Genomic DNA, 287969 nt, shown 5'->3' on the forward strand with positions numbered 1-287969 from the left:
GTACCAAGCATTGTACATTGCCATTGTTTGCTATTCTGTGTATGACCTCAATTTTCATGTTTGTGTTTGATGATGTTCTCTCCTGCACGTGTTTGGATTTTGATTTGGATGGTTAATAAACCTGCATATGGATTCCAGTCCTTCTTCCTATGGAGTATCTTTACGAAATACAATATACCAGAAGATCTTACCCTGATTCCCAGCTCGACGTTCTCGCCTCCGTAGACCTCCATGCCTTCATCCAGCAGTCCGATCTCCTCAAAGTAGCGCCGGTCCACTACGAAGCAGCCAATCAGAGCAGGACTCCTGTTAAAGACGTTATTAAGACGCTTCAGATGAATGTTTGCGTGCTGTGCAAGACGAGATGCATCAAACCCCGGCATGAGCCCTAGCTGAGAGATCATTTCATCAGCACTAAGGAGAATAAAACTCCAGTATGCTGGCACTGACGCTACAGGACTGATAATGATTAAAGTCTAATTAAAGTCCAATTTCCAAAAACATGATCATTTTTCATGATCAAGTCTCTACTCGATCATGCTACCTGATGGGTGCTGTGTGGTTCTTCTGACTCCACCAGCTTCTGGGAGGGTTCAGGTAGCGACACCAGAGCTCCCAGTCGAAGCCGTGCGCAGAAAGAGGATACTCCTCCACCTCGAACGTGTCGTATTTAATGTTGTCGAATGAAGGGGATATGACACGCCGACGGTCCTCTTGGATCCTGTGCAGGATGGGTTCGGCCCTGGAAAAGCACCAACACACACACACACACACCTCCTTTATGGCATATAATCCACAAGTCATAATTCGGATCTTAGATCAAACAATTCAGTTATTCAGGTAAAAATTCAAGGATAAAACACAGAATCAATGCAAACCTGTAATAAACAAAAACAACGGGGAGGCGGAGAAATGTAAACCAACACAAACATGAGCACACAGCATTTGTTGCCATGGGAATCATGATGAGTAGCAGGAATCCATATATATATATATATTTTTTAATAGAACCCTATTTTTAGTATTTGTTCCGCCCTGATGTGCTGATTCATCCTCGTCATTCAATCTTCAGGGATTCAAGTGTTTTATCTTGGAGCCAGTGAGGACCAGTTCATCTCTCACACACACACACACACCAACACATACACCCACACACACACACGCACCCACACACACACACACACACACACACACACCAACACATGCACCCACACACACACATGCACCCACACACACACGCACCCACCCACACACACACACACACACACCAACACATGCACCCACACACACACACACGCACCCACACACACACACACACACACCAACACATGCACCCACACACACACATGCACCCACACACACACGCACCCACCCACACACACACACACACACCAACACATGCACCCACACACACACACACACCAACACATGCACCCACACACACACGCACCCACCCACACACACACATACACACCAACACATGCACCCACACACACACATGCACCCACACACACACACATGCATCCACCCACACACACACACACACACCAACACATGCACCCATACGTACACACACATTCACCCATGCACACACACACCAACACATGCACCCACACACAGGCACCCACACACACACACATGCACCCACACACACATACACCCACACCCACACATGCGTACTCTCCCAAAGACACACATGCACCCACACCCTCACACCCACACATATACCCCCCCACATACACACACACACACATGCATACCCCCCCAAATACATACACCCTCACCCTTACACCCCCCCCCCACACACACACGCACCCATCCACACACACCAACACACACACACGCACATCCACCCACACATGTGCACCCCCCAACACACACACACACTCACACACATACACCCGCACTGAAGTGTGAATGGATATAGCTTCCTAAACTTCATTTTCTTACATTTTAAATAAAAAAGAAGAAGCCCAGCTTTGTTTTATCTGCCTGGTCATGACATAATTTCCATCTTTCTGTTCATCCACCCATCTATCTGTGTGATCTATCCATCAAACATCCACACGCATTTAGGATCAAATGACTGCTTCATTAAAATCTCATTACACGGGGCATCACGAGTGCACACTAAAACTTTCTTTTGTTTTAGGTTTTTCTTTTTTTACTCTAAGTCTCCTCAAAGTGACCTGCGCTCTCTAAGCCACACTCAGTAATCCAGCGCTCTGTTCAGGGGCAGTAGTTGTGCAACAGACAGGGATATTTTAGTATTTTCATCGGCTTTATTACTGATTCACAGCACCAATAATGCTACACAGAAAATATTTCCACATGATTCATACATGAAATTCCTGGACCTGATTAACTGCCCCAGGAAACTACTCCACCGCTCCTACTGCATGTGTTGCAAGGACCCACAAGGGCATGAGACGAACATCTACGAGAAGCGGAGCTCAAGATAGAAAGGAGGATCCTGGAGCTGTGAGGCTACAGCACTTCTGTACACACTGCATCCCTGCGCCTTCACTCGTCACTGACCATCAACACTGAACTGAACTAAAAGAAACCCCACCTATTTAATCCAACAGCTTGAGTCTCACTTCAGACTCAAATATTCTGATATTTCTTTTAACTAGCAAAGAAAAAAATTCTGTACGTGAGGAATCAGTCGAATTGAGACCTTCTTGAGTTCTGAAATTTAGTATTCAGACTTATTTAGTGTTCAGTCATATTTTCCTGTTGTCTCACAACAGAATCCAATAAAAAAATCTGATATTTCTTCTTATTGGCAAAGGAATAAGTCAGTAATCGTGACCGGTGAAATATTTCAGTCGCAGTGACACATAAAAGAGACTGACGTGTGTTGTCTTAACACGTGTTGACAGCGAATCAAATTACCCCGTGTGTGTAAACATAACTTCATTCCGCAGCTTGCGTATATAAATATATTTACAACCTGGAAGTATTCAGACGTCGTGCTGAGTCGCAGACAAAACACTTGCAGAAGAGACGAGCCGGAACGATAAGCTGTCAGTCTGCTTGTGAATTATAAACCGCGTGAGTTCAAACGGCTGGGTTCGGAAACATTCTCATGGTCACGTCTTGTAGTCGCTCACCAGCCGACGTTAAACTCCACGTGGGCATCAAACAGAGCCACGACCGGCGCGCTGGCTGCCCTCCAGCCGCTCACACGAGCACGGATCAGACCCTCCTGCCTGGTGTGACGCACCAGCTTAATGAAGTCGGGACGCCGCTGGTTCGTCTCCTCCACAAACCTCTGCAGGTTTTCCGTCAGTTCAGCTGTGAGGAGAGAGAACGAGGGAGAATAAAGAAGAGCTACAAAAACATCTTGCAAAAAATACCGGGAAAATGTTGATGATTGTATCTAATGTCTTTGCCATGTCTCCACTCCACATGAAGCTGATATGAAAGTAGACACTGAATTCGTAGTGTTTCATAAGGATTTCTGTTTTTCTCAAGCCTTCTAAGGGCAATATATTCATAGAAATGTTCCAGGTTTGTTTTTTTCCCACACATAAATCTTCGTATCTTCAAAGAAAATGTTAATATCACACCCATTTCTGCTCTCTGAGATGCTCCAAGTGCTTGTTCGTCTAAAAAACCCACAGACTCATTTTATATCAGACTCACAGTCTGAACATCATTCGTTTATTTACACTGAAAATGTCCCATGATTAGATTATGTCTCATTAGATTAGATTAGATTAGATTTGATTAGATTCAACTTTATTGTCATTACACAGGTACAAGTACAAGGCAACGAAATGCAGTTTAGCATCTAACCAGAAGTGCGATGAGCAGCAAATGCATTATATACAGTAATGTATATAATCTAATATGTACAGATAAGGGCTTATGTAAAATAGGAGCAGTACTATGGAGAGAAAATAAAACAGATTTATATATTTGTATATTTTCTTATTCACCTTGCTGCTCCAGTATCTTGGAGGTAGATAAAGATCGTGTGGTTATTTTTTTGGTTCCCTTAACCTGTATTAATTCACTAAACAGCATAACATACAGTGTAATATTAACAGGAGACTTACTTTCCTCTTGACCTGGCTAATACTGTAAATGTATCATCTGTCCTTACTTGTGTATTGAAGTAAAATAAATCTTTTTTTTTTTTTCATTTTCAGGCAAACAAAAAGAATTTCTGTGATACTTGCACAGCAGACAACCCACATTATCTAAAGCTAAAATAAAAATGTATAGAAGAAAAAAAAAAAAATCATACCATCCGGGTCTTAATAGTTTTCTTTAATTTATTTTGCAAAACTTATGATTAAAAGAAAGCACAAAGGAAAACCATCACTAGCTTCACAAAGCCTTTTTTCCTTCTCTGATATAGAAGAGCAGAAAAATCATTAGCTTTCTAAACTGTTTTGATCAGCAACCACAGGATTAATCAAGTAGGTTATTTGGTGTCTCGGGTGTGTTGTGTGAAATAACCGGCCCGATTTAACGTGACTAGCTGAACTGAAGTGAATAAACTCCTGCAATAAAACTGCACTTTATTCAAAATAGGCCTACTGTTCCACCACTGATCCATATACACCGATATGCATACCATAACATTGTGAGCAGTGCCAGGTGAAGTGAATAAGACTGATGATCTCCTCATCATGGCACTTGTTAGTGGGTGGGATATATTAGGCAGCAATGAACATTTGGTCCTCAGAGTTGATGTGTTAGAAGCAGGAAAAATGGACAAGCATAAGGATTTGAGCGAGTTTGATGAAGGGCCAAATTGTGATGGCTAGACCACTGGATCAGAACATCTCCAAAACTGCAGCTCTTGTGGGGTGTTCCCGGTCTGCAGTGGTCAGTATCTATCAAAAGTGGTCCAAGGAAGGAACAGTGGTGAACCAGCGACAGGGTCATGAGCGGTCAAGGCTCATTGATGCACATGGGGAGTGAAGGCTGGCCCGTGTGATCCGATCCAACAGACAAGCTACTGTTGCTCAAATCGCTGAATAAGTTAATGCTGGTTCTGATAGAAAGGGGTCAGAATACACAGTGCAGGACGGGTCAGGGCTTTTCTGGCAGTAAAAGGGGGACCAACACAATATTAGGCAGGTGGTCATAATGTTATGTCTGATCGTTGTATATATAAAACTTATATTATTATTAATTTTTCCCCTCTCTTTCTATTCCTTTCTATTTTTCCCTTTGCTTGTACAGCTAATTATTATTTGTATTTTTCTGGCAATTATTAATTTCTATTTGTGTTTTTTTAAATGTTTTATTTAAACTATGATGTTTATGAAATGAACATTTGACAAAAAAATGCTAAATGTCATAAATTTAGTAAAATGCATTTTGCTAAATGTCGTACTGTGTATAGTTGCCTATATAAGTTGCCTATATGTTCTCAGAAAAGGACAATACAGCCATCCCACGGTTTTTGTGGTTCACCTTTGTATCTGCTCGAGTCCAGGTTCTGCCCAGTTCTTCCATTCACATCACTCCTCAATTTTCTTCTCTGCACTCCCGCACTGACAGGATCCTGGCCGGACACTTTTATTACATTTTAATTTAATTCCCAGTGGCTCCCTTCAGTGCACCACATCAGTGTTTACTGCAATAAAGGCCACATCACTCACAGCCCTGTCTGTGGCTCTGTATCGGTCTCTGGGTGAAGGCCGGTCGCGGTTCTGCGTCTGTCCGCTCGACGTGCTGCTCATCTTTCTTTATTAGACCTCTGCCTGTTATCCTGAAGCACAATGCCGTGAAGATTTGGCGCCATTCGACTCAACAAGTAAGAGATAACACCCAAGCGCACGTCCTAATAAAATACAGAAGACGAGACGGAGGGGAAGCAGAGAAGACCATAATGCATAAGTTTTATTTTCAGTTACACCACAGCACTCGCAAATGCTTTCAGCTCCGCCGAATTCTTCGAAGCGATTGTTCAGATTGTGTAGGGTGATGGATGGAGTCCACAGTCTCAGACGCAAAGCCGGAACTTTTCCTCCAAGACACAAAGTTTAGTTTTCAGACTTATCTTCAGGAGAGATAAAGAGAAGAGACGCTGCTAAAGCAACTGTTTATATCTGCTTCAATGGAAAGGCTCATGTGGATATTCCACAGTATTAAATGTAACTATAAACGGATAAACAAAATACGACTTGCATTGTTTAATAAAATCGTTTTCAACGCTAAGTGGCTTTCCTAGTTTAATTGTGGACTTCGCTTTTTTGTGTAACAGCTTCCGTTGTACAGTGGAACTTCAGCATACAAAAGCAAGGTGATTTTTCGGCTGTTTTTTTGTTCATAGATGTGGTGGCGTGGGCGGTCTGTTCTATTTTTAGCCCAAGCTAGGTGGCACGACTTCCTGTGAGGAGCCTTGACATGGAATGCTTGGCTTGGGTCAGTTCTTTGTAAGCAGCCATACAGTTTACATATGCTTCCTATTGATCATATTATTCCATATGGGAAGTATCGTTTCACAATACAACATGACAATTAAAAAAAATGATTCAGTAGTTACTTTAAGGTGGAATTTTTATCTGTTATAAAACGATTAAATATACGAGTTACCATTAACCTAATTTATTCACCTTACTCCTATAAAATGCACTGAAAAGTTTACTAGCCTTTATTATTATTTGTTGCCATGGTTACACTCCAGCATGCTCACATAGGACATGGTGCATTGATTCAGACCTGTGATCAGATTTCTGATCAGATTTACCTGAAGAGCTCGGCTCAATATTGCATATGAACACCTGCTGTCCAATCAGGGCCGATTTTCCGTTCCCACGGTAACAAACAGCTGCTCGATGCTGCTGGGGATGTCTTCCAACACTTCAACCTCAATCCTGATTTTATGCTTCCACAGTGTCTCAAACATCCATCATAATCGTTAAACACACACACACACACAGGTGCATTTAAGTCACAATCTTTAGACACACACACACAGCTTGTTTGCACAGTGTTAGAGCTGTATGTTCGGCTGGTGACTTTTAAAATCTACATTATGCTTTGGGTATTAAAACACACACACACACACACATCTATTTAGTTTAGCTCATATTACTTCTTAAGGTTGCTAGCAGGCTAGCTAACACAACATCCATTTTTTACACTAGGCAAACGAGTAGTCAAGGCTGCTAGCCAGTAAACAATACAATAAGTACTATACTGTGTAAAAAAGTAATGAAAGACACTAACAAGCTAGCTAACTTGACACTAATTATTACATTGTGTAAACCAATTTTCAAGGTTGCTAGCAAGCTAGCAAACATGACCTTCATTTTTCACTGTTTATACAAGTAGTTAAGGCTGTTAGCAAGCTAGCTAACACTACACTAAGTATTCCATTGTGTAAACCAATTTTCAAGGTTGCTAGCAAACACTAAAATAAGTATTATACTGTGTAACAAGTAATGATAATCACTAGCTAACACTTCACTAATACATTATGTTAACCAATTTCAAGGTTGCTAGCAAGCTAGCTAACATGGCCTTCATTTTTTTCCACTGTACTAAATATGTAGTTAAGGCTGTTAGCAAGATAGCTAACACTACCCTAAATATTGCATTGTGTAAACCGATTTTCAATGTTGCTAGCAAGCTAGCAAACACTACAATAAGTATTATACTGTGTAAACAAGTAATGATAATCATTAGCAAGCTAGCTAACACTACACTAAGTATCCATTGTGTAAATCAATTTTCAAGGTTGCTAGCAGGCTAGCAAACACTACAATAAGTATTATACTGTGTAAACAAGTAATGATAATCATTAGCAAGCTAGCTAACACTACAATAAGTATTATACTGTGTAAACAAGTAATGATAATCATTAGCAAGCTAGCTAACACTACAATAAGTATTATACTGTGTAAACAAGTAATGATAATCATTAGCAAGCTAGCTAACACTACAATAAGTATTATACTGTGTAAACAAGTAATGATAATCATTAGCAAGCTAGCTAACACTACAATAAGTATTATACTGTGTAAACAAGTAATGATAATCATTAGCAAGCTAGCTAACACTACAATAAGTATTATACTGTGTAAACAAGTAATGATAATCATTAGCAAGCTAGCTAACACTACACTAAGTATCCATTGTGTAAATCAATTTTCAAGGTTGCTAGCAGGCTAGCAAACACTACAATAAGTATTATACTGTGTAAACAAGTAATGATAATCATTAGCAAGCTAGCTAACACTACAATAAGTATTATACTGTGTAAACAAGTAATGATAATCATTAGCAAGCTAGCTAACACTACACTAAGTATCCATTGTGTAAATCAATTTTCAAGGTTGCTAGCAGGCTAGCAAACACTACAATAAGTATTATACTGTGTAAACAAGTAATGATAATCATTAGCAAGCTAGCAAACACTACAATAAGTATTATACTGTGTAAACAAGTAATGATAATCATTAGCAAGCTAGCTAACACTACACTAAGTATTCCATTGTGTAAATCAATTTTCAAGGTTGCTAGCAAGCTAGCAAACACTACAATAAGTATTATACTGTGTAAACAAGTAATGATAATCATTAGCAAGCTAACAAACACTACAATAAGTATTATACTGTGTAAACAAGTAATGATAATCATTAGCAAGCTAGCTAACACTACACTAGTATCCCATTGTGTACACCGATGTTGCTAGCAAACACTGCACTGCAAGTATTATCCTGTGTAACCAAGCAGTCAATGTTACTAGCAAGCTAGCTAATACTACAATAAGTATTATACGGTGTAAACAAGTCATGATAATCGCTAGCAAGCTAGCTAACACTACACTAAGTATTCCAATGTATACACTGATTTTCAATGTTGCTAGCGAGCTAGCAAACACTACAATAAGTATTATACTGTGTAAACAAGTAATGATAATCATTAGCAAGCTAGCTAACACTACAATAAGTATTATACTGTGTAAACAAGTAATGATAATCATTAGCAAGCTAGCTAACACTACAATAAGTATTATACTGTGTAAACAAGTAATGATAATCATTAGCAAGCTAGCTAACACTACAATAAGTATTATACTGTGTAAACAAGTAATGATAATCATTAGCAAGCTAGCTAACACTACACTAAGTATCCATTGTGTAAATCAATTTTCAAGGTTGCTAGCAGGCTAGCAAACACTACAATAAGTATTATACTGTGTAAACAAGTAATGATAATCATTAGCAAGCTAGCAAACACTACAATAAGTATTATACTGTGTAAACAAGTAATGATAATCATTAGCAAGCTAGCTAACACTACACTAAGTATTCCATTGTGTAAATCAATTTTCAAGGTTGCTAGCAAGCTAGCAAACACTACAATAAGTATTATACTGTGTAAACAAGTAATGATAATCATTAGCAAGCTAACAAACACTACAATAAGTATTATACTGTGTAAACAAGTAATGATAATCATTAGCAAGCTAGCTAACACTACACTAGTATCCCATTGTGTACACCGATGTTGCTAGCAAACACTGCACTGCAAGTATTATCCTGTGTAACCAAGCAGTCAATGTTACTAGCAAGCTAGCTAATACTACAATAAGTATTATACTGTGTAAACAAGTCATGATAATCGCTAGCAAGCTAGCTAACACTACACTAAGTATTCCAATGTATACACTGATTTTCAATGTTGCTAGCGAGCTAGCAAACACTACAATAAGTATTATACTGTGTAAACAAGTAATGATAATCATTAGCAAGCTAGCTAACACTACAATAAGTATTATACTGTGTAAACAAGTAATGATAATCATTAGCAAGCTAGCTAACACTACAATAAGTATTATACTGTGTAAACAAGTAATGATAATCATTAGCAAGCTAGCTAACACTACACTAAGTATCCATTGTGTAAATCAATTTTCAAGGTTGCTAGCAGGCTAGCAAACACTACAATAAGTATTATACTGTGTAAACAAGTAATGATAATCATTAGCAAGCTAGCTAACACTACAATAAGTATTATACTGTGTAAACAAGTAATGATAATCATTAGCAAGCTAGCTAACACTACACTAAGTATCCATTGTGTAAATCAATTTTCAAGGTTGCTAGCAAGCTAGCAAACACTACAATAAGTATTATACTGTGTAAACAAGTGATGATAATCATTAGCAAGCTAACAAACACTACAATAAGTATTATACTGTGTAAACAAGTAATGATAATCATTAGCAAGCTAGCTAACACTACACTAGTATCCCATTGTGTACACCGATGTTGCTAGCAAACACTGCACTGCAAGTATTATCCTGTGTAACCAAGCAGTCAATGTTACTAGCAAGCTAGCTAATACTACAATAAGTATTATACTGTGTAAACAAGTCATGATAATCGCTAGCAAGCTAGCTAACACTACACTAAGTATTCCAATGTATACACTGATTTTCAATGTTGCTAGCGAGCTAGCAAACACTACACTAAGTATTATCCTGTCTAACCAAGTAGTCAGTGTTACTAGCAAGCTAACTAACACTACTACTTTTTACATCGTGTATAAAAACAAGCTTTTAAATAATCCAGTGTTTTTATTTTTTTTGTTACAGCTTTGTGGACAGACTTTGGTTGTTCGGAAGATGTGATAAAAATTGAAAAAAAAAAAAAGGTAAATAAATATGAAAAAATGGCCATCTATGTTGTTAAAAGGTCACTGAATATTGCCATAGTGTAAAACTCTGATATGTTTTGACATCTAACCTTTACTCCAGAGCCTCAAACCATCTCTCAGACCCACGCTGGAGACCTAGCGCTTTAACGCGGCCTGCTGGGGTGCTGAGGGTCTGAGTGTAATACTTTGTACAATAATTAGGACTTAATCAGATTTCTAATTATTGCATCAGTAGCCCACATACACACACACACACACACACACACATGCTGGCTCTCCTCATTTTTCATCTCGCTGACAGATTGGGGAGAAAATTAAACTCCGTCGACTCGTGCTGAGTTCATTTAGAAAACTCAAGAGACAGCAGAGAATGTAGCGTGGATCAGATCTGGATTTCTCATCACCTCACACTGGGACTTCAGATTCACACTCCAGACACATGACTTCATCTATCTCTCTATCATACTCCAAAAGTACTGGCACTCTATCTATCACTCTACCCATCACTCTATTTATCCATCTCTCTATCTATCTCTCTATCACACTCTAAAAGTATTGGCACCCTATCTATCTATCTATCTATCTATCTATCTATCTATCTATCTATCTATCTATCTATCTATAAACGTATTGGCACCTTGTCTATCACTCTACCCACCTCTCTCTCTCTCTGTCTATCACACTATAAAAGTATTGGCACCCTGTCTATCGCTCTACCCATCACTCTATCTATCTATCTATCTATCTATCTATCTATCTATCTATCTATCTATCTATTATTGGCACCCTATCTATCACTCTACCCATCACTCTATCTATCACTCTTTCTATCTATCACACTCTGAAAGTATTGGCACTCTATCTATCTATCTATCTATCTATCTATCTATCTATCTATCTATCTATCTATCTATCTATCTATCTACCCATCCATCCATCCATCCACCCACACCCAACTCATCTATCTATCTAACCGTCCGTCCGCCTGCCCATCTATCTATCTATCTATCTATCTATCTATCTATCTATCTATCTATCTATCTATCTATCTATCTATCTATCTATCTATCTGTCTGTCCATCTGTGCATTCATTTATCCATCCACTGAAGCTCTGTTTTGGTATGAAAAGAGTTAACTGGTTTTGACAAACTGATGGATTAAACTTGAAGGCCAAACATTTTTTTATTGCATTTTTATGGCAGTGGCTTTTAAACAAACAAACAAACAAACAAAAACATTAATTGCAGCTCTAAAGATTGATGCAGTGCATCAGTGACAGTCAGGTCAGATGATTACATACAAGGTGACACAAGGCTTGGTCTCCATTTGCTCTGATATTTTTCAGATACATCCACCACACGTCATCAGCAGTAGTCGAGAAGGTGCACGTGACCTACATGAACATAAACGAGATGGACCCTCGATCACTGGTGACTTTGGAAAAGAGACTAGAAATTGACATTCTAAGCACACACTGTCCAGTCAAAGTCTAAATGACACAAAGGGACGAAGGACCTAGTTCCCCATCTGTATTTAAGTGAGTGTGTTCCTCTGCCTATGCATAATACATTAATGCTTTAGATGAGATCCTGCTCTACACGAATCGACCCTCACACTCTCATTCTGTAATAGTAACTCTAAGTTCCTGATAGATAGTAGAATTATTTCCAGCCCTTCCATTCAATATCTACAGAAGATGTCCTTCATTTCTCTTTAACAATAAAGACTGGGATTTAAACAGATTTAAGAGATTCTTAAACTTCATACACTAACTGGAATTGTCTCTAAAAGTATTGGCACCCTATCTATCTATCTATCTATCTATCTATCTATCTATCTATCTATCTATCTATCTATCTATCTATCTATATAGCTAGCTAGCTAGCTAATCAGTTGTACCACTAAATCACTGTCTTGGTCTGAAATGTGCTCTAACAGTTAAGTGGATGTGATAAAATGATGAATAAATATGCACTTGAAATAAGTTGCCTATGTCCACAGCTTCACAGTGGCTTTTGAACCAAAAAGAAAAAATCCAGCCGCAGATTATTACAGACTGTTGATTCAAATTGTGCAAAAAAACAAAACGTGAGGATTTCTGGCTGCAACAATCCGGAAAAACACTTCACACAATCCCGAACAGACTGCATAACCCTGACCAGCTTGGTTCACTGACCCACACTGACAGCACACCAATCTACTGCTGATTAGGTTTCTCTCTAACTGCTGCATCGTTAAAGTCTATTTTAAGAGCCCCACATCGCACTCAGTCAAGAAGTTTGCAATGAATCCAACTGGCTATGCAAATCCATAGCAATGCAGAGAATGCAAATATGTACGTGTAAGTCGCATCTCTATGCAGAGCGAGAGCCAGAGAACACGCTGCGTCCTGCCGCGCTCGTCATCCTGATACGACGATGCTGCAGGAGGATCCGAACACATCCTTGTGATGTGCGCTATTAGAACACCTGTCAGACAAACACACATCCCTACTGCATAGCAATGAGTGTACACCCTGTGTGTGTGTGTGTGTGTGTAATATATGCACCGTTGCTGCTGCTGTCATCCACCAGGATGATCTCCCTCAGCAGGTGCGAGGGCGTCCGGCGCATTGCTGAGTGGACGGAGCGCAGGATCACGGACAGAGCCTCATCCACAAAGATGAACACGATGCTGACCTGAGGCAAGCTGGCATGGTAGGAGATGTTTTTACACCTGACGAGGAACAAAAGTTAAAAAAGAATAAAGACAGGAATCATTTGAAGGCACACGGTGAAAGCTATAGGCACTTTCGAAATTATTGGCACCCTTGGAGAAATGAATATATAACCTATATATTAAAATGATTATTTTATAGCAGAATGCCCCAAAGTGTCTTCCAGCAATGTGCCAAAAAGTTTCATTTTTATTCGAAACGTTTGTGAAAAAAGTTCTCTCTCTCTCTCTGTATCTATCAATCTATCATACTCTATAAGTATTGGCACCCTGTCTATCACTCAATCTATCCCCCTCTCTATCTATCTATCACACTCTAAAAGTATTGGGACCCTATATATCACTATACCCATCAATCTCTCTCTCTATACATCTATCTCTATCACATTAAAAAAAGTTATATTTAGTCTTCCTATAGTCTTTTTTCTTTTTTTCTCTCTTGAAGTTAAAAAGTTTGTTCTTCTTCTACCAAGAAACCACAAAACATCAACTTTATAACCATATAATAACACTGGAGACTCCTTGTAGATGAACATCTTAGAGAAAACATCACCGCATCACATTTCAATTGCAGTGTTTTATGTGGAGAGTTCATCGTTTGTTGTTACCATAGAAACAATAATGTATTCGAACAAGTGTTTTACTATAAAGCCGCACTACTAGAAAAAGAATGAGCAGCTTCTGACCAATCAGAATCGAGAATTCTACAGCGCTGTGATACATATCGGGATATACAACTCATGGAGATCGAGATGTTTATTCGAAACTTTTTGCATTTTTTTTAAAGAAGCTGTGCAAAATTGTGATGGCTCAAGTGGGGGGCAGTTGTGGAACAAGTGGTGGCTCAAGTGGGGGACAGTGGTAGCTCAAGTGGGGCGCAGTGGTGGCTCAAGTGGAGGGGCAGTGGTGGATCAAGTGGGGGACAGTGGTGGATCAAGTGGTGGCTCAAGTGTAGGGGCAGTGGTGGATCAAGTGGTGGCTCAAGTGAGGGGCAGTGGTGGATCAACTGGTGGCTCAAGTGGGGGACAGTGGTGGATCAAGTGGTGGCTCAAGTGTAGGGGCAGTGGTGGATCAAGTGGTGGCTCAAGTGAGGGGCAGTGGTGGCTTTAGGTGGATGGAGGGGCAGTGGTGTGGCAGTGGTGGTGAGGGTTTAAGTGGTTAAGGGTCTGGGTTGTTGATCAGAGGATTGGGGTTCAAGCACCAGCACTAACAAGCTGCCACTGTTGGGCAATTGAGCAAGGCCCTTAACCCTCCCTGCTTCAGGGACACTGTACCATGGCTGTCCCTGTGCTCTGACCCCAACTTCCTGAGCTTGGATATACAAAGAAAAGAATTCCACTGAGCTGTAATGTATATTAAGGCTTCTTACATTTTCAGCATTTGGTAGATGCCCTTGTCCAGAGCAACTTACAATTTATCTCATTTTATACAACTAAGCAACTGAGGGTTAAGGGCCTGGCGCAGCACTGCCAAATTGGTGGAACTGGGATTCAAACTGACAACTTTCTGATCAGTAGTCCAACCACTTGTACCCCCCCCCCCCCAAAAAAAAAACACTTGAGCCACCACTGCGCCCCAATTGAGCCACCACTGTCCCCCCACTTGAGCCACCACATCCATCGTGATATCTTCTTCTTCTTCTTCTTCACAGAGATGGCAAGCACAATTGAATGGTAAATTTCAGCTACTCCATTGAATTGATATATTTGTAAATATGACTCTGAATCCAGCCACACACCTCACTGACTCCCAAAGAAGAGCACTGAACATCACACATGCCAAGTGCCTACTAATAAAACAAAATCAAAAGCCAGGGGTTCCAATACTTTAACAGCTTTTTTGTTTTCATTTTCTTGGTAAAAAGAGACAGAATTTTGAGTGCCGACTTTAAGCCAGGAGACTGTCACATCTGTACCAGAGCAAGTATTCTTCACAGCAGGACTCAGATAACGAAAGAAAATCAAATCGTCTCTGTGAACAGAGCGGTGGAGTGCTCGGCTCGTGTGAAGTGCTTGCCCAACAAAACCTGTGGTTATTGTTTGAAAATGCTGTCTCTGGTTTTCCTTTTTAAAAGTACGTCAGACCTCAGCACTACACTGGCTCAAAGTGCTGCTATTGTTAAATTCTAATGCCTTAAAGTAGACTTTTTTAAAAAAACTTTTCCAAGTATTGTACTTTATTCTTTATTGCTTTCTTCAAGTTTCCTTAACATTCATCTGTAGCTTGATATTTAGTTTTCATCATGACTGTGAATTATGGAAACAGTGACAGAAGAATAAAACACTTCAGCATGTGCAGTTATATAAAAATAATGAATAACAGGATGGAGTGATGAGGTGAAGTTACATTTCTGGCATTTAGCAGGTACCCTTATCCAGAGCGACTTAGATTTTTAGCTCATTTTATACAACTGAGGAATTACGGGTTAAGGGCCTTGCTCAAGGGCCCAGTAGTGGCAGCTTGGTTGACCTGAGATTTGAACTCACAACTTTCCGATCAAGTTAAAGCTTCACCGTGTCTCTAAACCTTTTATTCCAGTTTTATAGGTTTTCATGCATCAAAGAATGACGATAGAATGATTCAGATAGATTTAACTTAACACAAAAACACAAAACTGTTACAGAGCACTGACACTGGAGACTCCTTCCATCGATTTGAAATAAGTCTTTCCCTTCTGAAAAGCTTCAATAAGTCACATATACAGTACAGTGGAACCTCGGCATACAAATGCCCTCCCTTACGAATTTTCGCCTTATTAACTGAAATTTGCATCGGCATACGAAGCATATTCGGAGTTTGGACAAACTGAAGCAGAGCCGTTCAAAACTTGTTTGCGTCAGTGGAAAGCCAAGCAAAGCCAACCGAAAAGAGTTTACGGAATTTACGTTTTTTTTTTTTCAGTCAGTGCAAGCTGTTTGGAAAGAGTCAACCCACGATACCAACGTTGCCTTCAGCATGCGTTCAAAAGCTAGGTCATTTTGGGGGCGTTTTTTTGGTGGCATGGGTGGTCTGTTCTATTTTTAACCCAGGTTTGGTGGCACGATTTCCTGTGAGGACCCTTGACATGGAAAATGCTTGCAAAAATATGATTATAGTTTACGGAAATTGGTCATATTTTTGGGGGCTGGAAAGGATAATCTGCATTTACATTATTTCTCTTGGGAAAATTTGTATCACAAATTTGCACCTTAAGAACTCGCCTCCAGAACAAATTCAATTCATATGCTATGGTTCCACTGTAATGAGTTTCCAGTTGCTCTGACCACCTTGAAATGTTTCTTTAACAAAAAAATAAATGTCAAAAATGATTTTTTGATTCTTTGATTATATCACCTCTCCGTCATACACAGCTCCCTGTGTATTCTGTTTAGAACATATGATTAATACGAGCCTGTGATTTATTTTAGATTACTGACAGATCAAATCATCAACAATTTAAAACAATGATTCAAGACAAATAAAAAAATAATATATTAAATATTATTAAAGAAAATAACAAATCAGCAACAGGTTATATATAAAAGCCTTAAATGGCTTTCAGTGAAGATGTACAAAATGTTTCGTTCCCTGTTGAGTCTGTGAAAGCTGCTTATAAAGTGTGGTCTATGAAATATAGTGTACGCAGAGTCATGAATATTTATGAGCACTGGAGGTCTACTTTATGAATATGAATGAGTGGTAAGAGTGAAAACTGTATATTTCAGATATTCACTTTGCAAGGAATGTATTTATTATAAATCTAAATGTATTCTTTTTAGCACAAATAGCTGGAGATGTGTTTGGAGATGAGTCGTAATCATACCAAATGTCTGAATGTAAGACGATATTACTTTTCCGTGTACGTTTATTCACTTTATTCAGTTGCCTTGATTTTTGCTATTTACTCAACTACAAAATGACTCCCATCCCTGTCGCTTATATTAATATATATATTTTTTTTCTTCTGACATCTGAATCCTTTTCCTCTTCCTGTTTTCCTTAACCCCGTAAATCTGTGTCTTATTATTTCGTTCTTCATCCGAAAGTCTGCGATTCAGTAACAGCTATAAATGATTTAGACCTGACAGATCCGGCGAGATTCATTTTGCAAGATATCAAATGAATTCAGCTTGCTTGTCATCTCAGAGTCAGTCGGCGTATATATATATATATATATATATATATATATATATATATATATATATATATATATATATATATATATATAAATAAAAAAAGAAAGAGAGAGAGACATGAAGTGAAGCAAAGAGAAGAAGAGAAGCTGCAGGAGCTCAGCGAACCAAATGGTCATGGGTTTATTTCCAGCTGACAGCATGAGCCATTTCACAGGGTTCCCCTGAGCAGAACGCTTAAGCTGCTCAGACACGCTGTGTGTGTGTGTGTGTGTCTGAGCACATCACCTATAAGTCAAAATAAATGACATGATGCCAGAAAGATAGACAGAGATACGGATAGAGAGAGAATGAAAGAGTGTGACTCACTCACCCGTCCGGTCTGAGGTCAGGAATGGCTCTGTCCAGTGAGAGACGGTCGCTGAGGTAAGCGTTGTATCCGTAATACTGGAACTTGTGCAGGGCGACGCGGCGGCTCTCGGGCCCCAGCTCACGGCCCCAACGTAAGAACAGAGGAGAGTCTGAGAGTGAGAGATCGGCTGCATCGTCTCTGTCCTTCTGAGGTCTCTCTAGAAAACGGGACAAAGAAAAGCAGACATGGTTTATTTCTGCTTTTACGTGTTAGTGCATCAGGTACAGTGGTTTAAAAAAGAAATTAGCTGCTAGGTTGTTCTGAGCATCTTGGAAAACTTTGGAAAAGCTTCCACAGTTCTTCTTTAAGCGTCAACTGTCACACTGGCAGGAAAAAAAGAATAGTTTTATTTGTGTGATTTGTTTCCTGGGATTAATGAACAAAATGCCAGGAAAATATATTTAATATTTAAATATTTAATATCTAACAGAAAAACAGTATAAAAAATCTTTATATAAATACTTTATTTGTAATATTAAGCTTCAATATTTTCTACATGGCTATTTGACTGAATAGTCAGGAACAGACCGTCAGGGGAACGCAAAGTTAGGATTGTGTGTGTATACAGTGTGTGACTGTGCCCAGGTGTGTGTGGGATTAGTCAGTTATGAGTGTGTGTGTATGTATTTAAACCCTGAAGCAGATGGAAGCGTGCGTCACGGTGGCCAAGTTTATAGGCCGTGACATGTTCTGAGAGTTGTAGTGAGGTGCAGAATATGTGATATTTTCAATATTTATATGCAAAACTAATAACCATCAGGACCTCAAACACACATTTACATTTACATTTCTGGCATTTGGCAGACGCTCTTATCCAGAGCAATGTACAAAAGTGCTTTGAAGTCTCTATCAATGAATATGTTGACACTGGTTCAGTAGGTCACAGACTTAGGATACCATCAGCCTAAAAACTGTTGGGAGGAATTTTTTAATACATACAACAGTACATAAAACAAACAGGGAAAATACGAGATAGTTTAAGAGGTAGGTCTTCATTCAGCGTTTGAAGACGGTCAGTGACTCGGCTGTACGGACATCTAGGGGAAGTTCATTCCACTACCTCGGTGCCAGAAGAGAGAAGAGTCTAGATGTACACCTACCTCTTACCCTGAGAGATGGTGGTAGCAGTAGAGCAGTGCTGGTAGATCTGAGGGAGCGAGGTGCAGTGTGAGGAGTAATAAGAGCTTTGAGGTAAGATGGTGCTGATCCATTCTTGTCTTTGATGGCAAGCATCAGTGTTTTGAATCTGATGCAGCTCCTGGAAGCCAGTGGAGGAGTGCAGCAGTGTGGTGGTGTGGGAGAAGTGAGGCAGGTTGAAAACAAATCGCGGAGCTGAATTTTGGATCATTTGCAGAGGACAAATTGCGTTCAGAGGTAGACCTGCCAGTAGAGAGCTGCAGTAGTCCAGTCTCAAAATGACCAGAGACTGAACAAGCACCTGAGCAGCCTGGGTGGATAAACACACCGCAGCCTACTCATATATCTGCTCCAGAGACTATAGCTGTTTTGCTTTAAAACTGTTTTTCCTGTCGTTTATTAGTACAGTGTAAGATTTGCATTTCTGCCATTTGGCGGACACCCTTATCCAAAATGACTTACATTTGATCTCATTTTAAACAACTGAGCAACTGAGGGTTAAGGGCCTTGCTCAGGGGACCAGCAGCGGCAGCTTGGTAGACCTGGGATTTGATCTCACACACTTCCGATCAGTGGTGCAACACCTTGATCCCTGATGTGGTGTGGTAAGAAACACCTGATTTATATTTGATTAGTATGGTGTAAAGCCTCCTTTTGCATCCAGTGCAGCATCTGTTGGTCATGGGATTTACAGATATGAGTTCTGCACAGAACCAGAACAGTCATTAGGCCCATACATGATGTTAGGTGTTTTTTCCTAAAGTTTCGCTCCAATAAATGCCAAAGTGGCTCAATAATATTCAGATCTGGTGACTATGCAGGCCATGGGAGATCATGCTCACTCTGGCACCAGTCTTGCTGTGTGTATTGGTGCTTTATGATCCTGATACAAGGCACTGCCTTCAGTTACAATGTTGGCGCTCCTGGGTGCACTACAGTGTACATACGCTTCACATTGGTAATATTTTGGGCTGGAACGGATTATCTGCATTTACATGATTTCTTAAGGGAAAATTCGTTTCGCAATACAAATTTTCACCTTAAGAACTCCAGAACCAATTCCATTCGTATGTCAAGGTTCCACTGTATTGGATATGAAGAAACCTTATCTAGTACCTGTGTCTCTTTAGGCAGAAAAAAACCCTAATTAAGGAGCTGTTTATTATTAATCAGCATCACACCAAGATTTCTTTACTGTTGCTTGCCTCACGTTTTTTAATTTTTTATTTTTAAATAGTCTCATCCCTTGAAATTCTGATTTTTCACTGTAGGATTTTCTTGTCTGCAATATTTTAGCACCTCGGCATCTACTGTATCAACACCTTCCCTTCTTATCCTCCTATTCACAATGCCAGCTGTGCTTTTGTTTTTCTTTGTCTTCTCTTCAGCTCTGGCAAAGAAATAAAAACCCTTTTCATTGAGATGTTCTTTAACACAACCACACTGAATCATAATTGGGTAAATGAGGCTGTAATTTTTGCCACCTCCGCAATCATGGCTGGATTCTAAAGGGAAAGAGACAGCGCTAGTCTGACGCTAGTCAGTGTGATTATCTCACAGCATTTACAGAGTCACTTGAACGGCGAGAGTTAAAGGCCGCTAACCAACAACAGCTTTGTCTTTGGCAGGCAAAGAGCTTTACTTTCTGCTTCTGTGTGTATACAGTAGCAAGAATTTATTCACTGATATTGTGTGGGTTTGTAAAAACACATGGAAACTGACTTGTTAATGCAATCAGGTTCGAATGGACTGAAAATCAGTTTTGGTTTGGAGATTAAGCCTCTAGCTAAACATCAACAGCACTGTTACACAACTGTCCTAATATTACTTTCAAGTCCTGTATTAATTAGGACACACTGTTATTCAGAAATGAATAAATGTACCATGATAATTTATTGGCATTACGCTAACATTAATGATACTCAATATAGCCTAAATATCTTTAGTTGCTAACAACAACAACAGTTAATAATGTGGCTAGAGGCTAGTTTAGGCTAGTCTGGATGTGCTTACTTTCAGAAAGCTAGCTTTGCAAAAAATAATCAGCAGAGGTCTACAGCGTGATGGTCTGTTTACTTATTCCTATCTTTACATTTATTGAATCCTAATCTTTTTTTTTACCTGAGTACAAACTTTATCAACACTGTTTTTGGTATTTCCTGGTTTTAGCATTTGAACCAGATCTTTGTTTAACTGCTTGCTAGCCGGGTTTTAACACTATAATCGCTTAAAATCGGTCAGCAGAAAACTTCAGAGTGCCTTCACAGTCATGTGTTTTTATCTAATGAGATCTCATGAGGTTTTCAGCTGACCGTTCAATTCAATTCAGTGTAACTTGTATAGCACTTTTAACAATGGACTTTGTCGCAATGCAGCTTTACGAGAATACATAAATTCAGAATATATATGTTAAAAAAACTAATAAATAAATTAAAAACGATCAATGCTAAGCATTATTAAAACTACTGAAAAGAGGGAATTTGTGGTCAGTCAGATTTAAGGGGATACAGTAAATTAGGTATAGTTAACATAAAAATAAAAATTAGGTTTCCCAACAATGCTTATGCTAAATCTAATTTTAACAAGTTTAAAATTAATAGATTGAAGTGTTTGGGTGAACAGTTTTGGATTAACATCAGAATGGTGATTCCACCGCAGAACAATTCTCCATTATGATTGGTCAGATGGTGTTAATTTGTTTTCTATAGATAGATAGATAGATAGATAGATAGATAGATAGATAGATAGAGGGACGGACGGACGGACAGACAAACAGACAGATAGACAGACAGATTGATGGATAGATAGATAGATAGATAGATAGATAGATAGATAGATAGATAGATAGATAGATAGATAGATAGATGGATGGATGGATGGATAGACTGATGGACGGACGGACGGACAGACAGACAGACAGACAGACAGACAGACAGACAGACAGATAGATAGATAGATAGATAGATAGATAGATAGATAGATAGATAGATAGATAGATAGATAGATAGACAGGTGGACGGACAGAGGGACAGACAGACAGACAGACAGACAAATAGATAGATAGATAGATAGATAGATAGATAGATAGATAGATGGATGGATGGATGGATGGATGGATGGATGGATGGATGGATGGATGGATAGATAGATAGATAGATGTGGATGATTGATAGTGGATTTAACCATATTTACATCACAGTACATCACTCTAGTATTAACCAGCAATAATTCCTGCTAGTGGCCCAGTGAGAGTCCAGAGATCCATTATATTCAGGGTTTTGAAAATAATCTAATCGTTTCTGAAAACAAACAGCGTTAATGTAACTCAAGTGTCCATTCATACAGTCGATATCTTCCCACAGACTGCATTTGCATACCTGTCACAGAAAATCGTCTCCGACTCCGCATCACTCCATCTTTCTCATGTCTGATATATTTTTCCAGGTCACTAGCAAGAAATAAAAAATCAGCGACTGTACCTTTCACTGAACTAACAAACCGGACTTGAAATAAACCCAGTACCGGAAACAGTAAAAAAAACTCAGCATGAGGCTTTTACTTTGCAGTAAACCCGGCTCCAGCAAAGCGGAATACGCCTCCGCAGTTGCAGGTGAGCCAAGAGTGAAAAAGGTCAAACTACGTGGGTGATTAATACTGCACGTTTATCACGACCTACACGAAACGTGCAAAATGGCCAGAGGAGAAAAAATAGAGTGTTTAAAAAGTGCATTTAAAGCACTAATATCGAAAATAAATGAGTAAATAAATAAATAAATAATCAGAGGCTTGATGTTGGTTTGTGTGCTAGAGATAAAGTATGTGTGTGTTGGAGTTACATAGATACATAGATAAGCTAGGGTAATGTATGAATGAACAATTATGTACATTTATAATCATATTCTACTGAGATGTAGCAGAATGTATATGTAGATGAACAGCAGCTAAAACGTAAGTGAGAAGAGGAAGTAGATAAGATTGTATTTAACACTCAGCAGTGGGATTAGTGGGAATACAACACTTGGGGCCATGACTCTGAGAAACGCTTCACTGTCTCCTGACTCAGATTCACCAGAGCCTGAAGTTATACAGCCGGCATCAGTGACCTCGAGATAAACACTTCTGTTCTGTACCACACTGCCTTCAAACTCTGTTATATAACACACACACACACAAAATCTGTAACCTGAAGCACTGTGTTCAAGAGCTCATTCAAGACACTGTTACATAAAAAAATGTCTTCTTGGTCATTGTGTTTTTCATGGAAGTGTGTGTGTGTGTGTGTGTGTAAGAAAGTAATCAGTGTTGGATCTCTCTACAATAGAATGAGATTTCAGTGTGACACGATGCGAAAAGAAAACAAATCTCAATGAATCTCGATTCTATTCATAATACCTTTTTTTCTGCATAACCGCATGAACAATTTTTACTTTTAAAACCCAAAAGAAAATGACCACTCTAAAGTGTGTAACGATGAACAAAACACATTATGGTTCTATATATCTACATATTTGGTTCTACAGTGAGCTACCGACCAAAAAACAAAAACAAAAAACTATTTTTACTATTTATTATATTGAATTAATATATTATTACATTTAAAAAATGATATATTTCTATATATATATATATATATATATATATATATTTCTTTTTCCCAAATTAATTTATTTTTATTATGTGTCATGCTTTTTTTGGACATAATTTATTATTTCTTTAAAAAAGAATAACAAAAATAAATGCAATGGTTACTATGTATTTCATTAAAGAATATGTATAAAAAATTAACTTAATAATTTAAATACATTTAAATATATGTTTCTCAATTATTATTATTATTATTATTATTATTATTATTATTATTATTAATAATAATAATAATAATAATAATAATAATTTACTAAATGTACTAAATAATTTACTAAAATTGTTTTTTTTTAATTATTATTATTCTGTAACATGAATTATTATATCTTTAAAGAATTATGATGGATCCTGGTGCATAATGCAAAACTGTTTAAAGGAAGGAAACACAGATAATTTTTTTTCTCCTGACAGAAAGTGCAAGAAATAATAATTCAGCACGTCTGGCAGAGGAGAGTGCAGAAGAAATCGGGATACGTGCTGAAATCCTGATCAGGCTCATTGCTGATCGAATGTTTCTCCGTCACTCGGAATAACTTGATCAGTTGCTGGTGAGGAGCTCTGAATAAACACAGCCAGGGGTGTGATTTGATAAAAAAGTATGCATCCTGTTGCTGGGACATGGATTAGATTTGAAACAAGTCCAGAGCTTTCCATGCCTGTGATGAAATGATCTGACACCGTCATGGGTTTAACGTTCTACAAAGTTGAACTGTGTTTATCTTTGAACTTGAAATCCACTTTAATGCAAAGTCTTGGTGTTTTTGAGCCGGTTTTATTGTCCAACGGACAATAAATCCACCTCGCGACCCTTTAAGCTTGTTAAGCCGTCCTAAATCTCAGTGAGTGGGAGCATTATAACAGAATAAAATCTCCTGAACACTATGCCAATGCTCATATAGAGCCATTTTCTATAGATTTCTATTAAAAGCAGCTGAATAAATCTCGGCACCTTCAGACACGACCTTGCGTGTATTGAAGCACTGGAACTATTTCAAGGTCTGTTTTATTGTCTGAATGATGGAAAACCTTTCTGAAAAGCATGAGCTGTCCTGTGTCTCCTGAACAAGCCAGGGGTCCATTGACGGCTGTCGTTATAGTGTATGTAAGGCTACAATCTAAATCGGTTAATAGTTTGACAATGCACTTTTAAGGATTGAGAAATTCATAAAGAGTTCATGAAATCTGCTATTAAATCCTAATTACATTGTTGATGAGAGATGATTTCATAATTCTGAAGGACATCCTGACATTAAACAACCCTGTCTGTGTTAGTGGTTCAAATAAATATAACATAGAGAGGAAGAGGCTATGGAACCACAAATAATCATTCCAAAAAACTCCTAGAGTGACCGATTAGTGAATGAAAAGTATAATAAAACACACACACACACTGGACAGCTATTTTCAGCTGCATTTCTCCGGTCCTTCAGCTACTACAGTGCAGGTGCTGAACGGACAGCTCCACTTCAGCACCACTGTGTTTTGGATAGGCTTGTTGCTCTGCCTCGACTTCCTGCACTGCTGCTGCCTGCTGCTACTCCAGATAAAATCTTTCCCAATGCACAAATACTTTTCTTATTGCACGTTGTAAATAAACCTGCATGTTTTGCTCACTAAATCCTAGTTTCTGGTGTCTGTGTTCAGCTTGAGTCGTTAAAACACACACACACACACAAACACACACACGTTACCATTTTGTACCAAATGCAACATAATAGAAATGCGCTGGATCAAGTGTTATTTTATCTACTGCTGACCAACAGTAGATTTTGGAAGTCACACAATTTTATTAAACGGAACCATCATTTTTTAGTCATTAAATTAACAAATTCAATTTCTGTAGGTCTAGCTATACATTTATCATATCTTGACAGACGACCTTATCCACAGCAACTCACATTTACACTATATTGCCAAAAGTTTTGCGACACCCCTCCAAATCATCTAATTCAGGTGTTGTTTTTCCAGGGCTGGTCTCGGCCCCTTAGTTCCAGTGAAAGTAACTCTTAATGCCTCAGAATACCAAGACATTTTGGACAATTTTATGCTCCCAACCTTGTGGGAACAGTTTGGGGATGACCCCTTCCTGTTCCAACATGACTGCACACCAGTGCACAAAGCAAGGTCCATAAAGACATGGATGGGCGAGTCTGGTGTGGAGGAACTTGACTGGTCTGCACCTCAACCCCATAGAACACCTATGGGACTCTAGTATGGAGTTGGCCCTCCCTTTGCAGCTATAACAGCTTCAACTCTTCTGGGAAGGCTTTCACAAGGTTTAGGAGTGTGTTTATGGAAATTTTTGACTATTCCTAGAAGCAGATTTGTGAGGTCAGGCACTGATGTTGGACGGGAAGGCCTGGCTCACAGTCTCCACTCTAATTCATCCCAAAGGTGTTCTATCGGGTTGAGGTCAGGACAGGCCAGTGATTGAAGGGGTGTCCCAAAACTTTTGACAATATAGTGTATCTCCTTTATCTTGGATTATCCTTTACACAGAGCAGGAGCCCAACAGTGGCAGTTATGGTGATCCTGGGGGTTTGAATTCACAACCTTCCAATCACTAGTCCAATGTCTTTACCACTGAGCTAACACACCACCACAAGAGGTATATTTTGTAAAGAATCCATTCGCAGAATTCAAAAGCAAACAATTCAATATGCGAGGCAAAATGACAACAGGAAGCAGGCAAAGATCAGAACCAGAACAGAGAGTCTGCGGGGCAAAAAGACACAATCCAAAGAGTAGAAACCAGACAAAACAGAACAATAGTCAAGAGGCCGAATAAACAATAGAAAACACACAGCCTGGAATTGTTGCAAAAACTACCTTAAAATACTATAACCTACAAGAATTGAATGTATTGATTCAGTAGAACCAGGACATGCAGCATAAACCAGAAGTGTTAGTATTCTGGTGAGGGTTGGTGGTATGTGGGAAGAAGTTATGTAGAATATTATATATAGTTATACAATAATATACTGCATTACACTGGACAGGAAGATTCCCAGATTTTTTTTGGTCAAAAATGTGAATATTTATTTCTCCTTATACATCATTATACATATTTATTATTTATATAGTACATACAGTACGCTCTGTTTTTCCACACATGCAACTTATTTTTAAAATCCATTTGCTAATTTCTTATTGCCGCATGCATTCTCTTAGCATTAATCTTAGCTTAAGTTTCCCTCATGATGTGTCTTTATACTCTAACATCTTGGTATCTCAGAGCAGAGGTTTCTGGGGGTCGTGTGATGCCTAACAGTACCTGAGGGTGTGTTGAGGACGTATTCTAGGTGTGTTTAAAGGTTTAAAGAGGAAATACTTGGCATCTCTGCAAAGTTAATACAAATGTTAAGCACTACATTTAGTCGCCTGTACAAAAGGGTTACTGTGCTGTGTCCCAGCTCACATTATCCATCATGCCCAGAGATTTAGCCTGAAGGCTAGTCAATAGCTGCCAGAAATGCTCACGGTCCAGCGTAGCCTCCTGCCCACATACAGACCCATAATGCACCTGGGGAGATCCTTAGAGCCTGTCCTTGTCTTGAGTAGATTTGGCAGACGTAACATGATTTCAGTAATCCAGAATCAAACGGTGCACAAAATCAAATGTTTTTTTGTTTGTTTTTTTTTGACAATTTCCAGTTTGACATATGTTTTTAAATATATTTTTTTATTTCATGACTTTTAAACCACCACCATTTAAAATCAAGTTAATAACCGGTAATAAATAGTCATCTGTGATTAACAGCAAAATGTAGGATTTCCTGTTTGCTTATTAAGCCTTTCTTTATAAACTGTCTCAAAAATATTGACACCCCCGGTCAACATGTATATTTAATGTTAAGAGAAAAGAAGAATGTGTGGTTGGTTAGATTAATCTCTACTGATACTGAAAAAATAGAAATCTGACCTTTGTTTAAAAGGGAGAGGGAGAGAGAGTGTGTGTCACTATTATTGGCACCCCTAACAAGATCATTGTGGTAAAGTGTAATATTTGTAAAGACATTGTAAAGACACGTTATTTTAATGCCACAAAGCTGCAATTAGCGTAAAAAAGCAACCTAAAGTCGTTTGGTACTTTCATTTGGTTTCTGTTTTTTTTTTTTTTTAATAAAACAATATAATATGCATGATTATCTTTGTTTATCTATGTTTTATAATTTGACATTATAATCAGATCTCCTGCATTCGCTAAGCCTGAGAAGAAAAATACGAACTGAAAAGCACCTCAGTGGTCGAATTTACATCAGAATCCCGTGATCCTCTTCTTCACAGTTAAACCAAAGCCTGCGTTTTGGCATAATCAGTGTTTCAGATGTTTTCCCAGCTGCTGGGTTGTTCTTTCCACAGCAACACCAAATCATCATTTAATTGTTGCCTTGTTTAATGGGGGCGAATGAAAGAACAAAAAAACAGAAAAATGAATAACATCTCTCTCCTTTTGAACCTTTCACACGGAACGGCGTTTCATTAGCGACCTGCCACGCTTAGCAAAGCTGCAGAACAGGCTGTGACATTTCCGACTTCGTAAAAACAGCGTAGGTTTTTGAGGAGGAAAGTGAGCAGCGTTGCTTTCTCAGCATTTCAGTCGGTACATCCCTGACGCAGAAAAGTTCAGCACCAAGGACAGTGGCTCCCCTGGCAATGCTAAAGATGAGTCAGTGTGGGTTAAGCAGAGAGCGAGAGATTTACTGAAATCCCGCTTTAGGAGAGTGTGAGTGTGTGTGTGTGTGTGTGTGTGTGATGAGTGTGCTGTTTTAAATATCAGAGAGGTGATGCGGGAAAACTCCGTGGTTGGAAGAGAACCTGAGGAATTGTACTTTGTTCCTATATTTTATTGAGTATTGTGAAATAATTTGACTTTTGACATGGGCTCAGTTTAGCATCTGATCAAAAAACGTCTTACACTATGCAATGTAGTTAGTAATGTAGCTCTCCATTTTATTTATATATAACGCTCAGATAACGGTTATCTGAGGTTATATTGTTTTATCCTGGGTTATCTGAGGTTATATTTTTTAGCCTGGGTTATCTGAGGTTACCTAGTTTTATCCTGGGTTATCTGAGGTTATCTTGTTTTATCCTAGGTTATCTGGGGTCATGGTTTTTTTTTTTTTTCATTTTTGGGTTATCTTGGGTTGTTCTGGGTTATTTTCTCATATCTTGGGTTATCTTGCTTTATTTTGAATTAGTTGATCCTGTTGATCCTTATTTTGGGCTATCTGAGTTATTCTTGAGTTATTTTGGGTTATCCTGGGATATCTTGGTTTATCCTGGGTTATTTGGGTTATCTTGCGTTAATTTGATTTATCTTTGGTTTTTTAAGTTTTTTGGGGGTAGGGGGTATCTTGGGTTATTTTGTATGTTTTGTTGGTGGTGTTGTTTTAGTTATGTTGGGTTTCCTTGAATTATTGGTTGATGTTGGGTTATCTTGGATTTTCTTGGTTTACCTGGGGTTATCTTGGATTATCATGGCTTATTTTGGGTTATCTTGGATTATCTTGAGTTATTGTGGGTTATCTTTGACAATCTTGGGTTATTTTTGGATTTTCTTGGATTATTTTGAGTTATTTTGGGTTATCTCAAGATATTTTGGATTATCCTGGATTATATTGAGTTACCTTGGGTTATCTTTGACAAGCTTGGGTTATTTTGGATTATCTTGGGTAATTTTGAGTTATTTTGAGTTATCTTGGGTTAACAGGTTATTAGACACTTAATGAAAAAATGTGGGCAGGTCTATCTAGAAATCACATAAAGAAGTAGTAAAATTCTAGTGCTGCAGTTTCAGCGTTTAATGATTCTTGTTAAATTTATCGTCTTTAATCCCGACTTGTTCGGATTTACGGTACGCTAATCACGGTAATAAATTCAATTCTGCGTACTGTGTACATTTATATATGCTGCCGACTTAATTCTGAAATGTAAAGCAAAACGCCTACAGATTATACAGCTGTGAAAAATGTAAAGCTAATAAAAATGAATTCATAGATGATACAAGAAGAATATTCTAGAAACTGTGTGAAATTCCTCGTTTGGATTTTGACGACATTTTCATGGGAGCCGGAAGTAGAACAAGAGAAAAAAATGCTGACAGATTTGGAGCATATCTTAGGAACTCTGGGAGAAAGGCATGGATATATACAAGTCTGTCGATCACTTCACATCACATCACACACACACACACACACACACACACCTAGCAGCATGTTTTTCTGGGAAGTCTGAGGAAACACACAAGGACACGGATGATTTTGGCTCCAAAGCCTTGAGCTATGCATCAGTGTGTATTTATGTGAGATTTTCCATCACTATAAGCAGCGTGTCCTAAAAACTCAGAATGAATCAGAACTTCTGAAGAAAAGAAAAAAATCTATAAATGAGCTGCACACAAAACCCTGCAGTTTAAAAGGCAATAAAACTCCACTGGATTCATAACTGCAGAGAACTGTCATAACTCTCTCTCTCTCTCTCTCTCTCTCTCTCCCTTTCTCATCTCAGATTCTCTCTTATTCTCTCTCTCTCTCTCTCTCTCTCTCTCTCTCACACACACACATACAATCTCTCTCTCTCTCTCTCTCTCTCTCTCTCTTTCTCATCTCAGATTCTCTCTTATTCTCTCTCTCTCTCTCTCACACACACACACACACACAATCTCTCTCTCTCTCTCTCTCTCTCTCACACACACACACACACAATCTCTCTCTCTCTCTCTCACACACACACACACAATATCTCTCTCTCTCTCTCTCTCTCTCTCTCACACACACACACACACACATCTCTCTCTCTCTCTCTCTCTCTCTTTCTCTCTCTCACACATACACACACACACAATCTCTCTCTCTCTCTCTCTCTCTCTTTTTCTCATCTCAGATTCTCTCTTATTCTCTCTCTTTCTCATGCTCTAACTCTCTCTCTCTCTTTCACACACACACACACACACACACACACTTAGACTCTCTCTCTCTCTCTCTCACACACACACACAATCTCTCTCTCTCTCTCTTTCACACACACACAATATCTCTCTCTCTCTCTCTCTCTCATCTCAGATTGTCTCTTAAACTCTCTCTCTCTCTCTCTCTCTCTCTCAACATTAGAACATGACAGAGAACATGACCAGGCTGTGAAGTGAACCTCTTGTCAGTGGAGAAGGTCACGCTCTCAGCGAGAGCTGTTATGTAAGCAGCGGCCTCGCTCTCGCAGAAATGAAAAAGACATCTGATGCCTCTGCCCTTTTTAGATGGAAATCAGGAGGTCATTAGTGAGTCCACAGAACGCAGAGTAGATGTTATGTGTCATGGGTCAGAGAAGCTACAAGGCTTCAGACGTTTCAAATAAAGTAACTTGTTTCACCGGGATACGAAAGGTCAGAAAGTGAGAGGGTGGAAAAGAATGACAGGGATTTTTTTTGGCGTTTTGTGAATTAAATGGAATTGAATGTGATTGTTGGTGAGCGTAACTAACGAAAAATAATGAAACTTAACAATTTTTTTTTTTTTACAAACATCCGCTGGTATATTTGTTAAAGATTATTTACTCCTTATTTTTAGTAACATAAAAAAAGTATTGCCTTTGTTCAGCTTGATGAACATGGTGTCTGTTCGTGAAAAAAAAAAAAAAAATCAAGGCCAACATGGTCAGATCCCGTTGTGTCAGTCGGCCGGCGCTCATCATGACAACTCTTCCGAAAAGCACTCGAGCTGGTGGAGTCGTCTAACTCGGGTTCACGAGAGGTCTTTAAAGCTCAGCAGAATCATCAGGTAATCTACGAAGAGCCTGAAGTGAGCAACAGGAGGGTTTAACAAGCTGAAAGCAGTGAGTCACAGCAGCCTGAGGCAAAGCTGGAGCTGATTTAATGCTGCGTTTCTTAAGTATCTGGTAAGAATGCTGTTTATTAATACATCATTAACATCAAATTATACACAAACGAGCAAATTCTGCTGTTGCTCTAAGGCCTGGATGATGCTGTGTCACAATTAATTACGCCGTGTTATGGAGTGCTGCAGGAAATGACACGTCACCACTTCCTGTTCCATCAAACAGATGTCAATGGATTTGCTGAATGGGTTTGTGGTTAAATTACTGAAATGTGAAATAAGCTCTGTGGTGAACACGAATTCAGGATATTCAGTGATGTTAAAGTCATGTGACTGTGTGTGATATGGTTCATTTCTAGTCTTTATAGCTTTAGCTTCTTACTTCTGCTGATTGTATTTCATCGTCATCGATGAAGATTATCAAACTATAAAACCCAGGAAGAGTTGTTTATGTTGTTATGTTTTGTACCATGTGCTGAGACGTGCAAAACAAAATAACAAATCCAAAAACAAAAAACAAATCAGAAAACAAAATAACAAATCCAAAGAAACAAAATAACAAACCAGAAAACAAAAAAGAAAACCTAAAACAAAATAACAAATCCAGAGAAACAAATGAACAAAACCAAAAACACAAAGACAATTCAGACCAACCGGAAAAGGTAGGTAGAGTTTACGAATGGAATTCTCACCTCTGATTGGACGAGACATCTTTCACTCAGGATATACAGGAAGTAGGAAATTGTGTGTCTAGCTTTATTTCTTGTACATCTGCAACTTTAAATCCAGAAAATAACAAACATATATATTTCTGTTTAGAAGAAAAATGGAGTTCATTCAGCACTACTTTGAGGAAGGACATTCATATGTGATTTTGGATATACTGATAGCGTATCATGACGTAAAGATTAGTTTGCGATCTCTAAAAACACACCTGAAGAATGTTTGGAAGAGCAAAATATCTCTATTTTGTTTTCAGATTTTTTATTATGTTTTGCACTTCTCAGCCACCGTAGTTTGCACCATCCGATCTTTATCCCGTTCCTGCCTCACCACACCTGTTCCTTATGTATCTCTAATTACCTCCTCTACATATACCTGCTGTTTTGTTTGTGTTGTTGCTGAGTCCTTGCCTCTTGTTACCCGGTTTTCTCTTTCCCTAGATCTTGTGTTTGTATTTTTGCTGCCTTAGTTCCACTCCTAGTGTTTTCCTGTATTTGTTGGTTTAGTTATTTTATTAATAAAACCTCAGTCTGTCTTCTATCCCTGCATTTGGGTCTGATAATTGTCAAGGCACCAGCACTCTGACAGCAGTTATCCAAAAGCTACAGGAAAAATCCTGTAAAGATGATCATCACTTCCAGGTATTAAAGGACCTTATCCCTGCAGCTCACTGTTAACATGAGTATAATGTCTCAAGACAAAATTACACAAATAAATGAAGCTGAATTGTGCCGTGATGCCTGGAACGCAACCAGGTAGTCAAAATAAATGCTGTTTCTACCGTATGTATAAAGATATAAAATGTACGTGGCCCCTTTAAGAGGTTTCCGTTCTACTCACGCCAGTGTTCAAGTTTTTTTTAGTTGCATGCATTCGAACAGCAAAGGCAATTTTTTACTACATAGAGAGAGCTCCAAATGTAGTGCTCACAGCAACCAGGATTTTCTGAGTAGAAACATCAACAGCGTCTCGGTCGATGCAGCGGATTCGTGTGGTGACAAGTTGGGCCTAGGGCTTCATGCTAACGCATCACCCACTGCTGTATTCCAGTAGTTCTTTTATTTTCATTTTGAAGAATTCGTTTTAACCCAGTGTATTGCAGTGCACCCACTGTAGTTTAGTTAACCAAGATTTTTAATTCCTTTATTTTGCTCCCTTGCACTATTCTAAATCAGATTAAAAGACAGCTGAAGAGAAGCATCCTTGTGTATCCTTTCTATGTACGCCAGCCTACATTACATTTACGTTTCTGGCATTTGGCAGACACCCTTACCCAGAGGGACTTACATTTTTAACTGAGTAAATGAGGGTTAAGGGCCTTGCTCAGGGGGCCAGTAGGGGCAGACTGGTGAACCTTGGATTTGAACTCACAACCTTCCAATTAATAGTCCAATTCCTTAACCACTGAGCTACTACATTCTCACATACATAAGCTAAATTTCCTCAACTCTTCTGAGGCACTTCAAGCTTTTCATCATTCATCATCATAAAGAGCGAGATTCGTCCAGGTCTGATCCTGGAGTCTCTCATGGAAAAACTGAGCATGAGAAGTCAGACACTCATTCACACCTAGAGGTCACTGAGACTCCTTAACCCACCGACTGACACGTTTCTCGTAGGAACTTGTAGAAACTTGTAGGAACGCCACATGGATGCAAGAAGACCATACAGTAAATACAGATGAGGCAGAAAAAAATGTCAAAGCAAAGGCAGCAGGAGACGAAGAAAATTGATATCCTCAAGCGAGCATCTAATGTCTTCAGGAACAAGAAAAGATTGTGATAACAGACAGGACGTGAGACGCCTCTTATTAAAGGAAAATCGAGGTAGAATCGAGGCTGTGAACGAACGTTATACCGAGCGCAAGGCAGCAATCGTCGATCTCTTCTTTAGGCTTTATCAAAGAGCTTATGTATATTTTTCTCAAAAATTTTCCTCAGACTGACCACCAGCTTTTCTTCTCTCAGCAAAAATCCTCCTCTGGGCTTCACCCAGACTCTCGGTTCTCAGAGGAAAACTGGTGGACTTTCAACCTTTTCACATCATACTTTACGTACTCCACTTTCCTGTTTTTTCCCTGAGGCAGCCAGGACCATCTTCTGGACTTGTGTGCTTAGTTCATGCTTACTTTGTGCTGCAGAAATATTGGTACCCTCAAGGATAATGAGCAGAATGTGAATACAGAGGAGAATTCATTCTGGAGGCGAGTTCTTAAGACAAAAATTTGTACTGTGAAACAAATTTTCCCATAAGAAATAACGTGAATGCAGATAATCCATTCCAGCTGCCCAAAAAAAGCAATATGACCAATACGAAGTAAACTATATGGCTGCTTACAAAGAACTGACCCAAGCCAAGCATTCCATGTCAAGGGTCCTCACAGGAAGTCGTGCCACCAAGCTTGGGCTAAAAATAGAACAGACCGCCCACGCCACCAATCTGTCAACAAAAAAACACCCAAAAAATCACCTAGCTTTTGAACGTATGCTGAAGGTAACATTGGTATCGTGGGTTGACTCTTTCCAAACAGCTTTCACTGACTGAAAAAATTGTAAAATTCATAAACTAGCTTCGGTTGGCTTCGCTTAGCTTTCCACTGACGCTAGCAGGTCTTAAATGGCTCCCGGACATACGCGCAACTTAGCCGGCGTTCGGTTCAATTCGTTCACATGTAGAAAATGCTTCGTATGCCGATGCAAATTTCTTGCAAAATTTCAATTCTTAAGGCGGAAATTCGTAAGGGAGGGCATTTATATGCTGAGGTTCCAACTGTATGTACCATCAGCTGTCTCTCCTAATAGAAAAACATATATGTCACATTATTGAGAAACTGCTTTGTCCTGACGCCATGATGAAAAAAAAAATAATAAAGTAAAGGATATAGGCTTTGATCAGCTTTTTCTGTCCTGGTCTATTTTAGCTCTGTACTTTAGCGAGCAAGCACATCTCCTCCAGTAAAAATGTTACGGCATGAGTAATAAATAAACCATTTAAACCTGCTGAGCCTGATGAGCACGTGCAGCTGAGGATTGGCAGGTTTTAATAAATTTATTTTAAAAAATAGGTCACTTTGGCTTACCAAATTGATTTGAAGATATTTGTGGTTACCGGGTCAGGAATGGATTTCTAAAATCGGGCTCGTGCAGGACGCTGCTCCATTTACAGCAAACTCTGTGGCGGCTGTGTTTTAGTTACACGTCTGCAGAGATTTGATGTTTCAGGGTGGACTGTGCAGGGGGAACGTCCAGGCTGTGTGCGGGAAACAATGAGATCAAAGTGTATTGTGTGATTAGAAAAAAAACACAAGAGGACATGGTGGTGCTGTGGGAAGCGTTCCTGCCTTACAGCTCCAGGGTCCCTGCTTTCATCCTGAGATCAAGTCTGTGTTCCATATTGTCCATATGAGTTTCTTCTGTCTTTCTTTTCTTCCCACCTCCAAAAACATGCCAATAGATATAGATAGATTGCTGAGTCTGAATTGCCTCCTAGGTGTAAACAGGGCACATTTCAGACTGAGCTCTAAACCCCGGGTTCTGGTGGTTCTAAACCCCAGGTAATATAAAAGCAGGGTTATGAAGCATGGAGTTTTCCCCGGGGTTATGAAACTCTGCTCTGAAGCAGGATCAGCGGCTTTTACAGTGTTAACTCCACATCACGCTGCTGATGGTCTTCAGTGTGAAACGATGCTGCTCTGTTAGAACATTACGGCTTGTCGCTTAGCAACAGAAACCCAATCAGATACTGAGCAGCGTGTGAAAACCTCATATCAGGTGAAAAGCAGGACGTAGCGATGCGTAACAAAAACGGCTCGGTAGATAGAGTCAGGAGGCAAAACGCTGAACATGACGAAAATACGCGCCGTAGCGAGGGGGAAATACGCCACACTGAAACATTACAGGAAGTCAGATATTGAGGAACGAGCGGCTGGTCGACTAGACGACAAACTTAAAAAGAGCAAGAAGATGACAAAGTTGTGAAAGATAACAGAACCCGCTCGAGTGCAGAAGCACAGACCTGAACTTTTATCCTCACTGATGAGTGAAAGTGTGAGACGAGCCGTTATTTAAAGCGGTCCCTCTCTGGATTTATCCAATCAGGTTGTAGATACACGAATATGCAAATGAGAAAAAGGTTTAAGTGGGGTTTAAGAATGTAGAGTGAGAAACGTCAGATTATGAAGAGTCCGGATTCAGTGTTAACCCCGGGGAAAGTAAGAGCAGTGTGAAACCTCCAGATACACAACCCCAGGATTCTGTTTAACCGGGGTTCACTAGGACCCAGGGGAAATATGAGATGTCATGTGTTTTTAGCTAACCCTGTAGAATGGAGTGATGAAAAGTTAGCTAGCTGCTTAATTTAGATTAGTGTACAGCATGTGAGCAAAGACAGATGAATTCAAGGAGTAACGATACCGTAGTTTTTGTCACAAAATGTAACGAGACCGAAACCGAACAGAAGTATAAAAAACCGAGAACCGTGTCACGTCGCTGAGGATGTTGTAGATACGTGAGAATGATACACGTTATTATACATAGGGAATACACTAATTAATCAAAGATGAAGTGGTGTGAAGTTACTGCTGCCAGCCAGAAGTTGATTATTTTCCGTTAACAGCGTGTCCCGTCGTGACGCAGCGTAGTGCCGGAGCAGTGTACTCTGTAATGGAGATTTAATTGTTTTGACCATATGGTTTGTAGGTGATCTTGTCTTCGTGTCACTGTGTGTGTGTGTGTGTGTGCTGAAGCAGTACAATGCATTCAATGTAATTGTTATCAGGTTTCAGGAGATAAAATGCACAACACACTACAAAAACACACACACACACACACACTATACAACCAAAAGTATGTGGACACTATAGATTCCGTCAAAACAGATAACGTCTAAATAAACAGCTTTCTATAAACCACCAGCTGCACCTCAGTGGCTCTAATTACTCCTGAAGTGCTGCTGATGATTACAGCTCAAGCCTCTTCTCAGGAAAGCATGTACACCTTTCATCTGCAATCACATGACAAATTAAAAGAAAAGAAAAAACCCTGATGCTGTGGGGGGCATTTATTTATTTTTCTGCCCCAGTAGACATAGCTCTACTTGTCCTATTAGAACGAAACATTGATGCAAAGCAATATGAAAAAATACAATCGTTCAACAAAAAAAATGTGTTCTGTTATTCTGTTCTGAGGGGCGTGGTCTCTGACGTGAACGCTGCAGACAGACGCTAAGGCTGGACACCTAAAACTTTCACCCTCTAAAACATGTTCTTTTAATCATTTCTGAATTTTATCCAACAGGTTTTTCACATCGCTTACTTGTGTTTGTGTTTCTGTCTCTCAGTGTTTAGAACTCTCTCTCTCTCTCTCTCTCTCTCTCTCTCTTTCTGTATCTCTCTCTGTCCTTCACCCCCACCCCCACTATCTCTCTATCTCTCCCTCATCCTCTCTCTCACTCTCTCTCTCTCTTTCTGTATCTCTCTCTGTCGTTCACCCCCCCCACTATCTCTCTATCTCTCCCTCATCATCTCTCTATCTCTCTCTCTCCCTCTCCCTCCCTTCCTCACCCCCGTCTCTTCCAACCCCCCCACTTCTTTCACCCTCTCTATCTCTCTCTCTCTTCCAAACCCTCTCTCTCACTCACTCTCTCTTTCACCCTCTCTCTGTCTCTCTCTCTCCCTTCCTTACCCTCTCTTTCACCCTCTCTCTGTCTCTCTCTCTCTCTCTCTCTCCCTTCCTTACCCTCTCTCTTTCTCTCTCTCTCTCTCTCCTCCTCTCTCTCTTCCAAACCCTCTCTCTTGCACTCTCTCTTTCTCTCTCTCTCTCTCTTTCTGTATCTCTCTCTGTCCTTCACCCCCCCACTATCTCTCCCTCTGTCTCTCTCTCTCTCTCTCTCTCTCTCTCTCCCTTCCTCACCCCCCTCTCTTCCAACCCCCCCTCTTCCAAACCCTCTCTCTCACTCACTCTCTCTTTCACCCTCTCTCTGTCTCTCTCTCTCTCTCTCTCTCCCTTCCTTACCCTCTCTCTCTCTCTCCTCCTCCTCTCTCTCTTCCAAACCCTCTCTCTCACTCACTCTCTCTTTCACCCTCTCTCTGTCTCTCTCTCTCTCTCTCTCTCTCTCTCTCTCTCTCCCTTCCTTACCCTCTCTCTCCTCCTCCTCTCTCTCTTCCAAACCCTCTCTCTCGCTCTCTCTCTCTTTCACCCTCTCTCTGTCTTTCTATATCTCTCTCTCCCTTCCTTACCCTCTCTCTCTCTTTCACCCTCTCTCTCTTTCTCCCTCTCTCTCTATCTACCTCTCCCTATCCCTCTCTCTCCCCCACCCCTCTCTTTTCCTCCCTTCGCGGTGTGATGCTCCACGCTGCAGAGGCGGTGTGTTAAAATGCCACCATCTGTGATCCCGTTTAGCTCTTTATGTACTATGCTAATAAACGCCCCTCCCTCGACCCACCTGAGACGATGCCAAACCGCCACAACAACACGCCAGCAGCACGAGAAGCTTAACGACTGAACCAGCAGGAGGAATTTACACGTTTCGGCTCTCAGGCTTTCCTGAAAACAACACTTGCAGGTTGTAGAGGGGAGAAACTGAGGAGAGAGTAACTTCTAATCATGGCCACGCCATATGCCGTGTGGATTTATTTTACTTCGAATACATTAGAACTTTACAGTCTGTACAGATTCATGCAGATAATCAACACACTCATGTCTGGTGTCTAATCGTCTGAATCGCCTCAAACTATAGGCCACGCCCCCTTCCTGAGTCATACTGAGGAAGAAAATGATTTGTCTTTAAGATTCACCTGTTTTTATTTTTGTGCTTTACAGATAATAGTGTATCAGTGAGTCAATCATTTGACTCAGCTCATCAGTACGAGTCGACTCTTTCGTCTCCCAAATGACTCTGGTTTTCTGAACCAGTCTCTGTCACGATTCGTTCACACAGCCGAGACTCAAATACGTTTCAGGCTAACCTCACTATTCACGCTAACCTCACTATTCACGCTAATCATACAGAATGACGAGAAAAAAAAGGCTTAACATTCTCTCATTCACCTGAAATCAAGAACCGACTCACTCGTGAATCACAAATAACCACGGATTTAGATTTAGTTTTTGTTCCTAAGCAACTGCTACGTTCAAGATTCAGAATCTCGTAGCCAGAATTCCATAAGGCTGGGGATTGGATTTTATTTACAAATTCACCAAAAGTATATAAAAAAAAATTGCAGGTCCGTTATTTATTCAGTTTATTTATTGCTCTTCCTGAGCTTTGAATCTTCCGCGTCCTGTGATCTCCTCAGTGCTCATGCCAATAAACTGCGACTTGACCTGACTTTTCATGCTTCACTGCCATTAACCAAAGGCTCTGAGCAATAAATAAGTGAATAAGCGAATGAATAAATGAACGTGCAGCATGTTTCAGAGCTGACACTTAGTTTAAAACCCTGCAGGGAAATCAGGATGAAGGGGAGAGCTCGTCGTTGTAAAGTTAGATGAAAAGGTTAGTGCTGTCGCGCAGCTGTCACAGCTTTCTCTTTCTCTCGCTGATTTTCTCTCTTTATAGACCGTCTCTTCGTTCAATGACTACATGTGCTGAGGAGTCGATACGGAAATCGTACGCGTTGCTACTCAGACGTCAAAATCAGCTCTGCGTTATTAGTTATTGCTATTTATTCATGCAGTCAGTGTAAATAAATGAATGATGTTCTGGCTGTGAGTCTGGTATAAAATGAATCAGGAGTCTGTTGGCTTTCAATGTGTTTTTCCCTCTGTTGGATAAACTGCATAGAATTTTTTATTTATTTTTTAATTTGTTATTATTTTGTTATATTATTACATATACTCTATTCATTACTATTTATTTAAATTTTTTATTATTATTTTTTACTATTATAATTATTGATAATTAATACACAGAATATTTTATTTTATATGAACAAGCACTCGGAGCATCTCAGAAAGCAGAAGAGGGTTTGACATCGTCATTCACTTTGAAGATGCAAACATTTCTGCGGAAAGAAATAGACGTTTTTGTTTGTCTGGAACTTTTCTATGAATATATCACCCCTAGTATAGGCTAGGGAAACACAGAAATCCTTCTGAAACACTACAAAGTCCTGAGTGTCTACTTTCATATGAGCTTCATATTAACCTCCACTGTGGAGTGAGACATGACAAAGGCGCTCAATCATCAACAGTAGAAAACAGAAGCAAACTCCATTATTTTGGCATCTGTTATATAACTCAACATATTCTGACCAATCAGATTCGACGGATACGGCGAACAGCTCTAGCATCTTAATTTTTCCTCAGAAACAGATGAACGGTGCCGTAATGGATGCCGTACCGCTGTCCTCTTCTAGTCTCTGTGGTAACTCTTATTAAAACTGACTAAAAAAAGTGTTTCTAAGAATAAAAAAAATTAGCTCAGGGTCAAGTTGCCACATCAGCAGCACTGACCCTGATACTGACTCCACACTTTTCTGGCTACGAGCTTCTGAATCCTGAAGGTGTGGCTCAGGGACCCATAAAACTGGTGTACGTGGAATTATGACAGACGTTTTGGAGAAAAATGTACTTTAGAGAAACGAATCCACGCCTTATTTTGGAGCATCAGCTGAAACCTGGAAAAACGTACACTCGTATTATTTTGTGGGGAAAAAATGTCCTAAATAAATAAAATCAAAATAAAATTGAAATAAAAAAAATCAAAATAAATAATATTAAGTAATACATATAAAATACTAATAATAAATAAATACTAAAAGTGTTTATTAATAATATTTAATCATTAAAAAAGATCATAAATAAATAATAATATTTAGTAACAATTAATTATATATGAAACAATACATTTCAAGTTGACGATATCAGTGTAGCTAAGCTCGAGCCATAGCTTCATGTCGTCTACATAGGTGTTAAACTTTGACATGTGAGATAGCTATTGGGATGCTGTAGTTTATTTTCAATCAATGTCACAAGTTTAATATCATATTATCAGCTTGGAACAGATGCTAATTTGACTAAAAACGTCCGAATCCGGAACGGAAATGTAAAACAGTATCAGCCGGGAAAGACTTTGTTCAGTAAAAACTGAGATTTTTCCGGCGGTAAAAGTGTGTCCAAGCCGGCTGCCATAAAGTAACACCGTTACACCAGTCTGCCTCAGTTACAATAATAATATCAATATAAAATTTAACCCTTGTGATGTTTCCTCTTTACGTTCCTTACAGCATTATTATTAACTGTATTATTTTCATTCGGATCACTGAGGAGCTTTCAGAGATGCAGCAACGAGTCAAAGTCAAACCCGAATGCAAGGTTATCAGTAGCAGCCACTCGAGCCTCGTATCGACGTTCCCTCCATTACACACACTCCTGCTGCTAAAAAGTAATTATACTGATCAATACCTCGGTTTGAGTCACTATTGGGAGAATGATGAAGAGGGAAAAAAAAGAGAGCAAAATGACATCTGCGAGTTTCGTTTCAGCCGTGTCTTCAGGAGGACAGAGAGAGAGTGTGTGTGTGAATGAAAAGACAGTTATCTTCCAGTGAAATCATGTGTAATATTCACGGGCGTGAGTGTGAGAAGACAGCTACGCGCTGCAATTTTCTCCCTGAAAACGCTCGAGTGCTTTAACACGTTACGCCAAGTTCAAAAAGATCTCAGCATCTGACGAGGGTTGATGTTTTTTCCTGTAATTTTACCGATTCATATTAACACACTTGCTCTGTTATAATGTTATTGTTTCTATAGCAATGGCTAAGACTAATGAAAATTTTTTTTAAAATTATTAAAGAAATCAATAAATTAAAAAAAAGTAGTCTCCAGAGTCTTTAACTTGTTAAAGGTAATTGTAAATGGATAAAAAGTATTTTTTGCTGTTTTAAATAAATAAATGAATAATAATCTGGATGGGTTCAGGCCAGCCAATAAGATGATGTCATATCAAGATCATGATAAATCCTGGCACAAAGCACTTCACTAAGATTTTATGAATATTCTGACATGTTAAAAGTATTTAAGAATTTAATTTAAAATGTATTTTAATTTATAGTTATATTAATTAAATGTATTTATAACATATATATATATATATATATATATGTTATAAATACATATTACATTATTATATTATTAATGTATTATATTAAATACATACATAATAATATATATATTATTTTTATTAGTATTATTATTGTTATTAGTATTATTACATTTATTGATTGATTTGTTTTATTAATATATTGTTTACATTATTTATTTACATTTTCAGGCATTAAAAGTAAAATTATAATTGCATAAGTTTTTTTTTTAATGTGATACAATTTTGCTGTCACTTTGTGAGCAAACCTAGATATTGTGCATCAGCAAAATGTAGAAATCATATCGCTATATCATATAGATGACATATCGCCCACTTCAACCTTTCATACACGAAAGATTCTGGCTTCGGCCCACATATCCAACGATTTTTCCATTTGGGCCGTCCCGAAATAGTAATATACCACATACCAGAGATAAAACTCTCCTCCACTCTGTAACCTGAATCGGATTGGACTGATTGGACTGTGAAGCATCACATGATCTGTGCTGTAGAACTCCGAACCCCTCCCTTTCATCAGTGGTGACATGGGACAGGATTATTAAAGCTTCAGTCTGATTACACGCTGATCTTTCCTCTCTGGAGATCAGACATGAGCCAGATAGACAATCCCATTCACGCTGTAGACTTAATGAATATCAGCACTAGGTCTTCTGGATGCAATCCAATTTCATGTGGAGTCTCGCCGGCTAAATGGTTCATAAGACGGCAATTAATTGGAAATTTAAACGAGTTCGGACCTCCGTTAAACGGACCAGACAGGTTCAGGAGCGGTGGGAGACAGATCCCGGGTGGTTCAAAGCTAATCACATGTGACGCTGGATCTCGGATTAACAGGAGAAGCTGTTAGTGAACAGAAAGTTGTTATTTGGAATTCTACAACGCACCAGAGAACCACGTAGCCGGGGGCTCGGATGGGATTCATCGAAATTTGTTAATATTCTGGTGATACTTTTGCAAACACTTACCATGATGCATTTCTAGTTTCATTAATCACTGCGCAAATATAACAAGCAGATCCTTTTCATCAAAGTTTTTCTCCCAAACGAGACTTTAAATAGCTTAAACTTTCTATCAACATGTTTCTTAACTAGCTTCTTAATATTGGTGGAGTCAACTGGTGAAAGGGCAGAGTCACCAGGGAGCACTGAAGGGGTGGAGTCACCAGGGAGTACTGAAAGCCCAGAGTCACCAGGGAGTGGTGAAGGGGTGCGGCCAAAGATTGATGAAGGGACAGAGTCACCAGGAAGCACTGAAAGGGTGGAGTCATCAGGTAGTGCTGTAGGGGCAGAGCCACCAGGAAGCAATGAAAGGGCAGAGTCATCAGGGAGTGCTGAATAGGCCGAGTCAAAAGGGAGCATTGATTGGGCGGAGTCCTCAGGGAGCACTGAAAGATGGAGTCACCAGGGAGCGATGAAAGGGCAGAGTCACCAGGGAGCACTGAAAGTGTGGAGCCACTAGGGAGTGATGATGGGGCAGAGCCACCAGGGAGCATTGAAAGGGTGGAGTCATCAGGGAGTGATGAAAGGGTGGAGTCACCAGGGAGCACTGAAGGGGTGGAGTCACCAGGGAATGCTGAAAGGGCAGAGTCACCAGGGAGTGGTGAAAGGGCAGAGTCACCAGGGAACACTGAAAGGGTGGAGTCACCAGGGAGCACTGAAGGGGCAGAGCCAGCAGGAAGCGATGAAATAGCAGAGTCACCAGGGAGCACTGAAGGGGTGGAGTCACCAGCTAGCATTGAAGGGGCAGAGTCCTCAGGGAGTGCTGAAGGGGTGGAGTCACCAGCTAGCATTGAAGGGGCAGAGTCCTCAGGGAGTGCTGAAGGGGTGGAGTCACCAGCTAGCATTGAAGGGGCAGAGTCCTCAGGGAGTGCTGAAGGGGTGGAGTCACCAGCTAGCATTGAAGGGGCAGAGTCCTCAGGGAGTGCTGAAGGGGCAGAGCCACCAGGGAGCACTGAGGCTTAATTACTGCTGAAAGACTAACACACACTGAGCAATTTGTCTTTAATTTGACTCAAATTTCTACAAAAGTCCAGCGTGTATTGTGCAGCACATACAGCAGCACACTGTGCAGATGGAGACGAGGTGCTAACACGTCAGCCTGACAAATTTCAGTGATTACAGCTTTCCCAGGAAATTCTAATAAGCACAATGTCCTATGAAAATCTGCTCAGCTGTGCAGATCCAGCGGTAATAAATGAAAGCGCTAGACACTCGCTTGGCACCGGTGTGAAGACTGGAGACAGCCCATATTTTTTGCAACAACTGATTACCTGGAGCAGGTGCGCACAGAAGAAAAACGAGCAGCAGCCTCGGTGCTTCAGGGAAGAACCACAGATCTGTCGGTGTATGAGGCGGCACAAGAGATACAGCGGTTCTGCTCAGCAAGCCGTCCCGCCATTGTTCACTCTCTGACCTGTGCGACGACGGCGACGATGAAGATGATGATGATGAAGTCTTTAGACAATAGATTTCAGACTAATCACCCTGTAGAACTGATATTGGTAACAAACTAAAAGCCTCACAGAAAAAAACCTGCCATAACAAACATTTTGTAGTTGTTATTGTTGTTGTATTCATCAAGGATCTTTCCATTTGACGCAGCTTGATATGATGTGATCAATAATCCATCAGAGGCTACACTTTAAACAGCAAAATATTCAATACACTATGATGCAACACCATGCAACCCAATTTACAACCGATTTTTGGAGAAAAACAAAGAAGAGGCTTTGGTTTTGAGGCTGATGGGTAACCGAGGGTACGTCCGGTTTTTATCAAACATGTTTATTCGGCAGCAGAGATTCAAACATTAAAACCTGGGCATAAATGATAGATCTAAAAAAAAAAAAGTAAGTAATAAAACATGAGGACGTGTTGTTAAAGGAAAATTGGTGTTAAAGTGTGGTGTGATGATGTGGAGTGTGTGGTTAATATCCTGAAGATGACTGTTTTACTCTAACAAAACATGTTGAAGTGGTTTTGGATTTGATTCACAGTCCCTTCAAAAACCAAGCAAAACTCAGACAGAATCAAGCAAAACTCAGACAGAATCAAGCAAAGCTCAGACAGAATCAAGCAAAGCTCAGGCAAAATCAAACAAAGCTCAGGCAAAATCAAACAAAACTCAGACAGAATCAAGCAAAGCTCAGGCAAAATCAAACAAAGCTCAGGCAAAATCAAACAAAACACAGACAGAATCAAGCAAAGCTCAGGCAAAATCAAGCAAAGCTCAGGCAAAATCAAGCAAAACTCAGACAGAATCAAGCAAAGCTCAGGCAAAATCAAACAAAGCTCAGGCAAAATCAAGCAAAACTCAGACAGAATCAAGCAAAGCTCAGGCAAAATCAAACAAAGGTCAGGCAAAATCAAGCAAAACTCAGACAGAATCAAGCAAAGCTCAGGCAAAATCAAGCAAAACACACAAAATCAAGCAAAGCTCAAACAAAATCAAGTGATACGGATGCAAAATCAAGCAAAACTTTGACAAAACCAAACAAAACTCAGACAGAATCAAGCAAAACTCAGACAGTATCAAGCAAAATTCAGACAAAATCAAGCCAAAAAAAAGCTATTTTAAATTTGTCTATAACATTAGAACGCGCGCATCGAATAAGCTGCTTTTCTGAAAACTTCCAGCTATTTCAGATAATAGTTGTACAATATCCCACATTATGCCTGAGTGCATGCGTTTACCTCCTGGTGTAGCGTCTCAGGCTCGACTCGGGCGTGACAATGTTGTCGAACACAAGGAAGACTTTATGAATGCTTTTGTCCCGTTTTCTGAAACACAGATTTATTTGTCGTTGTCGAAAGCAAAAACTAAACTGTTAAACAACAGTGATTATTTTCTCACAGCGTCTACTCAGTGTCTTTACTCTTTTAAATCTCTGCCAGTCTCTGGGCAGCAGCTCAGAATGAACACAGTGGAACACAAAGTGTGACTTTGCAGCAGCTTTTGCTCAGGGATTTCTGTTAGATCATAAATGGATTAACTGTTGACAAAAAAACATGTGATTGGGAACAGGGAATAGCAGTTAAATGGTAGCTTAGCGGTTCAGATGTTTGATTGGTGATTAAAACGTCTGGCAAATACCGTTAACGTAACTGCATGTATGTACATGTGTTCCTAATAAAGTGGCCAGTGAATGTATATGTAAAACATCTGCTTTCACTAGAGCACGACTGGTCATGGGGTGCCAATATATTAGGTAACAAGTGAACATTTGTTAAGTTGTTGTGATGGAAGAAGCAAGAATCTGGGTGACAAATTGTGATGTTTATAGACAACAGGGAACGTCGGGGCGTCTCATAATCAGCAGGATTTTTCTTGTAATTAAAGGGTTAATATCTACCAAAAGTGCTCCAATGAAGTGCTCCAAAAAGGGGATTTATTATGCCAATACTAGGCAGGTGGTTTTAATGTAATGGCTGATTGGTGTGTGGAAAACTGTGACATAAAACCAAATATTACACAAAATGAATTTTAATAAAACATGCAAAATACTGAACTGAATACAGAATCTGATCGTGAGGTGATTTTTCATCCGTAAGCACGTCCTCTTGCTAGCTAGCTTGAACGTCAGATGTACTTTATTGACATCAGAGTCCAATCCACAAGATCTGATCTAACGATAGTATAACCAGATAAAAAGTTTAACGCTTTAATAAATACCGTATTGTAATTATATCGCTGTCGTCTACGAGGAAGAAAACATTTGGGGATGCATTTGAACAGAAAAGGAGTCAAGGATTAAATAAATAAATTTCTGATAAATTACAGATCATTCTCATCCTGCGAGAAGTCTGAACTCTTTCACTCTAGCAGTCATGTCATTCTTCCTCATTTGTTTGGTTCATAAATAAATAAATAAATAAATAAAGCCACGACTCTGATGCTGATGAGCTTCAGCATGCTTGGTGTTAGCACTCTGACCCTCTATCATCTACTGCTGGAGACTCGCACTAACAAGGCTGAGAGAGAGAGAGAGAGAGAGAGAGAGACAGAGAGTAAATGCAGGACAAATGTAGCTGAGAGACAGAGGACAGAGAAAGAAAGGAATGGGGACAGAAAAAGAGAGAGAAAAACAGACAGACAAACAGACAGAGCAAATGCAGGATAAATGTAGCTGAGAGAGAGAGAGTAAGAGAGAGACAGAGAGAGAGAGAGACAGTCAGACAGACAGAGCAAATGCAGGATAAGTATAGGTGAGAGAGAGAGAGAGAGAGAGAGAGACAACGAGAGAGAGACAGACAGAGCAAATGCAGGACAAATGCAGCCGAGAGAGACAGAGAGAAAGAGAGAGACACAGAGAGACAGACAGACAGACAGACAGACAGAGCAAATCTAGCTGAGAGACAGAGGGGGAGAGAGAGAAAGAGAGAGAGAGAGCAAATGCAGGACAAATGTAGCTGTCCACATGCTTCACTTCGTCTCCTTCACTTCGTCCTCTTCATCCTGAAGCAGGAGTGGACCGAGAGTTCCTGTCTCCTCCAACAACGATCTAATCAGACGGTTCAGATGAGCGTGAAAAGCAGACGCTGTGACTTTTAATACGTTCTGGAGGAATAAGCGTCACTCTGGCATAATCCTGCACTCTTCTGCTGTCTGGAAACCGCAGCTCGGAGTTATACTCATTCTCTCTCAGTGCTAGAGATCAGCCTGAGTCCATCGTGTGTGTGTGTGTGTTTGTGTGTGTGTGTGAGTGTGTGTGTGTGTGTGTGTTTGTGTGTGTGTGACACAGAGAGAGAGAGAGAGAGAGAGAGAGAGTACTGAGCTTTAGTAAAAGGCAGAATATTCAGTCACACTCTGGATGTACAGGCTGTGGCAGTAATGTAATTCGTTCTACAAGCTGAAAACAAACAGTTTTAATTACAAACACAATATGAGGAAAGCTGTGAAAGCAGCAAGACCACTACACAAACACCTTCTACATCATGACTCACTCGTCACTACGTATTTTCAGGCTTTAACTCCGTTACCATTTCCCATTTTTCTCTCTTTTTTAAACCTACACTGCTGGCTTTGTTGCCATTTTTCTGCATGCTGTATTTTATTGAACTTTTTTCTCATCCTTATATTCATCTTTTGTTTTATCCTGCTTAGGTTGTGCTGGATACTGAGCTGATGCCAATCTTACAGACACTGGATCGACACACACACACACACACACATTCGTACACTGGTTCATCTTCCCTCCAAGTGGCATGTTTTTGACAGAAGCAAAGAAACCTGAAGGAACAAGGAGAACAAGGAGAACGTGTGAAGCTCCAGGCAGTAACTCAAGCTCAGGACTGCAGCAGTGGCCCTGAATCTGTGAGGTGGCAATGCAACCTGCTCCACAGTGAGGTGTGTGACCACAGAAATGACATTACATAGAACACCTTTGGGATGAATTAGAGCGGAGACTGCGAGCCAGGCCAAAAGTGGGACTGGGTCTGCCTTTACATGCACATGAATGTAATATGGAGTTGTCCTGCCCTTTGCAGCTATAACAGCTTCAACTCTCTTTTTGACCATTCCTCTAGAAGCGCAAAGGTGTTCTATCAGGTTGAGGTCAGGACTCTGTGCAGGCCAGTCAAGTTCCTCCACATCAAACTCACTCATCCATGTCTTTATGCACCTTGCTTTGGTCACTGGTGTGCAGTCATGTTGAAACAGGAAGGGGTCATCCCCAAACTGTTCCCACAAAGTTGGGGGCATGAAATTGTCCAAAATGTCTTGGTATGAAGCTGAAGCATTAAGAGTTCCTTTCACTGGAACTAAGGGGCCGAGCCCAACCCCTGAAAAACAAAACCTGAATTCAACGATTTGGAGGGGTGTCCCAAAACTTTTGGCAATATAGTGTATGAGTCTTCATTTGTCTGAGTTTAAAAGAAAAATCCTGGAATTGCGTCACAATTTTTTAAAAATTCAAAAATTAGGAAAATCAAGCAACAGACACATAAAAATAAATAAATCCTGGGTGGACTGATTTATTCTTAAAATAATGATATGATGACAGTATGCAAACAACTGACTTCAGCATTTCAATCTCTTGACCTATGGTGCACTAACAGCACACGGCTAGTGCGAAGTATCACCGCAAACTCATAGCTACCTCAAGATCATCTCCAAAGATATGATGGATTTATATGCTGGTGGATTTTATGCCCAAACAAATATCAAACCTTCCTGTAGCCATCGCGAGACACCACCTGAAGCGGGATTCGAACCCGGACCTCTCCGGCAATCTCGATCCCTCACCTGCAGAGACACGAACTGACGTGCCGGATAAAATAAAAGCACTGCTCCATTAAGGAAACTAAAACAATACTTACACAAGGCAAATACAACGTAAGTAACTAAAAAGTAGCCATAGCGTCAAAAGCAGACGCTTGAGAAAAAAGATAACTTATACATAAAGCAGAACAACAGGGGGGCGTGGCACAACACACATAGGAAACAACGTAGGCTATGTTGAGATATCAGCAGCACCCCTTCTGGTGGTCAGACAGGGAACTGTCCCAGTATCTCCTGACACTCCCGTCGAAACTGTTTCATTTTAGCGACAAAAAAAAAAACTGATTCGTTGTCATGTGGAATGTAGTAGAACGCCCCACCTACTAATAAATGTTGTTACTATGGCAACCTGTAGTAATAGGAACAGCTTAATGGTGAATTCCCGGTACAGCGACTAGAGACCTGAAGCTAAAATCCCTAATTTGTTACTACAGAAACGAAAACTAACCAACACCTCCTGACCAATCAGAATCGAAAATTCACCGTAGAAATACCATTAAACTCCTCCCAACCTTTTCGATTTTTTTTTTCTTATCACATGCCCCACCCACTTTTGCTCGCTATGCTTTCCGGGTTCCACAAATCTGCAAATTGGTATAGAAAATAAATCAGTCTAAAATACTTTTTCAGGTCCATGTCAGTGCCAGAGGAAATGTGCTTCAAAGAAGTCGGGTTAAAAAAAAAAAGAAAAAGAAGAAAAATATGCGGAGGAAATGCTTCATTGTAATTGTTATTCTAGAAATTTGGTTGATATTAAAAGAAAGAAAAAAAAGAAATGTCATTTCTTTGCAGACTAGAGATAAGCACAAACATTTGCTCCAGATGCCAAACAGATAATGAGTAATTTCCACTGGGATGGTCGCGTCTGCCGTTTCTTTCAGACGTGAAAATGAATAAATTAAATAAATAAGTAATAAATAATAACCCAGAGAATGCATTTTAAGTTCATCTGTCACTTGAAGACACCGCTACAGGTTTGTTAATGAGCTAATACAAGCGTCTGACAAATCAGTGGGTAAATTAACACGGCAATCTGAGATAAGTACATTTCAGTCTGAAAGTTAATTACTATGGGAGGCGATGGAGGTATTTATAGCCGAGTAATACCAGGCTGAATCGTGCCCTGGCTCTGGGGTTCACATGTAGATCATTCAGACCCAGGCTGTCAGAGAGGCAAGGAGAATCTCCCCAGCCACTTTATTAGGAATGCCTGTATGCATGCTCGTTTATCTGATCCAGTAGGGGTGTCCGATCTTAAATAAATGCTGTGGGGTGCATGGTGTCATTCCAATCAAGTGGAAGCTTCACCTGAGTACTGAAAGCCAAGACTGAACAGGTGGAATACATTGTGGCTCCTGCTTGATTGGAATAAGATGAGATCGGACACTCCTGATCTGACCAGTCAATCATGTGTTGGAGACACAAGGCATAAAATCATCACGAGTTAGTGGTCATATCCAACATCAGACTGTGACTTCAGTGTCATCAGATATGAGATCACACACACACACACACACACACATACACACACACATACACACACAGCTTCTAGAGATTTACACACAATGAGCTCGAGCTAACAAAAAAGCTCATTCAAACAGCCACTTTTTACATCAGTGCTAAGCAGAAAAGCGTCTCGGGATCTCAGTAAACCTTGAAGAGCACAGAGAATTAAGGAGCTACTCCGGTTTCTACAGCACACGTGAAAGCTGAACCCGGTACTGAAAGCTTATCTGTCGTCAGTGTGTGTAAGAAGGTTGAAGAACCCTTGCTTTAGATGAACCGAGTGTGTGAGGTAGTGTAAAGTTTGCAAAAGATCAGGATTAAATCAAAGAGAATGATATGAGTTTTTTTTATTGCGTTAAAAGTTTTTTTTTTGGTCTTTAATTGAAAAAACGCAGCCGCGCGTGAGTTCGTACCTTGGATGTGTGAGTTGACCACGTTCTCCAGCCGCTCCAGCCTCTCGATGATGCGCAGCGTCTCCCCTTTATCCTCCTCCAACTTTCTCTCGGCATCTTTCTCGTGCACGGAATTGGTGATCCAGCCGACGTACAGCAGGCACGCGATGTTGGTCATGCCGCTGAGGATCACGCACGTCGACGCCAAAGTTTTCATCCGCCTCGCGCATACCATCGTCGCCACATCCCCGCACGAGCGCGCGCGCACGTGTGTGTGTGTGTGTGTGTGTGTATGAGAGAGAGAGAGAGAGAGAGAGAGAGAGAGAGAGATGGACGGGTGTCTCGGAGAAGAAGAAAAAAACACACACACACGTGGAGAAATCGTTTCTTCACGCGAGCACGTGACAGCCGACAGGAGAGACCGGTGGAATCTTGTCGCGAGACATCGCGCCTGCTCCGGTATGCATGAATGTCTCTGCGCGCGTGCTTTATAAACTCTCTCTCTCTCTCTCTCTCTCTCTCTCTCTCTGTCTCTTAATATTAGACGACATAACACGGACACACATCGCGATCTATTACGTCACGATACGCTTTTATCGTCAATATGTTTTCATTCATATTCAATTGGTTTTAATTGCAACCTGACAAATCACCTGATTTTTTTTTTTGGTAAACAGTCTTTTCCCTGCTTTTATTTTTAGACAAATACATTAATTTCTGTACTTTAAATTAGACTTAGACTGTACTTTTTATTATTAAAAATAAATAAATAAAATACACTACTAATGTTTTGCTGGAGGATTCTCGTCCTGGTGCGTCATGTATCATAGAAATGTTTTTCTGAGACACTTGCTATTACTTCTTTATACTGTAGTATTTTATTTTTTAATGGCTGTCGAGTAAAACATCTCCCAGCCTCAAGGTCACAGAGTGTTGAGTAAAAAATAGATTTACTCACTTGTTCCAGTTCAGCACTTTTACATGTACACTGGACTCTGATGGACAGAACTGATCAGACATGTACATTTTGTGTTGAGTGTCTCTACATCCCTCTACATCACGGTTTGCCTTTATTCACTGTTTAATAGAATATGTTTGTTTTATTTGCTTGAAATACATAAATAATTCAGAGTATGGTACATGCAACACCTCCCACTGTCACAGTTTACAGTTTACTCTCACTTTATTAATTAATTAATTAATTTAATAATTAATTAATTATTAATTCGCACATTAATAATCGGGTACATTAACAGTCTTTTGTTAGTGTTCAGTGTTCAGAGTAAAGTTTTGTGCCCTAATTGTAGCACAAGTATTTTATTGTATATAGACGCTTAAAACTGTAAAGCTGTACTATTTTTTCCCTTTTTTAAAAAACAAAAAACAAATAAACAAATAAACAAACATACAAACAAACAAAAAAACAGTTGGCAAGTAGATGCATTGAAAGAAATAATTAGATCATTTAGATCAGTATCATTTTCTTTTTTCTTCTTCAACAGTTAAATGTATAAATATATAAAAGTATAAATAATAAATACTAATAAATATATGAATTATAATTATATTAAATATGAATATAAAATGTAATCAATATATAATTTAACTATAAATATAAAAAATATAAAAGAATGAAATGTATTCGTTTACATGAATGTCTCTCTCTCTCTCTCTCTCTCTCTTTCTATCTCTCTCTCTCGCCCTCCCTCCCTCCATCTCTCTCTCTCTCCCTCCCTCCCTCGCTCTCTCCATTTCTCTCTCTCTCTCCCTCCCTCATTCTCTCTCTCTCTCTCTCTCTCTCTCTCTCTCTCTCTCTCTCTCTCTCTCTCCCTCCCTCCATCTCTCTCTCTCTCTTTCTCTCTCTCTCTCTCTCTCCCTCCCTCCATCTCTCATGCTCTCTCTATTTCTCTCTCTCTCTCTCTCCCTCCCTCCATCTCTCTCTCTCTCTCTCCCTCCCTCCATCTTTCATTCTCTCTCTATTTCTCTCTCTCTCTCTCTCTCTCTCTACCCCCTCTCTATCTTTCTCTCTCTTTCTCTCCCTCCCTCCCTCCATATCTCTCTCTGTCTCTCTCTCTCTCTCTCTTCCTCCCTCCATATCTCTCTCTCTCTCCCTCCCTCCATCTCTCTCTCTCCATCTCTCTCTCTCTCCCTCCCTCCCTCTCTCTCTAGCCCCTTTCTATCTTTCTCTCTCTTTCTCTCCCTCCCTCCATCTCTCTCTCTCTCTCTCTCTCTCTCTCTCTCTCTCTCTCTTTCTCTCTCTCTGTCTCTCTCTCTCTCCCTCCATCTCTCTCTCTCCATCTCTCTCTCTCTCCCTCCCTCCCTCTCTCCATTTCTCTCTCTCTCTCTCTAGCCCCTTTCTAGCTTTCTCTCTCTTTCTCTCCCTCCCTCTATCTCTCTCTCTCTCTCTCTCTCTCTCTCTCTCTCTCGCTCTCTCTCTCCCTAAATATCTTTTTATTCAAAAAAAAAAAAATCACAATGTGTCAAAGCACCTGATTTATTGTTTTATGAACACGGTGTATTATTACAATTTGTTATAGATTTTTCCCTCTTTTTCAGAGATAAATAGTTATTTTTTATAACAAACACAGTTTAATCGTCAATTTAGTCGCGTTTCATTTTTCTTTGACTGATAAAAAAAAAGTGAATATGAAATGTACTCAGGAATCAGCTTTAATGAAATAAACAACAAACTTTTTTTGATGTGTCAATAAAAAAACATCTCTTATGTATAAAACTTATGTATAAGTTAGAATAGTGATTATTAGTTTGCCTACAAATTGTCTTTTCTCTCAAACGCATTTATTTTCATGTCTTATTTATTGCAGACCTTTGGTGAATTCCTACATCTCAACTCGTAAAATAAATAACACCCTGAAAATCGTTGACGTCAAAATTACACCTTGCTCTCAGGTACCGAGCCGGCGCTCGTTACCGGGGTGGTACGGTAAAAAAAAAACCCTCAAACTTACATGGTTTTCACCATGTACTTTGAGCTCAGCAGGAGATCTGAGTCAGATCTAAATGCGGGTCTTTTCTCAGAAGCTAGTCACGAATCAGAAAGCAGCACAGTGACGCGAGTCTGCTCCCAATTAATCCGGCTCTTATACAGGTGCGAAACGATAGCTATAAGAAATATTAGAAATGATAGCAAACGTCATCTCTTCAGTTCTTCAGTACAGTTCATTGCACTCAAGAATCGATAAATATTTATGAGGAATATCTTCAGTTAGCTATTTTTTATTTCCTGAAAAGGTTTTTACTTCTTTTGATGTTTTCAGTACTACATGATCCAGAAAAAATCAACCCTTAAAATTAACTGGTATCAAGATTCATGGAATAAAGTGAGTTATTTCAATGAACCAGGCATGGTGTGCAAAAGTTTGCATCCCCCATGCTGTCTGATGGAAAAGAGAAAATCGGACATGTGCTTTCCGACCTTAAAAAAAGTTTTTTTATTAGCAATTTAAATTCAGTTTAATTCAACAAACTTTACTGGCACGACTCACACAGCTGATCTAAAGCTGTACTTTATTTATTTTTTATTTTTTACTTAAACAGTTAAATATATAAATACATAAAAGAATAAATAGAAAAAATATAAAAATTAAATACAAATAGGTTTTATTTTTTAAAAATGAAAATTTTATTTTTTTAAAAATATAATTCAACAAGCCTTGACTGTACACATGTACGGTATTGACAAGGTGTTAGAGAGAAGAGAAAAACTTCTCTCTTCTTTATGTTATTACAAAAAGATGAAAGTAGAGAAATGAATTGTTGGTATCTTTAAGTAAAGGAAGTAAAATTTAACAGACAAAAAACAACAGAGACGTCATGGTGCATTGTTCATTTATTTTAAGCTATTAAACCCCAAAAAGTGCTTTCTGCCATCTAAATACTACACTGTCAAGCAATAAAGAGAAGTTTTGTTCAACAGCACACTCGCAACTAGAGACTAGAGAACGAAGAGTAGCAGCGCCACAGAGGCAGATAAACTTCAAGAGTGAACCGAGTCTACAGGAGATCAGAGTTATGTGGAGGTTCTCTATGAAGTTTCTCGGTCATTCAGCTTACTCTGTTATCCGTAGCTAAGCTAAGGCTTATGGTATAATCGTGTAGATTAGAGTAGTGAAGGATCCATCTATGAAACATCTCCAGATCTTAAAGTCTGCCTCGTGAGCCCCTTTCAGACGAGAGGTTCACGCTGGGCTAACACACCGAGACTCGGGAGAGAACTTTCTCCGTTCTGCTGCTTTGATCTTTGTCTTTGCTTGCTGTAATTGTGTAATAAACTCGCTCCTGGGCAGCACAGGATCCTCACCGACAAAGGGCATGTGGGAGGGAACAGCTGAAATCATGAAATATGAATGCGAAGCACTGAAATATTAAAGGGAGGGATGATTTTCTCAGTGGGGATTTTGCAGCCAATAATTTACTACTGAGAGTTGCAGCAGTTGCTACGAGGAGGCCATGAATGATTGATCGTAAATGGGGGGAAATAGCAAAGCGCTGTAATAGCCTTTGATACGCAAGTAAAATTTAAAGCAACTCAATAAGTCCAAACAGAGACTTTGTCAGTAATATGAACGACAGAAAGTCGGCTGTGTGTGGTGTTAGAACCAGCGTATTAATATAAACCACATACTGTATAAAATCTGATATCAAACGATTTTCTGCTGATCTAAAAAATCTAACAACGCCTTCTTACTCAATAGATCGGAGATCACATCAGTGCTGTGGTATGTATTTACGTATACATGAAACTAGAAAACCAGAACTATGAATATTTAGTACTATGATGTATTCCTTCTTTTGTGTCCAGTGAAGCATCTGTTGGTCATGGGAACGACAGATACGAGTCCCGCACAGAACCAGAACAGTCGTCACGTCACGAGATAATGTTGGTGTAGGAAAATGTTTCCTAAAGTTTCGCTCCCAACAACGTAACACCCCAAAGTGACTCAATAATATTCAGATCTGGTGACTGTGCAGGTCATGGGATATGTTCATCACGCAAATTCTTTCGAGTATTATGCCTGCCTGTTTTTGACCTGGCCCCTTCCTTGTTTTTGCCTTTGCCTGCTCTTTGTTGTGCGGTTTGTCTTTCGTTTGGATTTTGGACTGTTTTTCTGACCCTGCATTTTGGATTTGTCAGCCCTGGACTTGGCACATTGTGTAAGGACTTTTGCTTGCTGTTTTCTGTGCCACCTTTGGCCCTGGACTTTAGACCTTGCGTAAGGATATTTTCTTGCTGTCTCCTTGTGACTGTTCTTTAGCTGGGTTCCTACAGGTGGATGTTGTTGCACTCTACTGGCTGTTCTGCCTGTGAATTCGTATTAAAGACTCACAGTATTAGCGTCTTGCATTTGGGTCCTAAATCCTTGGTGTCTGACAACAGGGTGCACATGGTCCTCCAGAACCGTTCAGTAATCCTTGGTAGTGACATGTTCATCTAGCACCAGCAGTGGGCATAGTAGTGGGGACTGGCATGATATTGCAGTCCAAACCATCACTGATCCACCACCATGCTTCAATCTGGGCACACAAGCTTCTTTGGGGCTTTTTTACAGCATAAATATCCCGGATTTTGGATATACAGCAAAGATGGACTCATCAGAGAACAATTAATGTTTTACATTGTCCACAGTCCAAGATTTGGCATGACTGACCAAAGGGTTTGGCTGCTGCAGCCCGACCATGAATATTGACCCTGAGGAGTTCCTGAAGAACAATTTTTCTGGAAACTGGAGAGTCGAAGTGCACATTTACTTCTGAAGCGATTTGGGCAGCTGTGGTTTTATGTTTTCTGGACACAATCCAGGTTACTGCCTGGACGTCCCCTACAGAGTGCTTCCTATTGTGTGGACGGTTGGATATGGTCCATCCTTCTCGGTGGTATGCCGTCATTACCCTGGATACCTTGGCTCTCGAAACACCACAAAGACTCGATGTCCAGGTCACAGAAGTGAGACACGCACCGGTAATTTGTCCTCTGATATGTCTCCCATTATGCTCTGTTAATTCATCCTTCACACACTGCTCTTGCTTATGGAATGTAAAATCCACCATATACAGGCATGAAGCCTCCAATACTACACTCTCAGTGTCACAGTTTCATTGTCCAGCCCCTGTATGTATATATGCACAGCACGTATTGTAGACATTGGAATGTATCACAACACAATCTTCATGTCAGAATTGAATAAAGCTGTCATTCTGACAGTCAAACCTCGCCGGAATACACGCCGTTGGAAATGTTCTCGTATGTCAGCTGTCATGAAGGTGTCACGTTCGAGCTACTCATAGGGTAGTCTGGCAGAATAAAGAAAGAACACATTCTACAAGAATATTTGACATAAATCTATACATCCCAGCATGCAGCTTCATTCCGATGTTTCCTTTATCATTTTTCCAGCCCATAGTCTGAGAATCACTGATGTTGTGAGACAGAATGTGGATGCAGAGAAACTGCAGCGAGTTGAACAAACTCTCCACAGTCCAAGAACAACAACAGAACAAATGCAAATAGGCAGCAAGGTCAAAACCAGGGAGCGAGCATATGCAAAGCACAGACCGGTGCAAAAAAAAAAAAAAAAGATGAGCGAATCCAAACAGTGAGAAACAGAACCACAGATGGTCAAATAGTCTCATTAACATTATATTCAAACTTGGAGCAGGTATTCACTCGCTGATGCTGATGACAGATCCACATGGACATCCTGAAGATACACTGTGTACTTGGTACCACTTAGAGACTGTGAAGATGGATACCAACAGTGATGCTATGATCAGGACTGTTTTGTGCTCCATCAGTGCACAGCTGATAACATCGGCAAAATAGACTGCATCTAAAAACTAGAATAATTTTCCTGTTTGCACTTTTTGACATTTATAGAAGAGAAATAATCACACCATCCAGTGTTACCCAGACCCTTCTGAGTCTGGTTCCTCACAAGGTTTCTTCCTCAGGGAGTTTTGCCTCACCAATTCCTTGCTTTGTTCATAAAGGATAAACTGATTAATTAAAATGTATAATCTGTATTTATGTACTTTTGCAAAGCTGCTTTGCGACAACATAATACTTCATACCATACTATACCATATAACACTATATTACATTACATATAATACACTTCACTGTACTATACTAGACCACACTATACTAAACTACACTATAATGCACTACAGTATAAAACACTATAGTACCACACTATATTACATTATACCACACCACACTATAATACAATACTTCATACTATACTATACTATACTATACTATACTATACTATACTATACTATACTATACTATACTATACTATACACTACCCTATACTACACTTCAATATACTATACTACAGTATACCGCAGTATAAAATTCTATACTATATTACAGTATATTACACTATACCACACAATTCCACACCACTCTATAGTACACTATACCACACAATTCTACATCACTCTGTATTACACTATACCACACAATTCTACATCACTCTGTATTACACTATACCACACAATTCCACACCACTCTATAGTACACTATACCACACAATTCTACATCACTCTGTATTACACTATACCACACAATTCCACACCACTCTATAGTACACTATACCACACAATTCCACACCACTTTATATTACACTATACCACACAATTCCACACCACTTTATATTACACTATACCACACAATTCCACACCACTCTATAGCACACTATACCACACAATTCCACACCACTTTATATTACACTATACCACACAATTCCACACCACTCTATAGTACACTATACCACACAATTCCACACCACTCTATAGCACACTATACCACACAATTCCACACCACTTTATATTACACTATACCACACAATTCCACACCACTCTATAGTACACTATACCACACAATTCCACACCACTCTATAGTACACTATACCACACAATTCCACACCACTCTATAGTACACTATACCACACAATTCCACACCACTTTATATTACACTATACCACACAATTCCACACCACTCTATAGTACACTATACCACACAATTCCACACCACTCTATAGCACACTATACCACACAATTCCACACCACTTTATATTACACTATACCACACAATTCCACACCACTCTATAGTACACTATACCACACAATTCCACACCACTTTATATTACACTATACCACACAATTCCACACCACTTTATATTACACTATACCACACAATTCCACACCACTCTATAGTACACTATACCACACAATTCCACACCACTCTATAGTACACTATACCACACAATTCCACACCACTCTATAGTACACTATACCACACAATTCCACACCACTTTATATTACACTATACCACACAATTCCACACCACTCTATAGTACACTATACCACACAATTCCACACCACTCTATAGCACACTATACCACACAATTCCACACCACTTTATATTACACTATACCACACAATTCCACACCACTCTATAGCACACTATACCACACAATTCCACACCACTTTATATTACACTATACCACACAATTCCACACCACTCTATAGTACACTATACCACACAATTCCACACCACTCTATAGCACACTATACCACACAATTCCACACCACTTTATATTACACTATACCACACAATTCCACACCACTTTATATTACACTATACCACACAATTCCACACCACTCTATAGTACACTATACCACACAATTCCACACCACTCTATAGTACACTATACCACACAATTCCACACCACTCTATAGCACACTATACCACACAATTCCACACCACTTTATATTACACTATACCACACAATTCCACACCACTTTATATTACACTATACCACACAATTCCACACCACTCTATAGTACACTATACCACACAATTCCACACCACTCTATAGTACACTATACCACACAATTCCACACCACTCTATAGCACACTATACCACACAATTCCACACCACTTTATATTACACTATACCACACAATTCCACACCACTCTATAGCACACTATACCACACAATTCCACACCACTTTATATTACACTATACCACACAATTCCACACCACTCTATAGTACACTATACCACACAATTCCACACCACTCTATAGCACACTATACCACACAATTCCACACCACTTTATATTACACTATACCACACAATTCCACACCACTTTATATTACACTATACCACACAATTCCACACCACTCTATAGTACACTATACCACACAATTCCACACCACTCTATAGTACACTATACCACACAATTCCACACCACTCTATAGCACACTATACCACACAATTCCACACCACTTTATATTACACTATACCACACAATTCCACACCACTTTATATTACACTATACCACACAATTCCACACCACTCTATAGTACACTATACCACACAATTCCACACCACTCTATAGTACACTATACCACACAATTCCACACCACTCTATAGTACACTATACCACACAATTCCACACCACTTTATATTACACTATACCACACAATTCCACACCACTCTATAGTACACTATACCACACAATTCCACACCACTCTATAGCACACTATACCACACAATTCCACACCACTTTATATTACACTATACCACACAATTCCACACCACTCTATAGTACACTATACCACACAATTCCACACCACTTTATATTACACTATACCACACAATTCCACACCACTCTATAGTACACTATACCACACAATTCCACACCACTCTATAGTACACTATACCACACAATTCCACACCACTCTATAGTACACTATACCACACAATTCCACACCACTTTATATTACACTATACCACACAATTCCACACCACTCTATAGTACACTATACCACACAATTCCACACCACTTTATATTACACTATACCACACAATTCCACACCACTTTATATTACACTATACCACACAATTCCACACCACTCTATAGCACACTATACCACACAATTCCACACCACTTTATATTACACTATACCACACAATTCCACACCACTCTATAGTACACTATACCACACAATTCCACACCACTCTATAGTACACTATACCACACAATTCCACACCACTCTATAGTACACTATACCACACAATTCCACACCACTCTATAGTACACTATACCACACAATTCCACACCACTCCATAGTACACTATACCACACAATTCCACACCACTTTATATTACACTATACCACACAATTCCACACCACTTTATATTACACTATACCACACAATTCCACACCACTTTATATTACACTATACCACACAATTCCACACCACTCCATAGTACACTATACTGTACTATACTATACTGAACTATACTGTACTATACTATACCGTACTATATTATACTGTACTATACTGTACTGTACTGTACTGCAGGGGTCCACAACCATCGGGCCGCAGACCAGTACTGGGCTGTGGATCATTTGGTACTGGGCCGCATAGAAACAATAAATTTAATTTTATATATACATAACTTAAAATGATATGTATTTTATTTTTTTAAAAATTGCCACTTCCGCCCGTACCTCACTCCCACTTATACGGACGTTATACGGACCCCTAGGAAACTCTTTTAATATAACTATAAATCTGTTTTACCAAAACAATAGAAAACACATGGAGTATTTTTACAGTATTTTATAGTCATTCTATTCTCAGTCTATGTTGAATTCTGTTTTGATTCTGTATTTTTATGACCGAGACAGTCGATAAAACGTTTTGCAACACGTTGTATCGTGGATGGTTGGTCATGTAGTATAATAGGTTTAATGTACGTTCTACTTTTTCTTTAATTTAACTTATTAATCTAACTTTAGCTATCTCACTGCAGAGATCCCGTTGGATACACGGCTCCTTTTAGGAACAGGGTTGTAAAAACAGTCAGTGCGTCTAAAGATGTCTAAGATCCTGTAAGCTAATAAGGCAATAAGCCCCAGGAAGGCACGAGGTCCTCATTTACTTTTCTTAGCTATAGTGTGAAAGTGGGGGGGAAAGGCGCTATTTCATTCTTCAATTAACAGTTTTTATTTATTCATTTACTATCTAGATCCACCCCTAACTCGGACGCTTCTGTTTAGGAAACATCTGGCAACCTCAGAGGTGTGTACTCCTTACAGGTCATTTTTACGAATTCCAATATGAAATTGATTTAATCGTGCGCGTAACAACAACGTGATTCTGAACTTTCCTCGGTTTAAATGAAAACGTGACTTGTCCCAGACTTTTGCTAAAACAAAAAAAATGGCTTGCAATCAAGGCTGGAAGATATACAGTATGTATAAGAAAAAATAAAAGTGTTATTTTTATCTAGTGTCTAAAGAGGAAAGAGATAAGACACGACGATAATCCGAGTAGCAAAGTACTACCATTCTTATCATGTCCTTAATTTACGCAGAATCGTGGAAGTCACATGGGCTGACCGTGAGCCACGTGTAGTGCATCGATCTCTGTAAGTGCAGTGTTTCCCGTACACACCCACATGAAAAGAAATACGGCTTGATACTTCAGCACGGTGTCTGCTATATCTCAGCAGTTCATAAGATCAACGAGCGAACCGAGCGAGCGCGTCCGTGCGCTCAGCACACACACACACACACACACCTCGCCATAAAGCCATATTATTGGGCTGTAATTTATACCGCGAGCTCGAGGATATTTCAGCTCCGTGTCAGAGGCAGCGTCTGGAATATCAATACCACGAGGCTTTCTCTCTCTCTCTCTCTCTCTCGCGCGCGCGCGCGCACTCCAACACGCCCTCACAGCACTGAAATCTACTCAATCAGATTACTTAGACAAAGCAGGACGCATTAATCTGATTAGGGTTAATATTATGTGCAAATTCAAGTGGACCTGGTGTGTAAATAAATAAAGCAAGAGGACGGTGAGTTACTGTGTCTGTTAGATGCTACAGGTTTTTTATTCATTTATTTCTCTATAACGCAACGTCTATTGCTTATGTGATCCATCAGGTTCCACTATAGTGACTTTGAACTATGATTAATTGTGGTGATTTTTTAAATAAACAGCGAGAAATACAATACAGTACAATACAGTGTGAGCAATATACTGTACATCCATCCAGACAAGGTTGCGGAAATTAAACACACTTTTTTTAAAAAATGGGATTTCCTGCTAATTTTATTTCCTTAATATACTGTATATGGAGCTTTATGTGGAATCGTTTTATTTGTGTTTTCCTCCTCCAGGTTTCTATCCACTGCCTAAAAACACACCGGTTGATTGTTTACTGTAAAATCGCCCCTGTGTGTGTGTGTGTGTGTGTGTGTAATGTGTTCAGTGATGTACTGGCTTCCCATCCAGAGTGGATTTCCAGGATTCCGAATATAACTGACCTGGATCAATGGCTTCCTGAATGATTGATGAATGAATGAATGAATGAATGAGTATTTAAATGGTATAGAACCAAAAGCAGATGGGTTTTTAGTAAATGATTTGCTTTTCTCATTCACTGGTGTTTAGGAAATTGTTTAAATAAAGCTTGCAGTTTGTTCAGAATTTGGAGGAAATGTATTAATGTTATTAAAGTGTGTATTAATTAATTTTTACAGGTAATTTTCTACTCTCTCCTCCTTCTCACTCTGTTCTCTCTTCTTTCTCTCTCTGCTCTCTCTCCCTTATCTCTCTTCTCTCTTTCTCTCTCCCGTCCCTCTCTACTCTCTCTACCTTCTCTCTCTACCTCCTGTCTCTCCCTCTACTTTTCTTTCACTTCTCTCTCTCCTTCTCTCTCTCCCTTTTCTCATATTATATATTATCCATACTATATGGTCTGGAAGATCATCCTAATAACTTCATGTTTTCCTCCGTTAACAAGGTACATCATTTTGTGGATTTTTTTCCTCCATGTGATTTGTGTTTTCTGTAATCTGCTTATTTCTGTTCTGAATGAATAATAATGCACACATCTCTCCCATTCTGCACGAGGCTGTCTGTTAAAATCCTATAAAAACAAAACAAAAAAAAACAAAATCCTGCTCTAATACCCATTGTCACAAAATAGAAAAATATTAACAGAGAAAAAAAGTTAGCATAATCTGGCATGCACATGCTGTGTGTTTACAGATTTCAGACAGCGGAGGATTATCCCCAAGTGTTCCCCCCAGAACCTATTAAAAGGCATAGAGTCTGCTTTTCACGCTCGTCTGAACAGTCTGATTAGATTTGAGCCGTTTGAGGAGACAGGCTCTCTTCTACCATGTCGCTTTAGGATGGTCTGTAACTGCCTGTTCGCTGGGGAAGAAATGGCTTTAACAAAACATGTCAGTCTTCCTATCTCACCGCCGGTGGAAGTGACTTGAGTCGGGCGTTACGGACGTTTGCGGATAAGCCAAATCGCTCTCGGGGCAGATTTGAGTCTTGAGGCGTGCTTTTATTATTAGCTAATAATGTTAGACCTGTTCGGTAAAATACGGCAGGAAGAAACACCTGAGTGTGTGCTGTTGTGGGAAAATAATCAGTGATGAGAGTGGATTATGAAGTGGAGTTAAATATTATCACTAATTATTGGATTATTTTCCTAAAACAGCACACACTGATAGTTACACAGCTGTTTCCTCACCAGCCTCTACTTCTTTTTCACAAACAAACAGAATACAGAAGCAAGCAAACAAAACAATCAAACAAACAAAAAGCAATAAATACACAAGCAACAAACAAACAAAACTAGCAAAAAAGTGAATAAACTAACAAATGAATATGTAAATAAATACACAAGCAAAACAAACAAATAAATAATTAAATAAACCAACTAACAAGTAAATAAAAAACAAAAATACACAAACTAACAAAATACTCAAGCGAACAAACAAACAAATAAATAAACACACAAGCAAGCAAATAAACAAACAAACAAATATAAATAAATAAGCAAACAAGACAAACAAACAAACAAATAAAATATATATATATATATATATATATATATATATACACACAGGAATCAAACAAACAAAACTAGCAAAAAAAGTAAATAAACTAACAAATGGATATGTAAAATAAATACACAAGCAAACAAACAAAGCTAACAAACAAATAAAAATAAATAAATAATAAGTAACATGAATATGTATATAAATGCACAAGCAAAACAAATAAATAAATAATTAAATAAACCTACTAACAAGTAAATAAAAATAAATACACAAACAAATAAACAAAAATAAATAAATAAACACAAAAGCAAGCAAACAAATGAAACAAACAAACAAATAAAAAAATACACAAGCAACAAACAAACAAATAAATAAACTAACAACTAAAAATGTAAATATATACACAAAAAACTAAACAAACAAGTAATTAAACAAACAAACAAACAAATAAATAAATAAATGAAAGAAAGAAAGAAAGAAAGAAAGAAAGAAAGAAAGGTAATTTGGCCTCAGCTCTGAAAACCTTTATACTATGAACTAAAAAAAACACTGAAACTGGAAACTCCTTCCATAACTGTTAAATAAACATAAACACATTATATCATAGTCTTTATCAAATCAGTGAATAGACACCTTTTGTTATTAGACGTAACAGTCGTTATAAATAGCTCTGGATTACGTAAAGCACACAAGTGAACGTGAGCGAGTCGTTGCTATGGAAACGGTGGTGATTATACATGATTTGTGAGCTGCTTTTATAGAAAATTAATCCTTCATACCTTCTGACGAAACAGATTAAAGAATTCTGTCCTTCCCAGTAGCGGTGGTATGAAGTGTTTTATCACACTCTGTCCTGATTTCGTGCTAAAAAGGGCAGCCTGATTCCTTTAATATGAAACTTTTTCAAGCTCCGGATGATTCATGCAAGTCATTTCATTTAGTTTGCGTGAGCAGAGATTGTGATTGAAAGCCGGAAAAAAAAAAGTAGCACAGTTCGAATAACAGAGCAACAACGGAGTATATCATTTCCGAAAAATGAGAAATCCAATAAGAGCGACTGAGGAACCGGAATGAAATGTTTCCTACGCATAATCTTAGAATGTGGGTGAATTATCTGGCAGTAATGGAATGAAACACACCGTCTTATTAACACGACGCCTCATTTTCTTACCAGATTACACCTTAATGAGCACCTGAGGAATCCTGCTGCTTCATTCATCATAAACTCGCCTTCATCAGTGGACGCTCTCTCAGGATCAGTAGACTGCAAGAAAATGTGCCGTTTGCATCAAAAAGCTTGCATAATAATAATCATGTTGCATAATAATAATCGTTATTTTAGAGGGATGGAAAACTGAATATCTTTCCACAGATATCCAACAAGAGATCAGAACTCCGAGATCAGAATGAGTGTGTCCCAAATCATAGTATCCTGAAATAAGGGTCCCAAAAGAACCTGGATGGTTCTGGTAGATTTTTGAAAGTGTGGATCTATGGACACTTTTTCAGGTAAAATATTGCCCAAAAATGATTTGCGTGAAGGGGGAGTTTTGTGACGGTTTGCTCCGCACACACACACACACAAAGTTCATGCCTAGGGGTACTTTAGTATGGTTAATCCACATAATAGCATGTTTTTGGGAAACAGAAGGAAACCATCCACATGTGTGTGTGGAGTTTCTATGTTCTCCTGGTACTTCAGGGTTCTCTGGTTTCCTCCCTCAGTCCAAAGATATATTTTAGGCTGTCTTCTTATTATTATTATTTCGGCTTTTCCCTTCATGGGTCTCCACAGCGAATCATCTCTCTCCACCTATCCCTATCTTCTGCATCCTCAACACTTACATCCACTAGCTTCATATCCTCATTTATTACATCCATATACCTCCTCTTTGGCCTTCCTCTTTGCCTCCTTCCTGGCAGCTCCATGTCCAACATTCTCCTACCGATATACTCACTCTCCCTCCTCTGGACATGTCCAAACCATCTTAATCTGGCCTCTCTAACCTTGTCCCTCAAACGTCCAACATGAGCTGTCCCTCTGATGTACTCGTTCCTAATCCTGTCCAACCGTGTCACTCCCAAAGAGAACCTCAACATCTTCAGCTCTGCTACCTCCAGCTCTGACTCCTGTCTCTTCCTCAGTAACACTGCCTCTAAACCATACAGCATGGCCAGTCTCACCACTGTCTTGTACACCTTCAACTTGATTCCCGCTGATAATATTGTAAGCTGATTGATATCTTTAAATTAGTGTGTAACAGTGTGTGAATGGGTGTGTGATTGTGTGTGCAATTCTGTCCTGCAATGTATTAGCACCCTGTCATAGGATACAGACCTGGGATAGGATCTTGCAGAACTTGTGTGTAGGATAAGCATGTAGGGATGTATATACATGTATATACGCTGTATATACACCGATCAGGCATAACATTATTACCACCTGCTTAATATTGTGTTGGTCCCCCTTTTGCTGCCAAAATAGCCCTGACCCATGGCAGGACCCAAGGTTTAGCCGCTTCACCACTGTTCCTTCCTTGGACCACTTTTGATAGATACTGACCACTGCAGACCGGGAACACCCCACAAGAGCTGCAGTTTTGGAGATGCTCTGATCCAGTGGTCTAGCCATCACAATTTGGCCCTTCGTCAAACTCGCTCAAATCCTTACACTTGTCCATTTTTCCTGCTTCTAACACATCAACTCTGAGGACCAAATGTTCACTTGCTGCCTAATATATCCCACCCACTAACAGGTGCCATGATGAGGAGCTCATCAGTGTTATTCACTTCATCTGTCAGTAGTCATAATGTTATGCCTGATCAGTGTGTATATATTACACACACACAAATACACACATGTCTAAGCACACTACACACCATGCTGGAGCGTAGCCAAAAAAAAAAACTGTTTTCAGAGAACTAATGTATGCTCTCATTATTCACACTTAAATGCCAGAACCGCACGTGAAAAGCCATTTGAAATGACACATTAAACAGATCTAGTCTTTTAGCCTCTCGGCATCATAAATGAGAGCTTTTTAGAGACGCTTAGCACTGACGCTTAGCACCAGCTTTAAAAGCCTGATCAAAAATTCAGCAGCATTTGCGACTGCCATTGTAGACGTTCAGCTCCCCGTGCTGCTCCGGGTTGAGCTCAGTCATGATCGTTCATCATCTTGTGTTTAGCATTATCCTTGAGATACTGTATGCATGTGTGTGTGTGTGTGTGTGTGTGTGTGTTTACGTGAATGTAAGTGCTACCCCAGAGCCGGCTGGATGCCTTATGGGAGAAGTGTTGTGAGGAAGGCTTTATTGAAGATGCTCGCTAATGCACTGAGTAAAACTCTGACTTGAGCTCTGAGCGTGAATATTTTATTATAGAGACATTACATTTGGCATAGAGAGTGAAAGAAAGACAGATAGAGAGAGAAATAGAGAGAGAGAAAGACAGATAGACAGAGACAGACAGACAGAGAGAGAAAGGCAGATAGAGAGAGAGAAAGACAGATAGATAGAGAGAGAAAGACAGAGAGAGAGAAAGACAGATCAAGAGAGAGAAAGACAGAGAGAGTGAGCGAAAGAGAGAGAGAGAGAGAGAGAGAGAGAGAGAGACAGATAGAGAGAGAGAGAGAAAAGGAGAGGGATAAAAAGTTTGTCTCCATCTTAAGAAACATGACCAGTCAAATGCATTGAACAGAACGAAGGTTATCATGAGAGATTGTTGTTGTTGTTGTTGTTGTTGTTGTTGTTGTTTCACCAGTCTACATGTGTTTCCAGAGTCTCAGTGTTCTTTACTCTCAGCTCTGACGCACTTACTGTTAGCGTTAACAAATCCATGGGGATGAAAACCTCAGCGACTTGTGTCAATAAATCTCTGGATTTGATCTCTTACAGTGCAGTCGGAGATCGCTAAAATCCCACAAACGATTCTGTTCATCAGAAGGAAGGGAATCGAGGCAGGTGCCACATTGTGAGATGCTTTTCTGCTCACCCTGCTTGTAAAGAGTGATTATTTAAGCTCTGGTCAGTTCAAACCGGGCAGGATATTCTCTTCTTCCTTTTCATAGTCCTGTTTTTTTTTTCTTCTTTTTTTCTTAACATGATGTGTAGGATCAATTCTTTCAAAGACAAGGAGTTTACGATGCCAGAAATCACACTTATTGAAAAAGCAACAAAGCTGAGATGTTTGCAGATCATCAGAATCGAAATGGTTCTGACCCAGGATTTTATTATACACTTCTGAAGTAAAAAAATCACACCTCGGCCATCTGCCAGGATTAAGTCACCATTTTCTTAAAGACACTTTCGGCTGCTTTCCTAGACTTTTCTAGTATTTGTTTTTTGAGATGAGAGAAAAGCTAGATTTTCCCCATTTTTTTTATATAAGCAGTAAATACACCAACCAAGCATAACATTATGACCCACTGCCTAATATTGTGTTGGTCCCCTTTTTGCTGCCAAAACAGCCCTGACCCGTCCTGCACTGTGTATTCTGACACCTTTCTATCAGAACCAGCATTAAGTTCTTCAGCATTTTGAGCAACGTCTGTTGGATCGGATCACACGGGTCAGCCCCACGTGCATCAATGAGACTTGGCCGCCCATGACCCTGTCACCGGTTCACCACTGTTCCTTTGCTGGACCACTTTTTTTTATAGATACTGACCACTGCAGCCCACAAGAGCTGCAGTTTTGGAGATGCTCTGATCCAGTGGTCTAGCCATCACAATTTGGCCCTTCATCAAACTCACTCAAATCCTTACGCTTGTCCATTTTTCCTGCTTCTAACATCAACTTTGAGGACAAAATGTTCACTTGCTGCCTAACATATCCCACCCACTAACAGGTGCCATGATGAGGAGATCATCAGTCTTATTCACTTCACCTCTCACTGCTCACAGTGTTATGCCTGATCCATGTAATGAATAGATTGAGGTGTTTCAATCCACTGGGCCATTTTTGGAGGGTGTGGCTTCATCCAGTTCATTGCTATGGATTTTTGTGCCCTTAATAAGAGTACATATAGACTATATCTCTGGTTTTTACTACACAGATCCTGGGGTATCCAACAATTTAAGTTTGTCTTACAAGTTTAAATGCTGACTTTTCATCTTTAATATTTTATTGTGCAATACATAAACACTGTAAGCATCAGAAACTTCTTCAAGTGTCCAGAGTATGCAAGGCTTCATGATGCTGCTACCTTCATGGTCATTTCTAGGCCTTGATGATTAAAAGAAGTTGTTTTTCAAGCCTTGAACTATCAGGTTAATTGATAAATATTCTATACATGTCACTGTCATCACATTTTCTCTTCATTCTGTCTGACCTGAACATTACCTGAAGCTTTTGCTCTGTATCTGCATGATTTTTTCAAAAAATTTGCTGCATTTCTCCATTGTCACATGATCAGCTGACTGGATAATTCCGAGAAACGAACGTTCCTAATAAAGTGGATGGTGAGTCTTTGAATCTTACTCATATTAGAAATGCAGTCGGAGCATATAGTTGATGACTGAGATGAAATCACTGGCAATGGACTGGAAAGAAAAAACCAAGGCAAATGTCTTAGGGAAGAAAGGAAGGAAGGAAGGAAGGAAGGAAGGAAGGAAGGAAAAGGAGGATATGGTGAGCAAAAATAAATAAATAAAAATAAAATTGATGATAACCAGGAGAGAAAGAGGGATCCCGTTTTTTCATGACGAGGCGTAAGTAGAGCCAAGTTTTCCACATCTGCCCTGGCAGCTTTCATTAAATAAATGAGCGTCTGATGTAGTGCATGGGAAAACAGTCCAGCTGTAGGTTATTACATTATATTATTAAATGCATTTATTTGGCAGCTGCTTTTATCCAAAGCGACTTACCAGCAAGAAGAAATTCAATCAGTCAAAGAGTAGGAAATATTTGTATACATTTATATTTATTTATATATCAGACTTCATACTTCAGGGCGGTGATCCATCACACAAAGCCCCCAGATGTGGATTATTTTCCCAGAACATCATAACCCTGAGTGTTTTGTTTTTCCCGTCATACATTTTTTAAAAAACCTTTTTAATATTTTCCAGATTGCTCTCGGTCATTCCCTTTAGACACTCAGTCCTGGTCAGTTTATTAGGAACACCTGTTACACAAATATCCAAGTTAACTAATACAACACAAAGCAAACTAATACACATGTAAAATGAAATAATTACTAAACAATAAATCCGTCAAACTGAAATACTTGGATAGTGTGAGCATGTGAATGCTCAGTAGTGGAAAGACACTTTCGGCTGCTTTCCTAGACTTTTCTAGTATTTTTTTGTTTGTTTGTTTTTTGAGGTAAGAGAAAAGCTGGATGTTCCCCGTTAACATTATGACCACCTGCCCTGACCCGTCCTGCACTGTGTATTCTGACCCCTTTCTATCAGAACCAGCATTAACTTCTTCAGCAATTTGAGCAACAGTAGCTCGTCTGTTGGATCAGATCACACGGGCCAGCCTTCACTCCCCACGTCCATCATTGAGCCTTGGCTGCCCATGACCCTGTTGCCGGTTCACCACTGTTCCTTCCTTGGACCACTTTTGCCATCACAATTTGGCCCTTCATCAAACTCGCTCAAATCCTTACGCTTGCCCATTTTTCCTGCTTCTAACATCAACTTTGAGGACAAAATGTTGACTTGCTGCCTAATATATCCCACCCACTAACAGGTGCCATGATGAGATCATCAGTCTTATTCACTTCACCTGGCACTGGTCAGAATATTACGCCTGATCAGTGTATATTGCTTATTAAACATGTACACAAGCACTGGTTATGCAGTATTAAGTTCACTGTACCCGAGTAAATTTAGCTAATTCAGCTAGCCCTCTTCTAGCACCTGCAGCTACTTTCACTAGCTTAAAACTACAATATTCATCTTCATCATAAAGAATTTCTTTTCGTTTTATAAATAAATAAATAAACAGTGAATGCTAACATGCTGTGATGCTGTGGGGGGTTTTTTCCGCCTGTATATTTCCAAGAGCTTAACAAGCTCAAGCTAGCATCCAGCTTACTAGCAAAGAAACAGCCAGTGTCCTTTATTATGTGGATATAATTAAAACACTATCAACAGAAACATACACATAAATATCACCATAACCCTTAAGGAGAAAAGGTGAATGTATGTATGCAGCCTTTGGTACTGATGAGATTTAGCCGTAGGAGAGCCCAGGTGCTAGATTAACAGGATCAGTAATGTTCAGGTGATATTAAAATGTAAAGGATTTTCATTCTAGATTTTTTTTTTTCCTATATCCATTAAATAAAAAAACAGAGAATCTGTATGTTTAAATATGCATAAAAGCATGTAATAGGGTTTCTACTGCCGTTCTGCTCAGCATCATTAACAAGCTTCCTGAAGCAGGAGCAGATGAAAGCATCTAATGAGAGTGTACCATGCTATATATTCGTGTTATAGCCATCCTTATTATCCGCTACTTGAGCTGTCTGTGGACTCAGATGACCCGTGCAAAGAGTTCTGGAAATGATCAGCCAATTCTCTCCCAGGGTTTTTTTTTGTCTAGGTCTTTGATCAGAAGATAAGATATGGCTGGAGTTTGACAGAGCTTCAGTATGACTCTCATATATTATGGAATACGAAGATGGGAACTAGAATAACGGAACCATTCAGATTATTAAACGTCGTGTGATTTATGAATTTCATATATTTGAATTTTATATAGACATCACCTTAAAACATATTTTTTTTGTCTGTGGCTGGTTTATTAATACATTCAGATGTTTGGTGTTCTGGCTGTTTAGGTCATGCTAATGTTAGTTTGCTGGTAGTTAGTTAGCTCACAGACAAAATTAGCTGGTTAGCAGGAATTTAGCTATTTGAGAATTTAGGAACTTAGCACAACATGAAAAGCTTTAGATGCACCGGATGCTTTTGGCTAATTTACATAAAATCTGTATTTTCTGAAACATTTAAATGATTTTTTTTTTTAATCTAAAAAGTGTTAACCACAATTCCGGATTTTTTAAATTCATTTTTTAATAAATGTTTTAATTTATCTTGAAATCTTTTGGCAAAAATGTATATTTTTTAATTAAATACATTCTATAAAAATGCTTTACTGTACCGTGTATAATTCAAACACATGAAACAGATATATCACATTCTCCCAAAATCCACTCTATAGCATTACACCATCCACACACACACACGCGGCTCTGTGTCGTCTCTCTACAGGCTGATTAATTGCTTTTCCATCCACTTCAGTTCCAGTGCAGATTGATTGCATGCATGCAGATGAGGCACCTCTCAGCATTAGCCCCTGCTTTCCACTTGGTCCTCGTTTGACGGCATCAGAATCCGGATCTCACTCCTAGAACGATTATGTCCCAGGTTGCCATCAGGCCCTGTGTTACTGTCTGGCTCTTTATACTTACTGTTTTAACCAGACTTGTTTGATATTCAAGATTGGAGCAGTGCAGCGGCTAATCGCGGATGCTCATGGAGTCTTGTAGATGTGTTAGCTGGCTAGTTATTTATGTTAGGGCCACAACCAGGAAGTTTGTCTCAGTCAAAAGAATTGCTAACATTAGCACAGGTAGATTAGATGATTTAGCATTATGACAATAATATTGCATTTTTTCCCCAATGAGGTGACCAAAAATGTCCTCTGTGATTTGCTCACTAGTGATCTACCTCTATCTGTTAGCATGTCAATTAAGTTCAGGGACAGACAGGGTTAAACTCAGGGTTAAACAGCTGAAGAGGTCATAGCTTATGCTGTGTTTATGATAACTGGAAATCCTCCTTCACACCTCAGAGCGTCACGGTCACATCCACGGCCCTGTAGAGCCGAGGCGGTTAATCTGCCAAGCTTTGCTCTGGTCATGATTGCTCTGTCTAAGACTCATACTGTTTGCCCTTTGCTTTGGGATTTACACCGTCGATTTAAGACCGAGGAGACAACATGGGGACAACGTCACAAATCACACCAGCCTGCCAGGCTTGGGAGGCTGAATCATCAGCATGTGGAGACAGATTCTAAAACATTGCTTTATAATCAGAGAAAATAACACTAGCAAATCCTAGGTGGGAGAACAGGTGATGGTGCTAGCTCAGGGGTTTAGAAGGTCTGTGACAAGAAGGGTTTGAGTTCAAATCCCAGGACTACGACAGAAAATCTGCTTGTTTGCACAAAAGCCTTGAAATCTGATTCCGTACCCTGACAGGCAGTATTTCCTTCAAAAACAGGAAGTTGGACAGGCGTGTTGACTGATTTACACAATAGTCTTTGAGATATGCCACACCCCCAACCAGTCTAAACAAAGTTCAACCATCGCCTTCTTTTCAGTTGTGGAGAATTTCTCAGTGCCATCTTCACCCACACCTTTATCCAAGAAGAGATCCCAGACAATGAGATGTTGTGGGATGTGTGATGTTTTCATGTCAGCAATCAACAGGAGACATGTCTGAGTATTAATACGGACTGTTAATGACGGGGAAGCACCAAGAAAGAGTTCCAATGTTGAACAGCCCTAAGCTGGCAAAACATTTCTCCAAAAAGTCTCAGAACTTCCAATTCGCTGACTGAAGGGTGGAAAAATGAACCATGTGAAGGAAAATGCAAAGAACAGCTGCTACACCAGAATGAGGGGGCGTGGCATATTCTTAATAACGAGCATTTGATTGGATGTTTGAAAGACTAGTACAGGATAACTGATCAAAAATTTTCACACAAGTGACAGGCTATAAAATCAATCTTTTCTTTTTTTTTGTATTTATTTCCTGGAAATATTATTATATCAGTGTCCTTTAGATAAAGATCTGAAACACAGATTTCAGGAGCACTCGCTCAGCCATGTGCTTGGTTTGTATTCTGCTTAGCCATAATGAATGATAGCTACTGCATGTCCTTTTACAAATCATGTCTCCAAGCTAGAAACTTTAGTCTGCATATAAATACAGGGCTTAATGGTATCTACCAGGTGCTCGAGGACGAGCTGCCACTTGGCCTGTTTATTAGAAAAACTCTGTATATACCTACAAAATGCTCTTTGAAGATGGTTGCACTGATCAGGCAACATTTGTAATCACTTTGCGATTATTTGCATAGAATTTGCATCATCAAAATAAATGAAAACATTTCGACCACACAACACAAAGAATTCAAGAATTACAACTGTTTGCTGTAGGCTTATTTAATATTTTTTGGCTTGTTTTTTGTTTTTCATCGGTCAGGTTTGACTAGGTTCAGATATGGGAAAGAGCTACCTTATGTGTTAATATCAGGGGTTTCATAACTGTCAATCATTCATCTTGAATTTACATGTTGATTGGCTCATTTGATGGTTTTATTTGAAAGGAAATGAAGACTGATCTCTTTGTGTGATAAATTCACAGTGATAGTGATAGTAACCTCCCAAGTGTGGTGTTTGCTGGGTGTACAAAAACAAGCCACGAGCAAATATACGATTTTGCCACTTTTGCAAGCAACTTTATTTGTGATTGAGATACGACACGATACCATACGTTTCCCATCGGTAATTTTTCTGCTAAAAACGACATAAATATTTGGGAAAATCTCCAAGTGAAGAGTTCTCCCAGACCGACGCATGTTTTAAGGGCCTGCATCTGATCTGTAGTGTATTTATAAGACAGCACTACACACAGCCTGTCCTTGATCTCCATCATTCGTCTCACCAATCTCATCTCCTGAAAATGTAGCCCTCGGAATAAATCAGACATCTTGGGAATAGCTTCATCATTATGGATTACCTTTTTATTCGCTAGAGTTTATGAGAGGTCTGGGACATCAGACATCAATGACAAGTACAAATAGTTTGGTGTGTGTGCGCATGTGTGAGAGGGTGTGCTTGTCAGTAAGCCAGAACACACACACACACAGACACACACATACAGACACACACAACGGTCTGATGGATAATGACGACTGGATGACATCCAGCAGAGGTGACACAGAGTGAAATATGAGGCCTGTTTTAATAGATAAACACACGCCAATGATCCGCGTCTCACTCTGCTGATGATGCACCATACGTTCAGGATAACGAATGCTGCTTTGTTCGACCCTGACAGCTAATTCCTCTCAGAGCGTGAGGACATTTAGCACTTTCATTCCGAGCCATCTGAGTGTAAAGCAGTCCACTGACAATTATATTTACAACCATTATTAATGAGCCGTAATAAAGCGAATAGTGATAATGATAATAAATGTAAATGCATGCTGCCATTAAGGGGGCCAAGCACCAAGGGCTGTTTCGTTTATTTCTGTGATGGTGTGACGTCTATAAGGGAGACGGTGTAGTTTATTCCTGTACTAGGTGTAGAGGTGGGATGGTGAAATGACGCAAAACATATTGTTGATCTTTAGCCTGTGGACTTGCTTCTTGTCACTGTTGTCAACTTTTGGTGGAGTTTTTGTGCGAATGAAAACACACATCCGCACAAAAATATCTGAAGAGGAGAGGTGTCCCTGACCCTGTCGCTGCGTCACCAGTTGTACTTCCTTGGAGAACTTTGGGTAGGTACTAACCCCTGTATACAAGGAGCACCACACAAGACCTGCTGTGTTGGAGATGCTCTGACCCAGTAGTATAGACGTCACTGTTGTCATCTAGACACACAGTTTTGCTCTTGTCTCTTGCTCTGTTCCGTATGCTTGCCCATTTTTCCTGCTTCCAACACATCAACTTCATGAAGCGACTGTTCACGTGCTGCCTTATATACAGTGAGGGAAAAAATTATTTGAGCCGTAGACAGGTCAAGGTGTCTATGCTGACCCCTGTGCACCACCAATATAGATATACAGTGAGGGAAAAAATTATTTGATCCCTTGCTGATTTTGTACGTTTGCCCACTGACAAAGAAATGATCAGTCTGTAATTTTAATGGTAGGTTTATCTGAACAGTGAGAGACAGAATAACAACAAAAAAATCCAGAAAAACACATTTCAGAAAAGTTATACATTGATTTGCATTTTATTGAGTGAAATAAGTATTTGACCCCTTTGCAAAACATGACTTAGTACTTGGTGGCAAACCCTTGTTGGCAATCACAGACGTCAGACATTTCCTGTAGTTGGCCACCAGGTTTGCACACATCTCACATCTCAAGGAATTTGGGTCTACTCCTCTTTGCATCCACGACCCATTTTCAATGCCCTGGCTGAGGAAAGGAGGTTCTCACTCAAGATTTGACGGTACATGGCCCCGTCCATCGTCCCTTTGATGCGTTGTGGTTGTCCTGTCCCCTTAGCAGAAAAACACCCCCAAAGCATAATGTTTCCACCTCCATGTTTGACGGTGGGGATGGTCTTCTTGGAGTCATAGGCAGCATTACTCCTCCTCCAAACACGGCGGGTTGAGTTGATGCCAAAGAGCTGGAATTTGGTCTCATTTGACCACAACACTTTCACCCAGTTCTCCTCTGAATCATTCAGATGTTCACTGGCAAACTTCAGATGAGCCTGTACATGTGCTTTCTTTAGCAGGGGGACCTTGTGGACGCTACTGGATTTCAGTCTTTCATGGTGTAGTGTGTTACCAATTGTTTTCTTGGTGACTATGGTCCCAGCTGCCTTGAGATCATTGACAAAATCCTCCGGTGTAATTCTGGGCTGATTCCTCGCCGTTCTCATGATCATTGAAACTCCATGAGGTGAGATCTTGCATGGAGCCCCAGACCGAGGAAGATTGACGGTCCATTTGTGTTTCTTCCATTTGGGAAAAATCGTACCAACTGTTGTCACCTTCTCACCAAGCTGCTTGGCGATGGTCTTGTAGCTCATTCCAGCCTTGTGTAGGTCTACAATCTTGTCCCTGACATCCATGGACAGCTCTTTGGTCTTGGCCATGATGGAGAGTTTGGAATCTGATTGATTGCTTCCTTCTGTGGACAGGTGTCTTTCATACAGTTAAGGAGCTGAGATTAAGAGCAGTCCCCGAGAGTGCTCCTACTGTAATCTCAGCTCCTTTCCTGTATAAAAGACACCAGGGAGCCAGAAATCTTTCTGATTGATAGGGGATCAAATACTTATTTCACTCATTAAAATGCAAATCAATGTAGAACTTTTCTGAAATGTCTTTTTCTGGATTTTTTTGTTCTTATTCTGCCTCTCACTGTTCAAATAAACCTACCATTAAAATTACAGACTGATCATTTCTTTGTCAGTGGGCAAACGTACAAAATCAGCAGGGGATCAAATAATTTTTTCCCTCACTGTATATCTATATTGGTGGTGCACAGGGGTCAGCATAGACACCCTGACCTGTCTACGGCTATGAAGCCCCATACGCAACAAAATGTCCCCGTGCATCAATGAGCCCCATGACCCTGTCGCTGGTTCACCACTGTTCCTTCCTTGGACCACTTTTGATAGATACTGACCACTGCAGACCGGGAACACCCCACAAGAGCTGCAGTTTTGGAGATGATCCAGTGGTCTAGCCATCACAATTTGGCCCTTCGTCAAACTCAAAGCTCAAATCCTTACACTTGTCCATTTGTCCTGCTTCTAACACATCAACTTTGAGGACAAAATGTTCACTTGCTGCCTAATATATCCCACCCACTAACAGGTGCCATGATGAGGAGATCATCAGACAACAATAAACTAAAATTGCACACATATGCACTTTATTTATTATAGTCATACTACAGTTTTTTATTTACATTTCCTTTTCCTACTATAGAGAAATCCTATTTTTCTAATTCTACTTTTATGACAGACATTGTACTTTGTGTGGTTGTGTATGTTCCAAGTAATTTTTTTTTTTTGACAAATGAACATTGTACAATACATTTATAATAAAATAAAAATATGAAGTGACCAAATAGGTCAATGGCTTTCATTACAGATTATAGATTTATATTTATATTTCCAATGTAGAAATATAGTACACACAAAAACCAATCAAAATCATATAATAATATAATATAATAATATATAACCCCTTAAAATTCTCCTTCTCACGATTCGGTCCTAAACTGAACTCTATTACATGTCTGGATACTCCTCAGTAAAATGTGTTTTAAATGATTCGTGTAGTCCTGCTGTAGGCTCCTCCACTTCCTCGAGGCTCTCAGCTCCACTTCACCGTCTTCTGATAAACCCCGCGTTCGTATTTATTTAGTATGAGTGCTGTTATTCTTCGCCACACTTCAGCAGGTGTTAATTACTAGCTCTGCGTTCACTCTAGAGAGGCTTACGTAAACAGCAAAAAGGAAAAGAAATTCATTTCTGTGGATTTATTCCACAGCACTGAGACGTGTATTCGTCCACTTGAACTCACCCCGAGACCTTTGTCACTTTTTATCGGTTTCGGCTCAATTTTCCTCATTGTTCGGTGAAGTAAAGTTGATTCCACTTCACAACCTGTATAATTACAGTTAGTGCTGAAGCACAGTTAGTGCTCTAACCTGCTTTTGGGGAGGGCATGTGATGCTTTCTCTCTCTCTCTCTCTCTCTCTCTCTCTCTCTCATTATCTCTCTCTCTTTCTCTCTCTCTCTCTCTCTCTCTCTCTCTATTGCAGTGCATTTCAGCACTGAGATCTGTGAGCTTACTGTGTCATGACTCATAGCAAAAGCACAGGAACAAACACCTTCCTTCTCACAGGAAATGATTTCCCATCATGCAGTTTGTTTCTCCAAATGGCCAGATCGCTCAGAATAGCTGAAGGCCTACACGAGGGTGTTTGAGTTTATTTTGTGTCAAGCGTTATGGTGGTGCAGCAGGTTATGTTGATCCACGGTTTGAACCCGAGCCTGGGTTATACGATTACGTCCTTTGTGTCCTGAAAACATGCTAGTACAGGGGAACCTCAGCATACAGACCTAATTTATTCTGGAGGCGATTTCTTAAGGTGAAAATTTGTATTGTGAAACGAATTCTCCCGTAAGAAATAACGTGAATGCAAATAATCCTTTTCAGCCACACAAAAATATTAGTAAACTGTATGGCTGCTTACAAAGAACTGACCCAAGCCAAGCATTCCATGTCAAGGCTCCTCACAGGAAGTCGTGCCACCAAGCTTGGGCTAAAAATAGAACAGACCACCCATGCCACCAATCTGTCAACAAAAAACACCTGAAAAATCACCTAGCTTTAGAACAAATGCCGAAGGCAACGTTGGTGTTGTGGGTTGACGCTTTCCAAACAGCTTTCAGTGACTGAAATTCAGTTCGTCTGGCTTCACTTGGCTTTCCTCCTGGACATACGTTCAGCTTAGCCTGTGTTCGGTTCGTTCTTATGCCAAAAATGCTTCATATGGCGATGCAAATTTCTTGCAAAATTTAAATTCTTAAGCTGAGAATTCATACGGGATGCCGAGGTTCCACTGTATGTGGATAATCATGCTAAAATACCCCTAGGTGTGTGTGTGTGTGTGTGTGTGGTGTCTTCAGTATAAAGCACTTACTAAAGATGAATGATTCTTTTTTTGGCTTTAACTTTGATGCAATATGTCATCAGATGTGTGTTTGGACAGCAGTGTGTGTGTGTGTGTGGGTGTGTGTGTGTGTGTGTGTCCATAAGAAAGCAGCACATCTCCTCACCTTTCTTTTCCACCTCATTTTCCTCAGTCTCTGCTTGTGCAGTGTTTATTCACAAACACAAACAGGAAATATGAACACTGATATTAGTCTTGACTCTGAGGCGAGGTGTCAGAATATTTTATAGGAATAAAATCCATGCTAGACTGAGCTATCTATAGACTCATCCATCTGCATGTGAGACATCTGAGCCGAGCTTAAATCACCTCTTTAAAAAAAATGGATTTATGTGCATTTCCTGGCTTCACAAAAATCAGTGAAATCTAGTTGTGGAGTAATCAGCTGGCTGTAAATAAACTGATATATTTAAGAGATTAAGACTTTTAACAAGATTAAAGGTTAAATATATCCTTAAAGTTTCTAGGTAGAGCGTTTATATTTTACCATCTAAAATATGATCAGTTTTCTGTTTTCTACCTGGACAACACTGTCCTAAATATTTAGTCCACAGCATTTCACAGAATTGTGTCTACCATTGGTTTTGGATGAAAATCACATTTCTTTCTTTGTCTTATTTCCATTTTTTTATCCATGTATGGGGATGTTTTGTGTGCTGGGAGGAAACTAGAAAACCCAGAGGAATCCCACACTAAGAGACACTGAAAGAACATGTGAAATATTCAGCCAGAGTTTACTCAGGATTGAACTAAATAGAAATTGATCCATTTAAATCTTTTGCCTCTCAGGAAGAACAGCTAGCGAGATACGGACCTCTAAATATCATTCAGGAAACTTTCATCTGATGCCCCTTTACTCTCCCAAACCCTTTATAAACTATTCATTTTCCCTACAGGCCCGTATTTGTTCTGTACTAGAAACAGTTTTCCCAGCATGCTCAGCAGAATGCTCACAGGATGTTTGCCTGCACCTCCGTTCAGTGGTTTCCAGCAGCCTGAAGGGTTCTTATCTCTTCTGTGTTCATGGTTTAACTGTAGACGTCTGTAAAAAGCAGTCATCTTTTCTCCACTATACATTACACTGATCCTTACACTACACTTCCTGATCCGAACACTATACTTTTCCTGATTCCTACTTTACTTCCTGATTCGTACTATATACTTCCACATACTTCTCTTGATTTGATTTGCTTTTATTATTTAAAACTGCATGAGGTTTGCAACCCAAATGTAAGTTTAGAGCTAAAGGAATCAATAGTATAGTATGGTATAATATAGTGTAGTGTAGTGTAGTGTAGTATATTGTACTATAGTATAGTATAATGTAGTATGGTATAGTACAGGGTAGTGTATTATAGTGTGGTGTCGTATTGTAGTCTAGAGTGGTATAGTGTGATATACCATGGTATGGTATAGTGTGAGAGCATCAAGTCAATTAAACTCCTGGGATATTGAGCTGGGCAGTTAAGTAGCAGAGGGGGTTGTTAATCAGTTTCAGCAGCTTTGATGTTAATGTAATTAACAACAGGTACACTAGATGGGAAACAATGAGACAACCACCAAAACAGGAATGGTTTTGCAGGTGGAGGCCACTGACATCTTTTTCCCTACTCATATTTTTGGACTGTTTTTCACTAGTTTTGCATTTGCATCTGTCTAGGGTCAGTGTCACTACTGGAAGCATGAGGTGATATCTGGACCCTACAGAGGTTGCACAGGAAGTCCAACTCCTCCAGGATGGCACATCAATATTTGCCATTGCCAGAAGGTCTGCTGTGTCTCCCAGAACAGTCTGAAGAGCATGGAGGAGATTCCAGTTAGTCTAGGTGAGCTGGACAGGGCTGTGGGAAGGTCCTTAACCCATCAGCAGGACTGGTTTCTGCTCCTTTGTGCAAGGAGAAACAGGATCAGCACTGCCCTACAAAATGACCTCCAGCAGGCCACTGGTGTGAATGTCTCTGACCAAACAATCAGAAACAGACTTCATGAGGCTGGCCTGAGGGCCCAGCGTCCTCTAATGGGCCGTGTGCTCACTATCCGGCAGCGTGGAGCTCGATCGGCATTTTCCACTGAACATCAGAATTGGCTGGTCCGCCACTGGCGCACTGTGCTTTTTAAAGATGTGAGCAGGTTCACCCTGAGCACATGTGACAGACGTGAAAAGGTCTGGAGAAGCAGTGGAGAACGTTATGCTGCCTGTAACATCGTTCAGCATGACCGGTTTGGTGATTTGTCAGGGGTTGGCATATCCATGGAGGGACACCCTGACTGCCATTAGATATTGAGATTAACTCCTTGGACCCATTGTCAGACCCTACGCTGGTGCAGTGGATCCTGGGTTCCTCCTGGTGCACAACAATGCCTGGCCTCGTGTGGCTAGAGTGTGTCAGTTCCTGGAGGATGAAGGAATTGATACCACTGAATGGCCCCCATGCTCGCTTGACCTAAATCCAATAGAAAGCCTCTGGGACATTATGTTTTGGTCCATCCGACACCACTAGGTTGCACCTCAGACTGTCCAGGAGCTCAGTGATGCCCTGGTCCAGATCTGGGAGGAAATACCCCAGAGCACCATCTGTCATCTCATTAGGAGCACGCCCTGACGTTGTCAGGCATGCATACAAGCACGTGGGGGCCATACATACTACTGAGTTGCTGCAATGATATTTCAGCAAAATGGACTTGCCTGCTGCATCATTTTTCTCACTTCGATTGTCGTGTAGTGTATTGTAGTATAGTGTGGTGTAGTATGGTGTAATCTTGTGTAGTGTAGTACAGTGTTTTGTATTGTAGTATAGTATAGGGAGGTTTATGGTCTAGTATAGTATAATGTGTTGTAGTATAATGAAGTGTATTATAGTGTGGTGTAGTATAGTCTGTGTATTCCCCAAATGTTTAATCATCACCGCAGTCACTGTTAGCTTCTTGTCGTGTACAGTTAGCATTTTGGCTTCTTATCAGCAAGATTCAGAACCTCCATTAAGCTGATAAGCTTTCTCTGACTGTCACTTTTACTGGAGCCATTCACTTATAAAATGTGCTTTTTAGGTAGACCTTTCAAACACACACACACACACACACAAACACACACACGAGCACGCAGCACACACACAGGCAATTTGAGATCTGTGCAAAAATCTGGAGATAAGAGTCACTGCACATCACTCGTTTGATGAAATATTCATTTTGCTACTGTGATTTTAAAGCTCTGTAAAGAGGATGGGCAGAATGTAAATAAGCGTGAGAGACGAAATTAAATAATCCACTAGATTCCTATTTATAGTTTCTGTTCAATTAAATACAACACTTTCACGGGAAAAAGGACCCTATTATGAAATAGTATTTGATGTTCATAGACTAGAAAGCACACATCTTCCACAGATCATTTTGCTCCAAAAAAAAAAAAAAAAATGACATCCACCTTATTCAGATTCCATCTGCTGGATAAGACGTCTGGTCGTCTCACAAGAACCTCACCTGAAGGTCAGTCTGATGCTAATGAGCCCAAATTGCTGCATGTTGCTTCGTGCGCCTTTGTAGAAGGCTAATTAGGCTAGCAGTAAGAGTGTGTGTTCATACTTATCGTTAAGTCTATTGAGTTTCTATTGAAATGAAACAGATGATCCAATCCACCTGCAAAACCCTGTTTTGGGAAGAAACCAGAAAACCCAAAGCTGCACCTTTCACCCATAACAGCGATGCCCTCCTAATTACGGCTCTACTCCATGCCAGGTAACCTAATCGTAGCTAGCATGAAAGTTTCCTCGAGACTAATCAAGTCAGTGTTGTTGTTGTTGTTGTTTTGATGCATCAACAAATCTTCCCCAAATAAATCACTCACAGATTTCCCAAAGGTGTCGAACCAGAACCTCAATCAGTATTTTGCATTTCAAACAAACACAAACTCACTTCACCTCCAACACGCCCCCAGAGACCCCGCCCCTCCCCCGATCCTGTACAACATCTGTTTAATTGGGGCGATGAATATTAAAATGCAAGGCTTTGTTACTCTGTACAGAGAAACCCTACGACTGTTCGGTGGTGTTTGCTGAAAAACTCAAAAGCGGAAGCTATTACATGTTTTGCGTAACGTATTATATCACAATTTATACCATTTCTACTATTACAGAACGAAAGGGGAAGCAGAACAGCTTCACATGGATCATAGCAGGAAGCAATAAACGGCATTTGGGTTATTCGGGTTATAATCTCCATCCGCGGCAGTTCTGCTGAGTGCTGGGAAATTCACCGGCATTTAAAACCATGTGTGTGTGTGTGTGTGTGTGTCTGTGTGACTGACTGACTTGACATCCGAAGGTGTAAATTGCCTTTAAAGCACTGGGGTAAAGATGTCAGGATGGTTTTGTAAGTGGATGATAAATGGTGTCATGGACCTCCGCATCTGTTCCGGGATATTGTTCCAGTTTGATATAGCCTACTTTACTTGTCTTTTCATTTTTATTCTCTGTACAGAATGGTTTTCATTTGTCACACAACAAACACACACACACACACACACACACACACACACAAGACACACTTCCTTTGAATAACCCAGTAAACTCCTTGCTTTGTTCTGTTTAAGTGACATTTATGGATTGCTTTCTACTTAGTTCAAATTACCTCAGGAGGGTAAAACATAATAGCGGCAAAATTAAAATACTGTTCTCTGTGCATTTGGTTTTTTTTTTGATGATGATGTTTGATGAACACAAATGCAAATGGTTCAATAGAATCAAGTGTGTCTGAAACCAGAGCAGGGAACAATAGCACTCGGACCTCAGCAAACATGGCCAGTGTGAAAAACCACCTAAATCATCACATCTCGCTTTCCTGCTGATCCCCTGACCCCACGTGACCTCACTTCATATCGGATCTTTAGTGTATCTGCTTGCTGGATTCAATAAAGCTATGCAATCCTCTGATATGATGCAGAGTCTGAGAAGGTCTAACACGGTGAGCCACAAGGTTCTCATTTAGGCTTGCTTACACTGTAAACAGTGATAAAGCCTGATTTCCAGTTTGTACGTGATGCTGGTGAAATAAAGTGTTGCTTAAAGAGGTTGTGAAGAAAATTAATTTTCCGTACACTACCTGAGCTTAGCTTATGGTTTAGGACAGATTTTATGCTCGCATTAGATTCAGTTTCCTTTAAAGCTCTAAATGATTTTATTTCAGGTTAAATACTATATATCTTGCTGATCTCCTGAAGCAGTATAGTCCATCACAAGCAGTTCACTAAGCTAAATCCGGCCACATGATAATCCTGAGGATCATTCACAGCTCATTCGGTAGCTTCTTCAAACTGCCACATACAGTAGATTTGAAGAAATTCTAGCTTTGAAGCTGCTTTTTATTCATTTCTTGTTTACTATTCTTGGATTGTCTGGTCTGTAATTGTTATTTTACCAATCAGTGGAGTTTGTTTCTGTTTTCTAGTGTCCATGTTGATGATTGAGTGTCTCTGTCATGTCTCACTCCACAGTGGAGGTTAATATGAAGCTCATACGAAAGTAGACACTCGGACTTTAAGAATTTGTAGCGTTTCATAAATATTTCTGTTTTTCACAAGCCTACCAGGGGCAGTATATTCATAGAAAAGTCCCAAATAAACATTTTTTTCCCCCACACAAATGCTTGGATCTTCAAAGTAAATGTTGATATCGAACCCATTTCTGCTCTCTGAGATGCTCCGAGTGCTTGTTCATCTAAAAAGCAGCTCAGATTTGATCTTCAACCAGTAAAATTCTGTGTAAGGTTCTCTGACAGAGGGAAAAACACACGTCTAAAACACTCCGAAAGACGACAGAGTCGTTTTAGATCAGACTCACAGCCTGAACATCATTCGTTTATTTACACTGATTGAAAATGTTCCATAAAAGGATTTTGCGCTCTGCTGGCAAACTTGCAGAATGGTGGACTGGACAAAAAGGGTAAAGAATTTGTCTTCACATGTAAGCTACTCTGGGTTTTTTTTGGGTTTTGTCGTTTCTTGTGTTTCATGGTCATTTTCCATTAAATATATATTTCTTTTTAAGGTTAGTAAAAAGAGATTTATGTGCTATTACTATTATAAGCGTGTGTTCTTAAATCAAGGACGTCTCTCGCTCGGCATCTCTCTTAACCCTGCTTCTCTCATTCTTATCCCTGCTTTAAAAGCCTCATCCCTGTGCATTAAACTGACCAGCGACTCTCGGGATGTATTGATCTTCTGCAAGCTCTAATTAAATGAAAGTCTAGTCTGGTCACCGGACTAATCGGTTTCTAATTTTCCTTTTAAAAGCAGTTCATTAGAAAAGGCAAGGCTGTGCGCTGTGTTCCTGCTCGGCTTGTCCGTGGATGATCAAGCTCTCTATCGTCTATCAGACATTGGTTGACAGAACAAAGTTGGCCCCGATATGTCCGTCTCCTCACGCTTCCACACGCTCGCAGTTTGACTTGACTTCAAACAACAGAGCGAGAGAAAGTGAGCGAGAGTGATGGAGAGAAAGATGTTGTAATGTTTTAATGGCTTTCCTGCAGTCCTGAGATATGAAATATTAATTAATAGAAGCAGATTTATGCCGGTTATCCCACAGCCTGCGGTATGCGCCGGGGTTCGAGCGAGAGCTGACGAAGGTTCTGGAAAAAAGTGATCAAAAGCCTCCACTGCGGGTCAAAATCAGAGTTTGAAAAAGATCTGGACTTTATGGAAAGCTTCAGAGGAAGATATTCTCTATTAAAACTTCAGTACTTACTTACTCACTTCTAGTAGTTTAACCTCTGCACATTTATTTTCTACACAATCTTAGAGTAGAATTAGAATTCTACACAATCTGCTCATCACACAGCTTCTAACCCTGTAATATATTCTGTACAGCTCTGTTCTGTCTCTACAGCGATCTCAGTCTGGAACACAGAGTTGTGTAACTGTGTATTCACGTACATTTATATGTATTTTTTACATAGAGTTTACACTACTCTACACTTTAATCTTTATTCTACTGCACTCTACACTTTACTGTACTGTCTTTTACTGTACACCACTCTACTCTATACTCTACTCCACTCTATACTCTACTGTACTCCACTCTACTCTATACTCTACTTTACTGTATTCCACTCTACTCTACTCTTTATTGTACTGTACTGTACTCCACTCTAGTCTTTACTGTACTCTACTCTACACTCTACTCTTTACTGTACTGTACTCTTTATTGTACTGTACTCTACTTTTTATTGTACTGTACTCTACACTCTACTCTTTACTGTACTGTACTGTACTCCACTATACACTCTACTCTTTACTGTACTGTACTGTACTCCACTATACACTCTACTCTTTACTGTACTGTACTCTACACTCTACTTTTTACTGAACTGTATGGTACTCTACACTCTACTCTTTACTGTACTCTACTCTACACTTTACTCTTTAATGTACTCTACTCTACACTTTACTCTTTAATGTACTCCACTCTACTCTTTACTGTACTGTACTCTTTATTGTACTGTACTCTACTTTTTATTGTACTCTACTCTACACTCTACTCTTTACTGTACTGTACTCTTTATTGTACTGTACTCTACTTTTTATTGTACTGTACTCTACACTCTACTCTTTACTGTACTGTACTCTTTATTGTACTGTACTCTACTTTTTATTGTACTGTACTCTACACTCTACTCTTTACTGTACTGTACTGTACTCCACTATACACTCTACTCTTTACTGTACTGTACTGTACTCCACTATACACTCTACTCTTTACTGTACTGTACTCTACACTCTACTTTTTACTGAACTGTATGGTACTCTACACTCTACTCTTTACTGTACTCTACTCTACACTTTACTCTTTAATGTACTCTACTCTACACTTTACTCTTTAATGTACTCTACTCTACTCTTTACTGTACTCTATTCTACACTCTGCTGGACTGCACTCCACTCCACTCTACCCTTTCCTCTACACTCTACTTTAATGAACACTACACACTATACTCTACTCTACTTTACTCAACTCTCCTCTACTGCTACTCTCACTGTACTGTGTTTGCCATTTCACCAATTTGAGTAACCATTCACAAAAGTCCACAAAAGTTGCATCACATATTTTGAACAGATTGTATGCACATAGGCATGAAGCTGTAAAGTGTTAAATGTGTTCCCCAAACACATCACCCTATTCATTATGGAAAGAAAATCATATGAAAGAAAAAGGAACAGAAAAACATACAACGAGGCCAGACTTCTTCTTGACATGAAAAGCTGTGTGTATGTGTGTGTAGTTTTAGACATCTTTTGTTTAATACTGAATTAGCATCAAATTGTCCCTCTATTCAGAGCTCTGAACCAATCGGTTACAGGAAATCCGGTTCTGGTCCACATGCCAGCTGCGCCACAAGAGTCCGTTCTGCCCACAGGAGAAATCTGCTTGTGACAAAAGGTTTTTAAGAATCAATCTGTTTTTGAAAGCCCCCTCTCCTTCCAAAACAGTTTCATTATGCTAACGTGCTGTGAATCGAGAGTTCCATATTTCCACTTGCATCTCTCTCTCTCTCTCTCTCTCTCTCTCTCTCTTTGGAGTAAAAAAAAAAACAGCATGAGGTGTTGATGGTTATGTCAGGTCATCTGCTTCTTTTTCTGAGAATGGAACCAGAAATCCAATATCTTGCCACAGCATGATCATCAAGACATTGAAGTGACAGCACAGAATCAGGACTCATACATTAGCTGCTTTATTTTATGACTCTGCTAACCTTATCAAGAGATCGAGAAGCTCATCCTGAAACAAATATAAATGCGTACCTAATTCCCAGGCTAGCATAATGCTCTAGTTTCTGTCTCCGACTCGTGGCCCACACATTCTGTGTAATATGTAGACTTAAGGACACCAGAAAGCTGTGAGTGTGATGCAGCGAGGCTAAGTTTGTTTAGAGACTGTCAAACATGGTGGGGTGTTTTCAAAAGAAAGCCGATGAAAATCTAGTGAAAGTTTCCTTTCTTTTTAGAGATTTGCATCAATTTACTGCACAACTGTTTTATTCATTCTAGTCAGCTATCATCCTCTTCTCTTTGAAACTTGCTTCCAAGTGACACCACAGTTTAGGAAATGACCTCACGTTCTTTACAGAAGTCATGTATGTGAAAATTCAACATGGTGGGCTGTGAAAAGGGATTTTTACTTGGCTGCATCTCAGTCCACTCCCTAGCTCAGTAGTCAGGGGCAGATAAGTGAGTCGGCCATTTTTCAAGTCTCTCTCTCAAACGCAAAATCCTTCCAGTGTGCTGGAAAGTTTGCTGCCTAAAAAAAATCCCAGAATGCACCATAAAAATCGATGCCCACTCACTATGTTCCCAAATGACATCATATTCAGAGCTGAAACCTTTCAGATAAAAAAAAAGGCAGATGACAAAACTTTCTGATTGAGACAAACCCACAGCACAGACTCAGATAGAAATAAGTAGCTTACAGCACACTCCAGAAACTTTATCCAGAGCTTGCACATCACTCTTGTTCCATAATCTAGTAGAAATGTATTTCAGGTTAACACAGCGGTCAGAAGCCTGGCTGTTGGAGGCTAATTGCTGTCAGGGGGTCGAAAAGGGTTCCTGTTGTAACAGCTTGACGGTCTACAGCCAACGCATCATGAATTATGTATGTAATTCTGCATAAAGTCTTATATTCGGCATCTCGGCTCAGTCCCGCTCCCTCGGGGAACCCTCGGCACACGATGTTCGGTAGTAACCGGATTTATTACTGCTGACCTCTTCTGTCCAGCGCATATTAGTGCGATCGTGAAAGAGATCTCATAGTATCCGGCCAGGAGCGAAACCCGGGCGAAACATTTATTGTTTTTCTTTTTACAAGGCTCATACGATCAGACGCCGGGAGATTTTTATTCAGTCTCACTGAGTTTATGTGGAACTCCATTTGCCTCCCCGGAACACAGTGAAATTTAATGCAGCATTAGCACAGTGTTATTGTAACTTATAACAGGCTTACGAGTCACAGAATTAGGTAGAAAATGATATCCATTAATCTAACTAAGATACTTTAAACCAATACTGGACAGCCCTATTTTTTTAAATGATTATACTTTTACATTTGCTTGCTTTTTATGGCTTTTTTTTTTAATCAGAGCTGTGTTAGAAATAAGGCACAGTCTTATTGTTTGAGTGCGTGACTCATAGATCTGAGGACACCAGCATGAAACTAAGAGAACAATGAGGCAAGATACAACACACACACACATACACACATAAACATACACACACACACACAGAGAGAGAGAGAGAGAGAGAGAGAGAGAAAGAGAGAGAGAGAGAGAACAGCCTCCAAGACTCAAGTTTGTTATTATAAAAAATAAAAATAAAAAATGAAACCAGACTATTAATTCCATGCTTAATAATTTCAGATATTTAAACGGTTGACCTTTCAATCTGCAAACATATTCCCTGCAATGCACAGCAACCTCTCTGAGCTTCTGGCCCACATTTGTGTTATTTTTTTCCGTTTGAGTTTTTTCTCTCTGCATGCTTCAATACAATCATCCCTCAGCACCTGATTGAGAAGCTGAGCCTGCTGGACCTGAACACCTCCCTCTGCAACTGGATCCTGGACTTCCTGACTGGGAGACCTCAGTCAGTCTGGATCAGGAACAGCATCTCCAGCACCACCACACTGAGCACTGGAGCCCCTCAGGGTTGTGTGCTCAGCCCACTGCTGTTCACTCTGCTGACTCACGGTTATGCAGTAATGTACAGCTCCAACCACATCATCAAGTTCGCCGAAGACACATCGGCAAGAACGACGAGTCAGCATACAGAGAGGAGGTGCAGCAGCTAACAGCCTGGTGTAAAGCCAACAACCTGTCTCTGAACGTCGACAAGACTAAAGAGATGGTTGTTGACTTTAGGACAAATCCTCTGTGCAGATCATCAAGAACACCAAATTCTTTGATGTTCACCTGGCAGAGGACCTCACCTGGTCAATCAACACCAGCTCCATCACCAAGTGAGTCCAACAGCATCTCTACTTCCTGCAAAGTCTCAGGAAAGCCCATCTTCTTCCACCCATCCTAACAGTGTTCTACAGAGGGACCATTGAGAGCATCCTGAGCAGCTGCATCACTGCCTGGTTTGAGAATTGCACTGTCTCAGATCATAAGACACTACAGTGGATCATGAGGACAGCTGAAAAGATCATCAGAGTATCTCTCCCCTCTATCGCGGACATTTACACTACACGCTGCATCCGCAAAGCAAACAGCATTGTGGACGACCCCACACACCCCTCACACACACTCTTCACCATCCTGCCATCTGGAAAGAGGTACTGAAGCATTTGGGCCCTCACAACCAGACTGTGTAACAGTTTCTTTTCTCCAGCCATCATGCTCCTCAACATCCACATGTTGTTGCTGTTGTTTTTGTTCGGTAGCTATATGTTGTTATGTTGTTTTACATAGCACCAGGGTCCTGGAGAAACGTTGTCTCCTTTCACTATGTACTGCGTCAGCTATATGTGGTTGAAATGACAATAAAAGCTTCTTGACTTGACTTGCATGTGTAATCCAGCTCAAGTTTTCCAGATGTACTCCAGATCCATTCCAGTGCTCCAGTCCATGTCTTACATTTCCCCCTAGTTCCTCATTACTCCTTGTGGCTACTTAAATCTGCAGATTGGGTTGATTTGCTTAATGCATTCATTCACTCAAGATGTTGTTGCTAGTTGTTATAAATTTGATTAGTCTTATTGTTTATGAAGCGTGTGCTTGTTTTTCTTGCCTCAGATTTCCATTTTGGTTTTGTTTTATTCCATGTTTTTGGATTATGTATGTAATTAATTTGTCATTTGGGGAGTGTTGTGGGTGAGTGCTATTTTGTTTTGAAGATTAGGATTACGATTAGGATTAGGATTGTGTTTGTGGGAAATTCTGACCTGTATTTGGAGTTTTGTTATGTAAAGATTGTTGTGGCCTAGTTTTAGGGTTTGATTTATTGTTTTAGGTTTGGGTTCACACATGAAGCTGTTAGTCGCAGATTAGTGGAAATATCAAGCAGGTGAGTTCACACACATGCAACATTTTTATTATAAAAAAAAAAAAACACAGTCGTCATGTTATGAACTTTATTTCTTCTCCTATGACAAGTTTAAACTGAAGTTTACACATTTTCAGAAGCTTAAAATAATCAATTGGCTTGACTTGGCGTGAAAGTTTATCTGCAAGTTTATTCATCTTTTTAAGGCGGAACTTTTATTTTTATCTTGAGCCACCTTAAAAAATGTTTTGGTGTCATTTCAGGAAGCATCTATCATTAATTTGACATGTAGGAGCCATTTGAGCTTTCAGGAGCTGCTTGGAACACAGGATTTTGAAGGTTATATCCAGAAAAAATGTGCACTACAACCCTTAAGGGTTCCTTCAGTGCTCCTGTGATGGTAAGGTTCTTTGTAGAATCCAACAACTGGGTGTTGTTTTCTTTCAGTAGAACTTTGTTTTCTCAAAGATAAGAACTCTGATTTATCCAGTGAACCCCTAAAATACACTGAAGGTTCTGAAACGGTTCTTGGTCAGGGTGTCTGGTTCTATTGAGGACCTTTAACCTCCATGGAACATTTCCATGCACAAGTGGTTCTTTGTAGTTGGGGAAAAAACGGTTCATTAGAAATGGTTCTTCTATGTCATCGCTGTAAAAACATCTTTTTGGTTTGTATTCATCGTCTTCAACCGTGCCATTTTTGTCCTCTTGGTTCGACCCAGAACCCCGACCCTCAAGGACAATAGGGTTAAGAATGTAGGTGTTTTTCCTGTTCTTTTCTTTTTTCATTTTTTAAGCCAAGAACCAATATTTTTCCAGTGGACCCCTAAAAAATGTCTTGCGGAAGGCTTAAAGAACACTTTCTTCTCTATAGTACTCCATATTTTTGCTAATGATTGATTTTTTTTCTCATCAAGCACCCGACAACTGAAACAATCTACATGGAGAAACTACATGTTTCCCCCATTTTGTCTGCACAAACTTTTGCACTCCACCTACTCCACGGTAGGTTCGCGCTATATGTCTAGTTCACAAACACGCAGGAACTCCGGCAGCGAGGAAATCTCTCCGAGTCTGAACATAATGACAGATTGACTGGTTGTCAGCAAAGAAAACACAATCATCTGCCTGTGCAGGAGGAAGCAATCTGGAGTAAACACACTGCGGCTCGGAGCTCTGTTCCACTTTAATATCCGGGAAGCTATCTGTGGACACACACACAAGACCAATTTCATTTCTTTATCTCTCTCTCTTTTTTTTTCTGTAAACGAAACATTGACTGCATGAAATAAACCCGGTGTAATGTATGCGCTCCCATGACAGATGTTCAACACTGAGAACATTCAGAAACCTGCTTCGAAAATCGTTCTCCAAGAAGTTCTTATTAACGGCTACTCGAGACAGAAAGGAACAGAATCGCGGCATATTTATAACCAGTGGCAGCTATTAATATTTATTGGATCATTTGGGAGGAAAAAATATTCCGAATCCCAGGCTGGATTTTATTATGCGTGACAGTGGAACTGCTTCACAGATGCAAAATTAATAAGTGTCATTTTAACTAATATGCCATATTTCACGCTGAGGTACGGTTTAAATTGGGGAATAGATCCTCTGAGGGCCGTACCTGAAGAACAGAAAATAATAATAAAATTAATAATAAATATCCTGCATCTCAGTATAATGTGTTTATTTTTCTGTTTGTGTGATTGATGAACAAAACATTTAACTTTTTTCCAAAGCAAGATGAAAACATCAAGTCCGGCTAGAAACGCAATTATTTCTGAGACGCCCAGAGAGACGCCGTGTCTCCGGATGGAGAGAATTAAAATTTTTCAGATCTCATGCTTGATAAAATTAGCCGTTTTAACGTATATAAAATGTTAATATCGAAATTTTAGACAGAAGTGATGCGATGTTTCTTCACCGTAGTTTGATGTTAGACTTCGATCCTGAGACAGTAAAAAAAGGGGGGGGGCGTGGCTTATTTGATTGACATGTACACCGTTTGTGGTGAAGGTATTACTGAGGAAGAGGAGAAGAATTGTGCACATGTTGTTTCAAGGTGAAGTGGGATTGATTTGTTGACACCCAGAAAAGTGAGTCTTCCTCTGTACAATCACTAAATCTGTCTTTTCCACCTTCTTTAAAATCACAACATGTCTCCAGAAATCAATGAAGGCTCGCTCTAGAACTTTAGCTACACAAAGTTTAAGAGTTTCTGACCGGTCAGCGTGTCGTGTCGTTCTGTCGGGAAATACAACCCGGACCAAATCTAATTTATTTACTTGGTATTGATGTTGTGGTGTAAGTTCCCCGGGAGCTCTTGGTTGTGACTATGAACAGTTATTTGCATTATTTTTTGGACATTATTTGCTGTCCGGTAGCGCCTAAATGAGGATGAGGTTCCCTTCTGAGCCTGGTTCTTCTCAAGGTTTCTTCCTCATGTCATCTCAGGGAGTTTTTCCTCATCACCGTCACCTCAGGCTTCTCATAAGGGATAAATGTTAGGGATAAATAGTAACATAAATGTGGGATGTGGTAGCTTAGTGATTAAGGTGTTGGGGTACTGATCAGATGGTTTGAGATGGTTTGAGTCCCAGGTTCATGAAGCTGCTGAGCCCCTGAGCAAGGCTGTATAAAATGAGAAAAATTCTGGTTAAGGGTGTATTTCAGAAATGTAAGCTTTAAACTTTTTCAATTTATGTTTCTGTACTTCTATAAAGCCACTGTGAGACATTGTCCATTGTTAAAAGCGCTGTCCAAATAAATTGAATTGAATTGATTGGTAAAATGTAACACAGTCATATTTACTACATTATTACTGTTCTTGCATCTTTTCCTGAAACATTCGACTCTAGGTCACCTCTATTAAAACACCGAAATGAAAATGTAAGTCTTTTCTTCAGGCTCTGGTGTTGTGTGAGAGAAATGGTAAGGATCGTGGAGAACCTGTTGAAAGCTCTGTACTGAAATCCCTACTGGAATCCAACACTGTAGCGGAAATGAAAGCAGCTGTTGGTGAAAGGAAACGCTACTATCTGTGCTATCTGGCAACCCTGCAAAACAGAAGCACTGTTAGGCTGAGGATATGTTTCATTAATGCTTCTGGCACATGTTTGTCGATTAGCACTCAAGATTTCAGTTTGGCATCTTAAAGGAACACGCCAGCAGGAAAAATTGTGTATGTTTAGAGAGAACTATTTGTCTTTGGCGATTTCAGTGGGGATTTGTTGAGGGTGGCAGTGGAAGTGGTAGCTTAGTGGTTAAGGGATTGGGCTTCTGTTCAGAAGGTTGTGAGTTTGAAGCCCAGGTCCAAACTGCCTTAGTGCTCAGTTGTATAAAATGAGATGAAAATGTAAGTTGTTCTGGCTAAGAGTATCTGCTGAATGCCAGAAATGTAAAAGGCTGAATCATTCTGACATCACAAGGAAATGTTATTGTTTAATTCTATTTTTTATAGCGCAAAACCAAGTGCAACAGTCATCAGCCCCATGTATGTCTTACACCAGGGGTCTCCATCCTCTTTTCCTCTGAGAGCTTCTTTGACAAAATGATGGTGGCTAAGAGCTACTCATGTTATATTATTACTAACATTTATTTACATAGCTTATTGTCATAAACAAAACTTTTAAAAATGTCCATATCGAACAATCATATTTTGTGATAAATCATTTTAAATGCACATAAGCAGCATGTTAACTGTCTAGTCGAGGGAACTGATTTAACACAACGGGTTTGTGACTAGATTTATCAGTTATTATTGTCAGATTTCCTTCATTCACGTGGATTCTGTTATTTATTAGTTACTGACGGTCCCCTGGCATATAACCTGATGGCTTCAACAAGACTGAAAACAGACTCTTTTTGTAAAAAAAAATAAAATAAAAATGAAACACCTTTGACATTGAAGGGGATATTTATTTTGAAAACAGAGACCTGACATTGTATTGGACTTCATGGAATTAATGGCATTCATATGCATGTGCAATGGGAAACACCTCCTGCACTAATAAAAAATGTCTACAGCTCACTCTTCCTGCATCCTCGTGCAGCAGGATAGATTTATTCACCGCTTTTACTTTAGCAGCATCGTAGCTTTATTCCTAACGCTGTTCAATCTCCAGCAGCTTCCACGTTAAAAGGATCTGCCATGTGTTTTCTTTATGCTTTATCCAAACTACTTCAATTTGTACTTATATATTTAAGTTTATATAACACTTCCATGTACAGTCTTGGTGCTAGCTGCGTGTGAAATCTATTGATGAATGGCGGAGTATGATTTGCCTGGGGAGTCAGATTTCGGTACAACACCAGAAAGAGGCGGGAGGTCTGTGAATTTCATTGGGATGAAATTTAAACACGTTTATTGAGTTCATTTAAGTTTATCAATTTTGTACATATTCTATGAAACTTTAGGCAAGCTACTCAGAAGTGAGTACTACCAGTAGCTTGCGAGTGACATGTTGGCGCCCCCTGCTCTAGACTGTCCACATGGGGCTACATCCTCATCAGTGAACAGTGATGAAACTCCAGCCAGAAGCAGCCCATCAGAATGGATCAGGCAACTCGGCTGTTATGGATAGTTCCTGGATGAAGAGTGCGATAGCATGGCTTTGATATTAGCATGATAAAGATTAATTAAGACATTTAGTGTGGATTTCTCGTCAGTGCTCAATTATGCTAGTTGTTAAGAAACATTTTTTACATTTACAGATTTTGGAAGCCGTATCCAGAGTGACTTACATTTCTCTTAGATTTCTTTTAACAAAACTGAGCAGTTAAGGGTTAAGAGACTTGCTCAAGGGCCCATCAGCGGCATCTCTGTAGTCTTACCCTCTGAGCTACCACTGCCACCACAGTGGCAACAGTCTGATTCATAAAGCATCTTTACACATGTTGCTAGCATCATGTCAACAAGGTGGAGGACACAAGTGCAGAATTCTTTATGATGTGAATTAATGCAGGTGCAAAGCTAACTAGCAAAACTGTGGACCAGCTAACACACTGTGATATTAAAAGATGCCAGACGAAGCTGCTGTGAAACAAAGAGGTGTCTAATCACAGGTGAAAGTGATACATAGGGGAAATGGGAATCACAACAGAAGACCAATGTGTGCACGGTTTCTCTCTGATGGTCTTGCAGAGAAACGCATGAGGTAGCTAGCATGTTATTGTCACACTACAGCATGACAAAGTAACTAATGCTTTACTTTAAGCTTACCGCACTCTTTTTCGAAATGTACACAATCCTCTATTCCTCCTGGTATATTAGTGCAGCATTTAACCCCTCTATATTAACATTTTTATAATATTGGGTCAAAGAAATAGGTTCAGTCTGTTTTGGGGGGTTGAGGGTTCGATTCCTCTCCACGCTGTATGTATGTTTGGAATTTACATGTTCTCTCAGTGCTTCAGGGTTTTTCTCCGGGTTCTCTGGTTTCCTCCCCCAGTCCAGAGACATACACTGTAGGTTGGTTGGTGTCTCTAAGACAAACTCTACAGAGAAAATGCACTTTTGTATTAAATGCACTTTTTGGCTCAGTACAAAAAAAAACTCCTAGTTTCCAAATATTACTCTTCCAAAAAAAAATGAAATGCATGTTATAAAATAGAAATAGGTTTGCATTTCAGTAAAGAAGGTGACATATTACCTAAAAAAGTGCTATCTGTCAGAGATTATCTGCAAAAACCGAAGCAAGTGTGACAAAGTCTCCAGAGAAACTGTAGCAGATTCTCCAGGGTGCTTAAAAAAAAACCTGCCAGCGAAATTTGCCTTCTAAAAGTGCAGAAAGTGTTCCTGAGATTATAAATGCATTTTTAAAGCCGAAGCCTTTTCGCACCAGATATAAACTTTGACTTGTTTAGTGTTTACAGCTCTTAAAAGCAGAATTTTTTTTCATTATCATTTAGAAAACCTCACACCTTTAAGGTTAGGAATCGAATCCAGCCTCCTCCCTGGGTTTGGAGTTTGCATGTTCTCTCCACGCTTCAGGGGTTTCCTATGGGTTCTCCGGTTTCCTTCCTCAGTCCAAAGACATGCACTGTAGGCTGCTTGGTGTGATTGTGCTCTATGATGTGTTTGCACCCTGTCCTTAATGTCCCTCGCCTTCTGCTCTGGGGTAGTAGGGAAAGTGGTGCAGAAATTGATTGGATTTAATGTCGGAGCAGCTGCTGGGTGAAGATAATAGACCTTCTGTTGTCAGATTTAAGAATTCAGCAGAACGAAACTATACATTCTCATACATTCTGATATTTATTAGCACAGGTCCACAAAGGGTTAAGGCTCTAGGTTGTTGAGCAGAAGGTTGGGGATCAAGATGCCACCATTGAGCCCCTGAGCAGGCCCTTAACCCTCTCTGCTCTAAGAGCACTGCATCATGGCTGATCCTATAAAAGTAAAGGCTTCTTCTTCTGTTGTTGTTTCAGCTGTTTCCTGTGTTGGGTTGCCACAGCAGATCATTAGTCCACATTTCAATTTAACAAGGGTTTTATGCAGGATGGCCTTTCTGACACAACCCTCCATGTTTAATCCAGGCTCAGGACCAGCACTGAGAGTTAACTCTTCAGTGGCTGGGTTAGCTCCCTGCCCGGGAATCGAACCCGGGCCACTGGATCCTGCCGCTGGACCACCAGGAGGCTTCTTCTTCTTCTTTTTCTTCTAATCCTTGTAAATGTTTATGACCTATAACATGTCTACTACCCGTGTGCCTTTTCCCAGGAGTTAGGAGTCTTCTACTTTTTTTTGAAGCTCAGTGCAGTTTCTATTGTCGCTCCGCCTCTGAATGACTCTCTCAGGTTGAAAACGTGAATTGAACTTTGAGTGTCTGTGTACAGCCTGGCTATTGACTGCTTTTGAACGTGTCATAGTTGAAAAGCTTCTTTCAAAACCAGCAGGTTACTGTGAGAATGACAGGAAGTGACTTTACCTGACACCGAGATCGATATCGACTCGAATCTGTCAGGCGAGGGAGCTCTCACCGAGAGCCGCACTGCATCTGAATACAGAAAGCAAATCCTTAACATATCTCTGTGTATTTTTAGTAAGAACAGCTGACTTTGGTGGCTTTGATACATGGATCCCCAAACCATCCTCCTTATAGAAATATTGCAGTTTCAGCATTGCTCTCTTTTACACTATGTTGATGATTTTCAGTAGACTGAGGACCAGGGCCAGGTCCACAGATTCCATCCCATTGTTAGCAGAAATATCCATCCAGTGAGCAAAAATCGCTGAGTGGGAGGGGCATATTCTCTTTCACCTGTGTAAGGAACTACTGATACAATTCATTGCCAGAACACCAGAGGTGGTGCTGGCAGGTGGATTGCTAATTCCCATGATGCAACACACAGTATTTTACTGTATCTGGACATGCAGTCAGTCAGTAAGTGAATAAAATCCAGAGAAATTTCTATGCACTGCAGGAATAATAAAGTTTATTCTGACCATATAGGCGTCTATGTGGAGGAAATGAATGTTTTTTTGGAAGCTACTGTGTGCTTTGACCGCTCTGCTGCAAGTTCTTAGCTGAGAAGAAGATCTGAGAAACGACTGAGTGGGCACAAATACACTCTTCTGTAGTTTTCACGTTTTGGGATAATGCACACAATAAATAAGTCCAAATGGAGCGTACGTTTACAGTGTAGAAGATATTCCAGGAAGCAAAACCGAGCTACTTTGAGTGCTAATGGGCACAGGTTTGTATTTATGCCACAATTATGCTGGGTAACGATGACAATCTGACACTAATCAGCTGCAAACGAGAGCTTTGGGAGCCCCGCACTGACCACGGCATTAAATCTACTGTGCAGACCTATTTATGTTTAAACACTGTGAAACTGTACTGTAGAACAGTAGCTTGTATTTTTTTATACCTGTTTTCTCATCTGATTGGTCAGAAGATTGATTGATTAGGTTTCTGGTCCAATTCATTCCTTGTTTCTATAGTAATAGTTTATACAGAGACTTGTATGATGGATCCTACACTTAACAGATTACAAACCGAGTGAAAGCTTGTGGGAGATGTTTATTTAACAGATGGGGCCCCCAGTGCCAGAGCTTATTGATTATTACTTTAGACTTTTTTAGTCTATCATTTTCAGAATTTTGTAATAAATTTTCTTTTAACATAAATAGTTATATTCATCATATTTTTTTAATACAGCTGAGTAATTGAGGGTTGCTCTAGGGCCCCAGCATTGGCAGTTTGGTGGATCTGGGCTTCAAACTCATAACCTTCTGATCAGAAGTCCAACACTGAGCTGCCAGTTCCTTTCTTTTGGTCAAGGACCGCCCCAGATGATGTCTGACTGACATGTAAAGCAACCAATCAGAGTTCATTTTGTTCAGAATCATGTTTAGTTGTACAGTATAAAAATGTAAAGTTCCTACAAAAACAGACCGGTGCGCAGCCATCGATCATTAATTTTAAGAATGTTGTGCAAATAAACGAGTTTTTACCAGGATATTCACCACAAAAAATCCATTGTTTAGCCGATCCTCATAAGCTCTCACTGTCACAGTTGTAAACACGACGGCTTCCTCCTTCTATGGGGGAAGTAGAGCGCCATGACGGCTTTGACAACACCAACACACATGTCTTGTAGAAATCCTGTAGAATCCAACTGATCAGATAACAGCTTCAAAGTCCAGACATTCAGCCGGCGGTTCGTGGATGTGACGTCTGAAGCTCAGATTATAATTCGATTCTCACCTCCACCAAGTCTACATGAAGTCTGCTGTAGTTCCTCCATGTGCTTTGGAGGGGTTTCCTCTGGGTTTTCGGGTTTCCTCCCCAAGTCCAAAGACGTGTTGTAGGCTACTTGGTGTCTCTAAATTGTCCATAGTGTGTGATTGTGCAGCCATCCAGGGGGTTCCAGGCCATGTTTCTTACATTTCCTGATGAGGATGAGTCTCCAGGTTCTCTGCAACCCTGTGTTGAGAGGATGGGAAGGATGGGAACAACCATTTATGGCTGCTATAACGTAAGTGAGAACTGGCAACATTAAAAACGGGTGTAAATGAAAAACTGTTGTGGTACAAGAGAAATAAAATTCTACACGCCGTTATGGGAAAACTCAACTTCAGTAACTGGATCTGTAACTCAGACCATTTTCCTTTAACATCACTTCCAGCCACGTTTTACTCAAGCAGAGGACAGCATACGTTATTAAAGCTTTGTCCGGCTACTAACTTCAAGAAACTTGAAAAAATATGTGGTCCATAAATATAGACCCGTATCCCTCAATGACCTTCTACTTTGTTGATTTCAGCAACAATTTAAACACTGTGCTGTTAGGTGATGACGAATTCCCTCAAGTCCATATAGCGGGAAATATATCTTGTGTAAAAGCCTGCTTCATGGCAAATTCAGGGCAAGGTCTTGTGTTTTGTGACTGATGCTGCTCTGAACACGATGGTGTACTATGCTACAGCTCAAACACGCTATTTGTACAACTCACAGCTTGAATTTAATAGGAAAAAATGCTCTTGGCAGATTCCAGGGCTCAGAGCAAGGAAGCTAGTGAGGTTTTTTTAGACCCAGCACCACTACATGTTGTTTGTTGCTACTACTAACATCCTATATATTTCCTTTAGCATTTTAATTAGTATAGTTCTTTTTTTTTTCATTTAAGGAGAGGCTCATTGCATTTTATTTTGTTCATTTCTTTCATTTAAGGGGAGGTTCAAAACAAAAGTGTGAACATTACCTCACATATGCGCCATAGTGCAGCTTTCTGAAGGGGAAAAAGGTCGAACTGCTCCTCTGTACAATCAGTAAGAACAGTATTTGGCCAGTTGGGACAGAGCCCAGACTTTATAAAACAAAATATATTCCTTCTTTACTCTACCAGCATCATAAGCGCTGGAACCAGACCGATAAAACGATGATCTGAAACACTGGAACTTTACTTTGAACTTTTATCTTCATGGAGGTCATTTTAAATTCCAGGTTTTTGTTAAAATCTTTTATTTTGTCTAAAAGGGAAGCTGGTGAGGGATTCTAATGCAAGTTATAACAGGAAAAAAACTTGTTTCCTTGAATTTCCACACCATTAAATGCAACTATAAACGAACGCTAAAAAGTAAAATTAAGGGTAAAGGTGTTTGCCATTCTTTAATTAAAAAAAATAATAATTTTTGACAAACAATAAACCATGAATAATTGTTGATTATTGTTCAGGACTCAGACACAGTCTCAGTGTTTAAGTCTATTATAACTTATTAATAATCTCTCTCTCTCTCTCTCACTCACTGCTACTGAGGATGGACCACATGGACTGCTGTGGATGGAGCCACTTAGAAACCCTGGAGATGGAGATGGCTTTGGACAGCAGTTGATGTAAAAGGTTTTGCAATCAGTGAAGAAATTAGACCTCATGTTAAAACTAGAATGTATTTCCTGGTTACACTCTTTGACCACACAGTTGACCACACAGTCCTCAAAGTTCTTATTTTAATTTCAATTTTATTTGTATAGCTCTTTTAACTATTGATATTGTCTCAAAACAGCTTTACAGAACCTAAGTTACAAAAAGTTCAAGATTAATATTAGACATATATTTAAATTTATTTGTATCTCTAATGAACAAGCCTGAGGCGACTATGGCGAGGAAAAAACTCCCTTAGATGGTAAGAGGAAGAATCCTTGAGAGGAACCAGATTATAAATGATTATAAACACCAGAGTGTGTGATTATATATAATGTCCTTTCTACAGTCATATACAGTCAGTTGGAGTTGTGTAACCAGGAGCTCCTGAGCAACTCATAAACTCCTCCATGCTGAGGCCTTCAGATGCCCAATGATGGACATACAGCATATGAAGAATGTTATTTTGTGTATTGATTAGGAGGTTGTTGTAGAAGTCCACATGGGGTTTGCATTTTTCAATTCAATTTTTAATTCAATTTTATTTGTATAGCGCTTTTAACAAAGAGCATTGTCTCAAAGCAGCTTTACATAAGAAAACATAAACAGAAAAACAGACAAACAATCCTAGATGTTATCCCAAGTGAGCAAGCCTGAGGTGACTGAGGCGACGGTGGCAAGGAAAAACTCCCTTAGATGACCTTGAGAGGAACCAGACTCAAAAGGGAACCCATCCTCATTTGGGTGACAATTGTGTGATGCCGATACAGCATGTGTAGAATGTTATGTAAATCAGTAAGGAGGTTGTTGTCCACAGCGCTGCTTTGAATACCCCAATCCTCACAAAGCAGAACCCGGCTGGAGCTGGTCCATCTCCGGATGCCACTGGAGCCGGCAGTCTCTGTATGCCTCGGGATGGGTAGAAGAAGGGAAACAATGGAACAGAATTAGCGTAGCTGCAGTTCATAATATTACCAGTACTAGTTGATAATGTGCATTTAATCAGATGTACTGGATCACAAGGTTATGGGAGGTGTTAAATGTATGCCAGGCTAAACAGATAAGTCTGTAGTCTACGTTTAAACTGGGAGACTGTGTCTGAGCCCCGAACACTGTCAGGAAGACTATTCCAAAGTTTTGGAGCTAAATACAAAAACGCTCTACCCCCTTTTGTGGACTTTGAAATTCTGGGAACTACTAGAAGTCCAGAATTTTGCGATCTTAAAGAGCGTGGTGGATTGTAGCGTGTTAGAAGACTGGAGAGATAGGTGGGAGCTAAACCAATTAGAGCCTTGTACGTAAGTAGAGCTCATTTATAATCAATTCTAAGCTTAACAGGTAGCCAGTGCAGGGATGATAATATTGGGGTTATATGATCAAATTTTCTTGATCTGGTAAGAACTCTGGCGGCTGCATTCTGGACTAACTGTAGCTTATTTTCCCTTCGATGTCTGAAATCTTCATGAAGCGGAATCCAGCTGGATCTGGTATATCTCTAGATGCCTCGGGATCCTTGTCACTGAAGGTCCTCTTCTCACTGAAGGTCAGAAATCTTATCACTCCTCGCACTGCACCTCGCTTCCTCCGGTTCACTAGCACTGCCAATTCTCAGGGTAAGAGGTAGGTATACATCTAGACTCTTCTATTCTGGCACCGAGGTGGACCCTAGATGTCCATACAGCTGTCACTGACCGTCTTCAAACGATGTGTGAAGACCTACCTCTTCCTGAAACACTTAAACTAGCTCTTATTTTCCCTGTTTGTTTTATGTATTTATATATAAAGAAGTGCTGTGATCCCTCCCAACAGAATTTGTAGGCTGATGGTATCCTAAGTCTGTGACCCAGTGCTGATGTTTCATTGATGGAGACTTTAAAGCACCTTTGTATGCCTCTCTGGATAAGAGTGTCTGCCAAATGCCATAATTGTAAATGTAAGTTACAGAAGGGAAATGATTTATAATCACACTCTCCAGCATCACCCAGATGAGGATGAGGTTCCCTTCTGAGTCTGGTTCCTCTCATGGTTTCTTCCTCTAAGGCAGTGTTTCCTCACCACCATCACCTCTGGCTTGCTCATTAGAGATAAAATTGAGGGAGTTCTGTAAAGCTGCTTTGTGACAATTTCCAAATTGAATTAAATTGAATAAAGCACTTTAGTAGCAGTAAATCAACTTCCTGGACTCTTTTCCTTTAACACCGTATCCCTTACAGTGTGTACAGTTTCTACTTGTGTCATTAATTAGCATTTAGTGTTGGGGTGCTAATTTTTTTTCCAACAATTTCAACAAAACATTAGGGCAAAATTATCCACTTGTAAAATCTAAAATGTAAATATCATTTATTTCACGTTTTTCATTATTCATGCTATATATGCAGAATTTATTTGCTGATGAAGGTTAAAAGAAAGTTTGGCACTTTTGTGAGCAGAATCTCGACCTGTGAAGTAAAGGATCAATAGATGAAGGGCTGAGCAGCAAAGCGTCCTCTCTGATCTCAGAGTAAAGCGCAAGGACATCTGCGTGCTGCATGTCAGGGGACATAACTACCCACAATCCATTTTTAATTCGGCATCATTGATCTCTCTGTAGACCCGAGCGCTCCGACTCGGTCCTGCTCGCTGGCCGTTTCTCTTCCATCAAAAGCTCCTCTGTTTCCCACCATGAACTCGGGTCCGGCCGCAAGCCGATCAATCGGCTGCGAATGATAAGCTCCGGTGGCTCCAGCTCCAGTTTTAACGTTCGGATTGTTCTGATCTAGCTTGGATGCTGATAAATTACCAGGATGATCCCATTTTTTTTTCTCAAGCCAAACCCAGGCCTAAAATATGGATGTGATATATTGAGAAAAAAAACAAAAACAAAGATATGTGCAATTACTGGACTTCAGAGACAGATCTAAGGATTCTATTCACACCGTAATCCAAAACCGTGTCGTCTTTCAGCCTGAGCCAAATCCATGTGAATCCGTGAATCCCTGGTGAGCCAATTATTTGTAAAAAAAAAAAAAAAAAAAAGTAAGTGGATGAGCTTCATACCAGCTCAGCATCCCTGTGGTAATATGAAGTTAAACCTGTGCAAAGAGCATTACACCAATCCCAAAGACCACCAAGAGCAACTGACTCTAAAGCAAAATGATTCATTTAGTGATTTGATTCATTTAGTTCTGAACAACCAAATCTGAATCGATTCCTCAAAGGTTTGTATAGGATTTCTTTTTTTTTTTTCTGCAGAGATTACTTTCCATATCTTGACTCACATACTGCACATACTGCAGTAAAAACACAACCTGCAAACGATCAGAGAATACAAACAAAACCGATGAAACATGAATCCTCTTGGTGGTTGGGTTACCACAGTTCTGACAGATGATGCATACAGTTAAGCAGCTGGACTGTATTAAATAAATAAATAAATAAATAAAGAGTTAGTCTGGGGACACGTTTCGTGTATATTTAGTTCGTGCCTGTTCTCTCGGCTCAGTGTTTCGTTAACTTTTACAAATTAGCTTTCACAATTTGATTTATGTAGGTTACTGTAGGAACATTTCTGGAGTTGTTTAAAAAGTTTAAAATCATTAAAATGCATTAGCCTGAACACAGAAGCACAGCAGGCAAATTGGATCTGTGGCAAATGGTCACCTTAACTGACCTTAACACGTTAAAGAAAGAAAGAAAGAAAGAAAGAAAGAAAGAACAACAACAGAAAGACATCAACACTTAAAACGACTGAATCACATCTTCTGGACTAAAAAATTTTTTTTTTTTTTAAATATTAGAGTCTTGAATGTTTGATTCTTGTTATACAATGTGGATTGTGGTTTTTGGTCAAATTTATTAGCACATGAGCTTTTTGACAGTGATAAACTACTACATTGTGTTCGATGAAACTCACCTAACACGCGCTTTTTTTTCTCCAGAGGCCAAATAATAGAGTTTGCTCCTGTTTTCTAGTGTCCATGTTGAGTATTGAGTGTCTCTGTCATGTCTCCACTCCACAGTGGAGGTTAATATGAAGCTCATATGAAAGTAGACACTCAGGACTTTAAGAATTTGTAGTGTTACAGAAGAATATCTGTTTTTCTCTAGCCTACTAGGGGTGACATAAAAGTTCCAAAAAAAAAACGTTTTTTATCTTCAAACTAAATGTTGATATCAAACCCATTTCTGCTTGCTCATCTAAAAAGCAGCTCGAATTTGATCTTCAACCAGTTATATTCTGTGCAAGGTTCTCCAACAGAGGGAAAAACACATATCCAAAACACACTGAAAGCCAACAGACTTGTTTTAGATCAGACTCACAACCTGAACATCATTGATTTCTTTACACTGATTGTAAATGTCCCATAAATCCAGTTCTATTCCCCTAGCACCAAGGAATGTCAGTGTACTGGTAAAAGGGGTTCAACTAGATTACACTTACTGTGAGTCAACTAGCTGGTTAGCTATTTTGAACCACTGAAGGGCATGGTAGTGTTTCCATAGTGATTCCACAGTGTCTATTCTCAGTGAATCATTTCATTCAGCTCAGCTCACCACTTCTTTCAGACATTTGTATCCAAACCGAAGTTTACAATCTTTGGACAAGTGTAAACATTTTCATTTTTGATTCAGTTACTACAACACTAACACCATTATCATCTAAGTAACACCTATGTACATCTTCAAAAAATGCATAGCTCATAAGTATCTATAAACTAAAACCTAAAAGAGTCGACCTGTTTCTAAACGATTTGGTGCTGCAGGGTAAAGCTGTAGAGATCTTTGAGATGTTCCTAAACCTTTTGTTTTTTTGTTTTGTAGGTATTAATGAGAAAATAAAATCACAAACCATCATTCTGTGTGTGCTTATATTAACAGCAGTAATGAAAATAATTGGTTTAGGACTACCTTCAAATACAACTCCACCGATTTCATTTCAGCTGTAAGATGAATACTTCAGTTCCAAAGGCAAGTCTATAATGAACCCAGCTGGTCACACACACACACACACCCACACACACACACACCCACACACACATACATACACGCCTTGGGCAGGAGCATGGCAAAATTACAAGAGTCTAATCAGCCGAGAGAGAGAGAGAGCGAGAGAGAGAGAGAGAGAGAGAGAGAGAGAGAGAAAGGAAGGAAGAGGCAGATATGGGGAGAGTAAGAAAGAGTAAGACATGAGGGTGAGAGAGAGAGAGAGCAGGGGGCGGTATTTGGCAGAGGGAAGAAGGGGGGATATGGGGAAGAGAGAGAGAGAGAGAGAGAGGAAGGAGGAAGATATTAGGGTGAGAGGAGAGAGAGTGAGAATGAAGATATGGGACAGAGAGATGAGGGATATAGAGATATAGGAAAATATGGGGGGGGGGGGGGTATGGGGCAGAGGGAAGTAGAGAGGGGGGAAATGGGGGGAGAATTTTACATTGACCCAAAGCTGGCCGTTAATTAACAGTTTTTATTACTCATCAGTTCTAAACGCAGGAAGGAAATTAAATTTCCCAGAGTTCAAATCTGATTCTTCAACACCAAAGAAACATCAACAGCTTTAGCACATACTCTGCTCTCTCTCTCTCTCTCTCTCTCTCTTTTCTGAAGCACACAATCACTTTGTAAGCCTCCTGCTATTAATCAATGCAATATTTTAACACACTACAACTCATTCCTCCTCCTGCCAGAAACACAGCTCCTCAAAGGGGTAGCGAATAAAAAAAAATCACACTTACAAATCTTCCATCTTCACTAAACGTTGTCTCTCAGCCACGAGTCCTTCAACTAACAACTCTTTCAGCTGCTTCTTTTAAGTAAACACAGAGAGCCGCCTCTTCAGTAGGAACCAATTTATTTCTTTTTCACTGATAAAATTGTGCAGATACACAATCTGAGGAACGTGTGAGTTTTTAAAGAGCCCTCAGATGGACAGGTGTTAGTCCATATTTCCTCAGTGTGCCCTAGCTGGGCATGTTAGCAAAAACGCAAGTCTAGCTTTCCCAAGAAAAAACAACCTTCTGCAATTGTCACACACTTTAAAAAAAAAGACCAAACACTCCAGGATTTCAGCGATCCCACTGATATCCATCTCTTTTTCAGTCTACACCGAAGCGTATTGGGCATTTTCATGCAGTTTGAGATTAATTTAATGATAAATAACCTCAAGCAAGACCAGATAAATAAAGACAATAAATGTATTTTTCGGCCAGCTAGATAAGATTTATATCCTATTTTAAGAAACGCCTGAAGACACAGCTCTTTATACTGAGAAGTGTTTGTTTGTAATGGTGTAAACGGACATTGTGAAGATTTCTATGCGCGTATTAGCTAGGTGGCTAGCTTTAGAAATGATGATAATTAAAATTTTATAAGGATAGCTAAACCTACTAGCTCACTGGCAGTGAATATGACTCTCAGAAATGCATACACATTAGCTCATGTCAACTAGCTAGTTGGCTAGTTTAAGCAATTAAAAATATTCACTGTTATTATTGTTAGCTATAAATCCTCTCAGAAATGCTCAGAAAGATATTGTAAATATTTTGCAACATGATTTAAAAATTCTTGTCTGTCTGTCTTTAGTTAGCTTGTTTTCTAATTAGCCCTGAATTTTATGGAAATCCTCGCTGATTATTTTATTTTATGTAAATCCTCGCTCATGTTACCTTGCTGACTAGTTTTAGCAGTTTAACATTTATTAGGCATATGAGCTATCAGTCCTGTTACACTTCTTGATGTCAGCTGGATGTCATGTTATCCTGTTGTCTTTTGACTAATGCAGTAAATATGTTAGAATGAAATTGTCAGGTTATCGTAAGTTTGCTAGTAGTTTCCTCTCAGTAGCTAGCTGGCTATTGCTATTAGTAAAGCTTCTCTCGGTAATCCTGAAATGTTAGCTCATTTTAGTCATGTTATGTTAGTTTAAGAAACTTCGTCCAGGAGTATGTAACCCCTCGTTAAATGCTGGTCCTGGAGTACTGTACTCCTCCTAAATCCTGGTCATAGGGTAACTCCTCTTAAACTCTGGTCCTGAATTATCCCTTCCAAATTCCTGGTCCTGGAGTACTGTACCCCTCCTATACCTTTGTCTTAGAGTATCCCCTCTCAAACGCTGGTCCTGAAATAACTCCTCTTAAATCCTGGTCCTGGATTATCCTTTCCTAAATTCTGGTCCTTGAATACTCTTCCCCTCCCTAAATGCTGGTCCTGGAGTAACTCCACTTAAATCCTGGTCCTGGATTACCCCTTCCTAAATTCTGGTCCTGGAGTACTGTAGTCCTCACAAACTGCTGGTGCTGGAGTACTGTACCCCTTCTAAACTTTGGTCCTGGAGTACTCTACTCCTCCCTACATAAATTCTGGTCCTAGTGTACCCCTCTTAAACCCTGGTCATGGGTAAATCCTCTTAAACCCTGGTCCTGGATTACGCTTTCTTAAATCCTGGTCCTGGAGTTACCCTTGTCCTACAGGTTTTAGTTCTCCCAAAACACCTGATCCAACTATTCTAGCTACTTAGCAGTCCTTTCTGAGTTTAAATGAATGATCCAGAACCAAGGCTCAGAACTTCTGGTTTAAAACCATCCTGCTTGCTTTGAAAAGACATCTCTATGATTTCCTAATATAACACCAGTGCCATCAGCTGGACAAAATGTACTGAATGTATGAATACATTTTCCAAATAGATTTTCAGTCTTGAATGCACCACTGAAATTCACCCGAAAGGATTTAAATAAAGAAACAAAAAAGTGAGCAATTTTCTAAAATCACAGCCCATCCCTCTATTCCTCCCTTTATTCCTCTTCAAGCACAGCAATCTTTCAAAGATTATCTTTATATTAAGTAGAACATTGTATATTATCAGTTATTTAACATTACATTAGTTTGTGTTGTCAGCTTTCTGTTGAAGTTAATTGGTTAAACATTTAACTTGTCATGATACCATGAAAAAGGAAAACTGTTACAAAGCTCTGACACTGGAGACTCCTTACCTACATGCCTCCATAGAGAAATTCATTTGTTCCATTTATTATTAGATGATGTGGAGAACCTGCCCAAACAAGACTCTTTAAGAAAGGTTCGCTTATTAGCACAAGCATGTTAGAAAAATATTAGCTATAATATATTGCATACAATGTATTTAGCCTGAATGTTAGAAAAAAAAAAAGAACTCATCAGACCTGATTATACATGGTCCACTTTATTGCATACATCTCCTCAGAACGTGATAAATTACTAAAATTCACTCTGTTTACGTAAGGCCTAGGTTCAGAGTTGTGTTCTGACTGAAATAGGACATCGCAGCATATGTGAATCAGATCATCAGATCACTGATTATGTCATAAAATGAGTATTATGCAGAAGAATAAAAGCAAAGCAGAGAACCTGAACTGGACTGAACATTGAAACCAGTGATATTCATTTGCTCTCCAGTTGAGAGTGTCCCATTAATGTGATCTGTAAATATGGCACTATGCTCTGTTGTGTACACGGAATGCTAGTTACTGTAACACACACACAGACACACGGCTTCATTAAAATGATCAGGGATTTATATCTACTGTAATATTGATGCCTGATAAGACCCTCGAGCTGGTAATATTCTGTCCATAGCAGATAACGATGGTGTTAAATGTTTCTATGCTAAAAATCACTGTAGAACACTATAGGTGATATAACCACTGGCTTAAAAGATCGAAACAAACATGACTGCAGTTTCCTGAGTCTCCTATATACATTCCAATTCTCGGTCACTCAATGATAAAGCACTTTAAACATTTAAAAGCAGATAAATTGAAGTCCTTTATTCCTATAGCAGGACTAAGCAGACTCTCTCTGTGGTCCGTCATTGTGCCAAATCTTCTCTGGTGTGTAACGGCGAACGCTCAGAGCACCAGCTTTCGATCTGGGTGCTCACCGTGACCTGCTCTCTGGTGCCGTACCTCACGGTGTTTACTCTGCACATGCTCGAAGTGCTGCAGCAGCTCTTTGTAGTCAACCTGCGGCTGGGCTGAGCGTTTGGAGCTAGCTGGCTTTGATTCGTCCCTGAAATGGAGATATTATAGTTAATTAGTTAATTAGACGAAACGGCATCTCAGGCTGGATCGACATATACGATCACAGTGGAAGCTCAGCATGTGAATTTGAGTGGAAGCTCAATGTGAATGAGTTCTTAATGTGAAAATTCGTATTGCGATATAAATTTCCGTAATAAATAATGCAAATTCAGATAATCTGTTCCATCCACCCAAAAATATTACCAATATTACCAATTTCCAATGGTCGAGGGTCCTCACAGGAAGTCGTGCCACCAAGCTTGGGCTAAAAATAGAACAGACCACCCATGCCACCAATCTGTCAACAAAAAAATGCCTGAAAAATCACCTTTTTCATCTTTTGAACGCATGCTGAAGGCAATGTTGGTATCGTGGGTTGACTCTTTCCAAACAGCTTTTCACTGACTGAAAAAACAATTTGTAAAATTCGTAAACTCGCTTCAGCTGGCTTCGCTTGGCTTTCCACTGACGCAAACAAGCTCCCAGGCACACGTGCAACTTAGCCGGGGTTCGGTTCGTTTGTATGCCGAAAATGCTTTGTATGCCGATGCAAATTTCTCACAAAATTATAATTATTAAAGTAAAAATTCATAAGGGAGGGCATTCGTATGCCGAGATTCCACTGTATTTATTACATGATGAATTTTTAACTAAAAAGTGAGGAATTACCCAAGTTTACTCCCATCCAACTGAATTAGTAACTGATAATATCTTTATAGAAGGGGCAAGTGGTTCTCTGCCAACACTGTTTACAGTGGAGGTGCGGAGTTGCTGACCTCGACTGGGGATATTGTCGGACGGTGGAAGGAATACTTCGAGGATCTCCTCAATCACACTGACACGCCTTCCGTAGAGGAAGCAGAGGCTGAAGACTTAGAGGTAGATTCATCCATCACCAAACCTGAAGTCACTGAGGTAGTTCAGCAGCTCCTCGGTGGCAAGGCACCGAGGGTGGATGAGATTCGCCCTGAGTACCTTAAGTCTCTGGATGTTGTGGAGCTGTCTTGGCTGACATGTCTCTGTAACATAGCATGGCGCTCAGGGACAGTGCCTCTGGACTGGGCAACCAGGGTGGTGGTCCCTCTTTATAAGAAAGGGGACTGGAGGGTGTGTTCCAACTATAGGGGGATCACACTCCTCAGCCTCCCAGGGAAAGTCTATTCTAGGGTACTGGAGAGGAGAGTCTGACCATTAGTCAAACCTTGGATTCAGGAGGAACATTGCAGTTTTCGTCCTAGTCGTGGAACACTGGACCAGCTCTATACCCTCCACAGGGTGCTTGAGGGTACGTGGGAGTTTGTGGGAATGGACCCAACCCGTCCACATGTGTTTTGTGGACTTGGAGAAAGCATTCAACCGTGTCCCTCGTGACATTCTGTGGGAGGTGCTCTGGGAGTATGGGGTCCGTGGCCCTCTGTTAAGGGTTGTTCAGTCTCTGTATGACCGGAGCAGGAGCTTGGTTCGCATTGCCGGCTGTAAGTCAGACCTGTTCCCAGTGCATGTTGGACTCCGGCTGGGCTGTCCTTTGTCTCTGGTTCTGTTCATTACTTTTATGGACAGAATTTCTAGGCACAGCCAGGGGTTGGAGCGAGTCCAGCTTGGGGACCACAGGATTTTATCTCTGCTATTTGCGGATGATGTTGTCCTGTTGGCTCCGGCTGGGATGAGGATCAGCACCTCCAAATCCGAGGCCATGGTTCTTGACCGGAAAAAGATGGCTTGTCCCCTCCAGGTTGAGGGGTGTTCCTCCCTCAAGTCTTGTTCACGACTGAGGGAAGGATGGAGCGTGAGATTGGCAGACGGATCAGTGCAGCGGCAGCAGTAATGCGGACTATGTACCGGTCTGTTGTAGTGAAGAAGGTCTCAATTTACCAGTCAATCTACATTCCTACTCTCACCTATGGTCATGAGCTTTGGGTCATGACCGAAAGGACGATATCCCAGATACAAGCGGCTGAAATGAGTTTCCTCTGTAGGGTCAAAAAGGGGCCAGATGCCTCCTGGACGTCTCCCTGGGGAGGTGTTCTGGGCATGCCCCACTGGGAAGAGACCCCGGGGAAGACCCAGGACACACTGGAGGGACTATGTCTCTCGGCTGGCCTGGGAACACTTCAGAATCCCCCCGGAAGAGCTAGAGGAAGTGTCTAGGGAGAGGGAAGTCTGGGCATCCCTGCTTGGACTGCTGCCCCCGCAACCTGGCTCCGGATAAGCGGAAGACAATGGATGGATGGATGGATGAATAGATAATATGTTTATTATAATGTCAAGTCAAATTTATCTACTATTTCCTATTATCATATTACAATAACCAAAATCTAAGATTATTAAATCTTTTTCTAGGAATATTTTACTATTTTTTTAAGCTTTCAGTTCTGTTGGCAGTTTCTTTCAAGAAATTAACGTTCAAATTTGCAAATTAATCTCTCTATATAACAAACATTTAAAGCTTAAAAAAAGTAAACTATGTCTAGAAAAAGGTTTAGTAATCTTACTGCTGGTTTCCTGTAATCTTTTAGTAGGAAATACTGCATGATTTGGACAATATTCAAGGTAAAGCTCACTAAAATATTTCTTTTATTTAATTAGAGATTTTGATCAATTTTGTTTTTTGCTAAATAAACAAAGATGTACAAAGACACTTTGGGAATAAATATTTCACTTTACCACCTGATTGTTTGTGTGTGTTTTTTTAACGGTTGATTAACACCATGATATATTGCAACCGCGATATTTTGTAAATGTCATGTGACGAGTGCAGGACTCACACAGTCCTCATGAGCTCTGGATTTGGGACACAGCGCAGGCGTTGAGACAGCAGCTGGAAGGCCTGGCTCTGAGGCAGCAGCATCAGCAGGCCATACAGAGCTTTAATCAGGTACGGGTTGTTCTCCACGTCCAGCAGCTGCAGCCGCAGGTCTACACAGCGAGAGGTAAAGACAGTTAAGAATATAAGGAAAAGTAATTTATTTCATTACTGTATTTTGGACTTACGTTAGTAAACTTTTAATCACAAAATACATCAGGTGCAGTAGAAACAACACTTTTTAAAGCATGAGTCTAAACAAAATTCACAAAAAAGGCAACAAGCAGATCAGTTAGGAGTGAATTGAACAGCTGCTTTGCTGTAAATGTGCCTTTTGTCGTTTTGTTTTTTTTGTTTGTTTGTGGCACATGTATATTTAATGACAATGTACATTATATTGCCAAAAGTTTTGGGACACCCCTCCAAAACATTGAATTCAGGTGTTGTCTTTCAGGGGTTGGGCTCGGCCCCTTAGTTCTAGTGAAATGAACTCTTAATGCTTCAGCATACCAAGACATTTTGGACAATTTCATGCTCCCAACTTTGTGGGAACAGTTTAGGGATGTTCCTGTTCCAACATGACTGCACACCAGTGCACAAAGCAAGGACCATAAAGACATGAATAAGCAAGTTTTTTTGTTTTATATTTTATCAATTTACGAAGACCTATGTAAACTTTATTTTTTCGTAATCAAACCATTTTCCTTTTTTTTGGGGGGGGGGGTTAAATGTTAACTGGTTTGCTTGTATTATGATAAAATGCTGCGTATCAAACAGACAATAACAGAAAATGAACAAAATCAGCTTCTGAGATGAAACAACACACAATTTCAACAGATTTTTCACATTCGTTGTTTTCACCATGTTTTCTTACTGAAACTCGGAAACTCTGTACTGAAAGAAAAATCCGCAATTACAACTTAGAGGCGGCGTTCGCATGCGTTTAGCTCATAAATACGACCTTTCCGACACTCTGTATATTTGCCTATGGTGGTGTAATACTACTACTAAAGTGAACTCACATGTAAAAATTGGGCTCTCGATGAGCTGCACCAGTTTGTCTACTTCGATCAGGAAATCCACAGTCACCTCCAGATCACCACTGAGGAGTCAGAGGTCAAGGAGGAAACAACTTGCTGCATGGAGACAAGACACTACAGAAGAACTGGTCAACAATAAAGATAACACAAATCATCTGTGCAAATTACAACATATATAAGTAAAGTAACTTTTATTTTACTGTGAAACTATTCTAGAGGCTTTCACAGTACCGGTTTCTGTATAACATAAAATATAGCATAAAAATTAGTTTCAAATTAAATTGATATTTAAGATAGATTGAATCAATCAATGCTGATTATCCCTAATGACCAAGCCTGAGACCTGGGAAAGGTGGCGAGGAAAACTCCCCGAGATGATATGAGGAGTAAACCTTAAGAGGAACCAGACTCTAAAGTCAACCTCTTCCTATTGTTCTTTCTATATGACTCTATATAACCAAGTGGAATTGTGGATCTATATTTTAAGAAAAATTCAGACTGAACCTTTAAATACATTGGAACCTCAGCATACGAATGCCCTCGCTTACGAATTTTCGCTAGGTGATTTTTCAGGTGTTTTTTTGTTGACAGAACGGTGGTGTGGGCGGTCTGTTCCATTTTTAGCCCAAGATTGGTGGCATGACTTCCAGTGAGGAGCCTCAACATGGAATGCTTAGCTTGGGTCAGTTCTTTGTAAGCAGCCATACGCTTACAAGTATGTACGTTCTTTGTAAGCATTTACATACGCTTCGTATTGGGAATATTGGTTATATTTTTGGGCGGCTGGAACGGATTATCTGCATTTACATTATTTCTGATGGGAAAATTCATTTCACAATACAAATTTTCACCTTAAGAACTCGCCTCCAGAACCAATTACACTTTGGGTACAGAGGTTCCACTGTACACAATATGGTTTAAGACGTTTCTACTCTAGTACATGTGGTCACTAAGTATTAGAAATGAAATTGACGTGTATCCTAATGACATGTAACTTGGAGTAACACTGATTTTACGGCATTTGGCAGACGCTTTTAACTTTTAGAAGTGCTCCCGAAGTCTCTATTAATGATGCATTGATACTGGTTCACTAGGTCACAAAGGGTATGATATATAACATGATGCGATGTGATGTTGTTTCACTTCAGCGTTGCTAACTTTCATATACTGTATGGCTCACGAGTGGGAGGAAAAAATTCATAATAAAGAATAATTATAATTATGAATAATTATGTTTACGCTGGGATTTTCACACTAATTATCCCTATAGTTTAGAGCAGCTTTATTTAAAAACCTAAAAAACAAGAAATATTTACTGACCATACATCATTTATAAACTGAAAATTTTCGGTTCTGAAATCTGATTGGCTGAGCCGACACGCTTACATCGGTGACTGCATCAATATATTTAAAAACAGGTTTTAAACCAATAAACCTTCACACTTAAACTAGTGTTCTGATTCATATAATAGGCTAATCTTTTATGTTGCTTAGCAACCAGCCCTTATTGTTACCAGACTACACTGCATGGCAAAAAGCTGTATATTGTGAATATTAATAATATAAAATGTCACTAATTAATCACTCAAAACATGATTTCTATTGTTCTTGCTCTTTCTTTATAAAAGCCGTAAAAGCTGCTCGAGGACATGCTTTATAATGATTTTATTACCTTTGAAGAGGGTTTTCTGTTTCCTGTGTAAGAACAGCCTTACCCCTGATAAAATCACTGGAACACAAGCCATCTCATGATGGAAATCTCCTCTAAGAAGACATTAAACTGAAGCTGCATCACTCTGAGCTGAATGTTCTTCACAATCTTTAATGTTTTATACAGCAGTTTGGTCTGACAGCGCTTAAGGTTCCAGGCAGAAGCCATCGTCGATGTGCACGCTTTGTGAAATATGCACATTACTGAAGGATACAATTTCTGGATGAGGTCGTATGCATGGTGGTAGTTCTGTGTCAGAAAGCACAGCGAGACCGTGGCTACAGGATTGTGGCACCAGGAGCGATAGAGACAGCAGAACAGGGCACAGCTCTCCTGCAGAACACAGTGCATGTTACGTTACATCAACAAAGATGATGTTTTTATAAAACTATTCCCTAGTCACTATATAGTGCATTATTTTTGGGAGTCTGCAATGTCGCAGTTAACCTTTTCAGTCCTGTGCACTTTTTTTCGTTTGTCTTCCATTTCCATTATGATACATACACACTCTCAATTTGTGTTTGTGTGTGTGTGTGTGTGTGTGTGTCCCTCACAGGCGTGCGCAGGTCTTTGAGCTGGTTACGGAGCTGGAAGAGTTCTGCTGAGGTGAGCAGAATAGTGTTGAGCGTCTGCACCATAGTGGACGCAAACTTCAGGTCCTCTTCCTTCAGCAGGATGTCAGCCATGGAGTGGAAGATGTTCTCTGCGTGCAGGAGGAGACACAACTGCCTGCAGAGTAAAGAAGAAAAAAAGTTTGCTCATGCCCAAGAATTATGATAAGGCCTCCTACATTGGGATCAACAGATACATAAGCCATGCCTCCTTCACTACAACTGATTTATATGTAGGCCACGCTTCCTTCACTGAAACTGACATATACAAAGGCCACACCTCCTTCACTAGGACTGATGTATACAAATGCCACACCTCCTTCACTACAGCTGATTTATACATAGGCCACACATCCTTCACTGATGCCGACAAATAAAAAGGCCACGCCTCTTTCACTAGGACTGATGTATACAAAAGTCACACCTCCTTCACTACAACAAATTTATACAAACTGTAGGCCACAACTCCTTCACTGAAGCTGACAAATACAAAGGCCACGCCTCTTTCACTAGGACTGATGTATACAAAAGTCACACCTCCTTCACTACAACAAATTTATACAAACTGTAGGCCACAACTCCTTCACTGAAGCTGACAAATACAAAGGCCACGCCTCTTTCACTAGGACTGATGTATACAAAGGCCACGCCTCCTTCACTACACCTGATAAATACTTAAATGACACCTCCTTCACCGAAACTGACAAATACAAAGGCCACACCTCCTTCACTTGGGCTGATGTATACAAAGGCCACAACTCCTACACTGATACTGACACATACATAAACCACACCTCCTGAACTGATACTGACAAATACAAAGACCACACCTCATTCACTTAGACTGATGTATACATATACCATGCCTTCTTTACTGATACTGACAGATACAAAGACCACACCTCCTTCACTGGAACTGATATATACAAAGGCCACACCTCCTTCACTGCTACTCACAAATACATAAACCACGCCTCCTTCACTGATACTGACAGACACCAAGGCCAAGCCTCCTTCATGCTGTGTTTTCAGATCTTACCTAATGATAAAGACTCCTCTTGTCTCCAGAAGCTTCCTTTCTAAACTGAAGCGCTTTAAGAGGCTGATCATGAACTTGTAGAAGTAGGAGTTCATGCTGGGGGTCGAGGGTGAAGAGTCCACCACTTTAGAGCCTGAAAATCAGAGACAGCACACACCATCACAACACGACGTTATAGTTAGTATTCCCACATCAGACCCTGTTGAGTTATAGGCAGCTGATTAAAAAGTGTTTCTATGAATAAATCAATCTCATGGCCTCAATACAAATAAGATGTTGTATGCACCAGCGGTCACACTGTGGAACTGATAATTAGATTAGGTCATTCTTATCTTGATGTCTTAAAAATGCACACAAACGACTAATAATGGCACAGACACTGGAGTGCAATGAAGCAGAATAAAACGAGTGGATTACTCACCCGCCCCTAGCTGTTTCTGCGCTTGTTTGCCTCCCTCTGGAATGTGAAGTTCAGTTTTATTGGGTCCATCACACGACTCTGACAAATCCGTCTGTCCAGCACGGGAGGATGCAATTTCGGCCAGAACCTCCAGATCTTTCAGGATGACCTTTTCGCAGAGAACAATTTGCATTGAAACTGCAGTTTGGACCAGGCTTCAGAACACCCAGAACACCAAACTACCTGTTTAAGTGCCAATTTATTTGCTTCACACACCACTACACAGATTCCAATAAGCACAGCTAAAAGTAAAAGTCCTTTTTTTCCCCCCACCGGACAATGTGACAAAGCAACAAATCCGTTTGTCTGTGTTCATTACGGATGGTTCTGAATCTGGAAAGTTCTTGCTTTCTTCTCGCCTTCAGCTGAACATGAATTTATGTCATTTATCAGCTCATCCTGTCCTGTGTGCATTACCCGATGAACTTTATTTCAATTGTGCTATGAGGCTCGGTGTTAAAATGAACGTTAGAAGTCCATGTGAAAAGATGTCACCATCCAAAAACCTCTAGAGAACTCGCCATACTTTCATGGCAACATGGAACACATGCTTCTCCTGAGATCACAGTGACCCTCCCACCTTCTGCTCTCTGGACCTGCCTGATCCATCCTGATGCCCTACTTCTGTTTGGAGGTGTTCACTGATGATATCTCCACATGGACATGAACATGGAGATATGGGACTGCTTTGGATGGTTCCACTTAGAAACCATGGAGATGGCTTTGGACTCCAATTCCCACAATCACAATTTTGTACTCCAGTCTTCTCCAGTCAACAAACTAGACTTCATGTTATAACACTTTTTGACCATATAGTACACAGATATAAAAGAATAATGATTTATAATCACTCTCTGGTGGCACCTAGATAAGAATGAGGTTCCATTGCGAGTCTGGTTCCTCTCAAGGTTTCTTCCTTACACCATCTCAAGGAGTTTTATTCGACATCATCCCCTCTGGCTTACGTATATTAGGGACAAATTTAAATTGACAATGTTCCTTGTTCAAAGCAATAAACAAATAAAATTGAATTACATTGAAATGGACTATGATGCAACCATGGAGATGTTTTTTAACAGTTTCAGCTAACACCAGTACTGGGAAAATCTTTAAATCTTTTAACACATTTCCATAGATTCAGATTAAACACTAAAACCCAACACAATCATGGTGTAAACTCTTCATGGTACCATCCAGTACCAATAGGCCTGTTCCTTGAATCGGTAAGGTTTTACTTTAACCATTTAAATAAATCATGAGGAACCATTGGAGAGCAACTATCCCTTGAGAAAGCTTGTCTATTCAAATAATAACCAACCGTTCTCTCTTTAAAAAATAAAGCCTGTGAAGGAACACAGAAAGGGTTCTATGCAGACCATTTTGACCAAGAACCCTTGAAGAACCCTTTTTTTCAAATAACCAAATGTCATACACTTTTTATAATGAAGGTTTCTTTTGGCAAACCATATAAAATGTTTCCTTATGAGCAGAGGATCCATGTAGGACCATTTCAAAGAGTCATGAATTCTCCACTATCCGAAGAACCCTTGAGGAACCCATTTTCTGCTACTCTGTCTGATGGAAACCCAGAGCACTCACCTCATCAGACTCATCCGAAAGAGTCTTCAGCAACATGGGGAGCAGGCTGTCTGTATGACGAAACATCTGCACACAATTCACAAATTATTCATGCTTTATAGAAACAGAACCTTTCACACATCTTACATTTTTATACATCTTGCGTATTTTCGAAACCTGATGGTCCTTACTTTGCGAGGTGTTTTGATATAGAGATGGTAGAGCCACTTTAGCACAGCGATGCGTGTCATCATTCCAGTGGAAGAGTCATGTAAATGTCTGTCCAAGACCTGCACGATGCTGTCGAGGTCCAGAGTCACGTGGGTCCTGTCATTTCTACAGGTACAGAAGAGGATACGCTGGAGATACAACATTTAACTCCACTGTATCTAAATATCTTCTTAACTACCCCAGATAGCAAATTGGTTCTGGGCCAGATCTGGCTGAGTTTCGGCTTTGGTTTTGGCCCATATACCACACAGAATTAGGGCCAAATGTTGGGCCCCAATGGGGTTTGCCAAAAGTCAACCAGAGCAATACGGGAAATAGACCAAAACTCATTACAAACACTCAAAAGTGTGAAATCATCTGCAAGTCAATATATCATCATACCCGGTTGGTGTGAAGAAGGAGATGTTGCTTAATCCCACTGACTCCTGAGAGGCATTTAATGAGTCTGAGAGAGAGAGAGAGAGAGAGAGAGAGAGAAAGTTTTAAAGTGCAAGATAACATTTAATGATATTCTTAAGCACCAGACCCATTTAGCAAATTTGTCTCCAAACATATGGAATTTTTTTAATAGTCACTGAGGCTTTTGCAAGAGCCATCACAACTATTTATACATTTCTACACATATGTATTGATGCTTTTGAGAAAATTCTACCCATGCCAAATTGTAAAAAAATACATATTGCACATACTCTCCATTTAGGATGCAATTGTGATGTGTTTACAGGCTACACATAAATGTTTTTGTCATGATTAAAGATCAAACTCCAATTTCCACTCGGCTGCTGCCTCCATTCACGTTCTTGCCACGGTGCAGTTGCTGATAATCACAAGGGAGTCCAGGCTTTTTGATACAGTAGCACAGGGTCCAAGTGGAACCCAAAAAAAACCCCCAATGTGTCATAATTATTCATTACACAAAGATATAAAATAGGATGATGCATTTCTTATTTGTTTTCACTATTGTGGTAGCATATAAATATACTAAATATATAAATATAATAAAGCATATTTATTCTAATGCAGAAAAGTAATAAAAATTAGGGTTGTGCATTGGCCGGGAATCGAACCCGGGCCTCCCGCGTGGCAGGCGAGAATTCTACCACTGAACCACCAATGCCTTCCTGTAAGCTTCGGTCGCCCTCTGGCTTATAAAAGTGGTGTTGCAACGTGACACTAACTAAATACGGCTCTGGTATATCATCATACATAGCCACTGTCAATTAAATTAAATCATTGCGTTAAACAGCGGATAGCCATATAACACAGACATACAATTCCTAAATTTATTTTATTTAGGTTAAATTGAACCGTTTAGTTCTTTTTGAATACTGTAGTCTGCCTCGCGCGCTTTTACCACACAGCGGCCTACGTCACAGAACAGAAATCTAAGATTATCACAAATATCCAGTGAACGCTTTGTAGAACAAAGCAAGTGACACATGACATGACACGTATAGGCAAAAGACAATGTAATGCCACTTTCATAAGCCAGAGGGCGACGAGACTGCAGGAAGGCATTGGTGGTTCAGTGGTAGAATTCTCGCCTGCCACGCGGGAGGCCCGGGTTCGATTCCCGGCCAATGCACAACCCTAATTTTTATTACTTTTCTGCATTAGAATAAATATGCTTTATTATATTCATATATTTAGTATATTTATATGCTACCACAATAGTGAAAACAAATAAGAAATGCATCATCCTATTCTATATCTTTGTGTATGTCTTTTGTGGGTTCAAATAAAGCAAATGCTTTTAGCCTTTCTGGGGAAATTTTGCATCATATCGGGGTATGCTATTATAGGAAAATAATCAACACATATCCATGCATTCTTTTCCCATTACAGGACACCCTCAAAAAGCTACATGTTCCTTATTTCTAAGCAGTATTAATTATTAATTAGCATATGGCTTTTTACAAACTTAAGTAATCTTCATAGTCCATGTACAAAGCTGATACTCGCTGTTTTATATATGTATCATGAATTTCTGAGCTTGAAATTTTCTATGCATGCCTCTGATAGTTAAGCTATGTCAAAAATTCCAATGAAAAATAAACTATGTCTATGCTAACACACAAGGAAAAACAAACAAATAATGCATCATGAGCCATGTTATCAGTAAGTGATGCTTTTGCCAATTCAAACCTTAAGATAACTTTTGTGACGTTTTGGTCCTCATCATTTAGGCAATCATTAGATGTAGCTGTATACATGTGACATGGTGAGTTTATGAAGGTCAGTAACTCACCGTTAAGATCCACCTCAGTTTTACTGCCTGTATCTGTGCTCACAGGAGAGCTCATGGTCTGCATTTCATCATCTTCATCATCCTCAGGGGTTACAAGCTTCATCAGACTGTTGTTGCAGGCGCTCGCTACCTCTTTAGTGTCTGTTTAGGGTTGCATTAAGGACACAACACCAACGACTGGTTGGACAGTTAACAACGCCGTCTTACAGCATGCAGAAGAAAGAAATATGACCGTTCTTAAACATTTTCAAATTACTGAGAAGAGACTCGATAATGTAAATGTCGATAATGCTAGAATTAGCTACTATAAGAGTAATACTAGCTAATGCTGTCAAGTTTAAATCGCTTACTTATTTCAATTACACACCAACTGAATTAACTGAGCGAAAACCAGATTAAAAAAAGCGATATGTAAGAAACCCCTGACCAGCCATTCAACTGGGACAAAAGTAATGGCACCCTATAAAAGGCGGTCGCATTAGTGGGTGTCCATGGTACCTGACACGCTGCGGTAGCTAAGCTGCATTACTGGAAGACGCTTTTAAGAAAATCACTATCGGTGAATTCTATCTAGAAATTCAAGGCTTGACCTGTGAAAACATTTACACACAACTTGTGTTCAGTGAAGGCAATTTTACAAACAATACAGAAATCAGTGGGCGAGAAGGATACTCTTCTTGCGGTCATCGTAGGATAAACAGGGCAGTACTGCTGTTAGAATGCCTGAGGAATAAGGCAGGACCACTCGCCCTGCCAGCTGAATAAACTCCCTCATCCAGGTCATAGCAGTCAGCTGGATAAGATCGTTAGCTGGGGGAAGAGTGAGATTAGAGATTAGAGTTACACTATAACTGTTAAATTAACACAAGCCGGTGGGTTAGTTATTGCTAACAGACTAGTCCACAACTAAGTTATGTTCCCTGTGAAGAAGATGCTGCATGTTCAAGATGCAGTATATTTCAGCATCAGAGCAAGAGAAAGGCATTGGGGAAGCCAGTGATGGTGTTATACAATCTGGTGGACCATTCAAGAGGGAATTAACATATTAAATTACTAAGCTTACTCAGGTACACTTCCAGAAAATTCTCACAGGTCTTTATGGGATTATTGTTTAGCTCTGAAAAGGGGAAGCTCCTGAGAAACTACGTCTGGTTTCAGTTTCTGAGATGGAAGTTCACTTTAACAACACCATGTCCACCTACTCATTTTGGAGTCATCAGAAACTTGGCAGTGGATGACCAGGATGTTGGCCATATCAGCAAACTTCACACTGGAAGGAGTTTTCTTTATTTCTTTGAGAAATTCTCCCAAAACCACCTCACACCTACAGGACAAAAACATCTCTGTTCAAACTATAGAGGATGTGAGAGCAGGAAAAACAGCTGAGAAGCAGAGAAAACTCAATTAGTAATAAATGAGTTCCTACATGCGCCTGATCTCTTTGCTGCTGTCTCCGAGGATCTGAAAGAGGCCGTCTAGAATTTCAGGCAAGTAGACCAGCAGGTTGATGTCTGGAACTGATTCCAGCACCATGATCTGTGAAGACATGAAATTATTAAGACGTTAAAACAATTTACAGGAAGTGACAGAGAAAGTTCAAGCCATCTACACTGAGGGTGACAAAAAAAAGGCCACACCTACTTCTACTACTAGACTGACAGACAGAGGCCATGCCTACTTCAGGAAGAAGCCCACACCTTTACTGATGCTGATACACACAGAGGCCACACCTCCTTTACTGAGACTGACACACACAGAGGCCATGCCTCCTTTACTGATGCTGACACACACAGAGGCCACGCCTCCTTCACTCAGACTGACACACACACACACACACACACACAGAGGCCACACCTTCTTCACTGATGCTGATACACACACACACAGGCCATGCCTCCTTTACTAAGACTGACACACACACAGAGGCCATGCCTCCTTTATTGAGACTGACACACACAGAGGCCATGCCTATTCACTAACACAGACACATTAAGAGACAAGACCACATCTCCTTAACTCACAATACAGACACTGGCCACACCTCTACTACAGAGTAATGGAGAGACAGCTGCTCTACTCACCCATGAGATGATGAACTGGCGAGCGTACTGGTTATTGGAGTAAATCCTCTCACGTAACAGAGGAACAAAAGCCACCAGGTCAAACTTGTTGCTTTCGGTTACAATGTCCTACACAGTCAGAAAGAACTCATGAAATCAAGCCATGACTTTACGAATACTGCCACTCAAAGAAAGTCTTTCAGGTTTACCTTCAGAAGCCGATCAAGCAGCTCCGATCCGCTCTTCACGTTGGGGTCTGGATCTGCTGCCAGCTGAGAAACATGCGAGAAGTGTGAGAAACTAAAGATCGACAGTGATATCAGGGGCAGCCTTTAGGGATATAAAGTGGGTGGAGTCAGCACCAATTAGCCACTTGCTTAAGATAGTAACTTCTATATGACGAACATAAAGTGACATGACGGACACAAGACAAGGCATCAGTACTGATTAGAATCTGTTCTTGCTACAAAGCAAGTTTCTCTGTACTTTTTTTTCTCATTTCGTCGTCATTACCTTACTGAGGCCGTCGAACAGGACGTTAAAGTGAGGAAGCACGGCTCCTCGGGCCACCTTTACGATGTTGTAGAGAGCTTCGCAGGCGTAATATCGCAGACGGCTGTCTGAGTCATTGAAGCACGTTAGCACCGGTTCGATTAGCTCTTTCAGGTACAAGCCAGAATCCTAAAGATACAAAAGAACACAATACAACACATTCATGGTCATCCAGATAATCCTACATGTCTCACTGATGGAACATCTGAGTGATGAAACACTCAAGTGAAGTGGCACTGCTCAGAAAAATGAATTAGCTGATCAGTGAATAGGATCAGGAGATGATGCCTGGGCAACACTTGAAGATTTACACATTACTCTTACATTTAGCCACGCCTACAAAACACCATAAAAGGTAATGCTCACAGAGAGCTGACAATGACACAATGACAACTAAACAGTGAGAGAGAATCTCCTTAACGTGGAGTGTTAACTTCCCGAAGTGTTAACTTGGTGTAGAGACAGGCTGAAGAGGCAGGGTGCTAAGACTGATGTGGAGACAGTTTGAGGAGGCAAGTGCAAAGACAGATGTGGAGACTGGGTGTAGAGGCAGGGTGTGAAGACAGGTGTGGAGACAGATGTGAGGACAGGGTGTGGATACATGGTGTAGAGGAAGGGAGTGGAGACATGGGGTGTGGAGACAGATGTGAGGACAGACATGAAGACAGACATGGAGACGTGGTGTGGAGAGACATGGTGGGGACACAGATATGAGGAAAGCTGTGGAGGCAGGGTGCGGAGGCAGTGTGTGTAGGCAGATGTGAGGACAAATGTAGAGACAGGGTCTGGAGGCAGGTGCAGATGTGGAAACATGGTGTAGAGACAGGCTGAAGAGGCAGGGTGCAGAGACAGTTTGAGGAGGTAGGTGCAAAGACAGATGTGGAAGCAAGGTGTAGAGACAGAGTGAAGAGACTTGTGGAGACAGATGTGAGGACAGGGTGTGGAGACAGGGGGTGTAGAGGCAGGGGGTGGAGACAGGGGGTGGAGACAGGGGGTGGAGACAGGGGGTGTGGAGGTGGGGTGTGGAGGCAGGGTGTGGAGGCAGGGGGTGTGGAGACAGGGTGTGGAGACAGGGGGTGGAGACAGGGGGTGGAGACAGGGGGTGGAGACAGGGGGTGTGGAGGCAGGGTGTGAAAACAGGTGTGGAGACAAGGTGTGGAGAAGGAGGCATACTTTTCCGAGAGCGATGGAGCAGGCAGCCAGGCCGATCAGACCTCCTTTCCGGCTGTGTGGATGCTGCGAGAGCGCAAACTCGGACGCCAGGATTTGAATGACATGTCTGATCTGAGTCGAGTTGTTCTGAGCCACAAACTCCCTCACGAGTCTGCAATGAGAAATAAAACACACACACACACAATCATCAGAGGTTTTACTAAAAGTTTTCACTCCTCCTGTCATTATTTATTTATTCATTAATTTTTAAGAGAAGTCCATATTTTGCTCTGTGATCAGAAAATTTACGTAATGGTCTCGTCACTTAATGTTCCTCAAGCCTGGCTGTGAAAAGTCAATCACTGACCAAAAAACACAACAGTGTAAAATTCCACACCATCCCACACGTACCATTAGCGAATTAAACGCTTTTAGTGTGTTTTCTAAACTAGTAACCTAGCTCCCATTTGTCACAAGTTGGTCACAATTTATTTTCCGAATCTCTATATTTGAGAAAATTCGTAATGTGTGAATTGTCATGTCGACCAACTTGGTTCCGCACTTATTCAGGAAGTAAAGTAACCTGTGTGTGTGTGTGTTTTAGCTGATGACATCATGACATCATTAAGAGGAACATTGTGGGAGGTGAGATAATCTAACAGCACCGAAATGATATAAAAACAAACAGTGAAAGTAATTATGGTTCTCCGTGCCCTCTTATGATGATCAAAGACGAATGCAAATGCACCAGGGTTCGATAAAATCAAGTTTAAAAGCAGGAAGGAACAAGTGCCCTAGGATTAGGTCCGCAGCTGATGTCCAGCACCTAAAATACATGGAAGGAGTCTCCAGTTTCAGCACCTTGTAAAGGTGTTCTTTAAGTTTTCCAAGACAGGAAAGGCTTATAGCTTCTATAACACAAGTGATATTCAACAGTATTAGGTGTAACTATTAAAAAAAATGTGCGGCGTGTAAATCTGGACCCCAAGTGTTTTATAATATGACTTTTCAGATGACATGGTTACAAATTAAGGTATATATCATGTAAGTATCAGTATCTGATTGGATAGGATATTTTTTGATGTTGTGAAGGTGTGAGATATTCGACATGACACGGGTTCATCAAGTAAACACACAACATGAACGGCCTTAACGTGTGCTTCCATCACGCCTGTGATGTTTTGCTAGCAGTGAATCAGCTCTATTAGGGTTGTGGTGTCTACTGATACATTCAAATCACTTAAATTCTTGGCCCAGAATAGTACGATAGGATCATCTGAATCTCATGACTGACTCACACACACACACACACACACACACACACACACAGGCAGGCAGGCAGTCCATGACAGTGTGCACCAACATAAAATCTGATGATATCCTACACTAAGCAGCTTTCACTGAGAAAGCAGTGACACACACCCATTTAGAATTCCATCCAAGACCCCAAGTGTGTGTATGATCACAAGGCAGGTCACGTGATCAGCCTGCTTAGCCACAGAAGATTATTCACACTCACTTTTCAATCTCCAGTGCGGCCACTTTCCTTTTCTCATACAGCTTGTCGTTGAGAGCTCTCACAATGTTCGGGGTCAAAGGGGAAAAATCTTTCTCCGTGTTCATTTTTTCCCCCCACACTTGTCCAACAAGAAAGCCTCAAACCGAAATCGTCAGTGAGAATAAAGAGCAGCTCTTCTGTACGAGAAACTGTATGTTCAGCCTCTTCATACAGTAACAATATTAATGATCAGCAAAGATAGCACAGGACTTCATCCAAAGGTGTAGACCTGGGGGGGGGGAGGATAAAATAATTAAGCCCGATTTCCAGGAAACATTAATAGACAGAGATCTGATGCTTAGCAGTGTTCAGGTCTGGTTACTGCGCCTTACTGCTGAATGAAGAACCCGCAGCATGAAGCGGTGCTGATCTCAACACTTCTGCTTCCGCATTCACATAACACGAACCAGAAAAAGAAATTAAAAAACGAGTAAATGAATAAATCCAGGTAGTTCCTCAGAGGACAGTGAAGTAGTATTTGCCTGCTCACATGATTCCTGCGTCTACACCCCAGGATGTTTAGCAGAAAACCGATCAGCTGCTTCCGCATCCGCAGGCTGGCTAGCTGATCACCGAAAAGAGGATTAGCTTCTCTTTTTCCTTTCCTTCCCTCACAGATTGATGTGTCGAGCCCAGGTTTTAAAAACATCATGAAATAGTCAGAAAATACCAGAAAGAGTCAGAATTTACACACTTTAGGAATAGAAAACTTGAGAAAAGTCTTCTGAATTCTGATCACACCTGTCACATCATATCAACATGGCCGCTTGCTATCATTGTCATCGCTTAATATAATTTCACTACTGTAAATGAGTCCACAATTAACAGACATGTTACACAGAACACAGACGCATTGACTGGTTAAATGTTTAACACAAACCATTCAGTTTGCTTTTCTGAGAAAGTAAATACGCACACGATGCACTCACTATCGCTAATGTGAGCTAGCACACGCGTTCACACAGGCAGCCGAATGCAGTATTATCTTTAGCACATAGGAAGCCAGAACTCATCTGTTGTGTAACTGTCAGGAATGTTAGACTCACTGTCCACTTTATTAGGAGCACCTGTACTGCAGGTTTTTACATTTACATTTCTGACATTCGGCAGACGCTCTTATCCGGCACGACGTACAAAAGTGATTTAAAGTCTCTATTAATGAATACATTAACATTGGTTCAATAGACTTAGGATACCATCTCAAAAAACTTGTTGGGTTTTTTTTTTTTACACAATGTAACAATACATAAAACAAACAGGGGGGAAATAAGAGCTAGTTTAGACTGGGCTAAGTGTGGCCCCTGGCTGACTGTGTGATACCATTTGTTTATGACCGCATCTTATGTTCGTGATATACTTTGTTTTGTCCTTGAAATTCTTTCTGTTCTGTTTTGATGAACATGTGCCGATCACAGACTTTCGCTGCCTCTAGAACACAGACATTCTCTTGTTGATATAACCATTTTCATGATAAGCTTAGTCCAGATATAATCGAGTGGAGCAGGAGATAAGAGTAGAACTCTTTTTTGTATCTGCCTCCATGTGGCTATATTCTGTGTTATCTCAGTTAGGAATACACAGATTTTATAATCTTAACCTGCAGTGTTTCTGTCAGGGTAATTCTGTTTAAGAATTATTGGCACATGAATTGTGTAAGGAATAACTAAAAGGAGCTGATTAGTTGTTACTCGTTTTTCCATTTGGTCCCAGGGCCGCCGGGAGCTTTTATTCGTTCCCCGGTTCTACCGGGAGGTACTGATCGTTCCTCTGTTCTGCTGGGAAATTTCGTTTGTTCCTCAGTCCACCAGGAGGTTCTGATGTGTTCCCTGCTCTGCCAGGAGGTCATGCGCATGTTTAACATGAAACTTTCCTTTCTCCTGCTGTTCGCACTGCCCAAGCTCCTCTAACTTTTTGTCTGTTGTCTGTCTGTCTTGTCTTTGTGTATTGTAACTATGGGTGGAATAGGCTAGTCTAAGCAAACTCCCAATAATTGGATGTATAATCTTGGTTTTTTGTCCAAACAAAACTGGCATTTTGTCCAAACGTTTATTGATAATTTAGCAGGGTAGAGCGAGTGAGAGAAATGATGGAATCGCTATCTTGTCTTTTGATGACAATGATTTAAATCTATTTAATACATCTGTTAAATGAAGATGTTGTTTTTCTTTTTATGATTAACACAGGTGCCAAACATTCACCTCATCTAGAAAAAGTACAATGAGCCTGTATCAAATTAATGTATTAACTCTTAGAATAGACAGGGTTCCTGTCACCTGTACTAAAATATTCTCACTCAAAACTATTAGTCTAGTTGATCCTGAAATTCTTTTTTATCATAGATTCGTTGTCATTCCATCTTCACCATTCAGTCTGCTGGGTCTACAGTTTATCTTTTGAAGGAGGACATCTTGTTCTCAGTACTCCAAATAATCTCTGTTTTCTTCTGCTGTGTTTACCTCTGACATGTCCAAGTCCTGTGATGATCTTGCAGGGGCGGTGGAAGTGGTTAAGGCTCTGGGTCATTGATTGGAAGACCGCCAATATGCCAAAAGATTCAAAATGTATTGATTCCCTCTTAGGTCCTTTCAGGCATCAAAGATGCTGCTCATTGGGCCATCCCACAGCTCCAACCTCACATGACAGTCACCCTTTAAGGCCTGTCCAGCAAGAAGCAGGACCTATTTTGTTGTATTCAGTGGAACTGCTACATAAGTGGTGTTGTCAAGAGTACAACAGAACAACAGAGAGGCCAAATGATGATCACAAAGACTGGTACAATGGAATACAAAATCCAATATTATTATGCATACGTCGGACAAATTGCGAGCAATTTCTAAAGAAAAATCACAGGGCAAATTTCTGCTGCTGCTGAGGCATAAGTCTACATGCACAGGAGAATAAGGCCACTACTGAGTGTACAATAAACATTTTTTAATGGCTTATTTTCTCAGCAATGGTGTTGTCTATCAGGATCACAACGTGAGCATGTTCTAGAATGATCAAAGAGTCTAAAACACCAGTGTCTTATTGTCAGACATGTGTCAGTGCTAATACATAAGTTTCCTATATGTATATGTGAAAAGGTGAGATGAGGTGAGGCCCCCTAAGGGTTGCTGAGTTTCTCCTTTCCCTGAAGAACCATATTAATGTGAGGAGAGATGAGGCTTTTTACTAGTACTGCAACATCTGGGAGAAAAAGCGGGAGTTGGCTGCTCTATGATTAGAGGGAGAGAGGCAGAGACATTATCATACATAATGCTCAATTTTTCAATTAGAGTTTGAGTAAAAATTGCCGACAATCACCTCCAGGTTACCTGAAAAGGAAAGACCATGATTACTTTTAGTCCAAATGGTTGGAAATAGCCTGCCCATAATTATCTCAAAGTGAGATAGTTGTCATTTTGAATTGTGATTTTGAATGTGATGTCATATGAAGTTCACAAAGAGCTTTTACCCTGAATGTTAGCTCTAGCACAAATCAAACACGCATTGAGTAGCAATTTGACAGAAGAGAAAATTCTAACCAAACTGCACAAGAATGTATTAAATGAGCTTAGAGATGACTGGGATTGTGTTTTCTACATTGATATTGGTGACCTTGTGCTCGGTTGATGGCATCATGAGTCATTTCGGATGCAAGCTTGCAGAAATCAATGAAAAATGATTCGAGCAACAGCCAGCACTCCGACCTAAACTCCGACCTAAACTTTATCAGAGCAGAATTGAGCAGATTATCGAAGCTCTAGTGTGGATAAATTAACATTTTTTTTGTCAAAACTTGAAGGAAACTTCCACCACAACTGTTAGAGAAAATGGTTGATTTCATGCCTAGATGTTGTCAGAACGTTCTGCGAAACAAAGGATGAAGCATCTACTGAGCATCTAAATACCTTCACTTGTCTAATTTGGAACAGTTTATATATTGTTTTGTTGGAAAAGTGAAAAGTGTTGCAGCTTTAAAATTAATGAAATTTGGATTAATTTCTAATGCAGTGAAATTCGGACATTTGGAAATGAGTCTTTGGTCTTCTAAATCCTTTTCTATGTGCACTGTATCAACATTTATTCCCCTAAAACCACAAATCTTCAGTGTAGGCTACTGTACAAGACATTTAATAGAATAGAAAGTCATATCGGACATTTTCAATCAATATAAAAAAAAATGAATGAGATAAAACAAGGCAGGTTTTTATTGTGAGACATTTGTTGAAATGAAGCACTTGGGACATCTCAGAGAAGAGCAGAAATTGTTTTTCCCCCCTTTCATTAGTGAATATATTGCCACTAATAGACGAAGTAAAAACAGAAAAAGTTCTGAACCACTACAAATTCATAAAGTTCTAAGGGTCTACTTTTATATGAGCTTCATATTAACCTCCACGGTGGAGTGGAACATGGTAATGACACTCAATGCTGAACACGGACACAACCAACCAAGCTTAAATTCCAGTCTTTGGTCTCTGGTTCAAGGTTAAACCCTGCAGCTTGACGCAGGAGAAATGTCTGTCGTCTGTCTTCATGAAGCTGTTATGCCATGTGCTCCATGTGCTCCATGTGCTCATCATTAAGCCTAATTAGCGCATTGTATATTTCTAGGCGGGTCGAAGCCACTGTTTGTTCCTTTTCAGTCTTGGTAAAGGTCTTTATCCCGTATTTTGGTTTAACGTGACCGGAATCTTGCGATGTATCAGTGGGAGTTCAGAATGTTTTATTTGTCGGTAAGTCATGAAGAAGTTACCTAATACACTTCTAGAATATTATAGATTTATTTATTTATTGTGATTTTTTTGTTGTTGTTGTCGTTGTTTTCCAGGGTTCTATAGTACTAGCGGTATCTCTTCTGTGCAATCTTGAACATGTTGTTGGTACGAGATCACAAATTATTCATTTCGCCCTGATGTCGGATTTGCTCACGTGGATTTTAACCTGAGTTTTTTGTTTGTTTAGGGAAATGCATTCCGTCCAAATGTGTGGATCCAAACACCTGCATCTTATCAGAGGATGAACTTGGGTGTAAATGCGCACCGGGTTATTTTGGAGACCAGTGTGACCAGAGTCAGTATCTGATTAGACTAATTTAATGTCTTCTGCATAGGTTTTTTTTTTTTTGAGTTTTTGTTCTTGAAGCGGACACTTTTCGTGCCTGTTTTCAGAAATGCAACAGAATTTTTTTTTTTTTTGAGCACTTTAACTTTGCATGTCATTGTTCACCCATGCAGCAGGTGAGCTCTTTCCGTTTGTAAATACATTTTAAACATAAAATTTCATGCGACGTCACGTGTCCTAGTCAGTCACTAATAATGATGGCGTTTATTGCTGCTTACATGTTTCGCACGCATATTCGCATGACGTCACAGGACTGACTCGTGTGATGGCAAGGTGTAACATGGCTTAAATAAGCCAACTGATTGCATGTAAAATCTGTTGGGGGGGGGGGGGGTTTGTTCTGTTGCATTAACTTCAAATTGTCAACTCTATAGAGTTAGATCATGCTCAATGCTCAAATGCCAGCCATCACGGTTTCACCTTCTAAGCCCCAAATGGTTGAGTAGGAATGTTGTATAATGTGCAGCCTGATCTCATGCAATACTAATCTTCTCACAGGTGCTATGATGAACGTTGTGTGTGGAAAAGATGCAATCACCATCTCTGTGATTGAAGACTTTTTCATATACTACAACGTCGGCCTTGGGTCCGTTCACTTGACCAACCCCGAGTGTCGTGCCAGAAAGGAGGTGATTGCCGGTGTTGCGTTTTACACTGTGCGAACACCGAAGGACAAGTACGAGTTCTGTGGTGGTAAACCCATTGAGGTGAGGATGTGCATCATCTCCTGAATTTGTTGTGTGGTGTTGACTCACGAGTTTTGATCTAAATGTGTTCCAGAACTCTGCTTTTATAGGGCCAGTTGCTGAATGTAGAAACGGTTGCTTTTAGATAATTATTTCTGTATGGAGTAATGAGGTGCAAGTGATCAGTTTGTTGGTGTTTGCTTATAAAACTTGCTGAATGCAGAACTGCAGCATTAATCACAATATTGACCTTTGCTTATGCTGGAGATCTACCTCCTAAAGAGAATGGTTTAACCCAGATCTGCTGCATTTTATCAAGCTGATTAAAGCTGTAGGAAGAGCTTGGTCAACTGGATCAGGGTTTTGTTCTATTCTTGCTGGATCAACAGTCCAGCTGGATGTTTGTATAAAATGCATGTTTCTCAAAATTAGTCCCTTTTTTTATGCCATTAAATTAGACAACCTCAGGTTACATCCACTATTGAAGATTTTATTTTCTGTTTTATATGCAAAGTTTGAGTAACACTTAACTCCTTGTCTAGATCAGCACCAAGCAGGTTTGAGTACTGACCTACCTGATTTTCTCTTCCAAACAGAAAAACATTACCCATGTGATTTACTCGCTGACATTGATGTCTGAGCAGCAAGTGTACGCCAACATCATAAGGGACCCAGCCATACAGATCGAGTACAAGTGCGTCTACCCGTTCATCCGCACAGTCAGCATGCTTTATCCCATTGTCCCCATCACAAGGTAAAGTAATGGCGGACAAAGTAAGGGCAGGATGAGAGCTATGTGAACTAAAAGTTTGTGTATAACCTATGTGCTCATGAATGTCAATTATATACTGGAAAATACATGTGTACTGTCAACTAGAAAATGGAAGAATATTCAAGTTACTAGTTTAATGTAAATCCCACTACTTTTGAACTTGAGAGCAGTGGGTCCTCATTTTGTGCCCAAAATGTGCCCATGTCTCCCTCTTTGCCACTTTTACTTTCCTGTTGCACATAATTTGGCAAAATACTGCATTCAAGATCCCAAATAAAGCTTCCAGTGTTGCATTATTAATTGCTAACATTTTAAATGAAATGCATATTTAAGAAATCATAAGCAAAAATGCTGGAGTTGTGAATTTTCCTTTTCTGCAAAGCACCCATTGCAGTACCACCAAGTACCCCTAGAGGTACACATTCCCCTGTTTAAGAAACAATGCTCTAGACCCTGGTCCTGGTTCTTAGTGTTCATCTAGGCTTGGTCAGCATATTAAACGTTGATCTCTAACATGCCCATCTGTGGAATGTGCCAGATTAGTAGATTTATGTATTAAGGTTTTTTTTCAGTAAGGTTTAGAAACCCTGCTGGGTTTAATTTCATTTACCTGCATATCTTTATAGTTCTAACACTAGTGTTTACAGTACAGGCATGAATGATCATGGCTTTACTTCCTGTGTCTTTAATACTTGAATCATTTCATAATTCACTCAATTCTAATAACCTCTGAACATCTCTTTAAACTCTAATGCATTTTTGCATTAGATAAGGTGTCTTGTCACTTGACATGTACAAGGAGATTGTTTGGAACAAGCCTGTAGATGCATTATTAGCAACATATTAAAGTAAGGATAAGTGCAAGAGACACTAACTTGATTCTTATCCAGGAACTTGATGGATATATGGTATGCTAGTTTGTTTTAGATCAATCAACATGCAGATTTGCTTATTAAATCTATAACCTTGATATGTGCATGCAGTTCCTGTTTAGATTAGGAAAATGGACCTCACTTGCCATTTATCTGGCTAGCATGTTGCTTGAAAAACACAACAATCCCAGTGCAGGATGTAAAGTAACGGGTGAAACATGGAAGCTCATTTTTTAAAAATTTTTTTCCACCAAACAGTGAGGCGGTGTTGCGTATGGACGAGCTGGACGCAACAGTCGAAATGAGTGTGTATAGAGACGAGAGGTATGTGGAAGTCTTCGCAGGCGTGCCCACTGTGCATTTCAGAGACAGGGTATTCGTGCAGGTCAGTGTGACTCGGCCAAGGGACTTCTTCAACCTGAGGGTGGACGAGTGCTGGGCCACACAGACTCCCAATCCCAACGACACATCAAGCCTCACACACACACTCCTGCTGGACGGGTGAGCTGGAAAGCCCTGCTTTCAGGTTTTTTTTTTATTGGTAGTAGGAGAGCTAAATGAGAAGGAAATCGGTTGGGAATGCACCGTTGTAGGAAAATAATCAATGCTTGGGTGGCATGTTGAAGTGTTGGTTACTTCAAAGTTGGTGGTTTTCCTATAACTAAATGGGAGGAAAATTCACATTTGTGATTTATCCAGTTTGTTTAGTTGCATTTAATGTTGAACGTCAGTGAAACAAGTTGGTTCCCGTCATCAATTGCACTCCCTCAACAGCCTCTTTGTTTCCTCACTTGAAGTTGAGATGGAAAGAATTAGAAAATTGAAACCACAAAAACGCCTGTCTTGAAACTGCAGAAACCTCAAAGCACTGGAGTTAAGCTTTGTGAAATGCTTTAAAGTTTTAACTAAAGCTTAATACAGAATACAATCTTTTTTTTTTTTAATGGGAAAATACCAATTAAACTGACATCCAATTCAAATAAATTATTTTGGCTGAATGAATTGACTTGTATGGGGCAAAAATGCTCAACTCTAATGTAGCTTTAATTTCTACATTTATAAGTCATGACTTGGTTTGGAGAAATTTCACTTAATGCATTTTCTAACCTTCCGTCTCTTTCAGGTGTGCTGAAGATGAATCGGTCTTGTTTATAACAAAATCGATTACCTATCGTAACGGTACGATGGCCCAAGGGGGACAAAACGGCGTGAGCTCCACTGTGCGTTTCTCCTTCGAAATGTTTCGCTTCATCACCGAGCCCTATGAGCTTTACTTGCACTGTATAGTTCACCTGTGTACCCAAGGACATGGAGAGTCCTGCATTCCTGTAAGCTCTGTCACCCATCAACTTTTAAATGTTTTGATTGGTCATGGCTTTGTGTGATCATGTGGTGGTTTTTATTTATTTTTTTTCCCCCCTGCAGGAATGTAAATCCATCATCAAGAGGGAGGCTTCCACAAAGGAGCCCGTTGAAGGTATTTTGTCTTATGGCCCCATCAGACTTGAAGTGCCTGAGCGGCAGAGCACGAGTAAGTGATTTGCCTGATTATTAGTCTAGGTTAATTAACTTGTAAAGTGAAAACTTGAGCTGACATTCTGCTCTTCTGAATGAGGGACTGAACATGTTGTAATTAAGGCTTAAATGTAGGTCCCTTGGAAGAAACCCTAAACTGCTGTTTGCTTTGTGGTCTCTGGTTTTGGTGTATCCTTGAACAATCTGCCCCATATTCAATATCCAGTCCTTCTGTCTTGTTCATAGACTAGTCTAACACTTTCAGTAAAATTTGCCTATTTTACCAAGATGTAAAGAATTAAATTGCTTATGAAATGTGCAGTCCCTCAATATTTCAATGCCAGTTTAAAGAAACTCCCAAGCATCACCAATTCTAAACTTCAGAGGCTATGCTGATGGTATGTAGTGAGACTGAAATCATAAAGGATGTTCTGATCTACTGGGAGTATAAGTGTGAAATTTGATGCATAGGTTATGCTGAATTAATTTTTTAGCAGCCTGATGAGCCATTTGTGCAGGTCCTTATAACTTCCCTGGTTGTGCCTGTGGTAACTGTTACCTCACAATCAGTGCAAAAAAAACTTGGACTGTTCTGAACTTTCCTCCCAACTTTGGCTTATCCATTTAATAATATCCTTTTCTTTGTTTTTGTAGACATGCTTTTCACCTTGATTCTGCCCATGGCTGCAGTCTGGGTCCTGGCACTCTTTCTACTCATCCTTATCTCCATTGCCAGGGCAGGAAACAAGCGCATGGTTTCAGAATCTCCATCATAATGCGCCTGCACCAACCTTTTATTTTATTTATTTTTATGTTCAGTATGTGCTTATACTGCCTTGGTGGTGACTTGAGTGAACTAAAGATGAAGGTGATGACAATCTGTTTCCTTGTCTTTTTCTTTTCTTTTTTTTTTTTAAATGGTTGACCTTTGGTGTGTAGAAGAGCAAAACTGAAGCTTGTCTTTTTAGTACTTGAGCGTTTCTATACTGGAACATCCAAAATGGGTTTTCCTGATAAAGCAGGCCTACTTGGTCTGCTAATTAAGACCAGCTCTTATTTTTGTGTTGAGTAAATGAGTCTAGTTTGAGTCACTAGATAAAGGGACAGCCCAGTTTATTTTTTTATGAAACAAATTAAGTTCCAGAGTGGTGCAACAGCTCTTTAGGAGAACATTTTGAATCCTGATCGAGTCAAATGAGCAAAAATGCCTGCACTTTGGGTGGGAAGAGTTTGCATACTAATCCTCGTCAGTGATGCTAACTAGCTGTGGGTTTGTGAGCTCAGTAGAGGACATGGCACTTTCTCAGTGTTGTGATGCTGTGGTTCAGAAAGATTGAGTCACTGGTTTTTCAAGTTTATTTGTATAGTGCTTAACAATGGCCACTACCTCAAAGCACCTTTATGGAAATGTATAAATTCAGGTGGTGAGGAATAATTCCAGATATTAGGTTGAAATCTTGAGACAACCCTTTTTCCTTCCCATCCTGATCTGAGACACTGGGTTATAAGTCAATTTCCATTCTCTGTGGTCAAAACCAGTAAATTAACTTTTCACTGATGAGTGCAAGAGTGTTTATCAATTGCATCTAAATCAATCGTGTCATGAAGGTAATGTTTCTTAGGCTTCAGCCTCATGGGTTGGTAGCTACTGTGTCATGTGATGGTTGGAATTGGCAAGTGAACAAATTGTGGAGGGGAGGAAAATAGATAATGAAGCGTTTTTCCAGGCTTCCTGCCAAACAAATGTTGCACTGGATTCGGTGAAGGTGCACTTTGGGAGGGTTTAGGATTTGATCTGGCAACCCTGATACAGTTACAATCGCACATGCAACATGAAACTTTTCCTTGCAAAACTCTACCCGGTGTTCAGCAGCACAGGACATGGCGACAAGCAACAAGTAGCAGCATTTTTCTGAACTTAATGTCGGGTTAGTTGAGGCATAAGTGCAATATGATAAAGATTTGGTTAGGGAAACGCGTGTGTTTTACAACTGAGCGGAAAGTGGGCTTCTGAGTCGAATTAAAAGAGGGGGGGGAGACCACAAAAATCTGCGGTTTGCACCCGTGCTGGATTATATCTGATATGGAAATGTAAAGTTTGCAAGCTGTAATCTGGACGCAAGGAAACTAACACGCCATCCTCCAAAAAACAGCTACAAACAACTTATTCTTTCCTTTGTTGAATTAACGGCACCGCTTCAAGGACCCAGTTTGCGTCCCAGTGCGCACTTTCGCTGAAGGCAAAACAAACATTCCCTTGGGATCTGAACCTATGACCAGAGATGATTTGTAAAGCTTTTTCCACACCTGCGTTTGTTTTTTCTGTCCTTGTGTTGGTGCTGAAGGCAGTCGGAGTTTCGGCGCAAGAGGACGACGAGTTCAACGCCGAGGTAGAGCAATAAAAGTATTTTTCAATATCCTAAATATCATAATAAACCGTCTAAGGATGCTGTCGGGGTTGATCCAGGTCTTGGGTCAAACAAGTCTGGTGTCTACCTGCTGGTGCACGACGTAGTTTTAAAATCAAAGTATAAATCTTGTTTACATCCGATTAAATCAGATTAAGATCTATATGTAGACCCTGCTATGATGCCCCCTAAAATCAGATTAGAACCACCTAGAATTGTTATTCCATCTAAATATATCTGTGGGTTTCTATGGACACTAATAAGACCATCAACATCTGATTAATCAGATTAAGACTCCATGTAAACGCTGCTACAATGGCTTTAATCAGATTAGAGCCATCGTGTTTTGAGTTATTCCGTGTATGTTCCCTGTTTAATCATTCAAATATAACCGTGTGTTTAAAACGGAAACTAGTAACACAATGAATCTCTGATTAATCAGGTTAAGACTCCATGTAAACGCTGCTACAATGCCTTTAATCAGATTAGAGCCAAGTATATTTGAGTTCTGTGTACATACGTTTATTCATCAAAATATAACTCTGTATATAGATGGACACTCAATACCTAATCCGATTAAGACCCCATGTGCTAGGATTTTTTAAATCGGGTTATTGTTATCAGGAGTCTAGTTATTCCATTAAGTGATCGTAAATGAAAGAGATGATCAAATATTTAACCGTGTAAAGTACATTTCTGGCGTTTGAGTTGGTTTCGGCTTCCAACCAACATGCAAAAAAAAGTATTAATACAGCTCAGTTATTTGGCTGATGCACAAGTGATTTCAAGGGTAGCGATACCGTCACCACAAACCTGGAAAATAAAACATAATGAAAAGAATTTGATGTACTGCTAGTGGTGGACTTTGATGTATTGTGCACTTCTTTGTTATATAGTGTAGTATATCAATCTATAACAGTGTCACATTAAGTGTTGGATGTATTGGAAGGCTCCAGTCTCTGTGGAGCTGAATTAACTTCACCGCAGCTGCTCCTTTTCAGCCTGCTCTTGAGCTTGGGAGAATAACTCTTTGGAGACGAATAGTTACGCTCTGGATTCTGTACTTTTAGACTTAAATCAGATTAAAGCACAAGCCAGTACGTAAGCCAGTCTTTCCGAGTTAAGGCAGGGAAGAGTTGGTGTTGAAGTTGTATCATTCTCGGATCCTCCTCTCATTGCTTTGTGTGCTCCCTTGGGTTGACTGCGAATCGTCAGAAAGTTTCCAGCCCTGCTGTGTAGGTCGTGTTGCGATTTCAGGGGTTTAAAAGGTTCACTCGGTGCAGCCCAGAGAGGCGCTCAGCATTCCGTATCCATCTGCGTTCACTCACTTTTCTACACAAACCGAAGGGAGTGAACATGCTGGAGAGGCTCTGTTAGGTTTTCTCATCCAGAGCTTCATAGCTTAAAAAAAACCTGGTGAAAAATCAGCCCGACTGACTGATTTTCCACTTACTTTCGAATACACTCACTCAGCCAGCCAAGACTTATTTTATTGTCTGGCGTTTGCTTCTGGTAGCTTTGATGTCTTAAAAATTTCTTTCATCCAGAATCTTGTCTGTAAATTTCTGCTTCAGATTATATCAAGTTCTTCAGTGAGGATATCTGATTTGTTGTGCGTTTCTCACATACTCTCCTGGGTACCTTTTTATACATTTTACAGCGTGAACAAAAGCCAAAACAAACTTGCACTGGAACACTTCCTTTGGCCACTTCGTCTGATTTGATACAACGATCAGGAGTAAAACTAGCGAAATGTAGATTGGTTATTAAACCAATCGTTCATCTTGCTTGTGAGCAACTTCGACGACGCGAAGCACTGTTGCGTATTGTCCGACCTCCTGAAGCAGACCTGTAGTGTTTTAAAGCATAATATATTATTTCTTAATTCATAAACACAAGCTATTCCTGCTCTTGGGATCTTGATGCCATTTGAAGCAAGTGATTAAAGATTTGGCTTTGTATTCATTGAAAATGTTATGTCTAATAAAGACTACATATCATTCATTGAAAATGTTTTAGGTCCAATAAAGACTACATTTGACACTGAAAGATTTGGTTTCTCACTAGATTATCTCTTTTAACTCTCTTTTTCCCCCAGAGGCCAAAAAATGGATTTTGTGTAGCAGTGAATGTCTTGGTCATGTCTCACTCCATAGTGGTGGTTAATATGAAGCTCATATGAAAGTAGACACTCAGGACTTTAAGAATTTGTAGTGTTTCATAAGTATTTCAGCTTTTCCCTAGACTACTAGAGGCGATATATTCATAAAAACAAGCAAACAAAAAACAGTTGGTTAAGTGTGGTATAAAATTAGTGTAAATGATTTTGTTTCTATCCAAATGTTTGTATCTTTAAATTAAATGTTGATATCAACCCCATTTCTGCAATCTGAGATGCTTCAAGTGCTTGTTCATCTAAAAAGCAGCTTAAATTTGATCTTCAACTAGTAAAGTTCTGTGTAAAGTTCTCCAACAGAGGGAAAAACATGTCTAAAACACACTGAAAGCCAACAGACTCATTTTATATCGGACTCATATCCTGAACATCATTCCTTTATGTATACTGATTTAAAAACGTCCCATAAGTCCGTTTCCAGTCTGCCGGCAGTCTGGAAATCCAGTGTACGGGTAAAATGATTCATTCTTGATTCAATAATTATATCCAGTGGTGTATTTCCACCAATTAATAACCGCAATTATTAACATAAAATTTCTCTTTTTTTACTTTGTCATCTCCATTCTGCTACTGAAGACATGGCTGAGGACCTACGGCTATCTGTCCCAGGCCAGCAGGCAGATGTCCACCATGCAGTCGGCGCAGATTCTGTCCACAGCCATAAAGGACATGCAGCGCTTCTACGGCCTGGACGTCACTGGCCATGTGGACTCCACCACTCTGAAGTATGACCTGACGTTAAAGTTTATCATGCAGGTTTATTGTCTTAAAGGTAGAGGTGTATGAAGGACTTTATTTTTTAATTCGGATCAATTCTCTTGTCAATTATATTTCTTGATGTTAAATAAATGTGGCATTGAACTCACTTTTTAATGCGATTTGATTGCATGAATATGGTAAAAATAACAGTGAGTTTGCTGGCATGTGTATATACTTTGATACTTATCGTAGATCATCAGAAATGTACCATATGATATTTTGACATATCGCCCGTCCCTTTAAAGTTTGTTATTAGAGCTAAAGGCAGGAGAATTGCGATGTTCTGATATGAGGGTTGACCTTGAAGTGCGTCCAGTGATGCAGTTTGATGACACGTCAAATTTCCTGAACTTTCTAGTAGAATTTAAAGAAAAAGTCGAGACTGTGACGCTTGCTGTGCTGACAAAATATTTGCCCTTTGTTTCTACGGAAATTAAAGGGCTACAGATTTGCATGTTTATAAATGAACCAGACTGCAGTCTTTAATTGTATTTTGTTTCCCTACAAAAAGAAAGACCAGCGGTTACATGTTTATAGCGGGTTGATAGTGATCTTGCTGGTGTTTTAAAGGTGTAAATGGATATCTTGAACCTTTGTGTGAACCCTTCAGAGCTATGAGGCGTCCGCGATGTGGTCTTCCTGATCACTTCGAAGTGTCGAGTGAAGGAAGTGTCAGGCGGAAACGTTTCGCTCTGACGGGTCACCAGTGGGATAAAAACGAGCTGACTTACAGGTGAGCGAGACGAGGATGTAAATCATGATCCATTAATGTTGCATTTTACGATTTAATCTGTGTTCATTGTGTAAACATGCAATATAAACAACTGTGTATAATGGAATTAACTCTTCACTTAAAGGAGCAGTAATCCTTAGTGTCCTCTGCTGGCTTCAAGGAGAAATGCAGTTACATATTTTTCAAAACATTGATCCCCACAAACTGACTCAACCCCTCTGTTGATATTACATGTGACTGATGCTACATTGGATGTACCAAGAATTATTTCATCTTTAATCTCCGTTCACCGAAAATGGGATGAAAACATTTTAGTATATACAGCAGGGGCGTCTAAGGGGAGTATTCAGTCCAATATTCTTAACAAAAATATTTTGTCTTAAAAATCTAGTTATTTTTCCATTTAAGGCTTTCGTTTACATTTCTCCGGTCTGGAAATTAGCCATTTTAAACTAGGACCATGTTCAACTAGGAATTTCCCAACTCTGACTAGGGATTCCTACTCAGAAAGACAAGAAAGAAAGGTGGCTTCTTCATTGTTTAAATAAAAAAAAATCTGCCCCCACACTGGTCCTTTCCATATAAAACTGGACACTCGTGATATGCAGTATAACTGCCGATCTTCCCACATTTCTGAGTAGGAATTCCTAGTCAGAGATTGTAACTTACATGCTGCTTATAACTGAATGCAGCATTTGCATAGCTAAGCCCTGACCAATTTTCAAGAGAAGAGAAGAAGGGGCGGGGCTAATTTCCAGCTTGGGGGGAAGGGGCTAAAATGGGAAAAAGTAATAAAGAGAGAAATATTTTAGCTGATACAAACTGCAAAAATAGCAACACTATCAGAGAATTAGTTTGTACAGTCTATTTTGAAGGAAGCCTTCCTTTCATTCTGACTGCAGATATCTTCCAGGCAGAGAGGTGACATTTTATTTATTAGCAATCTTTTCCCCCAGCATTCAGAACCACCCACCCAGCATCAGCCAGCATCAGTCCCACGAGGCCATCAGCAAGGCCTTCAGAGTCTGGGAGAAAGTGACTCCTCTCCGTTTCAATCAGATTCCTTACCGTGACATCAAAAACGGCAGCGAGGGGCCGGATATTATTCTGCTCTTTGCTTCTGGATATCATGGAGACACGTCTCTCTTTGATGGTGAAGGCGGGTCTCTGGCTCACGCGTTCTTTCCAGGTCCAGGCATCGGAGGAGACACACACTTTGACATGGATGAACCATGGACGCTCAACCAGCGGGAAGGAAGCGGTGAGAGATTCTTTAATGCCATAAAACATCTTTAAATTGAATTGTTTTGCTAAGAAGTACTCGCTGCCATCGTTCACGTCTGGCCCGTGTCTGTCTCCAGGCATCGACCTGTTCCTGGTTGCAGTTCACGAGCTGGGTCACGCGCTGGGACTCGAGCACTCCAACGACGCCTCAGCCATCATGGCTCCGTTCTACCAGTGGATGGACACGGAGAGCTTTTCTCTAGGCGAGGACGACATCAGGGGCATTCAGCAGATCTACGGTAAAGCCTAACACGTTGCTGTGTCAGTTTTGGTGATGAAGCTCTCCAGAAATTCGCCTGTTTCTCTGTCACATCGATTTAAAGGTCATCTATATTTTATGTATCGACTCGTTTTGTTTTGGTTTCGAAAGGAAAACACTGAGCACTTCCTGAAGTGTCTGTGGACTATACTTTTATAATTTTTCCAACAGGAAATGATAGAATCCCTAACAGCATTTGAATTCTGGCATTTGGCAGACGCCCTTATCCAGTGCGACTTACAATTTCCCATCTCATTTTATACAACTGAGTGTTAGGGGCCGTGCTCAAGGGCCTAGCGGTGGCAGCTTGGTGGGCGTGGGATTCAAGCTCACAACCTTCTGATCAGTAGGCCATCACCTTAACCACTAAACTACCACATCCCCTGATTAGGATTGGGATATACTGAATGGGATATACTGTAATAGCTTGGTCTTGTCTACAATTTCTTTTATACTACTTTAACATTGATAATCATAATCTTTCCTGATTCACTCTTTAAAAATGATTTAATGAATTCTGGAGCTAAAACCCCAGAGAAACTTCAGTAATGATTACATCACCCTGTAATAAACTGTACTTTATACAGACTCAAAATGCAACTAAATAGCTTTAGAAACATAATTGTGATTTGAATTCTAAGTGAAATCATATGTTTTTAGTCTTTATTAGGCGTTCTTAACATGAAATGTGTCTTTGCTCTTTATTTACTCATTCCTCTTACAATGCTACGTCAGCAAGCTCATAGTCGTGGTTCAGCTCTTTTATTGTGAATCAGGATCTGGTTCTGTTTTCTCCATCGTGGCTCATCTGGACGGCTCATCTGCATGCGCTGCATCGCTGAGCCTGCAAGAACCGGGCTTTCTGCCACTTAGTGCTGCTTGGTGGGAAAAAAAAACTTGACTGCTTAGTTTCTCTGCACAAGTGGATAAATATTTCACATGTTTCCATATTTTAACAGGACCCCATGTGGAGGCACCAACAGAGTCTTTAAGCACCACCACGATCCCGGCATTCACCACCACCACCACCACCATAGCTGAACCAGAACCTACATCCACCACTGCAGAGCCTTTAAAGCCCACCAGACCTCCAGAGAGACCCACCAGACTTCCGGAAAGACCCACCAGACCTCCTGAGAGAGCTACCAGACCTCCAGAGAGAGCCACCAAGCCGTGGGTTCCTCCGGCTCACCCCACACCCACTCGCCGCTCGGACCAAGACACCCCTGATATCTGCGACGGAGACTTTAACACGATTGCGGTGCTCAGGGGGGAGATGTTTGTCTTCAAGGTGAACAGAAATGTTTTTGATTTCTTTAAACAGATGATGAGATCCCTCACAGATCCCTGAAGATATTTGAAAGCTGTATTAATAGTGCCAGAATTTCACACAATTTTGGAGCAAATTAAAACAAATGTGGTGAATTTCATCAGTCCCACCAAATCAATTCAGTTAAAGATGTTTGTGGTTTAAAGATTTTAACGAAGAATTTATTTTTTTGTCTCTGAACAGAGGTTGAACTCAATCGAAGAGCTCTTTCTCTTTGATAAACATGATGAAGCTCAGGATGAAGCTCATTCGATAAAAACATCAGAAATCTAGCCATGTCATTTTGATTCCATTAGGTCATATATCATGTGATGTTTGTTAATACAAAAATAATTTGGGTTGTTGCACAATGTTTAAAGCTGATTTCTAATTTCCTGTAACCCCCGGGAACGGAGCAGTCCATTCTCAGAATAGTTCTTGCTTTTCAGAGCTACAAATAGATATAATCATCTCTAAGTCATGTGCTTTGTTGATGTGCAGATGCTTCTAACAGGAGCATAATATTCTCTCTCTCTCTATCTCTGTCTGTCTCTTCCTGTCTCTCTCTTGCTCTGTCTGTTTCTCTCTCTCTCTCTCTCTCTATCTGCCTGTCTCTCTGTCTGTCTGTCTCTCTCTCGCTGTCTGTCTGTCTCTGTCTCTCTCTCTCTCTCTCTCTCTCTCTCTCTCAGGGTCGGTGGTTCTGGAGGGTCAGGAGGAACCAGGTTCTTGATAATTACCCCATGCCCATTTCTTTCTTTTGGGTTGGCCTGCCTGAAGACATAGATGCGGCATACGAACGCCATGATGGAAAATTTGTGTTCTTCAAAGGTCAGCAATGTAGAAAAAAATAGTACACATACTCATGAAGTGCCAACATTACTATACTGCAACCACTGAAATTCAAAGGGAAACAAATAGAAATCTTTTAGGGGGAAAAAAGAAAAAATGTAGAATAAACTGCTTCTGTCATCCGTGAAGTGTTTCGTAAAGAAATCAGGACATTGTCGAGGGCGTTACAAAAGAATTTCCAAAACATTACATGCACCGTGGAACACCATGGATGCACTAATGAGCAAGTGGAGAAAATGGGGAACCACAGTAACTGAGAACAAGACATCCCTCCAAAAATGGATGAAAAGACAAGAACAAAATGTATCAGAAGTCTGCCAAGAGAGCCACTGCAGGAATATCTTACTACTAACTGCTGATTACTCCAATCTCTCATATCTTCCACATGCTGTGCAGTCGGTTGACAAGATGGAAGTCTCTTTGCACGAAAAAACACCCATGTAGTGAAATGTGTTATGGTCCTGATGAAACCAAGGTAGAACGTTCTGGATATAAATGAAAAAAAAATCATATCTGAGCCTGACAGTCGAAGCCAGAATGAAATCCGGACGAAAACCCAGTGAAATGACTTGAAGATGGCTGGAGAGCTGCTCATGAGGTGTTAGATCATTGTAAGGAAACGTGAAACAAGTTGATAGACTTTCATTACGCTACTACAAGCAAATAGTGCTAGTAAAGGGGTATGCAAACTTAAGCAACCAGCTTATTGCTAGCTTTTTCACGTTGCACTTTATCTACAAGTTCACGAGCCATCAGAAAACAACAAGACGGGACTGTGATATTTTTTTCCCTGACCAAAGACATCAGTGTCTAGTGTCTCGGTGCATTTAAGGATGTCTCACATCTGCAGAAAAACAAAACAAAACTAAACTAAACAAAAAAACGCCATGGAATTTACTGACTGTTTTATCTTTGTGCCTGTGAAGATTTTCTTTTTAGCAACGCTGGCACTTCTGTCTAACGTGTTTTGTCTGAGGTATCAATCATTTCCGACAAGCACACAACATTAAATATATCACAGCTATCCTGTTTTCTTCAAAACATCTGCTCTCTGTGCTCCAACACACTCTTTAGGCCAAACTACGTCAGAACTTAAGCACTCGGGTGAGGGGGGGTTCTGGGATAGGGGAGAGAGTTTTGGCAGGAGCGTCGGGTCTGTGAGTGTTGCATCAGCCTCCACATGCTCACGCAGATCAGGTTGTAGAGCTGAAGCTGAGCTGTGACTCGAGTGTCAGCTGCTGAACAGAACACACTAAACTTCATTAGAGCTTCAGTGGCCGTCGCTCATTTGTGAGAGCGCTTTGTGTGAGGCATGCTGTGACTCGAAAGGGAAAGTGGCCTTTCATGCAACATAATACGGCCTCTGTCCTGTCAGATTGGAAGAGCAGAAAAGATCATGACCATTTCTAGTCTCTTTGTGTCCTTTGCTTCTGTACAGCTGGGTTGCCAGGTCTGCAGCAGAAAAACTCACCAATAGCAATAAATCAGTTGATTTTCCAAAAATCATAAAATCACAGACCTGCACAAACTGTGTTCTTTACCTCTATCTATACACCAAATGACCAGTTAATTCACTACATTTTAATCATAAACATCTCTCACATACATACTGTATATAGGATAATCACATAACAGACCGTACATTTAATCTTTTCACAACAAAATCTCTTGCTTACCTGATTGATATGAATAATCTTATGAGTGGAAAACATCCAACCCTCAACCCATGGACCGAAAAAATAAATAAATGATCTACAACACTAACATTTATGATTACCTGGCAGCCCTGGATCAAATCCTGCCTCAAACATCGTTCTGCCCTTTCATTCTCATGTCAGAATTTCATTTATGGAAATATTCTCTCAGAGCACACCAACCAGAAACAAATTGGAGACTGGTATTGATACAGTTATTATGTAAGAGATTTCTGGTTTTTAACCCTTTTGTTTAATTGAGATGATTATATTAAGTTCCATGACTATTCAGACTCGCACATGAACGATGCAAATATTCATTAAATGTGATAGGAGAAGAAGAAGTAGAAGTAGTTTTCTTAAACCTCCCTTTATTCTGGTTTCTAGCTAATGTCAGATTTGTATTTATCTTATTAGGTACATAACAACTGTACCTAATGGGGATGGACAGATACATAGTAAACTACTGTCATTATTATTTTTATTATTATTATTATTAAGAACAGTATTAGTAAGCTACAAAGGTCATTCAAATTTGGGAATCCAGTAAGATTTTGTTGGCTTTTATGGTCTTGGCCACCCACCAGCCAGCTCTCATAAGTAAGCTACCAACTGGAGAGGGTGAAGCCCTTTAGACTCCTGAAGCCAGCCTCATCTGCTCCTGCTGCGTCACAGGGAAGAGTAACAGTAGGTTGTGGCACTGTCAACTCATGGTTGTCAGACCAATAGGCAGAATGTCCTTCTGTTCTGCCATTGGGGAAGCCCAGGAAAAGACGTTATAGCTCCTATGTGTAAAGCAGCATTATATACATTCTGTCCAGTGATCAGTTCCAATCTTTCTTTCTGTAGGCAGTAAATACTGGTTGTTCAGGGAAGCCGACGTGTTGCCCGGATATCCTCAGGAACTGATGCACTACGGTCACGGGATGCCAGATCGAGTGGACACGGCGGTGTGGTGGGAGCCATCTGGATACACTTACTTCTTCAGAGGAGACAGGTAACACAAAACGAGTTCACTTTTTAACGTCACTCTGTCAAGTTCACTTTTAATGTCGCGTTTTTATCATCTACAGCAGACAAGGTATGCAGTAAAGCTGTGTACACAGCACTACAATAACACGAGTGAAGAATAAGAGCAATGCACAAATTGAAGGAACGACTTAATTTAACGAATTAAATTTATATTTAAAAAAAAACAAAAGTGGAGTAAGTGTGTCAGGAAAAGAAAGTCATTTAAATTCTTTATTCTCTGTAACTAAGATGTTGTTTCCATTTAAATAGGAACATCAGAATGAAACTCTTGCATTTATTTATTTGTTTGTTCATCCATTTATTTATTTATGGTGTAATGAACTTATGATGCCCTTAACCTTAGCTGCTCAGTTGTATAAATTAGATAATTATAATTTGCTCTAGACGAGGGTGTCCACTAAATGGCACAAATGTAAATGGAAAAATGCTTTGGAAAAATCTAAAGACTGCACACGATATGTTTTCTTCGTGTTTTAACATAAAACCTCATGTGCATTCCTCGCTTCTAAAGATACTGGCGTTTCAGCGAAGAGTCTCGGGCTGCGGATAAAGATTACCCACGACCCATCAGCGTATGGGGCTCCATCCCCGCTTCTCCTAAAGGGGCCTTCCTGAGTGATGACGGAGGTGAGTTAAGTTGGTGAAAAAACATTCCTGTTTCAAATGTGCCTCTTATAAAGCAATCCAGAGCTGCGAGAAGGGAAAAATTGACTTCACTGCTAAGAAAGTAGGGCAACAATTCCCTAAAGCGCCATCTCTGCTGCTGCGTCATTGCACACAGGCATCAGCAGCCTCATTAGAGCAACAGATGTATCGAAATAAAACTAAGTTTTGGTTTCTGTTTGGTTTATATTTATTCATTTAGCAGATGTTTTTTTCTTAGTCAGGCAGAATCCAATCCAAGAGCTGCCACTGTGAATAAGTCTGTATTTTTCTTGTAAATGATGTGTGTAGAATGTTTGGTTAAAAATTGTCTCCATTTTTTTTTATTCCCAGCGTACACATACTTCTACAAAGGAACCAAATACTGGCGAGTTGACAACAAGCGCATGAAGGTCGATACGGGGTACCCGAGATCCATCCTGAATGATTTCATGGGATGCCATGTTCACTTCGATCCCGGCTTGGATACCGATATAAAACCAGACCCTAAGTGGCCAGAGACAGGAGGAAAGGCCCAAGACGACAACATGGACGACTACAGAGACAACGATGTCAATAACGACGATGATGATGATGATGATAAAAAGGTGGTGGTGCAGGTGAAAGAGACTAACGACTACGTCATGACCCTCGTCCTGGTGACGGTGCCTCTGGTCCTGGTGCTGTGCATTCTGGGAGCGATTTACATCATCATCAACACGCTGCAGAAAAAGGAGACTCCCAAAGTGCTGGTTCACTGTAGACGTTCACTGCAGCAGTGGGTGTGATGCATACAAGTGCACACAAGAACAGTTTCTCACACACACACACACACACACGCGCTCGCTGTATGGTGTCCTCTTTCTGCACATGTGTTGCGATTGAATACATTTAGGAGAAGAATCCACATGAACAGTGCATTTTTCTGTTATTCATGAATTCTGAAGTTAAAAAGATCTTAAAGCTCAGAGTTTGAGTCATGAAACAATGTTGACTTTGAGCTTATGGATGTTGAAGTGTCATTTTAGTCCTAGGGAGCCTTTTCTGCATAATTTACCATTATTTCTGAGGGAAATGTTGAAATGAAATAGGAATGGCTTTTAAATGGAGCTTGTGGAGTATGCTCTTGTGTCTAAGTAGTTATACCATTGTTGCTAGGTAACAAAGAAATTATGGACGCTTGCTGTGGAATTGTGAACAATTTAGCTTGCTAACACAGGAAATGTGACACAAATGCCAGGAATATAAACATTTACCTCTTGATAAGTTCTTGAGTCAGCTGCTATCATAGACATAATAAAGGTCAAAATAACCACTGAGAAACTATTAGGAACTTTTTCCTCAGAATTACTGAGAAAAAACTCCACTGGTTAAAATTATACTTTAATAGCACTTAGCATTAGCTGCTGTCAGATAATATAGAGTCATAGTGAGAGTGGAAGCAGGATATAACCACCCAGAAACGTTCCTGGTACTGGAAACAAGACAAAAAATGTCAGGAAATTGTAGGGAACGTAAACATTTACCTCGGATGTGTTGGTAAATTACTAAGAAATGACTCCACGGTTTAAAATATTGCAATAAAACTTAGCATCAACAGGTATTAGGCAATACTGATGCATAGTGTAAGTGGAAATGAGACACAAATGTCGGGAATATAAACATTTACCTCAGATGTGTTACGAAATTACAGAGAAAAGACTCTGCAGAGTACAATTAAACTGTAATAATGATTAGCATGTGCTGCTATTACAGGCAACCTAAAGGTCAAAATAATCAGTGAGAAACTGTTAGGAATATAAACATCAGATTTGTTGAGAAATTAAACTTCACATCAGCTGCTATCAGATAATATAAAGCCATAGTGAGAGTAAAAAACCGTCAGGAATATAAACGTTTTTCTCAGATGTGTTGGTGAATTAGTCCAAAGATTAAAGTTAGATTGTATTATAATGGTACCACAAAAATGTCCGGAATATCAACGTTTTCCTCAGGTGTCTTGGTAAATTCCCAGGAAACGACTCCACAGATTACAAATTAAACTGTAATAACTCTTAGCATTAGCAGCTAAAACAGACAATATAAAGACAAAGCGAGAGTGGAAACAAGACATAACTGCCCAGAAACTGTCGTGATAGTGGAAACAAGACACAAATATCAGGAAATGATCTGGAATATAAACATTTTCCTCAGAGGTGTTGGCAAATTACTAAGAAAAACACTCCACAGTTGAATTAAATCCTAATAACATTTAGCGTTAGGTACTAATTCAACTTCTGTGGGTTCTGCCATATTACGGAAACCACAACATTGCCTCAATAAGTCTCTAAATTATGATTCATGAACTTTCTGATAACACCAAAAAGTGCTGTTTAAGTGGAATCTCCTTGTAAACATGTCGAACTCATGACCGTATATGGATGTAGTAAAATAGTTTCTCCACAGCGAGACACTTTTTTTTTTTTTTTTTTTTTTTTTGCCTTTACACGACTGTGGTGCTCTGCCCATTTAACACTCTGTTCTGGACAGAGGGATTTGCACTTTCATGTCATTTTTAAATGATTCTATCATTTGTTCTGTGGTGGCTTTACGTCGTGGTTCTTCTGTGTTCTGTTGTGTGTGAATGTCTACGCATAAAGCATGAAGCAGATTCTCTCCTTCCCTCCTTTAACGAGCCCAAACTCAACTTTTACAACTCTCTCACACAGAGTTCGAGTGTGTTAGTCAGCGAAATTCTGCCGCTCTGTTCAGTTAAGTGGCCTCAGTTAAGTTAATAGCGAAAAAAAAAAAAAAAAACCCAAACTGTGTGTTTGGAAGAGCATCATGAAGAGCGTAAAGGAGTTAAAGGAGGTTGGTTTTATAAATTGCATTGCACATACTTGCAACGTTTACTGTCTGTGCTGACGGGGCCGAGCCTGGCTTGTGTTACACACATGGTGCTGATTAAGGGATTTTTGAGGGCGAGAGACAAAGAGGAAGAAAGTTAGAGAGAGGACGAAGGGGGAAGGGGGTTTCTTTATCCATGCAGCATTTCCTTCCCTTCCTCTGAGTTCCATCCACTTTGCCAAACAGAAAAGGAGGGGGATATGCCACTGAGGCGTGCTCCTACTGTCACTATGACCTACATTTAAAACTCCTTTCTGCCCTTTATCACAAATTTTGTATCATTCCTGGGGCAAAACAAAGCCTTCCTGTGGGATTTTGTCATTTTCTGAGCCAGGTTTTAACCACAGGTTCCTCTCAGGGCCTCTCCCTGGAGTCTGTTTATGAGAATCTTGGCTTCGTGTCCATTAGCTGCTGCTGCGATTACGGCTCACCATCAAGCTCTTCGTTTTTACTGTGTGACTTCAGCAGAAAAAAAAGAAATCTGATCCCTTTTTTTGTCCTCATGTCTGTCTCTCTCTCTCTCTCTCTCTCTCTCGCTCTCTCTCTCTCTCTCTCTCTCTCTCTGCTTATCAGTGCCTTGAACGATTGTTTTTAAACCTGTGTCATTTTTGTACTGTGTATCATATGAATGTGTAGTAGGTTTTTTTCCCCCCTTTTTTTCTTCTTGTAATTTGTTGATAGATTTACATTTGCATACATTTTTGTATTATCAATGAACTGACTCGATCATGCAGGGCATGTATTGCTTTTTTTTCCAATGCAGGTAGCCTATTATGAGATGACTATTATAAGCTTGCTTACAATAAAAACCAGTTTCACAAAAAAAAAAAAAAAAACAAGAAAAGAAAAGACAGGTTGTTTGTGTGTGTGTTTATTGGAGATGTATTAGAATGTTATAGACAGTAAAAGTATATTTATACTTTCTATACTATGTTTATATTATTATTCTATGATATGTTTATTATATTAATATTAAGATTATTTAATGGATGTCTCGCTGAGTAACATGGCATAAAACAGAAAGAATAATTACATCTAAGAGGCTGAAACCCTGCTCCAGCAAGATTATGCCCCTGTGCACAAAGCCCCTGAGCTCTAGGAAGACCTGGTGTGGAGGTGAAGGTTGGAGAAAGTACAAGAACTGGAGTGTCCTGCACAGAGCCCTGACTCTGATTCCCACTGAACACCTGTAGGATGAACTGGAACTGGAGTCAACATCCCAACATCAGAGTCTGATCTCACTAACGCTCTTGAATTCACACAAATCCCCACAGCCACCATCCAACATCTAGTGGAAATCCTTCCCAGAAATGAAAACTGGAGCAGATTATATTAGTTAAGGGAAATAAATCTGAAATAGGATGGTTAGGGGTGCACATACTTTTGGCTATATAATGTATACAAAGATTACTTAAATGCAAAAACATACATCATTTCTGCAAGCGTTGCTGGTGTGTTTTCCATTGGAAACTTATTTAATCCTTCATGCAGGATGCTCCAAGTGGACTACACCTTATTGACCTAGTCAGCAAAATTATCCGAGATTAACGACGTTGTGTCACACTTGCTCTCTCTCTCTCTCTATTTATCTATCTATACATACATATATATATATATATATATATATATATATATATATATATATATATATATATATATATATATATATATATATATATATGTATATATATATATATATTTGTCTTAAACTCCTCATTTATTAAGTTAACGATGCCTACCTCATTCAGCCCTTCTCTATTGGATCAAATCGTATTTCTCCTCGTCCTCGTCCAATCACATGTGAAGGCCCGGTCGCACCATATCCTGCACGCTTCTGTGTATGGGTGAAATCAGGATCTGAGCACGAGCAGCTGGTCTAGGATCAGCGAATAAGAGGAATTTGAGCCCGATGATGTAGGCCTTGTCAGGCCAAGCTAATCCATTTGTTATCTCATTATAGGATCTTCTGCCTTTCAGCTGCTCAATTCGCTCAATCCGGCCGAAGGAACGCTGACGCAGAAACACACCAAGCTGGTGATAATGACTGCTTTCACACTCAAAAGTCAAAAAATCAACATGAGGCATTTTCTTCAGCTATGTTTTAACACATTCAATCTCTCTGTCTCAGGGTTACACGATGAACCTTGAATACAGTTAAATAAAAATAGCATTTAAAAAATAAAAAATTCTAAAAAATAACATCCATTCATGTCTAGTAAACGTCAAAGAGCCTAGGGTTTGAATACACCTTGCAAGGGACACTGAGTGTATGTCTCCATAACAGACATACACTCAGTCACACCTAGGAGTCTTTGGGAGGAAACTGAAGAACCCAGAGGAAACCCACATGACTGAGAACACTCTTCACATTCAGGAACCCAAACTCAGGATTAAACCAGGAACCTAACACTGCCACCTTAAATAAATAATGTAATAAAAGTAAAATAAAATCTAAAAAAAAAAACATATGTATATTTTAAAAAGAAAATTTGCTCAAGAAAAAAGTTCTTGTTGAAAAAATGAAATAAAAAGGGAGCTAGTTGTGTGTATACGTGTGGCTCAACAACTTTGTCTCAGGAATTAAAAATTATTTTAACGATTTTAAAAATATCACTTAAAGTAAATTTATAAAATAAAATAATATAATAAAATAAATTATTTAACAATATATTTCCTTGGCAATCCAAAAAAAAAAAATGAAATGAAAGAAATGGAATGCTGCCACCTGGATTTTACTGCAATTTTAACTACATTTCATTCATATTTTTACTTAAGTATTTTAAATAACTATTGCATTTTGAGAAAATCAGGCTATAAAAATTACATCTGTGCACCATTTTGAGATTTTTATTTATGTACTTTTTAATCTGTTCTCTAACAAGGTCAGATGAGATGCAGTCCTTCCTCTGTGTGTGATGGATGTGTTATAACTTGTCATTTTATTGCCAACATTGGCAGCGTATTGTGTTGCTGTCCTTCAGCCTGTAATCACATTAAAGCCTGTCTTGCATCAATCCTAATCCACACACAAATCTCTGGAGTGTTTTCTGGGCTTAATGACAATCCCACCTCGAATGCAACACCCTGCTTTGAAACCAGGTAAGAACAGCCTTCGTTTTACTCGTCTATTCATTTTTTTATTCTCATATTTCTAAACTCCAGGAGGTTTCTTTGCTGAAGATGCTCTTTACAAACCCAACAACCTTTTCACTATTCATCTACAGGGTGTCCCTTTTTTCATTTAGGAATGTTAACGATTGCAGAATTTAAATTGCATTTAAGGACATGTAAATATGCCTTGGGGTTTGGACTTCACATTATATATGGCCAAGATTGTAGAATATTGAGAATCTGTGGAAACAAATGACTCTTTAGCCAAAGAAATTGATTACAATTATAGGTTCACAGAGGTTTTGTAGGCTTTTTTAATCCTAATCTCTATAATGTGATATTAGCTTCACCATATTGCACTCTTAAGTGCAAAGTAGTTGCTATATAATGAGTCTAAGCTTGAAAATGTGATTATAAAGTGTAATGTTGTATCTGATTTGCATATAAGGTGTAGTATTGTACCTGATTTGCTTATAAAGTATAATGTTTACCTGATTTGCATATGAGGTGTGGTCTTGTACCTGATTTGCATATAAGGTATAGTGTTGTACCTGATTTACTTATGTTTTTGTAGTGTTGTACCTAATTTACTTATGTTTTTGTAGTGTTGTACCTGATTTACTTATGTTTTTGTAGTGTTGTACCTGATTTGTTCATGAGGTGTAGTGGTGCACAGGATTTGCATATAAGGTATAGTGTTGTACCTGATTTGCTTATAAGGTGTAGTGTTGTACCTGATTTGCTTATGAGATGTAGTGTTGTACCTGATTTGCTTATGAGATGTAGTGTTGTACCTGATTTGCTTATGAGATGTAGTGTTGTACTTGATTTTCATATAAGGTGTAGAGTTGTACCTGATTTGCATATAAGGTGTAGTGTTGTACCTAATTTGCATATAAGATGTAGTCTTGTACCTGATTTTTCATATAAGGTGAAGTGTTGTACCTGATTTGCATATAAGATGCAGTGTTGTACCTGATTTGTTCATGAGGTGTAGTCTTGTACCTGATTTTCATATAAGGTGTAGTCTTGTACCTGATTTTCATATAAGGTGTAGTCTTGTACCTGATTTTCATATAAGGTGTAGTCTTGTACCTGATTTTCATATAAGGTGTAGTCTTGTACCTGATTTTCATGTAAGGTGTAGTCTTGTACCTGATTTGCATATAAGATGTAGTGTTGTACCTGATTTGCATATAAGGTATAGTGTTGTACCTGATTTGTTCAAGAGGTGTAGTCTTGTACCTGGTTTTTATATAAGGTGTAGCGTTGTACCTGATTTGCTTATGGGATGTAGGGTTGTACCTGATTTGCTGCACTACAGGCAAAAGTGTCCAAAGATTTGCTCTCAGTTTCACTCAACACATTCTGCTGCCATTCCACAGAGAGGGAGCTGCAAACAGTATTTGTGAGAAATTCTGGGAGGAAAGTGTGTGTGTGTGTGTGAGAGAGAGAGAGAGAGAACATTTTTTCTCAGGCTTTGTGTGAGATCTCAAACCCTGAACTCAGATGTTGACCGAATTATTTCCCCACATCCTGTCCGCACTCTTCTCACTGGCCTCATTGTTCTGTCTGTTGCCCGAACCGAGCCTTTTTTCTTTTGTTTGCGGACGGACACGAGGAAGCTGGACGTCATTCTATTTTTGCCTGCTTGTGAATTTTTCCTGGAGGCGAGCCACGTTGTAAATCAGGACATGGATGTGGATGACGGATTTCATAGGGGCTTTCCCTGTGTCTGATCAGCAGTGGGGGTTTTTGAGTTTTATTGTACTGTTAAAAACAACATGATGATGTCATAAATGTAAAACTTCCCCATGCCAACAAAACTCGAAGTTCAGAAGAAAAAAAGCTCCAATCCATCTTTAGTGCAGTATGCATGTACTGATTGAGAGCAGTGGAGTATTTTCCTTTTATACCACAGTAACAATTACAACGGATACTTTTTATCCGTTTGTAAGTACGCCTGCAAAACAAGTCAGTTCCTGTTATCTCTTATATAACAGCAGCTATAAGCAGGTGTTTCCTCACAACTTCATTTTTATCTCTATCTGAAAGTGTGTGTGTGTGTAAATATAGCTTGTCTTTATATGTCAGGATGTTTAACTGGATGGTGAAGGTGGTGCCACAGGCCCTGACTGGTCCTGATCATGCTGAGGAGCAGGAGCAGAGTTCTGCAGTAAGCTGTCTCTCTCTCTCTCTCTCTCTCTCTCTCTCTCTCTCTCTCTCACTATCTATCTATCTATCTATCTATCTATCTATCTATCTATCTATCTCTCACTCACTCACTCACTCACTCACTCTATCTCTCTCTCTCACTATTGCACAAACACACACACAAACACACACACCCACACACACACACACAGTGTTCTCAAACCCATAAACACACCCTTCCCTCCCTTGAATAGCATCATAGCACCAGGAACGCGGTAACACGGCACAGCATGATTTCACACGCCGTTCCTCCTTTTCTGTGATAGTTTGCACCAGAATGAGAACATTTCTTACCTCTGTATGACCTCATTACTTCTCCCTTTTTTCTCTCCTGCTCTCAATCACCAGGGTGGAAAAGCTCCAGGAAACAGAGGTGCAGACCTGATCCATTTCCACTCTAGTATTAAAAGAAAAATTCAGAAAATGCATTGTTTCTGTTTTGTAGTTGAAGCCCATTATTGTTTCCTACTGAACTTCTGACAGGGAGGCTGAAGTCAGTCAGATCAATCAGGGACGACGATCAAGCATCAGAAACGTCCCAGAGCAGGCAAGTAACCAGCGGTGGAAAATATGTGTACTTACGATTATTACACACTTCCAATAAGAAATCTCATAACTCATAATTTCCCCAAATTTACAATATTCCCTTTTCTCAGGTGACATCATGGTTCTTTTTAATGAGGTGTGGTCATGAATTAATCCACTCACAGGTCACATGTTAAATACTAGGTACTTAAATAATAGGTACTTGATAAGTATTTCTTGTCCAGCAATGAAAATACTTGAGCAATTTGTTATTATATTTAAGTATTATTTATTCTTTAATTGAGTATCACTGAAATTAAATGTGAACCCTGATTTTCACTTCACTTCAGACCTTCAAAGAAGTTACCGCTACAAATCTCAAAGATCAATGACTATATGTTGTACATCAACTGAGGCTCCAAACTTTTTAGTTTAGCATCCAGTCATTTCATCAGACTGCAGCGTGGAAAGTGCTTCACTAAAATATTACAGTGTGTTAGCATAAGCGAAGACTGCCTGTTACCCTGATTGAAAGCATCTGATATGAAAAAAAAAAAATTATATGCTGTGTTTGGCTAATTTGCTCGTTTTGACATGGTTAGAAAACAGTTAGCATATTTTCTTCACTAATATCAGGGAAGGCTAGCATTAATTCCACTAGCTAACATACTCACATCACACTTTAGCTAATGCTAAATATAGCAGAGGTTTAAAGCAATTAAACGGTGAATGCTTTTCACATGTAAACATGATGTTACCTAAATTTCTTTTAAACATTTTTTTTTTTTCATTCTAGAAAAGGCTACATTTCAAAGTGGTTAAATTTCAGTACTTTTTTGTTTGAATACTTCCATTTGTAACCAAATAAACTGATTATTATGACATTATCTATATTAAAAGTATTATTTCTCAGCACCCCTGTTTGTGACTGTTGATTAAAGTAAAATTTTGACATAATAACCATATCTATCTATCTATCTATCTATCTATCTATCTATCTATCTATCTATCTATCTATCTGTCTGTCTGTCTGTCTGCAGTGTTCAGAGCGGGTTACTGAACTGGCTGTCTAATGGTTTCGTGAGCGCCCTACCACAGCCTACCAGAAGCCCGAACTTCCACAGAGCCACCATCACTGAGGCCAAGGTCTTCCCTTCACTGTGAACCATTGATCCTAGATAACAAAGCAGTAGAACCAGTGGAAGTTCCTAAAAATCGTAATCCTAACTGCCTGTTCGTTTGTCTATGTTGTACAGTCACATCAAGATGAGGATTCAGAGAGGTAGGATGAACTTGTTTTTCAAAGACATGGACAAAAGTATGTGTACCCCCATCCATCACACCCCTATGTTGTTCTGAGGGGTTGAGAGGTTAAGAGGTTGCTCCAGCATGATGACGCACAAAGCCCCTGAGCTCCATGAAGACATGGTGTGGATGTTAAGGTTGGAGTGTCCTGCACAGAGCCCTGACTCTGACTCAACCCCACTGAACACTTTTGGGATGAATTGAAACCGGAGTCTCCTCAACATCCCAACATCAGAGTCTGATCTCACTAATGCTCTTGTAGAATGAACGAACACAAATCCCCACAGCTACGATCCAACATCTAGTGGAAAGCTTCCCAGATAAGAAAAGTGGAGCCGATTATAACAGGAGAGGAGACTGTATCTTGAATGTTCTGGAATGTTCAACAGGCACAAACGTGATGGTCAGGGGCGCACATATAGTGTACCGCCATGTTGGTTGATATTGATCAATTTTTGATGACACCAGCTTTCTATGAATGTGCTTGTTATAATACATTATCATTTCTATAGTAACCAGGACTGCTTAGGTCAAAGCTACATCATTTTACGTTTACTGTAAGAAGATGTTTCTATAACATTTATAGGAGTGTCAGTACTTTGTAACTGTTTTGTAGCAGCAACAGCATTTTTATGTTTTATTAACTTCAGAGAGAAAAAAATAAAGATATAAGACGCAAGTCATATATGAGAAACTTGTGCTGTGGAGGTTCCACATCATTAAATACGAAACTATATAATATAAAAACTATAAATGGATATAAAATAGTATAATATTAATTATTAAAGGACATTTGTACAAACAGTATTGGCAAATTTTGTGCTACTGGAGGAAAAATACAATTCAGGACATTTATTGGAAAACTAATAAACTGTACACAACCTCCAGCAGATCAGGAGTAATTGGCTGGATGTCAGGGGGAATCGGAAAGGTTGTACCGCAGCCCGAGACCAAATACACAGAGAAGAACGAAAAACCGGATGAAGAAGATACAGAGGTGTGTTTACTTTTAAATTTCTGGTTTGTTCTTCCTCTAGGTTATCGGTATATCATCAAACACAATCTATTTTAACTAATAAGACACAAGCGATTGTATCATTCTCGGACATATTAAATATATATCACGGAAATGTTCACAAAATGGGTTGGAAAATGTAGGTGAGGCTCTAGGCTAATGTCTTGGAAGAGTTGGAAACCTGGCATCCAATGAATGAGATGAGATCGGAGAATGTGGGTTATTTTGTCTATAAAAAGCACTGAATCATTTTGAGTTTGCTTTTCAAGAAGCATCTGCTGATGTGAAGCATGCCTCACAAAAAAAAGAGATCTCTGAAGACCAACGATCAAGTGTTGTTGAGTTAAATAAAGCTGGAAATGCTTCCAAAGTAATCTCCAGGAGCTTAGATATTCATCTGTCCACTGTTAGAGAAATTGTCTATAAATGGGGTCAATTTAGTGCTCTGTCTACTCTCGCTAGATGTGGTCATCAACAAGCTAAAAAAAACCCTAGAGTGACAGCTAAAGACCTTACTGGAATTGGTTAACATCTCAGTTCATGAGTCTACTATACGGAAAACATTACACAGGCATGGTGTCGATGGCAGGACACCATGAAGAAAGCTGCCGCTTTCCAACTAAAACATTGCTGCACACTTGAAGATTGCCAAAGACCACCTTGACATTCCAAAATACTGCTGGAAAAATGTTCTGTGGACTGATGGTTGAGTTAAAGAGGGAAACAAATGAAAATCCAGGCTCTGGACCACTAACCATCATCTAGGGGGTGTATATCAAGATATCCTATGGGATAATATCAGGGTGGCTTGTAAATGTTTGTGTGTTGTTAGTGTAAGCACGTTATGTTTGATAAAAACCAGCTAGGGTGCACATACTTTTGCTTTCCTGTGTAAATGTGTGTCGTATTTGAGAAATTTTATTAAATTCAGTTTTCTGCTAGTAATATGTAGTGGAGTGAAAGTAGGACATTTTGCTTTGAAATGTAGTGGAGTCATAATATTTTAATAAAGTACAGATTCTTGAAAAAGTTCTTAAGTACATTAGCATAGTTACTTTCCACCTCTGATCATTTTATTAAGCCAGAAAACTAATTTACTTTGAAGAAAAAGTTCTGTCTGCTTTCATCATCACGTTTCCTCTTATTTGTCCCATGAAAATCTATAATCAAATATATTTCTCGTTCCAGGTTTACGATATTGAAGAGCTTCCAGGTGGGAGTCTGTTCAGCCGTCATCACTGTAATATTAATGAGATGGTAGAGTTTATATTAAAAGCATTTCTCTGACTGTTCCTCGTGTCATCAGATGCAGAGCCTCTTCCAAATGTTCCAGTTGTGGAGATGGTCTCGGAGGACGAGGTTTCTGAAGCGCGCCGTTCTCCTCAGGTTCCTCCGGGGTGAGTTACATGCTTATAGACTGCTGAAACCTGATTTTTTATACGTGAAGCATCTCCGTTTGTGACGTGTTAGCGGGATTATTACAGTGAATGGTTTGAGGGTGTAGCTAGATATATGAAATGAATCCTAGGATGAACATAAAAGAGACATCCCTCCCACCTAGAGATCCAGAAATTTCCCAAACGATATGGCTTATGAGCCCATTTACATGCTTTTACATCCAATTAAGAGAAGCTTTGGGGAAAAATATCTTGCTTTCTGAATATCAGACTTTTCTAAGCCTTAAACGTTGAGCTTGAAGCTTATAGTATCACACGATTACTCCTTCTTGCATCAAGATGCATCTTCTACACGTTCCTCCATCTTGGTGGCAACCAAGTAGTAGAGTAGTTTCTTGATCTATCACAAAACTTTCTCCTTTTATCAGCGGAGTGGTGCAGTGGATAAAGACTGGCTTCCAGAACGCTCTGCCGTACCACATGCTCCGCCCACCAGACCACTCAGAAACCGGCTCCCAAAGATCCTCACGCTGCTCAGATAAAGGTACTAATCCACAATAATACTGGCTATCTGGTGCAGGATAGGCTGAGGCTGAAGATCAATCGGTTTCTACACCTTCATACACCAAAACAAATGGAATCTTCTTTTTGGAGGTTATGTATCAGATATCTTCAAGATGGAAAATATTGCAGAGTGCTGTAAGCCTTAAAAGTGTTTTTAGAAAAGAATTCACTCAAAGAAATGGCTCGTGAGTCTGTATTTAAGAACTCTTATCCTATAGGGCACTTTTTCTTATACAGAGGAGCACCTAGAGGGCATTTTTTTCCACGGTTGGTGTAATCCTCCATGTCTTCTTGCACCAAGGCGAACTATTCAGGGCAGTGCATCACATATTCTCCACTTCTCCTGCCTAGAGGGCATTTTATCTTTCTTTCTTTTTTTTGCCATTGGGGCATTTCAGCACATTTTTCCCTACTGTGAGGACATTTTTAGTACATTGTTTTGACCATGTGGGCTTTGGGGTGATTCAGGGAGATGGTGGAGTCAGTAGGTTGAAAAAAGGGGGATTAGGGGGGCGGTTGCCATGGACATATTAGTGTTGTGTTAGGCTACAGTATACCACATTTGTCCTAAAGCACTGACCTATTGCCCTAGTACAATCTATTGACCCTGGTGGATGTTGTGTAAGATTTAGCAGCTGTTACAAAGCACTGACACTGGAGACCCCTTCACTGAGTGTTAAATAAACACCTCCTTAGAGAACACTTCCCAATCTTTGTTAAATGTTCTATAAATTTCATTAGTTTAGCATCACCAGACTTAATAGATTATTGTTGACCGTTCATCATGCAAGCGAATGAGCTGTTACTATAGAAACGATAACTTACTAGAATGAGCGTAATATAAACCTGAGGATTTGCAGTGCTGCTGTTTCAGAGCCTTGTTAAAAATAAAACTATTTTAATTCATAGCATTTGAATGAGATTTTGATATAATTACGTCTATAGAATTACCGTTTCTACACTTTACCGTTCTCTTTCGTCACAGTGTTCTCACCTCCCCCTGAATCAGTAACCAGCCTGACAGAAGTCGAGACCAAAGTCAAGTAAGTTAAAAATCAGACGTTAGCTAAGAATCTGTCGAATAGCTGAGCTTTTCCGACTCTGTTTTAAACGCGTTGTGTGTGACGATGCTTCAGTTTGTGTCTGTTTTTGTTGTCAGCATGATGGGCTGGATCGTGCACGGTCTCGGCCTGGCCTTGCCCCAGCCTGTTATAAGAAGCAAAGAGGATTATGGGGTGAGTCAGACCCCAGCATTCCTTTAAAGCAATAATTCAGCCAAAGGTTTTTACATGTTTTTCTGCTTAACTGTAAATGTAGCTGATCAGAAAAAAAAACATTTCTGGGATTAGAATTTTGTGTCCTTTGTTTTGTGCAGGTTCTACAAACAAGTGATTTAACCAGATTTAATCTGAAGTGCACTTCACTATGTTATGCCCGTGGTAGACAAAACCTCATGGGTCATAAATCACATTGAAAAACAATAATAATCTAGATATGCACGAATAAATTAATAACATATGAACAAAAGACGCCCCCTGAAAGCAAACTGCATGCAATGTCATTATTGTTTAATCTGATGCATCATTTTAATGTTATTGAAGAACATTTTAATTGCGTGATTATATTTGTTTTCCTTTTTTTTCAGGTGGCGGCAGAAATGGCTACACAGCATGGTATGTATCGTGTTCTCTGATTCCCCCACAAGCCGCTTCACTCAGGCATTATTACACACAACCTGATTTCAGTTCCTCATCTGAAGAACACGGCGTAAATAACAACACAAACTTATCCCAGATTACAGTCAGAAAGCAAACAGTGAGAGAGTGAAGGCAGAGTCAGGAGAGAGAGCGAGAGAGAGAGAAAGAGAGAGAGAGTGAGTGTGTGTGTGTGTGTGTGTGCGGGTGGGAGGGATCTCTAGGCCGGCGTCACACCAAACAGTTCATCTTCTCCTATTTCAGGGGAGAGGCTCCTGAACACACACACACACACAGTGGGGAAGACTACAGGGGCACCTGGAGGGAACTCGTGTTTTTCTACTACCCTATAGGGTACATTTTTCATATAGAGGATCACCAAAGAGGCATTTTCTCCACTGGAAAGGTGCCAATTAGTGCAATTCATCATTAGGGCAGTGCATCACTGTAAAGATGGCATTTCATTACATTTTATTCCTTTTGAAAGTCTTTTTTTCCAACTGTAAGGGGACCCTAGAGGTAAATTTATTGCATTTTATCTAATATAAGGGCTTCCTAGAGGGCACTTTCAATGAATTTCATTTACCATAAAGGCAGACTAGTTAGAACTTTCAATGCATTTTTATTTACCATAAGAGCCTCCTAGAGGGCACTTTAAATACATTTTATTTACCAAAAGGGCATCCTAGAGGGCACTTTCAATACATATTATTTACCATAAGGGCAGCCTAAAGGGCACTTTCAATACATTTTATCTACCATAAGGGCTTCCTATAGGGTTTTATCTACCATAAGGGCATCCTAGAGGGCACTTTTAATATATTTTATCCACCATAAGAGCATCTTAGAGGGCACTTTCAATGCATTTTATTTACCATAAGAGCATCCAAGAGGGTAATTTCAATACATTTTATTTACCATAAGGGCTTCCTATAGGGTTTTATCTACCATAAGAGCATCCTAGAGCGCACTTTATTGCATTTTATCTAACATAGTGCAATATTATTGCATTTATTTCCACTAAATGAGCACCCAAGAGGGCACTTTATTGTATTTATATTGCATTTTTCAACCTGCGGCCTGCTTAAAAATCAGCTACAAGCCATGAGTTATGAGAAGTTCAATCCAATTTTGCATTTATTATCATTTATTTATTATCAATTTTGCATTCATTATTATTTATTATTTATAAAAAAAATGCAGCAATAGTGATTGAGCCCATGCTATGGAATGGACAAAATTACATGAGGTGTATTAGTAACGTCACACACCAAAAAATAGATGAACAGAAAGAATCTAAACTCAGGATAAAGTAAACGAAAGGTCTAACGCTAAACAGGAAACGGAGTACTAAACAACGCTAACGTTCACAATGTAAACACAGACACCGAAACCAAACATTTAGAACTTAAAAAGATCTAAGGGCATCAAGAGTTTAAGGAAAGCAAAGGTACAAATATGTACTGAAATTTCTCTGTGAAGAGCTGCTCTGGCGGCTTCTTTCCTAAATAGTGGAGCGGAGTGTTTATTAGCTCTGTCCTGTGGTTGGCCACCGAAGCCCTTGTTTGGTCGTGAACCATTCTGTAATCATCTGGTGTACATGAGTAAGTTAGTTATATATGTTATTAAATAGTATAAATGATAATTATACCAAAGAGCTCTTCAGTTCTAGATTCTGATTGGTCAAAAGTTTACTGTAAGGTGATGTTTATTTATAATAATGGAAGGTGTCTCTGATGTCAGAACTTAATTACAGTCCTGCTTTATTACTGACTTATACTTATTTTTGACAGATTAATTTAATGCTGTAGATCATATCAGATGTTTTACGTATTAAGAAAATGTAAAATCAGGTTATTTTTTATTTTTCATATTTTTTTAGCATGCCTTCTCCATTTTATCCAGCTGTCCACTCCAGGCCAAATTCCACAGACCTGGTCCTCGAGGAGGTCACCTCAGAAGATGACCAGGACCAGAACCAGAACCTGGACCAGGAGAACATTTCTGAGCATCCGTCTTGCCCTAAAAGAGCAGAAGCAGAGGACCAAACAGATCCAGAAACCACGAGTCCATCAGCACCGGCAGCATTTCTGAATCAGGAAGATGTTGAGACACAAACGGGACGATGGACACCATTTATCGAGAGCATCAAGAGAGAAGCGGAGGATATTGCGTTGGCAACTATGGAGGAACGGTTGGTGTCTCGCTTTGTGTACTGGAAGTTTGGTATATATGCTTCATACTGCTGCATGACATCTACATCTACATAACCGTATATATTTGTTGATATAATGTTATGATGTTTTATGACACTCACTGCACTTTAAAGACAGATGAATGTATATTTTCTGTACTGTTTTACTGGCTAAGAGTTTAACGTTACGTCAGACTGAATACCGATACCAGCTAGCTAATCTAAGCAAAACTAAGCAGAATTGCTGGGTAATGTTAGCGAGACACATAAAGCAATAGAGCATACAGCACAATGTTAAAAAGGGTCAATCATACAGAAAATACCAGAAAAATACCAGAAAAATACCAGAATACGCAACGTTAGCAAACACCAGCTTACGTAGCAAAACTAAGCTAACTACACAGGATGTTGTTATGGTTAAAAGTAAGAATGTTTCGAAACGTTAGCTAACTCGAGCAGCTTGTTATATACACCTGTGTGTGTGTGTGTTTGTGTTTGTGTGTGTGTGTGTGTGTGTGTATGCGCAGGTTGCGTCAGGAGCGCTTGGAGATGGTGAGGATGGCCGAGGAGGTGGCGAGACACGCAGCAGAGGTGACTGTCAGAGAGCTGGCTGGAGCTCGAGTGACCGTATACACACCCATCCTAGAGGTGGAGGAAGAGGCCGAGCCGGAGTAATCACACACACACACACACACACACATATATATATATATATATATGTATATATTATCCTTATAAGGACCTTCCATTAGCGTAATTATTCTAATAAAGCTAAGTAATGCTTTCAATCAAAGTCTCCCTCAAAGTCAACAAAAGGCTTCTTTACTGGTCTACAAATTATATTTGAGTTCAGGAAAAGTTTCATATCCCAGACACATGTAAAGTGTGACATGCTGAGATTTGAAATAATCTTCCTGTACCTGATCTTCTAACTTGTGGTTGATGTTGCAGGTTGCAGGAGCTGCAGGACGAGGAGAAAGAAGCAGAACTTTTACACAGTAAAAACACAGAGTAAGAGACATTTTCATAACTTTTACAAAATGAAGCACATTGTGCTGTTCTGTCTGTTACACCCGGCACTTGCCCAGATTAACCCTTCAATACAAAGTACTACACCTCCACAAATATGAGTGAAGTAAAAGAAAAAGTCACAACAGTCCTCCAGGCCAATAAATAAATACATTAAAAATAAATTAAAATAAATAATAAAATACTACTACTACTACTACTACTACTACTAATAATAATAATAATAATAATAATAATAATAAATTTTTGTGCAGGTTGAGCTGATCTAAAAAAAAAATTAATTAAATTAAATTCATACTCTTTTTTTTTTTTTAATAATGAAATTCAGTTATTTTAATTAAGTTTTATTTAACTGGAGATGCCAGAGAGAAGAGATGAAAGACACCAAGACCTCAGAATGTACTAGGGGAATTGATGTTACCCACTCACCTTATTTATTTATTTATTTATTTATTTATTTCATTTCATTTCAGGCCCAGTTCCTATTAATATAAGCGAATGATATTACAATTTTAAGCTGGGTAAATGAATCACTGTGTGTTTGTATCCTCTTGAAAAATATCCCAATTTTGAGGGCAACTTCAAAACCTGGCAACCCTGCTTCCAGCGCCAGCACATCTCCATTTAACCCTGCTGAGACCGAAAGGCTAAATCACACATGTAAATTATTGGTCCACTGTCGGTCATTGTAATATAACAGGTGGGGTAATATTTATACACCCTGTTTAGCAGATTTGTATGAACTTTGGAGAACAGCCAAGGCGTTTTGTCTTCCTGTAATTAGTTTGTAACTCTTCTGCGCCCTCTGCTGGCGGCATGGTGTATCTACTTGTACTAGTTCATTAGTTGTTCGATCCAAAAAAGTGCTTCTTACGTAAATACAGGGATCAATGGTACATATTTTACAGCTTACACTGAAGCGTACGTGTCTAATATTTTAATTTTACCGACTAATTATGAAAAATGTATAAAAATCAGTTGTTATTTTCATATATCTACGGCTGATTCAAAAAGTAGCCTGGACAACAGCCACCTTAGCAACCGCATCCCATAGCAACGACGGGTTGCGTGGTTACCGGTCGAGCATCAAGCTGCTTGTTTACGCGCAGGATGGCGGAGCTGCATCGAGCTTCCGCAAACCCTCCGAGCAATAATGAACAAATATTTGTCCATAATTAAGTGAATATTTAAGATAATGAAGATGAAGTGGCCTTAAGCGCTTTTAATACTGCACGTCTGGCGTTAAAGAGATACCACCGGATTTAAGCCGAGCTCACGCGCATCTTAGAGTAAGTTCATATTTTGGGGGATTTGTTTTCTTCAGAGGGAAGGTTTCCAGCTTCTCTGGTTTTGTTTTTGCATTGTAAGCGTTGTTTAATATGGAACATAGAACATCATAAACATATGAACATCATGATTAGACATACACATTATGTGACACAATACAGAAAGTGTGTGTGTGTGTGTGTGTGTGCAACAGGTGTCAGGAACTATCTCCAGTCGAGAAGTTCACCCAGGAGGTTGAAGAGCCAGTAGATGAGCCAGAGCAAGAATTAGAGGATGAAGATAATCTAGAAGAACCGAAGATTTTGACAGCAGCTCAATCTGCTTCTAGTGAACCTGTTAGACCAGAAGCCTCTCCAGCTGAAGAGCCAGAAGAAGAAGAAGAGGAGGAGGAGGAAGAGGAGTCTGAGAGCTCATCAGAGGCAGAATCTGAGCCAGGGCCAATCACTCAGCAGCCAAGGTCATGTGACGGAGCTGGCGTGAAGCAGAACATCACCCAGGTGAGGATGTGTACTTGTACCTGGAGATGAGAAGTGAAGCGTTAGCGTACATCTGACTATCATGCGATGCTAATACGCTAACAAAAAAAAGGCTTGGTTATTACCATCGTATGTGAAATATGGGAATGCAGTAGAAATCCATTATGATTATTTTAGAGCTGCTGTTCAAAAGTTTTTAGAAATTTAAGATGCAGTTTATAAAATATTTAAGTGTTTCTAGGCGTAATAATCGTACAATTTTGTACATACCAGAGCAAATCAAGAAGTTGCAATATTCAACGAATCTTAACTAATTAGCACTGTGTACATTTTTCTCATTTCTGGACCAGAAATTAGCTCCGCCCCCTTGAACTCACAGAGGGTATGTGGCTCTAAAAAGTACAAATGGCTTCTTTAAAGGCTAAAGCATAGACATATTATTGTCTACTCTTTCCAGCAGGATGATCTCAGATGATGGTGTATGTATAATCCGGTTTATAATTATTGGCACCCTGGGTAAAATGTCTTTGTGATGAATTAGTTACTAAGTTAACTTTTTATTGCACTAAGAAAAGAAACTTATTATGACAAAATAGCATGTGCCACAGTTAAGTGCCTAAAAGGAAAGTTAGGGACTTTCCAAAGGGTGGTAATAATTCTGCCTGTCTCTGTATATGTCCTTCAAACACATTTCATTACATGTGTCTGAAAATCTCATTCTCTATGAACTGCTTTGGTTAGAATCAGACGATTCGTACATCACACACCTCACCAAGAGGTGCCTCCAAGATCTCCAACCTGGGATCAGCAATCCCCATCCAAACATCTGCTGTTCATCAGGAGAAAAAAGAAAACATCTGTATACAGCTAATAAAAATACTGTCAAATCAGGATCTCTAATCTTTACATCTTAATCTGAACCTTCTGTTCGGTTTACACTTCAGGAACCTGATCCTGGACATTCTTCATGAGTTTTTCTGTCATTGCTGAATAGAGTGAAAACTTTTGTTACTCATCTGTCTCTTCCTAACTCATTACTTTTTCTGCTTTCAGGATGATCGCACATTAAATGAAGAGGGAACTAATGGTGAGGCGTTTTTATTTTAAAGGTTATACAATAAAATAGTTTATAGAAAAACCAGAGTGTATAGAAAATCCAAGCACATAGAGTGAGATTTTTTTCAATGCAGTTCTTGGAACTGTTTGGCTTTTATTATCTGATCACTAGGAACTTTTAAAGCTGATGGAAAGGTGGCAAGTTAAAAAAGAAAAAAGCTACTTACATACATCTCATTAACGCCACTGAGCAGTTGATGGTTAAAGGTCCTGCTCAAGGGCAGAGGACCGGTAGCAGCTTAGTAGTCCACTGACCTGACCACTGAACTACATGTTCAAAACTAGCTTACATTTTACAGAGCTATTTGTTCTTTCATTCGTCTTCGGTAACTGCTTTATCCTATATATACAACAATCCATCACATGCACATATCCCACACTCTCACATATACCCAATGCACAATATTCTATACTCTACAGTGCAATATAGACCACCCAATATCGTTATATTGAATTGATGTCATTATGTTGATTTGATAGCAATGAAGTGACCCTATGTTCTCACCTTGTAAGTTTCCTCCCAGTTGTCCATAATCACCCAAAAACCGATAGGGAGATTATAGGTGATTATGGACAACTGGGTGAAACTTACAAGGTGAGAACATAGGGTCACTTCATTGCTATCAAATCAACATAATGACATCAATTCAACAATCCATTAATCCTCAGCATTTCAAAATAAAGGAAAAAACAGGCAGGGAGTGAGTGTTTCTTTCAAGGGAGCAGTGTCCTTCTCATGGTGCAGTCCTGCCTCTGGATCCTCCCTGACCCCAACCCTGCTTACTGAATCAGTAAATGAATGAATAAATAAATGACTTTTTCTGATGCAGGTAATGATTGTGACATTCTGCTTCCAGTTCCTTCCAGATGTGACGCCCTGAAGGCCTGCCTCATGCGCATTCCCTATGCTCCAGTTTGCCTCAACCACTTCAACCAGCTGCTGAAAGAGAACAATATCACCCCACCTCAAGTGCCCTCCATACCTAAACTGCCCTCTCGACTATCCCAGATCACACAGCAGTTCCCCCATTTGCCTACCAGACTCAACCAGCTACCTCAACAAATCACAGAAATTCCCCAGCGCATTTCCCAGCGAGTCCCCAAACTTCCCGAGCACTTTCCTTCCCTCCCCAGGAAACTTCCCACTTTCCCTGAACGATTTTCCTGCCGGTTTCCCAACGGACTTCCTAACCGTCCTGAGAAGCTGCCTAATTTTACTCAGTACTTCTCCAGCTTGCCTCAGAGTTTTTCCAATATTCCACATCACCTAATTAACCTTCCTCAGCACTTGTCCAGCGTTCCTAGGCAGTGCTACACCAGTCTCCAGAACCGTCTGAGCAGCATCAGACCTCAAAACGATGCCTAAACCTGAGCAGCAGCAGCAATGTCGGGACCTGGAGCTGGACCATCTGGTCCGCCAGTCCCCCATGCACACCTCCCGTACCCCATCCCCTTCCTCACCCGGTTCTGTGCTGGACTTGCCCAATGTCCCCTTCTATCCCCGTCTGCCCCCCATCAGCCCATCACGCCAGTTCTCAGGTCTCTCCAACCCCACCTTTAATGCAGAGGATGAAGTCACCTCCTCCAGACCTTCAGGTGATCCAGTTGTGGTGGTTCTTTGTTAAATTCCTAAGTGTTCTAGTTATACACTGTATATGAAAATATTCTTCAGCTTACTCTTTGGACTAATGATGTGGTCCATATTGCCCTAATCCAGGGTCGATTTTCATAATGATATGTTACTGTTACTGCTGTTCCTCTTGCAGCTAGTTCCAGAATGAGTGTTCACCCAGCTGTAAATGTGGAAGATATGGACTCAGACAATGAGCAGTGTGGGGGAACTTCCCACCACATGCCCCAGATCATCACCCCACAGGACCCCAACCTCAAAACCCTCACCGTGCCTGGATCATCCAAATCCAACCGAATCAGGTTTGGACTTCTTGTTATTCCTCTGGTCAGTAAGAACTTGGAATGTACTTTGTCAAAGAGTTGAGAAAATAATGCAGTATAAATGACCCGTTGCGATTTTGAAGATCCTTCACAGTAAAATAGTTGCCACTGTCTGTGATGTTTGGCTAATGCTAATTGAATTATGCTAGTTTATTAATTGCAGCTAACGTACATTGAAACATAATTGTCAGCAGATAACATTCAGAAAGGTTTCCTGAAAGATTCTTTGAGGATAGTTTATGTTAGCTATCTACCTAGTATTAATAGTAAAAATGAAATATGTAAAATTAGCCTCAATAATCTTCTGAGAATTCTTGTAAAGTTAGCCTAAGCCATCTTGGTACTTTTAGCAATGAATAAAACACAAATGTTTACAAAAGTTACCTTAAAACATTTTCTTATAACCCTTCTAGATCAGCTCAAGTTAGATGAAATGTCCTCTCAAATAAAAATATTATGATTTCTTTAAAATATGCCTTAAATCTTTTAAGATATCCTGTTAGCCATCTATTGCATATTTATTGCATAGAAGTAAAGAAAATAAATGTTTATGAAATAAATAAATAAAATTGAAGTTCTACTAGGCTAGCTCATGCTAGATACTTAGCTAGTATTAGTACAGAATATTATAAACATTTGAGAATAAGCTAGATTTATGAACATGACTTAAAAATCCTCACAGAAAAATATAGGATAGATAAATTGGCTAGCAATTAGCTTGTTAGCCTTAGTGTTTGAGGATTTTATATATTTATGAACAGGAGGTAGAAATCTCTCAGAATTCCTGTACGGTTACCTCAGGATGTCTGGCTAGCTAGCATTAGCAGTGAACATTACAGATATTTGTGAATCTGAACTAAAATCCTGTCATGATAGCTAACAAATGCTATGAAATTCATGCTTTTTTTTTTTTGAGATTATTTTGTCTAATTATATGTTTTTGTTTTTATTTTGTCTGGATTCTTCTCACCCCTGCATACTCAAACACACACACACACACACACACACATACATAAACATACCTGTGATGGAAACTATGCTGGTGCAAGGGAAAGAAAGCCACAAACTATTTGGACAAAAATGTAAGAAGCTCAATATGATTTATTGTCTGGCTTCATCTCATCGACCCAAAACTCATGAAGTCATAAAAAGTGTTTTGATGTGTCTTGTGTGTGACGAGCATTTTTTCCCACCCTCATTCCACTTCTACATCTCTTCCCATTCATCCAGCTGAACACACATGATAATAATAATAATAATAATAATAATAATAATAATACATTAGATATAGATCATGTGACCTCTAATGTGTGACTTATATTGAGGAGAACATGGTATCAGTTTTAATATAACCATAATTATTAATGCACACTAATTAAGAGTGCAATATTAACACAGTGTTAAATGGATAAAAAAAACGTTATCTTGTTTTTTGCTATGATATAAACAGATTAAACGTTTCTGGAAAAAACGAGTGTCTGGTGAGGAAACACCTGTTTATATGATCATGTTGTTTGTGACAGAAAGAAGCTATACTCTTCAGGAGACGAGGAAGACGAAGAGCTGGAGACAGCAGTCAGGGCCTGGCCGAGCCAAAGCAGCATCACAAGCGCTGATGACGTGTAAGTGAGAATAATACACCTCACCTGAGCGCCAGACGTTTAAATACGTACCTATAAAACACAGAGGTGCACAGCTCCACCAAGCTCCTTTAAGACGTCCTGCCAGAGGCACGGCTGATCCTCTCTGAGGAATGTCTGGAAAATCTGTGTGGTCTTATTAGGAAAATGTTACAGAAGAGCTGATAAAATATAGTTGAGTTGTGTTTTTTTTTTTTATTGTTAGTGTGATGCTTTTCTGTTTGTCTTTGGAATCCTAAAGGACTATAAACTAATTATACTGATTCACATTTTTAATAATGCATCTTCAAAATTTTGGAAAAAAATGATAGAACAAACAACTTGCAGTTCTAGATCTAGATATATATATAGGGTGGATATGTTGATTGACTGATTGATTGATTGATTGATTGATTGAACCTTTGAGGAAATTTTGTGAAGTGATAATAACATAGATAAAAATGGATGGATGGATGGATGAGTGGATTCTCTGGATTCTCTGATCCAGTGTTCCAAACTTTCTAACTGTGTTCTTCTAGGAATTCTCTGTATGGAGTGTAAACACAGATTAAAATGGATGGATGGATGGTAAAAATTTGAGTTACTTCAGAAAGAATGTACACTTAAGTACATTTGATAGATAGATAGATAGATAGATAGATAGATAGATAGATAGATAGATAGATAGATAGATAGATAGATAGATAGATAGATAGATAGATAGATAGATAGATAGATAGATAATGGAACAAAGAACCATTAATGGAGTGTAAACACAGATTAAAATGGATGGATGGATGGAAGTTAGCTTAGTAAGTTTTTAGTCTTTTTCTTGTAATCCTCTCTAATAAAGAAACCTACATTGAACTTCTCAAGGTGCATGGATGGATGGATGGATGGATGGATGGTTGGAGAACTGGGTGGATGCAGAGATGATTCGATAATGGAACATATCAGTCCTCAAGAATTTGCATGTACTTGGCATGTTTTTAGAAGACAAAAAGTTCCCTAAAGGTTCTTTAGGTTTGTTAAGAGTGTTTATGGAAGTGTTTAAGTGTGAAGGTTTTATTTGGAACCCACTCTAATGGAGAAAACCTACACTGAGCTTTTAAAGACGGATGGTGATTTACGCTTAGCTGCTTATGCGTCACACTGACAGGCTAAAGGAGCGTCCATCATCGACCGCCAGCCAGGCCAGCACCATGGTGAACGAACGTCTGCAAGAGCTGGTCAAACTGTTTAAAGAGAGAACAGAGCGCGCCAAGGAGAAACTCATCGATCCTGACGACTTGGATGAGGACACACCGTCTACCAGTGAGCTTTATCTTCTGAAACCTTTGGCATAACTGTCTTGGGATAATTGACCCTATACTTTGGGTCTGCTGCTGATCACTGATCACAAACATTTCAGACTAGCATCACTCACTGACAGCAAGGTAGTGTTTTTGTAACACCTCCACAGCTAGCAGGCAGCAAAAAGGAGAAACTGGAGGAGTTTCTGTACCAAGAGTACAGTTGGAGATAAACAAACAAATTTTTATAAAATTGGCTACGAGCTGTTACATAAAATGATTACTAACTCCAATATTTAGACCATTTTTCAGAAAACGACCATGAAACCATCCTGAAATTTCCCACTATGATGGTGGGGAGAAAAAAAAAACCTAATCCCATATGAAGCAGTTAGTCACTTAAATACCCAGCAGATGTATGTAATACCCTAATTAGCTCATGGAACATGGTACAATTAAACACTTTCCCCAGACATCTTCCTAGATTGAGTCTAATTAGCTGTCATCTACATTACTTGAAAATAACAGGTGAGGCACAGGCAAGCAACAAGATAATGCAGCACAGGAAATATGCTGTATGAATAATTATAACCATTGCTCAACAAGTTTTATGAATAAAGAGTAAGCCATTTTGTTACCCATCCCAGCTCCTGCAGCACCTCCACCTCCTCCTCCTGAGCCTCAGAAGGATCCAGAGCCTGTCGATGAGACCCAGCCTGTGCCTACTGAACAGGAAGTTGAACAGGAAGTATATACCAAGCTGCTGTGCTTCAAGGTAAAGCCTCAGTCCAGGATCGGTCGTCTGATTCAGTATCGTTTCCCAGCCAGTATCGACCCATTCACCAGTGAGTCCCTGTTCCCACTTCCACCTTTCAACCATTTTTTTGGACATTTATGTGTTGTTGGTTGTTCTGCAGTATACACAGCATCCCTCATTCTCTGTTGTTTCGTGTCTATAGATCTGGGCTACGTCCTGTGGCTCTTTCTAGTCACTTTGGCTTGGAACTGGAACGTCTGGATGATCCCTGTGCGCTGGGCTTTCCTCTACGATGTCAACGGCTCCCTTTACCTGTGGCTGATCGCCGACTACCTGTGTGATGCCATCTACATCCTGGACATCCTGCTCTTCCAGCCACGCCTGCAGTTCATCCGTGGAGGCGATATTGTCGTACGTTAGGGGAAATCACAGATGGCAGGAATTTGAATTAGAGACATGACACTCACACTCACATTTGTCCCTATTTTATTTTTCTAGAGCGACAAGAAGGAAATGAGAGACCATTACATGAAAGATCTGCGATTTAAGGTACAAGCAAAACTTTGTCTGATATTTTGCTCGGTCATCGTTGACGTCCATTGTTATTAGTTTTTCGAATTTATTTCAGCTGGACGTGGTCAGCCTTCTTCCCCTGGAGCTCTTCTACCTCCTAGATGGAGTCAAACCTCTCCTCCGCTGCCCACGGATACTAAAGGCAAGCCTCAAATTCCACTCTCAGGCTTAGCAATTAGTAATTATCACCAATGGTGGCGTATTTCATTGATCTGCTCCTCTTAAAAAACCCAATGCTGAAAACTTGAGACTTATTCACTCCTGTCTTTCTTTCTGTGTTTCAGATTTTGTCTTTCTTTGAGTTTAACTCACGTCTGGAGGCCATTTTGACCAAAGCCTATGTCTACAGGTGAGCTTGCATTTGGTCGTGTGGAGATGCATTCTGAAGTTCATATGTAAGGAATAAAACACATATCAATCAATTAACTACAGGAAGGTATGATTTTTAGGGAGGTTTGATTCATTTACATTTATGACATTTGGCAGGCGCCTTCATCCAGACTGACTTACAGAAGTTCTTTAAAGTCTATATCAATGAATACATCATGCTAGTTTAAGTATGCACGAAGAGCAAGGTCTCTAGATGTCACCACCCCAGAGATAAATATTTTCCAATAACGGAATCAGAAATTTTGAAATGTTTATAAGTTAAGTTGTCTTTACTTGTCACATATACATTATTGCACAGTGAAATTCTTTCTTCACATATCCCATCTTTGGGGGTTGGGGTCAGAGCACAGGGTCAGCCATGATACAGGGGGTGGGGTTAAGGACCTTGCTCAAGGGTCCAACAGTGGCAGCTTGGCGGTGCTGAGGCTTGAACCTCGATCTTCTGGTCAATGACCCAGAGCTTTAACGGCTTCAGCCACCACTGCCCATATTGTACCGATTTGTCGTGAATGTTTTTTGTCGTTAATTAACCATCATGTTCTTTTTATTCTCTTTTTATAGTAATTTATAGTAACATAATCTCTGCAAAAAAACAAGGTAGTTGTGACATTAAGTCCTCTGTCTGGAAGATTTTCCCGTGCAAAATGAAAAACTTTTTTAAATAACAAATTTTTGTTATTTAAAAAATAAATAACAAAAATTCTCTTTTCTGATCCTAGAGTCATTCGCACCACCAGCTACCTTCTGTACTCGCTCCACGTTAACGCCTGTCTCTATTACTGGATGTCGACCCTGCAAGGCCTCGGAGGTACCACTTGGGTATATAACGGAGAGGGCAATGCGTAGGTGTTTTATTTATTCCTTTATTTCTATCATATGTATCATATCAAATTATTGTTTTTTAATAGAGGATCATTTTTAACAAGAAAAAGTTACACATCTCTCATTTCACTCAAAATGGATTTATTTTAGATTTCTGTTTAAATATTTTAATTATTTAATTAATTATTTAATTGTTTGGTCTAAGTTGCATTTTCTAATATAAAATATTATGAAAAAAATAGTTCTTCATCTATTAATAGATCATATATTTTCAGTGAAAAAAAAACAAGAAATGCATGTGATCATACACTTAACCTGTAAGAGGGAATTGCTTAAATGCAAGCAATCACATGGTATTGGCCAATTAGTGAGTGTGTGGGGGAAAAAAACAATTCTCTATTTTTAGGAGAAATCACCTAACCAACCAACCAACCAACCACCAAAATTGGGACTTGATAAAAAATGTGATTTAAATAAACGTCATTTGGACATAAAGCCTGTCATTACAGAAAGTTACATTTAAGGATTATTATCATAAATTATAAAAGGAATTTGATTTAGCAGTATTACTTGCAAAAAAAAAATTATAATAATTTTTATTATATCCAAAATATACATTTAATATATTTTTTTTTTTATTAAATGTATTGTTTTTTCCTTAAAACACACTCAATACAAACAGAAGTAGCACAACAAGCACACAAAAAAAGTTTAAAGTGATTTAAAGTTCTCCCAAATGTCTTTGTGTGTTATCTTCATTTGATTGAATTATTTATTCATTAATATCAAATTTATTTTTTATCATAACCCAGAGACATAGATACTGACCTTCCATCTAACGTCTTCTGCGTCATTCCCCCCCAAAGATACATCCGGTGCTTCTACTTTGCCGTAAAGACTCTGATCACAATCGGCGGACTGCCAGAACCGACCGCACTCGAAGAGTATGTTTTTCAGCTCATCAACTACTTCATCGGCGTATTCGCCTTCTCCATCATGATTGGACAGGTACGCAGGTTCTCTTTATCATATACCTCAGCGCTGTTGAGTTCTCGAGTCTGATTGGTCAGCAGGTGTGGATATGTTTCCTATGACAGGTTTATATTAATTTACTTGGGCTAACAAGCCACAGATTGTTTACAGAGACCTGTGCGGCAGATCCTTCGATAGATAAAAATATTACAAGTGCAGTGTTATTTGACACAGAAAATTGTTTACTTGTTAAGAAAGAGTCTCCAGTGTTGACATTCAGCGGTAAAGCTGGAACTTTAAGTTACACCACAGGGATATTCTTTACACTACAAGGATAAAGGATAGTTTTATAAAAAAGAATGTTTTATGGTTCTTCAGCATCAAGGTGTTTTGTTTATCTAATTAATAAGAGGGGAAAAGGGAGCTTTCAGGGTAACATGTGTTTATAGCTGCTATAACATACAGTTGAGGACAGAAGCTTTCTAACAAAGATTTTGCAGAATTTGTTAAATGTTAAGAAAGAAAGAAAGAAAGAAAGAAAGAAAGAAAGAAAGAAAGAAAGAAAGACAGACAGACAGACAGACAGAAAGGGGATTATTAAGATTTTATTTTTTAAACTGAATAAGCTACTGTATTTCACACGACATATGAAGAACATATATGATTTTGAGATCCATTTTTTGACACTTGCATTCGTTTCGTTGCCGAATAAAACCAATCGTCTTTTGTCGTGCTGTAGATGAGAGACGTGGTGGGAGCTGCGACGGCTGATCAGACACAATACCGCTCATGTATGGACAGCACAGTGAAGTACATGGGTTCTAACCGCATCCCCAAAGACGTACAGTACCGGGTGAAGACCTGGTACAACTACACGTGGCAGTCTCAGGGCATGCTGGGTAAGATTCTCAGTTCTCATACACCATAAACGATATTCAGGAGGTCAGATATTCAGGAGCAGAGAAACAATGAATTTATGAGATGGGAATGAAATGAACATGTGGAATGTGACATTTCTATCGATTTTATTGGATCATGAAAGACATGGCTCAGATGGTGGCATTACTTGAGGTAACATTTCTGTGATCCTGTGTGTAGATGAAGAGGAGTTGCTTGTGCAGTTGCCGGATAAGATGAGGCTCGACATAGCAGTGGATGTGAATTACTCGATTGTCAGCAAAGTGCCACTGTTTGAGGTATAAACACTTTTTTGTCACATTTGTACTGCATTTTTTTCATAGCTTTAAAGGTGCAGTTTATAATGTATCTATCTCTGTATTCATCATATCACTTTCAGCATTCTTTCGAAATCTGTCGCTCACAACATTGCCATGCAGACCATCTGGCTAGTTTTTTCCATTTAAGACCTTTTTAAAGTAGATTTTTCTGGCCCTGAAATGAGCTCTGGCCACTCCTTTTTCTTAAAACTTCATCTGTCTGAGACGTGGGCATAGTTTCAGTTTCAGTCAAAGGGGAGGTGATGTAAGTTTGGGGCTGATAGCCTTGAAAATAACAAACTGCATCTTTAAATACAGAATTATTGCCCTACTTATGCTTGTGTATTGTTTCTCCTGAACTGGGATTGTGTTCTTCTTTTCTTTATGTCAGGGCTGCGACAGGCAGATGATCTACGACATGCTGAAAAGGCTCAGATCAGTCGTGTACCTTCCTGGAGACTACGTCTGCAAAAAGGTTCGGTCTGCTTAGCATTTAACTCACTTTCTCACGTTGGTGGATATCAGGGTTTCTGTAATCTACTGCGCCGTTTCCATGGAAACTGTTAATTTCTGATCGTTTAGCACAGGTATGTTCGGTAATAGTTAAAAATGTAATCACGATTCAAAGACAGACGGAAGTTTGAAGTTTGTGAGCCATATGAATGCATATTATATTAGCTGCTGAAACACACTTCTAAGTGAGGATAATTACTAGAGTATTATGACAGCTTGTTAGTTCCTGAAAAAAAAAGCAGTACTTCCAGAAAGATGTGACCCAAACTACTGGCCCAGGATTTCTCAGAGTTAAATCTATAATGGTTTTATTTTTTTATGCAGAGCAGGTGAACAGGACTCAACTGCTAGCAGATGCTAACAGAAATAAAATCCCTCACTTTTGTTCATGTGAATAGGATTTTTGGTCATCCAGGATTTTTTACTTGCCCATTTTTGTTAAAAGCTACTGGAGAGGGATACATAAAGCCCTTTAAAGATATTTTTAAATGTGTAACACATATAATTATATTTTGTTGGACATATACTTCAAGATTGGTTGAAAAGAGACAGATATTTAAAAGACTCACACCAGGAAATGGTTGTCACAGCTATGCCCAACTTTAAGTACATGGATGGAAAGTACAATAGACATATATAAAATGGAGAAGGTCAAGAAACTGGAACAATTTACATCACGGTGGGGAAAAATGGATTACATTCAGTATATAATGCCCCATAGATCACTTCCTACTTGTACATAGTTGTTCCTTATGTCCTTTCTTTGTTATAACTGTATATCTCTGATTGTCTCTACTGGAAGATCTGGGACAAATATGATATGTATACATAATGTCTGAAATGTGGAAATGTTTGCCTTAATAAAAAAAATAAATAAATAAAAAAGAATTAAACCAACAATCCTTAACAACGGTTTAGATTACTGTATTTACACTACGTTGTTGTGTTTTGCCGTTCCACTAAGAAAAATAGATGAAACTCAGATAGTAAGTATACAGTATATAGACTTCGGTACATGGAAAAGTTTTATCTGAAAGCAACAAGAACAGAGCGATGTCATGACGAGATGTATCATATTATGATAGCTATTAGTATGTAAGGGGGAAGTAAATAAATATATAGTTTTTGATATAATTCGTTAATAAGTAAGGTAAATCTTAACAAGGTCTAAACACCATGGAGGGAAACACCAGGTTGTTGCTTCTCTGACATTTTCTAAGGTAACAGATGAAGTTACTGGACATTGTCCTTATTGTGAATTTTCTCTCCCTGACTCAGGGTGAAGTAGGTCGAGAGATGTACATCATAAAGTCCGGAGAGGTTCAGGTGGTTGGTGGTCCAGATGGAAAGACTATATTTGCTACTCTGAAAGCAGGATCTGTGTTTGGTGAAATCAGGTATAAAAAGACGTTGATATCTTTCATACTTATCAGTGTTTACCAAAGCTGACGTCTTTCTGCTTTTCCATCTCTTCGGGCATGAAGCTTGTTAGCGGTGGGAGGTGGAAACCGGAGAACTGCCAACGTCATAGCGCACGGCTTTGCTAATCTCTTCATCTTGGACAAGCGGGGCCTCAACGAAATCCTGGTGCACTATCCCGAGTCCCAGAAACTGCTCCGCAAGAAAGCAAAGTGAGACGCCATGACGCCTCCATAAAATGAGTCTTTTGAGATTTTCAGAGTGTGTCGTTTGGGTGATTCTGCTGTTGCTGATGCCGTGGTTTCTGTGTGTCATGAAGGAAGATGCTGGCAGATAAAAAGCCGGAGAAAAAGAAAGAGGAGGAGAAGGAGCCAGTACGGGCTATTCCGGTGCGGGCAGAAACGCCGAAACTGTTAAAGGCTGCGCTGGAAATGACTGAGAAATCAGGCCTGCGAGGGACACTGGCCAAGCTGAAGGAGAAAAAGAATAACAAGTCCTGTGTTTCACTGCAGGTACACACACACACAGCTACAAGTGCCTTCCCATATTCAATAATCCACTCAGATACACTGACCTTTAATCCACTGTTATGTTTCTGCTGTCCAGCCGTCCATCTGTTCCTCGGTGCTTCCCGGCTCTCCATTTGCGAGGCAGCACTCGGAGCAAGAGGCCGACATTCTCTCGCAGATCTCCGACACCACCATACACGGACCTCCCATCACCCCGTCCGGCCTCGAAGACGAGAGCCGCTCAGTAGATGACGGATCGGTGCTGAACCAGAGGACGATAGTAGGGAAGGACAAGACGGACGAGTAACATGGAGGCTATTAGGTGACGAGGTAACAGTTGTGTGATGGGTCAGCTGGGTCATTTTCCTGTAGAGATAGTCTGGAAGGATTAACATTAACTAGAAAATCAGAACACTTTTTCATTGGTCTGTTTTTAATCTTTTATCCCATGAGATCAGGTATGAAGGACACTTCATAACACAATATGATTCGTATCAAGATACTAATTAACTTAATTCCATAAATAAAGACAACGGTTGGAGATGGTTTTATTCATATTTAAGATTTATAGATATATTTAGAGATATAAGATATATTTTTCAAAGTATGATTTTTCTGTTAGTTAATATAATATAATATAATATAATATAATATAATATAATATAATATAATATAATATAATATAATATAATATAATATAATATAATATAATATAATTCTATGTGAAGTGACTTCTTTATATCTGCAATACTTTTGAATATTTGGTTTGGTTATTTTTAAGGTCAAATGTCACTCATAAAGCTGAATTGTCTATAAATCGATGGTTTCATTATGGAAACCGAACAAGCATGTGCTGAATTAAAAGATCTGGCAACCATTGGTGTATAGTGAGAGAGTATATATATATAATGATATAATTTAATACAAATTATTCTGAATAATGTATCATTCATATCAATTCCAACAGAGATCCAACATGATCATTTTAACTTCCAGTCCATATATATAATTCTCCACTTTGACTTACTTTTTTCAGTCTCCAGGTTTAAACTTTGCCTTGTCTGTGAAATATCCCACCATGTGCCGTAATGAACCCCGATCGCTGTCAAGTTCCTCGCATACTTTCACATCCTCCTTGAAGGAAGAGTACGGCCAAAAGTGACACACATCGCGTAGTCTGAATTTGTTCCCTGTTCACTATGTAGTCCACTTATTGGGTTCCGTTCTGTAGAATTGTCTCATTGTCATTGTCTCAATTCTTATTGGACGTGGAAAAGCCTGGGCACTACTCTAGTTTCATATCCAGGCCATTAGTTTATATTTTTTAGTTCAGTACAACATATTCTGTTCATGTACACCTTTCCCCTTTATTAGTGTCTGTATTAACGCACTTGCCTTGCTCACCTGCTGTCAATGTATTACTCCATTATGTAAGGTACATTCTATTGCAATGGCTGATGAATACTGTCCTGGGTAATATTGTGAATCGTAGTTTCTTCTAAGGTATTTTTACAGTTTGATGGTTCTTACAGGATTAGAACACTTTTACTTTAAAGACAGTCCCAGCTCAACAAAGGTCTAAGACAGAAAAACCATTTCACATCTCACTGTGGAGGAATGATGAACGCTAACTGAGGTGTGAACCTCGAGCAGACTTTCCTACTTTATAACCTCCAGATGTTGGGTGTTGCTGATATATTCGTCTGACAGACTGTCGTTAATAAGAGAGAAACATGTACGAGGGTTTTATAATAAGAAACAGATGGTGGGAATGTTGCCTTATTTTTTCTGCAGCTCCTTTAGGTCAATTTTGGTGCATTTATTTATTTATTTATTTTTTATTTTTTATTTTTTTTTCATTGAAAATTGCAACATTTTTATTTTAGCAAATAAATATTTCTTAACTATAGGCAAATTAACTAGCAACTAAAAATTCTCTTTATTAGATCTTTTTTCAAAAATAATATTATAAAGCCTTTAAAAAAGCTTTAAAAAAATCCTGTTGACAGATCATTTTTTTTAATTTCATGTGTTTATTTCTAGAAATCTTGGTATAGGCTTAATGATTTTATATTTGTATATAGTATATATATTTTACTCAAGACATTTTTTGTGGCGTAGTCAACAACATTATTTTCAATTAGTTATATTATTTTGTAGAATTGTTTTTTTTAAAAAAAACCTTTTCACTGTCATTTTTAAACCTGCTTGTAAATTTTATTTAGTCATCTATTACTACATTTCTTTAATTATTTCTGAATCCGTGAAGTGATTATTTCATTTTGTAGTGATTTGGAATGTACAAACACATATTTTTGTTTATATATCACACTGTGGATGGTACAAACTGTACAGTAAATGAAATGCATCCAACCAGCAACATGCACTGCCTCATACGTAGATATTATTAATAATCAAGAATGATATACTGCAGTAGGAAAACTCACTGGTTTTGTCACGTCTTATTTATGTCACATGAATTTGTCACTGTAATGTATTTCAATAAATAGTTAATAATGTTATTACATTAAATGACATGTCTGTGTGTTTTCGAGTCTTCAGAGAAATTGGATTCATTTACACTTCGATCATTTCTTTCAATACTTTCTGTCCGTTTTCTGTTGGAGATTTTTCTATAAAATGTCACTTTCATATTGCTGTAACATAACTCACTGTCTATGACTTTTTATGCATTATAATCCAATTCAAGGTTTTGTTTTTTTACATACATTGACACTTTATAAAAATCCCGAGGTGAATTTAGACTCCTAACAAGCAAACCAAAGGCAGCAGCGGCAAAGAAACTCCCTGAGAGGCCATGAGGAAGAAACCTTGACAGAAACCCGGGTAAATAATTCTTCTGACGTTGATTGCAGTTGGACCACAGTGCTTTTTTTCTCCCTTTTTTGTGTCAGATAATTGCTTTGGCACTACCTAAAGTTTCTTCTTTTTCTCTGATGCGTCTATTTTTAAGCCTAACGATGGCACTGGCAGTGACAGCTCGTAGACCTTTTATCTGCTGAAGTAATAGGGACTAAGACACCTGGCCATGGAAGAGCTGAGAAGCCAGTTGTTTGTAACTTTTGCCTCCTTAAAAATTTAGGGCCCACATATATAAAGTGCTATAATTCCCACATCATTCACACTGATTTGCATGTAAATTAAAGCCGAGAGTCTACACTCAGAGCTCATGTTCATTATTTCATTTCATCTCTGAGTATTTCTGTACCTGACTGTATGTACTGCCAAGAGATTTGTGAGCAATTAAGAGGAGTTTAACTGGATCTTAATATTGTGGACACCGGACATGAAGTAAGGGTGGAGAGGATTTTGTGGGACTAGAATTGATATAAAATAGACTTTGAGTGGATGCATTAATAGTGTTATTCTTTGTGAGGGCTATGAAGCTTTTTATATCTGAGTTTTCCACCAGAACATGTTAAGTTCTAGCTGATATATTCATTATAGACTGACTTTATCCAGGTTTGGCTTAAAGCTGTTCGGTGAAAGTTAATCGATAGCTCAATAAGGATAATGGGTTGTGATTTGTACTTCTGTATTTGAAATAAATCTTTGAGAATCATTGAGGCAGAGGATAAAATTGAAGGGTGATGCATGAAATTTGCATTTGTTCACAGAGATGCTGTGCATAGAAGGTATAAGTAAAAAAAAAAACCTTTTGGGTGTAAAATGGTTAATTTTATAAAATAAGTTTTTTACTGAGAGTTACAAACGTCAGTATGGATCATAACATTAATCTGAGACTGATGAGACATATGCACAAGTATCTTATAATTACAGACACCGATTAGAGCATTAATTGGACTGATTGATTTGGAATTAATCTCAGCTGTGACGTCATCAGTCTGTCTGGGTAGTTAAAAACCACTTCTGATGTATTTGTGTAAATGACGATTCTTATTTATTACAGCATTTTGATCTATTTTTTGTTAGTAGTAGGTTAAATCCACGCCATTATATTTATATAAGGAGTTTAAATCCACGCCACCTGGCGGAGGAAAATAACAACAACAAACATGGGAGGTGGACAGGGAAGGCGGAACTCCGTTACCTAGCAACACTTCCGGGTCTCTCTTCACGTGACGTCTTGTTGCGTGATCTACCGGTAGTTAATCTAATGTGTCCTTTCACCCTTGTTTATTAACCTGTCATCGTCATGTAAAGCGCTGAAAACCGGAACAGACCGAGTCGACGGTGTGGTCATCATAGTTGGCTTTGGTCAAAACGGCGAGTTAGTTACGCAAATGCAGCAAAAAGCGTCTTCATGGATTTATTATTATTTTGACATCATCATCTGGCACATGGTGTGAGTCAGAAAGACTAAGAACTTATCTTTATGCAGGTAAAAAATGACTGATCAGTAATGGAGACTCCAGCATTGCCACATGAGGTGAGTCGAATTTGATGGCAGGATTAAAGCAGCTGTAAGTGATCTGTATGAGCAGTCCAGCTAAAGTAGGCAGATAAACACGTTCTAAAGACGAAAGAAACATTAAAATCAGCACTGAGAGAGGAAGGTCTGCTTTACCTTGCCAACAGTATGACTATGATCACAAAACACAATATCACTGAATAAACACAGAACTGTGACATGATATGAAATGAAGAAGAGGAACTGCAGATGCTACAGATGTGGTCATGTGGATTTTGTTCCTCGTGTTACAGGTCATTTCTCACATTCTGAGCTTTCTTCATCCGTCAGACCGAAAAGAAGCCTCGCTGGTCTGCAGGAGCTGGTACGAAGCCAGCCAAGATCATCGGTTTCAGGTTTTTGCTGAAGTTCTAAGTAAAGCTATACATTTTCAGTTTTATTGTAATGTTTAATCCATGTTTAATCTGTGTTAATGCATGTTGTGTGTTTTTCCTCAGAAGAACGTCACGTTCAGGTTCCCGGCTTGTGCGTCTTCGTTAGGGTTTGTCTGTGGACTCGCTCGTCGCCATCAGTGCAGTCTGATCATCAGCCATGTGGACGACTCCAACCTGTCGCGTAAAGTTCTGGAGGAGGTCCAAGTCCACCTCGGGGGTCGGATCGTGGGTCTGGCGCTGCCTCGGAGCAGTATGATGGAGTCGACCCTCCTGAAGCTGCTGCCGTGTCTGACCGGACTGCAGAGGCTCCACCTTAACGGCCTCGACAGCCTCTTCATGTCAGGAGCTTTCTTGAGCCGTGAAGAGCATCGACAGCAGGTCAGTCGTCCATCGTTAATGAGAAGAATCGTGTTGTTTAACTACGACGTTTGAAACATCCAGTAGAAGCGTGAGAGCTACTTGAGTGCTTGCTTCTAGTGGAAGCAATCATGAGCTATTCATTGTAAAAAGTAAATGGTGATATCAAACCCATGTCTGATCTCTGATGTACCTCAAGATGCTTGTTCATAAGCAGGTACAAGATTCTGTTTTATGACTCTACATGTGTATGGTTGCATAAGTATGAGGAATTTGTGGAGATACGAGTGATCAAATAAACCTGATGATTTTTATATTCATTTTATTAAATCAAACCCTTTAAGATGACCATTAATGAAAGTAACACAATATGGCTACTTTCCACTTCGTGGATTTTAAAAGAAATAATTTGAACGTCCTGACAGCTGTATTTGTTATCGTGTTTTAAGGTTCATACAGCGCTGAAGAACCTGGAAGATCTGGACCTGTCTGACCTGCGCTACCTCTCAGACCTCACCTTTAACCGTTTAACAGGCTGCACTGTGAGACTCCATCGTCTAGCGCTGGCTGGGTGTCACATCGCTTTCGAGTTTGACCCGTACCTGGGCCGTGCGGTGGGGCCGGGCTCGTCAGCCATGCTGTCGCTGAGGAACCTGCTCCGGCTAGTCCAGGACCAGAGCTCCACGCTACGCAGCCTGGACCTCAGCCGCACCTCCATCACCCCCGAGTCTCTGCGCGCGCTGGTCCTCGTCCCCGGCCTCCACCTGGAAGAGCTGAGCCTGTCCAGCTGTAAGAAACTCACCGATTACTCCATCGAGCAGCTCTGCAGACACCAGCGAGGACTCCACACGCTGGACCTGAGCGGCTGCACGGAGCTGACGAGCCGCAGCGTGCTGGCTGTAGCTGCTGAGCTCAAACAGCTCCAGAGTCTCTCGCTGTCCCGTGTCTGGAGGATGACAGAAAAAGGGCTGGCAGATTTAACGGCGCTTCCTGCTCTGAGCTCGCTGGACCTGGCTGAATGTGTTAACGTGAGCGGAGCCGAGCTGGTGAAGGGTCTGTCATCACCACAGCACAGAGCTCAGTTGGAGAAACTCAGCCTCAGGAGCTGCGCCTTCGTCCAGGTGAGAACCGAGGACAGGATTTAATACTGAGATCCCAAACAATGTGGAAGTGTGGTGGAGGTCACAATTAAAAAGAGTGATGAAAAACAGAAAGAAATCCAAAACCTGACAGCACAGCTGAAGTTAAAAAATGAAAGTACAATAATAGTTCATAAATAATAAATAAAGGATAAATATAACAAAAGAAAAAACAGTCAAGTCTCTTTAAATGGGCTTGGGACCGACACTGATAGTTAACTCTTAGATCCCTGCCGGGGAATCGAACCCGGGCCACAGCAATGAGAGCACAGGAGCCTGCCGTTGGACCACTAGGAGTCTTTAGAGACGTTCAGGCCACAAGGAGGCTTCAGAATACACAAGAGAAATAAATATAAATGAAATATAAATGTAACACAGTCAGTGTGTCCTCTCTGTTCCTTCATGAAAGAGAAAGGGTTAGAGAGGTTGATGTCTACGGGTAGGAAAGACCTCCTGTGGCGTTCTGTGGTTAGGGAATGGTGTTAAAAAATGTTTATGCGTATTAACAGATTGTTTTTCTCTCCAGGACGTTTGCTCACTAGCTCAGTTGTCGTCCAGTCTGAAAGAGCTGGATCTGATCTCCTGTGTCCTCCTGACAGACCGGAGTGTCCGTGCCATCGCCTCCTACCTGCCCGGGCTACAGGTGCTGCGCCTCGGCTCGTGTAAGCTGATTACAGACTGGGGGCTGCTCGGGATGGAGGAGCCCAGTGATGACAAACAGCTCAACAAGTGTGCGGTAAGAAACCTGGAAATTCACAACAGTATACAGCATGTAACCATAGTACTGAGCTTTTGATACTAGATGCATCCTGTTTACGAACGTGTGCTTTTTAATACAGCTGTGCATGCTTTTGGAGCTGCACCCGACATTCATCTAATAAAACACTCAGATCTCACAATGTTTGTGGGAATGCACTTTTTTATGTATTAAACACTGTTGTGCATTTTCTCTCTAAAACCTTTGAATAACAAGGAATAACCTAAAACTGTAACAAATACAAAATGCAGAATTCTACATGTGCAACAAACATGTACATTAGCACAACAAAGATAGATAGATAGATAGATAGATAGATAGATAGATAGATAGATAGATAGATAGATAGAGGGATGGATGTGTCCATCCTGAATAGATCCAACTAGGCTCTCACTTATGATATAATCATATAAGGATGTAAAACTTCTTTTTTGCGTTACTGAACTTGAACAGAACGCTTGACTACAGTTTATAGGAAACTATATCCAAAATGTTCAGAGAGAACAGCACAAGCACAAAGAACCAATCCCTAACCTTCACCACATGACGTAGGAGGAGGATAAAGGGCCTTGCTTCACCAGGACTTTCGGGAACATGGGCTTCTTTCAGCCTCCTCGAATGCCGTTCGATGAAAAGCCACGTCTAGTGACTGACGAGGACCTGGGCGCCTTCAAAGAGCAGGAAGGAGCTTCGTTGCGGGTGATCAGGGGCTTACAGGAGCTCGACCTGTCCGGCTGTTCCAACCTGACAGACGTCAGCATGATGCAGGTGTGTGTTACTGCATTCACTAGACATTGTACAGTCAAGATGACATTTTTATAGGGTGTGCAAACTTTTGCAATCCACTTTACATAAGGAATCCAGGAGATTTGGTGCCAGATCGAAATTTCTCTTAGTATATTTTAATATAAACTGCCATAATAACTACTTTTAAAATTTTTCATATGCTCTATTTATTCCTCCATTTTCAGTCTTAGATCAGACATCTTTAAGCTATTCTGGAGAATGTTTTGATGAGCTGGACGTTAATAAAGGGGCGATTTGTAATCTCTTGGCTGGTCTTGTGAGTATTTGTGGGAGGAGTTAATTTCAGGGCCAGAAAAAAGGGGCTGAAAAGAAGAAAGTACTGAATTTGTTGCATGGATGTTTTGTGAATCACAGTTTCGATGTTGAGATAATGATTATAGGTTGAGTTAAAAAACGTGTCTTAATTACAGCGTCACGTAACCAGTGAAGTAAACAATTACAATTCTTACAATCCAGTAAATTGAAATGAACATGAAATGTTAGAGAAGTGCGCACACAGCACAGTATTCTCAGCCAGGTCCTTGTTCCTCCAGGTTCTACAGTTCCCTGTGCTCCAGCGCCTCTCTCTCGCCATGCTGCCGGAGATCAGCGACAAGGGCGTGGCGTCTGTCGCTCTTCACTGCCCCTGTCTGACCAGCCTGGCGCTGAGCGGCTGTTCCCGGCTCACAGACGCCGGTCTGGCACGCGCTCTGCCTCGTCTGCACAGACTGCAGCATCTGCAGCTCGCCTACTGCGACGGCATCACAGACAGGTGAGCGGACACGGACACACACCTACACCACACCTGACTGTGTTATCCCCATCACCTCGTGTAAGATCATCCCTGACTGGAACCCTGTCCTACTCACTGGTTTTTATTCCAGTCCACTGTTTATTGTTCCATTTTGTTTTTCCACTCGCTGATCTCGTTACTCGTCCCATTAGTGCAGTAGAGCTCATCTTTTCTGTGTTTGGTCTTGATTAGTTTTCTGTAACAGCAGCTCAGACGGGGTGCAGCTGCAAATCACAGGTTTGTGTTAAAGCGCTCGTTCTAATTTGTTATCGTTTCTATAGCAACAGCTCATTCGCAGCAACACATACTCTGTTGTTACGTATGCTGTTATAACATGGAAATGTGTCTAGATGTCACTCCAATAAAGCTTATTTGAATTTGATAGACATAGAGAGAGAGAGAGCGAGAGCGAGACAGGTCATAAATACAGCCCATTTTAATTGGAGAGAGAGAGAGAGAAAGAGAGACAGAGAGCGTCAAAGAGACAAATAGAGAACAGAGATAGGGAGCAGAACAGATAGATAGATAGATAGATAGATAGATAGATAGATAGATAGATAGATAGATAGATAGATAGATAGATAGATAGATAGATAGATAGATAGATAGATAGATAGATAGATAGATAGAAAATGAGAGAATTGTTGCTGATAAAGACGGCTGTTTATAACGTGATAATAGGAATTTTCACACATTCCACAGCATTAAATATGACTATGAACCAATAAAATCTATAATCTATGACATTGTTTTAACAAATTTTAAAATTTTTTAAAAATGTTTAGAGAAATAAAAAGCATCAGGATGTTATGCTGTCATTGGAAACTTCCAGGTGGAAAAGTAACTGGCTTCATCATACGGCCTTGTCGTTGATTATATTCCTGTAGCAGCATAAACCTATGAGAAGGTTAGAGGAGAAAGTGCTGTGGTTTGTGTTTGCGTTGTTTTATTGTCTTTCACATGTCCCACCAGGTCCCTGAGCCTCCTAGTGCAGCACTGTAAGAGACTGAGGACGCTGGACATCTCCATGTGCAGAGACATCACTGTAACTAAGGTGGACTTCCTCCAATCACATCTGCCCTTTCTGGAAAGTGTCCAGTACCGGTTTGTGGGTGGAGCCGAATTCAACCTCGCGCTCTGATGACATGATGACACACAATTTAAACACTTGGATGATACTTGACGAGGCGTTTTTGCACACGTGACTGACGCTGCATGTTAATTATACAGGCACGTGTAGAGGAGGCAGGAAATAAAACGTGGACCAATGAATAATCTGTAACACGTGCTATAAAGGTCACAGCTGCAGTGAAGTATATATAAGCGCATTCATATCATGCCATAAGAATCACTACTTTACTGTATTATGCATTATAACATCGAGCACGTTTGTGTCACAAAGGCTGTATTTTTTTTTATTCTTTAAGAAATCAGTGAATATAACGCGCCATTGTTGTGAGTTTATTTATGACTGATGATCTAATGCATCTTGAACACTGCTTATAACTTGGAAATGCATTTTAAACACTTCTCTATACCGCCGTGCCTTTTCCTAAACAAGTAAAACAACGTGTATTATATATAATGTATAAATAATTATATATAATGTGTTATAACTGTTTATGAACGTGTTCATAGTTAATTACAGATGTGGCTTTAATAGAAAGTGTTATCACAAAACCAGCTCAGGTCTGGGTTTATATACTTTTTGTTTTGTTTTTTTCCATGTTTATTTTTACATATATAATTTTAAATAAAATATTTCCCTGATGAGGATGTTGGATATTTTAGAGTTTATGTAATGTAGAGCTGAAGAAGCAAAAATAGTACTTGTAAGTAATAGTATTTGAAATGCCATAAACAATCACACAGCAAACCTTCTGGCAAGGGCATGTACTGTATTGATGCTGGAGAAGTTGGACTGCCTGTGCAACCTCTGTAGGGTCCAGATATCGCCTCATGCTCCCAAACCCTAGCCAAGTGTAAAACTAGTGAAAAACGGTCAGAAAAGATGAGTAGGGAAAAAAATGTCAGTGGCCTCCTCCTGTAAAACCATTCCCATCCTCTGGAATGTAATCAAGAGGAAGATGGATGGTCACAAACCATCAAGCAAAGCTGAGCTGTTTGCTTTTTTGAAAAAAAAGAGTGGTATAAAGTTCCCAAACAGCAATGTGAAAGACTGGTGGAGATCATGGATCCAAAACGCATGCAAATCGGGTCATTCCACCAAATACTGATTTCTTAATGTTATTTAGCCAAAGCATTAACACAATTTGTTTGCAGATTATTTGCATTTTGTTTTATTTGAGTTATTAAAGCTCTGCAAATACTGCATGATCTTGGGTTATTTTGATGTGTTGTCATTTCCTTTAAACATACACTCTAAATAAGTTATATATTGAAAAAAAAGAAACTGATTATTTTGCAGTGGTCTCATTTTTTTTCCAGAGCTATATATATATATAGATAGATAGATAGATAGATAGATATCTATAGACATCCCAAAACTTTTGGCACAGGTTAAAAAGTGTTCATTTTATATATATATATATATATGAACACTTTTTAACCTGTGCCAAAAGTTTTGGGATGTCTGCCTTTACATGCACATGAATGTAATATGGAGTTGTCCCACCCTTTGCAGCTATCAACTCTTCTGGGAAGGCTTTCCACAAGGTTTAGGAGAGTGTTTATGGGAATTTTTGAGCATTCCACTAGAAGCGCATTTGTGAGGTCAGGCACTGATGTTGGACGAGAAGGCCTGGCTCACAGTCTCCACTCTAATTCACCCCAAAGGTGTTCTATTGGGTTGAGGTCAGGACTCTGTCAGGTTCCTCCACACCAAACTCACTCCTCCATGTCTTTATGGACCTCACTTTGTGCACTGGTGTGCAGTCATGTTGGAACAGGAAGGGGTCATCCCCAAACTGTTCCCACAAAGTTGGGAGCATGAAATTGTCCAAAAAAATGTCTTGGTATGAAGCTGAAGCATTAGGAGTTCCTTTCACTGGAAGTAAGGCGCCGAGTCCAATCCCTAAAAAAAGAATCCCTGAATTCAATGATTTGGAGGGGTGTCCCAAAACCGATGGATGGATGGATGGATGGATGGATAGACAAAATCAGAGAAATTCATGTTATACTACTAAACAAACACGCCCACTTTAATCCAAACATTTCAAAGAGGTACACAAACTATTAGGGATGTTTCTATATTTTAATGATTAAGAATTTTATACAAAAAAATATCCATCGTTTTCAGGTTTTACAGTATAATATGTAAAAAAACAAAAACAAAAAAACAATAACACAGGACCTTCTATTTGTGTTTGTTTAACGAGAACAGATATTTACAGTACGGTGAGTTGTCCAAACACGAGTGATTTATTGTTGTCTTGTTTAATGAATGAAATCTGAGCCACAGATGATTTGCACTAAGAGCGTCACTGTTTCTTTGTTTTTTACTGCCGTTAATTCTTTAGTAAATAGCAAAATAAAAAATAAAAAGCCAAAATCATACTGTACCAGGGGATTATTATTTTCAATGATGTACAAATTTGAAAGTATAAAAATAAATAAAAGTGGCAGTATATTAGAGCTGTAAACCTCAGTCTTCCACACGATTACGAGATCATACGATATGCAAAAACACATCAATCTGATATTGGATAATACCACAGGATCTGATACAATACAACAGAATACGTTTGGATTGTGCGGTGAATGTGAATCATTTTCCCACGTCATCGAAATATTTCTTACAGAAAGCAAAGCTGCCATCACACTGACGGGTTTCTCTCACAATGAAACATCCCAAAACAAACAAAATAATGACGTCTGGTTACGCTGCATTAAAACCCTGACTGAAGCATCACTATGAACACATTTCATAAGCTCCTTATATTTTTCGGCTAACGAGACTTAACGATTTTTCCATCATTGCGCCGTGAATTATGAAACGCATGTAAAAAGTAAATGTTTTAACTTTATAGATTTTTCTGGGAACAGATTGTATTGCACTTGATAGTTGTGTGTGTGTGTGTGTGTGTGCGCGCGTGTGTGCGTGTGTGTGTGTGTGTGTGTGCGTGTGAGAGAGAGAGAGAGAGAGAAACCCCACCAAAGTGTGAAAGCAGCTTAATTACACTAAAGAATTGCTTGAATATATTCCTCAAATCTTTCATTGATGTCTCCACCTGTCCTTAATTAACAAATTAATTAATTAAATTCAATTAATTAAAAATTAAATTTTTATTGATGTGAATTTAATTTCAGATGATTTTCTGTATTAATACTTATGTGCGTATTTCAAAAAATCAATATGTAGAAGATAAAAGGAAGATTTCATAACCTGATGTATTTATTATTATTATTATTATTATTATTACTCCACGATCATCTTTTAGTATTTTAGAATGCCTCTCATTACTATCGGAAGCGTCTTCATGTTAAAGTATTTACAGAACATGTAAAGATTTGATTTTGCTGCACATTATTTGTTTTTAACATATCGGTAAAGCTGTTAGTGTCGAGCACCGAGCCTTTATGACATGATATTGTCCAAAAAAATAATGATTTGTGATCGCTATTATGATTGCAGACCATTTTTACACATATTACAAAATGCACAATTATTATTATTATTATTATTATTATGTGCCAAGTACCCCATGACGTACCATTTACATTAAAAAAAACACAATTTTCTGTCCGTGCCAGCTGTCAGTATAAAAGTCTTGTACCAGAGTATTAGCTCCTCACACAATAATTACACAATATTGTTATATTTTGTAGGATAAAAAAAATAATAATTAAAACCATTTCAGTGCCTCATCAGTGTAAAATATTGCATATTGACTACCATCAGGTAATTCACAATTTTATTTTATTTTTTTTCGTATATTGCTTGGTGTTTAAAGAAACACTTATTTAAGCTCTGTTCGAGATGGAGAGATCTTCCCTGAAACATTAATGCTGGTAGTTTGTAAAGTTGATGCGCCCTCTGCTGCCTGCGAGATGAACTGCAAAGCATTAACGCCAGACTGACGCCTGATTCATACCCCTGCTCTGTTAAACCATAAGTAATTTGCCTTTCAAGCAAAGAAAATTGTGAGCTGAAGAAATGTAAAAAAAAAAAAAAAAAAATAATAATAATAATAATAAAAGAATAATAAACCCTAAGCAGCTTTCTTGAGGTTGGGGGCGGAGCTAATTTCAGGGCCGGAAATATGTAAACAGAAAACCAAAAAAAAAACTAGCCGTATCCGCTGCATAGCGATGTTGTGAAGAAGAATTTTTCTAAGGTTTAAGGTCTAGCACCATGTTTGATGGTTACAAGCAGCAGCTTTAAGCAATGACTGACAAGTTGTGTGATTCTGAAGCCCTTTAAAATTGAAATGCAACTTTGGACAAGGCACCTCGTTACGTAAACAACAGGATTTTACCGAACACGGCGAAGTAGATCGGATCTGACTGACAGATCAGGGTCTGATGAACCTGGATTATGTGTGTTAATTTGTGTCTTTGTGGCACAAACAGGGCGTTCGAGTACCTTCCTGCAGTCCAGGTTTAAGGCGGATTAAGGCAGTAAGACAAAGTCAAAGACAGAGTTTTGGTGAATTAATTAAGGAGTGCAGTACCATTAGGAAAAGGTATAAAAAAAAATTTTTTTTTAAAATTTAGATTATATATATATATAAAACACACCCTTGAAATGTGTTGAACATAGAAATCATGTCTCATTAGAACACTTTCAGAACCTCTTCAGCCGACAGTCATTGTCATCCCTCTGTGGGTTTGTCTGCTTGGTAGTGTCCTACCAAACCCCGGTCCTCACACCCGCTGCCCCTCAGCTGCCCCTCGGCTCCTATATCGCATCATTATCTCCCTCTGTTCTCGCAGGACGTCACGCCTCATCGACCTGGCCTTAGTGCTCCGCCTGGCTGAAGTCGTAGCAGAAGTTGAAGTTGCTGGGAGGTTTGGGGACAGGCGGAGCCGAGTCGGGAATGGGGACGTTCTCCAGGTCCAGGAGGCGGAGCTTGATCTCCATGGAGAGGAGGATCTCCAGTTCACTACGCATGGACTCGCTGCTCATGTCCTTCCCTAAGAGAACACTCAGCCCATCTGTCCACAAGCAATACTGAGAGAGAGAGCGAAAGAAAGAGAGAGAGAAAAAAAGAGAAAAGAAAGACAAGCATAGAGAAAGCGAGAGAGTCAAGCAGAGAGAGAGCGAGAAAGAGAGGAAAGAGAGACAAGCAGAGAGAGAGCGAGAAAGAGAGGAAAGAGAGACAAGCAGAGAGAGAGAGAGAAAGAGAGAAGGGGAACAGAGAGACAGGCATAAAGACATGGGGAAGACAGACACAGAGAGAGAGGGACAGTGGGGGAGCCAAAGGGGTGGCAGAGAGCGAGAGAGCGAGAGAGAGAGAGGGAGACAGAAATGTTTTTAAATCTTTGTAATATATATATTTCACACCTCTTAAGCATCATCTCTAAAATTTTCCAAACTTTATGAGGAACGAGAGAGAGAGAGAGAGAGAGAGAGAGAGGTGGTGTGTGTGGGGGGGGTGATTGGTGAATGGGCTGAAAAACAATGGCGAATGGAAAGCTGACATTTTCCCCTCACATCTGTTCTGGAGGAGGCGATGAAATTCAAGCTGTACTCCTCAACATCATACGTAATACTGAAGGCCAGATCCAACAACTCCTGCAGGATAAAGACAAACACCATTAATACGCTACTGAGGTTCTCTATACACAGTCCAGGAATATCAGCGCTACACATCTCTTAAAGCAATAAAACACTAACCCAAGACTCCAGAAAATTTTTTCCAGATACGGAGTTAAGAATTCCAGGCCAGTTAAAGCTAATGTATTTCAACAACTAAGACGATGCTAGCAGATTATCCACCGTGTGAACCGTCCTGCCAAATCATTTAAACATGAGAAACATTTTCCATAAGAAAAATACATCTACAATGATGCCGAAATTCCCGAAATGTCAGAAATGAAGGTAATATTATATTTATTATGAGTAAATATTTAAGTGGACAGCATGTAATCTATTGGTTGTGGCCAGTCCCCAAAATTAAATACATAAACAAACAAACAAACAAATAAATAACTAAATCCAGATTGTATAAATTTAGGTCATTATTTCATTAAAAAAAATAAATCAATAAAAAAAAATTATTTGATACAAAAATGTCACACAGAACAATCAGTTCCGTTCCAAACACTTAAAAAAAAAAAAAAAAAAAAAAATTTAAATATAATATGTTTCTGTTAAATGGTATTTACAAGTTTTATTTTAATGCAGCTGAAAGTTCGCATCGGCAGAAAGGAGACGGAGACGAACCTTTGTTTGCTTGCCCTTGTTATCTTTCATGTGAGGACAGTCTTTACCAGTCAGAAGAGCTTTAATGTCCGCTACAGGAACTGAGGAAAAAATAATAATAAAATCAGAGAAATGTAAAGCATCTAATCACAACATTCGAGTGCAAAAGTTTGTAACCCCCCCCATGATTTTTAGTTAAAAGGAAGAATTATATAATCCTGCAACAAGACAAATAATTCAGTAAAATAAGCCCAAAATAATAAAATACAACTTTTAAAGAATATTAGATAAAAATAATTTAACCCTTTTAACAGTAGTTCTGAACAGAAATGGACTTATGGGACATTTTCAATCAGTGTAAATAAACGAATGATGTTCAGGCTATGAGTCTGATCTAAAACGAGTCTGTCGGCTTTCAGTGTGTTTTAGACGTGTGTTTTCCCTCTGTTGGAGAACCTTACACAGAATTTTACTGGTTGAAGATCAAATCTGAGCTGCTTTTTAGATGAACAAGCACTTGGAGCATCTCAGAGAGCAGGAATGGGTACGATATCAACATTTACTGTGAAGATACAAACATGTGTGTGGAATAAAATATCAGTTTTGGTTTATTTGGAACTTTTCTATGAGAATATCACCCCTAGTAGTCTAGAGAAAAACAAATATTTAGGAAACACTACAAATTCTTAAAGTCCTGAGTGTGTACTTTCATATGAGCTTCATATTAACCTCCACTGTGGAGTAAGACATGACAGAGACATTCAAGGGGGCAGAAACTTTTGCACCCGCTGTAACACGTAAAGGAAACCACTCACTCTTCTCCTGCAGACTCTCTATGGACGGCATCTCCGTCTCCTCCTCCACGTCTCCGTAGTGCAGGACTTTGTGGTTGGGGGATAGACGACAGTACCACAGTTTATCTGAAATCAACAGCCATGATGTAAGCAATCGAACAACAAGAAAAAAAGAGCATTCGTCACAGCGAGAGAGAATCCAGAGCTGGGAATAAAACCGATCGTGATCTCTGAATGGGAGGGGCTTACTCTGCCTGCCCTGTCAATCACAGAGACGCTAGCCAATCACAGGTGTCTGTGAGCACATGTCTCTGGAAAATGAGAGGATAAGATGCGCTTTCGTCAGAATGTGTTACGCCTTCATGTCTCCAAAGTAACCGGAATATGACAGATGAGCGCAAATTGTGCAGAAAAATAATACGAAAAAAACAAAACAAAAACAGCATCGCATGGTCTTGTTTTTTGTGCCAGTTTGTGTCACATTTAATCTTTTCAATGAGCTGATGAAACGGAAACAAATTTTTTTTTACTGTAAATAAAATTTTAAAAATTAGTATTAGTAGAAGAAATAAAAGTTTGTTTGCTTATTTATTTGTTTGTTTTATTTATTTATTTAATGAAAAATTGCACTGTATTGCTAATATGTATTCAGTATCTTTAAAAAAAAAAAAAAAAAAAAAAAAGATAATTAACACTTAGCAAAAAAAAATTGTTAAGAAATTAACACTTAATTTATATTATATTATAGGTTTTTTTTCCCCACATGTGACAAGCAGAGAACGCACTGAAATTATTTTTAAGGCTGGTTCAGGCAGCTGTCGCAAAACGAGCACATCAGATACAATACTTGCTTGTCAAATTTATTAACAAATTCAAAAAAGTCTTGCAGACAAATAGAGAAGTGGACATCCACGAACATCCGCTGATGAAGACACAAGCCACGTGGTGCTGGAATACAGTCTTCTTGTATGTATGGAGACTTTTAAGGCACCGTGTCGCATGCAGAGAGCGTGTTCCTGTGGTAGCAATTCACTATTCGGCCACTAGATGTCGACATTCCAGAATTAGCCGTAAATCCAACGTGACATGTGCGTGCAAAAATGGCTGATGCACAAGCCACAAAAATAAAATAAAAAGTCAGTAACTTGTCTGTTTTCTGTAAATTAAAGTTGCAGTAAGCTACATTTTTAAAGCTACTTAATTAATTGGTTACATTATACACTGTGTAAAGTAAACAGAAAAGTGGAGTCACTTCTGACTTTCTGTAAATGCATCATTAATTGTTAAATTTTTGTTTTACAGATGTCTTAAGAGCAATGAAAAAAATGGAAGAGGGGGTTTGTGGAGGTTCAAACCTTGTCTCCGGCGGCTGCTGATTTTGCGGAACAGAGTGCCGTGACACAGACGGTTGAGTCTCTGCTGCCTGATCAGCTCCAATAACTCTGGCTTCAGACGCTCTTTCAGCTCTCTGTAGACACACACACACACACACACACACACACCACCCAAAATGTCTAATACTAATTTTTACATCCATTCTTCAAGTTTCTTAATCACACTGGAGTCTCATTTTTAAATCAATTATTTTCTATACTCTATATTTACACATTAATATTTTACCATTTAAAAAAAATACCAAAAATTTATTAAAAAACTCTTCAAATTAAAACTGAAAAACAATATCATGATATATACACAATATCTAAGAAAAGCTTATTATTTAATTCATTAATTTATTTATTAGTTTTATTTATTTATTTTCTAAAGAAGATTTTATTTATATTAAAAATATTTTTTATATTTTTAGTGTGCATAAAATAAAGTAGAATATCTCAGAAAATCATATTCATTTATCATCATATCGATGATAAATGAATATGCCCAGCCCTGCTACACCGTGAAGTGTTGCTCAAGTGTATATAAATTACAGCCCCAACAACTGCATCCTAAACCACATCACTGAAGATCTGGAGTAGTTTTAAAATGGTTTTAAGAAGATTTCCATTAAACTTACAGCTCAGATGCAAAAGTAGTAATCAAATATCAGATAAACACGTGTTGGCTCACAGACTTTGTTCAGGAAGTGAGTAGTAATTGATTTGCAGCGTAAAGGATCTACTGAACTCATGCTACTGCTTATGCTACGTTCAAACAAACAGCGATAAAGCTGTGAGACAGCTGACGACCTCCTGTGACGTGAGTGACGACGTTGGCGACTAGAAGTGGGCATGTCCACGTCCCCGACGGGAGCGAAGACAGGCTTCAAAGCACACGTGATCCTCCTTCATCTCATACGAAACGAATGCTAGTCTGAATGCTGATGTTACCATGGCAACCAGTACTAGGATGGCCTAATAAAGATTTCATAGTACAGAGACTTCAGCAGATTCAGTCTAAAGCAGTAGTTTATGATGAGAACATTCATGATAATATTAGCGTGTGTGTGTGTGTCTCACAGCACAGGCGGTGCGAGCGTCTCCTCCTGGTGCAGTCTCTCTGTCTGGCGCAGTTTGAGGATCTCACTGTAGTTTAACGCGTTCACTTTGTTCTTAAAGAGCTCCAGTGAGGTGGGTTTACTGGACAGGGTCCTCGTGATCTGCTCTCGTACCACCTGCATGACCTACACACACACACACACACACACAATCATCAGTTACGGTTCTCCTTTAGTTTATCTTGAAACATCTTTTTGGTTTCGGTGCAGATGAGGTGTCACATTCCGGGTTGCCAGATTTAGTCTCACACATTCAACCAAATCCACCCTTTATAACAACTCGCTACAAATAATTTCACCGGATTCTGTTAATACCAAATTATTTTCTAACTAGATTTTCTAATCTAGATTTTCTAACCTGAGATATAAGGTACAATTTAAAACTCACACCAACCATACAGTCACCATGTACATGTCACCATCCCTTGTGCTCCTCATTAGGAGGCTCATTGTGTCGAATCTTCCTCAAGTCAACATGAAAAAAATTACAAGTAAAAAAGAAAAACCAAACAAATTTCCAGCCTTTTTTGGTTTGTAGCTGATGATTCATGGACCAGCAACAAGAGGAAGCGGCTGAAAGTTTCCACACCTTTCTAGAACGGACGAAAGTCAACACGTGCTGCTGAAACGTGCATCTGAAATCTGATCCCTGCAGACGATTAGACGGGTTTAGGACGTGCAGGTATTTAAAAGCCAAAAGCAGGATAAAAGCATCTGTTGCAGGAATGAAGTTCAGCCCAACACACACACACTCACACACACACATGCACTCACACACACATGCACTCACACACACATGCACTCACACACACATGCACTCACACACATGCACTCACTCACACACACACACGCACTCACTCACACACACACACATGCACTCACTCACACACACACACATGCACTCACTCACACACACACACATGCACTCACTCACACACACACACATGCACTCACTCACACACACACACATGCACTCACTCACACACACACACATGCACACACACACACACACACACACACGCACTCACACCTCATCTGCTCCTTTCTCTTTTTGCAGCTCGATCCTTGCTCTAACGGAATGTGTAAACGTACCTCTGCCATGGTTAGAGTAGCTCCTCTTGGTCCTCACCTCACCGTGAGTGTGTGTGTGTATGTGTGTATGTGTGTGTGTAAATCCACTCTCGAACCACTTCCAACACTGTGATGTGATTTTCCCAAACCACAGAGCATCTCTCTCTCTAAAGAAAAAACACGCCCACAAGCACACGCCAAACACACACACACTCTCCCTCTCTCTGTCTCTCTGTCTCTCTCTCTCTCTCTCACACACACACACAAACACACACAAACACACACGCTCAGTTTGGGCTGGGGGAAAGCAGCTGGCAGAAGCGATTGAGAAACAGCAGAGTCAGGAGAGGAGGAAATGAGAAAAGCAGGGTGCGAGTGAACCGGTGGAACACAGAGAAGTGTGGAGGACGCAGGACAGAGACTCGGCCACATGTGGGGGAACGAGAACCAGCACCATGACATCATATCCTGTGAGAGAAAGCCTGAGCAGTTTAGCAGCTTTACTAGCAGCTAGTATTAACGCAACACAGACGCAACTCCTCCGCTGCAGAAAGTACCGAACTTTCTGCCATAAAAAATAAATAAATAAAGCACCTGCTGTTTTTTTTTCTTTTCACAGTCACCAGTACAGACGTTTCAGTCACCAGTACAGACATTTCAGTCACCAGTACAGACCCTACAGTCACTACCAGTACAGACCCTACAGTCACGACCAGTACAGACCCTACAGTCACGACCAGTACAGACCCTACAGTCACGACCAGTACAGACCCTACAGTCACTACCAGTACAGTCACGACCAGTAGAGACCCTACCAGTACAGACCCTACAGTCACTACCAGTACAGACCCTAGTCACTACCAGTACAGACCCTACAGTCACGACCAGTACAGACCCTACAGTCATGACCAGTACAGACCCTACCAGTACAGACCCTACAGTCACTACCAGTACAGACCCTACAGTCACTACCAGTACAGACCCTACAGTCACTACCAGTACAGACCCTACCAGTACAGACCCTACAGTCACGACCAGTACAGACCCTACCAATACAGACCCTACAGTCACGACCAGTACAGACCCTACAGTCACGACCAGTACAGACCCTACCAGTACAGACCCTACAGTCACTACCAGTACAGACCCTACCAGTACAGACCCTACAGTCACTACAGGTACAGACCCTACAGTCACGACCAGTACAGACCCTACCAGTACAGACCCTACAGTCACTACCAGTACAGACCCTACCAGTACAGACCCTACAGTCACGACCAGTACAGACCCTACCAGTACAGACCCTACAGTCACTACCAGTACAGACCCTACAGTCACTACCAGTACAGACCCTACCAGTACAGACCCTACAGTCACGACCAGTACAGACCCTACAGTCACGACCAGTACAGACCATACCAGTACAGACCCTACAGTCACGACCAGTACAGACCCTACCAGTACAGACCCTACAGTCACGACCAGTACAGACCCTACAGTCACGACCAGTACAGACCCTACCAGTACAGACCCTACAGTCACGACCAGTACAGACCCTACCAGTACAGACCCTACAGTCACGACCAGTACAGACCCTACAGTCACGACCAGTACAGACCCTACAGTCACGACCAGTACAGACCCTACCAGTACAGACGCTAGTCACTACCAGTACAGACGCTACAGTCACCAGTACAGACCCTACAGTCACTACCAGTACAGACCCTACCAGTACAGACGTTTCAGTCACCAGTACAGACCCTACAGTCACCTGTACAGCCGCTACCAGTACAGCCACTACAATCACCTGTACAGACACTACAGTCACCTGTACAGACCCTACAGTCACCTGTACAGCCACTACAATCACCTGTACAGACCCTACAGTCACGACCAGTACAGACCCTACAGTCACTACCAGTACAGACCCTACCAGTACAGACCCTACAGTCACTACCAGTACAGACGCTACAGTCACCAGTACAGACCCTACAGTCACTACCAGTACAGACCCTACCAGTACAGACGCTACAGTCACCAGTACAGACCCTACAGTCACTACCAGTACAGACCCTACAGTCACCAGTACAGACCCTACAGTCACTACCAGTACAGACCCTACCAGTACAGACCCTACAGTCACTACCAGTACAGACCCTACAGTCACTAGTACAGACCCTACAGTCACTACCAGTACAGACGCTACAGTCACGACCAGTACAGACCCTACAGTCATGACCAGTACAGACCCTACCAGTACAGACCCTACAGTCACTACCAGTACAGACCCTACCAGTACAGACCCTACAGTCATGACCAGTACAGACCCTACAGTCACGACCAGTACAGACCCTACAAGTACAGACCCTACAGTCATGACCAGTACAGACCCTACAGTCACGACCAGTACAGACCCTACAGTCACGACCAGTACAGACCCTACCAGTACAGACCCTACAGTCACTACCAGTACAGACCCTACCAGTACAGACCCTACAGTCACTACAGGTACAGACCCTACAGTCACGACCAGTACAGACCCTACAGTCACGACCAGTACAGACCCTACCAGTACAGACCCTACAGTCACGACCAGTACAGACCCTACAGTCACGACCAGTACAGACCCTACCAGTACAGACCCTACAGTCACTACCAGTATAGACCCTACCAGTACAGACCCTACAGTCACGACCAGTACAGACGCTACAGTCACGACCAGTACAGACCCTACCAGTACAGACCCTACAGTCACTACCAGTACAGACGCTACAGTCACCAGTACAGACCCTACAGTCACTACCAGTACAGACCCTACCAGTACAGACGTTTCAGTCACCAGTACAGACCCTACAGTCACCTGTACAGCCGCTACCAGTACAGCCACTACAATCACCTGTACAGACGCTACAGTCACCTGTACAGCCACTACAATCACCTGTACAGACCCTACAGTCACGACCAGTACAGACCCTACAGTCACTACCAGTACAGACCCTACAGTCACTACCAGTACAGACCCTACAGTCACTACCAGTACAGACCCTACAGTCACCAGTACAGACCCTACAGTCACTACCAGTACAGACCCTACCAGTACAGACGCTACAGTCACCAGTACAGACCCTACAGTCACTACCAGTACAGACCCTACCAGTACAGACCCTACAGTCACTAGTACAGACCCTACAGTCACTACCAGTACAGACGCTACAGTCACCAGTACAGACCCTACAGTCACTACCAGTACAGACGCTACAGTCACCAGTACAGACCCTACAGTCACGACCAGTACAGACCCTACAGTCACGACCAGTACAGACCCTACTAGTACAGACCTTACAGTCACTACCAGTACAGACCCTACAGTCACTACCAGTACAGACGCTACAGTCACCAGTACAGACCCTACAGTCACTACCAGTACAGACGCTACAGTCACCAGTACAGACCCTACAGTCACGACCAGTACAGACCCTACAGTCACGACCAGTACAGACCCTACAGTCACGACCAGTACAGACCCTACAGTCACGACCAGTACAGACCCTACTAGTACAGACCTTACAGTAACTACCAGTACAGACCCTACAGTCACTACCAGTACAGATGCTACAGACACCAGTACAGATGCTGCAGCTGGAGACTTGAGGATGTTTGGTTCCTGAACTAATTTAGGTACTAACAGGAACTAATGGTTTAGAGGCGGCGCTAAAAAGAGTTGGGTTTATGATAGTTACACATGAAAAGTTCTCTTTTTTTCCTTTCCCTCTTTTTTTCTCATCTCCTTTCCTGCTTGTTTTCATTCTTCGCAGTTTACTTTCTTCTTTTCTTTCCTTCTTTATTTCGAGGAGTTTAAAGAATGCCGGAAGATTATTTTTATTACGTTTATTCCTTTTTGTCTTGTCCTACTAACTTCTTTTACTAATAACATCATATTATCATCTAATAACAGATGGAGCTACATGCCGCGATCATCCCAGTCGTCCCTCGCACGCTGGAGGGAAATGAACCAGAACTTTCTAAAAACTTCTGTCGGTTCCTGTCAGTTTTTGAATGAAAAGCAACACAGTACACACAGGAGCGCATGTTTACAATGCCGATTGTTTACAACGCCTTTCGTCACGCCGTCTGTGAAGCGGCTCTTTGACGCTTTTGGGTGTTGTGTGTTATTTAGTGCTGATTTAACCCGGCCATTGTGAAAGGGAACAGATTTTTCTCTCTCTCGCTCTCTCTTTCTTTCTGCTACAGAGTGGACTTGCTATTGTTGAGCTAATACCCTCATAAAAAAAAACCACACATGCCTGGCCACGAGGACAAAAGACAATCATTCCAGCCTGAAGGTTAAAAGGTCGCTTTGTAAAAAAAAAAAGAAAAAGAGAGCCCCTGGGTTGAGTAACTAGCATCTACTGAGAGGGCACTTCAGAAACTTCACCACAGGAGATTAGCAGGAAGAGTAGCGTTTTCTTTCAGCTAAGTGGGCGCTAGGTCAGCTTTGCTTTTCGTCGTTCGAGTGTTATTCATGAAGCTAAACACCAAACCTACACGCCCCGCTAACGGAAGCCGTTTCATATCTTACAGACTCCTGAGTGATGCTTCCGGGTTGCAGAAACAAGCCAGGACACTGTGGTGATTTTTGAGTGAAAGCAAGAATTAATGAAAGTTTTCTAAACCGTTGTGTTGTTAAAGCTAACAGCCAAGTGCTCCGACTATGCAGCGTTTCATCTCAGAAAATTAGCTAAAAATAGCATGTCAGTGATGCTAATTAGTAGAGTTTCTGTGAGATACTGGGGGTCAGTGTTGAACAGCCCTCGCTGTGTTTTAGTGCTAATTCATAATAATGTTAAATAAAATCCCTGAGAGATTCTTCAATCAAATTAGTGACCAAGTGGCTAAGTTGTAGTCAGTAAGTAGGTTGCTAACCTACTCAGGACTGTTTGCAACCAGACTGACAGATAGAGAGACAGACAGAAAGATAGACAGACAGAAACAGATAGATGAATGAATGAATAGGTGGATGGAAAGAGAGATGGACAGATGAACAGATAGAGATAGATATATGAACAAATGAATAGATGGATGGTTGAACAGATGAAAGAATGGATTGGTGGGTGGAAAGATGGATGGATGGATGGACGGACAGACGGACAAATAGACGGACGAATGACTGAATGAGGAAATCTGGGAAGAAGCTTACATCTTACCATCCAAACACTAACTGACCCTGATAGCTACTGAGATCAGATGAACTTGGACGTGGTTTGGCTGTAAGCGTATTTTATTTTATTATTTTTTAGACAAATTATTCAGCATTGTTATATTTATTCAACAGATTTACTCAATCAATTCTATGATCTCAGTCAGGGTCACAGTGGATCCAGGGTCTTTCCTAGCAACACAGAATTCACCCCAGATTGGACACCAGCCATTAGACCTATGATCTAATCAATACTTCCCATCATCTAATTGTTAAGAGTCATTAAGTTTAACAAGGGCCAATAAATAATAAGCACCTTATCGAAGTCCTCCTGCGTGGCTCTCATCTCCTTCCAGGTTTTGTTCAGGAGCTGAATACAGATGCAGAAAAGTTCCTCTAGCAGCCGGTCCTGGGCGAAGAAGATGGGGTGATAGTTCGAGCCTGTTTCTGATGCTGCAGAGGAGAGAGAGAGAGAGAGTTTGATCAGAACATTATAGGAAGGTGTAAGAATTTCTCAGATGGAAAGAAGGAAGGAGGGAAGGGTGGAAGGAAGGAAGGAAGGAAAGAAGGAAGGAAGGAAGGAAGGAAGGAAGGGTGGATGGATGGATGGAAGGAAGGAAAGAAGGAAGGAAGGAAGGAAGGAAGGAAGGGTGGATGGATGGATGGAAGGAAGGCAGGAAGGAAGGAAGAGTTTAACGAGAACATTATAGGAAGGTATAAGTGGATCAGTGCAAAGATTTCTTAAATAAAAAGAAGACAAGACAGATGAATACAATAAACAGATAGACAGATGATAGAGAGTGAAGTAGAGAGAGAGAGAGAGAGAGAGAGAGAGAGGGAGAGAGAGAGAGAACAGGTGCTTGGGTTTCAGGTCTGAACTGACGTGGTTCTCCGATGCGCAGGATCTCACACAGCAGGAGTGTTAGCTGGATGCTGCTGCGGGCGAACGGACACTCGTGTTTATCCTCGCGGCTGCTGTTCTCCAAAACAAACTAGAGCCGAGACGAAAAGAAAAAAGGAAAGCTTACAGCATACACACACTGTTTACATCATAACACGATTCGGTCACTCAAACATAGGTTTATATTAGTATGCTCATTTTCATACATTTCTAATCAATTTCTCTGGTATCATTGCTACTGTAACCACTTACACAGCAACGGGCATCTCTCAATAACAGGACCAGACAGAGAAAAATATATCCAGTAATAAAAGCTTTAAAGTGCCTGTGCTGCACAGTTGTGTGTGTTTCAGATGGTTTCCTACTCTGGAAAATCAGGAACACGACACCAAAGCAGTGAAGATAAGAAACGCTGTTACATGGTTTACTTAGCAGTCCGTTGCGTGAACACACACATCGTTAAATGAATAAAACACACGTCTTAATGACTTAAGCATACAGTTTATTTTCCACAAATTATGTATATTTAAAAATAAAATGAAATAAAATGGAGCAAGCTGTAAAGAACAGAAGGGAAAATCAATCGACAAAATATTTAAAAAATACAGCATATGAACTCAATACAGTGATTGCGTCTCACCCTGCTGTAGGCGTCCGGATAACGTGAGGCGAAGTAGGTCATTGTGTCCAGAGCGAGAAGCCCGGGAGGAGTCCGGCTCAGGTCCTGACCTGGGTTACTGTTGTTCTGATGGACACACACACACAATTCTTGCATCAGCTACAGGTATACAGCACAGAAAAAGAAAAGACTCTCTGAGAGACTCGGGTCGCTCTTCAGCTTGCCAGCACACACTCACTGAGAATCCCAGCTTCTTGAACTCTTTAGCACACAGAGAACGCCGACGCTCGTTACTCAGGCTGCCGTCGCTTTCCGTCTCGAACACGGCCTGACGCAGACTGTGTAGAGCCTCCCTCTGTTCCTGAGATGCACACACACACACACACACACACACACACACACAAGAGAAGAGAAGAGGAAGAAAATAGAGAGGGGGGAGAGAGGCAGAGAGAGAGAGAAAGAGAGTGAAAGAAAGAAAGATGGAAAAATTGGGTAAAAAGAGAGAGAGTGAAGAAAAAGAAATAGACCAAAAGAGACAGACAGCAAGAGAGAGGAAGGAGAGAGAGAGAGAGGGGCAGGAAGGAAGGAAGGAAGGAAGGAAGGAAGGAAGGAAAGAAAGAAAGAAAGAAAGAAAGAAAGAAAGAAAGAAAGAAAGAAAGAAAGAAAGAAAGAAAGAAAGAAAGAAAGAAAGAAAGAAAGAAAGAAAGAAAGAAAGAAAGAAAGAAAGAAAGAAAGAAAGAAAGAAAGAAAGAAAGAAAGAGGCAGAAAAGAGAGAGAAACAGACAGACAGAGAGAAACAAAGAGAGAGAGAGAGAGAGAGAGAGAGAGAGCGAGACAGAGACAGAGAGAGAGAGAGCGAGACAGAGACAGAGAGAGAGAGAGAGAGAGAGACAGAGAGAACACATTAGCACTGCTGAATGATGAAAGCATGGATGTGAGACGTGTGGATTCGCTCAGCTCCTGGACGTACAGGAAGCTCACCTGACTAAAGGAGTCCAGAGGCGTTCTCATTCTCGTGTCCAGGTGGTTCAGACACACCGACTGCAGCACGTACAGATAGTGAGCCATTTCATCTCCAATAGGACCGGAGCTGTGGATTATGTTCTGGGAAGAAAGATGATAATGAAATGATGAACGACTTAACATGATGTGATGAGGATGAGCTGCAACATATCCACCAACATGAGCATCGGGGTCAGGATCCTTTCTGTTTAATGATGAACTCATGACTATTTTATCACAATTATTCAGGAACTAAACAGTTCTGTAAAAGTCTTATTTTAAACCATTTGTTCCTTTTCATTTTCCTTCAAATGTAAAAATTCTCTCATTACATTTTAACCATTTAAGGCATGCTGTGATCGGACAATAATCAATCAACCATGAGGTGAGGTGACTTGATGCGAAAACTGTTACAACCATGAAGCTGATTATTTTTTTCCTCTAACTCCATGTCCTCATTTAATTCCTCCTATAAAAAGCAATTTGTCTCCTTTGTTATTTTTTAAAAATGTTTTTGCAATTTTTTTTTTATCCATTTACGGTTACCATAAGTGTTGAGGAACAACTTAGTTCCTGCCTCTCTTTTTACTCTCTCATGAAGTTAGAAAAACTAAATAAAACAGAAATTTACAATTTTCCCTAATGGCAGAAAAAGCACTGAAAATAGAGACTCCTTCCAAAAACCTTAAATAAAAATAATCTCATCATAAGCATCCTTACAATTATTTTTTTTCCATTTAAAGAACACGTTTTCAATTGGTTTATTATTAGCCTTAATAGTCCCTGAATGAGCCGTTTCTATAAAAACGAGAATGTTTATGAACAGGCTCATTAGCTGCTGTTATAGAGAGTAAAATCAGCTTCTGACCAATCAGAAGGCAGAATTAAATAGCAACATCAACTCGTAGCCGTTTTACATCCGTGTCTAAAAATGCTACAGATCTCGGCTCACCTTGTGAATATACTGGCGAAGATTCTTCTTTTCAAGGAAAGCAAACAGATCCTGAAAAACATCACGAATAAAAATAAGCACATTATATATACGCCATATACCAATATACTATAATAAAGAAATCAGAAATGGCTACATTATAGCGATATCATCAAAATAATCCAGTTTTTTAAGTCCACTGTAAGTCGTCCCTCCCACTTATCAACCCTGCCCCCTTCTGGCAAATGGCGCAGACATCAAGAAATGCCTTTTAAAGAAAGGCACCAGAGCCGAGCGGCTCTGTTCAGGCTCACGGAGACCACCATATCACCATAGCCGGAAATCTCTGAAATGGGAGGGTCAGATTCTCTCCATCCTGTCAATCTGAGGTACATGTGCCAATCATAGGCATAGGTGAAGGTGTCTCATGTATGTGGAAGAGGGCAGATTGCACTTTCCTCAGTGTGTGTTACACAGCCCTGTGATGCAGCAGGAGCATCAGTGTGAAAAGATCCAGTGGTTGGCTTAATGTGTCTAGAAGGAAGAACGTGATTGGCTGAGTCATAGGGCGGAGTTAGCTGCAGGATAAGAAATGGCAAGGCTTGGCAGAAAACTTTCTCAATATCATTTCCCGGCCCATAAAAAAGAAAAACTGAAAAATAATCATCATCCAATTCGAATTCTAAAATAATTTCCCCCAATTCACTGACACTTAACCACCTGCAGGAGGCAGCAGACCTTAGATGGAGATGCCACCACTTTTTTTTTTTTAACATGCATGTTAAAAAAAGACTTCCTCCTTTCCCGTAATTCCCATGTGATCAGGATCAAAGTTCTGATAATAAACGACTAATAAGGTGAGTCGTGCCATCCCCAAAAAAAAAATAGCACAGGATGAATTACAAAGGAGTTGAAGTCAGGGATCATTAAAGGAGGAGAAGAAAGAGAAGAGGAGTTTCTGTTAAACGGGTAACAGAAAAGTGCTCTTACCTGCCGATCTGCATCTCCAGCGGTCAGCAGCAGAGCCATCAGGAGAGCCATAGCTTTAGTCTGAAGTTGCTGGTTAGACCTGAGAGAGAGAGAGAGAGAGAGAGAGAGAGAGAGAGAGAAAGACAGACAGACAGACAGAAAGAAAGAAAGAAAGAAAGACACTAAAATAAAAGAAAATCTAAAGATCTGCACAGTAAAAGGTCCTGCATTGTTTTTAGTCGTAAAATTGCCATCTCTTGCAGTGCAGACATTCTTCTAGCATTTTCATGATGAATAATCTGAACTGATTTCTTTAATATAGCAAAAATTAAACAGTACAACTAAATAAGCTTGGTAGCTAATATTATGCTCACTATCTATTATATGTCTTCTGTCATTAGCACTCATGTAACCATGACAACATGATAAGGTCATTTTGTGTGTGTGTGTGTGTGTGTGTGTGTGTGTGTGTGTGTGTGTGTACATACACCTGCAGATGAGAGATCAGCCTCTCCAGTGTGATCTCCTCTCTGATCTGGTGGAACAGGCTACTGCTGCTTAGAACCATGCTCTCCAGGATGTCCAGGGACACCTGCTGGATGGAGGTGTCCATCACCTTGGCGTTCACAAAACCCGCAATCTGTGCACATATGAACACACACACACGTTTAACATATGCAACATGATAAGGTAAAGCAGTGACACAAGAATATGACTCAATCCGCACCTTCTTGATGAAAACACTGGAAAGGTTCTCCCAGGAGACGATCCCATGGTCCATTAGCTCCATGAAGGCTGTGAGTGTGTGTGTCATAATCAGAGGAGCCCTACACACACATTTTAACAGAAAATCACTGATTATGTACATGTGCTGCTCGCATGCACTCAGGATCAGCTTCATTAATGAAATTAATTAACTTATTAAATTACTTGTGATGCAATTCCATAAAAATACACCATTACAGTTAAACAACTTATATATTTGCAGAAGAAATATTGGTGAATCTTTGAAGTGTGTGTGTGTCAGAGAGAGAGAGAGAGAGGGAGAGAGAGAGAGAGAGAGAGAGAGAGAGAGAGAGAGTAAGGAAGAGAGAGAGACCCAGAGAGAGAGAGAGTGTAAGAAAGAGAGAGACAGAGAGTAAGGAAGAGAGAGACAGAGAGATAGAGAGTGAGTGTATGAAAGACTGGAGAGTGTCTGGAGTTTTTTGGAAATAACACGCACTCGTTAGCGTCCTCCACGATGTGGACGAGGAGCGAGTGTCCATCTCGGCTGATGAACTCCTGAGCGAAGGTGATGTCTGTGGCGATGACGGCCAGCTGCTTCAGGGACTCACAGCGCACATCTGGGTCTGAACTCTGGACGCCCTTAAAAAGGTCGTCTGCACACCGGCCCTGCAACACACACACACACACAAACAGTGTGTTATAAAAATCCAAACACTCGAGACCACAAACACATTGATTATATGGAGGAGGAAGTCGCTCACCGGAGCCTTGGTCAGCCGAAGAATGCTGCCGTTCTTAATGTCCAAACGATTCTATAACAATAAACCACAAAGTACAGAGTCACACAGTGAGCACAAGCCACAGCTATGAAGAAACTCTGCAACTGAGCTAGAGCCTGACAATCATGATACGATCACCGTGTGAGTGAGAGAGAGAGAGAGAGAGAGAGAGAGAGAGAGAGAGAGAGAAAGAAATACTGGGAAGATTAATTATTTATTTAATAATTAGTAATTATTTTGAAAACGCATGTACACACAGATACTAAAGATCATAAATATACATACATATAAATAATCTCCCTTTTTTTCTGATGAACACCTTTACTACATTACTATCTTAATGTCAGGAGTGCATACACACACACACAGCTGATGAAATGACTTACCGACTCGGTGATGTAGGTATGAGCTCCGTCTGCATACTGAAGAGCGTAGTTCTCTGGTCCAGGGAGATTCCATCTGAACAACAGGGAAATAAAACAGCACACACCTGATTTAATTACACTGAACAGTTTCATATTGAATACACACACAGACAGACACACACACAGACAGGCAGACACACACACACACACATACAGACAGACAGACACACAGGCAGACAGACACACAGGCAGACAGGCAGACAGACACACACACAGAGACAGACACACACACAGATAGACAGACACACACACAGATAGACAGACACACACAGATAGACAGGCACACACACAGATAGACAGACACACACACAGATAGACAGGCACACACACAGATAGACAGGCACACACACAGATAGACAGGCACACACACAGATAGACAGGCACACACACAGATAGACAGGCACACACACAGATAGACAGGCACACACACAGATAGACAGGCACACACACAGATAGACAGGCACACACACAGATAGACAGGCACACACACAGATAGACAGGCACACACACAGATAGACAGGCACACACACAGATAGACAGGCACACACACAGATAGACAGGCACACACAGATAGACAGGCACACACAAACAGAGGCGCACACACAAACAGAGGCACACACACAAACAGAGGCACACACACAAACAGAGGCGCACACACAAACAGAGGCGCACACACAAACAGAGGCGCACACACAAACAGAGGCGCACACACAAACAGAGGCGCACACACAAACAGAGGCGCACACACAAACAGAGGCGCACACACAAACAGAGGCGCACACACAAACAGAGGCACACACACAAACAGAGGCACACACAGACAGAGGCACACACACAGACAGAGACAGACAGAGACACACACACAGAGACAGACAGACAGACACAAACAGAGATGCACACAGACACACAGAGAGACACACAGAGAGACACACAGAGAGACACACAGAGAGACACACAGAGAGACACACAGAGAGACACACAGAGACAGACAGACACACTTACTTGTCACACACTTCCTTTATCACTGCAGTAAGGGGCTTTTTCTACAATATAAACAGAGAAAACGATCCCATTAAAGATATGTTTATATTGTAACCAGTGTGGAATCAGGATCAACACCTCCAAGACCATTAAAACCATTCAAATCAACACCAGTATTAACACCATTAACACATATCTAATATAATTAACACCACCTCCAAGACCATTAAAACCATCAACACCATTAACACCACCTCCATTGACAATAAAACCATCAACATCAACACCACCTCCAAGACCATTAAAAACAGTATCAATAATACCATTATCAATACCATGAACACCAGATCTAACACAATTAAACCATTACCATCAATACCATTATCAACATCATTAACACCACCTCCGACACCATTATCATCAGTTCCAACACCATTACCACCACCATAAACACCAGTAAAACCATGAACCTCAGCATGACTAACACCATTATTAACATAACAATTATGTTCAAAAAAATCAATGGAAAAACATCTATATTGTGTGTCACTGTTATAATATTTGAATAATTTCTAAAGCCTACAATCTGTTCAACATTTAAAGATGAGTGGAATTAATTTCTGGGCCAGAAATGTTTACACAAATATCAAAAATGCAGTGGATTTTCAAGCTAATACTAAGATATCTTTAAATTTACTAAATTAGCAAAGTGCTAAGTATGTTCATCTAACAGGAATAAAGATGTCATACACCCCAACATGCTTCATTCTACAATAAAGGTCCACTCTAAAGGTTCTAAATTCCTGTTCTAGCTTCTCGCACCATCATGTAGGGTTTGTATGTCTTCCTTTTGGCAACGTTTCCCCAAATGATAATGTACACTTTTAGAGCTGTTACTTTTATGGGATTTAAATAACAGACCAGCATCGAGGCTTACACCAAAGTCCTTAAGTGTAGCTTGTGGTTTTACAACGCAGTCATCAGGCTGTAGGGTGAAATTAGCAACATTATTTTGAGCAGATTGACCCCTCAGTCTTAGACGGACAATTACAGACTTTCCTCAAATCTTCTTTAAAAATCTTTTAAAACGACACATGCTCAAAATTTACTAGGTTCAAACACATAAAACATTGCTTAAATGGCTCAGGAGATGCAAACAAAATTCAGGAATGCGTTGTGAATTAGCCATATAGCATTAGATTGTTATTGCTGTGGTGATAGCTTTGCTAACAAGAAAATGAAAGGGGGGGGGTGATTTTATCACAAAAACAGACAAGCCGGCAATTTTATTTTTCAGATATCAGCCAAGTAAAAAGGCTAAAGTGAGTTATTGATTAGCAGCTTCTACATTTTCTAACCAAACAGTGCCGCTTTCTAGGTGTGTTTTACCTGGGAATATCAAAGAGCACCAATTCACAGGGTAAAAGTTCCCCTTGACAATGCAAAGCAAAAGGAACCGCTACCAAACAAACATGTTTTTGTCACAGACTTTATTTTTAAGAGAGAAAATAAACAAAAATAAGTGTAGTTTTCTGCATAGTAGTCTCTCACTGACAGGAAGGCTATAGCTAACCATACTGGCAATTCCTTGATACATATTCAGTCACTGTAAACATAAAAGAATGATGAATTAGCCAGCTAGAATAATCACATAGTTTCCATTGAATTGCGTTAGCTGTACAATGTTGCTTTTTAAATTATGAATTAGTGTTTATGAGCGCTAACTTTAGCTGGTTAGCTTATCCTGTTAGTCGCTTGACCTTCTTACAGAAAGTAAGAAAATAATGTTACATAACGAAGCAGAGAAAGGAAATGCTTCAAATAGAACAAATGTTGTAGCGAAGCAGTAAAGAACTTGTAAATCTGCAAAATCTCAGCTCTGTCACAAATTCAAACCCAAAGGCAGAGTGTCGCTATGCTCTGCAGTCGAGCTGAAAACCGGGCATAAAAATAAATGGAGGAGATACGTTATTGCGCCGTCTGACTCTGAGACACCCAGCAATTAGTGGTGGCTGATGTGGTAAACCAATTAAGAGTTTTCGGTGTACTGCGGTAGACCAATCAATGGGCTGTAATTTGCGGCCGACGGGCCGGTCAACCGAGTGGAAGCCTTGGGTTTAATCCGTCAACACGCCAGAAGAGCAGTTTATCAGGGAGGTTTTGAGGGGGAAAGAAACATTTCCTATCGTAACAAAGCACCAGCCACGACCGCAAAATCATGGGACGAGACCAAAGGATGAGAATTCGCAAAGCTCAGTGAGGCTGACAGGAAAAGATCTAAGAGATGTTAAAACGTTATGAAGAAGGATTTTAGCTTCATATATTTTAATTCCTTTCAACATAAAAAGGAATCATCAAATAAATAAATAAGTAAAAATAGCAGATTTTAAAATGCTGACATTAATTGTAGCTGAGTTACTAACTAAATCTCAGTGAAGGAGGTGTAGCCTTTGTATCTGTTACACCAGTTGAAGGAGGTATGGCCTTTGTATCTGTTACACCAGTTGAAGGAGGTGTGGCCTTTGTATCTGTTACACCAATTAAGGGAGGTGTGGCCTTTGTACCGGTCGCTCATAGTGAAAGTGGTGTGACCTTTGTATCGTTACACCATGTAAAGGAGGTGAGGCCTTTGTATCTGTTACACCAATTAAGGGAGGTGTGGCCTTTGCACCAATCATTTTAGTTGAAGGAGGTGTGGCCTTTGTACCTGTCACTCATAGTGAAGGAGGTGTGGCCTTTGTATCGGTTACACCATGAAAAGGAGGTGTGGCCTTTGTATCTGTTTCTCCAATTGAAGGATGTGTGGCCTTTTTAGCTGTCACTCCAAGTGAAGGAGGTGTGGCCTTTGTATCTGTCACTCAGAGTACATGAGGTGTGGCCTTTTAACTGTCACTCCAGGTGAAGGAGGTATGGCCTTTGTATGTGTTACACCAGTTGAAGGAGGTGTGGCCTTTGTATCTGTCACTCCAAGTGAAGGAGATGTGGCCTTTGTATCTGTTACACCAATTAAGGGAGGTGTGGCCTTTGAACCAATCATTCCAGTTGAAAGAGGTGTGGCCTTTGTATCTGTTACACTAAGTGATAAGGTGTGGCCTTTGTATCCGTCACTCGGAGCAAATGAGGTGTGGCCTTTTTATCTGTTACACCATGTGAAGGAGGTGTGGCCTTTGTAACCGTCACTCCAGTTGAAGGAGGTGTGGCCTTTGTATCTGTTATACCATATGAAGGAGGTGTGGCCTTTGTATTGGTAACACCACGTGAAGAAGGTGTTACCTTTGTATCTGTCACTCGAGTTGAAGTAGGTGTGACCTTTGTATCGGTCACTCCAATTGAAGTAGGTGTGGCCTTTGTTTGTGTCGTTACAGTTGAAAGAGGTGTGGCCTTATTGCCTGTCAGACTAAGTTAAGGGATGTCGCTTCACAGAGCTAACATTTTCCCTTTTTTTTTTCCAAAATAAAATACCTAATAATTAAATTCTACTTTATCGCATTGTTAAAACTTCCTGAGAGGTTTGCTCTGTAAAATCATAGGTCAGGTCTTAAAATCAGACTCATTCCACAGTACATCGTTTTAACTCCAGACATAACTTTAAAAAAAATGTTTAAAATAAATAAGGATAAATGATGCAGCATCTCTCAATGCTACTCTGTCAAGCTGCTTCCCTGATATCAAAAAATCTCTTCAACCAACAGTCAGTGGTTTGAAAGTGTAGCAAAACAAACATCTTGTTTATCAGTTTATCTTGTTTACAGCAGGAGTAAAAAAAAAAAAAAAAAAAAAAAAAAAAAACACAGCCCAGTTTTAGACAGGTGAGATAGGTAAATTATAAAGTCCATGATTGTTACTGTTGCTCCTCTGAAATGTGTTTTACATGTAGAAGGCAGACGGAATCCAGAGTTTTGTCAAGAATCTAAACACTTGAACTTTTAGTTAAAGGAAAGACAGTGCAGCCTGAGTATGGTGATTAGTATGTGTGATAAGTAACCCACAGTTCCTGTCTCACTGTTCTATTTAAGCTTCCCATCAGAGATGTACATGTCCGTGTCTACAATTAACAACCGCTCTGAATGTACAGCTGTACCATGAATTATACCACAGTGTATACTAATAATTAGGCCGGAATTCCGATGTTCTCTTTATAGCTAATCTCTAATCAGTGATGATTAATTCAGCTTCTTAGAAGTACTTAATAAGAAACAGAGTTCTAAAGTAACAGTTCAGCATGATGCAGCAATTAAAGATTTGTGTTCACTTCCTGTTTCCTAAGGTTTCGTGTATCCTTGAGGCCAGAATAGAAACTCTAAAATGACTGACTATTTTAGGAGTTTACAGAAGATGATAATATTTCAAGTAAAATTAACTAGAGGGAGGTAGAGAACAATCAAATCAAAACTACCTAGCATAGAAAAAGAAGAAAAAAAAAAGACAATCACTAAATAAATTTTGTTAGTGCTAAAGAATCTAAATAAAGTTAGAGCATGATAACAAACCAGAATAGTTAAAGAAAAAGTACCACCAAACAAACAGCTAGCTAATATTTGAGAAAACCCTTCAATCAAAACTAAACCTAAAGAACTTCTCCAAACAAAGCTAACTAGCTAACAATACCTCGGTAAATACACAATACCTCAAATCTAAACTAAACTAACTAAAAAAAAAACACACAACCATGCTAACACTACCTCAAGTTAGATAATATTACAAAAACAATAAGTTAAAGTTTTTGAGTTTTCCCAGATGAAGGAAACTATTTAAAATTACACAACAATAACTCCAAACCAAACTAACTAATGCTTAAGAATACAACCAAACCAGACTGTCTAAAATTAGAGAATTTTATAATTCTGAAACAAAACTAGCAAACATTACACAGTAACTACAATCGAAACTAGCTAAGTTTAGGAAGTGAAGACAAGCTAAAGTCTGAGTTTATTACCAAACTAAATTGAGAGTATTCCAAAAACAAATCTAACAAGTTAACATTACACAATAAATCCAACTTAAACTAGCTAGAGAATATGTTAAACCTAGACTAATTTATTTAATGTGTTAAATTTTAGAGAATATCAAGCTAAATTCAGTAGTGACAAAAATTCCACAAACATTAGCTAACTATGCTAGAGCTATGTTAGAGAATTCGCAATAAAACAAACAAAAAAGCTAAAATACCAGAGTAGATAAAGTTAGAAATCAGAGGAATTCAAGCTAATGTCAATAATGACCCAAAACCAAAAATAGATAGATAGATAGATAGATAGATAGATAGATAGATAGATAGATAGATAGATAGATAGATAGATAGATAGATAGATAGATAGATAGATAGATAGATAGATAGATAGATAGATAGATAGATAGATAGATACTAGCTAATTATCCTAGAGCCACATTGGAGAATAGTGCCAAAAACAAAAGCTAAAACAGAGAACACAAAGCTAGTTATTGTTAAAGAAAGTCCCAAACTAGAATGCTAATGCTAAAATACTGCAGATTAGCATGATTGATCTGTACAGCAGGGAGATGTTATTCTGGTAAAAAATAACCAAGCCAACTAAATTCTTTTTGTTTATTTTTTAATCATTACTTTACAATTCCCTTCGGATTTTCGCTTGAAACGAGGAGCACATGTTCTCAGAGCTGTTAGGGAAACCGCACTGTGATACAGTACCACCACTTCCCCATTCCAAGCAGGCGAGGCCAGACACAGACGGAGACTACCTGAAGCCCGGAGCCATGAGGAACATTCCAGAAGAAAGACAACCGAACGAAGGCAGAGCATTTCAAGACGTGGGGAACATGCTCCTACAGCTCGGGTGCATTTTTGGTCAGAACATCATTCCCAGCCTCACCTGATCCAGCTGAATGAGCTGAGGATACGCCCCTGGCATCTGTATAGCGATCTTCACGATGTCCTTCTGCTGCGGCATTTTGATGCGCCGATGCGTGTCCTCCTAAACTCTGAAAATAATAGACCACAGGAACAGATTGATGCTTTAAAAGTACTTTCTAGAGTATCTTGATTCTCAAAAACAATCCTCAACTCCATTCTAAATCTTAATTTGTGATGTCAAAAGTCAAAAAGTTAGTAATAAACAATTTAGAGGCATGCGGTTTACTGAAAATAAGTAACGGTGGGGTTATGCAATGAATTGGACCATGTCCATGTTGATTTTCCTATAACAGCATCCCGAGCTGGTGTTTTATTCCTCTTACACCACAGCAATTTGCCAACAACTCCATTTTTATTTATTAAACGCTGACCTGTCTTATGTTTTTTCCTTCTATAGTTACATTTGATTGCCATGGAATGTTCCTGAACCATTATAGCAGCTATAACATTTTCTTTCCCTCTCTGTAGTAAAGCTAATAAGACAAAAAATAACAGCTTCACATGTTAGCAAGAAAGCGCAAACTCCTCTGTCCGGTTCAACTTCACCTGTTTGACCGTTCTGAGGCTCAGACACCGGAAACGCCTTCCATTAACATCTCATTACAGAAAACTTCATCATCTCAACAACTACAAGTTCTCCCTTAGAAATCTGTTCATCTATAGAAACGGTAATGTATTCCAGCGAGTGTGTTAATGTGACCATGTGCCATGAATTAGTCTACCTTCTGACCAATCAGATTGGAGAATTCAAAAGAGCAAAGAGTGGTTTCATGGAAAAGAACAACGTATAATGTAACAACGTAGACAGAAATTCTGCATGCTAAGCAAGCTAGCTAGATAAGAACCAACATATCATGCGGATAGTAAAATTCCAACTTTAGCTGGTGATATTTTGTTATATTCTTTAGCTGGTTTAGGTTGGAGGTTTTGGTCTGATGTTTAAAAACACTCTCTAACTTTAGTTAATGCTAGTTTGGTTTAGGAGTTATATTAGAACTTTAGTCTGGATTTATAATATTCTCTAGCTAGTTTAGGTTGGAATTATTGTGTAATGTTTGCTTGTTAGTTTTGTTTTTGGAATACTCCCTAAACTTAGTTTGGTAATAAACTTTAGCTAGTTTAGGTATTGAAATGATTGTGTAGCATTGGCTTGTACGATTTGTATGTAAACACCTTAGCTAGTTTCGCTTGTAGTTATTGTGTAATATTTACTTGTTTGTAACTTTAGTTGGTTTTGTTTGGAGTTATTATGTAACTTTAAATAATTTATTTTTTTTGGGAATACTCTGTTTTTCATTTTACCCCTGTATGGTGTTAAAAATTGACCAGATTTATATTTTTACTACAAGTGTTTTGTATTTGTTGGAAATACAGGATGTCCACAAAGACTAAAAAAGAATTTAGGACGCATAGCTATGAATCACACTGAAAGCGAAACACAGACACTCTGTGTACCTTACAGGAGAGAAGCAGGCGATCAGTACACACCGATTATCATAATGACTTTGCACCTTCCTCTTTTTAACGAGAACTTACTTATCTGAAATGTGAACATGGGAAACAAATAAACCTAGGACACACACACCGCTGAGGCTTTTATCAACAGAAGCTCCAGCTGAATTGTTTAACAGACTCAAGTATTTCCATGTGTTTGAACAGGATGAGTAATACAGCTCCGGGCTCACAGTTCTCTCTGAGATTCCCATTAGAGAAGGAAGTGTGTGTGTGTGTGTGGGTGGGTGTGTGTGTAGGTGTGGTAACCGCCTGATTGTACTTAACCCCAGCATCTACTGTTCCAGCTGTAACCACTCGCATATAACTTTTTTTTTTTTTTTTTTTTTTTTTTTAGACATTTACATTTATCCTCGGGACAGATATTTATTTTAGCCATAGTGAGTTCAGTGTAGATTAAGCAGAAGTGGGTGTGGTTAGGTAAGGTTTAGGGCGGGGCTAGATGAATAACATGTACAATATTTAGCAAGTATTTAATGTTTAAGTTGCAAAAATGCTTGAGTGAAGAAATCAACCGAGAGCATAAATGAGAACAGACAAGGGGACATCATATTCTCACGTCGGCCATCCTAAAGCTGAGAAAGAGTGAGAGAGAGAGAGAGAGAGAGAGAGAGAGAGAGAGAGAGAGAGAGAGAGAGAGAGATGGGGGAGTCAGGGCTCATGTGTTTATGCTTCTCAGGCCTCATTCCACTTCATTCCTCATTTCACTTCATTCATGTTCCTGCATGCTCCCAACCCTGAGACACACTCATCCACCAAATCCAACCATCCACACACATACACTACAGAGAGGAGGACAGAAAGGAGAGAGAGAGAGAGAGAGAAAGAGAGAAAGAGAGAAAGAGAGAGAGAGAGAGAGAGAGAGAGAGAGAGAGAGAGAGAGAGAGAGAGAGAGAGAGAGAGAGAGAGAGAGAGAGAGAGAGAGAGAGAGAGAGAGAGAAAGAAAGAAAGAAAGAAAGAAAGAAAGAAAGAAAGAAAGAAAGAAAGAAAGAAAGAAAGAAAGAAAGAAAGAAAGAAAGAAAGAAAGAAAGAAAGAAAGAAAGAGCTGTGAATACCATGTATCTGTGGTTTAACCCATGTATACACACACCTCAGCTGTGCTGACTGAAACATCTCATTCTTTTGAAACCACAGCCCGTCACCCCCCCACAACACACACCTCATTTCTTTTACATGTCATAGTTATATATACATAGAGTGGACATCTAAATTAAACACTTTTTTCCAACCAATTGACTTCAGCACCCACTACAACCCACTGCGGTGACTGAGCTGGGGAGGGGCCTGGAAGATGAGGTTCGTGATGAAGTGCCTTGGCTAATTGGTAAATCCTGCTAGTAGAACAGTGGTAATTCTGATCTCCAATGAAAATTCAGCTCAGTAGCTGCACAACCAGCCATCTACAGAAGTCAGGGTCTGCCACATCCTGTTCACAAATGAGGGTGGTCTACCATTTTAGAAATCCAGCCTGAAATCCCACAATGCATTGCAGCAGATTGGTCTCCAAATAATGACTGTCTCCAAAGTGGCATATTTGTATATTGCACACTTTATAAAAAAGAAAAAGAAAAGAAAAAGAGAGTCAGTTCATTTGATTCAGCTCACAGATAAGAATCGACTCTTATTCAGACAGCTCTGAAACAGCTCTTTCCCATGAATGTTTATCCAAAGTGGGCGGTTTGTCATATTTTTGCCAGTACTTCATTGTCTGAAACTGCATGATGAAACTGGATTTTATAAAATGTAATTAAAATAAAATAACTGTGGGCCTCAATCATCATGCTGCCACAAATCTGCTTTAAGAAAGGCAGCATTGTTAGTGTGCTGTGGCTTGGATCATTAAGAAGATTTATTGCCATTTATCCTGATAAATGAACGCTTCCCATACACACAGCTGACAGCCAAACACACACAGCTCTGAGGTCAAACAAGGTTTCTAAGGAAGAAGTAGAAGTGTCTGATGCTAAACGAAGATAAAGGAGTAATGACATTTCCTATATGTACAAAAAGGAACAAAAGATTTTCAAATCGGTTCGACGCATTCACCAAAAAGAGCCATCTCAGTGATTCCCAAAAGACTCCTCATTACTATATAGAGCAGTACTTTTGAAGAAAAGGGAGGCGATTTGACAAACATAGCAAATCATGAGACACTGACATATTTCTGTGGTACTCAGTAGGTATCAATACATCATATAACTTCCAGTAAATTTTCCAGTAATGTGTTTTAAGCAGAAAAAAAAATTCTGAACAAAGTGACCTGAGGTATGTGGACACCTGACAATCACATCTACATGCTTACTGGACATCCCATTCCACCAGCATGGCCATTACCATGGAGCTGCCAAGTCTTTGGGAATTTGTGCTCCTTCATCCAAACCAACATTAATGAGGTCAGGCATTGGTGTAGCAATCGACGTTCCAGATCTTCCACAATGTGTTCAGTGATCTTTAAGGACCTCATTTTCTGCACAGAGCTGATGTGAAGGGTCTTTCCTAAACCTCAAAGTGTACTATTGTCTAAAATGTCTCTGGAGCTGTGCTGTAAGATTAACATTACCCTCAACCCTTTTTCCACTAGTCGGATTGAATGTTTTCTCTTCCAGCATTCTCCTGACATCTACCAAACTCAGAATCATCCATCAGATAGTGAAGTGTTAAAGTGTGGTCATTACTCCAGCCAACACGGTTTCACTGCTCCAGAGTCCAGTGACGTCGAATTACAACACAGCTGAACGTGTCATTGTGCATGGTGATCTTAGGCTTGTATGCAGCTGCTTGGCCATGGAAACCCATTTCATGAAGGTCCAACCCAGAGGTTCTAGAGGCAGTTTGGAACTCTGTAGTGAATGATGCACCAGACGATAAGCGATTTTTACTCAGCCTTCATCAGCCCTGCTCTGTAAGTCTGTGTGGTCACGGCTGACCTGTCGTTGCTCCCAGACTCTTCCATTTCACCTCCTTTTAGGATGTAGAGACCTGTGCTTTGTTCCAAATCACGGCAAAATGACAAAGCGGACCCAAATATTGTTCCGGAAGTCACAAGTGAGTAAAGTGTGCTCTTGTTGTGTCAGAGTGAGCTTGTTTTTTGTTCTAGGTTCTGCTCATAAAGTCATCTGTCAGGACGGATAGAGCGTAAGATAGAGATCTGATCTAGAAGGCCGGTCACTGACAACCTGATATGATGCACACTGATTGACATTCTGCGCTGCTTGAGTCTACAGTCTGGGCTACAAAGAATCAGCCCCTGCCCCAGTTCTTGCTTCTTCATTTCATTCTATGTGTTTTTTCTTTGTTTACATTCCTATCAAAAACAAATCACTTTACAACATCAGTTAAATATAACAAGAGAATAATCTGATCTGGATACCATAAACAATCCTTGCATCTGTATCTTTTTTTTATCTGAACTCCTGATCACACCTGATCCAGCTCACCTGTAAAGCAGGTGTGTGTAGAATTAAGGGGCTGAAAATGATTTCAGATAATTCCTCTGCTCGTCTACAGGGATTCATTTGAGTGGATTTGTGTATTTTATATATATCTATATATATCCCAGCAGGACCATGACACACTTCTTGTAACTGGTAATCAGTTCACCAACAAGTCGCAAAGTAGGAAATGGTTCAGAAAATCAGACCCGGAACTAACGATCATATCATTTTCTATAATACACCTATTATAATACTGTTCTGTTATATAACACAATCAATCAATCAATCAATCAATCAATAAATAAATAAATAAATAAATAAAGCACTGTTACAAGCCATTGTGTGTCCTGTTAAAGCAAACACATGCAATAATGTTAATCATGCGAAATTGTGCCATTGTCCCATTTTTCATGAAAGAGTTTTGGAAAATAAATAAAAATTTCTCAATTTTACTGGGGATCAAACAAACCCCTAAAATATTTCTATTTTCTAATGAATCGTCTCGAGCCAATCTCAACCGACTGAAAAAACAAGCAGAAGTGACTTCACTTAAATAAATAAAAACAAAACGTGTGCTAAAACTCATATTAAACGCATTTTCTTACCTGCTGACAAACAAAATCTTTGCACATTAGATAGAGCTCCTGATCCTCTAAGAAATAATACTTTTTCTTCCCCCCCGACTGCAAAACGCTTTGTACGTGTTGTAACACTTCTTGCAAGTTTCAGAGTAAGAATTAGGTCTGAACTCTAAAAACGTTTCGATTTAACACGTAGTGCACTAGATAGTGCACTTAAGACGTTACGTAAACCCCCTGTGTAGTGCGCGTGTATAGGGCGCTTGGAGATATTTGAGCTTCCGCCTTGACGACATTCCCAGTTCCGGGTTGATCGCCGTCCCTCCCGCTGCAAAGGGAAGGAGAGCCGGGCTGCGTCCCAAACCGCACACTTCTGTACTGAAGGGTAGGTCAAAAATTAGTACGTCGCCACCCCGAAACCTATAGAAGCGTACTATTTTTTTTTATTTTTTCAAACATACTACTTAGTACAGAAGTGCGCGGTTTGGAACCCAGCCCGGAGCGATCAGCCATTTCAGAGAGGAGTACAAGGTTTTCCATAACACAAGAACTAATAAGAACAAAGCCTGTGAAATTCAGCTGAAACTTTTCTGAAAGGTTTCAGGCTTTGGTTTGAAGTGCTGAAGTTTTAACATTAAAGTGTATGGTAGTCATTTAAAAAAAATAATAAGACATGTTTAAGGAAAGAAAATCTGGTGAAGTCCTAAAATATTCTGAGGAACAGGAAGTAGGCTGTAGGGTTCCTCTCTGAGGTGAAACCAGATGACCTCCATTTAGCACTCTCTTATTTATTTCTCTACTGTGCAAAAGTTTACCCACCCCACTTATAAAGGACAAGGCAGACATGAGGCAAACTTCTGAACTGATATATCTGATGTTTCCTTCACTGTGACCATCAATATCTTAATATTTACACACAAAGATCAGCCAAAATGTTAAAATCACCCGTCTAATAGCGTTCAGGCCACCAGAACGGCTTTGACCAGTCGAGGTATGGATTCCACAAGTGTGCTGCGGTTATGGGACAAAGACGTTAGCACCAGATCCTTTAAATCGTTCTGTAAATTGTGAGGTTTGTCCAGATGATGGACTGGCTTGAGATCTGGGGACGGTCATGTTCCTCAAACCAAACCAATGTTCACGGTGTGGTAGAGTAGATTATTCTGCTGAAACATTTTTTGGGCATCGTCATTAAGGAATACGGTTGCCATGAAGGGGTGTACTTGGTTTGCAATAATGTTTAGGTAATGGATTAGTTTCAAAATGACAGCCACAGAATGTCAGGACCCAAGTTTTTCCCAGCAGAACATTGTCCAGGGCATCAACACTGCCTCCATCAGCTTGTCTTCTTCCCACAGTACATCCTGGTGCCATCCACATGATGTACAAGAAAACATGATTCATCCATCCAGCCCACCTTCTTCCACTGATCCATGGTCCAGTTTTGATGCTCGTGTGTCCATTATACCTGGTGTACACTGTGACCAGTCTGTATTTATGCATCTCCATAGACACTGTATTCTGACACTTTTCTATCAAAGCCATTATTCACTTTTTCAGCACATTGTGCTACAGAAGCTCTTCTTTGGGATGGGACCAGACAGGGTAGCCTTCACTGCCCACATGTATTCATGAACCTTGTGACCCCATGACCCTGTTTCCATTTCATCGGTTGTTTTTCCTTGAAGCACTTTTGGTAGGTACTAACCCCTGTATACCAGGAACATCACACAAGACTTGCTGTGCTCTGACCCAGTCGTCTAGACACACAGTTTGCCCCTTGTTCAAAGTCGCTTTAAGAATGGACTGTTTACCTGATGCCTAAAATCTCACACCCCTTCACAGGTGGCATCATAACGAGATAATGAATGTTATTCACTTGTAACACACACTTTAACCTCTCTCTCTGTAAGGAAAATGATACGAAGAACTAAACTGTTTCATGGAAGTGCCACAAACACAATTTCATGTTATTTCTTAATAAATAAGAAATATAATCATTGACTACAGAAACATGGTCCGGTATAAGAGGAATAAAAATCACTTTAGGACGAGTCGTTCTAAGAAAATTGATCGACTTGTAGTGTATTAACTTCATCACCTAAAACAGCATGTCTCCTAATGTTTAATTCCTTATGTGGCCTGAAAATGCAGTATCCGTCCCTCTCTGCATCACCGTGTTGACTCTCAGGTAGTTGAATCACATCCTGGTTTAAACAAATAAAACTCTCTCATGTGAAAAGAAAAAGGACTGAAAGCCTGAAGCAGACTGACTCATTAAAGAAGACCGCTCTTACAAAACTGTTGTTTATTTCTTTCACAGACAGCCAGCAGGCTACTCCGTTACAAATCACCTCAGTGGATGGCGTCGAGACAGAAGAAGACAACTGAAGGCTGAAGAATTTCACTGGACTTGAACCGAAGTCCAGCAGAAAGGAGTGGACGAATGAAACCCGAGTGATCGTACTGCTGTAAAGTGCGGATATGGAGATGACCTTGTTGTCATCAGAGGAACAAAAAGAGGTCGTCTGTATTGTGCATGCCGTATTCGTCTGTCTAACTAGCCTGTACAAAAATAATGAGGGTGTACAACCATAAAAATATCCTTCAGCTAAAAGCAATACATTTTTTTTCCTTTTAAAAATAGGGAACAGTTCTGTCCCAGAGCTGTGATAAATCGATGGAGAAGATCAAGATGTGATGCGGTCCTTCTTTACATAGTCATGTGCATATACAAACTTATTTTCGCTACAATGACAGAAAATACATATACATACAAGCAAATGAATAAGAGATGAGAAAAAGGTTAAGCACATTCTTGGGTGGGGGGGGGTGCTGGCAGATTTAACATCATAAATTATACAGGTGATATAATCTGATAGACGGACATTAAAGCCTGGAATTAGTTATGGGTTAAAAGGTTCTGTCCCGTTAAGTGAATTACATCAAATGAATTAAACATATGTGAAGAGGTGGAGAAAATGAAACAAAACAAAAAAATATATATATATATATAAATCTTGATCCACACTGGAGTAATGGACCAAAAAGGGTTGTGAGAGGAACTACTGAGACACTGATGAGACCTTGAGCAAGGCCCTTGACCTTCAGCTGCTTTGGATAAAAGCATTTTTGCGACATGAGTAAACGTAAAAGCTGTGCTTCAACCTAAGTACTACGGTGCTTGGAAAAAAAAAATCGGGGGGGGGGGGATGCCTTGCAAATCCGACTCAGAATCACCCTGAAACCCTGTCGGCGATGAAACATATGGGATGTGTGGTAAAGATTCTCCGTCATTTCCAAGAGTCACATTTAGGATGGTTTTTAACAAGAGGAACAACACCGCCGGGGTTTTCTTTCTTGCCGTCCTGCCACCATAAGCGTCACGATCAGTAACGAAGCGCAGATTTAAAGGAGACGCTGGACTCGACGTCCCGGGATGCACTGCAGCCACGACGGCACCGAGGGTGAAAGTTTAGGGTCTGGAATCTGACCTGTTTTACCGGGACAAACCGAAGGACTAAAGTGCTGCTGCATCGCTCTCTTTATCTAGAGATGACACGAGGGCTAAACCCCACCGCACCACGATTAACAGGCAGTCATATAGAACTGCGTGTAATATTGGAGTCTGCTAGTCAAAGGGAAATTTGATTACACTGACAAAACATATGGATCAAGTTCATCAAAATTCGTCGTATAATGTCTGATGTGCAGTACTGCCATGAAACTTGTGTAAACTACTTCTACAATAAGTCGATGTTTTTAAAATGGCTTGCAGGACAAACGTGATAAAAACAGTGCAACTGTGGAAAAGCAGATCGGTAAATAAGAGCAAAAGGAGGAAAAAAAAAAAAAAAAAAAACCCACAGGTCAGGGAGTAGAGCTGGTATTCCTGCTGGTGTTTCTGCTTGTGGATTTGATCAAAGTAGCAAAACAATGCCTTCATCCTAGGTGAGGAAGCCAGGTTCTACATGTGTTGGGTTCAAACGCTTTTAAAATAAACGGGTGAAGCCTCATGTCAGGCACAGAGCGAGGCAAGGGAACGTTCTGTGCCACTTTTCAGTAGCTCGCAGCTTTGGGTTAAAGGATATTACAAAAAGAGGAAAACGGAAACAAAAACATAAAACGTACAACTCTATATACACACATAAAATCAGCTTATTCACATGGATCTGAAATGCAGCCCGGTCTTTTGAAATAAAAGACGAGCTTCTTTCATTAAATACAGGCGTGCTACTCTGAACGCGAGCGGGTGGAGGTCAAAGGTTGGCGATAGGGACGTCAAAAAGGTCACACAGGCCCTCGGTCTCGTCCAGGTTGTAGATGTAGTCGTGGTCACCTGGGGGCGGTGAGAGGCGGAGGAGTGGAGAGAAAACTAGAAAAGAGAAAGAAAAAAAAAAGAGAGAGTGTGAGGGGGGGGTGGGCTCGGACATTTCACACATTTATTCATGAAGGAACCCCGGGGTAGAATTAGAAGAAAAACAAACAAACAAAAAAAAAAAAAAAACCCACAAGAGCAATGAAAATAATGTAAGAAGAAGAAGAAGAAGAAGAACTATTTTTCTAAATAAATTTTGCCATTAAAAAAAAAAAAAATTAATTAAAAAAAATACACGTTAATAGAAATACAGAATAAAAAATAAATAAATAAAAATGTATATATAAATAACTAGACAGATAATAGTTAATCTTCACCAGAATAGAAAATATATACCAAAATGTTTGATTTTCAAAGATTATTTTTTAACAAGTTATATATATATATATATAAAAAACATATATATATATAAATTTTATATGGATAGATGGATATAGATGGAGAAAAAATAAATAATAAAAAGCCGTCAGGAAATTGAGCACAATTTGTAATTAGGATGATAATGACATGAAATCCTGTTGTAGGTTTTTCTTCTGGCAATTGTTTGACATAATGACTCTCAACAGAAAATAAGAGCTGATTGGTTCATTCAGGTGAAGCTTGTTTTTATTACCATCTGCTGGACCTATAAAACTCTTCTAAATACACTTACCTTCAATCTACCAACATGGGGGGAAAAAACCTTAAATCCCAGAACAGAAGTGCATCTCTATTTTATTGTTTAAATATAAAAAAAACTTCAATGTAAATCTCACACACATCCTCAGCGCAGTGTTCACAGGTTTAAAGCTTCATGATCAGTAGTACACTACGTACAGACGGCTTGGTTTGAGGTCAGCTTTACCTTCTGAGGACATGAGCTCTTCCAGTAGATCTGCACTCATGATTTCTGCACAGACAAAACAGGAAACAGAAATAAACACCACTGTACTATAATAGCAGCTACAGTGTGTAGCATTTTACAGGTTTGTGATAAATACACCCGTTTCTACTGGTTAAATTCAGAGAGTTGAATTAGACTGGAATGATTTTTTTCTCCATCAAGCCCACCCACATTCACGAAGACCCACCCCTCAGTGACAGTAGTAAAAATCAAATAACATGTTCATTATGGCATGTCTTTAGAGTGATTCCTGGTACCTTCTTAAAAATAATCCGCCCTGGATATTTATAATAATCAATTGTTAAAATATATAAATAAACAAAAGAGTAGATGGGGAGTTTCTTTCCCAACCCCATTTGTAAATCAAGCAACTCCACACAGATCCTGTAGCTAGTTATTATAAGTTATATAGCTAATGTCTGGAAAAATGTCAAATTTTATCCAGGAAATGAAATGCCATAGCATGAATCCTTTCCAAGTGGAATAAATAGACATTTTCCCTATGAGTGATTACTTTTTTTCCTTTCAGAGGACACTGATCTGTTCATATCAGTCTAAGAAGAAAACAGGCTCACCTTTTGTAGGATCAAACATTTCTGAAAGTTCTTTGGGGAGATCCAGCACTACAAAGAAGTGGGGAAAAAAAGCAAGAAAAAAAAAAATATATATATTAAAATGCCCAAAACCAAAAGTTCAGCAAATACATAAACACTAATATTCTTAACTTTTTATTCATCAGTATTAAAAAAAAAAGGGTGTAGACTCACACTCTGAAGGGTCCGCTTTGATCGGTTCAAAGACGGCCGAAGACTCGGGAAGCGATGAGCTGCTGTCCAGCGAGGCTGAGGACTGAAGTTGCTGGCTGTCCTCTGCTGGATTCTGATTGGCTGGTGTGTCTGAAGGGGCAGTGCTGTGGGCTTCTGTCACACACACACACAGAGATAGAGAAATGGCATCAGTGATGTCCACTGACTGTTTGTACCAATGTCCTGGACATTAGTGGAAACGTATTATTAATATTTTATCAGAGTTCATGGCATGAGACGTCATAATAAACCCAAATTCTAATACTGACTCGTCAAACTAGTCCAGTGTTCCTAATTCCAAACCAGATCCAAGAAAGGACTTAAGCACAAAGTTTAGAACGAGTTCATTAAATTTAAGCTCCCTTTTTTAATGTACTTTTAATCTGTTGGGTGAAGGCTTTGGGATGATTCCTCTGAGACATGGGAACCGCATGTTGCAGCAATGGGGGGGTGGGGGGGTGTAGGGAGAGGGAGAAACTGAGAAAAAACAAAAGAGAAAAAGAGACGGAGACAGGGAAGAAAAGAAAGAAAGACAGAGACAGAGAGAGAAGGGGGAGCAGGCAGAGAGAGAGGGAGGGGGAGACAGACAGACTGACGGGGGGGGGGGGGTGAAACTGAGAAAAAGAGAAAAACAGAGAGTAGGAGATTTTCCATGTAACTCTAACAACTAATAATTTGAAAAGAAGGCACAGGTGTCCAGCTTAACAATGATAACTCTCCTAGACATGGGTGTTCTAAACATTTTTAGATTGTCATAATTGTCAATATGGTGTTTATTAATTTAGCAATTATTCTAAAAGGTAAAGAGATCTGTAGAGCGGTGTGTGGAACCTGTAGCGGGTGCAGCGGTCGTGTTTGTGGGCCTCTGGTTGTTTACAGCTGTACTTGTTGTACTGTTTCCTGCGGGTTTGGCGGGCGTGGCAGCGACAGGTGCTGACGGAGCAGAAGCTGAGGACGCTGGGAGACTCTGGAGCATGTCTTCAGGAGGAGGAACGGGTAAGACGACCGGAGAGGCGCTGGATGGGTCCTTGTTCACCAGGAGGACGTCGATAGGACCCGAGGAACTTTTCAAATGGATCTGATACTTCTTTTGTCCATTTACAACCTGAAAGAGGGAAGCAATTCATTATGACAAGCAGGGGAAAGATACCAGGAATTGTTCTGTTCTTTCTTTTTCATTACTGTCAGTCACTAATTTATTATTGATTGATTTTTTTTTCACATTACATAAACATACTCAAAGTTTCACAGACTTTCAGGAAGACCTCTCCTCATTTTGTGGGGGAAAAAAACAGAGCTACACCAAACCACACTCAGCAATCTGCCCACCCACTGGTCATCACAACCGGCCAGAAATTTGTCGATGACGCACTGAGCAGCACCAAACGATTAGAGGAAGCAGATCCGCCTGAAAGTGAAACCACAGAGCTGTGAAAAAGACCCGCACTTACAGACTCTGGGATCGGCACTTCCAGCTGTGTGCCTGAGGGCGCTCGGATCGCTAGCAGAGTGTCACCTACAGGCGGAAAAGAGGAAGGGGGGGGAAACCTGATAAGATTTCAGCAAGTCTCTGCTGTATTGTTTTATTTCTTCACAATCATAGCATCCAAAATCAACATACATGGAAGACGACAGAGCAAAGACTTACCTTTAAAGCAGTTGCAGAGGTCTTGATGCGTCACGTAGGCCAGAGTGTGTCTTTGTTGAGGAAGAACGAATGTGACTATGTTTATGCTTTGAAGTCGATTAATCGGGGTTCATGTTGGTGCGTGTCGTCAAATGAATACGTACACAACCTCAGGAACTGGATTTTCATGAACACCGCATTTCTCCTGTGAACAATTTTGATCTTATCCAGCTTGATAAACGAGGCTGGTGTGCGAGACGAGGTGTGGTTTCTTTATTTTCAGTACGTTTAGATTTACACTGTAGGTAAATTTCTAAGTTTCATTTCTTTCTTTTTTTTTTGTAGCTATGTGGCAACTTTGACAAGAGTCAAAGTATGACAAAGTATGACAGTATGAGATGTATGTGTGTGTGTGGGTGTATGTATGTATTTTTTATATATATATATATTTTGTAGCTATGTGGCAACTTTGACAAGAGTCAAAGTATGACAAAGTATGACAGTATGAGATGTATGTGTGTGTGTGGGTGTATGTATGTATTTTTTATATATATATATATTTTGTAGCTATGTGGCAACTTTGACAAGAGTCAAAGTATGACAGTATGAGATGTATGTGTGTGGGTGGGTGTATGTATGTATTTTTTATATATATATATATATATATATATATATATATATATATATATATATATATATATATATATATATATATATATATATATATATATATATATATACACATACATATACACACATATATATATATATATACACATATACATATACACATACATATATATACACATATACACATACATACACACACACACATCTCATACTGTCATACTTTGACTCTTGTCAAAGTTGCCACATAGCTACAAAATATATATATATATATATATATACATATATATACATATATATATATACACATATACACAGAGAAAGAGAGTGACATTTCATTCCCTGGGTGCATCATGCAGCAGTTCTAACTATGTAACTGTAAATTATGCATTTAGAAGTATAATAAAAAAAAAATTAGGTTCAAAAAGATGTTTTAGACCAGAATGGTAAAAAGGACTGGAATTATTTTCTGGTACACTGCAATTTGTAGCCTTTTGTTATTCACGAACATCCATTCACTTTTTTTTTACACGAAGTAATATTTAAGCAGAACGCATCCTATGCAATACAGGAAACGCATATAAATCATTTCTGCATGAAAGTTTGTAGAGCACAACTTGGCTTTTATTCTTTCTGCTCAAGACGGCAGCACAACCTGTAAGACCTTGTTTAAACGACACAGGAAACAAGAGGGCCGGATTGCACGGATCTCCGGCATGGAGGAAAAGCAAGAGAAGGATATGGGCTGTTCTGTGAGTCGTCGGTCACGTTTTTGATGCTCTGCTGAACCCAGACCCTCTGCTGGTCCAGCTCGTGTTCTCTTCTGTCCAGATCTTCCAGCTCCAGCTTCAGATCAATCAGCTTATCGGCGATCTCTCGTGTGTTGCAGCCAGGGCCTACACCTCTATACATACACACGCACCAGTTTAACACAAATTGGTGTACACTGAACTGACAGCCTAGAGTCACACATTTACTAAAACTCAAAAATCGCAGAGCTGGTTTAATTCTCCTTTCTGACCGGTCAGAAGGTGTTGATTAATTTTCTATAACAGCAGCTCTCGCAGTAACACGCTCATTCTTATACACCATCACTTCTCCGACAGGAAGTTATTTATCTAATGTTTATGGAAGAAGTCTCCAGTGTCAGCACTCTGGGGTGTCAATTCTTGTAGTACAAGAGGAATAAAACACTTGAATGCATGCTATTGTTGGAAAATAATCACCGTCTGAGTCTGTATTTGTTTCTTATCGTGCTTCCCTGCAGTTGATCAGTTGCTTATAAAAGCATAACACAGTTATTTATTCCTAACAAAAGCTTTTATGTGCTGAGGTTCAACCTCTCTTCACTCACTTCCACTGAATGCTGTTCTTTGATTTCTTCTCGATCAGCCCGATGCCTTCGAGAACATTGGTGATGTCGTATATCCGCCGCTTCTGTCGTACAGCCAGCGTATCAGCAGCCTGAGCAGAAAAAGAGCCAGAGAACAATAATACAAACCAGGACGTGAAGAGGGGGGAAAAAAAGAAGAAGAAGAAGAAAAAAAAGAAGAGTCTCCATGCTATAACACTCATGCATTTAGAAATGATCATTATCTCGTATGAATGTTGCACGCTGTCGTTTTTCCAGCTGTTATTTCTAGATTGCGGGTGGTAGAAAGAAGCACAGAAACAGTGCTCATTTTTACAGCAAATATAGGTGAATTTTGATGGTTGCTTGTGGTAGTTTATGTCTGTTGCACTGACACACTATTATAAAAACTTTTACATTTTGATCAACATCAAGATTGCTTTCCCTTTAAGTAAGGTTTTAATCTGTTCAACCCAAAACCAAGGTGTGGTTTTAACCACAATTTAAACCCGGAGTCAAATTCTCACAGTCCACTTCTACAAACTCTCCAAAATCGGAAACGAGTTGACTGGCAAAAATAAACCAGACTCAATTTTCTGCCACTTCGCTGAGCCAAAGGACAGAGCTGTAACACTACAGACACACGACTGACGAGTTCTGGAGATCTGTCCTAAATGCAATTTACAGCGTTTATATTTTTATAAGTTATATATTTGAGCTGAACCTCTGGCTATTTCTGCAAATAAGGGAAAAACAAAACAAAATAAAATAAAAGTATATATATATATATATATATATATATATATATATATATATATATATATATATATATATATATATATATATATATATAATTTTTTCTTTGTTGTTGTGCTTGTAAAGCCAGAGGTTCATGATGTAATGACGATAGACTACTCTTTACAGCTTCATGTATTGTTAAGTTTTATTAAAAACGCAGATTTCTATCAGCGCCGCCAATTTGTTTATTAATTTATTTACTTATACTCTGGAACGCTTTCAAAATGCACATGCCTTATCAAGCAGTGCGCATGCGCACAACTTGGGGCAGGTACAAGAAAAGCGTATAAACAACTTTATAGTTCATATATATATATATATATATATATATATATATATAGAGAGAGAGAGAGAGAGAGAGAGAGAGAGAGAGAGAGAATAAACTTATAAAGTTTTTATAGATACATTGTACTTTGTTTTACTAGCCTTCTGTGAAATACATTTTAAAAAAAGACTCTTTAGATGACATTAAAAACTGCAATGTTTGCAATTAAAGTGTGTTATATTTTAGCAAAGCCGCTTACAGCCAATTTTCGTGTTTACTTTTCTTTCAAACTTTTAGGCCACCACGCTTTCTCTTTCTAGCATCCATCTCTAATCAAGCGGCCAACTTTCCGGCTGAATCTCAAATGGCTTCAACGCACGCACGTAGGGCACTACTTCGAGAGCACGAGCCATTTATTCGCAGCCTACATAGAGCGCATATCGAGGAAACACGCCGCCGTTTGGGACGCAGCCAAGAATTTTTTTTTTTTTTTTTTTTACCGTGACGTTTGCTTACAGGCGAAACCAGATACGTTTACGCAAATACCATTTCGAGCACTCCGTGCAGATTATTATAAGAATGAAAAAGTTAAACGGAATAAAGGAAGCTAATAATAACAATAATAATAATGTGGAGAATTAGCAAGCGTGCTAATTAGTCAGTAAGCAAAGCGTGCTAACTAGCTAGCTAGGTAGCTAACGTCACGCTTACAGCTTTGAGGTCCAGCACTCCATCCTTGGCTTCTTGCAGCAGTGTGACAAACTTGGTGGTTAATAATCCCAGGCTTTTCTCGTGGCGACTCGGTGTGGCCGGTTGCATCGATTCTCCCATCGCTCCTGATTCGTTTCGTCCGGAATCCAAATCCATTCAACGGGTATTTTATTTTCAGCCGTGTTTGTGCTTGTAGGTTGTCCGTCTCAGTGAAGCTACGATTCTGGCGCCTAAACCTTCTGCTTCCCGTTACAGGCCGGAAAACATCCCGAAGCATGAGGCCAAAACTCGAGTCTTCGACCGCTTTTACCCACCAGTCCGGATCGGCTCGGGATTCGGTTGGTTCCGCAACCAACAGGTCTCCGAAAAGCAGCTCAATAAGAACCACAGAACACACACATTCACGCTGAACCACACACACCGGCGGTGCGCTGCTACTTGAATTGACTGAAGCCGTTGGTGGAGCAGTGCATCATGGGATACATGAGCTTGAAAGAAAAAAAAAAAAAAAAAAGTTGGGTGCGATTCGCGGGAATTCCTCTAGAGGGCGACAAATATACTGATAAGTAAAGCTTTGTGTGTAACATTACTTCAGAAAAAAATTCATTGTGCTTTCTCACAAAATACTTTACATTACACAGTCAAAAGTATGTGTTCCCCTAACTATCGCACTCTTATGACTTTTTCCAAACGGTTACCACGAAGCACGAAGCCCACACAACTGCATTTTCCCTTCTCAGTTCCTGCATGACAAAAAAACGAGCTCCATAAACACAAGGCGTGTCACAACACAGAGCCCTGACCTCGACCTCAGGGATGAAATGGCACGCCGACTGCACCCCAGGCCTCCTCATCTGACATCAGCGTCTAATCTCGCTAATGTTGAACACAAATCCCCGCAGCCATGCTCCAACACCTAGTAGACAGCTTTCCCAGAAAAGTAGAGCTGGGATAAATTTCGAATGGGATGTTCAACCAGGACGTCTTGGTGTTGTGATGGTCAGGTGTCCACATACCTCTGACCATATAGTGTAATTTCCACAGTAAAGTGGAGACTTTATTGCAGATGCTGAAGCCATAGTCGTGAAACGAAAGAGTTGAAGGGATTGTGCATCGCACATAAAACAAGGGACACATCCCACTGCACTAGCCGATAGCCGAAGTGAAAATAGTCTACAATGTAGTTGAGAGACATTTACACTCTGCTTAGAATTTTATATTATAAAATAATTTGGATGATGTTTACAATCACATGCTGATTACATATAAAGATTAAGATGAAGGCCATTCAGGTGGTTTTCAAGATTCAGGAAAAGCTCAGTCGAATAGCGTAATACATGTGTGACAGCACTTTGACAGCTCACTTTGACAGCACATCAAACTGTGATAGAATGAAAATGAGATGTGTGTGTGTGTGTGTGTGAAATTGTGTGAAAGTTTTCATGCTAGAGGACAGTCTTTTCAGGCTGAAATACATGACTGCAAATTACTATGATCTATGAACCTTTTACTCCCGATTACCAATTTCACCCAAGGCTTGTTATGTAAACTAATTCAGCTCTAGATAGAGTTAATGCAGTTATGTATTATGGAGTGAATCAATATTTTATCACTGTTGTGGAGTCTAAACAGATCAGCAAACAGATATATGGACAAATCCAAGATTGGGAGGTCATTTCGACATATGTATAAGTAAAAGTAAAGACGATAGATAGATAGATAGATAGATAGATAGATAGATAGATAGATAGATAGATAGATAGATAGATAGATAGATAGATAGATAGATAGATAGATAGATAGATAGATAGATAGATAGAATAGTCTAAATATATTGTGCAAGTTTAGATAAATATAGATAGTACGTGTATATGCTGCATCATGGCTGATCCTTTGCTCTGACTCCCAACCCTCCAAAGATGGGTGAAGAAAGAATTTCACTGTGCATTAATGTATATGTAATAAATAAAGGCTACTTACTTAATAACTTAACCTTTCTCGTTAATTAATTAGATTATAAAAAATGCACATTTTAATTCATTAACTCAACCCTGATTCCTGAGCACATTCACGCTGAAGATATTTCAGTTGGTTATTGGTGCTTCTGCATCAGCAACCCTAAACACTTCATGGTGTCTACCACAAAAATGAGAAAATGAGTAGCTTTGGTAATAATATGTAAAGTGTAATTCCATTATATATTGACGCTTGCATTGTATATTAAGCTCAGCAAAGAACCATGAACTGCTATGAACCCTGTAAATCTACTCGTGTCATATTTGCTACATGAGTTTCTGAGACCTGTGCACCAACCAGGTTGCCAGTATTTTCCTGAAAATCCTGTTGTATGTAATTTGGGACTTGTCTTCTGCCCCCTGGGGGATTTATCCACTTCTGACATGTCTGCTGTGGGGAATGTAAAGTTCATCTTTGTCTGAACAAGGACAGAAACTTTTTTTGCCACAAGGCGAAATAAAAATGTCATAAAAAAAAAATTCAATTTAATTTATTCATATAGTGCTTTTAACAATGGACATTGTCTCAAAGCAGCTTTACAGATGTATAGAAACATAGAGTAAAAATGATAAAGTTTAAAGTTAAGTCACTATTTATCCCTAATATTTATCCATAATGAGAAGCCTGAGGTGACGATGAAAAACTCCATGAGATGATATGAGGAAGAAACCTTGAGAGGAACCAGGCTCAGAAGTTGATAATGTCCTGGAACTAGTAAGTCAGTGTAGTTTCTGAGTTCTTTATAGAAATGACACATTTGTCTTCATTTAAAGGAAGAATCTTGAATGGAGCACCAATTGGTTCTGTAAATTTCCTCCTGTGTAAATGATTACCAAGCTCTGTTTGCGCTAAGGATTTATACTCCAAAGGTTTGTAGTGTATAGAGCAGTAGATCAGCAGAGCAGCCAGTCATCATGCTGGGCTCCTGGATCCTGGTTGTGTTTTGCGTCTGTCTCCTCTTCCTCCTCACCAGAATCCAGAGACCCAAGAATTTCCCTCCGGGACCACCACCCGTCCCTATATTCGGGAATTTGTTTCATTTTAACATCAAAAATCCTCTGAAAGACTTTGTGAAGGTAGAGTATGATATCATTATTTAAAAATGGGATTGTTTGTGTAAGCGGTTTAATGAATGCTTTTGAAATAGTTAATTAGAAATAAGCCATGTGCTTTTTGAATCATTTTTATGCCTTTAAATAACTTTCTGACTTACATAACATTACAATACGTTTAACGGGGAGCACGGTGGCTTAGTGGTTAGCACTGTTGCCTCACAGCAAGAAGGTCCTGGGTTCAAAGCCTGGGGTCGAACAGGCTGGGGCCTTTTTGTGTGGAGTTTGCATGTTCTCCCTGTGCCTCTGTGGGTTTACTCCGTGTACTCCGGTTTCCTCCCACAGTCCAAAGACATGTACGTTAGGTTGATTGGTAATTCAATCAACCTAATGTATGTGTGTGGTTGTTTGTCTATGTGTGGCCCTGCGATGGACTGGCGACCTGTCCAGGGTGTACCTTTCGCCCTATGTGCGCTGGGATAGGCTCCAGCAGACCCCCGTGACCCTAGGAGTCCTAGGAATAAGCGGGTATAGACAATGAATGAATGAATACATTTAACAATAGTAATATCTGTAAAGATTTGAGTTGAAAAAAAAGTCTTTAGTGCATAGTTGACAGACTGAGTGATCTACGATTAAATAAAATGATTCTTTTGTCATTTCACCATTGACCTTACATTATTTGTAGCTGGTTAATGACTTTAAGGCTGTTCTGATCTGCCCTAGGTGGACTCAGTTTGTCTTACGGCACTAAGCTATGCTTTTCTACAGCAGAAGTGACCTACAGGGCACTCTATCTCATTTTCTACACCCTAGAGGGCACTTCATACTCTTTTCACATTCATAGCAGTACCTTAGAGGGCATTTTGTCAGTTCTAGTTAAAGGCCAGTCATGCGGGTACTGCATAAGATTTTCTCCATTGTATGATACCTGTCACAGGGACCCAGGAACAGAGACAGGAGAGCTGATGTTGAGTCAAATGACAGTGCCTTTATTGTGCAACCAAACAGTGCAAAACAGTTGAAGAACTGAACAGGAGATACGTCCACACAGGGAGAGACGAGGCAGGAGCTGTAGCTTAAAGTCCACAGGGTTTGGGAAGGTCGCATATACAAAACTTACGTAACGTCAATACTAGCCGTGTGGTGAAAGGGTGTTACATAGTGTGAGTGATAATGAGTGTCAGGTGTGGTGTCAGAACTCCAGTGATTGAGGGCGTGGTCGCGAGGCTGAGGTAGGAGCCTCCGTGACAATACCCTAGAGCAGGGGTACCCAGAAACTGGGCTGCAGACCAGTACCTAGCTGCAAAGAAACAATAAACTTATCATTTTATATAACTTAAAATATAAATAAAATAAAATATCCTCACTTTAAGTTTCATTTATAAATATATGCATCCATCTATTACACCTTCTTCTACTTTCTTCTTCCTCTTCTTTTGTTTTGGCTATTAAGCAGTGACTATTTTCACAGTTTAAACAATTTATATTTATTTACAGATATTTTATACAGATGTTTACGTTTACTTTTTTAGCTACTCTGCATGCCTTAAATTGCCCCGCTGGGGATAAATAAAGTTTTTTGAATAGAATTGAAATTATATGTGTTTTATTTTGAAAAATCGCCACTTCCAACCACACCACACTCCTGCATTTGACTCGGTTGCGGGTTTATCTATACATCAGTAAGTCTGCAAGCTAACCCATGCTAAAATGACCTAAAAACAAATGTCTTTCAGAGATTCAAATTTCTGTCCGTCAGAATTTTGTAGTCGTCCATCTTTCTTTTTGTATCTGTGACAGCAAAATGGTCCTGAAATTCTTTAATGCATGTATATATTTTATTGTCTCAAATAACCCTTGCTGTGTGTGTATCTTATGTTTAGTTTGCCAAGCAATATGGAAACGTTTACAGCCTGTTTATCGGGACGAAACCAGCCGTCATCCTGACCGGTTTAACAGCCATAAGAGAAGCTCTGGTGAACAAGGCTGCAGATTTTTCAGGAAGACCAAACAACCTGATCAAGGATATAACTGAGGGAAAAGGTGAGATCTGTGACTAAAAGGTATGCATCCCACCAGATTGTGTCATGTTTCTATTATATGCACCATTACAACAACTCTTTTTACCTTAATACCTCTGACCACCACAATCCAACTGGTACATCAGTGTCCACTTTCCATTTCAAGGCAATGCATTTTTTAGCTTTCATGAACAGGATTTCAGTCAGATTAATAGCCTGGTGGTGTCCAAGGTTAGAGCTGGTAAAATTACCCAAATAAACACACCTCTGGGGCCTCTGGAAAATCAATTCCATGAATCTTTGATATAATATCACATGCTTGCATCTAAAAATTAGGGCAGTGGTGGCTCATGTGGTTAAGGGTTGTTGATTGGAGGATCAGGGTTCTAGCCCCAGCACCACCAAGCTGCTCCTGTTGGGCGCTTGAGCAACCCTCCCTGCTCCAGGGGCGCTGTATCAATGCTGCCCCTGCGCACTGACCCCAACTTCCTCAGCTGGGATGTGTGAAAAAAGAATTACACTATGCTGTAATGTATGTGTGTCGATAATAAAGGCATCTTGCACTCAGTTCTTCTTCTAAAAAACATCTTCACTTTAGAACACAACCAAGTAGAAGGCAAAAACGTCCCTTCTTTTGTGCCACATCTAAAGCAAATGGGTGAAATGTTCTTGTTAAATTTATGTAGTCTGGATGGAGTGTACTACAGCTCATGTAAAAAAATTCTAATCTATAAATTAATCTATATCTGGCATTCTGTTAGAGCAACTCAATAAAATGAGGGTTACTGATCAGGAGGTTTTGGTTCAAGTCCTGACATTGCCAAAAGCTGCTACTGTTGGCCCTGAACCACTAGCGTAGCCAGGAATCACAATGTGGGTGGGCCCAGAGAAAATTGGGTGGGCCTAGCCTGAAATGCATCTTTTATGAAAATAAGCCAACATAACTACACCTGCTTGAATGCAAACCACCATTTAATCAGAGCATAAGCTTGTATGTCATCGTAAGCAATGTTAAGAGCATAACAATAAGAACAGCATGAGCACGGCGGCCACACCACACATACATACACACGCGCATGCGCGAACATCTGATAGACGCGCCGCAACACCATTATCAAATCAGCAGGACAGTATGTAAACTGTCTGATATATAGCTCAATGGCCATATAAACCACATGAAATGAACAACAATGACTATACAACTACATAGTAGGAAAATGTAGATTGGCTTACTTTTACACTGGTGTGTAGGGGAGGTACACGCTGGAGAATAAAGTGCTGCTGGTGATGGAGTAAAAGGTGAATGAACACTAGCAGAGCTCCTTACTACTCGAGCTTCATGGCTCCTGAACATCAGAATTATCTTTCTCCTCCGGCTGCACACAACGTCTTTTTGACACAAACTTTAGTAAGTTGTAAACTTTAGTTTAATGTGCAACTAAACTTCGGTGACCCTCTGTGAAATGTGCTCGGTGTGGAGGGAGAGGGGTGGCATGAGCGTAGAGACGTTTCATTCTTCCTCGAAACCGGAGGGCGATCTCGCGCAGAAAGTACCCAAAATTGACTCATAGAAGTAACATATGACGTGCCAAAAAACCTAATACGGACAAAGGCATGTATAAAGCCATCCAGCAATCACCGTAGTCAAAGCAATCTTTTCTGTAGCAAGCAACTGACTGGGTGAGCCTGACTGACAGGTGACATAGCTACGCTACTGCCCTGAACCCTTTCACATCATAATTGACACCGTGTTCTGACCCTTAACCTCCTAACAAAATGTGAAGAAAAGTATTTCACTCTGCTGTAACATATATGTGAGAAATAAAAAGCTTCATCTTTTGAACCAAACAGGAATCATAATAGCTGATTATGGTCTTCAGTGGAAGGAGCATCGACGCTTTGCTCTCATGACTTTAAGGAACTTTGGCTTGGGGAAACAGTCTATGGAGAACAGGATTCTGGGAGAACTTGAACACCTTGTTGCAAAATTGGATAAATATGCTGGTACAAAATATTTGTATTATGTTCTCCAGATACTAGCTGCCCAATTAAAGTCTTCTGCAAAGTAACAAAAAATAAAACATCAACATGACTTTTTTATTTGTAGGAAGTAGTCTGTATCCTCAGACTTTGTTCCATGATGCAGCATCAAATATCATCTACCTGGTGTTGTTCGGCATTCGCTATAACTACGGCGACGAAATACTTAAAGTCTACGTTCGGCTGTATACCGAAAACACAAAGCTCGCTAATGGAACTTGGGCAATGGTAAGTTCAAGTCTGTTTCACATAGAGACTCTGTAACAAAGCAACTTTACAGAAATCTTGAGAGAGGAACCAGATATATATATATATACACTATATTGCCAAAAGTATTCGCTCACCCATCCAAATAATCAGAATCAGGTGTTCCAATCACTTCCATGGCCACAGGTGTATAAAATCAAGCACCTAGGCATGCAGACTGTTTTTACAAACATTTGTGAAAGAATGGGTCGCTCTCAGGAGCTCAGTGAATTCCAGCGTGGAACTGTGATAGGATGCCACCTGTGCAACAAATCCAGTCGTGAAATTTCCTCGCTCCTAAATATTCCACAGTCAACTGTCAGCTGTATTATAAGAACGTGGAAGTGTTTGGGAACGACAGCAACTCAGCCACGAAGTGGTAGGCCACGTAAACTGACGGAGCGGGGTCAGCGGATGCTGAGGCGCATAGTGCGAAGAGGTCGCCAACTTTCTGCAGAGTCAATCGCTACAGACCTCCAAACTTCATGTGGCCTTCGGATTAGCTCAAGAACAGTGCGCAGAGAACTTCATGGAATGGGTTTCCATGGCCGAGCAGCTGCATCCAAGCCATACATCACCAAGTGCAATGCAAAGCGTCGGATGCAGTGGTGTAAAGCACGCCGCCACTGGACTCTAGAGCAGTGGAGACACGTTCTCTGGAGTGACGAATGGCGCTTCTCCATCTGGCAATCTGATGGACGAGTCTGGGTTTGGCGGTTGCCAGGAGAACGGTACTTGTCTGACTGCATTGTGCCAAGTGTAAAGTTTCGTGGAGGGGGGATTATGGTGTGGGGTTGTTTTTCAGGAGCTGGGCTTGGCCCCTTAGTTCCAGTGAAAGGAACTCTGAATGCTTCAGCATACCAAGACATTTTGGACAATTCCATGCTCCCAACTTTGTGGGAACAGTTTGGAGCTGGCCCCTTCCTCTTCCAACATAACTGTGCACCAGTGCACAAAGCAAGGTCCATAAAGACATGGATGACAGAGTCTGGTGTGGAGGAACTTGACTGGCCTGCACAGAGTCCTGACCTCAACCCGACAGAACACCTTTGGGATGAATTAGAGCGGAGACTGAGAGCCAGGCCTTCTCGTCCAACATCAGTGTGTGACCTCACAAATGCGCTTCTGGAAGAATGGTCAAAAATTCCCATAAACACACTCCTAAACCTTGTGGACAGCCTTCCCAGAAGAGTTGAAGCTGTTATAGCTGCAAAGGGTGGACCGACGTCATATTGAACCCTATGGATTAGGAATGGGATGTCACTTAAGTTCATATGCGAGTCAAGGCAGGTGAGCGAATACTTTTGGCAATATAGTGTATATATATATTACTTTTTGTATGAATGTAAATGCAATTTAGGAAAGTTCACGTTCTGTATTCGTAAATCTGTACACAGGTGATCACTGGAGATAGCTTTCACTTAAATGGCTCTCTGGGTGCAAAAGTTTGTGACCCCCTTGGCCTAAGTTTATGTTAGGAAAAGCATGTACATGTGGATGTAGTAGTTTAGTGGTTAAGGTGTTGGACTACTGCTCTGAAGGTTGTGAGTTTCCACCAATCTGCCACTGCTGGGCCCCTGAGCAAGGCCCTTAACCCTCAGTTGTACTACAGCCAAATCTCCTGTTTTCTTGTAGATCTATGATGCACTTCCTATATTGAGATCTTTGCCCCTTCCCTTTAAAAAAGCCTTCGACAACTACAAAACACTTAAAACCTTGACTTTGAAGATGGTCAACAAACACAGGGAAACAAGAGTCCCAGGAAAACCGAGGGATTTTGTCGACTGCTATCTGGATGAGCTTGACAAGGTTTGTGTTTGCATATCGAAGTCCTTTCTGTTGTTTATTCCTGATAACTAATCATGCTGAACTTTGTTATGTTATGTTTTGTGTTTAATAGAGAGACAACGGATCCACGTTCAGTGAAGACCAACTTATTGTGTATATCATGAATCTGCATGTAGCTGGAACTGATACCACATCCAACACGCTCCTTACGGCGATTCTCTACCTCATGGCTCATCCGGACATCCAGAGTCTGAACTTTGTCCTTTATTTGTCCTTTACATTACATTTGAAGTCTGGTTATTAAATCAGTGTAGAAATATCAGAGAACGCGTCTCCACTGCTCTAGAGTCCAGTGGCGGCGTGCTTTACACCACTGCATCCGACGCTTTGCATTGCACTTGGTGATGTATGGCTTGGATGCAGCTGCTTGGCCATGGAAACCCATTCCATGAAGCTCTCTGCGCACTGTTCTTGAGCTAATCCGAAGGCCACATGAAGTTTGGAGGTCTGTAGCGATTGACTCTGCAGAAAGTTGGCGACCTCTTCGCACTATGCGCCTCAGCATCCGCTGACCCCGCTCCGTCAGTTTACGTGGCCTACCACTTCGTGGCTGAGTTGCTGTCGTTCTCAAACACTTCCACGTTCTTATAATACAGCTGACAGTTGACTGTGGAATATTTAGGAGCGAGGAAATTTCACGACTGGATTTGTTGCACAGGTGGCATCCTATCACAGTTCCACGCTGGAATTCACTGAGCTCCTGAGAGCGACCCATTCTTTCACAAATGTTTGTAAAAACAGTCTGCATGCCTAGGTGCTTGATTTTATACACCTGTGGCCATGGAAGTGATTGGAACACCTGATTCTGATTATTTGGATGGGTGAGCGAATACTTTTGGCAATATAGTGTATGTCTGCATTTCTAATTCACTTTCTGTGTATGGTCTTACATGGGTACCCTAAAGAAGTTTAAGCAGTTTTCTACTAATGGTAATTCTGTAAAGCCATGTCTCTCTTGCTTTAGTGGATGAACTGGAAACATACAATGTATACATATGCACTGCTGCCGTAATCATAAAGACTGTCCTGTGCTCATACCAGGAATCTTATTCCCAATCTGCTCATACTTCACATCTTTCAACACACTTAGCATATAATTGTAGAGGAGCAATGACTTGAATGGTTTACGCATTATGACTCTAGATCTATGTCCAGATGCCTGTAATTTCTGGAAGATGCTTTATGACATGTCTACTTGTAAAAGCCCTACACAAATAAAACTGAACTGAATTAAACATGCAATATTGGACACTCAAAGAATAATCCTTCTGGCCACACAAACACATACCATCTCAAGCTCATCCAGATAGCAGTCGACAAAATCTCTTGGCTCTCCTTTGACTTTTGTTGTCTTGTGATTGTTGATCATGGTCATTGTCAGTTTATCCATTGCGTAGGTGAATGTAAAGGCCTTTTTAAAGGGAAGAGGCAAGGATCTCACACATGGAAGAGTATCATAGATCTACAAGAAAAGCAAGAGAGTCTTTTGTTTATTGTTTGTGATATTATTTTAGCTATTTGTTCAAACCTCTACTGAGAAATAGCAATATTCCACATGCAGCCAGTCATCCAGGTGATGATAAAATGTCTCACAATTGACCAAGGTCCATTAAGAATCTTGGTCTTTTCGGTAAGAAATTTAACATGTTTCTTAAGGGTGTCATCGTTGTAGTTGTAGCGAGTTCCAGACAAAATCAGGTTGATGATATTTGATGTTGCGTCGTGGAACAAAGTATGAGGACACAAGACACTTCCTAGAAATAAAAACAAATTATGTTCATCAACATGCCATTTTAAATTTCTTTGTACATGTAAGCAGGAAGTCTTTCATTGGATGGCTATCATCAACAGGAACATGGTAAATAAAATAGCGTATTGATACTAGCATGTTTATCCAATTTTGCAACAAGTTGTTCAATTTCTGCCAGAATCCTGTTCTCCATAGACTGTTTCCCCAAGCCAAAGTTCCTCAAGCTCATGAGTGCAAAGCGCCGGTGCTTCTTCCACGCAGGACCGTAATCAGCCGTTTATTATTATTATTATTATTATTAATAATAATAATAATAATAATAATATTATTATTATTATTATTATTATTATTATTATAATACTAGTAATGTACCGTACGAGTAAGAGGTAAAGAAGCGAGTGCAGGCAGGTTGGAGTGGGTGGAGAAAGGTGTCGGGAGTACTGTGTGATAGAAAAATCAAGTTGAAGGTGTACAAGACAGTGGTGAGACCGGCCATGCTGTATGGTTTAGAGGCAGTGTCACTGAGGAAGAGACAGGAGTCAGAGCTGGAGGTAGCAGAGCTGAAGATGTTGAGGTTCTCTTTGGGAGGGACACGGTTGGACAGGATTAGGAACGAGTACATCAGAGGGACAGCTCATGTTGGACGTTTGGGGGACAAAGTTAGGGAGGACAGATTAAGATGGTTTGGACATGTTCAGAGGTGGGAGAGTGAGTATATTGGTAGGAGAATGTTGGACATGGAGCTGCCAGGAAGGAGGCAAAAAGGAAGACCAAAGAGGAGGTATATGGATGTAATAAATGAGGATATGAAGCTAGTGGGTGCAAGTGTTGAGGATGCAGAAGACAGGGATAGGTGGCCACCCCTGTAGGGAAAAGCCCAAAGAAGAAGAAGAAGAATGTACCATACGAGTAATCTAGTGCTGGCTGTTCACATCCATGTTCACATCAAACAAACATCAGCATTGAAACAGCAAAATGTCTGATCTCTGTGGTTTCACCCGTGGCATGGTTGCTGCTGCCAGATGTGCTGGTTTGAATTTTGTTGAAATTACAGATCTTCTGGGAATTTCACACACAACAGTCTCTAGAATTTACTCAGAATACCTGGCAGAAAAACTGCAATTTTTTTTCTCTCTTAATGAGGGTCCTGTGTTCATTGATAAGTAAATCCATCCTCTCCAGTAAATGATTGATGCTCATCAATGTTAATGCGTTAAGGTGATTTTTTTTATGAATAACACACAGACTTGTATGAATTTTAAAGTTATTCGTTTAATCCAGAACTGACTGAAATGTGAATCTTAACAGAAACAAAAGAGGATGTAAGGATGGCGATGTGAGGATGTAAACTCGCAAAACACACTTTCTCACAGACAGCAGTTTCTTTGTGACTGACGGAAAAAATACCATTTCTGTGTGAACGAGGTCTTGCACAAATTCAGTATTGATGTTAGATATAAATTTTGTGCTTTGGTTTGTCTTATCAGATTTCTCAATACATCTTCTCACAACAGTAATGTTTCCTCAGTAACTTTATTGCTTGTGGTAAATGTTGAAGCATGCAAGACCCTAATAGAAATATTTTCCATTCAAAAATTATAATAATAATAATAAAAATAATAATAATAATACAGTCACAGATAAATCAATTTCTATAATAAAATCATCGTTCTGTTCTTAGATCAGAATTACTACAGTATAATGGTATACCCTTTCGATGTGTTTTAGAGGATTTCCAGAGTTCAGCTGAAAAAGATTCCCAAATACAGGAAGGGGTTGTGGCCCCGGGGGGGGAGTTCTTGGGCCTCTGTATCCTGATTAAGACGTAGAAGAAGCAGAGGCAAAAACCTACAAGCGTTAACGAGCACAGCATGATGACCATTGTACTGCTGCCCTACATACAGCTGCTACAGCAAGTCCTTTCACTGAGTCAGTCCTGTCAATCATTTACACAGTGGCTCATGGGATTGTTGACCTGTTGACTGAAATCTAGCTTTGTATATCCCATAAGCCTAAAAGATAAATAAGTAGATCTACATATATCAGAATGACGAAAAGATCTCTGAACAGGAAGATCTTTGACACCACCTATAACCTAAATGCAAGGCAATTTTGGCACAAACCCAGACAGACAAATACAACCTCAGCGTAACCTTACAGCTCAGCTTTATAGACAGTAAATGTTCAGCAAAATGCAGTAATTTAAAAGTCCATAATGTACAATATTAGTCTTGGTGGAATTCAGCATTTCAACACGGCATATTATCAGATATCTCACTGCTTTTAGATTAGATTACAGCAGATTCAAGTACCACGTGTTTTAAAGGGACAGACACTCATTTAAGTTAAGTTGTCTTTAACTTTTGTCACATATACATTACTGCATGTTGAAATTCTTTCTTCACATATCCCATCCTTGGGGGTTGGGGTCAGAGGGCAGGGTCAGCTACGATGCGGATGCCTCTGGAGCAGGGTGGGTTGGGGACCTTGCTCAAGGGCCCAACGGTGGCAGCTTGGCGGTGCTGGGGCTTAAACTTCTGATCAACAACACAGTGGCATTAACCACTCAAGCTATTACTGCCCCAATTTACCACCCACAACAGGCTTTTAGCACATCATTTTGAGTCTCAGGTGGTGAAAAGGAGTGTATTATTGGTATTTTCCAGAGACTAGAAGCTTAGAGACTCAAATATTTAGCATTTTGTTGCCTTTGCATTTGTAATGATTAGTAAACATCACTAGGCGCGATGCTCTGCTAGTCTCAGCTCCTGCTTGTTTCAGGGGTCACCATCATTTTCTTCAGCAGATCAAGTGACTGACTTGGCAAGTCAATAAATGTCCAGTTTTTAGCCTTGAGAATTCATTTGTTGTAGGATGAAGCACCGTCCAGTGAGTTTGGAGACATTTTCATGAGGTTTCTAGACACCTCAGGATTCAATCAATGCTGCCAAGGGGGTATGTATGTTTTTTGGGGGGTTTTTTTAGGGGGCGTCGTTTACTGACCAGGTAAGGACCTGAGTCAGATCTGGACTCTGGACACTTTGTCCATGTCTATATTGTTTCAACAGAGAGCATAGCGTTCTGTCCTGCTCGACTTCTAGGGCACAGGATCACTGCTTATTCGGACGAAAGAACAAGATCTGCTTTACACACTACTCTCAGAGAGGCGCGTAGCCAGTTACAAGATACGAGCCCTGAACTGGCCTGAAGGTGGCGCTAAAACAAAACAAAACAAAAAAAGGCGCCCCAACATGTAAGACGGCGGCGTGACGTCAACAAAACGCGACACATTCAAACTCACATGGAGACGAGAAAGTGCGTTATTGAATCTCCTTCTCTGACAGATGAACTATTAGTTTTGATATTTCCATTACACTTTAGTAAACACGTTAGCAGTGTGTACAACACTGCGCTAGATTTATTAACGCCTAATTAATAAATTTGTTTCGAACGACATGGCGACAGACGCGAAGAGACCGAAGGTATACACTCGTTATGTTTGGGATAATAAACTGAGCTGGAATGTCTAAGTGAGAGTGTCTGTTGCTGTTTGCACTTAATTGCATGTGTTACGACAGGAAAGCTCTTATTTGATTGTGCTGCTGTGTGATTTAGCGGGAGGATGGATGCTCAGGCGGCAGTGTGGATGAACCTCTGGAGAACTTCCTCATGTGGTGTGATGAAGTGAAGCTGAACCTCAGCAACAAGGCAAGCTGCACATGTTTGATGCATTGATTAATGAACCTTTTGGTAACAGAAACCAAGTGTTTTGAGTGTGAGTAGGATGCATTTGGAAATCGGTGTAATATAAGATTATACCAGTAAAGTGAATGAAGTAAAAAAAATAAAAAAAAAGATAAGACAAAATCAATCATCAATATCGCTGTGACTCCTGAGGATCCTAAAACTGTTCAAGGATTGCATGATGAATGCAGAAATTACTCGAGCAAACTTGTATCAGAATTGTAACCTATTGACCAATTACAGTAGGAATTTTTGAGCTCTTATTGTCCGTAAAGACATTACAATATGATAAGGAGAACACTTGTAATATAACGCCCACACGGTATGAACTACCGCTGTTCTGTTACTGCAGGTTTACCTCAGTAAAGAAGGCACAGCAGCAGACTATGGCATGCTCGCTAAAGAAGACGTAGAGGAAGGCCACGTCCTCTTCTCCATCCCAAGATGTGCTCTTTTACATCCTGGCACTTCCAAAATCAAGAAGGTTCTTGAAGAAGGTAGAGCACTGGATATATTCAGGTCAAGTTCGTTTTAACAGAGATGTTCTACTTTTTAATCGGCTTCATTTTCAGGACAGAACTGTTTGGAGAGCCCGTCCGGCTGGGTTCCGCTCCTCCTGGGGCTGATGTATGAGTACACCTCGGCCGAGTCGCACTGGAAGCCCTATCTGAGCCTCTGGCCTGATTTCAGGAAGCTGGACCACCCCATGTTCTGGTAAAGAGCTTTGAATTATTATTAAACAAATGAACTGAATGTTGTTTCACACGGTGTGTGTGATAACTGAGCAACTGTTTTCTCTTGAAGGGTGGCAGTATTTATGTATGCGTGTACGTATTCATTTACGTATCTTAATGTGATTTTGTGCTTATACTAAAACATCTTTTTTAAACAAGCGCTATCATGACATCTAGCTTGAGAGTAATTGTTGAGTCACATAGCTGAGGTAAAATCTGTGAAAAACAGCGACGCTCGTCAGTTGTAGGTATCAGTTGCAGGTATCAGTGAGCGTCTAGGACGAAGAGGAAGGCAGATAGCGCTTATGAATGTTGCAGGAGTCTGTAACGTTCAATTTGCTGGCTTCATGTGTCCCCGATGAAAAAATCTGTGAGATATGTCTGGGATAAATCAGAAGAAACCCAAGATAAAATCGAGATAAATCCATGGAAATATTCTCTTAAAAATCAAAGAAAAATCTAAGGTAACTTTGTGGAGATATCTGGGGGAAAAAAAAGGAATCAATCTGTAAAGAAACCCCTAAATTGGGGATAAATTTGTGGAGCAAAATGTAAATCTGAGGTAAATAAAAAAAAAAAATTTAAAAAATGTGAAGAAACTAGATGAATCTGAGGTAAATCTGATATAAATCTCTGAGATTAATCTGAAAAAGTGTAAAAAAAAAAAATATGAAAAATCTTTGGAAAAAAAAACCCGGAGGTAAATCTGTAACTTTAAACAAACGTGATAATCTGAGAAATCTGTAAGAAATAAATCCTTGTTTCCTTCTGTGAGTGGCATTGAGGCAAAAAAAAAAAGAAAAAATATCCCCGTTTGGAACGTCTAAGGTCCAAGGAGGAGCGGGAGAAGCTGTTGAAGGGAACGGGTATCCCTGAGGCAGTGGACACGGACCTGACCAACATCCAGAAGGAGTACAACGACACGGTTCTGCCCTTCATGCGCTCGCACCCGGAGCTGTGGGACCCCAAGCAGCACACTCTGGAGCTCTATCAGAGTCTCGTAGCTTTCGTCATGGCTTACAGGTGAGCCAGAGATGGAGATGACGTACTGTATATGACGATGTTGGCTCATAACCTCCTGAACCTTCTCTTTTCATTTCAGCTTCCAGGAGCCGGTTGAGGATGATGATGAGGATGAGGATAAAGATCCCAACCCCCCGATGATGGTGCCCATGGCGGACATGCTCAACCACGTGTCCAATCACAACGCCAACTTAGAGTACACAGCAGTAAGCCTGATGTACACTTTCAGTGTTTCCTCTGCAAATGGCTTGTTTGTGTTTGGATGGGCTTCATAGACTTTATAGACAATCCCAACACACATTTACCCCTTCGACAAGTGCCCGGAACAGCCAGATAATCCTCCTGAGAGCAAATAAATAAATAAATCATGCTGTGCTTCTAAAAAAACGGAACAAGAAACAGTAAAACCTGAATAAATACCAGAAACCCTTTTCCAAGATGAAAACTTCTCCCATACAGATATCTTCTCTACAAAGAAAAAAGCAGCGATATTTTGTGTTTTGATATTTTGATTTGTTATAATGTTTTCATGCAGCCTGACTTAGCTAGCAATGCTAACATGCTGAGCTGTGTGTATTGAAATCCATGTTTGAATCCACCGTTAGTTTTTGATTTAAGGATCTTACCTAATGCACCTTTAATTATTTGTCGTAACTTTCAGGCAATAGAACACTTGGCAGGAAATAGAAATAAAAGCCAAGTTCAGACTTAAGATCTTCTGTTCTCTCTCCCTTTCTTGTCTCTCCTGTAGGACTGTTTGAAGATGGTGGCAGTTCGGCCTATCAGGAAGGGTGAGGAGATCTTCAACACGTACGGTCAGATGGCCAACTGGCAGCTGCTGCATATGTATGGCTTCGCCGAGCCTTTTCCCACCAACACCAACGACACGGCCGATGTCCACGTGACCGCCGTCTATAAAGCGGCTGAACAAGGTGCAGGTTCAGTGTCCAGACAATTTGTTGTAAATTAAGAGAAACATAAGACAGAAGTTTGTCGTGAGCTCGTTTAAAAAGGTATTGATGTATCTGTTGATACACCGATCAGACATAACATTATGATCACCTGCCTAGTATTGTGTTGCTCCCCCTTTTGCTGCCAAAACAGCCCTGACTCATCACAGCCTACAGGACTTAAAGGATACTTTTGATAGATACTGACCACTGCAGACTGCTAACACCCCAGAAGAGCTGCAGTTTTGGAGATCCAGTGGTCTAGCCATCACAATTTGGCCCTACATCAAACTCGCTCAAATCCTTACGCTTGTCCATTTTTCCTGCTTCTAACGCATCAACTTTGAGGACAAAATGTTCACTTACTGCCTAATATATCCCACCCACTAACAGGTGCCATGATGAGATCATTAGTCTTATTCACTTCACCTCTCACTGCTCAGTGTTATGGCCGATCGGTGTAAATTGCTGTAGCATAAGAGCAATAAAGGTTTTTGAGTCATGTTACAGAAAGGTCATCAGATAAAATGTGTTCTTGGTAACATGTTTCATTACATCACCCAATAATAGATTTTTATATAGCAGAATGGTCCACCGTTAGACATTGCCTGATTCACCGTTTCTATTTCATTCCTCACAGCAATACAAAACGAAGCTGAGCAGCGCCTCCTGGTGGACAAATGGAAAATGCTGTGCGACATGGACGTAGTCCAGGAGAAAGGTGTCTTTGTTTTTGGGAAGAGCGGTTCTCTGACAGATACAGAGCTCTACACCACACTGAAGGTAACGTGGCAAGTCATACACACCACGAGTCTCATTCATCAGCAGCGTCAATCAGATCTCAAACACACCTGACAGAACTGTCCGTGTCTCAGTGGAGTAACGGCTCTTACTTTTATCCTGCGAAACAAAAATGGAGCTTTCGGTGATGTTCCTCACACTGTAGTTTAGAACAAGCAGAAAACCTTCTTCTCCAAGTCCAGAAAAGCCTTCTGAGATGCCTTTAATAACCCTGACTTGGTTAAATTCCTTTGTGTAACAAAATCTTAAGAAAGTTAAGCCTATATACCTTAAGTATAACCTTTACCGAGTGTGCCACTAGTTATGAAATCAAGGTATTAATAAATACACACAAGGAATGCAGGTTATGCCTCAGGTCACAATCTGCACAAGACAGGTTTTAATATCCAGTCAAACATTTTAAACGTCCATCTCCAGGTGATATGCATGACCAAAGAGGAGTTTCGAGACTTCCAGGAGAACGAAGGCTGGGAGGAAGACGAAGGCGACGAGGAGGATTCCAGAGCGGCCCAGGCTATGAGTTTCGAGGGAATTTCAGCTTTGACACCACAGTGGAAGCGACTGCTGCACACGGCTGCGGGCTTCACGCTGAACCTGTTCGCCGAGGACCTGGAGTCCGATCTCAGGGTGATGGAGGAACCAAAAGCTCTGGCAAATCTCGGCCACAGGGAGAGGAGAGCGCTACACGTCCGGCTCGGCCAGAAGAGCATCGTCCGGAAGCTTCAGCAGCTCACAGCAACATCAGTCAACCAGCAGAGATAATCATTCTAATGTTTTCTCAGGACAAAGAAAATGCTAAATACAAATATTAGAGTGTAAATCTTCCATTACAAATTCTGTCTGAATCGTGTCCAAAACAAATGGCATCATGAAGCAAGTGATGGAGAACCAAATATTTTGATTAGATGAAAAACGGAAGCCTGTGATAGGAGTGGAAACAGCTGAGAAAGCCGATACTGCCGAGCTGAATGTTCAGAAGAAAAAATAAAAAATGTTTAACATTTTCATTGGAGGTCATGAGTTATCTACAAGTGAGTGCCGGCTTTTAAACCCTACAGCCGACTGAAACGCTAAACTGGTCACATTTTTCTGTGTGCATGTGAAAAATTAAAAGTGTGAGGATTGTCTGAATACAACGATCCATTGAGGTCACGTAAACCTGCCTGCAGCAAATACTGATCATCCATTTAAAACAATAATTCATCCATTAAGAGTGGGACCAGGATGCCATTACCACCAAATCTACTCCCCCATCTTGTGACTAAAGCATACAGAAGAAAGCCCTTCAAAATATATTCTTCAAACTGTTGGAGCAGTGATAATTCCTTAAACACTCACTGTCCACTTTATTAGGAACACCTGTACATTCATGCCGTGATCCGAGGTAAATAAAATCACGTTGTTGGTTCGAGGTAGGCCGATTTGAGTTCTGATCTACAGTAAGTTAGTTTAGACAGAATGGTGCAAAACGGCAATTTTGTGAGCGGACCAGATAGCACAATGAATTTTTCTGGATCTTGCTCACAAGACAGATGTCTGTACCATTCTGTGAAACCTCTAGACACTTGTGTGAAGATCTCAGCCGATCGGCAGCTTCCAAAATACTCTGGAACCAACCACAGTTAAAGCCAAGAAATGACACTTCCCATTTTGATGTCTGATGTGAAGTTTACCTCTGTATGCTACTTCTCCATGATTGGCCGATTGAATAACTGCATAAATGAGAAGGTATCCTATTAACATGGACAGTGTATGACCGGTTCTTGGCTAACAAGACGTACAGCATGCAGGCAAAAATGAGCGAGTTCTTGAACATAAATGTAGCATCTTTTTATGATAAGCAGGACGGACAGGAATCTCGAATGGTCAGACATCACATGACATTTGAGAACCACTCTATAAAAAAACAAACACACTGTTGTGCATGTTGCGTAAACATTTTCTTTTCAGCTTAATTTCCATCTACAGTTGCAGGAGACATCAGGGTTCCCAAAAAAACCACCATAGAAGCAGGTCAATAAACACTCACCAGTCTGCAGATCAAGTGTTTAATTGCAGCCAACTACAGAATGCATACATACAGGAAATAAGTAGCAAGAACTAAAGGCAACTAGAAATAACTACAAAATACAACACGCGGACCAATACATTTACAAAACATTCAAAATCCTTACAAAATGGGCTGTATTGGTCCTCCTTTGTGTTCTGCAATTTGGATCTTTGTACAAACTGTAAAGACTCAAATTACCATCAAATTTCTGAATATTTCCACAATTTTACAAGTGCCAGGGAGAACCTCCTACCCACGGTCTTGAATCGGTGCAAAAACCAGTGACTCCAAAAAGCGCCGCTGCACTCTAGGACAGCACGTGTGCCGAGCCCATCAGCTCTCCACACCGATGGATCTCCCTTTTAAAACAAAAATATCTGGAAAAAAAAATTAAAGACAGCCTCTGTGTACACCATTAGATTTAGGCTTCCAAACAAAACAAACCAAAAAAACAAAAAAGGTCTTCAAGGCAAGAAAAAAAAAGGAGCTCAAGGAAGCATGGGGGAGGAAAAAAAAAAAATTAAAATCAGAGTGCACCAGAAGTGAAAAAAAGTTAAAGCATGTGGTTCATGCTTGTTGTCAGAGCTCAGCTTTGGCTAGCAAGAGGGAAAGGTTACACAAAATCTGCTCGTCCCTTATCTAAATATTTACAGTGAAAGTTTGTTTATAGACTGTTTAACAGTCCCCCCCTTTGCTAAGATCATCCCTAAATAGTTTAGCGTGGGCGAGCGGCAGTCCCTGTTAAAGGTGAAGGTAGTCCAGTGCTGGCTGAGATGAGATGAACGGATCGGAGCAGGGAGTCGGTGGAGGGCTAAAGGGAAGACTGGAGAGGCGTTTCTCTTGCTGGGCGCAGGAAGGACGGGTCCTGCATCCTAAGTGGCACCCGTGCCCTCCATCACCTGCTGGGCCTGTTTCTGTCCCATGCAGCACTGAGCCACAGACTGGAACAGCCTGCACAGAGAAATCCACAATCATGTTAAAACGCATCACACTTCAACACAAATGCATCAAAGCTTCAGTGAGGAAACGATCGACTCACTTCTCTATCTCCGGTGCGCAGTGCACAAAGTCATGGCTCCAGAATTTAAAGGCAGGATTCTTTATCAGCTCAATGAAAGTGATGAGCAGTCCCCAGGGGTGCGGTCTGTTCACGATCAATCGCTCCAGTAGTACCCTGTGCCAAAACATACCAGAAGACACTTAACTAAGCCTTTAATATGCACACTATATTTAAGCGCTGATAAAATGCTTTGTTTGCAATGTTTTCTAGAAACCCCTGAAATCCAGATTTAGCACATGCTGAAGTAACAGTTTTCCTACCTGGTGATCTGCTCCTGAATGGCTTCTGCGTTAGCTTCAGCGAACAGGTAGAGCATGGTGCAGCTGAAGTAGTGCGTGTGGCTGTTCGGATAACGCAGCTGATTGGCTATCGCGTTGAGGAACAGATAGCGGCCTGAGAGAAGGATGGAAGCAAAGAGGAAAGAAAACGTGAGGGACAGTGTATTATACTAGCTACCAGAATACAAGATGCAGTAATCTCCTCTCAATCATCAGGACTACAAACTTGTTCACTTCAATGAATTAAAATTGGCAAAACTTGGATAGGTTTTACTGTTATATTATACATGTTTAAAAAGTAGTGAAATTATTTAAAATAAGGATGTGCTGATGTGTTTCTCTAAAGTAGCTAAATATCTATAACAGTAAGATGATAATGGACTAAAAAGCTGCACAATAATTACAGATCTGAGACCTAAACGTTAACAAATTTGTTTTGTATTGAGGAGCCACAATTAGCATTAGTTTGGCCAAGTAGTAAAGACCAGGAGCTCTCACCTTCAGTGTCCAGGTCCACTGCGAGGTTCTGGAAGATGTCCATGTGTGCAGAGTGGGTGATGGTGCTCATGGAGGGTGTGCTACCCTTGTTGTGGATGTGAGCGATGGCCTGTGTGCCTACATACAGCACCAGAGCATTGATCAGCTGGATGTTGTAGCGGTTTCCTGGCTCATTAGACACCTAATGGAAAAAAATTTAAAAAAAAAAATCATATTAACTCATTGTGTTTGTTTTTTTAACAACCAGCTGAAAAACTATAACATGCCCCATGTGTAGGAAAATATCACACAAGGAGTTGTGGTGAGTTAATCTGTTACAAGTTGATCAATGTTTTCCAAACCTGTGGTGCACTGCTTGATACAACTATAGAATGCACACATACAGGAAAATAGTAGCAAAAAAGCTGTACTGTTAATACACAAAGTCAAAAGAATGACTCCGACTAGGATCTGGTACCTGCAGGTTGCTGCGCAGCTCGGAAAGGAACGTGACAGGCGAGCGAGTCTTCAGGTACGAGTCCAGGTCCTTCTTGAACTGGGAGGGCATCACACTGGTGAAGTTGGTGAGAATGCGTGGAGCGATGTTAATCTCACTTAGCATGTCCACCTGGTTAAAGGGAAGAGAGACAAAAGTGTTAGCAATACCCGACCCAAAAAAAAACCCAATGAAACTATGGCATGCATGTGTGACCCCTTCTATAAAATCACCTGTATAAGGTAGAACCCTTTAATGCGTGTATATACAGGATATATAGACGAACAGGGAGAAGTAAGCCCCTTTGTTGTGAATGATGTGAGCATGCTACCTTGAGGTTGGGAGTGAAGGGGTCCGGAAGCCTCATGTTGCGGGGAAAGGCACTCAGGATCAGGTTTCTCAGCTGGATGCAGTTGGGTGGAATCACGTCACAAAAGCCATAGTGATAATCGCACAGGAACTCTGGGAAGTCATGCAGCAGGACCAGAAGAACCCGCAAGGTGCCCTAGAAAGGTTTACAACATGTAGATGGTCTCCGAATACAGGACTAACCATTTCAACTTCAATTCTCCCAAGATTTAGAAGGTGCTTTTGTACCTTATAGAGGATTTGCATAGGTTTATTGAGCTCTACATTCCTCAGGAAGGGGGCCAAGAACTTAAATAAATCAATCAGCAGCTGGGCATACATGGGCCATCCCTGCAGCAAGACATGATGCAAACAAGTTAGGAACATCGTAATAGGCATTTCCAGTGCGTTTTGCACATTCAGCAAATTCAGCCTACCTTCTGTTGTGGCGTGTGCGCCAACATTCTGGCTATGAAGATTCTATGTGAGATGAGCTCCAGCCAGGCATACACAAAGCCAGGGGCTTTAGTTGGCCTCAAGATGTGGAAGGTGTTGCTTTAATTAAAAACGTTAAAAATAAAACGTAATTTAGCCAAACGAAAAACGTCACTGTCCACAGTCATAAAGAATGTGTTTTTCAAGGACATCATGAGCTGCAGGTTACACAAATTTCAAACAGGTCATGCACAGTAAGGACTATCATGCAATAAAGCAATGTTCTGTAATATAATCTTGTATTACTAGTAGAACAAAACATGGTCATTTTACTGACATTTAATTTTAATTGCTGAAGCAAGTGAGCTTTGGCAGTAGATTAAAACATGTTACCAGAAGGCAGTGAGGGTCTGGAAGTTGATGGTCTCCAACACATGCTCAGGGGCATTAAGCTCCAGCAGCAGCATGATAAAAATGCGGTGGTATGGCAGCTGCTGGAAATCTGCCTGCCTCACATCATGGTCCTGGATCAGCACGCCCACTACAATGCCCAATACCTGCACAAAAACCCAGACAAAGCATGAAGGCAGTCAGTCCAAAGCCTTAGCAAAGCAAAATCAGGATGCAAATCTAAATTCTTTGTCGCTGCATCAACATCTACTCAAGTCTAAATGTTAGACTCCAGTTGATGCATGTAGTCTTTGATGCTTCATCCCACACCTTGTTTAACAGGTTGATTTTGGTGACCGTGTTTGTGGCCTCCCCGGAGTGCTTGACGAGCAGGGCAATGAGGCGGACGAAAGCATCCAGGTTGTGGTAGCATTTGGCGCGGATGATGGCAGCACTGGCAGCCGGGTTGTGCTGCTGTTCAGCCTGTGCACGGTAGCTTATTTCAACACACATCTCTGTGCACAGCCGGAAAAAACGAGTGATGAGGTCGTCAGTCTTCAGGATGCCTTGCTGATGCATCTGCAAACAAGAGAGATGGAAGTTTGTGAAAGAAAACCAAACTGATCACAAAACCTCAGTGATGACAAAAGAACATTATGTCTCATACACATGTACATGTGTTATATTGTTCATCACAATTTTTGGCTGTTTAAATTGCACTAACCTGGCCCACGAAGGCAGAAAAGGCTTTGGTGCTGTCCCTGCCAGCAGCAGCTGAGTGGTACAAATTAACCCACTCCCTCAGCAGATACTCCGCTTTCTCACGCAGGCCTGGAGGATCATCATACTCAGATGCTTGTGAGATCCCAGAGTGCATCATGAAGTTGGGTCCTCCATGTTGCCGGTCGATCATGGCCTCGTAATTGGAACGAACCACATCCATCAGCTGGGGCAGGCTAGAAAAAGACCATGTTAGAGCTTAATGAGTTCCTTGCAGTGTTGAATTCCAAGAACAATGGCAGGATCCTCATGGCAAACGTCTACTTTTAAGAATTGGATACAAAAGTGTGTTCTAACCCTTCAGGTGCATTAGCTCTGGAGTGTGCACAGGTCCTCATGAGAGTCTCGATGGTGTGGAACAGGTCAGCTTCAGTGATGTGGCTCACACTGCGCTCATCCACCAGCAGTAACTTCACCAGCTGCATAGCAAACGCCACTGCCATGTAGTGCAGGCCATTTTCCATGGACTGAAAAGAAAAGCAAATATCCAAAACATAAATACACTTCCTCTAGTGCAGTTTCACTGAAATTTATTCTGGCCACATCACTTAGGACAAGTTCTAATTAGCCAGAGACATTCATAACCTTACCTGTGCAAGGTGCAGGTCATATTGCTGCATGTTGACTAGGTGGTTTCTGATCAAGAGCTCAACTGCCTCCACGTTGTACTTGTACTCATCACGGCACTCGATCAGGCACCTGCAGCATTTTAAACAGCACAATCCAAATGAGACACTATGCTAATTCCACCTCCTAATCGAGATTTGGTGCCACTGTAGCTTAACCATTTTTCCTATAAATTCTAAAAACAATGTGCACACAAGTAAGCCATCCAAATCTTAAGGGATCTGATTAGCTGCAAATTAAAATTTGTAAAATGTAAAACTAGAATATATGAAAGGAAGTAGGCAACAAGGATCCTCAACGCAACACAAATTAATTGCAGTGTGGCAAAAATGTGAGGATCAAAAAGGATTTGATTAGCGTTGAAAAAAAAAAAAAAGAAGTGTACATCTTATACCTACCCGCTTACACTTGAGCTTAATTCATAAAGCCTATATGGTACAAGATAAATTCTGATTACAACAGACCTGGTGATTTGCTTGTTGCACCACTGTGGCCCATAGGCACGGCTGTCCTGCAGAGCCTTCAGCACCAGCAGGTGGCACTCTCTGTAGCTCAGCAGCAGTTCAGCATCTGCACCACTAGTGGCATCCAACAGACCCTCAACAGCCTGGAGAGAGAGAAATGGGAGAAAAATGAAAAACCAAGCAACTAAAAAAGGGAAGATTTAATCAAAAGAAGAAATGACAAATCTTGAAATCATTCAACAGCCTCAGTATTAACTCACTTTCTGCAGCAGACCCAGTGCAGTGATGCCATCACGCGAGTTGCGTGCCATTACCACAGCTTCTAGCAGGCTGCGCAGGGCCTGGGCTTGTGGGTTCATAGCCAAAGCTGGAGGGATGGCATGTAGGTGCTGTTCTAGGTCAGAGATGCACTTATCGTAGATGTGTGCCATGTCATCCGTAGGCCACGCCTGTTGCTGCTGCTTCATGAGACAAAGACATAATGCAATCTGTTAATTTTCAATTACAATTATTGCATATTTTAAGCACCATACATGAAGTACATGAACAAAACATTTATTTGGCATCCTGATATTTTAGAAACGTGGGTAACTAAATTTAGAACAAGGCAACATTCCGAGGAGTACATCACCTTCAAATGCTTAAATGCTATAAAAATTCAAATTGTATTTTAACTTCATTCAGACACAGCTTTTATATATACCTTCATAGGCTGGGCCAGAAATCCAGTGGGCTGGGATAGATCATTGCTTGGCAGGAAGCCTGGCACATTGCGGGCAAACTCCTCATAAACAGCCAGCTGCTTAGGGTCCACACCACCAACCTACAGAACACGGGAGGTATAGACAAATGATTATTCACCAAATACTGAGAAATCTACAGATGCTGGTTCTGTAACTAGAGTTCATTTGTTAAGAGGAAGGCACACCTTAAGGCGGATCTGCTCTGGCATGCGCTCTGCTTGGTAAGTGAGCACCATGGGGTCACAGTAGCGCCGGCCCTCCTGACGAGCATGTTTCCTTAGCTCAAACTCCTACAGCAACACAAACAACAAAACAGGTTACATGTTTGGAACACAAAACTAGATAACTAGTGGCACAAAGCTTAAATCTTACAGTGGCCAATCTCTTATCCATCTCTGGTCCAGCTTTCTCCACAGCGGTCTTCTGAATGAAGCAGCAGGCCAGCTCACAGTTATCCTGAGCGATGCGGTTAGCCGCCTCTTCCATCATCTCTCTCTGCTGGGGTGTGGGAGCCTGTACAATAGTGTCAGAGTTACACACAGCTTTAGAAACACACACTATGGTGTGAAATCAGAAGGCACATATTCGAATGACGCATGCTAGGAAATGACTGTACCCTGAGGGCAGCTGCAAAGGTGTTTTTCAGGTTGGCGGTGATGTTATTAATAAGCGGCTCTCTGCAGGTGATCATGGCCATTCCGGCAGTCAAATTGCGCATCATGTGGTGGGCGGCGACGCGCATGTGTGATTCCTCTGAGTCAAGGGCAAAGTCCTTCCTGACAATCTGCTCGCATGTGGTCATGGCGATCTTGATGGAGCGGTCCACCACAGGGTGGACGAGCTCCTGCACAGCGCGCTCAATCGCCTGCCTCACACACTGCTTCAACTGGGGATGTGCCTGCAGCAGCGGGATCTGCTCAAGACAAGAAAACGGCACTGACTCAAAAACAGGTCAAAAGATAAACCTCCTTATAACAGGCTGCTTTATTAACAAAATCATAATTGGACTATTAATTTTGTCTTACAACTACAAAGCACAAAAGGGTTTGGCGAATACAAGCAAAAATCTAATTTCAGCTGCATAATGCTGTCCTGGTTGCATTACAATAACCTTGAATGTGGAAACAGTGTCTAACAAATAAAGTCCCTTTTCTGGGCCATCTCAAAAGTTCCAGATAAATTGTGGCATTGCTGCTATTCCAAAACAAAAAGTAGCAGCAGCCTCATAACTGCTACATGTCGCACTGCGGAAATCTTTTGATCACATATCCCAGCTTGAGGTCAGAGGACATGGGTCAGCCGTGGTTCGGCACCTCTGGAGCAAAGAGTTAGCGGCCTTGCTCAAGGGCCCAACAGTGGCAGCTTGACAGTGCTCTGGCTTGAACAACCCAAAGCCTTAACCACTTGAGCCACCACTGCTCCAACAAAAAAAGAGGAGTGCACGAATGCAGTTTCCACCATCAGAAATCATGCAGCCGAGATTCTCACATTTGGGGAATTTGCAAAGATCACAGCCAAAGTGCAATGGCTGAGCCTCACTTTGGACAAACCACCTCCTTGACCATGGTAAATCCCTCTTAGTTAGACTTGACCATATCTCAACTGACAGCACCTTAGCTATATTTTAATGTATTATGAAATACATGACAGCAATAAAATCCTATCCCACCATGTCATCCATATTATACAGCCATGCATGCATCATAACCTGAATCTGGACTTCAATCATTGGTCTGTTGATGACTAATCAATCTATAAGGACTGTAATTAGCTTACATTGCTGTTGATGTTAATGTGGGGGGCCAGGCCTGCTAGTGCATACACATTGATGTCATGGTAGCTGAACTGTGGTGTGGGTGGCCCCGTGGTGGCCGTGGTCGCTGTGGCAGCAGGAGCTGAAGGAGCAGCTGTGAAGGGAGAGGAAAAAAATATCAATAAAATGTGGACAGTCCAGGGCAAGAAACAAAATCAGACTCTGGGTATTACTTATTAACTGACCAAGTTTAAGAAAAACTGAGTTGAAGCTAGAAGAGGCACAAGAACACCAAACCAGTTATGATGTGCTACATACCTGAAGTAACTACAGGCAGCATTTCTTCAGGAGGTTTAGTTTCCTTCTTTGGTGCAGACAGCTGCTCCTCTAGATTTTTCAGCTTTTCTTTGTCTTTCAGCAGGTTCCCAGGTTTCAGGTCATTAATGTCCAGAGACAGGTTCTTACATAGCACCTCAATCTCAAACTTCAGGTTTAGCTGTGAATTAAGAACAGAATTGCTACTATTAGTTTTAGACTGAATTTGAAGTGAATGATACCTCAGGTACAGCTGCCCTATAATTCACAGACCTTCAGATCATGCTCCTGGTGTAGCTCGGCCAATACATTCATGATGGCCATGGTCCAAGGGTTCTGTGGTCTGAAAACCTTAAGAAAACAAGAGATTTGGGGTTTAGTAAGTTGTCTGGAAAAGAAAAAAACTGTAGTGAGTTTCTTAACTCTAGCATTTACACCACAGCACTTGTAAGTTTTTAAACCTTACTGGTCAGTGGGTACTGAGAGTTTTGTCGGGATGTCTAATATTTATGGAACATATCTCCGAATATACAATATACAACAGTTCAATAAACAAAAAGGTAATGCAAGAGGAAGAGAAAAATCAATACTTTGTAAATTACAGGAAAATTATTAAGTAGGGTGGTGTTACTCATTTGGTTCCTATACCAGAATGCCCTCAAGTGCTTTTTTAGTTAAATAGCCCTCTCCTCTACCAGAACAAACTAGAGAACAAAAAAAATGATAATACATAAATTGAGATAATACCACACTACGCAGACTCGACTCCAGGACTTTAGCCACGAAGGGGACCACATATAGCAGCTCTTGTTGGCCTTTCACATAAGCCTCCAGTAACAGAGATTTCAACTCCAAATCCTAAACAGAAAAAAGCATCAAGGTTACAACAAGATGTTTAAGCCAGACGTGCCATGTGAAAAATTTTTCGAACACATGGACATTTTTTACTGATGTAAAAAAAGAACTCACAGTATAAAGAATGGGTTTGTTCTTTGCTAGAGTGATCATGCCAAGCCAGTGGCCCAAATTCTTCAGCAGGGATCGATCAGAGAAATTAGCAGCTGCCTTGTCAGAGGTCAGGAGAACCTGAACAAAGAGTGCACCAATTAGGCAAGCACTGTGCAAAAGACTTCATGAACAAACTGGCAATTAACATGACTTGGTCCTTAGATTACCTTAATGTTTCGGTAGGTTTCATTCAGAACCATTTTAACAAACTCCGGATTTTTCAGCGTGTCAAGGAAGTTAGAGTAAAGGCTGTGAAAGTTTGGCTCGATACTGACACGCTTCATCACAAGGTACTGAGACACCCATGGCATAAACTCCTCCTTCACAGTCTCCTTCAGCTCTTCAACCTGTACACATACAATTTTCCCCCCTTGTATCACATCAGATAGTAAGGTACAATATATATTAAAATAAAAAAAATAAATGATAATTCTACCTTCTGAGTCATGTTGGATTGGGACAGGTTGTTGAAAATGAAAGCTATCTTCTCCTGAATGTTCTCGGGAGGCTCCACAATCCTTTCTGTTTGGTCTGTAGCCACAAGTAGTGTGTCGATGTTTGTGGTGTTTATTGAAGGCTGCGGACAAAAAGCAAACGTGTCATTTCAACTCTTGTAAGATTGCCGTCACCACAATTTAGGTGAGACTTTGGGTCTTCACTGTTGCCCACGCTCTTACCACAAAAGTACTGAATGAACAAAAATCCATTCATTTGGACCATGTCCACACACATATGGATATTTCTGAAAACGTAGTTTGTCGTCACTGAAAAATCTTTACAAGCTTTTCTTCACTTTAAGGCAAAATATTGTAAAGCTTTAACGGTCGGAAAACAATGACTACATCATAGCATTGATGTGAACATGACCACTACAGGGATGCATTTGTTATGAATGTCCCAGGACTTCATTTATCGTGGCTGTTGACCCTTGTGTAGCTGACAAAATGAGACAGGAGGGAGCTGTATTGTTCCTGAATCCACGGATACAAAGCATACCACAAACAGAGATAAAATAAAACCCAAGTGTAAACTTTAAGCAGTAGTTCCACCTTAATCAGCACACAAATAGGAGGCATTGGTTGCTCCACCCCCTTTTTTTAAGCTTTAGCCAACTGCAACTCTGCCAAAAACAAAATGATTGAATTAAAATGAAGGAATAAACCTCTGAGCCATGTTGAGGCTTTATTTTTTAGCATTTCTCCTTCTCTAAACACATGCCACGTGTTTAAGGTTATTATTACAGCACTTGACAGTTTGTAATCCACAGTCAACTGCTCACACACGCGAGTGTTCGACAATCATTTGTTCTTGTGTGGATGATTAAAAAATAAAGTAGTAAATAAAATAAGCTAGGTTTTCACAAACATCCATATACATGTGGATTCAGCCTTCTCCTTAAATGTACACATCCCGATGAAGATTACTCACTGGCATATCCTTCTTAAAACCTACTGCAGTGGGCCTGGTGATGGTGGAGGTTTTGGCGACGGTGGTGGTGGTTGTTGTGGTGGTCACCAGGGTGCTGGCTTGGCCAGGCTGGGGGGGTTTAGGAGGCTGGGACTGAGCCTGTGCTTGAGCCAGCGCCAGGCTGCCTGGTGTGGTAATGGAGCCCTGCATCTTCACCGGGGGGTCACGGGACTGCTGGCCATACTCTATATACTGTGCACGTAAAACATGGGCAAGAATTAACAGCAAGTCCATTCACAATGCAAGTAACAGTGGCTTTAAATTACATTTTTCTACAGAAATGACAGAGTCTGCAACTTAACAGCAAATAAGAGCAACCGTTCACCATTACCTCCTGCAAGTGGTGAGGAAACTGCAGAAAATGGCCTATGGAGGCCAAGTGCTGACAATACTGTGGGTAGTCCTTCAATCTACACAAGAAAAGTGAACAGTCAAGCTGTGAAGGAACCTAATGCAGTGTGCCATTTTACCAAAGTTTCAAATAAGTATTATAACATGTTAAGCTTAACATACACATGAGGAATTAAATACTTGGAGCATGCTGAATTTACAGAGTTACTGTTACCACCAATGTTTAATTGACATTCCAGTGTTTGCACAAGAACAATTTCACCATAACTACACTTTGGGGGAATCCATTTACGTAGGCCTGTGCAAGTTGTTACCTAAATGGGGAAAAAAAAAACATTCACCTGTTCTTGAACCGATCCAGTGCAGCAATGCCAAAGTAATACATTTTGGAGCCATAGGGTTTGCGCAGAGCTTCCAGGACATATCGTAGGGCGAGACCAAGGGCCATGTAGGTAACCAGGCCCTTCTCAATAATGCCCCCGAACAGGCAGGCGGTGATGTGTAGCTCTTTATCTGGGTACTGAGGAAAGAAACGGTACTCTTCAAAAAGGTTGCGAAGCATGCAGTTAAAGACCTCCCGCTCCCGCTTGATGTTCGAGTCTTTAAACCTCTGCAGCATCTCCAGCACCTAAAAGACAGATATGAGAAACATTTCATGATATTTCAAGTCTCATCTGCTAGAATGTGTTTGATCCTCGTTTTTAGACACCCTGATGAAAAGGTAAGCCTGGTTAACTTGTGTGTAAAATGTTACATCAAAAAATCTACGTGGGAATCTTTTGCATGCTGTCTCACCTCATCCACAGACAGGGTTGGGTGAGGGGGATGGTTGTAGATTCGCTGGAAGTAGCTGTTGGCCTCGTCATCAATCTCTTTACTGAAGTGCTGGTTTGCCTCGGGCCACACCTGAGAGAGGTCAGCTAGCAGAGGAAAAAAAAGGGGGCAGAGGGACTTTTAAATGCCATCTTTAGACTTGGCAAGATTTATAAACATGCAAGCAGGCAACACATGCAAACTAGCAACTGATTCCCAACAAACAGCTTTCAGAGGAGAAATAAAATCCAGTTTTGGACTTTACCTGAAGCTGGTTGCTAAGAAAGAGACAGCAGTAATGTAGACTGATCTGCGTTTCCTCTTACAACATGCCCAATTATGTTTGAATGTTCAAAACGTATGATCAAAAGTCGATGGAGGATACTGAAATTGAGGAAACACAGCTGAAGCTCCAGGCTCTCTCAGTCCCACCACCACCACTTACAGTTCTTAAACCTACAATGCTGGAAGGTGGGTGGGTTCAGCCCTGGTGTGCTCATCTTCCTTGGGCCAAACGGGTCACTGCTCACTGCTGGCATGCCCAAGCCTGATCCAATCCCACTTAAGCTGCCTGAACTCAACGGACCTGTTCACACACACAATCCCCAGTTAGACAAAAACAAGCCAAAATAGACATGGACAAGAGACTGGTAATTCTGTTTATGCGAAAGAATAATGCACACATTTAAAGTAACCACCTTAGAAAGTACTCAACCCTGACAAATGAGTTAATAAATGAAATGAAAGCACCTTAGGCATATACAGCTCAAAAAATTCTGAAAAATTTCTACATTTCTGGTAGGAAGGAAGCCCCTTTATGGTTTTTGCTTGGCACCTGTTTATTATTTACTTGTGCTAATGTTTTGGTTGGCTGGTGATTCAAAGTGCAGTAAGTTTTCTAATTTGAATGTGAGGCAGGTCACACAGTCTGTAACCATGGCCAAGGTCCAACTCAACCACAAATCACTGCATTCATTACAAAACATTTATACAACAGAATAGCTCCACTAGTGGAAATCTTATGCTCCCCCATGTTTTCAAAAGGTAGCTTGCTGAGATGGTCTCCATCTTAAATTTTGAGAAAATACAGTTTAATGAAGCAAAGTCTCAAAATCTTTTTTCCAAGGTCTGGAATCTCTTCCCAATTAAAAAAAGGCAATATGATATAATGGAGAAATTATATTACAATATACGTTTGAGATATTGGAACAGTCTGATTTTAATGTTAAATTTACATTTTGAAAGTAAAATTAGATCAATTACATTTTTGAAGAATCATCAAATTGTGAAAATGCCTACAAGAACTGTGACTCGACACCTGGCCGTTTCTGCCCAGCTCCACCCGACAGAAAGATTGTGTTAAATCGTACACTCGTTACTATACTTGCGTTCCCGAAAACAAACGGTACGCCCACAAGTCGTGTAAAACCCACCACGATTTTGTGCACTTTTAATGTTCAGAAGAGACTGGAATCTTTGTCCTGAAGATGTAGATGTTGTCATGAAATCTATTCTCCATACACAGGATATTCAAATACAAGCTAAACTGGTATCTTGTTTGGCACCCTTTCAGTCATCCTGGCTCAGGTCCACAGTTGTGTATAAACATTCTTTTAGACAATTCTTCCACCTTATGAAACGGTTTTCCCAGGTAGCGTGCCCAGTCAAGGTTTAACTGCCCAGGCTATGCACCTTCTACAGCATTCATTTTTGCAATTTAATGAGACCAAAGACGGCAAGTTGCAGCTGTCAAAAATCACAGAATATGTGATGAGTTTTGCAAACAGTACACAATTTGGCCTGTATTTGTCTTGGAGGAGGACAGAAAAATAGTGATGTGGCCAAACTGGATGGAAAAATAAGGTCACAACACCTATAAATGTAAAATAGAAAACTACCCCAGGACCTCATGTAAATTTCATCCCATCCAAATAAGGCTTGTGACCTTCACTTGGAAAAGGCATTGCACTGGCTTCGAAATTTAAATGAAAGTTTGTTCACCACTATAATCCCAACCACTCAAATGTTTTCTAGTGTCTCTAGAAACACACTCATTAAACCACATTTCACCCTGTGAGACTAATAGAGTCAGCTAGGCAACAGCAGTAAGCAAGTTACTACTCAATTCACTCTGATACAAAATCCAATCCAAAAGCAAGCTTAAGCAAACATTACCCTCCCCAACAGACCAGCCAACCATCCATTTAAGGATTCACTTAAATTGAATTGAGTTAGTATGTACTTGATTAAACAAATGGTAAATTCCAAAATGAGACCAGGTTACTTTCCAGTGAAAGCATTCAGGTTAACATATTAGTAAGCATGTAATTTAATACAGTTCTCTGAAGTGTAAAGATTAGACAGTTAGACTGGCACATTGATATAAAGTTGTACCTGGGAGCTGTGAGGAGAGGCTGCTGATGCCCCCGAAGGCCGTGCTAGGGTTGGGGTTGGTCAGAGGGGGGAAGGCCTTGGCAGGGGACTGAGGGTTGCTGAAGGCCGAGCTCAGAGGCGTGGGGAAGCCTGGCATGTTCTGAGTGTGAGAGGTGGCTGAGCTGCCCAGATTGAGAGAGCCCATCGCAGTGAGAGGGTCCACCTGATTCACAGAGAGGGCAGCGGTCAATCCGCTATTTTCACAGCAAACATTACTTTTAAGAATAAACACAAAGCTGACAATCTGCCACCACAAAATCTTACTGGGGAAATAGCGTCCAGACTGCTGGTGCTGGGTGCCCGGACCTTTGACATGACACCTGGAGGAGGCTGGCGAGCCTTGTTCATCACATTGCTACAGTTGGCCACCATGGTCAGGATTGTCTCAGACAACTCTTGTGACACACTCCTAACATCAATAAAGCACAAAAAACAGTTCAAACATTCAGCAAGACACCTAATAAGACTGTACCTATACATCATGCAACACATTTCAACACTGTCGCTGTACTGTTCACACTACATTACTCATCACCTGCAATGTTTTATTAAAGTACAAATATACACAATACAACTGATTACAGACAAGTACATCACACCACACAATCTTTCACTTGGAAAGATCTGACCCTCAAAATAGAGCCTGAAAAAAAGGAAATATGAGAAAATGTAGGGGAAGTAAGGGCTGTAGGAGATGCTAGCAACAAGAACTATCTGATCAGTAAAAGAGAAGTAAGTTTCATGCTACAAAACATGAATATTTTGTAATGTGCATCACGTTTTATTCTTATAACTCCCATCAATGATTCGCATGGGCCAAATCCCTTCTAAAAATCAATATTATGATGGTCTGAAACAATCAGGCCATTAGTCATGTCTTGCTCACACAAGATTCATGGCTGAGAACTTCATATACATAACTGACCTATGCCCAGAACGTCAAAACCAGTGATTTACAGGAAAACTGGGTAGTGTGCATTCAGTACAAGACATTTGATTATCAGCCAAATGCCATATTTCTCACCCTGCACAGGACTGCAAACAGGCTAGCATAGTAGCCAAAGTTTCTGGAGGCAGTTGTGCACTCTTTGGCTGGTCTTTTTCCGGAGCCAGTCCTCCCATGATGGTGGGACAGCGCCTCTTCAGGAAAGTTACGCAGGCCTGAATGAACGGCTCCTACAGCACAGACATATTTTCTTTTAAAGTCACATCAACCCTACACTGCTCGTAGTGTGTGTGTGTATGCACACTTACCCCGTGCTCTCGGATTTTATCGGTCAGCCATTTGTCTAGTTTGAGGTATTCACGGCGAGAGGCAAGTGCAGCAAGGTCAATAACAAAGGCAAACGGAGTACCATTTAGCAGCATCGAGAGAGACTGGAAGGTAAATTAAAGCAGGGTTGTAAGCAGGCAAGTTACTCTAGATTAATATTTAAAGAAAGGTGTGTGAGGAAGCAGTGACTGCACCTTCAAGTCCTGAGCCACATCCAGGATACGCGAGAGCTTGGCCTGGTCATACTGCTCTCCCCTCATGTACCACTCCGCCATCGAGTGCATAATGAGCTGCCGAATGGATGGTGACTGGCCCTAAAGCACAAGAGCAATGAAGCCTTAATGGAAAGAAACATCTGAAAACTGGTTAAGAGCCAGCAAAAGCTGATAATCGCCAGCAATATTGTAGTGGGGTTTTTTTTTCGTTAACACAATCAGGATTGCTTGGAAAAACCCTATGGCTAGTATTCATCGCAAAGGACAGTTAGAATATAATGCATTTACCACCACTATCAGTTGTCTGTGGTCAACATCCTGGATTTGTTAGTGTGAATATATTAAGCAGCATGTTTAATTGTTAAACACAGAAAGACAAATTTGTGTTGTTTTGAAGTCACTCATTACATCTTATTTTGCCTTTTAATCTTTATATAAACAATCATGTGGGAAGATTTCAATCTTGCGCTAAATTAAAAGCAAGCAGTAAAAATAATCCCAGAACTCAACAATGCTCATACCTGCCCATGCCAGGCATAATGTAGGATGATGGCAGAGTTGGGGTGGTTGCCCAGGAAAATGGGCATGAGCGTAGAGATGAGCTCATGGCGCAGCGTGTGCCAGGATGTGCTGATCTGCAACAGTGCCAGCACCAGCATGTCCGGACAGTGCTTGATGGGGAAGCTGAAAAGCTGTTTGACCTGCTCGTACTGGCCCACCTCAGACAGTCGCAGCAGACTCTCCACCAGGTCCAGGCTCTTCCTGTGGGGCGCCACAGAACAGTCGGTGAAATTTATATACCAAGTACATTATACCAAGGAAAACTAATTTGCACAACTAGCTGCAGGTACAGACCATGTGGCTATCTCCCTGTTGTCATCCTCAGGTGGAGCTTTGAGGATGTCGATGACGACGGCATGACAGGGGTAATCAGCAAAGCAGAACACCTCCGGACTCATCAAGGATTGCTGGATGAAGGAGAGCTGGAAACAACAAGCACCAAGAGATTGAAATGTATTTGAAATAGAAAAACTTAAAACTTATGTTAATGCTGGCATCAACTCTACCACAATGGTCATCTTTCAGATCAAAGCTGATGTCCACACCCCATAACTTAATACATCATATTAAAATGGCATACAATGCAGTCATTTGAATGTGCTGCATGTGCACATACTCAATCCCCCCCCACACCCCACAAAGAGGATATTCATGTACCCCAGACACACACTACACACTCCCAAGGCACACAAGGATTCCCTTTCCTAAACAAAAGGATGAAGGCATGTAAAAACTTAGAATCATGGTCTCCTTACCTGTCCTTCTGCATGCTTCCATGGTCTGTAGATGAGGTCTACAGGGAAGACCTCCATACCCAGACCCCTCTGAATACCATACACTACAATCTGCAGCCCTTTACTGTCCCGGATCATGAAGCCTGCATGGTCCAGCTCATACGTGACCTCTTTGAAATTCAGATTGGGGTTCTGAAATACAGAGTCAGCAATGATTAAAAAACCACTGACGAATAATTGGAGATTGTACACCAAATCAAAGTATTATAGTTAAAAAGAAAAAGCAGTGAATTGATCTTACAAGCTCTTTAACAACGTCAATCAGAACTTCTACATTCCAGCTGTGCAGCTGAGAGCTGTCGCTTTTGTCTTTCCCGTCGCTCCAGATGCCGCTACCCGGAGCTGAGATGGACTGCAGAGAGAACAGGCGATTAGTAGCGCAATAAATGACGCGACCTGTACTATGCTGCAGTGAGGCGGTTTTTAAAGGTACCTGTAGCGCAATTCCATCAGAAAGGCCAGAGTGAGTGCGAGCCATCATGCCAAGCACTCTGGCCACCTGGCTGGCAGTCACCTCTCGCACTCCATACTGCAGGATTATATTCCTACATTCATCGACACTGAGCACACAAACATTATGCCTTCAAGTACTGAATATACAACAGACAGATATATGGAGTTTTTAAAGTTGAATAAAAGTACCTTGCACAAAAGCCATAGCCAACTTCTTGCATAAACTCCGCAAGGGAACTCTCCATCATGGTCTTGGCTAACTCTCCAGAGTCTGGTAGGATCCTGTCCATGAGAATGTCCCGTTTCTCAGGGTACAGCAGTGGTGCAAGCACCACAGGGCAACGCTCCTGCGGGAAATCTAAAACAAGATGGAAACATGGGTTGAGTACAGCGCACAATGTTTGATGCTAAAGGATCGAAACTCTAGATCTACGAAACCAAGCAGGTTGCGTACCTCTGCACAGTGTTTTGAGGAAGGCGTCGATCTGTTCTTGCCCGACTCCGCTGGAGCCTTTCTGCCCAAACAGGAGGTGTGAGAGCAGCAGGTGCAGAGCCTCTATGGCAATGTCCTGGAAGCCACCTTCCTGGCTACCTCCGAGGTCGGCGTCCACGTACGAGCGCAGGAGATCAGGTAGCTTCTGCTTTACAAACTGAGCCGCTACAATACAGCGCAGGGAGATGTTTAAAAGGTTTGTTTAAAAGTTTAATCACGTTATTAAAAAGACTACAAAGGAAACACTTACCAAACCCTCGAAGGTCTGCGGTACTCGAGTTCAAAAGAGCAAGGCCAAAGATCACCTGGTCCAAAACAGAACGTATATTATGCAAGATGCTCAAGATCAGATGAGGTGTATATTAAAACCTATAACCCAATAAAGCTTTTCTCACCTCCTGAACCTTGCTTAGTTTGAGAACTTTACTTAGTTGAGGAAACAAATGTGGCGAAGGCTTCAAACTCTGAGAATCATGAAAAAAAAAAAGAAAAGTTCAGGTCAATGCGATCGGTAACACTCGACTAGAGCTGCGACCGGAAAGAGGGCCACTCGTACCTTCTGATAGTGCAGAGGATTGTCAATGGCGTAGCAGAGAGTTGAAATAAAATTTGGCTTCGTGATAAGGGACACACACTCCTGGATCAGAAATTGTGTCTTTGAAGACAAACAAAAACATGATACTCAAGACAGGAAGCGCAACATTTATACAAGTACATCATTTACACTAGTACATCAATCACTTTAAGTAACAAACTACAGTACATTTATCATGATGTTCAAGATTCAGTTTGTAGTGTAACATTTTCAATGTCTTATTGCCCAGCTACACTGCAAAATGTGTGACCATTTTTAAAGCATGTTGCACAAAGTGGCAAGTGGGAACAAGCCCTGAAATAAAACTTGTACAAATATAACTGCCTGCTCAAGGTTAAAAATAAATCATGAGGGATCCGGCCTAATCTGGCAACATTAAGCAAGACGCTGATGACATTCAGACACACAAATCTCAGCGCAGAGAACTTTTTAAACTTCTGTGTCCAAGTTAAGTCTTCAAAATGTTATTTATACCCTTTATATTTGTATACTTTTGTTAGAATTAGGAATATCTGGCCAAAGAAAAATAGATATATAACGCGAATATATGAAAATTTGGCTGGATTATGATTTAGAACATTTGAAACAGTAAGACAGGGAAAATCACCACAAAACTGGTTACCTGGTGGAAATCTTTGCCACTGCTTTTACCATCGCCACTAAAATCCACATGGGAAAAGAGACAGCGTAATAGATGTCTGTCTGCCTCAGGGCCGTGACGATTCACAATCTAAAAGAGATAACGAGGATGTTTCTCGTCAGATGTTCATCACAACGTTACAGGTTCAGTGTTTATATCCTGGTATAAGAACCATCACAATGTGAAACATCTTGCGCTTTAAAACACCAAATATGAGAAATTATATATGAATTATATGAAAGTATAATTAGTAAATTTGATAAAAGTAAAACTAGAAGCTATTATGCAGTATTCTTACTCCTAAAAACTTTTTGCATAAGGCAAGGATGGCAGTTTATTTACTGGTAACCGGTTAGTTGGCTGATCAATCTTAATACAACAGTTTACAGCAAATACACTGATCAGGCATAACATTACAACCACCTGCCTAATAGTGTTGGTCCCCCTTTTGCTGCCAAAACAGGCCTGACCCGTCAAAGCATGGACTCCACTAGATCCCTGAAGGTGTGCTGTGGTATCTGGCACCAAGATCCTTTAAGTCCTCCAAGTTGCAAGGTGGGGTCTCCATGGGTCCCACATCGCAACTTACAACACTTAAAGGATACTTTTAATAGATACTGACCACTGCAGACCGGAAACACCCAACAAGAGCTACAGTTTTGGAGATGCACTGATCCAGTCGTCTAGCCATCTTGCCCATTTTTCCTGCTTCTATCATCAACTTTGAGGACAAAATGTTCACTTGCTGCCTAATATATCCCACCCACTAACAGGTGCAATGATCAGTCTTATTCACTTCACCTGGCACATGTTATGCCTGATCAGTGTACATTTGTGCTTCTCTCTTTTTCCCCCACAATGCATGAATATATTTAATTACAAAAATGGAAACTTTAATCATTAATAAGCTCTTCTAGTGCTTGAATGGTCAGTTTACGTAACCACAGTAAAAAAACCACAGTAAAAAAGTCTGCCTGTAAATATCATTTAGAAATAAAAATCTGTCCGACTAATATATACACCCACTTAAAGAACATTTATGAAATAAATCTGTACTGCACTATGGCATTCATTTTTAGTTAAAGTCGGCCCTGGACAGAGCGCTTGCAAGTGATTCTAATCGCTTCAAGACAAGCTGTGCTAAGGGTTGCATCTAAACTGTGTCGGGGCGAAAGATTCGTTTCTGCAGAAATTAGCTCACACAACATATCGATTGCATCCAAGACCAAACGAAGCAAAGTTTCTGAAAACAACTAAGTCATTAAATAGAAAATAAACAGGATTAAGAATTGTACATATCGACTTCCATGAGTGCACAATATCTTCAGCTTCTTAAAAAAACGTTCTGTAACTTGTCTGCAATTTAATTTCACTTGTTTTATATCACGCTCTCATGCAGATGCAGCAGAAAAGCGTACACTGTGCATGTACTGCTCTTAAATCCTCCGGTTCAAAGTGCACTGAGAACAAAGATTTAGGGTAAGACCCAAGTGCCACGTTCCATATTTTCACCCTCTCTAGTGCTCAGTAGGCAGCTCTCAATGTTAACACTGAGGTGTTTGATTTACACTGCCTGTGTGCGGATGGGAATTATTATTATTATTTATGGTTATCTCCTCTAGGTGTGTAGACATTCAGTGAATGAAGAAATGAGATTCAATGTGATATGCGTTCACCTCAAGAGAGGGGGGAAAAAAAAGGGTTGCATTAAAGCCAGTTATCAGAGTGCACATCACAAACTCACATGCTGTATTTCTTGCTGGCTGGCTCTGTAGTTTTTCTTGGTTAAATTGTCCACCAGGTAGCTGATTTGAGACAAAGCCAGCGAGAGCGAGTCAAGATTCATTGCTGGTCGGGGCGGAAGCAGGCGGCCGAGCCCGGCGCAAAATCACCATTATTCCCCTTTAGTCACTTCAGTGATAGGTTACTTCTGCTCCCCTCCCCCCCCACTGGCGCCAAAGTAGTGTCCGTGCGTTCCGGCAAGGTCCGTATCAGTGGGTCGTGATTCAGCGTGCGGTCCCTCAATGCGAGTGCCGGTTGGACATCTGGGCGAATTTGAAGGAAAAAGAAAGAAAGAAGGAAAGTGAATACAAAACAAGGCAGTGAAATTATTTCAAGCTAAAGTATTTTAATTGATTGCGCGATAAAACACACAGTACATAGTTCACATACTAAATCTACAAAACTCATAACACAAAGTAATATAATGTTTATCTACACAAAATCAAAAAATGAAATGTTTTGATACAACAAAAACTTAACGTAAAAAACAAAAAAAAAAGTAGTTAGCTCAGTATCTTTGATGTGTGCCTGTTGGCCAAAAAAAGCCCTATAAACAAATACAATGTTTAAAACGTGTTAGGGTTATTAAACCCTCCGCCGGTCAAGCAAAGCTCGACGAACACAAATGCCAAGAGTCATACCTTTAATGTAAATCTGAAACAGGAAACAAATAGGTGTAATGAAAGCAATAGCAGAGCTGATGTTTTGCATAACTCCGTAATAATGCTGACTTGGCACAGGCTCCTAAAGCAGTGCGATTCAAGCCGTTTTAAGATTACCAACAGTCACAACAGTATGACATGATTACATCACAGCCGATTTCCGTAACAGGCTGCATGATATCCGTTTTCAGCGTCTGATTTAAAGCTCTTCCAATGACTGACCTGAACGATAAAGATTTCACCCATGGCAGAGAAATTCTTTCTTTAAAGTGAGGCTGAGAAGTTTATTTTTCCTGCCTATCTCCACTAGCAAATTTTATACTTCTGCAATCCTGTCTGTGTTCACTTTCAGATGAGCGAAATATACTGGACATCACCAGGATACCGTGGGTCAGCTTGTTTGGGTCTCGATGGAAACAATCTGGACCTCGCATGTTTTACTGACCTCATGACCAAAACCAACTCTTACGACGTTCAATTCCTGTAGCTGGCTTTAAGGATGTTGGGATTGGCCATCACATCTCCATACTGAGTAGGGACGCTTCGATACCAGTACTGGAACTGGGCATCTGTAGAATACTGTGGTCATTTAGATGTAAAAAGCACTACACGAAGAAAGCCAAGTGTAAATCGCCATACTAATGACAGATGAAATTAGACGTCCGTGGCGTATTTCACGATTACAGACAGCGATAAAGGCAACTCCAAACCTGATGATAAAAAATATCAAGAGGACGAACTTTGGCATCTTCCTACAAAACAAGAACCTGGACGATGGACAAACTTCTTTAAGGAGTATCTTTAATTACAAGAGTCTGGCAAAATGAACAGCACAGTGAGGCGAGCACTGAGCACCAAGACGTGTGCACTCCATTTCAAGGTCAACACCTCATACTCATTTTAACAGCAGGGACTGTCAACACTGCTTTGCACACTTAAGCCCTATTCGAACTGGATTAGGTTAATACACCTCTACCCAGTGATAACACGCTCACAAATGGACAGCGATAAAGCTAAAAAAAAAAGTTGGGAGTTGGTTGCATTCCTACGAACCCGGCTGTTCTTGCAGCGTGATCCGGCATACGAGAGTAGGAAGTAGAAACAGGCTGTTATTTCAGTTTCAGCGAATCAGCACTTAAACTATGATCTGAAAACACTATTTCGAAACACAATGAATGACGTACAAATCCATCGTTCTGTTCTGCAATTCAGGGAAGCGTTTAATATCAGAGGAAAAAGTCTTTGATGCGCAGGATACGGAAGTAAATACACCAAACAGCAGACGAGCATCTTTCCCCCAAAACACTTTGAAACTAAAATACTTTATTAATGTTGTATTGCATTTTTAAATCATTTTTCATTTCGAGTCATCCTGGTCATTTCACTACTGTCCAGGACGTGTATACGTGTAAATAAAATGTACTACAGGATTCCTACTGATAAACTAAACCCATCTGAATAGGGCTTGAGGTTGGTCATCTAGTACATCAACAAATAACAGAAAATGGTATAAATGCATCCGTAGTACTGATAAAATCCAAATCCTTTGTAGATCGCCTCAATGAAACAAAAAAAGAAAAAAAAACATTTGTTGGTCAATAAGTTTTAAACAGTGATGCCAAGACACAGCACTGTTACAACAGCTCACAAAACACAAACCTGAAACAGCACTCGCTGACAAACATTTAATATTCATATGCTGGACTTGGAATAAAACAAGAAAACGTATAAACGTGTCACGACATTTTTGGTTAGTGTAGTGTATTCGGAAATGAAAAAATGTTAAAGCTAGCATTAGTTAAGTCTATTGTTCAGACTTAGCCTATTAGCTCACTCGGCTTACCTTGCTAACAAGCCGCTCTAGCCAAGTTAGCTAGCAGGCTAGGCCAGGTGGCTGTTATCATAAAACAAATAAACTTTGGTTTTGTAATGATAAATAACATTAAACATTACATTTAGCGCGCAAAGTGAAAAGCAACTCCGCGTGCACTTCAGCTTGGTAGCTAAAGTATACGTTAATGTGAGGAAAAAAACATTTATAAAAAAAAAAAAGGTATAGCTAGCTAGCTAGCTAGGCGAGACAGGCTAGCTTTTGGGCCTACAAAAACTGGCTAGCAATGGCAACTAAAAGTGAAAATTTAAAAAAAGAAATAAAGACCAAGATATATTTATTTCACGTCACTTTGTCCTAGACGCTTCTGTGTGTTTGGAAAGTATGGAAGCTGCTTTTGTATGGCTAAATCTCACTGTGCTATGCTACGCTACGCTACACAGGAAGCTAGGCGACACGCTAGGCTCACGCTAGGCTCGCGCGAGATAACTAGCTATCGAGCTAGCCGGTCAGCCAGCAAGCAAGCTAGCTAGTTAGCTAGCTTTAGCAATGCACTGCTGCCATGAGCTAACGTTAACGTAAGGCACTGAAATGTTTGACAAGACAGCTCAAACACACAAATTACCTCGAAAGCATACAAAATTACGGCTTGGTGATCATTTTTTCTCCAGGATTTCTCGTCTCCAAAAAGGAAAAAAAGATCTCGATAGGATTTTTTAAAAATAAAAAAGTCGGGTTTCTTTTTTTAGCCTCCCCCGAGTTTCTGTTTGATTTTTCAAAAATAAAATGGCGTCTGTGTCACAGGCTCGCGCGTGCCCGAGTGCAGCAGTCCTCTTATGCGCGCGCCCGAGCGCCGTGACACAGCAACCTATCAAATGATGCGCTCGCTCGTTCCCCCTCCTCCTCCCTGCCCCTGCGCGCGCACACACGCACCCGTCGCTGCGAATTTGCTAATTGGCTTAAAATAAATATATAAAAAAAATAAAACTAATAACACTAGGTAAAATTTAAAATTTTGTCCCTTTCAGCGGAGGCAACAATTCTCTTTAAAATGTTAAAACGATGAAAAGTTAAGCGTAGAAAGACTACAAAGTATAAACACTAAAAGTTTCAAGTATGTAAAGGTTAAGATGTTAGTAGGTTAAAAACTTACTAAAATAGGTTAGCAGCATAAAGCTATTGCTAAATGGTTTCCCAGTTGGTTGCTAGGGTGTTGCTATGCTAACCCAGTCGGTTGCTAGGGTATTGCTAGGTGGTTGCAATCATATCTCAGCTGGTTGCTAGGGTGATGTGAAGTGGTTGCTATCATATTCCAGTTAGTTGCTAGGGTGTTTCTAGGTGGTTGCTATGCTAACTCATTCGGTTGTTAGGGTATTTTTTGATGATTGCTATCACAATCCATTTAGTTAATATGGTTTTGCTAGATGGTTGCTATGATATTCCAGTTGGTTGCTAGGGTGTTGCTAGATAATTGCTATGATATTCCAGTTGGTTGCTATGGTGTTGCTAGGTGGTTGCTATACTAACCCAGTCAGTTGCTAGGGTATTGTTAGGTGGTTGCAACCATATCTCAGCTGGTTGCTAGGGTGATGTAAATTGATTGCTATCATATTCCAGTTAGTTGCTAGGTGGTTGCTATGCTAACCCAGTCGGTTGCTAGGGTATTGTTTGGCGGTTGCTATCACAATCCATTTAGTTGATATGGCTTTGCTAGATGGTTGCTATGATATTCTAGTTGGTTGCTAGGGTGTTGCTTAGTGGTTACTATGCTAACCCAGTCGGTTGCTAATGTATTGCTAGGTGGTTGCAACCATATCTCAGCTGGTTGCTAGGGTGTTGTAAAGTGGTTGCTATTATATTCCACTTAGTTGCTAAGGTGTTGCTAGGTGATTGCTATGCAAACCATGTGGTTGCTAGGATGTTGCTAGGGTCTCAGTTGTTTGCTATGGTGGTTTTAGGAGCGGTCTCCATGATCCCAGGTGGTTGTAACTAGGCGGTTGATCCACTAAATTCCAGAAAGCGTATTATGATGTAAAAAATCACATGAGCAATATTACATCCATAGACTTTCTGAATTTTCCAGCTCCTGGATCTATCCTCACTCACACACTTTTCTGTAACCACTTTATCCCCATTAGGCCTGCCGTGTATCCGGAGTCTGTCCTAGAAACGTGGAGCACGAGGTGGGAATTCACCATGGACGACAGGTCAGTCAGACACACACTCGGTCTCATGCACACCTGGGGGCATCTGGTTTGTCTTACTAACTCACCTACAAGCACATTTTTTGGGAGGTTTGAGGAAACCGGAGGAAACCCACACGGATCTGAGATCTCCGGATGAAAAATTCCCATACATGTGACATCTGAAAATACTGCTTTATTTTAATTTGTTTGTTTACTGCTGATTGTTAGAATATATCAGCCATAACATTATGACCACCTGCCTTATATTGTGTTGGTCCCCCTTTTGCTGCCAAAACAGCCCTGACCCATCGAGGCATGGACTCCACTAGATCCCTGAAGGTGTGCTGTGGGATCTGACACCAAGATGTTAGCAGCAGATCCTTTAAGTCCTCTAAGTTGCGAGGTGGGGCCTCCATGGATTGGACTTGTTTGTTCAGCACATCCTATAGATGCTGGATTGGATTGAGATCTGGGGAACTTGGAGACCAAGTCAACACCTCAAACTGGTTGTTGTGCTCATCAAACAATTCCTGAACCATTTTTGCTTTGTATCACTGACCCTTAGCCATCTATGATCCTGTCACCAGTTCACCACTGTCCCTTCCTTAGGCCACTTTTGATACATACTGACCACTGCAGACCGGGAACACCCCACAAGAGCTGCAGTTCTGGAGATGCTCTGATCCAGTCGTCTAGACATCACAATTTGGCCCTTCATCAAACTTGCTCCTTACGCTTGTCCATTTTTCCTGCTTCTAACACATCAACTTTGAGGATAACATGTTCACTTGCTGCCTAATATATCCCACCCACTAACAGGTGCCATGATGAGATCACGTCACCTCTTAGTGGTCATAATGTTACGCCTGATTGGTGTACATTAAAAACCATGCCAAACAGATTCAGTGTAAAGTGCTTCACAGAGCTCACTTCACTAATGCTAAACTGGCTAAAATATTTCCTAACAGAAGTGGTGCATGCAACACCTGCATATGTTCCGGTCTTGCCCGATGTTAATGGGCTACTGGTTAGACATTTATGGAACGCTCTCACAGGCCATTAACACATTAAACACCACCGTTGCCCCTAGCGCCTTTGCCTTTGCCACCCTGTTGGCTAGGTGTGCCATCCACTTTAAAATGGATTCGAGAGGTATTGCAATGCATCCACATTACATAAAGAAATTAGACACTCTTCCAAAGGATCAAAATCTGGAGTCCTATACCAGGTTTTATCGAGAACCTAACTGTAACATCTTAACACCTGGTTTGTTTCTTGTTTCCTGTTCAGACATCCTGCCTCATTTTCTATCTGAGGTACTACATTTTGTATGTCTATGTAAAAATCATCATTAATATTATATCATTAATATTATATCATCATCTTCTGTATTGTTCAGAGTTTATACCTCAGTGTTCTTAAATTCCTCGTGGATTGGTTCTGATTGATAGGCCCATATCACAGGTAACACACACACACACACAGATTTGCAGTGTTCACTCATAAATCTTTTTAATATGTACAGGCCACATTGTACGACTGAAACATCTTATTGAAAACTCTGTTGAGACTTCTTACAGTGTGACAAACAATTTAACAAACGAAAATTAAATACAAAACAAAACAATAATAATAATAATAATAAAGAACAAGATTTCGGTATCAAAACTAGTGAAGGAACCAAGTCATCTTTCATTCTGTGTAAATCTGAGTAGAACGAAAGGATATTGTAAAACAAAGAGAAATAAATAGTGTACAAGCAAAAGTACTGCATGATGATGATGATGATGATGTTACTGATATGGCAGGAAGTTTGTATAGAGGAAGGTGGAAGCGTGTAGTGTGGGGCAGATGTGTCTAAGAGGAAACGATTCATGCACCACATCACACACAAAAAAAAAATCATCATTCCGACAGTACAGGAAACACACCCACTTTGGCTGGACTGGACAAAT

The 287969-nt window shown here is 40.2% G+C and overlaps 10 protein-coding genes, 3 non-coding genes and 1 pseudogene across 22 annotated transcripts in view; 6 read left to right on the forward strand and 8 right to left on the reverse strand.

Moving 5' to 3' along the window:
* galnt18a (UDP-N-acetyl-alpha-D-galactosamine:polypeptide N-acetylgalactosaminyltransferase 18a) overlaps positions 1-51943 on the reverse strand; it is an 88406-nt gene extending 36463 nt beyond the window's left edge. For both annotated transcript variants that reach the window (XM_058397029.1, XM_058397030.1), the window contains exons 1-6: positions 51518-51943; positions 17840-18035; positions 13188-13354; positions 3117-3300; positions 545-742; positions 192-306 (exon numbers count right to left, since the gene is read on the reverse strand). In XM_058397029.1, the coding sequence (XP_058253012.1) occupies positions 192-306; positions 545-742; positions 3117-3300; positions 13188-13354; positions 17840-18035; positions 51518-51731 (1074 nt within the window). In that variant the 5' untranslated portion in view covers positions 51732-51943. The remainder of the gene's footprint in view (positions 1-191; positions 307-544; positions 743-3116; positions 3301-13187; positions 13355-17839; positions 18036-51517) is intronic.
* Positions 51944-111418: 59475 nt separating this feature from the next.
* Positions 111419-129867, reverse strand: vac14 (vac14 homolog (S. cerevisiae)). Its single transcript, XM_058397024.1, has 20 exons — positions 129666-129867; positions 129295-129562; positions 127797-127947; positions 126585-126752; positions 126281-126343; positions 126093-126200; positions 125438-125547; positions 125214-125335; positions 124684-124821; positions 124012-124152; positions 122145-122208; positions 121724-121868; positions 121554-121619; positions 119916-120063; positions 119495-119627; positions 118399-118573; positions 118059-118177; positions 116116-116195; positions 115056-115206; positions 111419-112279 (listed from the first exon to the last, which is right to left on the reverse strand). Exons 2-20 carry the CDS (start codon positions 129396-129398, stop codon positions 112120-112122), a joined length of 2346 nt encoding a protein of 781 aa, XP_058253007.1. The 5' UTR covers positions 129399-129562; positions 129666-129867; the 3' UTR covers positions 111419-112119.
* Positions 122810-122880, reverse strand: trnag-gcc (transfer RNA glycine (anticodon GCC)). Its single transcript has one exon. It is a non-coding gene; the product is annotated as a tRNA-Gly (tRNA).
* trnag-gcc (transfer RNA glycine (anticodon GCC)) lies at positions 123278-123348 on the forward strand. The gene has a single exon. It is a non-coding gene; the product is annotated as a tRNA-Gly (tRNA).
* Positions 129868-133822: 3955 nt separating the features above from the next.
* On the forward strand, positions 133823-139153 carry zpd (zona pellucida glycoprotein d). 2 transcript variants are annotated; one of them, XM_058397032.1, is made up of 9 exons: positions 133823-134051; positions 134147-134198; positions 134281-134388; positions 134938-135146; positions 135722-135819; positions 137028-137270; positions 137893-138097; positions 138195-138300; positions 138939-139153. In XM_058397032.1, the coding sequence occupies exons 1-9, from the start codon at positions 134016-134018 to the stop codon at positions 139058-139060; spliced, it is 1179 nt and encodes a 392-aa protein (XP_058253015.1). In that variant the 5' UTR covers positions 133823-134015; the 3' UTR covers positions 139061-139153. The 2 variants fall into 2 exon arrangements, with proteins under 2 accessions (XP_058253015.1, XP_058253014.1); XM_058397031.1 differs by having other exon boundaries at positions 133827-134051; positions 135722-135879; positions 138939-139149.
* A 944-nt stretch (positions 139154-140097) lies between these two features.
* On the forward strand, positions 140098-155151 carry mmp15a (matrix metallopeptidase 15a). The gene is made up of 10 exons (XM_058397025.1): positions 140098-140674; positions 143445-143593; positions 144238-144360; positions 145317-145621; positions 145722-145883; positions 146863-147194; positions 147902-148040; positions 150605-150752; positions 151299-151414; positions 151784-155151. Exons 1-10 carry the CDS (start codon positions 140567-140569, stop codon positions 152215-152217), a joined length of 2016 nt encoding a protein of 671 aa, XP_058253008.1. The 5' UTR covers positions 140098-140566; the 3' UTR covers positions 152218-155151.
* A 6697-nt stretch (positions 155152-161848) lies between these two features.
* Positions 161849-187458, forward strand: LOC131357461 (cyclic nucleotide-gated cation channel beta-1-like; annotated as a pseudogene).
* A 769-nt stretch (positions 187459-188227) lies between these two features.
* On the forward strand, positions 188228-195224 carry fbxl9 (F-box and leucine rich repeat protein). 3 transcript variants are annotated; one of them, XM_058397027.1, is made up of 8 exons: positions 188228-188689; positions 188965-189066; positions 189172-189483; positions 189912-190583; positions 191128-191337; positions 191911-192126; positions 192699-192916; positions 193910-195224. In XM_058397027.1, the coding sequence occupies exons 1-8, from the start codon at positions 188663-188665 to the stop codon at positions 194076-194078; spliced, it is 1926 nt and encodes a 641-aa protein (XP_058253010.1). In that variant the 5' UTR covers positions 188228-188662; the 3' UTR covers positions 194079-195224. The 3 variants fall into 3 exon arrangements, with proteins under 3 accessions (XP_058253010.1, XP_058253009.1, XP_058253011.1); XM_058397026.1 differs by having other exon boundaries at positions 188240-188689; positions 189169-189483; XM_058397028.1 differs by lacking the exon at positions 188228-188689 and having other exon boundaries at positions 188963-189085; positions 189169-189483.
* A 913-nt stretch (positions 195225-196137) lies between these two features.
* On the reverse strand, positions 196138-228734 carry elmo3 (engulfment and cell motility 3). 2 transcript variants are annotated; one of them, XM_058397506.1, is made up of 21 exons: positions 228595-228734; positions 223003-223111; positions 217175-217215; positions 216134-216206; positions 215730-215780; positions 215465-215634; positions 214970-215069; positions 214731-214882; positions 214264-214342; positions 213295-213345; positions 212322-212444; positions 211579-211701; positions 211362-211466; positions 210704-210812; positions 210137-210273; positions 203515-203678; positions 202414-202526; positions 201080-201184; positions 200286-200365; positions 199554-199634; positions 196138-199070 (listed from the first exon to the last, which is right to left on the reverse strand). In XM_058397506.1, exons 2-21 carry the CDS (start codon positions 223078-223080, stop codon positions 198858-198860), a joined length of 2148 nt encoding a protein of 715 aa, XP_058253489.1. In that variant the 5' UTR covers positions 223081-223111; positions 228595-228734; the 3' UTR covers positions 196138-198857. The 2 variants fall into 2 exon arrangements, with proteins under 2 accessions (XP_058253489.1, XP_058253490.1); XM_058397507.1 differs by lacking the exons at positions 210137-210273; positions 210704-210812; positions 211362-211466; ... (10 more) ...; positions 223003-223111; positions 228595-228734 and adding an exon at positions 204645-204787.
* Positions 228735-230860: 2126 nt separating this feature from the next.
* On the reverse strand, positions 230861-240486 carry e2f4 (E2F transcription factor 4). The gene is made up of 10 exons (XM_058396890.1): positions 240014-240486; positions 238243-238352; positions 237631-237792; positions 236283-236326; positions 236086-236150; positions 235466-235739; positions 234596-234748; positions 234404-234451; positions 233790-233834; positions 230861-232942 (listed from the first exon to the last, which is right to left on the reverse strand). Exons 1-10 carry the CDS (start codon positions 240167-240169, stop codon positions 232827-232829), a joined length of 1173 nt encoding a protein of 390 aa, XP_058252873.1. The 5' UTR covers positions 240170-240486; the 3' UTR covers positions 230861-232826.
* Positions 240487-244249: 3763 nt separating this feature from the next.
* LOC131357694 (cytochrome P450 2F2-like) lies at positions 244250-253386 on the reverse strand. Its single transcript, XM_058396892.1, has 4 exons — positions 252700-253386; positions 250833-250993; positions 250528-250701; positions 244250-244384 (listed from the first exon to the last, which is right to left on the reverse strand). The coding sequence occupies exons 1-4, from the start codon at positions 252869-252871 to the stop codon at positions 244340-244342; spliced, it is 552 nt and encodes a 183-aa protein (XP_058252875.1). The 5' UTR covers positions 252872-253386; the 3' UTR covers positions 244250-244339.
* Positions 253387-254273: 887 nt separating this feature from the next.
* setd6 (SET domain containing 6, protein lysine methyltransferase) lies at positions 254274-259246 on the forward strand. Its single transcript, XM_058396889.1, has 9 exons — positions 254274-254471; positions 254605-254697; positions 255086-255230; positions 255306-255447; positions 256296-256490; positions 256570-256696; positions 257242-257422; positions 258081-258223; positions 258659-259246. Exons 1-9 carry the CDS (start codon positions 254445-254447, stop codon positions 259001-259003), a joined length of 1398 nt encoding a protein of 465 aa, XP_058252872.1. The 5' UTR covers positions 254274-254444; the 3' UTR covers positions 259004-259246.
* Positions 259247-260275: 1029 nt separating this feature from the next.
* On the reverse strand, positions 260276-284642 carry cnot1 (CCR4-NOT transcription complex, subunit 1). Of its 5 annotated transcripts, none has more exons than XM_058396883.1 (49): positions 284454-284642; positions 281298-281598; positions 279536-279643; positions 278875-278973; positions 278714-278782; positions 278569-278623; positions 278280-278483; positions 278015-278183; positions 277806-277932; positions 277614-277724; positions 277334-277504; positions 276873-277000; positions 276539-276779; positions 275997-276116; positions 275784-275906; positions 275554-275705; positions 274794-274938; positions 274491-274692; positions 272557-272682; positions 272079-272203; positions 271625-271911; positions 271264-271342; positions 270894-271124; positions 269902-270042; positions 269633-269812; positions 269427-269543; positions 269205-269315; positions 268731-268808; positions 268461-268638; positions 268166-268296; positions 267006-267302; positions 266762-266902; positions 266575-266679; positions 266350-266469; positions 265907-266104; positions 265647-265789; positions 265146-265254; positions 264853-265022; positions 264500-264731; positions 264106-264354; positions 263779-263942; positions 263388-263505; positions 263200-263301; positions 262934-263107; positions 262585-262734; positions 262128-262308; positions 261612-261744; positions 261331-261465; positions 260276-261242 (listed from the first exon to the last, which is right to left on the reverse strand). In XM_058396883.1, the coding sequence occupies exons 2-49, from the start codon at positions 281397-281399 to the stop codon at positions 261164-261166; spliced, it is 7110 nt and encodes a 2369-aa protein (XP_058252866.1). In that variant the 5' UTR covers positions 281400-281598; positions 284454-284642; the 3' UTR covers positions 260276-261163. The 5 variants fall into 5 exon arrangements, with proteins under 5 accessions (XP_058252866.1, XP_058252865.1, XP_058252867.1 ...); XM_058396882.1 differs by having other exon boundaries at positions 265907-266107; XM_058396884.1 differs by having other exon boundaries at positions 265907-266107; positions 270918-271124; positions 272542-272682.
* LOC131358574 (U1 spliceosomal RNA) lies at positions 267820-267978 on the reverse strand. Its single transcript, XR_009205524.1, has one exon. It is a non-coding gene; the product is annotated as a U1 spliceosomal RNA (small nuclear RNA).
* Positions 284643-287969: the final 3327 nt, after the last annotated feature.

Source organism: Hemibagrus wyckioides, linkage group LG08 (assembly GCF_019097595.1).
Source record: "Hemibagrus wyckioides isolate EC202008001 linkage group LG08, SWU_Hwy_1.0, whole genome shotgun sequence".
NCBI lineage: Eukaryota > Metazoa > Chordata > Actinopteri > Siluriformes > Bagridae > Hemibagrus > Hemibagrus wyckioides.

Coding starts and splice junctions, on each gene's coding strand:
- vac14 (XM_058397024.1), bottom strand. CDS start 129,398: ATGAACACGGAGAAAGATTTTTCCCCTTTGACCCCGAACATTGTGAGA. Junction 126,344..126,584: donor TGTTCGACGGCCTCAGTAAG/GTAATGACGACG, acceptor CATGTTTCTCAG/CTGGCAGCAGATCCAGACCC. Junction 125,548..126,092: donor GCCAGTTCATCATCTCATGG/GTGAGTAGAGCA, acceptor ATGTCTTCACAG/ATCATGGTGCTGGAATCAGT.
- zpd (XM_058397031.1), top strand. CDS start 134,016: ATGTATCAGTGGGAGTTCAGAATGTTTTATTTGTCG. Junction 135,880..137,027: donor CCCATTGTCCCCATCACAAG/GTAAAGTAATGG, acceptor TCCACCAAACAG/TGAGGCGGTGTTGCGTATGG. Junction 137,271..137,892: donor CACACACTCCTGCTGGACGG/GTGAGCTGGAAA, acceptor CGTCTCTTTCAG/GTGTGCTGAAGATGAATCGG.
- mmp15a (XM_058397025.1), top strand. CDS start 140,567: ATGATTTGTAAAGCTTTTTCCACACCTGCGTTTGTTTTTTCTGTCCTT. Junction 145,622..145,721: donor CAACCAGCGGGAAGGAAGCG/GTGAGAGATTCT, acceptor GTCTGTCTCCAG/GCATCGACCTGTTCCTGGTT. Junction 147,195..147,901: donor GGGAGATGTTTGTCTTCAAG/GTGAACAGAAAT, acceptor TCTCTCTCTCAG/GGTCGGTGGTTCTGGAGGGT.
- fbxl9 (XM_058397026.1), top strand. CDS start 188,663: ATGGAGACTCCAGCATTGCCACATGAG. Junction 189,067..189,168: donor GCCAAGATCATCGGTTTCAG/GTTTTTGCTGAA, acceptor GTTTTTCCTCAG/AAGAACGTCACGTTCAGGTT. Junction 190,584..191,127: donor GGAGCTGCGCCTTCGTCCAG/GTGAGAACCGAG, acceptor TTTTCTCTCCAG/GACGTTTGCTCACTAGCTCA.
- elmo3 (XM_058397506.1), bottom strand. CDS start 223,080: ATGCCGCAGCAGAAGGACATCGTGAAGATCGCTATACAGATGCCAGGG. Junction 216,207..217,174: donor ATAAAGGAAGTGTGTGACAA/GTAAGTGTGTCT, acceptor CCTGTTGTTCAG/ATGGAATCTCCCTGGACCAG. Junction 210,274..210,703: donor CCTGCGCATCGGAGAACCAC/GTCAGTTCAGAC, acceptor TCTCCTCTGCAG/CATCAGAAACAGGCTCGAAC.
- e2f4 (XM_058396890.1), bottom strand. CDS start 240,169: ATGGATTTGGATTCCGGACGAAACGAATCAGGAGCGATGGGAGAATCG. Junction 234,749..235,465: donor GACCGCTGCACCCGCTACAG/GTTCCACACACC, acceptor TGTGTGTGACAG/AAGCCCACAGCACTGCCCCT. Junction 232,943..233,789: donor AGAGCTCATGTCCTCAGAAG/GTAAAGCTGACC, acceptor TCTCTTTTCTAG/TTTTCTCTCCACTCCTCCGC.
- LOC131357694 (XM_058396892.1), bottom strand. CDS start 252,871: ATGGTCATCATGCTGTGCTCGTTAACGCTTGTAGGTTTTTGCCTCTGC. Junction 250,702..250,832: donor TTAATGGACCTTGGTCAATT/GTGAGACATTTT, acceptor CTTTTCTTGTAG/ATCTATGATACTCTTCCATG. Junction 244,385..250,527: donor ATCTGGATGAGCTTGAGATG/GTATGTGTTTGT, acceptor GTTTCTTTGCAG/CTAGGTACTGGTCTGCAGCC.
- setd6 (XM_058396889.1), top strand. CDS start 254,445: ATGGCGACAGACGCGAAGAGACCGAAG. Junction 256,491..256,569: donor GCTTTCGTCATGGCTTACAG/GTGAGCCAGAGA, acceptor TTTTCATTTCAG/CTTCCAGGAGCCGGTTGAGG. Junction 256,697..257,241: donor CCAACTTAGAGTACACAGCA/GTAAGCCTGATG, acceptor TCTCTCCTGTAG/GACTGTTTGAAGATGGTGGC.
- cnot1 (XM_058396880.1), bottom strand. CDS start 281,399: ATGAATCTTGACTCGCTCTCGCTGGCTTTGTCTCAAATCAGCTACCTG. Junction 271,912..272,078: donor CAACCCTGTCTGTGGATGAG/GTGAGACAGCAT, acceptor TCTGTCTTTTAG/GTGCTGGAGATGCTGCAGAG. Junction 263,506..263,778: donor CAGACCCTCACTGCCTTCTG/GTAACATGTTTT, acceptor TTTTAATTAAAG/CAACACCTTCCACATCTTGA.